We start from the raw sequence: 288,358 nt of genomic DNA, 5'->3' as shown, positions 1-288,358 counted from the left end.
ACACAGTTTTTAAAAATATAATCAGAAATAATAATACCTGCAAGTTAGCACATTTATACAAGTAGTGTAACTTTTATAAAACTTGGTCAATAAGGAAAGAAAAAGAAAGAAAGAAAGAAAAAAAAAAAACAATAAATCTGGAGTGCCAAACTTGAAACTGTTGATTTCTTTGTAGATACCAATACAGTTAATATATTTTAGCTTTTTGAAGTGATAGAGAACATAAGAAGAAAGAAGGTGAAAGGACTTAGTACATAGTGAAAGTACATGGTGCTAGGTTGCTTTTGATTTTCAAAAAATATGCAATGAATATGATGGAGGCTGCTCTACATTAATATAAAAACAGCCTTCTTCAAAGAAACACATTATTAGTATATCCTACATGCCATATAATAACACGTCTGTGAGTCAAAGGCAGAATAATAATGTAACTGGTGAACCAGGCATTTAACTGAGACACTGCAGCGGTGTTCAAACTTTCAAGATAGATGAATAATTTGGACATAAAAGCAGACATGAGGTTCTCTCAAAAGGAGACCAAAAACAAAGACAAAAATTGGAGCCTAAAATCAAAGTACATCCAGATCTAACAAGCTCAATATATTTACATGATTGTCTGCTAGCAGCGGGAGCAGGAAGAACCAAGATGCAACATATAACACTCAAGTTTACATTAAAGAGAACAGATTTTATAATGCATTAATAAAACAATTCCAGAAGATTTCTGGAATCACAAGTGTGTAAAGTTAGCTGGAATTTCTGCAGTAAAGTTCAAAACAAGACAAACATTAAAATGTATTTCAGTCTCGTATTGTGCACAGAACAGCATGCCGAATATACTGCATTGACACTGCATTCATCATTATCTTCTAGTTAATATTAACAGGACAAAGGAATTGTGAAATATGAATAAATTGTTTATGGGGGAAATATAAAAGAATAAAACTTTGAAGTAAATAGGAATGCAATAAAATCAAATATATCAGACCCTCGACTAATCCTACAAAAGTAGGTGATCAAAAAGTAAACTTTGGGTACCTTAACTAGCTGGAAAATTAGGATAAAGATTAAAACAAAACTTCAAATTGCAGATGCAAAGCTACGGAAAAAGCTAAGGAAAGTCACTTACTTTTTTTTTCCTCTACTCCACAAGTTCAGTTATGTGTCACATGCTTTGAGATTTTGGACCTATTTACAAGTGGTATTAACATCCCTCCTTGGTCATCCAAATACTAGTGAACGATTGCTCACACTGGAGAATCTAACACTGTTTGGCACTATCTCCTCACAGCTAGATGAATCCTGGTTTGAACCGTGGCTGGAGCTTTTCAGTGTGGAGTTTGCATGTTTTCTCTGCACAGACATTCATGAGTACTTTTTTGCAAGTCCAAGTCAAGTCGCAAGTCACCTTTAGTTGTTATGAGTGATCTGCTCTTTGGTCTGCTTAGACAATACATTGTAATAGCAAAGGAGTTTAAAATATATACTTACCCTTAACCTGTGATGGACCAGTGTGTACACCTGCTAAAATGCTGGGTTAGGCTCCAGCTTCCCCGCAACCCTTTATTAGACAAAGTGGTATAGATAATGGTGTCAGGTTTGCTCCTGAAGACCCGGAAATTCAGCCACACGTAGGACAAATGGATTTGAAAAGAATAAGGTTTATTGAGGACCAGGGGATGGAGGGAGTGAAACCAGTTCTGGTTAGCTGGCGGAGTCAGGCAATCCCAGGTCTGTAAGAGAGAATTCCTGAAATGAACTTCAGACAGGACGTTTAGTCCACAAATCCAAAAGACGTAGTCAGGGCAGGCAACGTTCATTCACAGTGAGGCTCAGTGCAGTACTTATCCAGAGGGACAGGCTATTCCGTGGTCATGCGGGCAAGGGTCAATCCAGGCAGGCACTTGAAGGGATTCGGCAGGGGTCAGGCAAAAGAATATCCACGGACGTGACAGGGTCGATGACAAGGAAGTCTGGAACTAGAAATAACTGGATATCACAAGGTAAGTACTGGTGACCATCTGGCAGGGAAGCAGGGAGTGAAGAGAGTTTAAGTAGGGGAGGGAGCAGGTGAGGGAAATGACAATCAGGACAGGTGTAGGAGATCATCCTGATTGCAGCTCTGCAGAGCAGCTCTGCAACCATGACAAATGGATGGACTTACCCTTAATCTAATACTATTTTGTAATAGCAATAACCACCTTGATCAACTTAAACTGACAAATGAAATACAATGAAAAAGAAAGATATACAAAAAAGTTTTCCAGAAAACTTTAATATCCATTTCATTTCCATAGCATTCCATGTCATGTTTTATGGTCCCAATCTGCTGTGTTGTTTTAGCACTGAACATCAGCTAACTTTAAATGCACAAGTAGGGTGCTTTGGAATTATGAAAAAAAAAAAAAAAAATCTGTCTTTTTCTAACACTATCTAAAAGGTGCAGATGACATCTGATTCAAGTGTGCTGGAGAAGGGTTGCATCTAAAAGTTGCAGGGTTGCTGAGGACCGAACTTGGGCACCCCTGATCTTAGTGAATTTCACTCAACAATTAAAATAACAAAGCCAACGTAACAAGAGAAAACTTTTTGTTTCTGTATGCACCGGACTGAGCATAACATATTTAAACCTCTAGGTGTCCTTCAGTGCCCTAAGCAACAGGAAATGTTCATACAACTGACTCGTCACATTTTAAAAAAAGATCAAGGTTGACAGTGTACTGGCACTAAGCCTGGCTTGGTGTCACAATGCGGTGGAGGTGATGACACAAGTGCAGGCATAAGGAGGCGGGAGGCAGACCGGTGCAGGAACAAGGTTTGTAATAACCAAAAACTAAACTAGAAAACAAAAGACTATGGTGGCAAAAACTGTGACATGCCATGAGACTAAACTAGCACTAATGTGAGTTACAAACTTTAGCATGGACTGCAACACTGACAAACAGTAAACAATGGACTGGTAGGTGTGTCCCAATTCAGGGTCTGCACACATCGAAGTGCAGATTCGTTGGCCACATACGTCATCGCGGTTTGCGAAGTACAGTCCCAAATCCACCCTTCAAATCTACACTTTGTTTGGCCCCAAACGAAGGCTGCTGGTCATATATATATATATATATATATATATATATATATATATATATGTATGTATATATATATATATCCAAATTTCCCTGAGGGCTCTCTGAAGGGATTAATAAAGTATTTCTATTCTATATATACACACACACACACACAATATATATATATATATATATATATATATTAAGATAAAGGTGTTCATAATAATGATTTCTTACACTGTGCTCTGGTAGCCATTGTGTCATTATTTGGTCAGTCTAGTTGGAAAAACATCCCGTCAACGTTGACCTCAGCTATCAATTGATTAAAGCTGGAGAGGAAGAAAAACTTGTATAGATCATTTGATTAATTGCCATTGTTTTACCCATTGCCATTTCTTCTGGACAGGAGAAGATGAGGCCACAGAGGCTACAACCATGCATTCATTAAACCGAGCTGTGACAAATAGCTGTGACAGTCCTGTTGCTGGTGCCGACTCGGGGTTTATGAATCTGAACAGAGAGCCGCCAGCCTATGCGTTACGAGTTGTCTCAGAATGACAGTCTGTCTGCCATCCCACAAACTTTCAGCTGTCAGAAAATATGGAGTTGGAGCTCAGAGATTAAGAAATAAACATATTTGTTTTGTTTTTTTGCCCCTTTGCAAAGCAAGTGAAGTGACTCAAATATTCCTTCTGACAACATTGCAGAGACAGCATTGTGCAAAGAGCTCAATGCTTATAAAATAGGCCTCTTATCCTGTTAAAGCTCAAAGTGTTCAAAAATTACAATAAGAATTCTACAATAAGGGGTGTGAAAACAACATACAGTTTTATCTGCAATATTATTGTCTATTATTTTGTATACCTCTTTATAAAAACAAAGCTCTAAATAATGACTTACTAAAAAAAATGCTCAAACTAATGCACACAGCTTAATAAGTTTCAAGCCATGCTCTGGTTTTTAGTAAAACATAGACCATTTTTACAGTATATGTGGCCTGTACAACTATTCATTACTGGCTTCATTTGTAATGATTATGGTAAATGTATCAGGAGTTATTGCAAAGTCTGATTTACTCATCTATCAGATGTACAGATGTACTCCAGAAAGGGGGAGAACAGGTCAACAGGCAGATGTGAAGGGCTGGAAATGTACAGGAGAATACTCTGATGATCTAGCAGTGTGCAGCAGAAAGACTACAGCTTATCTAGGGAGCAACACAGGTGGAGAGCATTAGCAATAAGGGTAAAGCTAGAGAAAAGATGCCTTCAGATGCCTTCAGAAGTGTCTGGGAAATCCCAACTCCAGCCCAAAACGGTGACACTCCCATTCCACCACATGCAGCACAGAGGTCTTCAACAGGAGGTCTATTACCCCTAGGGAGTCTGTGGAGGTACTGCGGGGGTCCTGAAATTTTTGATTGATTATACAATCACATGTACATGTGTATGTTATACCACAAAACTTGCAGTCTACATAACAGAACATATAGTTGATAGTTTTGATAGGTGATCTCTGTTTGTTATGTGGTAAATTATGAACTTGTGGTTGTGCTGCCTTCTTGGCCAGGTCACTCTTGGAACAGAGATTTCTAATCTCAGTGAGGTTTTTAATTTGGTTAAATTGCCTGTCTCTCAGTGGGTCAATAAAATAAAACTCAGTATTTTCACTTTGGAATCAACTCGTTTTTTTAATATGATTCTAGATATGATTCATATTGAGTTATGTTGCTACACAGTTTCTTATGTTGATCCCACAGGGCAGAAAAGCTGTCTCTCCCAGTATGAATTCCAGGTTACTGAGCCAGGAGCCCTAAAGGAACCACAAGGTTTATAAGGGCCCTAAAAGTCAGGTTACTTAGGCAGTAATGGATGGAATTAATATTATTATAACTTAACGAATTGGATTTGTTTAAGAACATGACAGTGATGGGAATTTATTGGCCTGAATTTTGTACAAATTTTGGTTTGCACAGATTTGCCATAATCACAGTTTGTCCTTAAGCCAAGAAGTTCAAGAAGTATGTTTCTTCAGTGCACTTTACTGAATATAAATACACCCAAAAAGTTTTATGTTTTACAGCACGGTTTTAGTTAAAATGCATTTTACTGAAATACTATATTTCTAAATACTGATAAACAACAATCCAACTTTAGATTTTTGATTCCTCTGAAGAGCCTTGTTTGGTTTTGATCTGATCCTGGCTCACTGCACTCTCTCCACATGCAGTTTGAAGACATTCCCAGAGGAGCAGGGCATTTATTGGCTATGGTTGGAAACCCTTAGTCAAAATGACCCAAAACAACTTTTGTTAGGTTTAGGCCGGGCGACTTAGTAACAACGGGATGGCTGATAACGTGCTATCCTTCTTTTTCTTCTCTGAAAACTATCTACGCAGCCTACAAATGTGCTTGAAATCACTGTCTTGCAGCAGGACAAAGTCAGGACCAATCTAGCACATGTCTAAAGGTGTAGCATGACACTGAAAAATGGGCCGAAATGCATTTTGCTTGAGGATGCCTTGGATTTTGAAAAGATCACCAACTGTATACCTGTAGGAAAATGCCCCCAAACCATCTGTGATCCTTTCCCGTGCTTCACAGTGGGGATTACACTCTGAGGATACATCCTTTCATCTATTTAAAGACAGCAAGTCTCTCCTGCTCTCTTACAAGCAACAAGAGACAGCTGAGTCTCCAGGAAAATGTTTCAATTTTATATTTCTGAAAAGCGGTAATACATTCTGTACAATGTGCACATTTCATGAGTAGGTGTCTTACTGAGAACCCAAAGCTCATCAGCATCTAGCTGTGACCTTCAACCTTGTCCAATGCATACAGAGATTCCTCCTGATTCTATGGAGCACTTTAAATGGTGGGATCTTCTTCTTCTTTACAATCGTACAATGAGGAATTAATTTTTTTAAATAGTCACAGTTTATAACAGATTACTGAACCTCTGGCCATCTTTTCATCGCTGAAATGCTCCTTTTATACTACAAACAAACTGTTATCTGAAAGTGATGCTGTATCAAGTCCAGGAGATTATATTGTCATTCAAAGGCTTGCAGTTTATGGAAAACAATTAAAATTAATACAGAGCCAAGCTGCAGTAAAATGGGATACTAAAAACATCAGATAATAAATAATATACACAGATTTAGAAATAATCTGATTTACCCCTGTTCTATTCTATTTCTATTCTTCTTCTTCTATTCAAATTTCTCAGTCTTCAGAATAAATGGCATTTTGTTATATCTTATCTTATCTATAAAATAGTATTTTTGTGGTGTGCGGTTTTTGATTTAAGGCCCATTTATTCATGACGGGGACAAAGTGTGTGTGTGTGTGTGTGTGTGTGTGTGATTTACTTATTTATTTATTTATTGCATGATTTGTTTGGATTTTAACTGCATGTTATTTTACATTGTATGTGAAACCTTGGGGTTTCTGGTGAATGTTATGAAGTGGAAGCCCAATTAAACCATTATTATATTAGCCCAACTAGAAACAGATTTGAGCTTTTCTGATAGGAAAAGTGGTTGCTGGGGCTGGAGCACTAGGCACACCACAGGGACCTCAGGGGAGTAGAGGCCAAATCGCGAGACAAAAGCGTAACAGCCGATCTAGGATCCGTGGGTTCAGCTACTCAACCCTGGGTGCAGGAATTCTGTGTTGGCCCAGGATAAGCGTGAGTACACTTCCAAGTAAAACATCCAAATAAAGACGCTGACTGCAAAGGGTCGGGGAATCCTCCAGTGGAGCAGTGGACTGCCGCATGTATGCTTATCTCTGCAGGCTGTTGGACAGCGTGGCACTGGGGAAGAAGAGGTGTGCAGACTGAGGAGGGAGTGTGCCATTTAAATGACCCGCCAAGACCACCAGCAGTGGACTCATTCAAGGACAAATGTCCTGCACATACAGGTCTTAAAAGACAGACAGTGGGCTCTCTATCTTTAGCGTACAGTAGATGATGGTCATGGAGAAGTGCTCCTAACAATGGCTAATTTGGCACTAATTTGCTATCGATCTTGCATCCTGAATGTACTCCGAGATCCAGACGTTAAATCAGTGTGAAGTTTATTCTTGTCTTATCTATTGCTCCTTTTTTCTCTTTCATTTCCTTTCTTCCTCTAATAATGCCATCTTTCTTTGCTATATCAGCCACACTCCATGTTCAAAATGGCCGACATGTTTACATCCTTAACTCAGCTGCAACATCATGCAGCATCCCAGAAGCAAAAGTTGTGAAGTGTAATTTTTCCACCTCTGGTTGCTGCTGGACAGCATTAACTCCACAAATGTACACAATAAATGTCACTGAACCCAAACAAGTGACAAATGCAAACTTTTAAGGTTGGAAAGTTACACAGTGCGTCTTTAATTGGGCTTGGATCACTGACATCTTAAAGACAGCACCCATGACACACTCCAGATGAACTAATCAGAGAACTTTCTAATCTGTCCATAAGTTTATCCATACCTGTCATTACACCAGTAAACCCACACAGTCGATGTGTGCTCCTTGCGGGTGAAGTGTGTGATGGTTTAGGAAACTAGAGGCTCTGTCTGCAAAGACAATCAAGGACAGGGCCATTATGTCTGACGTGATAAGAGGAGCAGTGTATAACTATGGAAACCAGGATGTCCAGCTCCAGTCCTCATGGGCTGCAATTCTGCAGGTTTTAGATGTTTGTCTGATTCAGCACACCAGATTCAAATTAAATGGTTATCTCAACAGCTTGTTGTTAAGTTCTGCCCATGCATGTTAACCCATTAATCTGATTCAGGTGCCGCAGAAGGAAATATTTAAATGACAGCAGCCCTCGGGGACTGACTTTGGACACCCTTGATGTAAACAATTTTGAGCAGATAGCACTGTTGTTGAAGAAATGCAAAGTCTGATGGTCTATGTTTGTTAATTTCCTAGGCCATGCTTCATAAATAGCAATAAAATTTCATTTATTTTATTTATTTATTTATTTTTTTGTATTTATTGTTTGGTGCTAAAATGTCTGTTTCATTACTAAGCAGACTGTACTAGTGTTTATAGTCTATACCACTGAGGCTAGAAAAATCCAGGCTTTAGTTTACAAGGAAGGTAAGACCCTGACACACTCAATTTCCTGCACTGCATGACTAAGCTTCAGCCCCCAGAAGGAGGCACACTAAGAGTTTGAGGTCATGGCTGTCTGGCTTATAGCCTTACCTTGCTTGCAAAAAGTCAAGGTGCTCAGATGCAGCTGCAGACAACACTCGCAAACTCCTACTGAAGCTGTGCAAGTCAAAGAAGACAGACAAAATGTTCAAGCTGCTTCCCACATGAGACCAGTCTTTGGTTTCCCTGGTGATTACGCAGTTGAAATTGTCTTTACACTGAGAGGAAACACAGCAGTTATATCTAAATGCACTCAGACTACTTGATAGTGCCACACAAAGGACACGGAGGAGTGGGAGCAATAAGGGAAAGGCAGCAGAAAGTATTTTGGCCATGAATAAGAGATGCCTTTATGTGGGCTTTCAGAGTTTCACATCCATGATGAGAATCTCCGTTCCACCACATCCCAAAGCTGCTCTATTGGATTGAGATCTGGTGACTCTGGAGGCCGTTGGAGTCCATTGAACTCATTGTCATGTTCAAGAAAGCAGTTGGAAATAATTTGAGCTTTATGACACGGTGCACTATCCTGCTGAGAGTTGCCATCAGAAGATGCTACACTGTGGTCATAAAGGGATGGACAGGACAACAGGTTTATGCTACTCAGGTAGGCTGTGGTGGTTAAACCATGCAATGATGGTACGATGGAGCCTAAACTGTCCTCAAAAAATTCCCTACCCCAGCAGCACTGAACTATTTGTACAAGGTAGGATGGATCCATGCTTTCATGTTATTTCCACCTAATTCTGACCCAACCATCTGAATGTGGAACTGAAATGGAGACTCATCAGACCAAGCAACGCATTCCATCTTTTATTGTGTAGTTTTGGTGAGTCTATGTGAATTTTAGCCTTACTTTTCTGTTCTTAGCTGACAGGAGTGACACCTGGTGTGGTCTCCTGCTGCTGTAGCCCATCTGCTTTAAGTTTGGACGTGTTGTTTGTTTAGAGATGCTAGTCTGAATACCGTGGTTGGAACCAGTGCTTATTTGAGCTATTGTTGTCTTTATTGTCTCCGACCAGTCTGCCCATTCTCCTCTGATCTCTGACACAACAAGACATTTGGGTCCAGACAACTGCTGTTCACTGGAGATTTTTTTTTCCCTTTTGTTACTATTCTATGTAAACCCTAGATCTACTGGTATTTGACAATCCCAGTAGATCCAGTAGTTTCTGAAATACTCAGACCAACAACCATGCCACATTCAAAGTCCCGTAAATCCTCTTTCTTCCTCATTCTGATGCTGTTTGAATTTCAGAAAGTCATCTTGATCACTTTGAGCTGCTGCCGTGAGATTAGCTTTTTGTGTTAACAGGAGACTGAATAAATGTACGTAATAAAGTGACCTTGAGTGTAAAAAAAAGCATGGAATGCTGGTTGTGAATGGTTTAATTTTTGTTCCTGAATCTCAATTTGAAACTACATTTTTAAGACACTGATAGTGGTTTAATTTCAGCAGGACATTTGCTCTTGACATATTAAAAATGATTGTTTCTACTTGTATTTCAGATTTTTTTCCTTTACTTTTAACAGTTCTCTTTTTTTGATCCTACCCCAGTCCACCAAGTCAAGCAATTATTGAGTGACTTCGATAAAAACTGAACAAACTGTCCTAACCTGCAGTGATGAGGGCAACTTAACTGAAGGTCATATTAGCATACAATTTCCTTCAATTGACTTGTAAAGCGAACAACCGAGGCCCAGAGAGGTGAGTATTCCCACTGACAGCAGCAACATGCTTGAGCGCTGGCGAGGAAGCCCCAGGCTGTGTGAAGGCTTCTGTTAAGTTGTTTGTCACACATCCTGAAGACAATATCTTTCAGACAACAAGCTTTTCCTCATCTTCAGGATGCCACGGGGAAGCACAATAACAATGACAGACAGCCCCACTGGTGGAGAATCTGGAAGTTTCCACAGTTCCTTGAATAAATTTTAAAGGAGAAGAAAGGTAAATACATTTTCAGCATGTCTGATTTGATGTTAAAAAAATAATAATAAAAAAAGACAGTGCTATCTGTCTCTTCTTGACACATTTAGAGCTTAAGGCACAACTGCTTAAACACCTTGACTATTCAATAGGAACAAATAAAGATTTTAAATTTTCTGAAGTAGTCCCTAATTGCCAGGGTAGTTTCTTTTTTTTTTTTTTTTTCTTTAAATCAAATGTATTTTTGGGTCTCTTGCCCCCTGCAAGACACATGCAATCAGCTCCTATTCAATTAATCATACACTCCATCCATGTTACTTATTACTGGATCATGCCCCATTATAAATACATTTCTCTCTATTCATGTACTCAGCAATTCCCTGTAGGGTTAAAGAGTAAGTGATTAATTTGATTGGCTTTCCCCTCTGGCGGAACAGTGCCAGACTTGGTGAATATTTTTTATTTTTTCATTGTACTGAACAGATGGGAGTCACTGTTGAATTTCTGGTGAAATTTCATGCAAGTACAAACTCACCTCTGTGCTGCACCATGAGAAACCCTTTTTGTTTAGTGATTAAAAAAAGCTACATTTTTCACAATAACAAAAAAATTTAATGACAACACAGTTTCTGTGAACATGAATAAAATAAAATGAATATAAATGTAAACTGAACTGATTACTACACGCAAAAAAAATCAACAGAAAATTACTTGACTAACAGTTTTGGATTGAAATACTCAATTTCCTTATCCACAGTTCAGTCATGCAAAGCTGGTAAAGATCACATCTTTCAGCACAATTTGGTCACAAGCCGTATGCTGAACTGGCCCAGGATGGTAAAACACAGCAGCAGAGATAGGCTAGAGGCTAAAGTCAAGCGCTGACCAGCCAAGAGGTTAATACACCAGTCAAAAAAACATGTAATCTATTCATCATGTGGTCCAGATCGACCCTGGACTCAGGTGCTCGCTTTGTGTGGCTGCTAAAGTTTAGACATATTGTCTATAGGGACTTTTAACCAAAATTTATTTTTGTAAATGCATACGACAGTAAATTAAATTAGAAAAATCAGAAAAATTAAATCAGAAATTAAGACTTACACCTTCTGACTGGGAGAACATTAATGAAAACTTAAAATTTGAAAGAATTTTGGATTTGATAGCTAATATCAAATCCAAGTCCTTGGACACATTCACACCAGCCGTTTTGATTCACATCCTCGTCTGTTTGCTCAGAAAGTCTGCTTCATTTGGGGAATTGTGAATGGACAAACAAACTCTGATTCAGATCAAAGTGCACCCGGTCTGTGTATGCAGGCGAAACTTGGTCTGCTTCAGGTGAATCAAATACAGGAAGCGGATAACAAAGCAAAGTGTATCGTGGGTTCAGCACACAACATTGTGAGTAAACATAACCAAAACATATGTTGGAAGATAGATACTCTGGCTGGGAGAAATCTCACAGTTGCAGGGGAAAGAAATCTGTAAAAGTTCTGATATGAATATGTTCAACCCAACACTGGTAGGATATGATGCAGCTCCATATTTGCTGCTGTTATGTGGTGGAAACAAAAGTTGTCCTGCATCAACCAATAGATGGGGAGTGGAATATATACTATTTAATAGGTCGGATTTGTTGGAGTAGCACAGCATTAACCCAAACTCAGTCTGAAAGAGGGTTGGTCCCCAAACTAAACCAAGTCCCCAATCCTACTGAGTCTAGTGGACTATCCTGCTGTGAATACGCCTTTATTCATCCATCGTAACTTCCCAAGTCAGTATGAAAACGTTTAAGTGCAGAGCAGTGTAGTTAAAAAAGGTTACTGCCAGCTAATACAACCAGAAACATCACATATGGGATGGAAAGTTCTTTTAAAAAGCACAACAAGCAGTAAATGAAATGTTTGCTGCTTTGGTGGCTCATTGCGCACAACAAGCCAATGCTGCTGTCCACAGTGCTGAGAGAATGTATTTAATCAATAAAAACCCAACACAGTCAAATTTATTCTATTCTTTACTTTATTAAATCAGGAACTTTCTGAAAAATCTAATTAAATATAACCTGGAAGCAGACTTTGTTTAGAGCTTCTCTGTGTTGTCTTACGTGAGTGTTTTTAGGCATGTTTATCTGCTTTTCAGGGAAGCCGAGCACCCCTTAGCTCCACCATAATTTGAATCATTGTCAAGATAACTTCTAAGGTACAATAAATGTAGCATGATTTAAATTTTAAGGGGGGTGGAAATAAAGATAGGGAGGCTAGATAATTCTGCTCTGAGTTGGGAGTGTGGTTTTAACGTCACCTGTAAACAGCTCAGTAAATGACATATTTATGCCATAAATGCTTAGCATAAATATATAATCATGTATGCTCTCGAGCACAAAAAAGGAGAAACTAGGGAGACACACCCCACTGACTGTATGGCTCTGTCCCATTTGTTTAATTTTTCCCTCCTAATCTTTTTTCTCCACCCTTCTGCCTGTGACCTGTAAATTATTTACAATATTCTGAAGGACGTTTCACTTTGTGCAGCTAGAAGAGAGGATCAAAAAGACAGGAGGTTTGCAGGAGATGAACATACATTCCAGTCTTTCAGTGTGTGTGTAGCTATTAAGGATTTTTAATGCACATCTAAAATTGCATATTCATGATCCATTTAGATTGGGTATAATCAACAAAAGAGAGCCTACCACTATCACTTCAATGTTATGAATTAGGCCTATTACAGTGCATTAAGCCTCAGAGTAGCAGCTAGCTAGCTAACTGTGCTGCTTTGATCATGGGAAGCTTTTAATGTAGATGGCAGATTTTGTACAACTTGGGCTGTGTACTTAAAGTAGTTTTTACCACTTACCACTAAAGCACAAACGTTATAATTTAGGCCTACTACAATGGATTGGGGTCAGACTAGCAGTTAGCTCGCTAACTGTGCTGCTTTTGTCATGGGAAGCTTTCTTATGTATGTGTCAGCATTTGCACAATTTGGGCAGTCTAATTAAAATAGCTGTTAAGGACTTTTAGGGCACATTTTAAATAACAATCCCATGATGCAGATGGATTGTTAACATAGGCCAGCTCCATAGCTTGGTGTTGCAGTAAAAGAACAATAGTGTGTTTACATGGACAAATATTTTATCTATCTGCTTGAAATCAATCATGTCACTAGATAAAGTGATCTGATCAGCTGTGTGTTTGCATGATGGAGATATTTAATATGATTGTTACATGCACAATGCCTACCAATTTGGGTTTCTTTTTCTTTCTTTTTTTTTTACCTTTTGACTGTTTAAATGCTCAATTATCCTTAACTCAGTTTCTGACAAAAACTTTATATCCGCCACAGTCCTGTTCTGTTTTGCTGCTACCATTTTTGAAGTCTTCCCTCAAACTCATGTCACCTAAGCCCCGGTGTGGTTCAAACAGGATCAAAATGAGCATACGCATGATTATTTTTTCCTGATGATCCGATCGTGAAAAGGTTTAGACCACCACCACATTTTTGAAACAAAGCTGAAAACATACTTTTTAAATCAGTCTCTTAGTAAAGCTTTTATTTGAATAACATTTTCATAACATTTTATTTCTACATGACAATATTTACTGTTATTGTGGGTTAGGACAGCACTTTTGGTGATCATTATACATTTTATATATTTGTATCCATGAATCTATTTGTTTATTTTAACAAGACTAAATTAACTGTTAACTTTGTCTAGTCATGACATCAACTTTTCTAGCCTCGGAGGCATCTAAGATGGACCACACACAATGGAAATGTGCATTATGGTTTCACAAATCAGTAGTTGAGATCTTATTGGTAGAAATTAATCTTGGGTGCTCTAAACCATGGACCTGACTGTTACAAAGACATGTCCATAAACCAGACTAAACAATGGTGGAGAGTACCAGTGCTCTGGACAAAGATAATTTAAAGTTCAACAATGTCAGCATTAAATTCCATTGAGATTTTATTGCAGCATCTTCGTTCATTTTAAAATAAAGTATCATAATGTTGTGGAAACAATTAAATCAATGCTGAAGTATAATTTCTAAATGCTATGTAGTATTATACAGAATATAAATACTTGATTCACTCACAGTTATTTTAAGTTTGATCTTCTTGTCAGCTTGATGACTAGCTTCAATCTTTAAAAATCAGTGAATCAAAAATTCAACTGGCTTGTTCACATAACTTGAACAATTATAATGATTAGCTAAAGAGAGACAGGGAGAGAGACCTGTGTCCGAGTATATCCCATTAATCTTGGTATGGTCCTGTCCTCTTTCTTTCTGTTAAATATACATTAAAATGAATGGAGTCATTCAGTATATTTGGCATGTGAAAGATATGGGTTCATCATTAAAAATCCATGTAAGCCCTTTAAAGCTTGAAGAGAGGTGATTTCATGCTTGGCTTCATTATTTCATTGGTGCTATACTCCAACGTCACAATACAAAACACTAGCACACACAAATCGAAGAACACACTCAGCATCACACGGTGACGTCCTTGGTTCTTCCTCCCCCATGTGAGGTTCAACGGGATGGATGTGGTGTCTGAACTAATGGAGCAGGGAGAACACAAGCTGCCTCTGAATAGAAAGAGGTGGAGGAGAGATCAGGGTGCTCTTGAAGCACATCGCTGCGGTAACGGTGTATTCGCTGCCGTCATGTTTATTTTGGACAGCAGAGTAATATTCTGTTGTGAGATCTTCCCTGGGAGTTTGAAACCAGAGAGACTCCCTCTGGACTGTTTTGCACGACAATTTAAAGGTCCCCTCCTTTTGTTTACATCCAACCCCACACTCATTCATCAACTCGTTTGCTGGAAAATGTGCTGCTGAAATCAGACTTGTACGCTAATGATACAAATGTGCCAAAAAGTCCCCAAAAGAACATCTGCGGTTCCATAACCATAAAAACATTTTCCCACTGATTAATGTGGTATTCTTAGGCTCATGGCTCTCTTTAGCAGACCACCCGACGAGATGTTCAATCAACTATGCATGACTTGACCTTAATGGATTTTTCACTGGGAGGCTTGGGTTGGTTATTAGGGAACCAGCTCATGTGGAACAACCTTGTCCCCCTGGGAGGGGAATTACACCAGTTCAGAGGAAACCCACATTATGGCATAAGGAGAACAGAGGAAAGGGCAATTTCCTCTCTTCTCATACATCTTTCAGTTTAAAATGAGCCAGCCGTGTGAGAATTTTCCACCTGCTTTTTGATCCAAAATCCCCCTTTTTTTTTTTTTTTTTTTCTTGACTTTAAAATTTGTCCAGGATGCAGTTTGTCTTTAGTGTTTAATGTAATCTGTTGAAGCTCATTGAATTACTGTCACAAATTTAAATAAAATCTACTTCCTATTCAATATATCTTTACAAATGTCCTTGTGATTGCTTTAATTGACTTGCAAGCACTAAAACACGCACACAAAACTTGAAGCATTTTTGAAGTTGTTATGCAAATTAAATGGTTTTATTGTGCTCCTGTTATAAAAAGTGATGCCCGTCATTGCACGCCAAGTGAAAGCCTTGATCATCAGGCTGTGTTTATCCCATTCCAATTCACGCTCATCTGTAAATAAACAAACAAAATGGCCCACTGTTGAATTAATTTTCTCCTCCAGCTGTGTACTCTAATTGGGATAATAAGCTGAAAGGTTATCAACACTCCATGAGCCATTATTCAAGCAACTAGCTAAAGCTCCGCTCTCCCTCCCCTCGCTTCGCTCAGCAGCATTAAAGCATGTCGGAGTTACAATCTCAGTCTGTAGATATAAAACAGCGATGAAAGATGCTGAAACACTTCAGTGAGAAAAAAGCTTGAAGCTTTAAATCAAGGTGATTGTGGATAACATCTGACAGAGAACTCCATCACTCTGATTCTTGTTTTTACAGAGCCTAAAGGTGTTTATTTGGCTCTTTGTGTTATTAAAAATAAACAGAAGCTCCAGAAATTCAGCAGGGTTGGTATGTTGCTTTAGAATGGAAACAAAATCAAAGGAAAATTCATGGGTCGACCCAATTGTGTCATTTTACATTTCTAAATATCAAAACTGAGAATTTTTCATTAAATTTATTTAAAGGTTATTTATTCATGTTGGGTACTAGGTCTTTATTTCTAATTATCATTGTTTTTCATCATTTTCATGGGCTCTCTCACTGGCCTCCTGCCTCCTCTTTTCTCTCCTCTCCTCACCCACATGTGGTGGTTGGGTGCCTTCTGAGTTGATGGCAGCTCATTGGCTGCAGTTGCTGTGAGTCCTGGTCATGGAAACAGCTGCTCCTAACCTGTCCTGCTCTGGGGGACCTCCTGGGGAACAGGAGAGGGGTCTGGGGATGTAACTTCAGAAGGAAGCTGACTTGTGGAAGGAAAAAAGTCTGCATCTGGGCTCTTGGGACCCTTGGCACTGCGCCTTGGCTGCCCTGGATGGCCAATCTTGGCTCGCCAGGGCCTTGGCCTTTGCTGGGGCCTTCCTCTGCCGCCCTCTGGGTTTGTCCAGGGAAGTCTTGGTGGTGGGGTGGCTGGGGTTTGGGCTCCAGGATTGCTGCTGTTCGCCCAGGTCTTTGGGCTACCCTAGTCCTTCGTAGAGACGTGGTCTCATTTGCACAATCACACTCATCTCTGATCACTCCTCTTACCTCATACTCTGCATGCTGACACAGTCACTGAGTTGTCCAGTCGGTCTATACACTAAGAGATAGGGGAGACTGGGGACAGTTGCAACAATTTTTCAATTTCTCTCAGTTAATCAGAGACCATTTGGATTAGATGTGCCAACTTTTTATATATTGAACTTACATCTGTCTACTATTATCCCATACCATTTAAAGATTAGTACATTTGATATATCGGTCACAGTATTTATTTGAATGGAATAAGTCAGATGTTGCAACTGACCCCAACCATGGGGACGGTTGCAACACTTTAAAAATACAGTAAATTAACTTTAGTTTAGTATTTTGAAATTATGTATGGTTTTACAATATTGTTTTATGATGATACTTTATAACATTAATCAAATATTAGTGGAGTTATGTTTGTTTATGTGTGGAACAAAGGCCTACCTTGGGTCAATGTGCAGATGTTACAGATGCTATTCAATCTCTCAATATTTAATTGTTAGACAGGAAGAATAGAACAATTTGCAATGCAACTTTTACTGAACATGTATCTATTGTACAAAACTGCATCTGTATAAAAACAGATTTTTGAACCTTGGGTTTCCTAAAAGGTGAACAGATAACCCAAAATGACACAGCTTATAAAGAATAATAAACCCTCCTTCCCCCAACATTTCTGCTGGCTCAATGATTTTTTAACTGGTTCATTCTGAGTCACAGTTGTGGCATGTGTAAAAATCACCTCCACCTGTGCAATCTTTATGTGCCCAGGACTTGCACATCCAGCATTGCAGCCACACTTCCCTGGATTTCGAGTAGCTTTCCAGGCACACAATGCAGACATCTTCTTCCTCTTCAGAGTCGGACTCTTCTCTCTTTCTTTTTGGCTGATCTTTTGTTTTCTTTACACTTGTCTTTGTGGTTTTCTTTTCTCCGATTCTTTTTTTTGACTTCTGCTGATGATGTTTGATGTTTCTTCCAAAATACTGAGGGGAACCCCTCTTTCAGTAACCCTCTTCCTCACTCGTTGCATACTGAATACCAACATAATACATTTAAAATGATTATTTATTATTATAATTAATATATTATACTATTATAAATTATTAAATATATTATTTTATTTTAAAAAATACTGTTGTGTGGTCTGTTTTGATATGGCTGCTTAGGTTGGGGACAGTTGCAACAACTTGTTGCAACTGTCCCCAACCTGACAACTGTGACAGAACATCATTTGCTAGCTAGACACACTGTCCTTGACGCATGCTAACAATGTGACTTAGAAGTCAACAAAACAATGATTCAACCTAATTAAGTTTTGATTAATTCATACAAAAGGCCAGGGCAGTATGACAAAAACATAGCAGATGAAAAACATTACTTTCATACCTCCAAAACAAGTTTTTTCCATAAAATGGAGCAGCAGATGTTAAATGTGACTTCTGTGTTTCTGGTGGGGGGAGGGTCTAACTGAGCATGTGCAGTATGAGTGTTATCACTCTGGCATGTTTCTGATTGGAGAAATAAGACTTGTTGCAACCGTCCCCTGTTGCAACTGACCCCAGTCTCCCCTACTTTTGTTTAGGTTTTTATACCCATAAAGCTCCCCTTGGCAAAACAAATTTGTTCAGTACAACAAAGCAGCCAGACCGTCATTCTGCCACTACGATGCTGGACAGGACAAGTTAAGAAAAAAAACAAAAGAAGCAATTTTGACTTTCACAGCCATAGGTCATCAGGAGACATCTGATGACCTAGAGCCAGTTAATGTCCTCTTAAACTGCATTTTAGATATAAAGCCATGGATGGCAGAGAATTTCTTACAGCTCAATAAGGACAAAACTGAAATTTTAATTATTGGTCCTGAAGACAAACGAGTGATCATTTCATCCAAACTGCAGAATTTCAAACCCTCAGTGTTTGCGAAATCTGGGTGACCTTTCTGACTGTAAGATGGATTTTATTCCACACATTAAAATTGTAACAGACAGGATTTTATCGTCTTAAAAACATCGCCAGAGCACGCCCATTTGTCTCTCCTGCCAGCACCAAGGCTCTGATGCATGCTTTTATCTCCAGTAGAATAGATTATTGCAATGCCCTTCTCTCTGGTCTTAGAGTATTTCTAATTTACAGTTACTCTAGAACTTGCAACTCGTGTTCTGACGAGGACCAGAGGGCAGGAACACCTTACATCAGTTTTAAAATCGCTGCGTTGGCTCTCTGTGCGTTTCAGGATTGATTTTAAGGTTCTTGTGGTTGTTCATAAATGTCTTAATGGTCTTGGGTTTTCTTATTTATCAGACCTACTTTTAAATTATGAACCCTCGCGGTACTGGCCTATTGGTTGTTCCAAAAGTAAGAACTAAAACTTACGGCGAGGCCTTGTTCCATCACTACAGTCCTTGTCTATGGGACAGCCCGCCTGAGGGGACTCAGGCCTGCAGAGACTATTGATGTTTTTTTTTTTTTTTTAAAAAGGCTAAAGACCTACCTTTTCAGCTCAGCTTATAACTCATTTTTATTTCAATTATTCACTTTTACATTAATCTATCTTTAACCTTTTACCTAGTTATTAAACTTTGTATTTTATTTATTTACTTATTTTAATTCTTTTATTGGTCTTATTTGTTGTTACAGTTTTAGATTGATTGGTTCTTTGATTGGTAGGGATTGTACTTGTTGGGGTAATGAGGGCCCTGCACTGAAGCCTTATGGTTGTGGTGTGGGCCCGGTCTGCCCTGATCTGGGTCATTCCCATGGTGAATGTGGGTTGGAGTGGATGGACCCCTACAGTTATCATTTCTTCACCTGGTACCAAGACATGTTTGCTTATACTGTTATTTTTTAAATATAGACAGTTTATTTTGGAGTAGAGTCAAGGGGTGGGGGGTGGGACTCAATGTACGTTTAGGTTGTGTATAACAGAATATGATGTGCAGATCTAATGTGTGATTAGATTTGTTTTATGATAAACTTTGGGTGTGCTTGTGTTTTTATTATTTAAACTATTATTTTTATTATGTGAAGCACGTTGTGTAGCTCTTATGCATGAAAAGTGCTTTATAAATAAAGTAATTTTGCTGCGAGTTAGTAAAAAAGGAATTTCCTGCTCTTTTACTAAAGTTAACTAACCAATACCGTGTTTTTAGAGGTGGCTTGTGAAAATGGATTAAAAAACTTCATAAAGGAAAGATACTGTAGATGCTGTTAATATGAGTGACAGAAGCTGAAGCCCCTCAACTCTGTGTTTTGTCAGAAAAAGAGAAAACATCCAGTGAGCAGCAGTTATCTGGAACAAAATGCCTTGTTGATATCAGCGGTCAGATAAGAATGGGCAAACTGATTGGAGATGAAAGAAAGGCAACAGAAAGTAAAACAAACACTGGTCCCAACCACGGTATGCAGACTAGCATCTTTGAACAGACAACACGTCCAACCTTGAAGCAGATGGGCTACACCAGCAGATGACCACACCGGGTGTCTCCTGTCAGCTAAGAACAGGAAACTGAGGCTACAATTCTCACAGACTCACCAAAACTGTGTCTTATAAAGGATTTGACAAAACTTTGTCAAACTTTGTAAGGATGCTGTTACTCTTTGCTTTTTTGGAGTAATTGATTCCACAGTTATCACTATCTGTGCAATGCATAACCCTAAGTAGATCAGGACGAATTTGCTGTTGGTTGGGAAACATTCTAAGTCTAAAAGCATCCCATTTAATTTTGTAATTATTGATGAAAATAACCAAACAACAAACTCACAATGTGTTCCTATATGTTGAACTTACAGATCTGCTATTTTCTTGTGTGACATTTTTGTATGATGAAGTAGGGCATCAATTCATGAAAAAATGTTGAAATATAGAAATAAAAGGTTTCTGCCAAACAGCAATTAAGTACAGCACGGCAACGTTGCATCCCTGTTTATGGGAAAATCTAGGCTAAAGCTATCAATCTGGTAAAGGATCTGGTTATTATGCAAAAGCATTAAAGTTAACTTGTTTTATGAATTACAATACTTGTTATAACCTGTCAACCTTGATTCCACTTTTTCATACATATTGACCTAAATTAATTTGTTAAAAGACTAATACTTTTTTATTGGACTGAAACTAGACCAAAACCTTTGAGTTTCATCCACTAAAACTGGACTAAAACTATCAAATTTAGAAATGACTAAAACGTGACAAACTGATTTTTCTCCTGAAGACTAAAACTGAGATGCCTGCCAAAAACAACACTGTATCCAATGTCAAGGGAAGGTAAGGGAAACTTGGCTCCATTATTGTTTTTCCTCATGCGGATTTGTTGAGCTGCACATTGTCTGGTCGCTTATCTTGACACCTGTTTGTCATGGGTGACCCTACAAAGGACATGAAGCCCCTGACAACATAGCTCTAGGATCACTGGGACACACAAACCCCTCCACCACAATAAGGTGGCAGCCAAGGGAAGGGCACTGCAATGGTATTTTAAAAAATGTTTTTTGCAGCAAGACGAGAGGTGGAGGTCCCTTAGGAGACTATGCTCTGGTTGACCACTGTCATTGCAAACTATCCACATTGTCACTGTTCTTTAGAGCCTAAGTCTTTGCCTGGCATGCCTGTTGGCAAGTGGTGCTTTTGATCAGGGTCCAAATGGAATCAATTTTCAGCCCAGGAGTTTCATATTTAAGACCACCCCACCTCTTTTTGATGTGGAGTAAACTCCATTAATTAAACATCTTTGGCCTCATTTAACAAACTGTGCGTTTCAAACTACAAATGGCATCTGCTTCACAAAAAAAAAATGCTGCGTATTTCTACTTTCAGGTTTATCAAAGAGTGCCCACACACGTCCTACACCTGTTTCTGTTCATAAATTAGAATCAACTCTAAAGCTAGTGCACGTGAGGCAACGCCTTCCCACACCCACATGGTGGCTATAAATGGTCAGGTGGACACCTATGATACACATTCATCACATCATTTGCATGATTACTGGGGAGGGAAAAAAAGTTAAGAAGTGTAATTTTTCGGAATGTGAGACTGAGATCCTGATCAAAGTTATTCTAGTTAACGAAAACTAACGAAAAAAAGAAAACTAGAATTAAAAAACGTTCTCGTTAACTGAAATAGAAATAAAAACGAGAGTTTAAAAAAAACAAAAACTAACTGAAACTGTACTGTGTGTTTACAAAACGAACTAAAATGAACTAAAATGAAAGCAAAAATGTCCTTTGTAAATTTATTTCATACATAAGCCCTCGGGGTTGATATGAAATCTATTTATTTTGCTCTGCCGGATTTACGCCAGGTGTCTGCGTTGCACCCGAAGGTTCGTGACGTCATGTGTCAACAGCGTGTCCGCCCCCGCTGGCTGGCGTGACGGCTACAGAGAAAGTTGGGAGAAAGGGAGGAGAGTCCTATTTGGGATTTCTTTCATTATGACCATGTCAAAGATAAAAGTGCCATGTAGAAGAAGCAGGTGGTACAATATGTGAAAGAGAAAAAAAAACAAAAAAAAAACAAAAAAAAAACGTGAATCTGACAGTCCCTTTGAAAAGCTACACAAGGCAAACCAGGAGTACCTGGACCAGGTAGCCTCTCTGCCCCCTCCCCGGAAAGAGAAGCTTCAGCCAGACCGAGCAGCATGGGGAAGGAACATGAGTCACAGACACACTGTCAGTTACACACACACACACACACACGCAAACAGACCTACACACAGTCACACACAAAATCTTGAAAAGCTGAATCTGAGAGGCTTAAATTCATTTTTGTTTACAATGTTGGACAGCAGGTTATAAACGCTTAGCATGGAAGACAAGGCAGTTTATTTGTACAGCACATTTCATGTACAGGACATTATAAAGTGCTTTACATACTGAGAAATAGTAAAAGGCAGCAAAATATAGCAAGAATCACAATAAAATCATCAATTACATTAACCCTCTGGTGCATGAATTACTACAAAACAGTACCACATGATCCACACCCATGCATACATTTAAAAACAGTCTTTAAATATGTGTCCACTGTAGTGGACACTATGCACCAAAGGGTTAAAATGATTAAATGCAAGATGAGTTAAAAAGTTAAGATACAGATTTCATGCATAGGCGCATAAGAAAAGAAATGTTTTTAACCTGGATTTAAAAATGTCTACATTTGGGGAAAGTTTGATCTCCACTGGCAGTTTGTTCCTCTTGTTTGCAGCATAACAGCGAAATGCTGTTTCTCCATGTTTAGTCTGGACTCTGGTTTGGACTAGTTTACCAGAGTCTTTGGATCTAAGAGCTCTGCTAGGTTTATATTCTCTGAACATATAACAGATGGTTTCTGGGCCTAAACCATACTGGGGTTTGTAAATGATCAGAAGGGTTTTAAAATCTATTCTGTGACAGTGTAGAGATTTTAAAACTGGTGTGATGTGTTCAGATCTCTTAGTCCTGGTTAAAACTCTAGCAGCAGTGTTTTGGATGAGCTGCAAATGTTTAATGCTCTTTTAGGAAGTCCTGTTAAAAGACCATTACAGTAATCCAGCCTGCTAGAGATGAATGCATGGAGGAGTTTCTCCTGGTCTTTCTGGGAGACTAAACTTTTAATTCTGATAAGTAAAGAAAAGCACATTATCATCCAGCTGTGATACATCAGTATCTTAACCAGCTGCTGGCTCTGTGTTCTACCAGACACGTGCACTTTCAGTGTGTAAAATACTCACTGCTTTATCATGTCCAGTATAACATGTGAGGTTCTGTACTGTTAATCAGCTGCAGTGATTTGTACTAAAGTTGCTGCACCTCTAGTGCAGATCTATACGTAGTTAATTATTAATTGTTTCAATGAATGAATTAAACCTCTGGTCTAGAGTTTGTTGGGTTTTTGAGGTTGTTCATGATGAGTTAGATTGAGCTCCTTTAGACTCCTGGCTGCCAAGGACTGTAAAACTGTCTCTTGAATGGATTCATGTTATGTTGATGCGTGTCTTTAGTATGTTGGTTATGTTGATTATTACCTAGCACACCATTTCAGAAGCAGCACTGCACACATTTTTTTTTTACTTAAGGCTGCTATATTATGGTCTGTTGTGTTTGATTTGTCATTGGAGGTTCATGTTTCCTCCTGATAGTTTTTAAAAATTGTATCTTAAGTTTTTATTATTCTGATTATTTTGAATTTTACACCAGACAAATACCCTGTAGGAGCCATTATTTCTGTTTATTGTTTGCTTCAGGTTTATTGCGGTGGTGTTTGTTTATGTTTGGGATGGCACAGGTGTTGAGGAAAGTGCATATAGGCGTGGAAGTGCATGGGGTGCTTGGGTGACGAGAGGTTGCACGGTTTTTACCACTTCCATCATTTCATCGCTCCTTAACGTTTTTCCACTTCTCAATGCTTTTCAATGCGGCCTCTACTATACCTCCTGTCGTAACCTCAGGGCCATCCATCCATCCTGTTGCTGTAGACCGCCATCCTGGACTTCAGATCGTCATTCAATAAATGGGAACACACCCCAAACTTACCTTTCTTTCTGGACATTGTTTTAATGAAGCGCGTTATGACCAGTATCCCCCGCACTCAGAGCGACTAAAATGATAGCACCAGATAGTTGCTACATCCCCTAGTTTATAAAAATCAAACATAAAACTAACACTAAAACTAATTAAAAATTAACTAAAACTAAGCATTTTTAAAAAACAAAAACTAATAAAAACTAGAAAATTTGCTCTAAAAACTAATTAAAACTAACTGAATTTGAAAAAAAAGTCAAAACGAAATAAAAACTAAAACTAATCCAAAACTATTATAACCTGGACCACATTGACAAACGTAAAAATGTTCAATTGGTGAGAACGGCATGGGCATTATTGGTGTCAGAAAGGCAGAATAGTGGTAGCAGGTGACACATGCTGTGTCAGAAGAGAAGACATGCCACAGCAGTTGAAACACACACCTGGATATCTCAGTCGGTAGGTCATCCGTCTCCCATGCAGGACACCGAAGTTCGGTTCCCCAAGTGGTGAAATGCTTTGAAGAAAAGCATCTGCTAAATGACAATACTGATGCCAGTAATTTAGTCATATGTTTTAATTTATGAAATTAATATGTACAGACACATCTGAGATTGGTAGCAGTTTATTTAGTGTTAAATATTATTTCTTTAGTTGCTGGGTGCTCCAGCTGGGTGGGCGGTGCAGAGGGACACAATCACCGCTATTAACCAGGTGGACAAGGAGTTGCAGGAAATAAAGACCGTCTTGACAGGAATTGGGACAATTCAAAAAAATTTAAAAGAAAGAAAAAACATTGCATAAGAATAAATAAATAAAAGGAAATCCACCTCTTGTGTGTTCCTGTGGGTTCTTATTAATATCATCTCCCTTTTTTCTGAAAATCCTGGTTTTCTTCCCCGAGCGTGCGCTCTTAGGAGAATTAATATCGTATGTGCGTCTTTTTTAATTTCTGCAAACAGCTTTAATATCTAACATGCGGTGTGAAAGGTAATCGTGGATCGTGCAGAATCGTCTCACATTTCACATCATTTCCTTGATTTTATTCTGTACCATTGGTGTCACAGTTTCCCGTTTTCCCAGATTTTGTGCGTACACCTGGGTCAGAGTTGCCGTGGAGGTAGGAACATTTTCCCGTCATGTTTGGTTTTTATAAATCCCAAAAGTTGACAATATTTGGCGTACGCCAGTTTTGGTTCCTACGCATGCTTGATAAATGAGGAACCTGTCCACTACTTGAAATCCTTTAATTTATATTGTTAAAATAAAGACATTAGAAGTCTAATTTCCTGTATTAATGCACCAGATTACAAAAACATTGACTACAGAAATTAGTTTCCATGCTTTATTACCTAACTTTATGAAAGGGGCGTGACTTGCATTAGGTGCAAAAGCTAAACACACTGAGCAATACAGTAGAGATAAAGTGTATTCACTCACACATCTCAAGAGACCAAAACTGAAGACCAAACTTTATCTTAAAATGGAAGCAACTTGTGTTTCACACAAACAACTCCCACTCTCTCATATCCTCTTCTCCCTGTGTCCTCCATCTACTCTGTCCTCTTGTTTTTTATATCTTCTTCTACCTGTACTTGCTGTCTCTTGTCTATTCTGCCATAGAGCATCAGATATATTTATTGTAAAGTTTTCTACACCTTCCTTATTTTTACTGTATGTCTGAGTTCATTTTAGATTTGACCCACTGAAACGTTTTCCATCAACTACACAAATAAAAATAAAGCATAAATTATTCAGTAATACATCTACTACAGTGAGACTGTAATTCTGCTGTTCTGTTTGATGTTAAATAGATGCCTTTGGGATAATTAAACAACTCAGTAGCAACACTAAGACTAATCAATTTAGTTTGTTTTTAACAGCACAGGTACATACACTTCAACATCTATTTATCCCTACATTTATCCCTACGTCAAAATAAATTAGAATTATTGACATTATTCTCCATTGTATTAAATATTTTTCAGTCAGTGACTGTTTTATTCCCAGTACTTGTTATTTTAGGGACACCTGGTCTAAATAATGATCTAATGTCCAGATAGTCTTACCTGTCTGAATATAGGCTTGTTGAATTGAGGCGAGGTAATCTTAGGGACATATAAAGGAATGCATGGAGCTATTTATTGTAACATTTACAACTTATTTCATTACTTATTTCATAAACACATTTATTACTGCACATTTGAACAAAATAGAAAGTGTTTGTTTTAAGATTGAAGGGGAACTCCTGTTGTTTATCAGCACAATAACTTAAACCAGCAGCAGACAGCTGTAAATTACTTCACAAAAAAAACTGGCAGTGCTACACATAGCCACATTTTCTCCCTCTACTACCTACTCCCTCTACTGCAGGTACTACCTGATAGTACCTGCCTACACTGGCAAAGGGCTCAGAGTAACACATGTCTCGGTCCTAGCACCTGTCCTCTTCCTCTCCTTTAGGTTGCCTCATCATAACCTCATCACTTCTGCTTCTGTGTTAAGATTGATTCTCAGACATTTAAGGAGGTTTGTGGTATCACACATGTGCTGTTTGTGGAGCTGAACTAGCTCCACTCAACACAGAGTGTCGGACTAATCACTAGTGAATCGCACAACGCTGCGCCGCAACGCTTGGCAGGTGGAAGAACAAGGAGTTCCTACCTATCCTGAAAGTTTAGTTATATAAATGTTGGTATAAGACAGAGGTTCACAAGCTTTTTTCTGCAAGGCTTCCTTTTATGGACAAAAATAACCATTGAATGTTACCATCACTTGACCATTACTGGCCAGGCCTAGGGCAAGATATGCTTATTTATATTTTCTTGTCTTTGTTTTGGCAGTTGAAATTTTTGCTGTTGTTTTTAATCATTGCTTACCCATTGGTACTTACACAAATGTGTCCATGTTTTGCTTTCAGTGCAAAAATTTAAAGTTTTATTTAGAAAAGAAGTAGCCATGGCCAACCACAGCCACCCAACCAAGATCCCTGGTTTTCAGGCAGGTTGCTTTTTTGGTCCACACCAGAGTGCAAATGCGCATTTACAATAAGCATCCAAGTACAGTGTGACTTGACAATTATACTGTCAACTTTTTCAGTCACAGTTCTCAATTCTATGACATTGCAACTAAGTGAATGCCTTAAAGCAACACCACGTAACCCTCTGACCTTACAACTTTCCGTTTCCCAATCATCTGTATTGGACACTGATAAAAATTGTGTACATTCCTGGAGGCGTTGTTGCTCAGCGTCACCTTCACCAGGCCGGACCACTGCTTATCGGCACTGCATCACACACCAACGACTGGATTTTCACACACTTGCTGTTTTGAACGTATACCATGGCAAATTCAACAAAAAAACAAAAAAAAAAGAAAAGAAAATAGCGCAAAAAGACATTATTGATCCTGTCTTGTAGAGAAAGGATGCAGGACAGATGCTGAATTAGCCATTTTTCTACCTTCAGTAGTGCATCTTCAAACGTTATTTTGATGTTTTACATGCTCAGTGATGGGATCAGTAGTCTCATCCCTGTTAGAGCAGCATCCTCATTTCAGCCAGCATTATATTTACTGTCCTGAGAATAGCTGTCGACAACAATCTGTTTTTACTAATGAGATAACAGACCACCCAAACTTAGGTACATCATTTATAAAAAAAAATCTAAGCGCAGCTGAATTACATGATACAGATCAGAGACCTGGCATCCCCCTGTTGCTGTAATTATGCACTGCAATGGTGCCAATGCATTTAAAGCAGCCCCATTATTACAACTGACAGTAGGCTCATCTCCTCATCACTTATTCAGTGAGAGGTAATTTTCCAAGGCTCCCCCAGATGGTTGTCAATTTTATGCAAAATGGAAAAGATATTCAGACCAGCCAGGCTCAAATTGATATGTTCAAGTCATAGGCTGGACCGTGATGTGAAAACCTTGAAATAAAGTATGGGGTCTCGGTCTTATATCTGTCTGACAAAGGTGGAAAGAAAAATACATGTTTCGGACAGATGTTTTTTTCTAGAATGATGACAAAACATCCCGACTGGCTTTTATGGAGCCATTTATTCCGTTTGAATACTTTTAAGGGTCACTAAGGTTGCGTTAAAAGTGGCCATTAGCACAGCTTTCAGAAATAGGGGCTTCTGATGCAGAAAGCTTTCTTCATAGATCCTCAACACTAAAACCAAACATATCGTGCAGGGTTCAATTAGAAAGTGTCCAGATAGCTGACCTTAACCTGTTGGAAATGCATTAATGCCACAAGCATCAAGTATATTCACAGTTTTTACATTCAGTGGCCTCTAATTATTATTTTATTAATATTATCTTGACATGGCACATAACACAATATGTTATGATTGTAAGGCAAAGAAATGACAGCCTTTCTGAGCCTTAAATACTCATCTGGTGATTACAGATGCACCACAACTGTGATTTTATTTTTCTTCTGTTTTTTCTTTCCATCCAAGGATTATGTTTGTCCCTTTAACTTCAACTTATTTAATTTATAGCCAGTAATGGGTCAGACTTGATTTAACCAACCTACCGCTTCATAACACCAACTGGTGTCCAGAGAACTTAAATGTACTTAAAAATCATCTTTTCTGTCGTGTTTATCAATGTTATTTTCATTGTCAACTATTTAAGTTTCAAAGTGTGAAAGATTAATCCCACTGAGACCCATCTTTCCTGATCATGCTCCGCATTATAGACTACAGAATTGGATGGTCATAGAGTAGAACTACATCGACAAATCCTTCCACAGGGTTCTGTAATGAAACCATTATTTTAACAACCATTTCGTTCAAAGAAGAGCAAAAGCTGCATACTGTGTTTTGTTTTTTTCCCATGTAACACTGCAATGCTTACATCATATCATGTGTGTCACCATCCTCCACCCTGTCTAACACAACAAGGAAAGACAGTGGACTGAAAGCTCCCTGCATGGTCAGCAATACAACATGACTATAGTAGAAAAAAGCTGAACATTGTGCTTCTCTTTCTAACTCCCGAATGGCAGCAGATATAAACTAGCTTACCCTCTTGTTAAAAAATAAATTATTAAAAAAAAAGTGCTTGATAGTGATAGTGACACTTGCAAACATGTGCAGGTTGTATCTAAAGGTTAACAAGCTAAGAAGGCATGCAAAGGCAACATGATAGTCATAAAATCAGGAATACACGGGGTCTGGGGCTTCTATGGTGCTTGTTGCTTTTGTTTATTAACCCTACAAAAACCCAGTTGTATGACTACTGTTTTATTTTACATGAACAAACAGACAATAAACAATCTGCAATGTTGCAAGTGAGTTGGGAAAATGCATCGGCAGAGCGAGCTTTAAAAGCTTTTATCCGTTGTCCATAAATGCACATCTCAATCTTCTTTGTATTGTGTGATGACATCATTAAATATGGACAACTAAGGTTGCCTTAAAGGGTCAATCCATAATTGCAGCTCCTAAACCTGGATCTTCTTGACAGCTAGTTTAGAACTGATGAAGCCTTTTGGATGAGAGGTAAAACAATTTTAAGAGATTAAAAAGAAGTCCAGCTGCCTACAATTCAAGCTGGTAGGACTACCATGACCTGGATGATTGAGAATCTATACCAACATATTGTATCTGAATTTACTGATTCATTTCAGCTAATCTTTTTGGAATAACTTGCAAAGCCGATACACCTAATAAATTATAATAATTAAATGCCAACTTAAGGGGTGTTTAAATAATCTTATAGAAGCACAGAAAATAAGCCAAAGTTTAATTTATATATAAAAATGTTCTTCAACCACCCCCAGTGATGATGAGGGCATATTTTCCTTTGCCTCAGGGCATGTTTTGTTGATGAAGAGCTGAGAATTAGCAGCAGAATTTTCACTGCCCGCCTGGACCAAACAATTGACTGGTATTGGTGATTACATCAGAGGATGTTATGTTATATGAAGTCGTCAAATGTTTATGGAATCTATGTAGCTATGAGTCAGTATTTTTGTAATATACTGTAATATAATATACTTCATGTATTGTAAAAATGGATACTGCATGTTTTTTAGAAGCTAGTCTGACTGTATGGGCATAACAATATGATCTGAATGTTAGAATGCAGGATCCCAATCCATCACTGCTAGGAGGATCCTTAGTTCTATACTGCAATATGCCAACTTCAGATCCTCTGTTGGTTAGCAATGATTGAGGCCTTTTTTCTCTGTTTTGTTTCAGCTATGGTGCCTGATGGAATACTCTGCTGGAAGCCACAAAGTTATATATTGATGCAATGACTGTAAAAGATATGGGACCCTTTGCTTTGATTTATTAGCTACTGTTCAGTATACCGTTATGGACATTTGAAAGGTACATATTGTTCACAGCCTGCTATTGATTTCTCTACAGTTAAATGGATGGCTTTGTTTAGCAGTGAAAAAGTGAACAATTTTACCCGCAATAGCAAGCTGTTTAACAATCCCAAATCTATATTTCATTAAAATGATGACACATAGCACCCCCCGCTGCTCTCGTAACTCCTGTTCCATTGATCTCCAACACTTTGGGCCTTCTGTGAAGTAATAAATTGTCCCAGCAGCAGTGGTTCTCTTTTTAAAAAGTCACCTTTCATTATACATGTAATGAACCACAGGGATTACAGTGACAAGAGGGAGCTCACTTTGCTATGAATCTTATCACTTGAACTGTGCTACAGGCTATTTTAGCCTCATAATTGCAATGCACTGCAGATGGACAGTAAATACAGTTTAGAAATGTCCTCGCATGACATAATGTATGTGCTCCAGCACAAGAGCAGAAACAGCAGAATCCATCTTACTTAGCTGCTCATTGTATCCCAATTGTTTTGTTGATAGCAGCATGGAGTGCGACAATCAATTGCAGTCAATTTTTCTATTTTGCTGTACTCACACACTCTTTGGGTCACATCTGCCATGGACAAATAGAGGTTAAATCCCTGCCTAATAAGCTTGTAAAATGTCATCATTCAAGAAAAGGTATCCTTAACCTTTCCTGAGCACCTACGTACCATTAAGCTGGAGAAATAGTGCTGGGCACTTCCTGCAACTCTTTATTTGCATTTTATTTTCGCACAATTAAACCACACCAATGTTCCGGAGCAGCTAACATGGGATGAAGGAATGTTTCAATAATGGGAACATGTTGTGCTCTCATCTGTCTGCCTCTGGAGGGTAAACACAGTTGACATTTGGAGATGACCTTATCCCTTCTATTAGGCTGCTTGTTTTCCTGACAGAGATGGATAAGTGTGAATTTTCTCATTTCATCATATACGGTGATGCAGGTTAACATGCTGTTTTAGTAACTGTAGGTTAGAGAATAGTGGTCTACATCTACTAAGTCCATCACATCTGAGGATAGCTAATGATAATATAAAATGATGATTGTTAAAATAAAGCAAGCATAAGATCCATCTATTTAAAATGTAGAAGTGTACTACCATTTCCATTTAGAGATAAAACTGCCCATTAGCATCACAATGAATCAATGTGTAATTTCACATAGCGGTTAGCCTGAATCGCCGAAGCTTTAGTAGCTCAACAGTATGAGAAAACAGTGTGCTGCTCCCCCCACAAAGTCAACAGTAAATCAAAGAGTCGTCACAGTATACAACACACCACTTGATTGACAGCTGACCTCTGGAAGTGCTGTGCAGAAATGCTACAGCAAGATGCTAATTAGGATTAGCAACCGGGATCAGTTGCGTTCAGTGTCAGTCTGAGATAAACAATAGGCTGGACCTGATGTGACTCCAATGTGCTCTATCTACCAGCACACAGGCTTTAAACTGCACAATGTGGAAATTGTACGATATAAAGTATGATGAAAGCCAGGCTGTTGAAATTACTGCAAATTTGTAATACTGGGTATTGACAGCACAACCATAGAGAATTCCATGTAACTGCCTCAGCTGCAATGCTTTGTTTTCTGTCCGTCATGATTCCATGCACATAGAACAAGACAGGACTTACAATATCCAGTGATATTATGGAACATGTGGAACATCTATATAGCAGATATGTCTTTTTTTTATTTATTTATTTATTTATTTTTACTGTAACTGGACTAAGTTAATAAGAAGGTTTTGTTTTAACAGTTTAAGACAGGATATTTGACACAGGTGTGCTGTAGTAAGGTGTGATACAGATCTACAGATACCGAATCCAGTTTTCATAAAATGAGATGTTGTGCAGCTGCATTAACACTGACCTTTGTCTCATAGGGGGCAGAATGATTCACAAAATAAGAGATTCAAATAGACTACAGGTTAGCAAACTAATCCACATTAGCTAAACTTGATTTTTCTCTGCATCTCAACCTTTTCTCTTTCTCAACATCCTGTATTAAACTGTTTAAACTAAAAATAGTGACATGAATTCGGTTTTACAGTAAAAAAAAGGCATACCTGTGAATGGCATAGATGTCCACCTGAGCTGGCAGCTGCCACAAGTCCTGTTTCAATAGGTAAAAAGGAGGCGAATGCCAAAATATCAATTCTACTTTTGTGGGACCCTTTTGTTGGGGTCTTAATTTGACCAATGTGACCCAAAAGGGTGGAGCATTTTTTTTTTTTTTTCATTTATTTTCAAATTAAAAATTAAAAACAAAGTAAATATTTGTAACAAAAGTTTGAAAAGTATTTTGGAAGAAGTTGAACACTTATCTAGTGCAAAACCCTTTTGTCAAAAACAACTTAAATATTGACACTTCCACAGCATCTCTGAATAATATTACAAATTAAATCATATTACAACATCGCATTAAACAACACACAATGGCACTACTCATAATAAATCATAATATTCAAAATACATTGTGAATTTAGAATAGGTTAGAATATCTGACTCTAATAAAACTTTACCTATTCAGTGCTGTTCGTTGAATCAGAAATGAGGAGGATGACATCGAAGATCAAGTTAACAATTTATTATCAGATCAAAAGCAATTTAATTACAGAGTCTTTGTGTTCAGAGTACATAACCAAACAGAACGTGTATCAGGTCATGAAGTCTGAACACCTGTCCATGTATTTCTTAAGGCTTTTATAGAATGTATGTTGATCTTCGGGGTGGTCCTCCTTCTAATCACGCACACACACACGGCTGTGGCCAGCTGAGTCAGTTGAGGCATCTTCTGTTTTGGAAGTCCAGTGCATCTGTGAGTGTTGATACAGCGTATAGAAGGAAGTCGAACAGGAAATACACAACAATGGACACAAACAAACTGCCAGACCGACCCGTGCGATTTTAGCAAAGCTAAGCATTTCTTTCTTTTGCATGTCACATCCTGTGTTTACCCCACTTGTACTGGGAATCTGCTGTCCTAAGCATTTCATGTTGACAATGAGCACATTTTTATTAAAAAGATATGTTATAAAGTAAGGTGATATTATAAAGTAAGATGAATACAAAAATAATTCTTCATAAGAAACGAAAAATAGGAAAGATGACGATAAGGACAGTGGTACAGTAACGTAACGAGATAAATACTTTCTGGATCTCAGTTACTGTTGTCGGAGCAGTATTTACTTGCTAGCTTACTTCAGACTAGTCGATTTAAATTATTCTTACTCTGACTTTAAATTCATCAGAAATCAGGGAAATTTAACCTCAATTTATGCAATATATTAATAAAGTGATATTTTATGTTGATATGATATTTTATTTGACGTGTTATTTTCTACTTAAAAGAAATCTTGAAAACATGCACCTTCTGTGTAAGGGTATAGAGATTGATTGTGAAACTGATTGTGATACAAGGGGGCGCCAGCTAAAATCTTGCCTAGGGCATCAGGCATTGGACGAAATTAGTCAAATACATCCGACATGAAACAGACTTTCTTCTTTTATGAGGTTTATTCTTCAGCTGAAGGATCTGTAAATCATCACATGCCTAAAATGTAATAGACCCAGAACATAGAACTATAGCTTATACAGGGGAGAGAGTAAGTGACTACAAACACATCGTACTCCAACATCAGTATCTCCAACAACAATACATTGTGTGTTTTTTCTCCACTATTTTTCACTCAGCAAGGTCAGAAGTTAGAATAAGAAGATAAGTAAGTTATGGACTGTCACATTTTGTTTATCCTAAAATGTGCCATCACAGTGGATGTTGCTGTAATTTTTGTGAATGTCAGACCTGGAGAGGAGAGGGACTCCCCCTCAAACCCACCCCCTCTCTGCCAGAACACTAAGTTGAAACTTAAAGTCACATCACTGAAAGAAAACTGTCAACATATAAAACCATTGGCAGCATAAAGATATAAAATTGTACATTGAGTTATTTTCTTAGTAATTCTATTTTAAAGTTTTAGTGCAACTTCTTTCCAGCTCAACACATTTTCTCAGTATCAAGAAAAATATTTAATTATCACGATTCATTAACAATTTGTCTGTTTTAAATCCAAGCTATTTTTTTCAAAGCCAAATCTTATTTTCAATCAATATGTGTTTCTAGCCCCATTGTTTCACATTGTTTGCTTTATTTTATCCAGTGCACTCAAGACTGGTTTTAAAAGCTTCCTCCTGCTTTGATAACACCAGGGGTCTGATAGTTTTCTGTCTGATTGAAAATGGGCTGGACATTACAAGAATTTAATCTAAGCTCTCTTTTGTAGAGATCCAGTTTATTAGTCAGATGCTGTCTTTGCCTTACATTTGTTTTGATTTTAGTTCAATTTTCTTCTGTTTAATTCATTTCATTTATACAGCAGAAATACAAAATACAGTTCTTTTTTTGTTTGTTTTTTCATTTGTTTAACAGCATCTGTTTGACATCAGCAACAATGGAACAAAATTGTAAAAAATTGGACAAAATTTAATTTCTATGCAGCTTTAAGATTCAACACTCAACACAGGGCATCGTTGTCATTCTAACTGAAATTTTGCAAACTCTATTGTTTAAAAATAAAAAAATGAATAAATATAATAAAAAAAAAAACATGTCATGTGAGTCGAGATGAAATGGTTGCAAATTGCAGATTTGTTATTCTGGTCTGTCTCACAGAGGATGAATTGATGATACCAGAATCGTTCCTGCTTTATGTGCATATTAAACTGGCCAAGGTTAACAGTAAATGATTTTCCTGTAGATTTTTCAAGCTTGTGAGGCTTGCTGAATCATAAACATCTTTCTGATGTCAGCTCATAGACTCTGGGCCCAAACAAACATTGCATGACTTGTGCTTCCATCTGAGCCCTGGCTTTGATTACAGAAAAGAGCAGGTGTGAATTAAGCGGGCGCAACAGGATAGCTTCCTGTGAATAAATGCATTTTGATTATGGGCAAACATTGCCCTCCTTTGGCCCTCGTTATGTAAATTAGGAATTGTATTTTAGGAGAAGGGAAGATTTGGAGGGCGACGGTCATTTGTTTGCAAAAGGATTTTGTGCAGCCTGGCAGTCATATGCCGTTGATTAACGGCCTAATGGACAGGCAGCAGAGTGGGGTGAAGTAATTTCATACCAATCACTATTCATTACTTAATGAGAGATGATGACTCGGGGCGCTCTCCAGCTTAAACAGCAGCAAAAGGCAAAGTTGATGAATCATAATATATATTTAAAAAAAATCATATCATTACTTACCCCTTGAAATTCACTGGGGCTACGGAACATAATTAAGAGACACAGAGGAAAGAGATGGAACAGTTTTTCTCAAGAAGACATTATTTATCACAAACTAATGGGATTTTTGTTTACAGCTCAGCCCATCGCTGCAGATGTTGTCTTTTACCTGTTGAACCAAACCCTAATCAAATCAAACAAAATAATAGATCCACCTCATAATGATACAGTTTCCCATTGGCTTTGTAAATAAATGAACCAAAATGTCATCTTATTTAATGATTTTACATCATTAAAATTTAAAGTTTTGTTTAAATAACATATCAGTTCATAGATTTGAACAGTGAATAACCCTGAAATAATAAAACACGGAAACATTAATTTGAGCCTCTGAAAAACGGCTAGTTTAGTAAATGGGGTGATAAATGAAGCACAAAAAACATGAAATGAAACAATTTAATGTTAATATACATAATATTCTTTGTCATTATCAATGTTAACTAATAATCATATGATGTTGTACGGAGCACCCCAGTGGAAACAGAATTTTTTCTTTTGCATTAGCACGCAAAAAAGGGAAGATCCGAGCGCACACACAGCCTGTTAACGCTGTCTTGCTCAGTTTCTTTAGGTGTTTCTAGTCTGCATCTGCCCTTCAGCATCAAGTCAACAGAACACGCAAACCTGACAATGACTTTATGTCCACGTTACCAGAGGAAGTGTGTTGTTGTAACGTGGACAATGAGGTTTGCTGTAATCAGAAATCTTGCTTCTTTACTGTTTTGGCTGCTTGTGTTTAGACCGTAAAGTGAGAGTGATATTATTGATTGGTAATTTATTAAATAAACTCTAATTTCCATTCATTTTCATGACTGACTTATTAACTACTATAGCGAAGACGTTAGGATAATTGTGTCAAAACTACGTGATGCTGGCTTCTCTTGAGGGTCTTCTGGCTGAAAAAGGATTTAAAGTTCTTTCTTTAATACAGATTATTTCGTCTGCACTCTGCCTCAGATGCATCTTCTGACCACTGTAATGTGTCATTCATCAGCTGTTATTCAAAGACACGGCCAACCTGATAAAACTCATGATGCATTTTTAATGTTGTGTTCAGGTGAGGACTGTAAATTAATTTCTTTTTACCACCAGCCCAAAGTTACCACTTAATCAAACTTTTCACAAGCCAAACTTTTTGGGGGTTAAAATATGCCAAGTTATAAGTGCAAGAGAGTAATTTTATTCACCATCACACTTATCTGATCTGTTGTTCTGTGCACGTTCAAAATGGCCGGTGTGTTTACATCCACTTACGTGACACAGTGCATAAAGCAAAACTCGCCTGCAATGTTACACACCGTCTTGGAAGAAATAATTGTATAGTACGGTTTCTCAGCCTCAGGTTGCTGCCGTGCAGCTACCGCTCCAGAAAAGCACATAATAGATGTCACTGTTTCGCAGGTCAGATGAGTTAAACTCTTTTTCCCTTTTTTAGATAGTTTGTATATTTTTAATAGGTCTGCAGGATTTTAATTTGCCTGTGGAGGGAAGTGTGTGTGGTAGGGTTTGAGTTAAAGTGAAAGGGCACTTTTATGAATTCCCTTAAAGTGCATGCATGAGCACTTTCCTTTTTGTTGTGCAATCGCTACAAATTGCATGTGTGTTTCGCAGTACATTCTGAAAAAGGTGATCTGATTTTTGGTGGACTAGTTTGCTAGTTTCATAGTGGGGTTGCAGTGATCACACTAGAAGCATTAACTGCCCTGAGTTGTGGAAGGCTTCCCTGGGTTGGATCCCTCCTCAGTTTCAGTATTGTTAACCATCCATCCATCCATCCATTATCATGACCGCTTATTCCATTTCGGGTCGCGGGTGAACTGGAGCCTATCCCAGTATTGTTTTATCATAGTATTGTTTGATTGTTTAAGGGCTCCAACATTTGAGGCAAGAATTTCTGCCTTTGGTGAACCTGCCCAAGATTTATTACAATACTTTTTAAATGATCAACACACTTTTCTTTGTGTTCAGGATGAAAATTCCCCAAGTAATAAGTTGTTTATAAGTTATAAGTTGTTTGGGAAAGATATGCCTCATCATATTTTGTTGTCTTTTTTTTTTTTTTTTTTTTTGGTAGTTAAAATCTATTGTTGATTCATGATTGTTTGCCCATGGATAGAATCACAAATTTGTCCATGTTTTGCTAGTAGTACAAAAACTGTAAGTTTTTATTTTGTCTGGTGGCACCCCCTGTGTTAAAACTCCAGGCCCCTCCTGGGGTCCTGCCCCCCAGTTTGGGAACCATGGGTTCAAAGCAACACTACATAGTTTCCAACTTTAAAACTTCATGTTTGTGACTGGTTTTGATGGTACATTGACACTTATTGTGAACATTTCTCAAGCTGTTGCTGCCCTGCAGCATCTTAAAGCTGAGAACCCACACATCACACCTCTTTTGTTCCAGCCCAGGGCATCACATGACAGCTGTATTTAGCTTTACAGCACTATGTTGCATGCCAGCAATTGGTTATCAACACACTCACTGCTTTGAACACACACCAGGGCTGATTCAACAACAAAAGGAATGCAAGAGGACATTATTGGATGACTTGTGGATAAGAAACAGAGCAAGCAAAAAGACAAGAGTCAACATCAGACTGATTTTTATTGACTGGGGAAAGCTAAGAGAAGAGGCAGGATGCAAGATGGATACTGAGTTATCCATCGTTGGAAAAAGTTCAGGAGTGCTACTTTAGCTTAGTAGATTATTTTATTTGTTTTTTGCTCTTTTTTTTGTTTGTTTTTTTTTTTTGTTTGTTTTGTTTTTTTACAACATTAATAACAAGAGGCATTTTGTGAATAATGGAACAGATGTCAAAAATGTATCAAAGTAAGTAAATAAATTAATTAATACAATCATGTTAACTAAATAGTCCGTCCTAACTCATCATTTGACTGACACATAATCAAATATCTGCAGAACTATGATCTTCAAAGCCCCGTCTGAATATGTGTCACTCTGAATATTCTTTAGTTTGGTGCTTTCATTTATCCACAAACTCTGAACAACTGAACAAACTATCTGCACGCTAAATATCTATGCGTTTCATCTACTCTTTTATCATCAATATTCTTCCCTACCTCCTTTCTTTTCTTGTAACCAGCCTTGTTTTCTACACCGTTCAACCACCTTCACATTTTTATTTTTCCTTTGACACGCTATTCAGCTGCTCTTTGTTCAGGCAGTAGCAAATGTTTTGATGCCTTGTCTTGTGAACTTTTTTCAACAATTTTTCTCATTTTACACATTTTTTTTATTTCCTACTCTGTGGCAGGATGCTGACATTAGAAGCAGATTTGGTATATGGTACATTAACGTTCTTGCTCTTTTTTGATCATCACATTAATAAAAATGAAAAATTTCTAAAACTTCTAAATTTGACATTGATTAAATACCACAGTGTGCTGAGAATCTCAATCCATTTTTTACAATGTTAGCATTGCAGCTAAAATAGCATATTTTGTCGCTATGCAACAGGCATTTCAGGAAGAGTAAACACTACACATACCAGGGCAAAATGTTCAATTCAGACCCTTTTTTTCCTACCATAAAAACTAATTCATGCCCTGGAGTTCTTAAATATTCTAGTGGTATCTGAGGAAATGCCCATTTCAGACTTTCAGAGATTTTCCACCCATACTTTAAAAAAATCTCTGGAACAACAGCAGGTGAGACAGTCTATATGAACATGTGGTAAGAAATCCAAGAGCATTTATTTATGTGTGTGTGTTTGCCAATTAGACTTTGTCCTTTCTGCTAACCTGTATGTTGCTTTCTGCTCATTCTTTACTAATATGGATAAATACAGAGGCAAGCACAATAAGGAACCTCATCTGCTGTTGGCAGTGTGTTATAATGAAAACAATTTTCACAGACTAAATTCTGCTGGTTCCTGTGCTCTTTAGACACCCGCTCCCTCTCTTCTCATTTGTTGCATTTACAGTTGGGAGAACTGAAAATCTCTATTAAAAATGTCTTATGTAAAATCAAATTTAAAAAAATAAACAGTAAAAACAGAACTAATTTCACTAGTTAGGATTGCAGAATGTGTAGCTGGCTTTTCCCTTTAAAAACATTTAAATGAACAGTTTTTGAACTGGAAAGTAGATAAACACTCATTGCCACTGCTGGTCCACCTGTTCAATTGCCTTTGTTTTTTTTTAAAAAAAGTTTTTTAAACCCAAATTGTTAATGAAGACAAGTTTCTGAAGTTTAAACTGAGTATTAGAATGATCAGGACATTGGATTTAAGTGACTTTGAACGTGGTATAGTTGTTGGTCTGAGTATTTCAGAAACTGCTGATCTGCAGGGATTTTCACATTAACATCTCTGTGGTTTCCAGAGAAACACCCTGAGGAGAAAACTCATTTTGACCGCTTGTATTCATGATCTTGTTCTTTCGGTCACTACCCACAGCTCGTGACCATAGGTGAGGGTAGGAATGTAGATCGACCGGTAAATGGAGAGCTTTGTCTTTTGGCTCAGGTCCTTCTTCACCATGACAGACCAATGCAGAGTCCGCATCACTGCAGACGCCGCACCGATCTGCCTGTCGATCTCCCGCTCCATCTTTCCCTCACTCGTGAACAAGACCCCGAGATACGTGAACTCCTCCACTTGGGGCAGGACCCTATTGCAGACCCGGAGTGAGCACTCCACCCTTTTCCGGCTGAGGACCATGGTCTCGGACTTGGAGCTGCTGATTCTCATCCCAGCTGCTTCACACTTGGCTGCGAATCGCTCTAGTGAGAGCTGAAGATCATGGACCGATGAAACCAACAGAACCACATCATCCGCAAAGAACAGAGACCCAATCCTGACCCAAACCGGACCGGATCCCCTCAACACCTCAGCTGCGCCTAGAAATTCTGTCCATAAAAGTTATGAACAGAATCAGTGACAAAGGGCAGCCTTGGCGGAGTCCAACCCGCACTGGAAACGATTCTGATTTACTCCCGGCAATGCGGACCAAGCTCTGACACCAGTCATACAGGAACCGGACAGCTCATACAAGCGGGTCCGGCACTCCATACTCCTGGAGTACCCCCCCCTCACACACACACACACACACACAGGAGTACCCGGGTGACACGGTCAAATGCCTTCTCCAAGTCCACAAAGCACATGTAGATTGGTGGGCAAACTCCCATGCCCCCTCAAAGATCCTGAAGAGGGTGTAGAGCTCGTCCACTGTTCCACGACCAGGACAAAAACCACACTGCTCCTCCTCAATCCGAAGTTCGACTATCTGACGGACCCTCCTCTCCAGCACCCCTGAATAGACCTTACAGGGGAGGCTGAGGAGTGTGATCCCCCTGTAGTTGGAGCACACCCTCCGGTCCCCTTTTTTGAAGAGGGGGACCACCACCCCAGTCTGCCAGTCCAGGGGAACTGTCCCCGATGTTCACGCGATGCTGCAGAGGCGTGTCAGCAAAGACAGCCCTACAACATCTACAGCCTTAAGGAACTCTGGGCAGACCTCATCCACCCCCAGGGCCTTGCCACCGAGGAGCTTTTTAACCACCTCAGCGACCTCAGACCCAGAGATGGGAGAGCCAGCACCAGCTACCCCAGACTCTACTTCCCTCCACCGTCTCACAACATCCCGAGTCAAGGTCAGCAGCCCCCCATCCCCACTGTACACAGTGTTGACGGAGCACTGCTTTCCCCTCCTGAGCCGCCAGATGTTGGACCAGAATCTCCACAAAGAAGTCATTCTCCATGGCCTCTCCACACTCCTCCCATGCCCAAGTTTTTGCCTTAGCGACCGCCGAAGCTGCGCTCTGCTAAGGTGGCCAATACCCATCAGCTGCCTCTGGAGTCCCACAGGCCTGATAGGACTCCTTCTTCAGCTTCACGGCATCCCTTACTGCCGGTGTCCACCAGCAAGTTCAGGGGTTACCGCCACGACAGGCACCGACGACCTTACGGCCACAACTGCGGCTGGCCGCCTCGACAATAGCACGGAACACCCGGGACATGGTTGAAGCTCTGCCGGAGATGTGAGTTGAAACTCTTTCTGACAGGGCACTCTGCCAGACGTTCCCAGCAGACCCTCACAACACGCTTGGGTCTGCATCCTCCCCCACCATCTGAGCCAACCCACCACCAGGTGGTGATCAGTTGACAGCTCCACCCCACCCTTTACCCGAGTGTCCAGAACATGCAGCCACAAGTCCGATGATATGACTACAAAGTTGATCACCGAACTGCGGTCTAGAGTGTCCTGGTGCCAAGTGCACATGTGGGCACTCTTATGTCTGAACACAGGTGTTCTTATGGACAGTCCATGACGAGCACAGAAGTCCAGCAACAAAACACCACTTGGACTCATATCGGGGGGGGGGGGGGAGGGGGGGGGGGGGGGGGGGGGGGGGGGGGGGGCGTTCCTCCCAATCACGCCCCTCCAGGTTTTGCCATTGCCCACGTGAGCATTGAAGTCCCCCAGCAGAATGAGGGAGTCGCCAGGAAAGAACGCTCTCCAACACCCCCTCCAAGGACCCCAAAAAGGGTGGGTACTCTGAAATGCTGTTTGGTGCATAAGCACAGTCAGGACCCGTCCCCCCACCTGAAGGCGGAGAGAGGCTACCCTCTTGTCCACCGGAGTAAACCCCAATGTACAGGTGCCAAGTTGGGGGGCAATGAGCATGCCCACACCTGCTCGGCGCTGTTACGGGCCCACATCTGCTCTGCACTGTTACGGCCCCTGGCTTATCTGCCTGCAGCCGTATGTCACCCTTTCAGGCTGAGCCTGACCGGGCCCCATGGGCAAAGGCCCGGCCACCAAGCGCTCGCCTCCATGCCCCACCTCCAGGCATGGCGTCAGAAGGGGGCCCCGGTGACCCAAGTCCGGGCAAGGAAAACCCTGGTCCTTGCTTTGTCATCATCATAGGGGTATGATGGTTCCTCCCCTAAACACCTGTTTGCCATGGGTGGCCCCACTAGGGCCATGAGCCCCCGACAACATAGCCGCTAGTGTCGTCAGGATGCACAAACTCCTCCACCACGATAAGGTGGTGGCTCAGGCAGCTGTCAAAACAACTGAACCAACAACCAAACTGAAAATGTGAAACAAAGCTGTGATAAATGTAAAATCAAACATTTGGAATGAAATACTCATTTTTAAGAAGGGCATTTAAAAGGAAACATAAACAAGGTTGTTGTAAATGAATGAGGCATTATTATCATAATTACTGTGCATTGATTTTCTATTAAAAGTCACATAAATGTTATATAAATGTGTGGTTTTAATAGGTGGCTAGATGAAGTGTTTTTTCACCTGAGCCTCATGTTTATGAGTGAGTCCAGCCATGGCTGAAAGGGCTTGAATTCCTTAGTGATCCACAGAATAATGCCGTACCTGTATGTAACCCCTTATTAAAAGAAAAGGTGCTCGTTTTCCTCTCAATTAATTTGCTGCTTTGCTTGATAAAAGTATAAAGACAAGTGCTTGGCAGACTTTAGAACAGTAGGTGTTTCACCCTCATTTATCATTATTGTTTCTGAAGCTGATTTGAGGTAATTGTCGTGTTTTTTTTTTTACAGCTTTGAGTTTTTCTCAGCAGGTCTTTTTAGTTAACTTTTATTAAAATAAGAGCATTTCTTCAGCAACTGAGGTGCCCAGATGAGATACCTAAGTGCATATGGTCCAATGATCTAATCCATATGGTTGACCTTGCTCCTCATGTAAACATCTAATTAAATATTCTCTCTCATTCTCCTCACAGTGTTGATCTATCATTACCGAACAGGTGCTGTTTGAATAGGAAAATGTGTTAATTTTGGAGCTTGCCCAAATCTCTCTTCTCCCCTGATGGTTGGTGTACAGAAAATGAAAAAGAGTAGGGGGATAAGTTTTATTTCAGATTACTTTAACAATATTCCATTGTGGGCAGAAGATGGTGAGACCACACTGTTATTTCAACTCATGAACAGATGATCATATGGCAGGTCAAATAAATGGAAATGTTATCTGCTACTACTAATGACCACTAACGATGTGACTGCCAACTTTTTCTGCACCTCTATGAAAACAAATACTGTATGTTAGTGTAGAGCATATGGTATAGTCTGAGAAGTTTTTACTATGAATAATAAGTTTAAAAAAGCAGAGACTGGTGTGTGGTAGTTTAGGATGAATACTATCTCAAAGCACTGACAATGCAAAACATGTTTAGTACACTTAAAATTCAAGATTAATTGAAATAAAATAGTATTTTACAAACTAGAATGTCAAAATATAATGATTCAGTTGAATCAACCATGTTTGCCAGCTCTGGGTGTTTTTGTTAATAAATTTTGTTTATTTCAGTTCATTCATTCATAGAAGCGACGCGGCAGCGTCGATAAAGGGGTTTTGGCGGTCGGAAGCAACAACACGATATATGGACATATTTTATCTATGATCCTTCATAATTTCACTGGCATACTAGGTCAAGTTGAGCATGTGTTCCTCATCCTTGGCTCATATTTTGGGCATTTGTAAGTTCGGGGTGGAGTATTGCACTTCAGAAAATTCTCAGAAATAAAGCCACAGTTACCAAAGTAAAGGTGTTGTTGCTCTTTTCTTTTTTGGAGTAACTGATTCCACAGTTAGCAATTTATATGTGCAACACACAACCCTGAGTAGATCAGAAAGTATTTACTGTTGGTTGGGAAACCTTCCAAGTCTAAAACCATTCCTTTTAATTTTAATTTTTTAATTGTAATTAGTTGGGGGTTAAATGACTTTTATCTGGCTGAAAGATAATCGCACATGCAGTAATTATCTAAGAGGAGTCTCGTACCTTAGCTGATTTGTTAAAGGTGACGACTTTTATGTTTTAGTCAAGCAGCGTGTGTAGACGTAGCATCGACTGCCACGGCCCTTTGCTGCAAACACATCCATCATGTCGAGCAGGGCAGGAGAGCTCGTTAGTGACAAGTGAATGCTTTTTGTGTTAAAACTAGATTAAATTTTAAACTTTTGTACATTTTTAACTGATTAAGTTTGAATATTTTAATATTTTAATAATTTAATATTTTAATATTTAACCTGTCAGTTAATAATAACTGACAGGTGGCCGATAGAGTGTTTATTTGGATTTAAGTAGGTTAAAATACATAATGTGTCCAAAAAAAAAAAAAAAAAAAAAGTCAAAGGGAAAGGTAAAAGTAGGTGTTAGGAGTAGATGTGGGTGAATTATTTTTTTCTCTGCTCAACCCAATACAGACACCCCAAAACAACGATAAACAATTCCAACACTGTTGACTCTATGCCACCAAGATTTCTTTCACTGAAGATGCACTTTGCATAGCTTTTACAAAAAACAGTATTTATATCACTGACTGCAATTTCAAAGGTGTCTGTTTTGTACAATAGGTTATACTCCAAAAGAGGAGTTTAAATATAAAGAGACAACAGAAAAAGACCATGTGAGATTCCTCCTTAGCAAACCTTCAAGTCTCTTTTATGCAGCACCATCCATTATTAACTGAATATCTTAGTGTTGTGTTTAAATTACCCCCTCACTTTTCTGTAACATGGAGATGGAAATCTGGCAAGGTCAGACATTTTTATCTGAGTGCAGGTGTAAACTTACACAATTACATTAACGAACAGGCAGGCACAGCAGCAGTGGGTTCATTTGACACATGATCAGCTGTTAAGAGGAATCCAGCAGGTTGCAATGTTAGATAAATAAATAATAGAGCCATTCAAACTTTCCTCCACCATGTTAGTTGTGATGATTAGCTGAGTCATCTTTTTACTTAGTATCAGAGCCAAATGAATGACAGATAAGAGTGAACTTTAGCTAAACTTGAAAACTCGAAATGACCATAAAGTCAATATTTATTTATTATATACCAATTTAAAAGGCAATGATGACAAAGCAAAGTGCATCAATCAGTCAGTAACAAGAAGAAACAATAAAAGTAAGACAATAAAAAACAAAAAAAACACCACAGAGAGGGGCAATGCGTTCCACGGCGTGGGAGCCAACACTGCAAAGGCTCCACTTCCTCTGGTTTTCATGAGGGATCGAGGAACGTCCAGGACCATCTGGTCCGCTGACCTAAGGCCACTAGAGGGTTGATTCACCTTAACAAGTACTTTATTAATCCCATGAGGGAAATTTCTCTGTAACAGCAGCCATCAAAATAAAATAAAGATATCCACAAGAGATATATAAGAAAAAATGTGAACATATAGAAAATATACTCGAAACACACAATATACACAAGAGAAGCACAAACACAAATAAATAACATAGCTATTCACACAGACTACATACAATTATGACTGATAATGGATTGTGCAGTATGTTTGGGTAAAATGCAGAAATGATGATCACCTCTCACACATGGAGGAGTTTTTAAACAGAGTTATTTAGTTATTGTGATGAGAAGGAAAGATTTCATGAACCTCTGTGTGACAACAGAGCTGCAGCAGTCTGAGGAAGAGCACCGCTGTCCCTCCAGCACACTGTGCAGTGTATGTGGAGACTTGTCCAAAATGGAGACCTCCTGTCTCTGACTGTCTCCAGTGTCTCCAGGTTGTGTCCAATGATCTTACCAGCCTTATGGATCAGTGTATTGATCCTGGAGCTGATGCTGCTCCCCCAGCACACTACAGCGTATATGACACTGGCCACCACAGACTGGAAGAACATCTCCAGCAGTTTGCTGCAGACATTAATGGATCTGAGCTTCCTCAAGAAGAGTCTGCTCAACCCTTATCTGTGTCGATCCTCCAGTCCAGTCTGTTGTCCAAGTACCTACCCAAGTATTTATAGTTGTCCACAACCTCCATCTCCTCACCAGGATCCTAATGGGCTGGTGTGCAGGTTTCCTCCTCCTAAAGTCAATAACAATCTCCTTTGTCTTGTTCACATATAGAAGGAGATGGTTCCTGCTGCTCCGGGTCTACAAAATTGTTCACCAGCTTCCTGTATTCCTCCTCCTGTCTATCTCTGACACAGCCAAGCACTGCAGAGTTGTCGGAGTATTTGTGCAGATGGCATGAGTCAGAGATGCATTTAAAGTCAGAGATGTACAGGGTGAAGCGGAACAGTGACAGGACCGTCCCCTGAGGTGCCCCCGTGACACCGACCACCATGTCAAACAAGATGTTAGATAGTCAGTGGTCCAGGCCACTATTGCTTAATTATTCCGTGGCAGTCTTCCTCATTTCCTGTGTTTAGAAGTTAAACTTGACTTACTTGGGGTTAATGTCAATTCTTTACTCTAAAACTTCACTCTAAATCTCAACTGTGAGCAGTTAAATGATGAGTTAGCACTAATGTGTTAAACATAAACAAATAAATAAATGAACCCTGCAATGCTGGAAAAATTTTGTTTCTTTTAATGTTCAGCTCCACATTAGTTTTGGTCAAACGCCAGCAGTGGGAAAGTTAAAAAGGTATCACCACTGATCTGCACTCATCTTTCCTAACAAATTTTTCACTTTCATTTCTGTTGTTTATTCTTTGTTCTACCTGGTCGCCATTAAAATGGTACTCCCATCAGTTCGAGATTCCTGACATCACAGTCACCGGCACAGTGTCTACAGAAATTTGATGAGGCTTTCTTTCAATTAAAACCAACTCCTGACTGCTCTTTGTTGGACTTCCTGTGTTCATGGATTCTCACTGACCCCTCTCTTCACCTGCTTCCTATTAATGAATCTCAAAAAGTTTTCACCATGATTCTCCATCACTTTTCTCTTGTTTTTTGATTCTGCATCATTGCACATTGACACCAAAAGATAATGAAACTGGGGTGGTCACACTAGATTGTTTTATGCAATGCATGGCAGTGTATAGGATAAAGGGAAACCCAATACACTATACACAAAATGACCCACCTAATTAAGCAATTTCGGCTAGTTGCTTGTTTTTTTTTTTTTGTTTTTTTTTTTACACAACTCTGGACTTTTCTTTCATCCCACTTTTTTTTGCCTTTATGGAAAATGTCCATCCATTTCTCACTTCTCCATTCCCTACTGGTTGTGTGTGCTAAGGCAAACTGGGGCTTCATGTTTTAAAAATCAAAATTTGACCCAGTATATGTGTTCAAAATCTTTTATTTCTCACCATTATGACAAATAGCTCTGGTGCAGACTAACGTCATCCAGCATGAAGAGATGACATTTTGCAGCAATACTTCGTAAGATCTTTTGTCTTCTCTGTTTTTACCCAGAATTCACATCTGCTAGTGATTAAACAGCTCAGCAGCTTTAAAAATGAGCTCAGAATCACATTACTTTTTTTTTTAATACACTTCCCTCTCATAGTCTGGAGAGAGAGAACTATATCATTGTAATAAAAAGGGGAGAAAAGGGTGAATAGCCAACTTCTTTGCTCAATTCTGAAATTTAATCAAAATGCCAATTAACTGTACTATCTGGGGAGGCTATGTGTTTAGAATTGATGGATCCCAGTTGCTCTTCTGCCATGCTTTTAATAAAACTGTAAAGCAAGTGAACTCTTCTGAGGATGACCTTCAACTATTACTCTGTTAATTAATTCTGAATTAGACTTTGATAAGATATTTACCTGCACGTGCACAGCTAAATATTTGCAGATTACCGTGAAAAGCTCAAATGAAGCAGAGTAATTCTGTTTGCTGTGTCTGGTCATGAGGCCCTGCAGATATAAGAAGTCTAGGAAAGCAGCTGAGAACTATGTACATTTAATTCCAACATCCACACTGATTCAGATGATGCAGATATTTCAGGTGTCAAATGTACTTCCTCTTCTGATCCATGGCAGTGTCAAATGAAACATCTGCAATAAATCTTATTATATGACAGTGAACTAAAGTTCTGCACAGGAAAAGCTGAACTAATCAACATTAGATCTGCTGTTTACAACACTTTCTCATCCTGTTTGATGAAATATAAAATACAGTGAAAAGAAGACAAGCCAGAACTGAGTTTAAAGGTAACTTAAAGATTTAACCTTTTGGTTTCCTCTCTGTTTTGACATGAGTACAATTTGTACAGTTTCTGAGCACAACATCCAAATCTCCTGACCATGGTTATAGATCCTGTTTGCATGTCAAAACAGCTTTGACCTATTTATACATGGACATGTCATCTTTCCAAGTGGGGGATAGAGGGTTTTACCAAACTGGTTGCAGTTCTAGTTCAGAGTTTTCCTTTCAATGTGATAGTTTATGACACTTTGTCATATCAATACTGACAATGATTATTTTTGTGTCTTAACCCTAACATACTGTTTGACCCGTTTTGACAGTTGAAGCACTGAAAGTACTCTAAACATCATTCTTTTTTTCTGAAATGTGATGACTTTTCCTAACCCTATATGGCATGGCGTCGCCCTCCTACTACAAACCACATATCTGGTCCTCACACCGCCCCTTTAAGTTTTTTGAGGAGGTAAAAAAACTGAAATATTGCTAGACATGTCTGTGTCCAATAAAAAGTGGGACTGAAGCTGAGCAGTCCTTTCAGGGGGCAGGGTCACGTAGTGCACACTGCTACCATTTAGCAAGATGCACATCACTTTTCAGCATGTTTGTATCTGTGGTAGATTTAAATTATAAATCTAATTATTTAATCAGATTTATAAAAATATATAATATGCTCATGTGCATGAACATGTAAATAAGTGTTTTGGACCATTTTAAAATTTATTTTGTTATTACTTGTCTATTAAAATTCTGTTTTTTTTTTTTTGTTTGTTGTCTCAGGGCAACACTGTGTGGTTAGAGCACTTTGTTTAGACGTCATTCTACAGTGAACATGTGCTTAGTTGCAAAATAATGACCATAGTGATTGTTTGTTTTTACTTTACTACTGACAAACACTTACAGGAGTTGGACTTAAAAACATTTTAGAAGCGGAATGATTGAAGAGTTAGGCAGAAAGGTAGTACGTATTGTAACTGTGTGGGCCATCTTGTATCCTAATTTAGCTATACTGGTCTTTATAAGATACAAATATCAATGGTATAAATTAATGTACATTATCATTAATCATCATTGAGAGTACAGCAGCGGTACCTCTGAAGTTACCAACTCAGCAACAATCCTTTGCTCCCCTAAAGATACAATTAAGTACTTTATTTTCTGAGTGTGTGGAGAGCAGTAGTGGGGACAGTGAGAAAGAGTGGATACTAACAGGTCTGAGACATAGTTTAGAGACGAAGGGTCAAGCAAATGTCAGTCAGAGCAATAAAGTGTGTGCGGCTTGTGTGTGTTTATGTGCATGTAAGTGGATAAAGAGGGCTACAGCACACTTTCTATTTGCTTTTTTAAAGGTAAACCTCCACATGATCATGAGCCTGTGTTTATTTTATGTTTGATGGGTTGGAACCATTTCTCGGTTATTCATTCATTCATTCATTATCTGTACCGCTTTGTCCATTACGGGTTGCAGGTAAGCTGGAGCCTATCCAAGCATTTTAGCAGGTGAGAGGCAGGTAAACCCTGGACAGGTCACCAGTCTATCACAGGGCCACACTTCTGGGTTATTTTTGTCTAAATAAACTTGTTTTCTAATGAATAAATGAGGTCAAACAGTGCCATGACAAGATCTGCACCTACAAAAACCTGCAATGATGATGAAATAAACTACAAATGAATAAATGTGGGTTGGGAGGGTGGTGGTAGTGGATTCATAACATAAAGGTACATGAGCTGTCATTTCAGCAACAGACATCATGGTAGTAATACATAATGTGCAACATGCCCATTCTAATCCTCCAAGAGGAGAAGGTTATTAAAGATGAGGACATGGATGTGTCAGAGTAGGGAAACAACAGGGAATAAAAACAAAAAACACAGTGCTGTTTGTTGGTCTTTATTTCCATCAAGATTCTTTCACAAGGGGACAGATGTTTTGTGCTTAAGTGATGAATGTTAAATTAATATTGCTAATCATGCTGTGGTGTTTCTGGTTGAACTGCCTCCTCATGTACGGAGGCTGCAGCTCTCTGATGATGTGCTTGGCCCCACCTGAGGCCCTTTTCCGTCCACTAACTGTAAAATAAAGACCACTAGAGCAAGAAAATTCTTAAAACTCTAATTTTGATTTCATATGTTACAGCAGTGTTTAATAATTGCAATGGCTATACGTGGTTATATTTTAAGTAGTGCTGGGCAACGATTAAAATTTTTAATCGCGATTAATCGCATGACATGCTGCGATTAATCACGATTAATCGCATTGTTATGGCCAAAATGTCTCTTTCCTTTAAAAAAAGGCCTACAGCTATAAAAAGAAAATGCAGTAAGTTTTGGTTTACAAACGCTACATCAGGCGTCTCCAACCTGCAACTCTGGAGCTGCAAGTGTCTCTCTGGACCTTCCACAATGCCTCTAAATACGTGACTAAAATATATTTTTTTTTAAATCTATCTTTCTTAGGTTGGAAAACCATGGACTTTTTTTTCCTTTCTTTTACATCATTTTCCACAAATATCTACATTCCTTAGCAGAAAGTCTGTCTGTCTATCTGTCTATGGTTCTAAATAACAAACATCCTATGGTGGATCTTCATTAAAAATATATATTAAATTGCCTTTTTGAAAAGTCTCGTAACATTTGCGTCTCTAAAGTAGTTTTATTTAGCTGGCTGAGGGAAAAATGGCTCTTTGGATTGGAAAGGTTGCAGACCCCTGCACTAAACACATAAACAGGTTTAGCAGCAGTTTCTTTTAAACAGCAACAGTTAAAATATTTCTTCGTATATATTTATAAAATCAAATATTTATGAGAAAGAAGGATGAACTGTTCAGGGTTTACTAAGTAAAAGGTAAAAAGTCAGCAGGATGAATTTAAAGCTGTGAAGCTGCTTCCTTCTAAACACAGAAGGAACAATATGTGATGAATATCAGCATCAGGTCTGCTCGGTGCCTCAGGTCAGCTGACCTGCTGCCCTGGACGTACCGAGGTCCAAACGGAAGCTCTGGGGGGATCGAGCTTTTTCAGTCGCTGGTCCAAAATTGTGGAATGAGCTCCCTCTCCACATTAGACAAGCTTCTTCATTGTCTATTTTTTAAACTCATCTTAAAACCCATTTTTATTCTTTGGCTTTCAGCCCAGTATGAGACTGTTCCTGTTTTAGTGTGCAGTGGTTTGTTTTACTTATTGGTTTTATTTGTTTATATTTGTTCTTTTAAAATTGCTTATTGTTTTAAATCCGTTTTTTAAAACAATGAACAATTATTTTATTTTTTTTTATTTTTTTTTTTTATTTTATATTATTTATTTCCTGGTTGATTTTTGTACTTTATGTGTTGCTTTGTCCATTTATGTACAGCACTTTGTTTCAGCTGTGGTTGTTTTAAAGGGCTATATAAATAAAGTTGAGTTGAGTTGAGTTGAGGTGAACAGACAGAAAGCAGGATTAGATTCTCACAGCTTCTAGATGGTGAGGAGAGAGAAATATTCACAATATGCACAATAACTTCCATCCATGCACCTTCACTGCTTCATTATCCAGATTTCTGGCCTATAAATTCTCTAAACTTTAATTTTCAGCCTCCACTACCGGGAGTTAAGGGGTTAACATCTAGTTCCGGGTGTAGTGTCAGGTCTGTAGATGTAACTCTAAACATGTGTGGTATCCACAGAAAGTCCAGAATCTCAGCTACCAGCTCAGTAAAATCATTTCTATCACCAACAAACACAGTTAAGACAACAAATTAAAGAGCAGCTACACAAAGTCAGAAAAATATGTAAACACAAATTATGTCTCCCCGTCTTCACCCCATGAACACGAACAAACGACTCCTCTACTGAAAGCTCACATCTCACAGATTCCACAGCTGGAAGTTTCATCTCGCTATGACCAAGATTCACCGAACCAGAGGCAGAAGAAGACCCGATTTATGTTTCATGTTTGTAAAAGTCAGAAAGTATGTCTTACCTTTGCTGTCTTGCATAAATTAAAATCGTATTTATTAAAAAAAATAATAATAAAAAAGTTTCCCGTCCAAAAATTACAATGTTCTGTCCATCTGCATGCATTTTGACAGAAAACATCTCTTTATTTTAATAAACCCGCGCTCTCCTGTTCACGTCAGACGCACCGCTGCAGCAGGGAAGGGAGACATGGACGCCATGTTTCTGTCATCAAAGCCAGCGGCCAGGAAAAAAAAAAATTAACGCACGATTAAAGAAATTAACGGCGTTAATTAAGCGTGCCCAGCACTAATTTTAAGTAAAAGTTTTTATAGCTTTTATGTTTTTGTAAAACAGGACATGATATTGTGAAAAAATTAGACTAAATTTATGTAAAATTCCATCCATCCATCGTCTGCCGCTTATCCAGAGTCGGGTCGCAGGGGCAGGTGCCATAGCATGGAAACCCAGACTTCCCTCTCCCTGGCCACATTCACCAGCTCATCCGGGGGGATACAGAGGCGTTCCCAGGGCAGCCGCAAAATGTAGTTTGTCCAGCGTGTCCTGGATCTTCCCTGGGGCCTCTTTCCAGGAGGCATCCTGACCAGATGCCCGAGCAACCTCATCTGGCTCCTCTCGATGCAAAGGAGCAGCGGCTCTACTCTGGCTCGGATCACCGAGCTTCTCGCCCTATCCCTAATGGAGAGCCCGGCAACTGTGCGGAGAAAACTCTTGTAGTCGCGATCTTCTGCTTTCAGTCACTACCAAGCAGCAACCTCTGCCTGTAAAATGTGAAGCCATTGCGTAAATGCAAAAAAAATTGCAAAAATTCCCAAGTTAAAAAGGCCAACTTCACAGCCGAAATAAACATGATTAAATCCTGGTACAAAAATCCATTTTAGCACTGAAGTCTCCAGCAGAACGAGGGAGTCCCTAGAAGGAGTGCTCTCCAACACCCCATCCAAGGATTCCAAAAATAGTGGGTACTCTGAACTGTTGTTTGGAGCATAAGCACAAACAACAGTCAGGACCCGTGCCCCCAACCAAAGGCTGAGGAAGACTACCCTCTCGTCCACTGGGATAAACCCCAACTCACAGGCCCCAAGTCGAGGGGCAATGAGTTTGCCCACAACCGCTTGACACCCCTCACCAAGAGCAAATCCAGAATGGAAGAGGGTCCACCCCTTCTTGAGGACAGTGGTTCCAGAGCCCAAACTGTACATCAAGGTGAGTCCAACTATATCTAGCTGGAACCACTCAACCTCACTCGCCAGCTCATGCTCCTTCCCTGCCAAAAGGTGATGTTAAATGTCCCTAGAGCTAGCTTCTGCAGCTGAAGATCTGACTTCCAGGGTCCCCGCCATTAGCTGCCACCCAGCTCACACTACACCACATGTTCGGGCAAGGGAAGCCGAAATTTAATGTTTTTATTTATCGTAGGGGGTCTGTTGTGCCGTGCATTGTCTGGTCCCTTCCCTAGGCAAGGCAAGGCAAAATTATTTGCAAGGCAAATTTATTTGTATAGCACATTTCATGTACAAGACAATTCACAAGTGCTTTTGTAACCCCTGATTAATGATGAGTAGGCTATAATTCTTTACAACCGTGTGGACCAGTTGCTAGGTTCGTCAGGAGTACAATGGAACTAAAGCGAGTGCGGAATGAAATGGCTGGAGGCACCAATACTCAAAAATAATGATTATTATTTGTACAAAAGAAAGAAAATGGGAACAAGAATAACATTTAAAATAGTAGCAATAATAACAGTTACAATAATAGTAAAGCAAAAGAAATAAAACCCCAATTCTTGAGCTCAGTGTTTGTCCTCTTCAGTCAACACTTAAGTCAAGTCACTTTCCTGTTAATTAAGTTCCTTTCCTCCCTGTGGGTGTGAGTGGTTACCACTTTGTTGATTAACCTTTAAGTCGCTGGTCTTCAGAAGAGCTTTCAACTGGATTCTGGGTACAGGATCGCCATCTCCATCCAGAGAACATCGGGTGTCCAAGAATCCAATCCGAAGGTTCTTCAACCGTCAAAAAAACTTAGCCTACACAACAACAATCGTATTGTTGTATACAACTAAATATTTCCGCTGTCACACAGCTATAGCTTAATTTCCAATCTCTTTTTTTTCCATATTACTATTTAACAATAAACAATTATATTTCACAAGCATGTTTCTTTTTTAACTCAAAATATCCTTTGTTTTACATAAAGTTTTTAACTCATGTACTCAAATAAACGAGTTTCTCCCTTTTTTTCCTTTTTTAAAATTAACCATGAAATTATGATTAATTATCCTTAACCAATAAAATGATTGATTTTTAATCCATCTTTTAGCTTTTGAAAAGCACAACATGAAATAACAAAAATATTTTCCTTCGAGATCAAAGGATAACAATAGACCCTATTTAATTACTATTCTCAGCTTTACATAAGAAGTTTCTGTAAGCTCTTACATAGTAAGTAATAAAAATGTGCATTAACATTAAGTAAACATTACATTACAAATAGTAAAAAAAAAATAATCAGAATTGCTTAGTTAAACTATTGCAAACTTAAATTCCACTTGACCAAATTGCACCTCAACCAAAAATAACATTTCCAGTACTTTTTACACATTAACATTTACTCGCGATTAGCATAAGCATTAAGCTAATAGCAACATAGCGCTAGCATGTTTCCTCTAGCACGCACGTGGATTCAACTCACCAAAATGAGGTTTCAGCATGAGCCCAACAAAAGACACGGCCAACACAACCTCTCTAGCTCGCGTTCCTGTTAACTTAGCACAGTAAACATCTTAAATTAGCACTTAAACAATGCAAAATAATATTTTTTACAGAAACTCATCAAGGTAACTCATACAGCTTGGCGCAGATCGTCTACTGCCTGCCTCGCTCACTTTCCAAGTGCAAAAAACATAAGCTGCTTGATTAAGTCCACTGCCTGGAAGGCGGGACTAACGTTACTCTTTGTCATGGCCCCTGGCTTTCCACCCAGTGACTGTATGATTGGAGTCAGCTGTGTCTCATTGACGGGGAGAGGAAGTGGCTTCGGGACTCCGCCCACCTTCCCCAGGATTGGTCGCCTGCTGAGCCGAACGTGCCCGAGGGACCGATCGTTGGAGAGGACCTGCCTTTAAAGGACATGCGGCGCTGTCATTCGGGGCAGCTGTGTTGGGAGAACGCAGTGTGCCGGCTTTGGGAAACTCTTTGGATTGCTAGTATTTGACTGTGAGCTTGTTTCTGTGACAGTACCTCTGGTTTTGGATTGAAGAAAGACTTGTGTTGAACTTTTGGTTTTGGTAGCCTTTGCATCTTTTGTTAAGTTGTTTTAGATTTTCCCTCGTTAGGAGGAGGACTTTGTGTTACCCTTTTGTAGGTTTTTGAGTTCTTGTTTACCCACGTCCCAGAACGTTAACTGCCTGGTTGACTTATTGCTTATATAGTCGTTTGTAGAACTTTTTGTTATATTTTTGTCTTTATTTTCTGCCAGAGCAGGTATTAATGTTTATGTTTATTTATTGTGGAAAATAAATCGCCGTACATTGATTTTGACTCCGGCCCGTCTTTGTTGCCAACCTCATTCACCCTTAGACTCCCAAGAGGTTGTAACATAATGGGGGCTCATCCGGGAGTTTGTTAGTCTGTCTGGTGGTTGACAGACTGATTAATTTACCCGCTTGGCACCGGTTACCATCCGCGAAGTGATAAGTGTATAGTTGTGTTGTGTAGTTCTTCCTTCACTCCGTACTGCATTGTGAGGGGCTGTGGCGGCTAAAGTGGTAATGGCTAAGTTCGATTGGGAATGGTTCCGTGAGAACCCGTCAGAGGATCAGCTGGCGCTCTGTCGTAAGGACGACTTAGCTGTAATCGCTGACTTTTATGAGATCCCGGTACCGAAACAGGTACTCAAGAGGGATCTGAGGGCGTTGGTTATTGCTGGTCTGGTGGAACAACGGGTGTTGACCCTTGCAGGGGGTGGTGCTGAGCGTGATCCGACTGTGCCTGAGTTTACAGGTTCATCTGGTGAGACAGAACCGTGCAAACCTGAGAAAGAGGATCTAAGTGATCCTGAGCGCTCAGGGGAGGGTACTACGGACGAGGACGACAGGCCCATGAAGCCTGTTGCCAGCTTGCCCCGTTTGGAACCCCCCCGCTTCTCTGTGAGTGGCTCGAGTATTCGGCTGCAGGTCAGGCTGGCCCGGCTACAGCTGGAAGCCCAGGAAAAAGCCCACCAACGAGAATTCCAGCTTGCCATTAGAAAAATGGAGATCGAGGCTGATAAAGACGTTCAATTACGCCGCCTCGAGCTGGAAGCCCAGCCTAGGGCGTCAGTCAGCTCGAGCACTGGGACTCCGCTGGGGTCCCACAGTGCTACCGTGCCCTCAGGCCCTTTTGACATATCTAAGGCAATTCCATTCGTACCGGTTTTTCATGAATCTGACGTAGACTGTTATTTTCCAGCGTTTGAGAGAATTGCGCTGGCTTTGCAGTGGCCACAGGATTTCTGGTCCCTCCTTGTACAATGCAGGCTGTCGGGAAAAGCTCAAGAGGTGGTGGCAGCACTCCCTCTTCTGGACAGTCAGTGCTATGACAATGTAAAGGCGACGGTATTGAAGGCATATGAGCTCGTACCCGAAGCCTACAGACAAAAGTTCCGAACTTTTAAGAAAGAGGTTTCCCAAACCTGTGTAGAGTTTGCTCGTGAGAAATGTAACTTGTTTGATCGATGGTGTGCATCATGTGGAGTTACATCTCTCGAAGCATTAAGGGAGTTAATACTGATGGAAGAATTTAAGAAACAGCTCCCTGAAAGTCTGGTTGTTCACTTAAACGAACAACGGGTTAACGTGTTGGCATCAGCAGCAGTGATAGCTGACGAATATGTGTTGACGCACAAGAAGTCATACCAGCCATCCACTCGTTTGGTAGCTGAAAACAAATTGGTGAAACCCAAACCGAGGGAGGAACGGACGTGCTTTTACTGCCGCAAGCCGGGCCATTTAATCGCCCAGTGCCGGAGGTATCAGCAGGGCAGTCCTTCCTCCCAGGCCAAAAACCAAGCTGTGGGATTTGCTCGTGATGTAGGCATAGCAGGTGGGGATATAGATGCCCTAAATGACACGGAAATTGATCCTTGTTTCGCTCCATTCTTAATGAAAGGAGTTGTATCAGCCCCAGGGATGAAGGACGAAAGTGTAACTGTGGATATACTTCAGGATACGGGAGCATCCCAGACCCTTATTTTGGCGAGTGCTTTACCCTTTTCGCCGGAAACTTACAGTGGGTACAGCGTAATGCTAAGAGGGGCAGAGATGGGATACGCGCCCCAGTCCGTGCACTTGGTACAGATTAAAACAGACCTTGTGACAGGTATATTCCCAATGGCAGTGTGCAATGAGTTGCCCATTAAGCATGTCTCTGTCCTCTTAGGCAACGACATTGCTGGGGGCCGAGTGCTACCAGTTTTGGAGGTGTTGGATCACCCGGTGAGGGATGTCGTGGGGGAAGCCTGTGTGGTAACCCGAGCTCAGGTTCAAAAACAACAATCAGGGGATGAAGGAAATGAGATCACATTATTTGACAGCTGTCTGTATTCCCCCTTTCTAGGTAACCGGGGAGGATCGGCGCCAGAGGGAGAGACCGGGAGGGATGACTCGGCCGACATAAAAGCTCGACCCGCCTCCCCCTCCCCCGCTCCTCCTCGACTGTCGATCACCCGGAACCAGTTCCACGAGGCGCAGAGGGAGGATCCCACTCTGCGGAAATGCTTCGGAGAGGTGGTGAGTGCTGACAGATTGAAGGTGGGGGACCGAATATTGATGCAACATTGGTGTCCAGTGGTAATCCCGGAAGCAGATTGGAATGTCGAGCGGCAGGTGGTCATGCCCCAGCGATACCGGAGAAACGTCCTACAGTTGGCTCATGATGACAATTGGTCGGGACATCTAGGAATAAACAAAACATATCAGAAAATATTGAAGCACTTTTACTGGCCGGGATTGAAAAGAGACGTTGTCAAGCATGTCAACAGTTGCCATCCCTGTCAGACTGTGGAAAAGCCCAACCAGAAAGTGCCCCTGGCTCCATTACATCCTATCCCTGCCTTTTCCGAACCATTCGAGCAACTAGTTATAGATTGTGTAGAACCCCTTCCAAGGTCTAGAAAAGGAAACATGTTCCTACTGACCTTAATGTGTTCCACGACGAGGTACCCGGAAGCAGTTCCGTTACGCCGGATTACAGCCCGTGCAGTGACAACTGCTTTATTGAACTTCTTTTCAACTTACGGCTTGCTCAGAATAATACAAACTGACCAAGGAAGCAATTTCATGTCAAAAGTATTTAAGCAGGCACTATCCGAGTTTGGTATACAGCATGTCACTTCAACCGCGTATCATCCAGAGAGCCAAGGTGCCCTCGAAAGGTGGCATCAAACTGTAAAAGGGATGCTGCGCAAGTATTGTGAAGGAGAAGGAAACCAATGGGATGAAGGAATACCCTTCATCCTGTTTGCGACTAGAGAAGCCCACCAGGAATCATTAGGGTTCAGCCCCGCTGAATTAATCTTTGGATATGAGCGGAGAGGCCCACTCAAAGTGTTAAAAGAAAAATTATTAGAAACACCGAGTGAATGCCAACCTCATTCACCCTTAGACTCCCAAGAGGTTGTAATACTCTTAACTAGTTGGAAAGCCACTATCACACGTGACCACCTGAACAGGAAAACAAGTGAGAGAAGAAAATAACATTTCCGTTTTCCAAAATAAAAGTACACAGTTGTATTGTGACAAATAAAAGGGAAAAGAAGTTGTTTTCTCTGCTGGGTTACATCCTACATAAAACATTTCAGCAGGGTGCAGAAAGCATTTAAAAAAAACAAAGCTTAAAAGAAATGCAATTAATGAAATAAAAACAGAAGGAAGATGCTAAAATAAAATAGATAAAATGCAAGAAATAAAGTTCCAGTGTGGGGAAAGATAATAATAAAACGTGATTCCAGCTTAAAAGAACCAGATGCAGATTTTGACTTCTAAATAAAAAACTATTGAAATGCAGCAGAGAACAGGTGGGTCTTTAACCTTGATTGAAATAAATTGAGTGTTTCAGCTGATCTGAGGCTTTCTGGGAGTTTGTTCCACACATGTGGAGCTTAGAAGCTGAATGCAGCTTCTCCATGTCTGGTTCTGACTTTGGTAACTGATAAGAAACTGGAACCAGATGACCTGAGGGTTCTGGCAGGTTCATACTGGGTCAAGAGGTCACTGATGTATTTTGGTCCTAAACCATTTAGAGCTTTATAGACCAGCAGCAGAACCTCAGAGCTGGACTGATGTAGTCCATTCTCTTGGTCTTAGTGAGGGGTCGAGCAGCAGAGTTCTGAATAAGCTGCAGGTGTCTATTTGATTTTAAAACACTGTTACAATAATCAAGCCAACTAAAGATGAAAGCATGGACCAGTTTTTCCAGGTCCCGCTGAGACATCACATCTTTTATCCTTGACATATTCTTAAGGTGATAGTAGGCAGATTTTGTAATTCCCTTAATGTGTTTCTCAAAGTTAAGGTCTGAGTCCATCAATACACCCGTGTTTTCTTTGAAGATAAACTGTTTTCCTGGACAGTGGGAGTGTCCAACATAGTGGTAGTTCTTCGGCTGAGAAAAACCAAACCAGTGTTTAGCTAAAATAAACTAGCTCTAGCACCAGGGGTCAAAAAGAGGTCAGGCTCCTGTGGTGTCTCAGTGTTGGTGCTGATGCTTTGGATCCTGGTGGTTGTGAGCTGGGGTCTCCTTAGGGACAGATAGATTGGCTTGGGATCATGGGAGTTTAAAGATGGGGCCAATGCCTCAGGCTCTTTTTCATGCTTCTCAAGCCATTCCTCAGAAGTTGTTCTGTTTAAAGGTGGACTGCAGTGGGAGGATGCTGCAGCCATGAAGTGTTGTGTCTCATTACTATCCACAAGTATGGCAAGAGCCAAGGCAGCTAATCAGAATGACCCAAACTAAAACGCCTTTAAGTAGTATTCATTTTTAATGTGATCAGTATGCAACTTGCTCATGCTGTAGCTATCTGTTCCTTAAATTACAACATCTCTTTCAGTCACTAGCCTGTGGCAGGCCTGCAGGGTGAGAGCTCTCCAGGATAGCCACACATTTGCAGCTTCCGCACTAGTGGACAAGAAGCAGGTTTAGAGTGCAGCTAAAAACACAACTAAAGAAGAATAAGCCTGGAGGACAAATATTGTGTGAAAAGCGTCTGATTCTTCCCTGAAGAAGTTGTGTGATGTTCAGAGGACAATCACATTTTAGGAAACCTGATACATAAAAATTGCATTTCCTAATAGTCCTGCCCCTGCTTCTGATCAAAAAGCAGTGGCAACGGAATGGGGGGACCGAATGCACATGCCATTGCAGCTGCGACTGTGGATTTGGATGCATTTCAGACAAGCACACCATATGCACTTGTCACTGAGTGGATAATCCCGAGATATGCAGGATCAAGGTTAATCTGTTGTTAAAAATGAAATGGATTGAGAACATATCAAGAAGCAGAATCTCCCGCTCAGCAAGTTTATGCTGTTGCCAATGCAGCATATTTAGTTGAAGGGCAAATGTCATGATGACTTACTCAAGAATCCAGACACAGAGCCTATATGTATCTCTTTTCACCATAGTGTATCCTCTTTCACCTTTCTTTCACAGCTTTTCTTTTGCATGATAGAGTGGACCTTTGAAAGGATCATATATCATTACATGGGATTACCATTTCTTGGATGCAGGGATCTCATGGGATTACACAGAGATTACTTCATATTTTTATATCCCCTCATCTAGATCTGTCTTTATCTTTTCCATCCGGCAGTGTTTGGTAAGATGCTGAATCTCCATTATTCTGAGTGCTTCTCAGAGAAATAATTTCCATCTTCTTAACATCGAGAACATTTGAATGTGTTTGCACCCCTTTTCACTCCAGCTACTTTTGTATAACTAAATGAATGTTTTATGCCTTGGTCATGTCTTTTTTCTTTTTCTTTAACACAGATTAGCTAAACCAGCTGTAAATTATCTCCAAGACATGCATGTTCTGTGTTTAAAAGGCTTTAAAGGAGGTACAGTAGCAGTGTTATACAGAAAAAAAAACAAAAACATTTCTTTAACATGTTATAGGTAAATGTGATGGTTGAGTTCTGCAGATATTTTCATTACAGAGACAGTAAATAAAATATAAAAGAATAATAAAAAATATGCATTCAAATCTTGCCACGACATATATATGAAAGCTATATGAAACAGAGTGTTACAAACCACATTTCATATATAGCCTATATCAAAAGCAATATAAGTCTACCATGCAATGACTAAGGATTTCTGCTTTCAACTTGTTGAGAAAAATCTATACAGTCTTTGAAACTTGTAACTTATCTCTCTTGGTCTGGGATTACACATTTTTTCAATGCACTGAGAAGACCCAGTGAAACCATAAGCAACATGAAGTTGACTGAGGAATATTGGAAGCTAGTGGCAGCTAAAGTGTGTGCTAACAGATAACTGGGATTTATGTTGATTCCGATTTGGACTCGGAAGTTGGATTTTCTGAGTTCCCAGTCAGAAATACAACACAAACACCCCATGAAGTCGGAAATCCGACTCAGAAAGTCAGAGCAAACTCACCAACCCCAAAACTAAATAAAGAAAAAAACACTCTCTATTTCATATAGTGAGACACATTCACATTTTTCATTTTCTTCTGTGACAATTTCCACATACTGGTTCAATAAACATATGTAAAGAGATGAAGTGAGCAACAGAAAGAGCGTACATATTGTTTTTGCAAATTTTCCGACTTTGTAACAAGAAAGCTCTTAGCTGTGACGTCATTCCCAGATCTGACTTCTGAGCTTGAGTCAAATCAAACGCACTATAAGCTAGAGCTGAGCTGTTAGCAGGGACTGCTAGTAGCTGCAGCAACTACCACTCAGGTCAGAGCCTGGCACCAACCCAATGCTTTCCTGAGGAACAGACTGGGATATTGAGAGTCTGGAGACTTACTTAATACCCGACAGTATATATTGGCTGTTTTTTTGCTGTTTCTTTTTTTTTTTTTTTTTTCTTACCGTGGGTGAGGGGGTGTATGAAAGGTTAAGTAGGTGGTAGTTTGTTTTATGTGTCATGGTCCAAGCTTTCTAGCTAAACATTGTAAAGACAAGATCAGTATTCAATTTACCAGTTTCATTATATTGAACTGTGTTGTAACTTTAATGATCATGGTTTATGGGGAAAATTATTGTTGTCTAATTGTAGTGGATTCATTTCTATAGTTCTATAGTTCTATAGTTTTCTAGTCTTTTCTGACCATTCAAAGCACTTTAACACTATGTGCCAAATTCACAAGCAGCACTTCTAATTTTAAATGATGTGTTCTACACATTCATACTCCAATGGACACATCAGGAGGCAAAGTGGGGTTCAGTGTGTTGCCAAGGACACTTAGGGGAACTCCTAGGGAAGGCAGGAATCACTGTACTACCCACAGTTGGTAGATAACTGTCCTCCCTCCTGAGCTGCAGATACCCCTGCATGCCAAGCAACCTGTGTCTGATATCTGAGTTTGAACTGTCCTTTGGTAAAACAATGAACCCACATTGCATGATATATTCATCAATTTGTGACTGTAGGAAAAAGAAGTTGCATATAAGGGAGAGCATATTAGTGCTGTTTTAAAGCTAAATAATTTTTTCATCTAGTGGGTAAATTAAGTTCCTTGACATGCAGACCAAATAATTGTATCCATAAATGATCCGAGTCCACTGAAAACTCATGTATCTTGGGATGTTTCCATACCTCTATAATGTCTTGTAGACTGTGCATGACCTGCATTGCAAGCTTTTGAAAAGCTAATCTAAAAAGTATTCATACAGCAGACACTGACACTAGCCTGAATCTTTATGTGAATGGGTCAATGAGAAACCTGTTGTCAAGCTTTTGGCTAAATTGGCTAAATATATAGAGCTTATATTCAACTTTGTAATGATAAGGAAAAAAAAAACAGACACTTAGTTTAGCTCTATAAGAAATCAAGAGAAAGCACTTAGAAGTAGAGGAAGTTATGCAATAGGATTTTTCAGAATGTGTCATCTGATAGTTGAGCCAGTTTTCACAGTAATCTTTTAAAGCTTTTCACAGTTTCAAGTTAATCTGACTGAGTCCATCATTTTTAAAACTGTTTCAAATTATCAATAAGGGTCCCATTGTCGTGATCACTGCAGTAATGTGTTTTCACTATAAATCAACATGTCAAACTGCAAAAAATGATTTTATGTGGTGCCATTATGCTGCATGTTGGAGCTATTTAGCAATTCAAGACAAAATCATGCCCCATCTTTTCACTGTTTTTCCCTACTTGCAGGCTGACAAGGGTTTTCCTGTGGCAGTCTTTGGCATCACTTAGCTAAGCCAGGGAATATATTATCCTACTACAGGGTTACAACTTGGACTACAGCTGGTGATAGTAGTCTCTGTTCTGCTCTGCAGTGCACAAACCAGGTATCAGGCTGCAGTAGGTTCTGTAACAGAATGGACCAGAGTGGATCAACCAGAGATCAGAATACTGGGTGAGGCACTATGAATGCTCTGGATGCTGCCACTGAGGTTATCTGGCAGCTGGCAGGTAGAGAAAAACAAGAAGAGTTAGCTAGATAGCAGCAGATGAACTTTGACAATAAAACCCCTGTATAAAGCACTACTGATGATATATTTTTACTAGTATCCTCCAACTTTCCATCTTCCCTGCTTGTTCATCCTCTATAAAGACCTTTACAGTTCTGCCCCTTTCCGGCTTAATGATTTGACTGATGAAATGTGTTTACTGGCTGTACCACAAAAATTGCCAACAAAGATTGGCTGAAAAAGTAATAGACGTAGTCAAACATTCTGATTAGTTTTCTATTTTGGGTATTTTTCTTCTCTTTTTCATTTCTCTAAAGTTATGCCTGTCCTCTGATCTGTTGATGGGGAGATGATGAGGCATCTTCATTCCTTCATTTCCTGCACTAATGCTCCAGTAAATGTCTCTAGTAAATGTCCATAGTTTAGCACCCTGCTCTGTTTCTTAGTGGTGCATCTGACCAACTGCTTCATCCCTAATAGCGAGATCTTTTCAAACATAATGCTGCAAGACAGCTGTTTATGATTTAAATGTTAGTGTGGAAGATTGTTTTGTGTGTGTGTGTGTGTGTGTGTGTGTGTGTGTGTGTGTGTGTGTGTGTGTGTGTGTGTGTGTGTGTATGTATCATATTGACAAACAGCCTGTCTCATAATGGGAAATAAAAGAGAGTAGGAGCACCATCTGCTGGAAAGTCTAATCATGACTAGAGCTTTAGAAAATATTTAAACATAACGGACATAAAAATATGTACTTCCATATAAAAGAAATGCCATGACTCGTTACGCAGGTAACTCACTATGAATGTTTGGTAGGGGACAGAGCTTCTTGTGAACATACAGCGATTTGTCATGGTAGGAGACACCCTTTGGAAATTTCCATTCTAAGGCAAATACCCAGTCAAATAGCAAGAATCTTCCATCTCTGACCTCTGATTCTCATAAGTGAAGTCACATGTCATTTACCTTAAAATAGACTAAATGTAATTATTTATGAGTTTTTACAGAAAATCATACAATAGCATATAAATGCAAGTATGATATGTGATAAAGTGTGACCAGTAGTGTGGTTTAGTGCAAAAAGACTTGCTTTAAAAACTCAAGCTGTTCATGTTTAATTTGTGGTTTGTGATCAAATCCCCTCAAAGCCAATGACTATTTTATTTTTCACTTAATCAACTAAATCATTTATCAAATGAACCAATGTTTGCATGTTAGAATGAGAATGTTAAATGTTACAGCATCACACACTAAAGGAAGACTGAAAAGGTTCATCTTTTAATTAAACATAACTGTGTTGATCATGGCTGCCTCACGTATTTTGTGTTTGTTTGACTGCATTTTTAAAAATGATCACTTCACGTTCACGAGCTGCAATATGTAAGTAACCACTAGGGGCAGTTTCAGGATCCGTTTGACCAAATGTAAGGTTATCAGTCAATCAATGAATCAATCTTTGTTTATATTTCACCATTTCAACCTTATATATATATATATATATATATATATATATATATATATATATATATATAACTGATATAATAAAACTGATCACAAAAACTTTGGGGATAATCATCAAACGAGGATTGAGAACTATAAAATGACGAACTTTTGAAGATAAAACACTTCCCTGCCATTTTACCTAAACAAACCAAATACTAACCTCCTCTATTGTTGCCATGTTTACACTTTTTTGTAATAGTCAATTTACATTCTACAAATCCAGGAACTTTAGCTGGTCTGACTTCTGTAATGTGCCCCCCTAGTGGAACCCTCCAGTAACAAGTACACAAGCAACTATATGAAAAATTACTCTTATAATGGAGCCAGTTGCACATGCAAATTGTTTTGATGATACAAAAGGTTTCATTATGTACATTCCTGGAGCCATAGTTGCCCCGCAGTGTCCTGAGGCTGAGGAACCACACTTCAAAGCATTTCAAGGCACACACTAGCGACTGGATATTAACACACTGGCCGTTTTGAGCTTGCACCATGACTGTTTCAGCAAGGAAATACAAGAGGGCATTATCAGTGGAAGCAAGGAAAAGAAAGAGAGACAGTGACAGAGTAAAAGATGAGACGAGTCATCATTAGACTGACTAACTGGAGAGAGGTCAAAGGACTAAATTTATTACAGTTTAAAGATACAAATCAGAAATGGGTTTTAACCCTTTAACCAAAAACATTACAGATATAATAAGATATAACTGCCAGCTATTAAAAAAACCCAATGAATCAGGATTTTGTGTTTATTTTCAACATCTGCTGTAAGTTCACAAAACACGACAAAGTGTACTTCAGTGTAACCATTAATGTTTAGAAACTAGTGGTGAGTCCTGTTTTCCCTTGGGTCTGACTTTGTTGCAGACTGAGGATTCACTGAGCTGTGACTACTAGGATGGCTTTCTCCTTGTAAGCCTTGGTCTGCTCTCCAGTAAGCACCAGTTTGTCTGCTTTCATGTGGTATTGTAAGGCCAAAACCTCTGAGTCTTGTCCTCAGGAAGAAGAATTTGAGAAGTAATCTGTTTCCAGGTGATTCTAACATCCCCGTGCCCCTTCACTTCTGAGGAAATAATCTCGAGTCAACAGTCAGTTCTGAGTTGCTCACCTGTCATCTTGTGACTCTGCCATCTCCCTTAGAAGATCAGAGTTTCATGTTCATCAGGAAAACCCTGGTCAGTAAAGCTCTGCTCTTAATCCCTGGCTCCCTTTTTCAAAGAATACTTACCTGTGGCCTTCACTGTTGTCATCTTCTCCTGCAGCGTTCACTGTTTTTCCCTAACCTGAGGAAACTACCCACACCCCCAGCAACTTCCACGCTTCAGGGCACATTTATATGTTACTGATATGTCTTCCGGTCTTGAGTCTCTGTTTTTGGACTAACACAAAACCTTAACACAAATGATATTGTTGTTGAACACTGCTGACGCTGTGAATATATTGTCTGAGGTCATTAGACAACAAGAACATGCAAATGAACCGTATTATTGTGAAGCAGTTCTTATAAGAAGTGTTCTTCTTATATGACCAGAGCTGAAGTGGTAGTGTTATAAATGTAATGACACCAGGATAAAGAAATTTTGGATCTAAATTGTGACATTATGGCCCAATACTAGATTCAGCTGTTGGATGATGCATTAATTTAGTTTTTGTCTGCTATCCCAAAATTATAGTGAGCTGTGCCCTCAGAATTATACCTGGAATCATACGGGAAACATACTGATGGGTTATTTTTGTGTACCACTAAACATCTACTATGTAATAAAGATTTCAGAAAATCAAGAGTCTTTTCTTGCTCTGATTTACAGCCACTCAACTGCCATTATAGTCACTTTGAGTAGTAGTGCCTTAAGTGGAAAGAAAACCACTACTTGTGTGCTCTTCATAATAATACTGCACATTTGATGTTGAAAGCATGTACTTTGTAAAAGGCAATTGTTCTCAGTTGGAATGCTTTTTCCAAGAAATAATCTTCCAAATAAACACAACTATGCACCAAAGGTCTGCAGTGATTCCCCTTCTGCAGCAGGAGACAGAAATCCATCACTCAAAGCAGTCCTGAGTGTCCAGCTCTGCAGTGTTTATTTCTGCTTCATCTTCCTGGTATTTAGGTGTGAAATCCTGCTCATCAATGTCATGGGAGATAATGAGACCATGTGAGATCTTATTACCTTCCAGCTCAGACAGTTTCATGCAGCAATAATTACTCCCACTGGCGACTTGCTTATTGATGACGCCTGCTCAAAGTATCACTCTGGGACTAATGGTTTCCATCCCTCACAAGGCAAACAATAGAATGAACACAGCTTCAATCAGCTCTGAGAGATGGATTTAATGACAAAATCATTTTCCCCCCACTTTATAGCTGAAGAGGAGCGACACATGCAGAATGAGATGGGTCTCTGGGGGGATGTGTTTGTGCAAGAGCCAAACTGTAAACAAGAGTGCACCTTTTATTAGTAATGATTTCAAAGCATTTGATGATAAGCAAATGCGACCGACCAGTTGCTGTTAAGTTCCAGCAAATGAAATGCATTACTCGTGTGAAGGCAGTCCCCTTCATTAGGTTTGTGGTGACGGAGCGATGTCTTGAGGGTTGGGGTGGAAAAATGAGTGGTATTGATTTCAGGGAAGGGAGGGACGAGGGGGAAAAAATACAAGTAGAGGGACTCCAACTGGTCTCTGTTCGATCATGAGGTCAACATGCCGTGACAAATGGGCAGCGGAATGAGAAAGAACACCCTGAAATCAAATTGAGTATGAATTGTTGTGGGCTGGGATTTGTAGCTCTGGAGTATCCCGAACCTGAAAGTCATAAATTGATGCAGCTGAAATGGGGTGTCAGTAGAGAACTGGATTCGTTTACTGAGAGTAAGACTGACGGACAATACAAATGGCTCGTCGTCATCGTCCCACACCAGGGCTTGTTAATAGAATATACACAGACAAAAGTTAAAGGCCGTGACAAATCTGCCTCTGTGGGCTGAGTGTCTCGGTAATGCGGGAGCTGGTGAGCTAGTATCCTCCCCTGCAAGGCAAAAACCCTCAGTATTACTCAATAATTAATCCTGGCATGACATAATACACCAATCTGCTATAATATCGTGATGACTTGTCTAATGCTGAGGAGGTTCATACATGGCACCAAATGAGCTCTGATTTATTAGTACGGACAAACACCATCTGAGACTGTTATGGAGTATCTGTCAATAGATGCTATGGACCTTGTAAATTGTAGGGTTGGGTCTTTGTGGATTGGACACAACCTGACCATATCTCACCTGGTTGCTGTTCGGGAAGTTTGGAGGTAAGGTGAACACGTTAGAGTCTTTGTTGCAGTTTTTGCAAGGCTGATCTGTAGAAATGTTTAGGAAGGTAGTAAGTATCAAAGTAACATAATAATATATTTTCTTTTTTATTAATTGCCATTATGAAATCAGGCTCTGCATATTGCTCATATCTAGATTTCCTAGAGATCAAAGGGTTGCTGTTTCAGCACCCAGGGAGCAGTTTGGGCCTTTCTCACCCTTCCAGGACCTTTCTGCTGGCACACTGGGGATTTGAACCCGAGTCTATTAGGCAGCAACCACCTCTGTAACTAGAACAAGCAGTGCCTGTAACAATATTCTCTGGTGCAAATTCAAACACAAAAAAGTGTCTGAACTATTAATTAACTACTAAATGCTCTGGTTTAATGACAACTTGGTTTATATGTCTTAAAGTCAGGGGCACTCACCAACCGTTCTTACAAACAAATTTGTTCTCAAATTCTACTTATGAACATTTTAAGAAAATTTTTTGCATTCAACAAAATCCTCATTTCTTGGAACACTCAAGAGTACAGCTTTACAGATTTGTAAATAACTTTTGGTGAAGTATAAAGCATTTTGCTATTTATGATTAATACCAATATTGCAGATCCAAATGTTATAATTTCCTTCAAGGGGAAATTAAACTATTTTTCATCCATTTTATTTATTCTAGAACAAGTCGCAGTCAAGACAGATCTAATTCCAGACTGTAGGCTGCTGTCTAAGTTCAGAAGTAACTAATCATCAATTTGCATATAAAGCCGTTTTTTTATATTATCTATAGCTGATTATTTATGAGCAAGCAAACACTTTCAAAATCTTTATTATTATTTTTTTGTTTTCCTTTATCGTTTTGTCTTTTCTCATCTGTTTCTCTTCTGTTTGTTTGCAGTTATTCTTTTATCATTCTTCCTTTTACCAGAAAAAGTAAGTCATGGCCTTTCAAGGGCATTTTTGGGGCGTTTACCTATCCTATGTCCAAAACTGTGATGTTTCAAGAAATGAATAAAACTGTATGGTTTTTGTATAATTGGACATAATGTTTGGTTAAGTATTTGTAAAACTATCGACAGACATAAAGGGTGACCAATAGTACTGATTTATGAAGGGACAAAAAAAATCCCGAATTGTGCCCGACAGCAACGTTATGCAAAGGGCCGGATGGTCCTTTTAACTAAGGAGAGATTGGTATTCACCAGTCTAAGAGGAAAGATACAAACATGTTCATAACTCTGATGGAGGGTTTTTGTAAATGACTTATTAAGTATAACTTAAGAACAAATTTAAGAAGATTCCTAAGAAGATATTGGCGAATGAGGCCCATTACTCTTACCTAACCAACCCTATTTAAAACATTACTGTAAAACATAATATCCTGTAGCTACAGACGGTCAGCTGCTCACATCACACAATCCTGTTCATTGTGGGTTCATCATGTTGCATCAACAGCAAGAACCAAACCCAACTTGCCTTCAGGAACCTCCAAGCTGCACATTTTCTGTTTCTGTCAGTCTTGGAAAGATATTATGATTTGCAAAAGGCTAAAACAGACTTTCTTTCCTTTTGTTTATTACTTTGTCTCCACAGTAATGAAAACAGATAAGGGCTCTAAGCAAAAGATACATGGTGTAGAGTGATATTTAAAGGGCTATGGACTGATCAGATCAAAGAAAGCAAGCAGAGAGCGTCCATGTTCACCACAGAGGAATAAAGAGAGAATGAAAGAGAACTGATCTACCTTATCAAACTTGCACTTAAGCCTCATTACTTACCAACCCCCAATGTGGCAGTATCACTGCTCCTGAATGATTTTTGCTGCCAACTTGAAGTTTTTAAATTCCCCTTTGGGGAATTTTGCCCATTCTTTCTGTTCAAATCATTCGTGGTGCGAAATATTTTTGGTCCCTCGTGCACGGACTTCAGCTTTTTGGACTGTGAAGACCACAGAAAGCCTTCATCCTGGTTCTTCAGTTGTCCATTGAGGTTTACAAGGTCTGTACTGGAGGTTATCCTGTTGTAGTAATCCTCTTTCATTTCTTTTCTTTTTCACACACAGTGCCGTGCTTTCCATTAGAAATTGCTAGTATTGAATTTAATCGAGTTTAATGCAAAACCAGCCCAGAAAAATACATGTGGTGTAATCCTATGATTAAAATATTGGCGTCTTGCCCTTTTTAAGTGTTCTTGGACTGAACTTTCATGGTCTGTGGGGTTTGTTTTGTTCTTTTTCTCTTTCTTTTAATAATTGCATTTAAAATTTTGGTTATATTTCCTTTCTATTTTCATACTTCCTGCCCTCATTTCACATCTGTTTTAGGATACTAAATGCAACACATGCTCAGTATTAGTCATCACTGTCCTGTATTTACTACCAGGTTTATTTGTTCAGTATAGTTATTTTCTGCTCCATAACAAGCTTTTTCCTGTTCCTACTTTACTCATCTCATTTTGATTTCTATGGTGAGCTATATAATTCCTAACCATACCCAAACAAGACACCACCTGCTCAGGCCTTCTCATACTAATTCAAATTGCCATATCCAGTCAACATGGTGACCAGTTCAGCTGCCTGATCCACAGTGTGTGCTGTCAAATTGTTGATGTACAATTTTTAATGATCTATTAAAAATATTTCTGTCATTGAATTTGTTACATGCTGCTCCTTTAATCTAATTGCTAATTGGTGTTTTATTAAATGCTTCATACTCCTGTTTTAGTCTATTTGTTTCCATTGATTATGTCATGTTGAAGGATACCTGAAAAACTTTTAAACTTAATAAAGAGCTCATCTGCACAGCTGGAGATCACATGAAGAAGATGTTTAAGTGTATTGAAAATGGAGCATGATGATATCAACTATAGTAATACTGGTCAATATAATATGTATGCTGCATGTAATGTATTGAGGACCAGGAGGGTCTTTGAAATAGCAATACAGCATTTTGATGATGAATAATTAATTGTGAAATAAAAATATTGATTGCTAAATATAATTTTAAATTCATACAAAAAGAAATGTAAAGTGTTATGTAATTGCATATTTTAAGTAGAAATATTAAAGAGGAATTCCATTTTGAAATAATAGTTCCTTATTAAATACTGTGATTTTTGTTTATTTAGATTCAAGAGAGAGATGGAAATGCTGTCTGACCAATGAGAGAGCTGGTTACATTTGAGGAGCAGCTGTGTTTGGTTTAGCTTGGTTTTCACTCCTCAAGGCCCAAAAGTGTCATGCAAAAACTAAATGGAAAAGTAAACCTTTAAGGAAATCCAACGGCAAAATAAATAAAAAAATAGAAATAGAAACAGGAATTACCTTTTTAAATGTATGAAATGGAAAGGTATTTATAACCAAATGTATGAATTGTGTTATTTCTCCTTTTATAAATAGCATTTTAAAAATACATTTACAAATGACAGTATTTAATAAGGAATTAGTATTTCCATGTGCAATTCCTCTTTAATATTTCAATTTAAAATGTGTAATTACAAAACACTTTGCAATTTGATATTTTTTGTATGACTTAATTGTTGAATTTGAAATTATATTTAGCAATCTTTTTTTACTCCTTATCAAAATGCTGTATTGCTATTGAAAGGCCGTCCTGGTCCTCCATAGTAACGATGCATTGATGTGAAGGAGAAACTGTAATCAGATTCTGCAAACAAAAAAATTATGCAAAAGGAACTTTTTTATTCTCTAATATCATAACAGTTATATTAATACTATGCAGTATTTACTCATATTTATATTTTTACAGAGAACACAAGCTACTACAGAATACATACAGTATGGTCAGCAACATATAAAAATATTACAGTAGTATTGGCACAGATGAAGGATTATTTACGGTATTCTACATGTTATAGAAAAAAACGAATTAAACACATGTTCCTCACAGTGACATCAAACATTTTTTTACATTCAGTTCAAACACATGGAGGGTGACTCAGCAATGGGAGGACGATGATAACACTTCACATGCACACACACACACACACACACACATGCGCACTTCACACACCCTCCTGTAAAGGGTAAAGGCATACAAAAAAAGGTTCAAGTCAGCTACTTCTGAAGTACGACAGCACTTGAAAGGGTCTCCTGGGCTTATGAAACACCTCTCTGTGATGACAGTGGTGTAAATGTACAGTTAACACTCGGACATATTTAGTTCAGGGTGATGTATACACGTCTATTAAATCTTCACTAAAACAAGCATCCAAACCAGAAGGCTATCCCACCCGTGTTTGCCCTTGAAGGGCCTTGATACTTCAAACACTTTTTCTCTATGTTGACTCCTATCAGGTAACACACATGGGACACAAACAAAGGAAAAGCCAACAAGTTAAAGCCCCGTCCATGTACAATAAGTATGTATCTGGGAGGGGGGTACAAGTTACAAAATGATGCATGGCAGCTCCAACGGACTGCTTATGCAGCTTTGCTTTGTATTTTACTGAAAACGATCTCTGTGTCCTAAAGGAGCTCATTTGATTGGAGTCAATCACTGTGCCACTCTGCTTAGCGTGCAGCGCCACGGCAACAGCTTTCACCCAGAAAAAGAGCACTTTGCGATGTCATCAGTTGTTCTCAGAGACAGCACACTTTGAAGACAAGACAATGCTTGAATAGGTGAGACGGACAGTTGAGTTAAGCTCTTACAACAGGAGCGAGACACGACCTTCAGAGCAAAAGAAGCTGTGCATATTTTAACAACAACAATAAGCCGTTTGGAGTTTGTAAAGCTAGTGGAGGTTAATTCAAGGTTGTCAATAAAGTGCACTTGCCACAAACCAGTGCAAAGGTTAAAATATAGCTCTCTGTATGTACATAACTACATGTGCAGCCGATGTGCCGCCACTGTCTGTGGTAACAGCTCTCTGATGTTAGAATGTATGAGCATCATGAGATGGACAGTACGACGAGGAGGGAAACGCTCACCGGGACGTTAGAAAATTACACCTCGCTTGTGACAGCACAGGGTGCAACAAACAAAGATGAAAAATATTTCTGATTCTGCTCATGAGACGTTTAAATTACAACATTGCTCCCCAGCTATTGCCATGCCTCATATTAAACAGAAATGTGTACTTTTCTATAAAATATGACTAAAGATGCCATGAATATTAAAATTAGCCATGGAAAACAACTTATTTAAAAGGAGGGTTTTCATTTTCAAAGGGTTTACATGGTTAATTAAGAAAATAATACTGTTCAGACCAGAATACACACATCAACCTAATACTCGATACTTGGTTATTCTATCTCTGCCCACAATACAGGGTTATCATTATTATTTATTATTATGGGTGCATTCACTCCAGCGCTTTTAAACTGAATCCCAGTTCATATGCTCAAAAGGTCTGGTTCGTTTGGGAAGGTGTGAATGCACAAACTCTGATGCAGTGTATTCTCGTCCACATGAAAATGAAGGACTTCGCTTGAAGGGAACCAATTGCAGGAAGAAGACTACAGTGTATGTGGTGGAGGCAGATGTTTCCCTGCACTAATCTAGAGACGAGCGAGTTTTGTTGTTCATTGTTTGTTTTATCTTCTCCTTCACTAATTCTTAATGCAGCTTCACACGTTATTCAAAAGGTTTGGTTCTTTTTACTAAGGGTGGATTTACACCAGAATAATCCAGGGGACTCAGTTTGAAAAAAACTTAATTGACAAAAAATTTTGCACGTTTTTTTCTTTTTGGCAGGAATGAATAAATTAATTTTATAAAAAAAAACAAAAAAAAACATGCTTCCTGTTTTCTCCTCCCAGCTGATCCAATCAAAGCTTTTCATAAGTTTACATTGATGTGGACAGCGTCAGAAGTCTATAATTAGAAGTTGGTTCCGATATAGCATCAGGAATCATCAAATTTGGTCAAGTTTGGGCTCTAAGTTAAAAACATCCAATCGATGAAACATCCAATGATGAAGATGTCAGCAAGTTTGTTGGCTATTTGATTTGTGGAAATTTTCATGCTAGCAATTCAGCCAACATATCCCAAGCTAGCATAAAATTATCCAGAAAATGAGCCTTTTTTTTATTGTGGAGTAAAGTTTAAGCAGTGAAAGAGAGTTATATTAAAAAAAAAAAAATAGCTGGCTTTAGCTTCTTTTTTCATTTCTATTTTGTGAATAAAGCATCTCATCTTCGATGAGCAAGAAGTTGCCAGTACTCCCTCTTGAAAACTGGGTCTTGGTTGACAGGTTTGGCAACTGGAAAACTAATTAGTCAGAGCAACAGCTCATGCTAACATACTGTAGCTGATTGTTAATCAAAGATAATATAATACATATTTCTAATGAAGTTAGATTTTTTAGCCTGTCAGGGACGATAAGTTTGGTTGATCTGACAGTTGAACATAGGTTAATGTATTAAATAAGTACATTTTACTAAACTGTAGACTTCAGTTGGGGTCACACCTCTGTTTGCTTTGGAGAACTTTGATTTTCATTAAACGAATTTGACAATAGACACAGAAGTTCACATTTAGATTTAGATAAAATACTTACACTGTAGATACATAAAAATAATTCATTTTAAACAATATATTTGTTTTTTGTATAAAGGACCAGGTATGTTTTGTACAACAAATAACTTAATATACAATCAAGGCGATAAATGCTGAACAATCTATTGCCTTGGTTCTAAAGTGTAAGACTATCATCAGTGTAACCCTTAAAAGAGAATTTGATCAACCAGTGACACTGAAGGCTCTAAAGGGAAAGTAAGTAAATGCTTTGGACCATATTAAGCATTCATTAGTGTTCTGGCTGAGAATTGATTAATAAGGCTGACAAAACATCTACCATTTATCCTGTCAGCGACATCGGCTGTTTTGTCTTGCATGGCTACACGTCAAACTCAGACTTCAGAGTTTAGTTTAAACAGTCATATCACACTAAATCCTTCAATACAAGCTGCTAACACGTGGGACAGGCAGGTCTGACCTCTGACCGGGGGGGTTATATACATTTCATGGACTGTACAGTGTATCAATGAGGTCTTTAACTTCCAAGTTCAGACACCGTCCAGTCAACCTGCAGTGCTAGCACCTTTATTTGAAGTAGTTGAGCCCTGTTACTAAGAAGAACTTCTCCAGGAAGAGCTCAGAATCCAAGACTGCGATGTGGGCAGCACGGCCGATCAGGGTGTTGGCCGTGTTGGGCAAAGCGTGGAACACGTTCTGCCGGATCAGCTGGCACTCTTTAGCCTCAACAAGTGGCTGCAGGAGGTTGTTGATCATCTCGGTGTACACAGATCCTTTATGACAAAAGGAGAAAAGACATTATGAGTCCTACTACAAACACGATCCGCTTTATGGAGTTAGTAAAACCAGTTAATAATTGTCCATGATGAACTGATTTGTTTTTAAATTATAGTCCGAAATCAAAAATAAGAGGGCATTAGTTACACCTTAGATGTGATGTATTTGACAGTGTATCTGCAGCTTTAAGGAATCAAAATCTGAGACTTGTTAAGACTTTTTTTTTTAATGCCGCTTTGATCAAATTTACGATCTGACATTCACAAAATTGCAAAAAGGAACCACCTAACACTTAGTTCTGTCTTGCTAGAAGTTAGAAAGCTGGGAAAATAACACAAACATCAAGATAATTGATGCCTTTATTGATAGTGGCCATAAGGAGTTTAATCTGAGAAAATATCTCTGACTCCCTCATTAGAGCTGTGTTATTGGTGTTTTGTCACGCTTTGCCCTGACGGGTATCGGTGGACCTAAAGTCTGTCACAGTAACGGATGCTGCTGTCGCTGCTGGGTTCAGAGATGGAGCTGAAGTCTGTGGAACTGATAAACGGAATCGAACAGGTGTCTTTTCGCTGGTTTGGCAGCCGCTTTGTGCTTCTCGCTGTGCATATGCAACTTTAACTCCCATTGAACCAAGTTTAAAAAGCTTCTAGCACAACGTATAGCAGGCCCTTATAGCTGCTGCCTGGTGTTAATTATGTCATAAATGTGGGATTATCTGTCCAGCTAAGATTAAACTTGCACTTCCCCATGAGTGACGTGCCCACTAGCTAATAAAGTATGAACTTCACACCTTAAAATAGTCCCACAAATAAACCGAATATATGTTGCCGGCTTTGCTCATTCTGACCACTTATAAGAAAGTGCAAAACACCAATTAGAAATTTGTCTAATTCTTTACAGAGATGTCCAAATAAAATATAGAAAACTTGTTTATTGAGTCTGTTGTATTTTTAAAACTTTTAAACTAATGTTTAGGTAGTTTTTGAAGATATTTAAGTTCTTAATTTTGGAAAATCAAATTTTAGATTTTGAAAAATCCACGGATACCCTCTTTGAGGTTGTATTTATTTAATTTCAAGACCAGGAGCTGGAAATAGGAAGCAAGATTAGTGGCTTAATGGTGTAATTTCAGGTTCAGATCTGTCTTTATGCTGAATCAACCCCCAAATTCTGCTGTTTATGGGTGAAGTATCCTTGGTGAATATGCTGATGAATGATCATCCATCAAAATGGTTAAATGATTGAACCTTTGTAGGGTAAAGACCTCGTGCACTATATGTGGTGTTTGGCATTTCCTTTATTGGTGGGTGGGGAGTTCAAATTGGAAACCACTGCTGTTGACAATTGAATCTGGTGAACAATTGATCTGATTGCTAAATAAATGTGATTTGGACCAGAATGCCACATTTGCTACATCTGAACCAGAATGCTACTTGTAGCATTCTGTACATGTTACATAATGCTACAAGATACCAGAATTACTGTAAATGTGCATGCTTGTATTTTTGGTTTCAAACTTCTTCATCAAGTTGCTGTGAAAGAGACAAACTTCAGGCTAATAGGAAGCCAGTACAGGGTATTTACGAGACCAATAATGAGGTGGCGAATCTTCTGCTGAACACTGAAGGCTGATTTCTGCTCAACATTAAACACATGCTGTACATATATGGATGTGGATAGAGCATTCTATCCATCTTCTGCGTAAAGTTGCTATGGATTTCAGTCTTTTTTACAAAACGAAGCAGCACACCTAGAAATCGTGGGCATATGTAACCACATGTGACCAATGACCAAAATACATAGATGCACTTCTGACCTGTGGTTCTGTCTTTTAGAGCAGTTTTGCACATCTCTATTCTGGCAGAGTGGAAGGGAACGTATCGGTCCTGCGGAGACGCAACCAACACCACATTCTTGAAGAACTGCAGTCCTGAAGAGGACACAAAGTAAAAGCCTGGATGAGAAAGGTGAATGTGTGTGTGTGTGTGTGTGTGTGTGTGTGTGTGTGGATGGGGCAAAGAGGGCAATGCAAAGGAAATGAGTGAATTAGTTGTTAAATGCAAAGTACAATCACAAAGTGACAGGCTTTGTCAGATAAAGCTGTTTTTCTTGTTTTCTTCATCACATTGTCAGCCTGCCTCAGTTTCACAGGAAGGAAAAAAAAACAAACTAAAAAATCATTTTCAGGCTTATCTTCTTCATGCCTGTGTGACAAACGGCTGCTTTGTTCCACTCACAGTGGGGAGGCCTCTCACAGCCTGCTGGCACGAGTTTGTGTGTTAGCAAGCCGACATGCGCAGAAATTTGACAAAAAAAGACAAGATGACAACATTTTCATGAATATTTGAATAGGCTGTCTTTCAACTGATAGTCTGTAAAGAGAGGCAGCCAGTTTAGGATGCTTTCACATCTTACCGGGTTTCTGACTCAGGAGATAGAGGAATGTTTTCCGTGGATCGACGTGATCTCTGAAGGTGAGTTGCAGCAGGGATCCTGACTTTTTCAGCTTCTGCATTAACCACAGACCTAAGGAAAACAGAGAGCGCGTCAGAGCACCACATCTGGCACAAAACCCCCCAAAGTGAAATTGCTGCAGGGATTTCTTCTCGGGTCCGAGTGCCCTGACCTCACCTGTGCTGACCAATGCACTGTTGTTGTACAGCGTTCCCAAGTGTGGGCCTGACAGCGAGAGGAAAGTGTGCAGTTTGGGCAGATAGCAGCGGAAGCGAGGTCTCGTCAGCACAGATCGGATTATGATGTTCCCCAGAGAGTGGCCGATGAAGCTGTAAACCAGACAAACAACTTTCAGAGAAAGAAACTTGAAGCTCGAGTGGGCGGCTGAAAGGAAATAAGGTACGGTGCCTCAAACGCTGCTGATCTGTGACACTCAGCTTAGCATCCACTTCTCTTGAAGTAGGAAGTTGTTTAAATATTCTTGGTAATTACAGAAAATTCATTAACTTGTTAAATGTTTAAACATTTTCAATGGCACTGACAGCTTAATGATGCTAAGTTAGAGGACAAACATTATAAATGAATATCAGCGAGGAATATTAAATTCATCAAGCCACAGTGTGTCTTTCACTTAGTTTAATTACCAAACTATTGCAGCTCTGCTCACAGTCCCTCATCACTGTGCCCCCTCCTTCTCATCAGTCTCCCCCCAAAGCTAAATTTAGAGGTAATGTTGAAAGAAGCAGATGCTGTTGTGGCAGTCCATTGCTTTTTGTCTTTGATACTTGCTCTCTGGAGGAAGCGTCCCAGTAAAGAGAGCTAAGAAACTTGGGTGAAAACTAACAGAAATAAACAGGCACATTGAGGGCAATTAAGCAAGAAGATGAATAGCTTAATTTGATTGGAGCTAGGCGGTGCCGTACTGCATAAAGAAGGGCAGTCAATCATGTGAAAGTCAGAGGCTTATTGGCACTGTATGATAAGAGCTTTGCATCCATTTTCTGACATTTATCCATTCAGGGTCTATACATTACCAGAATGAGAGGCTCATGCTGAGGACAAGAATCAGTCTCTGCTGCCATCTGCTGATCAGACTCAGTACTGCTTCATCTGCTCTTCAAATACAAGAGGTGGACTGCGAGGTGCTGCAGACTGGTAAATTGTTGCCACTGACCTTATTCTGCCTATGGTGAGATTGTAAAGCTGAATATGCTGGATGATCTCATCCAGGAGCCTGTCCGTCATGGTGTCAAAGTCTGCAAACGTGTCAGCCTGCAAGGAAAGGGCAGAACCATCAGCACAGCGTATTTTTGCCTTGAGCTGGAGCCTCTGAAATTAGACAAGACTCGTGTTGCCTTTAGGCCCGGTTAATCTGGATGGGATTAGATTGAGTTCTTAGTTATTTTTATTGTCAGGCTTCTTTCATTTTGACTCACACATAAAACAATATTCTCAGACTTTTTTCTTTTAGTATTCTGTCAAATTGTATGCATTTGTTATTTCACATCTGTATCAGGCATTCTCAAAACTTCTCCTTTGGTTGATCTAAAATGCATTGAGAGTTCTGGTGGGAATCACTTAAAGAGATCATATTTCTCCTTCTTTTTAACCTTCGCTTTTTTGTCTATCTGTTAAATCAAAACTAAAATTTAAACTTCCCCCCTTTATATAAAGTTTTTAATGACAAACCTCAAAGTGTTTTAAAGATCTCATAGGTCACTATTTTCCCAACAGAGCACTTTGCTTTCAGACGCTAGGCTTACTTGAGATTTCTAGTTTCTAAAATAAGAATGGGATGTAGAGCATTTACTTATGACTTCATCCTGCCCTCTTACCCCCCAAGCCTGATAAACATCCTTCCTAAATCTGATTTAGCTGAAGGTCTCTTTTTCTTGGCCCATACAGGTCGTTGGATTGAACTGATGTGACCATGTGATGCAATCTGTTGGTTTCCTTAGCGAAGAAGCTGAATCAGAATCAGCTGGATTGTGACCAACTTTATTTTGTCTTTAAGATAACTTTTGTTGTCAGTTTGCACAATATAAATGAGCAGAATTGAACAGAATTTTTATCAAATTTGTGCTTTCCTCATTGCTGAACTTACCTGGTTCCTCTCAGACATTAGGAAGTCAAGCCTGGATCCTGGCAATCCCAGCTCGATAAACGTCTTCACCAGCCGAAGGTCTGCGCTGTTTCCTGAAAACAGGAGAGGAAATGGCAGTTTTTAACTGTCATTTGCCATGTCATTTAAGCAACCTAAAATCTGTTTTAAAAGGCAAGGTTTCAGAGATTATGACGGGAAATGTGATTCTTTAGTCGTGTAGTATGTACTTTCACAGAGAACATGACATTAACAATGTTATAGGAAGATGGATGAAGCTACAGATGTGACAGTGTACTAGCTGTAAAATCAGACTGCAGGGTAGCCTCACCATCAAGCCCGTGGACACACACTACAAGGTGTATGCCATCATCAAACTCCTCATCATCCTCCTCAGGGGGGAAGTAGGGCAGATCTGATGCCAGCAGAGGAAGGTCACTGTACAAGCTGGCCTGGAAACTCAACTCTTTGAACAGCTCCTCTTTGGCTTTGTAGAAACTACAGAACAGGGACATGACACAAGAAAAACACAAGAGATGTTATTCCTGCAGTTTTCTCAATTATGATGAAAAACCTGCCTTAAATTTCTCTTTGTATTTGTTTAGTAGTGAACTCACAGTCCCTACATGTGAGCAAATCAAGGCCTCTAAACAGAAGTCTCACAGTCACAAGTAAGCTCCTCAAAGTCGTACCCTGTCATCCCGCCAGGTTACAGACTTCAGCCACGCAGGAGTCAAAACAAATCCGATTGCAGTTTACGTACTCGCAGCTAATCATGATGGATTTGTCGGCGTGCTCTTTGATGTTTAATACACCCAGGAGGCATTTTGACTCCCTCACTTCAAATTCACAGCGTTTCGTTATGCTAGACTTTCCAAGCATGAGTAACTGCCAGATACCACGGCAGATGTCAGGTGCCGTCCCCAAATACCCATAAAGCCCTGTGTTTTGACCTTGTTTCTTGCAGTTGGTATGCATTACAACCTCACACCTTCAAACCTCCCTTCAGAAAACTGAATAATCTTTGGAAACATCATTTATATCCACCTGCCTGAACATAGTGAGTCATATCTGAACAGGTGAGTTTGATATCCACAATTATCACAAAACAAAAACCAGTCTTTATTTATGTTTGAAAACTTGTCAAAGGTATTTTCAGGTTTTGTTTTAGCAGGAAAAGGGTATTGGAGAAATAAAACAGATGACAGGATGGGACTTTATATAACTGACAGAAATCAGTTTAAAGCCAAATCGTCATTTTCTACACCTAGACTGCATTCCTCTTAGAATAAGAAAGTGGTAGTGCTGTCTCTATACATGATGGCAGTCTCCATCCAGACTGTTTTTGTTTGTGCTTCCACAATGCCAGATTAAAATACAAAATGTCATCAGAGCAGACTACTTTCAAAAATCTTTTGAGGTCCATTGTGAGGCAGACCTTTTCACTTCCTTGTTTCTTTTATTTGCTGTTTACGTTTGGCTTTACTCTTTAGGTACAGAGACTTAAACTAATTGGTTAGATTAAAGAAAAATCACAGTCAGGTTTAAAATATAACACTGTACAGCAGTTTTCTTGTGTGCTGGCACCTTTTTACTTAGTTCACCAGATGTGTTAAACATTGACATTTTATTTTTCTTTTCCATTTGTTATGCTGAAGAAACCAGAAAAAAACACTGCAGTGCAAGGGCAAATCAGCACAAGGAAGATCTGATAAAACTCAGACTTCTGTATTTTTAATCTGAGACTTTCTAACCCTGACTTGAATGCATAAGACAAAATAATACAACGTGCAAGCTTTAAGCTAGTGATTGTAAAGACAGACTGCTTGTTTAGCACTGGAAATAAATGAGAAGGAAAAAAAAACAGCACAATATTATAATCTCCACCTTATAATTGTTTTAAATAAGTACAGATAATGAATTAATTTACTGCTAAATTCAGCACTTTTCCCCTGGCAACTTAGCAGCTTTGTACTATCAGTAGGGTGGACCGTATAAAATCTGACATATATTTGACTTCTTTCAATTACAAACTAGTGTTGCCTAAAAATGTTTGATATGATAGCCTTTTCCCTGCTAGAAAGCAAACACTGGCTAAAAAATGTGCAAAGGCTATATTATCATTCTTCCTACTAAAAGATTTCACTGGCTAAAATTTGATCTTCATCAAAGAAAGATAGTGTTAGCTAAAAGTTTGCTATCATGGCCATCTTCCTGTTGGAAAGCTAGCTCTGGCTTTACAAGCGTTCTTCTTGCAAGAAAACTAACTTGTAAAAAATTCTACATATATATTGGAATAATTAGAATTTTACTAATATAATGGTCTTCCTGAAACAAAACTACCTCTTGTTTTAACTTTGATATAATGGTAGTCTCCTTATATAAAGGATAGAGTTGTTCAACAGCTTGATAAAACAGACATTTTCTTGCTAGAAAGCTAGCACTGGCTAAAAAATTGACTCGTATAATGGACCTCTTCCTGCTGGCCAAAAATGTTCACCGATTAAGATATTCTACCTGTAGAAAAAACTGCTTTAATTTGAGTAAATATCATTTTTTTTATACACTGAGAAACTGTTTGGCTAAAATGAAAACTCACTTTAGCATCCTTTCATTGGTTTCATCATCCATGTTGAGGGGACTGAGCGAAGAGGCGGAGATGATACCAAAGGAACCCAGGGGCTGATTAGTGATGGGTGAGGTAGCTTGGCGAACGGATATTCCACTGATGGAGGGAGAGTCTCTCAGGACAGATGAAAATGGCAGACAAGTTGGGGCACATGATACTGACATATTAACCACCTCCACCATCTTCTTATTCATGAAGGCTAGTCCTGAGTTAGGAATCTTAGAGGATTTATTCTGGCAATCTAAAGGCTCTTTCTCGCTGGCTGATGTTCCACTATGGTTACCAGATGATGATAAATCCATGGCTGGCAGCCCTTTGAGGTCATTTGGCCTCTGTGTGGTGGTGCTGTTTATGAGATCATTGGACTGTGAATGTTTTAGGGGTGTCTGCGAGGCATCAAGACATGACTGGTCCTTGACACTTAGCTGCTTGATCTGATGGACACTTTGGCACTCATCTCCAGTGCTAATGCCCTCCTGCTCCGCTGCACTTTTATGCACACATGGTTTGTTTCCACAGCTGCAGGGCAGCACTTCTGATTCGATGAACTGCACTTCCTCCACTGTGGCGTTCACTCCACTCATGTCTGTTTGATGGTTCTTTTCCTCCCTTTGGCTGCCAATAACTGCACATTCATTCATATGACTGCTTTCTGTAGTGTCCTGTAAAAGCAACACTTCAGACACACCACTTTGCACTGTCTTGATTCTGGATGGCTCTGATGGGTACATCAAAGAGTTTGACTTTTCAAAACTTATGTTATCTTTGAGAACATGGTCAAGATTTATATCAAACTGAGATCCTTCTAACTGCTTGGAATCCAGGTTGCTGTTCAAAGAACAGTTAATCCTGCAAGAATCCTGCTGTCGCACCAAGTGCCTTCTGTCTGTCTCCTGGTTGAGTAGCACATGATCCTCCTCTGTGTCCTCTGGACTGCTTATCTGTGGTGCAGAGACTGACTTGGTGAGTTTGCTGAGCTGCCTCTGCTGCTGGTCCTCCTCGTAGGGCAGGGAGCTAATAGAGGTAAGCGATGCCTGTATACCTCCACTTGGAAGGCTGCCATTGCTCTCCATTTGCAAGCCTTCCAGACAGCTACGATGGACTGGGTGGTGACACACAATTTGATTTGGGATCTCCCGTTCACTACAAAAATCCAGAGAAGGTCGGCCATGCAACACAGCCTCCACAGGCCATGCCACTGAGCTGGGCTCACTCTCAATACCTGAATCAGAGATAACAGAAGACGAGCGCTTCATGATCTTAGAGCTGACCAAGCCTCCACGATGAGCCTCTTTTCTGAGGTCACCCAGAAACGGTGGTATTACTGGATGCATATGGACAGTAAGTAGGCTGTTGAGAGAAATATCTTCACCTTCATCATCCATGGAATGATTTAAAGGCATGGCAATGTCAGACTCCTCTTTATTGTTTTCAGTTTCTCCTTCTATGCTGTTGTTAGTAGAATCACAAGGTTGGATATTTTCTCTTCCATTTTGTGTAGAGGACTCATCACCAATATAAGCAGAATCAATGAAGAGATTGTTGTTTGAAGAGAGAACCAAGCCTACCTCTCCTCCATGTGGTTCCACATCACAAGGCTTTACAGAAACACATTTATGGCCAGGACTACAACTCCCTTCGTTTACAGCCGGTTCCTTCATGTTCTCTGTCTCTTTCAGAGAGAGCTCAGCATAGTGCCCAGCCTGGTTTAGGATCTGGGCTTCAATGTTGTTGAGATTACTCTCATCTGCCATGAAAGAAACATATGTGGACAGGTCCATGCATTTACTATCCAAGGAAACCTGGGGTATTGCTGGTGATTTGGCTTCCTGGCTGCTGTCGTGAAACTTTTTGGCAGGAGTGATGGTGACATCTGAGCTGGTTTGCTCGTCATTGGTTTCAAGTATTGGCACATGTGATGCTCTCTCTGGAGAAACAGGGACATGCCACTTGTTAAATAAAAGCTTAGTCATGATAAATTCAGTAAAGATGTATGAATATCAAACATTCTTTTTAAGATCCGTAAAATTTGTGTTACCTGTTTGTGGAGACTCAACATATCTGTCCTCAAAGATGATAGGCAGGCTGTTCCAGTCTCCATCGATGTCCAGGCACTCAACAGGTAAAGGAGGCAACTTGGTCAAGTAGTCTGAGCTCCGTACTTCTGAAGCTATCTGGCCATGTCTGTTGATACTTTACCAGGAGAATAATATAATGAATAATTTCCCCTCCACTCAGAGAAGTAACCTTCTGTGTGGACTGGTACTTACAGTTCCTCTTGAAATGTCAGCGATGCCTCTTTGGAGTGCTCGGTGAAGAAGTATGCCTCTGAGAACCTTCTGACCTGTTGTTTCCAGAAACAGAAGTCTCATCTCTAATGTCATTTGCAAAATCATTGACAAAAACAAAGTCAAAAATTGAAGGCTTTCAAGTCTGCAATAGGTTAGAAGCAACACTTATTCCTCCACATTTTTAATACGAGATGCATCAGTCTTTGGAGTCGGCTACCGTGACAAGCAAATCACCAGGAACACATTTTCTTGTGTGTTTCCTCCCCCAATGATTACAGAAAAGGTGTTAATTGAAATCCTAACTCTACTGGGGGGATGAAGGCATGATAGTAACCCCTTGGGGTAATCTAGTACCAAAGCAAACATATTCATTTTCAGACAACGGAGATAAAACAGTGCAGTGTAATAGACTCTTGAGAGCTACTCAACTGTGTAGAATGCATAGTATTAATATCAAACAGTCTGGTGATTAGACAGAAATTGTACTAGAAAAAATATTAGCTTATTCATAAGGGTTTAACCAACCTCTCAGAAGAGAGGTTATATATGTATATGTATATATATATATATATATATATATACAATTTTTGCATTTTAGTAGTGTTGGTTTAGTGCATTTTAGTCCATTTATTTAGAAAAGTGATCTGCTGATATAACAGTGATCTAACACAATCCCAGTAAGTGCATCTGCAAATTTACTCATAAACGACTGATGCTTTTAATTATGTAAAATGTAAAATGGACCCTTATTCAAATTGAATGCTTTGCAAAAGAGGACGTAAAGAGATCCAGGTTTGAAAAATAGATAAATACAACCTTAGATGAAGAAGAACATGACATATAACACCATGTTATTATTTATTCAACAAAAGCTAATCCAAAACCCAAAAGCAAAGGAGGGGGGGAGATAATCCAAGGCTCTTTAATTCTGGTCCCTATGGGGCCATTGTCCCACAGGATTTAGATGTGTTTGTGCTCCAACACACCTGATTCAAATAAAATTAATTAAACAGCTTTTTCTCAAGTTCTGTAGAATAACCCATTAATGTGAACCAGGTATGTTGAAGCAGTACAGCATCTAAAATCTGCAGGACAGTGGCCCTTGAGGGCCATAGTTGAAGAGCACTGATTTAACATGTTGTAGAACCACCTTTAAGCGAAAGTAACAAAATGATTGTTTATGTTATCAGTCTCTCACTTTGTTTTTGAGGAACTTTGGCCCAGATGTCCCTACAATATTGATCCATTTCATTTGCTGGTGTTTCAGCATTCATTTATAAACACAGCTTTCTTCAGGCCCCATCACAACATTTTGATCATCCTGTCACATGAACCAGTTTCGGCCAAGTTACAGCTGTCATACAGACAGTCTCACATCTGACTCTAGAATACTTAGGTATACAGAGGAGCTCATGATCTACTCAGTGACTACACCACCATGCGTGGCAGCTGGTATGAGGTTTTGGTGCTGGTCTGGTCTGCTCAAAGGATATTGTTCCAGAAGTCTTGTTGTTTGTTCAGTATTGTATGGAGCAGTGTTGCACAGTACAGCTGATGTGCAACTAGTGAAAGGAGCAAAGAAGAAGAAGCCACAATGTATTTAATGATTACACATACCACCACTCCCAACTGTGCAACTCTTTTTACTAATGTTTCTAAGAACGTACATTACCACAATCTCCTCCAGTGTCACCATGTTTGTTGTCTGAAGCTAACGTCAGAACTTGAAGGTGAACTCTGCACTGCCTTCTGGTGGAATATTTGCCAAACAACCATACCAATGTATGTGGGCAGTGACATCTGACAATGTTTGAAACAGACATACCAATTTACATACGTAAACTGAAATTGAAATAAATGAGCCTTAACATGCTAGCTGAGGCCGGTGGAGTCTGAGATGTAGCTCTTGGATTTTTTGTGGTTTCTCTAACCATTGAACAGTTCGACCTGGGAAGACTGGCAGCTGTCTTAAATATTTTGCACTTGCAACTTTTTTTTTCTTCCTATAGAATGATGGACTACAAATTGTTTAAAAATTACTTTCAAAACTTATGGGCAGCAAACAGTTTCTTCTATAAGATCATTGGTGATGTCTTTCCTCCTTGGCATTATGTTGACACACACCCGGCTGCTACTTAACCTCTGAATCCTGAATTTTGATTTTATGACATAGTAAAATCAGTCCATTGGCATATCAGATTTAATTATTTGTTAAACTGTAAAATAACAGTAAAAAAATAATAGATGGACAAATTATGCGAATAGAACAAAGAATAAAAGTTCCAACACATTTTTAAATCTGATTTCCAGTTTAGTTGGAACTTCTGTTTTTGCTTTAAAAAACATATTTTTCCCACCTTTGACATACTTCTCACATTATAAAATGGAGACTAATTTTACCATCATGTCAAAAAATGTGCCGTTGGCAAATTGAACTCAGTAACCTACAAAACTTTTTAAAATACTGGCCGTAACATGCCTGACGAAGCTGCTTTCAAAGCTCAAAGATTAATGGTCATGAAACCTTTTCTGCTGTCAGGAAGTATTTTTGTACTTCTGTGTAGGTACTGAGAATCACTGTATTTAAACATATCTGCATTGGTCAATAAGAAGCCACAGCAACCGAGAGAGCACAGAGGAAGTGATAGCGATGTTAGAAAACCTTAAAGGTCCCATATAATGCAAAATTCACTTTCTAAAGGTTTTCTAACATTCATATGTGTCCTCATAGCCTGTGTATGAGGCCCAAAAATGAGAAAATTCTGTCACCTCCTTCACTTGCTTCCTCCACTTGTATGCTCAAACTGGTGACTCTGAGCTGTTTCTTGTGTGACCTCACGAAGGGAAATAACCACTGCCCCCGGTAGTGGATACTGCCATTGACCCACCCCCACAGCTAGCTGAGCCTTCCCTCTAAAATCACAGAGTGGGTGCCAGCGAAATTCAGATCCTCTCCCAGAGAAGAACATGGACAGGCACCACTCATGAACGTTTAAAGGTTCAGACACAGAAACAGCCTGTTCTCATTAGAGTTCACTTGAGCTACTTTTTTTAAGGATCAAGGCTGAATTTTGGGTAATACAATTTAAAAACAATGTTGTTGGACCTCTGAAATCAATATGAAATTGTTGAAAAAATGAATCATATGGCACCTTTAAAGTAGGACTCACCCTGAGCGTGTGGTGCTCCTGGGCCAGATAGGATAGGATGCAAGGGTTGAGCACAGCAGCCTCCAGGAAGTGACTCCACAGGACAGCCAGCTGAGAGCAGAGCTGGGTCATGTGCCTGCTGATCTGCTCTGCTACCTTCTCATGACCTTCCTGCAGCTAAAAAACATACAATCTTACATCAAAGCGACTGAGCTGGATTTCAAAATCCATGACAAATACATTTCCGGTGACTGTTTTAGAATACTTGGTTTTCCTGCCGACATGTTTACAGCAGTCAATAATGTGATGAACTATGAACCTTGAAGCTGTTGGTCTAAACAAAGTCCAGGAAAGTAGTAAATATTATAATTATATTGCTTTTCTAAATTTTCTAAATTTTTGTTAAGTTAGTACAAAATAACCCATCAATTTTTAATTTGTAGGGATGTTCAGACTTTTGACTGTACTGGTATATACACTATGCTGTAAACAAGTATACACTGAATGACCACTTTATGTACATCTGTTCAGTTCCTTGTTAACACAAATATCTGATCAGCCAATCCCAGCTCTGCACAAGTCTGCTACTGAGGCATTAATTTGAGTCAGGTTTGTTGAAGCAGGGAAACATTGAAACTCTGCCGGACAGTGGGCCTTCAGGACCAGAGTTGGGGATCCCTGGTTTAACCAACACAGCCAACCGGAGAATTGTTCCTGATCATGTCCATCCCTTTATGACCACAGTGTAGCATCTTCTGATGGCTACTTCCAGCAGGATAATGCACCATGTCACAAAGTTAAAATCATCTCCACCTGCTTTCTAGAACATGACAATGAGTTCACTGGACTCCAACGGCCTCCACAGCCACCAGATCTCAGTCCAGTAGAGCAGCTTTGGGATGTGGTGGAACGTGAGATTCTCATCATGGATGCAGCCGACAAATCTGAAGCAACTGTGTGATGCTGTCATGTCATTATGGAGAAAAATCTCAGAAATGTTTCCAACACCTTGTTGGCAGTGAAATCATCCCACTTTGGGTGTACCTGATAAAGAGGCTGTAAAGTGTTCATTAACATGTTAGTTTAACTTAAATGCACAGAACCTGTTTTTTGCCTCCTGTCTTTGGAATTTAGACAATCAGCAACAGAATCCAAAAAGAAAAGAAAATTAAATACAGTTCTTCCCAACTCAAGGCAGCACATTTGTCGTTGCAGGATTTGGAGCCATGCACAATCAGAAAATAAGAACTGCTCTTTACTGTGTCTTCTGAATATCTGGATGTATTTATTTTGCTCTTACCTGTAACTCTATTGACAGCTGATTCAGAGTTTCCTCTACAGGTAGCAACTCTGTGAAGGACAACAAAAGTGCAAAGTTTATTATTTAAAATTCCTTTAATTTAAGGAAAAACCATATCCTGAGTTGTTTTTAATCTTATAGAGCCATGTAAACATATTTAAAAACACCCCATCCCTACAGATGTGATTAGTTGTTTCGCTGCTTTACTCAAAAGTCCTGCTTAGGTTTTATAACACTTACCCTACTGCATGCCCTCTAAGCTGCTAGTTTTTAGGCTTTTACCATATATCATTTTGTTGACATGCTACTTTTACAACATAATGGTTCACCTCTATGCTTCTATCCGCTCAGCTGCCCTCAGGCAGGTGTGAGATGGGATGTGATTGAGGTTTCTTTCTGTCAAAAGTCAAAGAGCACTTCACTCTCAGACTTCCCTGAACCTCTGAAGCTGACTGAAAGTTGGGCCTTCATTAATCAGGCCCTTCTTTTTTAGAAACAGCTTCCAGTTTGGGCTCAAGGCAGACAACTTTACTACCTCCAAGATTTAACTTTACTTAAAAAAAAAGAAGCTCATAGGTACGTCTGGCTTTACACACACAAAGATTGTCGAGCTGTTTTTGTCTCGATTTTGGCCCTCCCCAACCAAGGATGGCAAATGCCCGATTATCTTAAGTCTTATAAAATGTCATGTCATTTGATCTGAGGTGTGTTAAGAGTGAATTTGTCTTGACAATCGGCTCTGAATCGGGTCGTGGCCGACAGTCAGAAGTATTAAACATGTTCCATATTTACGACCAAAAGTCTTCATTTGTGCGAAGAAAGCCGACGACTCCTGAGTTGTGACTTTGGATTGTGATGTGGAACAGAATGTAGCCAATCAGAGAGCGAGCTGACTGGAGAGCAAGGTAGGATATAAAGTCTGTGTTCACGCTGTCTCCAGTCTGTTATTTTTTTTCAGTTATGGATTTTTCTGTTAACAATAGTCTCAAAATCACCATCATTCCCTCGTCTTGTATATCCTCTTCCATGCTGAGTGTTGTGTTTTCCGGTTGTTGTCTTGGTTCTTCTTCTTCTTTTTTACAGTTGTTGCTATAGATATCTAAGACTAGATTCTTTATGGCGGAGTTTCAAACATCCTCAGCGGCGGCCATCTTGCCACAAGCTTTCTCACAGTAGCTGTGGTATCTGAGGGAAGGTAATTGATCTGCACAAACATAAATACTCTTATTTTGCTAAAATCTTGACAGATTTCCAAATGATTTGGTTTCTTACAAAAGTTATTAACGTGGCTATAATTTTGGATACTTGAAATTGCAGCTTTTGTCTTTGAAAAATGACTTAAACGAGCAGCATAGTTGTGTTCTCCATCAGAAGGCACAGTAAGGGTCATCAGAGCAGCAGAGCGGCTCATTCGCCAGGCATCAGCAAGTTCCAGACATCACAGCCCATCAGACTTTTGGAGCTCCTGTACATTGTACGGAAGAGGATCGGGTCGGAGGATGTGTTTTTGCTCAAGGAGCACATCGGCTACACTCAGCATAGACAGTCACCTCCATATGCTGCTGACATTAGTTATGTCCCTGTTTCTTACGGCTGCTTCACGGTTTTGTTTCAACCTCCACGGCGTAGCAATCTACAATGGGAGCATGACAGGTGCGGAGCGCCCCCAGGTACAATCCGCCTAGTTGGATCTGCGATTTCACGAAGCTGGAGAGTTTTGTCGTACATGTTAAAAAAATAAAAAAATAAAAAACACTGAGATCCTCTGACTGGTTAAACATGTAATATTTTTAAGGATTCAGCAGAACATGTGGTTTTTATTTTTAAAAATACCAGTTTTTACACTGCTCCCATGTCTGATTTCCTGTCTGTCTCTATCTGATTACGCGTCTTGGGTGTGTTCGCCGTCAAAAATAGACTCTGCTCTTAAATTTAGCGGAGAGCCACGATGAGGCACTTCTGGGATGCTTCTGATATGCGCTGTGGGGCACCTGGTGGAAAACAAACCATTGAATAAAACGGGCGCAACTAGCAGTGGAGGCCGCGGAGCAGCCATAACATGGCGCACACGCACCTGGTGGAAAACACGGGTGGCTTACAGAGAAACAAAATACACCAGAAGATCAACACAACAATCTTTTTCAAAGAGTTTTAGCCAAGCCGTGTTTTTTGGGTTGTTTTTTTTTTGGTTTTTTGTTTTAGTTTTTTTTTGTGTTCGTTTGAACTTCTCACTCTTCTATAACAGGTGTATTTGTATAGTGAAATCTTAAATTGGGTCATTTAATTGTATATGAGTGTAACTCAGAGGCCTTTTCAGTGTTAAATTCAATTCCACTATTTTATCTGTTTTATCTCTGTCCTCCATGTGTATAGCTCCACAAGAGTCTGGTTCTCTGTACAGGGTGGCGATTTCAACAAGCTGCATTCCTTTATATCACTTTTATGTCCAAGATGTTACAGACATTGAACTGAATAATGAGATGTATAATGTATTATAAATGTATTATAATGTGTTATTTGTTATGATAAATATAATGAAATACTTTTAATTATTACATGTTATAAATAAACATGTAATGAATCAAATTATTTATATATTGTTAATGTTAATATATGATATATATATATAAATATATATATATATCATATATATATATATATATATATATATATATATATATATATATATATATATATATATCATATATATATATAAATATATATATATATATATATATATATCATCTTGTCATTCTGTACGCTGAGTTTTAGTAGCCTAAATATTGATTTAACATAAATACTTCTGCATGTGTATAGTCATTGCCCCTATCTGTTTATTTTGATAGAGCTTTGCTCTAGAATCGTTGGCAATAATTATTCATTATCATTATTCATAATTATTATTCATAAGTTTACATTGTCATAGCTGCATCTCTGGCATTTATAACAAACCAAAACTAGACTCTAGATCGGTTGCAGGACAGCATCGTTGTGTGTGTGTTGTTCTGTGCTGAGCTTATCAGATCACACTACACACAGTATGATCAAAACTGCTAAATGCCTGTTTTTATCTTCATGTGTGGGGTTTCTAACAGATTGAAAATCTCATCAGATTTCAAAAATCCTTCTGTGTTTACCAGGCTTAAGGTCCTACAGGTCCTACAGGCCCAGGCTTTGGGAGGAACTCCCATGATGCGCAGAGCTTCTCTCTTCAGTTTTCATGTGAAATTTATCATTTCTGTTTCCTGTTTACAATTATAAATTTTATTTGTATTACATGGGCAATGTGGATTAATATGATTATTACTGTCACAATCATCTGTTAATGAACTCTGTTCAGAATATTTTCTGTGTTCTGATGTTTTTGTTTGCAGTTTTTACCACAGCTACACAAGTATTGTGACAAAAGCAGAATTTTCTGTGTTTATCCACATGCAAATACAGTTTTGGAGCACTGAAAATGACCTTTTAGAAAAACTATTATCTAGGATGAAGATTTTCAGATGATTCGGTAGTGCCTTTTAGATGTAGACAGGATAAGTGTTTTTTGAGTATTTTTTGGTTCGTGGTGTGAAGATTGTGCAGTGCTATCTGTGTCTCTGTGGCTTGTGTCACAATATGCAACGTTAGCTCCTTAGTTTGCAACCCTGGATGTAGCCAAGTTGCTTCTGGCGCTTATCTCACTAACAGAGGTTTTTATATATTTGGCTATAAATCTTACTTATAAATCTGCTGATAGTACTGAAAAAAACTGCTACATGAAACAAACTAGCTTTTCTTTGGATCTGCTGGAAGAATGGTATTTTGGGGGGCAGAGGTGGGGTCAGACCGGAGGCGTGGTATCTGTAGTTTCATAAAGACATGCTGTTCTTATGAAATGTGACTTTTTTTTGTTTGTTTGTTTTTTTTATGAAAACCCTCTCAGATTAACCAATGTGTTTTCAGACCATGAAGTTGTTCTTATTGTTCCTCTCTGATGGATAAATCGCAACCACTCCCTAAACTGAAATGACCTACCAGTTGGCTCTACTTTTTATAGATTAACATTTGTAAATTCCCATAAAAGGCTGTCTGCAGACAAGAGGCGAGACAGAAATGAGGAAAAGTAACAAACATAATGTAAAAAAAAATAAATGAGGACAAATGTAAACTAAAAACTTTTTTCCTCATTTTTAAAGTGATGCACATGGTTTTTAATAATCACTAAGCAAGTTTCAAATAATATAATAGCAGCTTTGTGTACAAATAGGCAATTAATCAGAACTGAACTTGGACAGCAGCCTGAAGGCTGGTCCCATGAGTGTGTAAGGACACACATCCAAGTAGTGTAGTGGCTAAAGGGGGAAGAGGCACACCAGGGACTAAATGTTCATCTCTTTACATACTGAATCTTCTACAGTTTGTAAAGCAAATGACCTCCTGCTGTGTCCAAACACATCCAGCATCTGGCGCACTGATGGGTTTAATGGTGCATCTGAACCTCCAGGGAAAACTGAAGGTGGAGTTATTAAGCAGGGAAAGGAGCATAACCTTTTTTTCCTCATAAAACTAATGATTATTTTTAAAAATACTACAGTCGTATTAAATTTTATTTATTCATGACTTCACTGAACAGGTTGATCTGGGAGTCTCAGGTGACTTAGAAATTTACAGGGATTTAAAGGCTTTAAAGGCTTTAAAGGCTTTAAAGGCGCGGTGCCTCAGTCTATTGCACTGATGGTTGTAGGAAGATCAGCAACAGAATTAAATCCTGTCTTAAATTGAATTTGCTCTGAGGGAAATTATAACATTAGGACACAATCTGCAATATCTTGCCTTTTTTTAAAATAATTAAATGTAAATTATCAAAAGTTATTTTAGAACTCTGACAAAGCACATTACTGTAGTTTTATTATAATGATCAGCAGAATATAACATAAACTCTAACTTTGTTTAAACAAGTCGGTACTCAAACGTTCGTAAGAGTACTCCTGAGTAGGAAATACAAGATATAAAGTTTTTTATGAATGCCACAGTCTTCATAAAAGTAAAATTTGCTCATAAGAATGATTGGTTAATAAGGCCTGTCCGTGTGGACATGACCTGAGTCTGTGCATCTGTTCCATCTGGATGTTTCAGTCTGTGTCTGCTGTAGTTTCACGTAGACTGTGCTAACATTTAAGTGTGTGCAAAGTTCATAACCAGTTAATTTTACAACTTTAAAACGGAAGAATTCAAATCCTCAAGTAGCAGAACTGTAAAATGATCCTGAAGACTGGGGCTGTAAAAGGAAGAATGCGGACACTGCATTACGTGCAGCAGAAGACAAACTGTGTACCATTAACCTGACAAGTCATTCAGTCAGGCACTGCAGAAAATGTGGAAGTGCTGAGACTTAACTGCTGTTTTTTTTTTATTATTCCATTTATTTATTTATTTATTTTGTTTGTTTCTTTTATTTTCTGCTCCACTGCACATGTACAGTTTGTTCAAGTTAATGTCTCAGCATATGCTCAGGTTATAAAATATGCATTTCATGGTTTAAAAACTGTCAACTGTCAGAAGAAATAATTCTGTTTTAAACATTGTAATGATAATAACACCCAGAAAGGGTCTATAATCACTCATTCTTTGAGCATAGTCTGCTAATATTACTCCTGTACGTACACAATGTGAATTTACATTAATTTGACTGAAGTGAAACAGTTCTCATTCCACCACTACCGAGCAGGTCATTTTCTGTATAATTGGACATGAATGACAATAAAATGTCTCATAACATGATCTCATTTGACTCATCTGACTTAAAACAAGCCATCACCTGATTCTAGTGGAATCTGCTGGAGCTGTGGGATTTCCTTCATCAGTGCGGTGCAGTAGTTGTGCAGGCCTTTGTGTGCCACCAGCAGGAGGCGACAGAGCCGGCGGTGCCACGTATGAGCTCTCTGCAGGCAGTTTTCACTGGGCACATAAAAACTTCCCTGCAGAAAGACGAGTAAACAGGAAATGTCAGTCCTGTAGTCTAATCTCAAGAAAAAAGAAAACTTGTTTTAATGATGGATGTGTTCACATTGGTGAAACTTTACAGCCTCCACTGAAGCGCTTGTGGAAGTCTGTTACATTATTGGGAAAAGGAGCCTATTTCTGCACATACAAAGTGGTCATAATTACTTGGAGGATCAAATACGTTGTTAGAAACAAATGGGCCCTAAACACAGTGTGATGTGTGCTGTAAAAGCAAATCAATGCATTTACGTGGCACATCCCTGCAGAGAATCCCCTTTATGACCTTTACACGGCTGCAAGAGCATGGAGTTCACGAGGATCTGAGAAGTCACTGCTATGTGGATTGATAAAAGGCATGTAAAACATGTAAAGATAAAATAATATTTTTTACTATTAAAATTCCAGTAGATCCTGAGCACTATCACTTAAATTGCCAATGATTTCCCAGGAACGGTACAGTGTAACTCTTTGGGGTAAATTGTAATCGACAACTTACCCAGATAGCAGACACTTCTGGGCAACTTTTGACATCTCTGGCTCAGTTATGGCTTGGCAAGGGACTTGTGCGCCACATGCCATCCAAATGTAAAGGGCTGAGCTGGACATGGGTTACAGCAAGTGTGTTGTGGGCCACATTTGGGTACCCTTTAGGTCAGGGGTGCCCAAGTCCGGTCCTCGAGATCTACCATCCTGCAACTTTTAGATGCAACCCTTCTCCAACACACCTGAATCAAATGACTGGCTCGTTAGCAGGCCTCTGCAGAGCTGAATGACATGCAGATGACATCTGATTCAAGTGTGTGGAGAAGGGTTGCATCTAAAAGTTGCAGGATGGTAGATCTTGAGGACCGAACTTGGGCACCCCTGCTTTAGGTGATCTACGGAAGTTTTCCAGGTGTCTATATCCCATCCAGGAGGTTCACAATCCAGACACAAAATGTAGTGTTTATTCAGAGACTCTACGTGGTAAATTCACAATGATGACGTGATTATTTATCACATTGTCATAATGAAAAAGATCGCTATCACGACTATGTTACTAACAGACCTTTATTTTGACATGAAAGTTATGATGATGACACTTACTGTCAAACTTTTGACCAACTAGATTTATGCTAATGTCTGATCAGGAGAGCCAAAGAACAATGAGTAATAACATAGTTATATAAAAGAAAGTTATACGTCTGCCTGAAACGAACAGTTTTAATTGTCCTTTATGACTGAAAAAATGCCAAGAAGATGTTTTTGACAAACGTTGGCACTTAAAGTGAGCTAAGATGGAGTTGGTTTTGTGAGGATAGCAAGTAAGTTGTAACATAAAAAGGAGGAAAAAGTTTAAATGTTGTGTGTTTGTTTCAATGCCAATATGTTTTCTCCTGAAAGCCAAGACTTGGGAGAATGATGTGCACATGAGAAAAGGCTTGGTCACTGTTGATCTGTGTGTTTTTCAACAAAGTACTGTTAGTAATAAATTCTTTATGGGATTTTTCATTGGTCATTTCTGCATAATCTCTATTAATTTAACATCATTTTAGTCTCAGAATCTGACAACTCATGACCTGGCTTTAAGTTTTAAGGGTTGAAGCCAAAAGCTGCAGCTAAAAGTTGTGTGTGGTTTGATGACAGAGCAACAAAAGCAAAGAGACAAATTCTACAAATTGCATCACTGATGCAAGTTATCTCAATGCGAGCTGGAATTTAGAGCTTGTATCCAGCAGGTGGCTCTCTAACAGTGGAGTTAAAGCATTAGCTTTTCTTCACCATTACCATTCCCAGTATGTATAGAGTTACAAGCTACAGATCACCAAAATCTTAGTGCCATAATCATTTCCTTCATTTAGTTTAATGAGCCAATGCATCTTAACCCACGCAACTATCACTGTACAATCATAATCATGATATGGAGTGATGGGGAACTGATGTCTGCCTCCGTCCACTGATGCCCCCGACCTGAAGCAGCCATCTGTCGAGTTTTTCACATGACTGGGATGTTTTGGCAGCACCACCGGGACTCGGAGCTCTGAAATGCATGTAATGCCTGAGTAACAGAGGATGTACTGTAATTTGCCCCAAGCAAGTGAAGTTTCTGGCCCTATCATCATTGCTATGTGCGCTCTATAATTCAAGCAGCACACTAGACCCAAACCAGGAAGGAACATCTGTATGTTTACTTTCATATTTCTCTTTGGCTTTATAGAGACCTGCTGGGATCAGTCGGCACAGTAGAAAAATAACTATTTTTTCTGTATGAACTAGTCATTATCTGAAAACTGTAGCTTCTCTCTGAGTTGAAGATGTTGTCCAGTTCAAATAACATAATTTTCTACTGTATGTATGTACTGCTATACATCACTGCCACTACACGAATTATTATGTAAGCGTCTAATCACTGTTGCTGCTTGTTTCTGAGTGGATATGTGCTTCATTTCCACCAAAAACAACAAATGCTCTTTATATTTTTAATACCACATTATATCCCATAATACCCTTTAATAGTAAGGATTTTTTTATTTGTTAGAAAAAAAACACAATATTTTTTATTTTTGTCTCCCTAAGAAATAACAGCAAACACTGTGAGGAATTGAAGATTAATGGGGAAAGTGTTGAAAGCGAAATGTAGCTGCAGGTAAAAAGCTCTAAATAAATAAAGGTGAAGGAGGAGTCGGCGTCATGTGCACATTTCACCTGCAGCTATGTGGTACGTGGCGCTTGTGAGCAGAACTCATTACTATGATCAAACGAAAACCCCCTGCCTGGCTAAACGCAAAGCTTATTAAAGCTCTCAGCCGGGGGTGGGAGTAAAAACCATGAGGTGGAGCGGAGAGGGCGGTGGGGGGGTTCGAGAACTCATTAAGATTTACAGTGCAGACTGTGACGTCTGCAGGGACCTGGCAAACGTGTGTGATTGAAGAGATGGGAAAAATCAAACCTGTTGCTTCTAGAATGGTACATACAGTATTTTGTATGAATGGAAAATACATAAGCAAGTATCCTCTTTTAACATCCCAGTAACATGTTTAGTTAAAAATTATCCGATGTCATGGTTTTCTGATGTTGACTCAAGTTCATGTCATCTGAAACTGAAAACTTGGCTGTGTTTAGAAATTTTTTCAGCTATCTAAGGCCAAAATAATACAGACTTCATGTTAGTCTGTTAATGAAATTGAACTTGCGGCTAATTTTGTTCTTCCCTAAGTAAAAGACAACTTTGTCCCCAGCCTATGTCCAGTCCATTTTTTGTGTTTGTCTGCACTCTTGAGAAAAGAAGGCAAAAGGACAATCTGGAAGTTTAAAAGATGACAGCAAGCAAAAAAAGAGAAGAGTACAAATTACATTAAAGTTTTTAAAAATGGTTTTGTTTATTCATTTAATTCTTGAACAGACATTCTTGTTCATGCAACAAGAAATAGCAAAAATATTGTTTATGTGTAACCGGGAGGACCGTCAAATAAGTTCTATGTTTTATGTGAAATGCGGCCATGGTGGAACTGGTTGGATATTAGACAAATTCAACCTTCACCACGGTGACGGCAGTTTCCAGTGTTAAAAGTTCAACATGTATTTTGCTTGTATGCTTTTAATTCTGCTCCTGTGAAGTGCGACTGTCGATTGCCTCGGTAGTATGTCAAGGTAAGGTAAGGTAAATCGGGTAGCGTAATCGTCAGGTGGATGTTTTGGATTTTTTTTAAACAGGAATTTGGAAAATCATACGGATTTTGAGCACCAACAAGTGCATGTTTTCTTCAAAAAAATCCCTGTCTGACCTGACCACCTAAGTGCTGAACTGGTTAGGAAAGTGTTAAGTCCACTAGCACCATCCCTCATAAGACACGGTTAAACGTAACTAAAGCGGGGGAGGGGTCCCAGCTAGCTTTTTGCTGCCTAACGTGGTGGCATAAACGAACAGTCCGATGTCACTGAGAATGGTCCATACAAAAAACACCTCATACATATTTTACAATTTCCATTTGGAAATAAAGTATTTTTTAAAATTTTATTATTGATGACATCCTGATAATGTCACGACAAATCGACTAATCATTTTTGATAGGCCTGACTAGTTGACATCAAAAATCACCAATGCCCATCCCTGACACACACACACACACACACACAAACACACACACACACGTACACACACACACATATATATATACATATATCTTAAATGAAACCATATACAATCCATGTGAGTAATTTTCAGAGCTATTGGATAATCACTTCTGTAACTTGTACTTCTCAAGAGCTTTGTAAATAAATGCAGAAACATGACCTACCACTCCACCATTTCCAGATGCCATGCCCAGAACCTACATGCCAGGGCATGTGAGTTACTTAGATATTATTATGAAAAGCCACAGTGCTACAGAGGGATAATCACTAAGGACCTGCTTTTTAAGCCTTCAAGACCTGAGAGAACTCATCCAAATGACAAATTCTGAAGGGCAAACAGGACCAGAATCTGTAATCCAGATCAAGTCTGTTTTTTAATGACAGAATCCTAATGCCTCTGGATAACATGCCATCAAATCATCACATTTACGTCATCGCTTGGCATTTAGCTGCTTGCTTAAAATAAGGAAAGAATACCCAGCAGACCTGAAACAACTGTTTTGTTTAGTGAGACAAAATGTGCTTTGACTTCACTGCTAAAGGTTAACATACCTCAGAAATGACAGGCTTGCAGTAACCAGCTCCAAACATGAGATTCTCTACGGACACAGCAGATGGGTCACTTGTGCTCTCTGGTGAGCCTTTCCCCAGCCAGGAGCCCTTCCCTGTACGTGCAAAGCTGGAGAGAGAACAGAATACATGCAGTGATAAACCATCAGTGTCTGTGTGTGTGTGCAAAGAAAGACAGATAAGCTCAGAGATCTGAGCTGCTAATCTTCGAATCAATCAAGTGCTGAATTAGTCTATGTAATGCAAGCATGATTGCTGAGTTCATGATTTTGACTGTTGACATTTTCAAATAAGTGTTTGGAAAACAGATAGATAGCATCTAGTAGACAAACTATGACAACAAAAAGAAGGAAAAAGCAATCAGTTGCTCATTATTGAGTTCTTGTCTGTTTGATTATATGGGCTTAAATGCAATTAATTTCCTTTTGTAATGATAAAACTCACCTATCAGCATCTACAAATGTAGCCTGGAAACTATAACCATGGGCAGAAGACTGTTAACCTTTAAATTTTCTCCCATGATAAAACAATTAAACTACTCGATCAAATTGTTCTTAATTTCTGCAGTGCCAATTCTCGACAGTCGTCTAAAGGCACTTTTACAGATACAGTGCAATTTTATCCAAGTCATTGTAGTCCAATAATAATCTAATTAAAACAAATCCATCACATGATCTACAACAGTCCAATTTATATTAATTGTCATATAAGCCAGTTAATAATAAGTAAGCACAAGGCAGTGGATGAGAGTGGAGAGGAAAAATCCTCTAACAGAAAGGAAAACCTCCAGTTAAACCAAAATCTGGAAGGGTGACAGAGTGCATTCCATTAGACTTTAAGGATCTATCTTGCTTTAGGCTTAGTCAAAAAAACAAAACAAAAACAAACAAACAAACAAAAAAAATTTGAAATACAAACTTTTTTTTAAAATAAATCACCAAGCCAGAGGCATCGACAACTTGCAGGTTCTAAGATTTCCTATTGTCAAGTCAAAAACAATGACAGCGCATATTGTACTGTCAAAACCATGTGACGTGGCACACAATCTGACACGACAATGAAAAGTGCCAGTTACTCTGTTCACATGGCAGAATTGAGTTTTCAAAAATCTTCACCATGTCCGGAGGTTTAGATAAATATTCTCCTGCACCTATCAACCACATGCAAATGCAGTTTAAATCAGCACAAGCTAATAGGATAATCTGTATTTGTAAAAGCACACTGTTTGTGTGGAAAAGGCCAAGGTTTTAAAAAACACCCAAAACACCACGGTAAAAGTAATATATTTATCAAGGTTTTTAAAATGTAACCTAGAATCCTCACAATCCTTCAGGCCAAGGAGGACATTATTTTTAAAGTGGCTGTTTGTACAAGATCTTCAACAAACAAACAAACAAACTAACAAATAAATAAATTCAAGTACTACGTAAACTATGCTCATTTTTCCTCAATGAATTGATAGTAGTCTTAATTGCAAGAGCTGAGCTATATGCTGTTGTTGACTCCCATCTTCAGTGTAGGGAAGTGTTTTGGCTAACGTTTTAGCTAAAACTTATGTTTGTTACGTAATAACAAACATGAATGTACACACAAATAGTGGCTGCACTATTTTTTCATTTGGGTGTGATAACTGTAGAAGTAGTTTGGACCCAAATTTTGTTGTATTTTCTTTTTATTTATTACTTAATTTCATAGACAAAATTATAAATGTTTTGAAAAGAGGTAAATAAATTCTTAAAGAGCCATAGAACTTTGTCCATAGGCAGGTAGTTGACCTTAGATCATATCAGATCATATCATATCAAATAGTGATCTCTGTTTTGTAGAGTATCAAGGTCTGTTAGATGTAAAATGCTTGCAAAACATTAAAATCTACCTGATCAGTGGCTGATGTAAGGCAACCAGTGAGGCATGAATGGACACAGAAATGACGGAAAGGTGAAAGTAGTCAAACATGACAGGGACGTGGTGGTGGAGGCCTCTTCGCGGATGGAAGTGGAGGTTGAGGGTCCGACTGCTGATCAAGGGAACTGTCATTATTTCTGCCAGCCTGGTGGAATGAAAGAAGACATGTAAGGGCATTAACACAAGGATATAAAATAGGATATATTTTATAATATATAGGATATATAATTTTTTCTTCTCTTTAACCAGCAAAACTTCTTATTTTTCCAACTTTCATTTAGTTTGATACATTTTTCTTTAACTAAACTGATGCTAAACTGACAACAAACTAATGTCAAAGGTCAACAAAGTCAAGGAACATTAAGTAATTGTGCCACAAATACACTCCCACAGTCCTGTGCTTAGATTAAACTCAAAGAATATACTTTGAGTTTAATCCAATATACCCAGACACTCGGGGGCTGCCCCTCCAATGGGAAGGCATTGGCTTTGGCTTATGCTTGCAGAGTCTGGGTGGCCTCAGTCATGCCACTGCCAGGCGGGTTGGTGCGCACCCTTGTGTCTGGTTGGTTTTCTGGGGCCTAGGGCTGGGGGTAGTCATTGGGTCTGGAACTGTTGCTCTCCTGCTGGCCCGGGCTGCCCTCCAGGGTTGGGATCTGCTTGTGTGTACAGGGCTGAGGGGTAGGGGGGCACAATGAGAGTGGTATTGGGTGGTGGGGGGATGGGATAGGAGGGAGGAAAGGATGGGGTATTCGGGTGGTGGGGGGATGTAATGGGAGGGCGGAGGGACAGGATAGGAAGAAGGAGGGGGTATTTGGTGGGTTGGGGTGGGTGGGAAGGGGGGTATTTGGGTATGAGGGGTTAATGCCCTGGTCCCCGGGGGACTTCGGCATCAAGGTGAGTGCTGGCCCGCAATGGATGACTGTCCTTGGGAACCTGGTCCTCCTGGGCATTGGAAGGGCCTCTGCCTTGGGTGGGTGAGTTGCTCTTGGGCTCCTGGAGCCCTGCACTCTGTCCATCTCTGTGGGGATGACACCTGGTGGGGTCCCTGGCTTCCTGGGGCCAGTGCTCCATGGCCACAGGGTGCTCTGGCTGGGGCTCTTCTCTGCCACCCTCTGGGTGGATGCGTGGTGGGCTGGCTGGGATATGTGATCTTGGGGGACAGCTGGTCTCCTGGGTTTCAGGGCCACCTGAGATGGCTCTAGTCTTCGTGGTGGCCCTGTCACATTTGCACAATAATTGATCTCTATTCATTCCTGTTATTTACTAACCTGCATGCTGAGACAGTCACTGTATTGTGTTGTGGGTTTAATCACCAACTAATGTTATGTTCATCTATTTGTTTTTGTTGTTGTGGCTGATTTTTCCTCTTCTACAGCTTGTCTGTCTTTTTTTATAGGCGCTTTTGATGATTGTCAATTTTGTTTTCTTAAAGAAGTTGCAGATGTTTTTGTTGTTGTTGGTTTTTGTTTCCTTACAAGATTGAACAGCTGATGTTGTTACCTTATATCTGGTTTATTCTTGTCTTTTTTTTTCTCTCACCTCTTCACTCTCTTTTTCTCTTTCATTTTATTCCTTTTGTTTACATTCTCCTTTCTACCCTACCCCCAAAACCCAAAACATAAATATGCAAAATCAGCAATAGACTAATTGAAAAATAAAGAATAATACATAAATTATCAAGAGGGGCCCTACAGTATATCCATAAAGCTCCTCTTTGCAGAGCAAATTTGTTCAGCACAACACAGCAGCCAGACCATCATTCTGCTGCTATGATGCTGGACAGGACAAGCTAAAACAATAAAAATAAACAAAAAAAAAAAAGTTTCAATATAACTTTTTGAGTTATGTTGCTAACAAACAGACAGAAAGACAAAGCAAATGATGCCAAATACCTCCACCTCGGTGGAGTTTATAACCTATTTATTTTATGTTAAAAGTCCCTGGACATAAAAAAAAAAATAGTATTCATAGATTGTAAGTGCAACACCTGTGATAAGGTGCTTAAAGAGAGGCAGAATACAGGCTTTTTGTCTTTCTTTTGTTCTTTCTGATTCTTGGATATGGCATAAATTGCAGTCTTACATTTACTTCATCTGTATCCAGAACACACACATTTAAAATCAGCTTAATAACCTACTGCTGCTCATTGTCAGTGAAATGAAGATCCAGCTTCAACTGAAAGTCCACCTCGCTCAAAGCTTCCTCCACCTGCAAAAGGTCAGAAGAGCATTTTTTGTTAACACTATGGCAACAATAAATGACACAAAACTGTAACAAATGTTGGTCCTGGATTGTATAAGACTTCCATTTTAGAGGAAAAAAAAGAGGTGCAAGGACTGTTAATAATTTTTTTGAGAGGAATCTAATAAATGTTTAATAGTGTGGTTAAAGGTCATGAAAATATGACCATATGCTGAGTAAGTGAAGAGTTAAAGCTATTATAACATCCCACATATGTGAAATTAAAAGTGTTTTTTTTTTTTTTTGGTATTTTAGGTTTTGCTATTGTTTTATTGTTAATAAAATTACCATTCATTGTTATGTGATGTTAAGCCTTTGACTGTGCATAGACAGCCAGAATTACATCACCCTCAAATATATATTTTTGTTACAAATTAGTTATATGGAAATATTATTCATTGGCAAATTTACAGTACAAATACAAAAACCACAACACTACACAATTAACCACAACACAACTCAAAAGCTGTAATGGTAATTACGACCCCTTTTGCTTTTTTTTACACTGCACGTAATGGATGAGAAGCAAGATCTTTTGGGGAAAAAGCTTGAGAAGTAAGTAAAACACTAATGGTAAATAATGTTTATTAATTTTGTTATGTGATGTTATAAATGTTAACTGTGATGTGTTAATAAAGAGTTATTGCCTGTTAGAGGTAGTGGGTCCACACCATTTATTGCCTGGAAGACCCAGTGGGACATTTAAACTGGGCAATCAGCCAGAACATCAGCCAAATGACCCGCTTGGATCCGACGGCTTGTTCGGTGAGAATGCTCCTTTTAATCACATGGGTGGAACACACTAATCTAAGTCGGTTTGCCAATAAACGATGGCATAGAAAATGTAATAGAAAATGTTCCAACTTCTGCTGTTTGTATGATTCCTTTCAGCAGCTCTAGGCAGCAAATTTTTATTCCAACCCAACTAATTGATCATATATGTTCAGCAGACCCGCGCTTTGAGCCGGCCCACCCGTTCACAAATCCGCCCCTCCCATGCAGCCTTTTCATTTTAACTTTATACTTTTCAATATCATTTTCATTTGTAATTATTTAACAGTTATTTTTATAGTGGTACTAAATTATCAAAAGTAGAATCACTTCCCATGTGTTTTTTTTTTTTTTGCATTGAGAAAATTTATCTCTCAAGATATTTGCAAGTTGTGACTGTGTTTTTATAACTTGTTTAATCTATGTGTGCATGTAATCACCAAATCCCACGATAACTTAAAGAACATAGAGTATTGCGTTCTTTAAGTTATTGCGATATTTGGCGCAAAGTCATTAATTAGCTTCAGTGAAGTAGCAGCAGACTAATACCTTTGGACAAGACGTAAGAAAGCGGTCCAATGATAACGTGAAGAAAGGAACATGTGTTAAATGTCACAAAGCAAGAATCGGCCACTTCCTGCAACTTGGATGATTCCAAACTCCGCCACCACTCATCAGCACTTCTCCATGGCTCATCACCCAGCTGATGGTTAAGAAGTGGACCCTGTAACTTCTCACTTCATCCTGTTGCCGCTCACTGTATGTGGTGTAATGGGAGGCGTCATCGCTCCCTCTCCATTCATTTACTAGAGGCGAAAATCGCTGCCCTCCTCCAGCCAAGCGACAGGCGACATTTGTGCATGTTAAATGTAGACATGCACACGGGGGCTTGCGACGTGACACAAGAACATAGAAAAATGTTCTATTTTTGTAGCTGTCACATGGCAGTACAACCAATCAGCTGACCAATGAGAGCAGGCTATACAGCGAAGTTTGCAAACACTTTCAACATCAAAGAACAATTTAGCTGTGTCTGACTTTACTATATTTTACAATACTTCACGCAAAGATTATAGAGATGTAAATGAAAAGGCAGCTGTGAGGCGCCAGGATGAATTTGTCCGAATGCAGGTCCTGGATTTCTCTGGATCAGCCTTGAGGTCCACCATCAAATGATGACATTCACGATGAACCTAGGGTTGTCTTTCTCTTTTGTACAATAGTAAAGTGGCTGGGAAGTGTAAAACAATATTACATGCAGTGAAACACTTTTACAAGTTTACCGAAACACAATTACAAAGATAGGTGTTTCACCAAAATCTGTGATCCATCAGAATCGTTGACCGCTGTGTTGTGATAGTGTACATTTCTCTGCATGTACATCTTAGACCATGTGCAAAGTCTTGAACACTTTTATTGAAAACACATTTCTAATAGCTCTAGAATGTGTTACTTTACTGTACCTGAATTTTAACGAACTCAGACTTCAAAAAAAGTGTTTTCAAGACTTTGCTCGTCTTCTAAGATGTATGCAGAGGGCTCCCTGCAGTCACAGATTTTGATGGGTCACAGATTTTGATGAAACACCTATCTTTGAAATTGTGTTTTGGTAAAATTGTAAAAGTGTTTCACTGCATGTAATATTGTTTTGCACTTCCCAATATAGTCAACAGCAAGATTTCTGTCAATTCAAGCAAAATATTATGACTCTTCATCCTTCATGCCTTGTTTGTGATGGACTGCTTTGAAAAGGTCAAAATTCCCTCAAATATCATAACCAAGCAAATTTCTTGGAAAAAAGCAATCCGAGAGCGCAATGCGCGACATTGTCGCTGCCATTTGTTGCGTCTCGTGTGTTCGATTTCACCTGGGTGGCGATGAGTTTAGCCTGTCGTTTGTGGCCTCCCATTGCTCTTCTCTATTGTTCCAAGAAAAAAATAAATGAATAAAATAGTGGCGAGACTTCTGATTACAGCTTTTGTGTTGCGTTCTGGCTATGTGTGGAGGGTTTTGTATTGCTGTGACACTTCATGGCCACCGTACTAATTTGTCCAAAAATTTTAAAGACAATAGCTTGCCATAGTCATTTACTAGCTTCTCGTAGGTTGTAGGGAAAAATCTGTCTCTCTTCTGGTGATGGATTTGCTACTGTGTATTTGTCATGAAGCCAATGAAACCAGCCCTGTTTGAAATGCTTATTTAATCACTTCAGTGGCCATTTCAGTCAAACATGTGTCCTTTCTGTGTTCTGACACATTGTTTCCTCTGATAGCCTGATAAAAACTGAAATGCTCTCATGTTCAAAGTGCTAGAGAAACATAACGGCATAAATTTGAGTAACAAAGTGGAAAAATAAAAAGCTATGAGCAAACTAAAAAGGTAGCACCGCTAGTGGATGCAGCAGTCTTTTGAAGATGAAGGTGCAGGGGGGCTCATTTAAAAAAAAAAAAAAGGTCAGACACCGTTTTTTTTAAATTCCCTGTTATGAGACTAAATGTACACTCAAAGTACATGTACAGATCTTTTAATTTATGTAGGATATTTATGTTGGAATTGATTGAGCATACATTTGGGTGTGCACAGGGGAAATCAGGGTTATTTCTGTTATTGTGGCTGTGAGCAGCAGATAACCTCTGGAAGGTTAATGAGCAGGAAGCCTTCGGGAACGCTTCCAGATGAAATCTGATGCCGGCTTTAAGCTCAACGATCTCCACTCCACATAAATGTCTACATTTAATGAAATTTCTAAAATTAGATGTCAAATGAGACACTGACTTCTAACTGCAAACTACAACAAGTGCCTTTTGTATGTATAGACATATGTTTAAAAGCAGCTGAATGATGTGTATGGTGATATAAATGTTATGGGTATTAAATGAGTGATTAACTCCCACATATCCCAGCCTCAGGCCACTGTCATAGATGGCACTTCTAATGGCTCCTCTCCAACCAAACAGGGTGAGTGTTTTTTCCAGGTTGCACCCAGAGTGAAAGGCCAGTACATCAATAGTTGTCTGGGAGGTTTACACACATGATCATTTGGGCTAAATATAGGCAGTCTGAGGCACAAGTAATTTACATGTGTCTGTCAGTGAAAGCAGATCAATTCCAAGAGCTCTGTTGTTCCTCCTTGTGCTGATTTTATGTCTAAAATGGTGTAAAACTCAAGATATGTATTACATTAGCTTGCATAACTGCTAATTTAAAATTAATGTGATTGATTTAAATTTATGTTTGTATTTTGAACTTAAAATAATATATTGTTGCTTTATTATTATTATTTTATAACTCTGGATGTAGTTCATCTATGTAAATGTGGTTTACTTTGATTTACTGCTTTCCTTCAGGGCTGTGAATGTACCCATAGAGATGGAGCTCATTATTTTTGACTGGATTGTCTCTACACAGCGGGGATCAGTGTGAGCTGCCACAATCTGTACAGTCAAAAGTGATATAAAATGATCTGTCATGTCAAGTGCTGCTGTCAGTTTCACAGCCTTCATGTGAGACACCTTAATTGGTTTCTGTGTGTTAATATAGAAAATCTGAGCTGTGCACAACCATAAGTTACATTAATATAAAAATTCTGTTCAATCGGTTTGTTTTTTTCGGTTCTTGTAACGGTTCAGCAAGCTGGACCACAAAAAGATCAGGACAGAGGGTTGGGTAAGAAAACAGGTTTATTACTGAATACTGCTCAGGAAATCCGGGTCTGGAGACGTCACCCACTGGCCTGTGAGAATGGGAGATCCAGGTGAGCAAAAGCGTGGCAAAAATGGGGATGTAAGAATAATGACGTCTTACGTACCGGCCAAGGAGAGGAAGGACGCAGGGGGAATCGCTGTACCGGGAGGGCGGTGAGAGATCCACTGGAGCTGTGGTGATGTGAAGAGTGAGACTAGGCTGGTGGCAAAAACTGAAGGGGAAAAACAGTTAGTTTGGCCTAAGAGCCCTGAGGTCCACTGAATCCTCTGGGGAGGAGATAGACAGGTAATGTTAGGGGGAATCTCCAAGATCACATCCACATCCAGATCCAAGTCCGAAGTCCTGTATCCAGTATCCAAACAAACAATCCAGTTATCCAAATCCAATAATCAAATCCAAAGACAGTCCAAGGGTCAACGCACAGGCAGGATCCAAACAATAGACAGCAGAGTTACCAGACAGGGGGCAGGCAGAATCAGGTTAACCAGGTCCAAAAACGGGTCGAAGATCAGGAAACAGGTTAGCAAACAGGAACTCAGGGCTGGAAGCGTGCAGGGTTAAACCGAGACGATCTGGCAAAGGAGTGGTGCTGTGCACTGGTATATAAAGCAAGCAGCGCAGGTGGAGCGCATCAGCAATCAGGAGCGCACCGGAGGAAAGATGCCTTCAGGGACAGCTGGGAGACTCTAACCACAGGCAACCTCCGTGACAGCACCCCCCCCCCAAGGGGCGGCTCACGACGCCCCACCAGGTCGATCAGGGTGACCCCGATGGAAACGGGACAGAAGGGTCCGATCCACCACAAAGCGGGCCGGAACCCAGGAGCGTTCCTCAGGACCGTAGCCCTCCCAATCCACCAGGTACTGCAGGGAGCGACCAGAGCGACGAGAGCGCAGGATGCGGCGCACAGTGTAGACAGGACCGCCACCCACGACCCGGGCGGGCGGCGGGGGCCTGGAGGCGGGCACCAAGGGACAGGTGAGTTCAGGCTTCACTCTGGACACGTGGAACGTGGGATGAACCCGGAGAGCCCTGGGAAGGCGCAGGCGAACAGCAACCGGATTTATCACTTTGGCAATAGGGAACGGGCCCACGAACCGAGGCGCCAGCTTACGACACTCCAGGTGCAAAGGGAGATCCCTCGTGGCCAACCAGACGCGTTGACCCACACGGTAGGAGGGAGCCGCGGAGCGGCGGCGATTGGCGGCTGCCTGATACCTCCGGGAGGAACGCAGCAGCGCAGCACGGGCCCGCCTCCAAACCCGATGGCAGCGGCGCACCGCCGCGTGAGCGGAGGGAACCCGCACCTCCTCCTCCTGGGGCGAGAACAACGGAGGCTGAAAACCCTGGACGACCTGGAACGGGGAAAGCCCAGTAGAGGAAGACGGCAGGGAATTATGGGCGTACTCCACCCAGGACAGGTTCCGGGCCCAGCTGGACGGGGTGTCGGAACACAGACAGCGCAGGCAGGTTTCCAAACTTTGATTCATCCGCTCTGACTGCCCGTCCGACTGGGGATGGAAGCCAGACGAGAGGCTAATCTTAACCCCCAGCAGCCTGCAGAACTCGGCCCAGTACCGGGAAGTGAACTGGGGGCCCCGGTCCGACACAATATCCTGGGGAAGCCCGTGCAGTCGAAACACATGATCAGTTAAATGAGTCGCCATCTCCTTAGCTGAGGGCAGCTTGGGGAGCGCCACAAAGTGGGCCATCTTGGAAAAGCGATCCACTATTGTCAAGATAACTGTTTTGCCGTCCGAGGGAGGAAGACCAGTGATAAAGTCCATGGAAACGTGAGACCAGGGCCGGTGAGGAATGGACAAGGGATGAAGCAGTCCAGCCGGGCGTTGGCGGGACGTCTTGGAGCGGGCACAAACAGGACAGGCCGCCACAAAGCTCCGGATGTCCTGGCGGCAAGCGGGCCACCAAAACCGCTGGGACAGCAGATGGAACGTTCTCGCCACACCAGGGTGGCAGGCCAACCGCGAGGAATGGCAAAAAACGAGGACCTTGGACTGAAGCGGGGGCGGAACGTAGAGGCGGCCATCTGGACAGCCAGCGGGCACCATGGTGGAGCGGTGCGCTCGGCTGACCTCAGCTTCCAGGTGGACACGGCTCACCCCCAGCCTGACGTGAGAAGGAAGGATGTATTTATCTTCGTCGTCAGCATCAGCCCCCTGGGGGGTAGCCTGTCGAGAAAGAGCATCAGGTTTAGCGTTCTTGTGGCCAGGACGGTAAGCCAGTGAAAAATTAAACCTATGAAAAAACAAAGCCCAACGGGCTTGACGAGGATTAAGTCTCTTGGCCGATTTCAGGTACTCGAGATTACGGTGGTCTGTCCAGACGATGAAAGGATGCGAGGCCCCCTCCAGCCAGTGTCTCCACTCCTCCAGAGCCAACTTAACTGCTAGGAGCTCACGGTCTCCGACATTGTAATTCCGTTCTGCTGATGACAGGCCTCTGGAAAAAAAAGCACATGGGTGAATGCGCATATCCTCCGAACTCCGTTGCGATAAAACTGCACCCACGCCATAATCCGACGCATCCACCTCCACGATGAACTGTCTGGTTGGATCTGGCATGCTGAGAACAGGAGCTGATGTGAAGCGTTGTTTCAGCAGCGTAAAGGCGGCTTCGGCCTCAGCAGTCCAGGCGAATGGTGTTTTCACAGAAGTTAACCGGTGGAGAGGAGCAGAGACGGAGCTGTAGTTCTTTATGAATTTTCTGTAGAAGTTGGCGAACCCCAGGAATTGTTGGAGCTGCTTGCGGCTCGTTGGGGAGGCCCAGTCCCGCACAGCAGACACCTTGGAGGGGTCCATCTGGACTCTTCCAGCGGTAATAACATGTCCCAAGAAGGAGACAGTGGAGCTGTGGAACTCGCATTTTTCAGCCTTTATGAATAACTGGTTCTGAAGGAGACGCTGAAGAACGGTTCGCACGTGAAGATAGTGTTCATCAGAGTCCTGAGAGAAAATAAGGATATCATCCAAGTAGACAAAAACAAATTTATTAAGCATATCCCTCAGAACATCATTTACAAGGGCTTGAAAAACTGCAGGAGCGTTAGTTAATCCAAAAGGCATAACTAGATATTCATAATGGCCCGTTGGTGTATTAAAGGCCGTCTTCCATTCATCCCCCTCCCGTATGCGTACAAGATGATAAGCGTTCCGTAGGTCTAATTTGGTGAAAACAGTAGCATTTTGTAACAGATCCAGGGCAGTGGACATGAGCGGGAGAGGATAACGATTCTTGATTGTGATGTCATTTAAACCTCGGTAATCAATACATGGGCGGAGAGAGCCGTCTTTCTTGTCAACAAAGAAGAATCCTGCTCCGGCAGGTGATGAGGAGGCCCGGATAAGGCCAGAAGAGAGGGATTCAGAGATATATTTGTCCATAGCCTCTTTCTCTGGAGCAGACAGGGAATATATCCCACCACGGGGTGGCATGGAGCCTGGCAGGAGGTCGATTGCGCAATCATAGGGACGATGCGGGGGCAGCGCAGTGGCACGAACCTTATTAAACACTTCCTTCAGGTCATGATATTCAGGAGGAACCTGAGAAAGACTGGGATAGTCGGATTCTGTGCTGTCCAGCCGTGGAGTCACTGTAACTGGGAGAGAACGCAGACAGGTTGTTAAGCAGTTAACGCTCCAATTAATTATTTTACCCTCACGCCAATCGATGTGTGGATTGTGGGCCTGGAGCCAGGTCATGCCCAAAATGACGGGCAACTGTGGAGTGTCAATGACGTAGAAACTGATTGTTTCATGATGATGAGAAAAGGTAACTGGAACAGGTTGAGTTTTCTCGGTGACTCTGTGCAGCAGATGGTCATCCAGGGCACGGACAGAGACAGGTTCTGGTAGACGGGAAAAGCTGAGTCCCAGCTGCTTGGCCACCTGTCGATCAATAAAGTCTGCATCAGCACCAGAATCAATAAAAACTGCCAGGGTGTGTGTCATCAGCGGCTGTCAGTTGCATATGAAAAACTGGTCGGGAGAGGGAGGAATCCAACAGGGTTCGACTCAACAGGGTCCTCCCGTTCCCTGCTGAGCCCTGCCTTTTACTGTACAATTTCTGACCATGTGTCCATTTTGACCACAATACAAGCACAGTCCATGTGTGATTCTCCGAGTTCTCTCGGCTGATGACAGCTTAGACCGACCGATCTGCATGGGTTCTGGGGCGGAGTGAGAGGAAGATGGAGCTTCCTGACCGGTCTGCACAGGAAAGTTGTCGCTGACTCTGTACCTGCCCCCTTCGCCGCTTCTCCTCTCTCTCCGTCTCTCTCGAAGACGCTGATCAATCCGGGAGGCCACATCCATCAGGGCGTTGAGATCTTTAGGAGGATCTCTGGCAGCTAGTTCATCCTTTACCTGTTCTGATAAACCCTGATAAAAAGCGTCAAACAAAGCGGCCTGGTTCCACGTGCAGTCAGCAGCCAAAGTCCGAAATTCAATAATGTAGTCAGTAACTGACCTTCCTGACTGAGTGAGGGAGAACAATCCCCTTGAAGCTTCCCGTTCGGGTCGGAAGGGATCAAACACCCGGCGAAGTTCCTCGGAGAACTCCCGGAACGTAGATAGCGCTGCCGATCCTCTCTCCCATTCAGCGGTGCCCCACAGTCTGGCCTTTCCAGAGAGCAGCGAGATCACGTAGGCCACCTTAGCCTTCTCTGATGGAAACGAGGATGGCTGCAGCTCAAACTGTAACGAGCACTGAGTGAGGAAGGCCCGACACTGACCTGGTTCACCCGCATATCGCTCTGGGGGTGCCACACGGGGCTCGTGGCTCGGAAGAACAGAAGAGGGGGGAACCAGGGGCGCCTGAGCGGGACCGGCGCGGGCAAAGGCGGTCATCGCAGATATCTGCTTGGAAAGTTCTTTTACGTTAGATACTAGCTCACCCAGGCCCGTCTCCTGCTGCGCAATTGCGGCCTCTACGCGGGTGCGCCAATCCTCTGATCCTGATGGGTCCATAATGCTGGCCAGATCGTACTGTAACGGTTCAGCAAGCTGGACCACAAAAAGATCAGGACAGAGGGTTGGGTAAGAAAACAGGTTTATTACTGAATACTGCTCAGGAAATCCGGGTCTGGAGACGTCACCCACTGGCCTGTGAGAATGGGAGATCCAGGTGAGCAAAAGCGTGGCAAAAATGGGGATGTAAGAATAATGACGTCTTACGTACCGGCCAAGGAGAGGAAGGACGCAGGGGGAATCGCTGTACCGGGAGGGCGGTGAGAGATCCACTGGAGCTGTGGTGATGTGAAGAGTGAGACTAGGCTGGTGGCAAAAACTGAAGGGGAAAAACAGTTAGTTTGGCCTAAGAGCCCTGAGGTCCACTGAATCCTCTGGGGAGGAGATAGACAGGTAATGTTAGGGGGAATCTCCAAGATCACATCCACATCCAGATCCAAGTCCGAAGTCCTGTATCCAGTATCCAAACAAACAATCCAGTTATCCAAATCCAATAATCAAATCCAAAGACAGTCCAAGGGTCAACGCACAGGCAGGATCCAAACAATAGACAGCAGAGTTACCAGACAGGGGGCAGGCAGAATCAGGTTAACCAGGTCCAAAAACGGGTCGAAGATCAGGAAACAGGTTAGCAAACAGGAACTCAGGGCTGGAAGCGTGCAGGGTTAAACCGAGACGATCTGGCAAAGGAGTGGTGCTGTGCACTGGTATATAAAGCAAGCAGCGCAGGTGGAGCGCATCAGCAATCAGGAGCGCACCGGAGGAAAGATGCCTTCAGGGACAGCTGGGAGACTCTAACCACAGGCAACCTCCGTGACAGTTCTTCTATGGCTGATGCCTTAGTCATGACTAGATATTCTAGCATCTAATGCAAACTGACAATATTTTGCTTCTTTGGCATTGTTGGTTTCATAAAATCCACTTGGAGCTGCCAGTGATGCTTAGTGAATTACATGAAATATGTTTCACTCAACATCCACATTCATGTTAATATGTTAAAAAAAAAAAACGTGTTCAGCACAGGGATGGGCGATACCAAAGTTTTTCCTGTTGCTGCAATAACATTAGTTTATGGTACTTGATAAATGTTATTGATACGAATACGTTTTGCCACGTAATTGTAGTGTGCATGAATGTTTTTATTGATCAAACTCATCAACATAATTACTTAAAAGAAATGCTTATAATTCTAATAAAATATACCAATGAGTAAATCAAATAAAATTTAGATGAAAAATTATTTATTATTATTATATATATATATATATATATATATATAGTTATATTAAATATAATATCCTTATATATATAAAATGAAAACATAATGCTCAAAAACCTCCATAAATCCAATAAAATAATAATTCATATAATCAAAACTAACACTAACAGCATTATTCAAGACATCTGATTGGCCAGTGGTCCTCAAATGTTTTGAGCCAAGAAACCCAGAATAACATATGTTTGTGTTTGCATGATGGTTTTTGGTGGATGTTAACTGCTTTGAATCAGCTTCTCTTGGTGAGATGGGGCCAAATTTGGATTTTTTAAACAGCACCAACAGCGAATAAAGTAAGGCTTGCGGAACCCACAATATCCTGTGGCGGTACACTAACAACAAGCTAATCCCGGCAATTGCAAGTCATTAAAGATTACAGGTGTAGAGCATGTAGAAAATTCCATTTCAGGCGGAAACAGGCTGAAAAGACTCCTACAGAGTCATTCTGGATGTACACAGTACCCAGGTTTGAATGGGGGAACTGGATTTCTCTCCTTTTTTATAGTGGTTTATTTTTGGATAATGGTCTTGTGATCTAACTTACTACTTTGTGGTTCCTGTAAGAAATAAAGAACAAAATCTGACGAAAGCCTTGTTGGCTGAAACGCGTAGGCATGTATAATTTTTAATCTACAAATATTTTTTTAACTAGATTAGCTATGATTTAATAAAGGCTTTTTATTTTTCATCCCCTCGAGTGTCTCAGTCATCTCTTTATTGTATATCTGGAATCCCCGAACTAAGGAGCACCAGAGGAAAGATATTCTACACACTCATGTAGCATTCCAAGCTTCCTTTTCGTTTTTGAGCACCTATAATAACTTTGTTTCTGGACACCCAATGACAATAATTCTAAATGTAAGGCTTAAAAAAATTTAGAAACTTCATAAATAAGGAGGATAAAGTAGTTTTTGTTAGATGTGGTTACCACTGTAAAAAAAAAAAGCACATTCATCATTCACTTGCTACTTGGGTGTGTAGAATATCTTTCCTCTGTGCTTAGTCCATTATGGGTCGCGAGTAAACTGGAGCCTATCCCGGCATTAACAGGTGAGAGGCAGGGTACACCCTGGACAGGTCACCAGTCCATCACAGGGCCAACACAAAGGGACAAACAACCATTCACACACACACTCACTCCTAGGAAGAATTTAGTCATCAACTAACCTAACAAGCAAGTCTTTTTACGGTGGGAGGAAGCCGGAGTACCAGGAGAGAACCCACGCATACACGGGGAGAACATGCAAACTCCACACAGAAAGGCCACTGCCCTCAAGGTTCGAACCTCCCCCCAGCCGAGATTCAAACCAGCGACCTTCTTGCCGTGAGGCTGCGGTGCTAACCAAAACAGCACCGTGCAGCCCAAAATAAATCCCAATGCACAGTCAGGTTCTCTGACAGAGATAAAGGTAAGTTTGTGTTTTAATATGGTATAAATAATAACTTTGTTGTTTATGCAAAAAAAAAAGTAATAATGTGTTCATTCCACAGATTAACTCTGTGCATTAATGCATTCGTTTGGACAACCTTAATAAAAATTCCAAATTTATTTAATAAATGTAGGTAATTTTTGTTTTTACAATGATCTGGCTATGCCCTGAAATTGTCTTACAACCGTTTGTGGGTCACGACCCCCAGTTTGGGAAAGGCTGTGGTAGGAAGGAATACACTGTGGCTGGTTTTCGCATGTAATTTTATGGCCTAAAACTCCCAGAGGTGAAAACAAATTGCATGTTTTGTATTAGCACAGTCACAACTTGATATCAAAAGAAGTCTTTAATCTGATATTTTGAATACTAGTTATGGTGGTATCGATTCCAGAGTGCCACTACGCCCATTCCAGTAAAATTGTTGCCAAAATCCTCGACTTTCCAATGGTGTGCTAGTCACAACTGTTTTGGTAGCTATAATTCTGAAACCTGCAAACTTATTGGAACATATTTAGATGAAGAGACTAAGAAACAACTCTCCACCATGTCAGCAAATATTACTTCTTCACTACATGTCTGCTCTTATTAATGGGATTAAATCTGTCTGCAATGAAAACTCATGTATTACTTGTGTAACTTGGTAAAGCAACAGTTATAGGAAAAGAAGGATAAAATGCATTTATTAACACGCATGTAACATGCAATGAAGCCACAGGCTACAAAACTAGTGCATAGTTAATAGCGAGGTAGTTGTCCATCACAGATCTGACATTTTAATAGTTTTAATGTACAGTATGTGCAATCTGAAAGCATGGCTTACCTTTTCTCCATCCAGTAGCAGGTGGACTTTGAAGATCATACAGTCATTTACAACGATCTCCTCATTTCTGTAAAGGATCTGAAATATCCGGCTGAAAACGGTGCCGTCGTAAATCCCAGCCGAGTTGAAGTTGCACTCTCCTACTGTGGGAGACAACAACATAGCATAAGTTTTCCTAAATGATACAATGAATGAATGTTGCATTGATAAGCAGTATCAGTCCAACAAAACTCTCATGACAGGAAATAAAATAAATGCAAACATTTAACAAACACATCTCCTAGTATTTGCTTGATATGGACAATGTATCACAAATTTGTACTCATGCCATAATAATGTTTGCTGTCTATAGCCTGTTGTTAAATCTGGATAAAATGCTTTGGGATGTTCAGATTGAAATATGCATATGAGAATTAGACATTAGAATATGATTGTTTATATTCTTATACAATCTTAATTATTTGTTCCAATTTTTCATAAAAGTAACTGTACAGTGCTACATTACATCCTTTGAGAGTAATTGTGATTAATTAGTGAGTCACCTAGCAGGATAGGATAAATAGAAGAGGCTGTGTTTAAAACATTTAGACAAAAATCGCAGAAAAATCTCATCTATTCTAAATCTAGCAAGATGAGAATCATTTATAGCATGTTTCTCAATCCTGGTCCTCATGGACCACTGCCCGGCACACTTTAGAGGTGTCCATACTTTAACACATCTGATTCAGATAAATGGCTTATTAGCTTGCAAGCAACTTCACAAGCAGTTCAATTCATCTGAATCAGGTGTGCTGGACTTAGAAAGAACTAAAACATGAAGGCTGGGGTTCCTGGGGACCGGGACTAAGAAACACTTATTTACAGAAATATTTACAGAAAGAATGTTGGAAATAATTAACAAAGTCCACGGATCCCTATGCTTGAAGAGAAATGCAGTCTCTTGCCAATTATAAAGAGGTAAATTCTATTATTAAATGGCTCTGTCAAATGTGAAGCGTTTTAAAAACAACTTGCTTGGCCTTTCAAATAACATAAAAATAGATGAATAAAATGAATGTAAGAACCCATTTGCACAGATAAACCTTAAACAATTCCATCGCCTTTCATTTAACCCAGACTGTGATGACTTAATTAGAGAAAGAAGACATTTAGACAAATCTGTCATGATTTTTTTTTCCAGTTACACTTAAGAAGAAATCATCTTTACAAACACAGAGGAGTTTGCAAGAAGACAGCAAATTTACGGTTCTCAAATTTGCTGCTAAGCTGTACGAAGCTAAGCTACATTACTGTATGTTAGCTAGTTTGCTAATTTAGAGAATTACTATCATTTTAAGTATCTTATTGTAGGGTACAAAAAGCAGTGAAAAGTGAACCAAGTTTCAGGAACAAAAAAAGGACAAAAAGAATCTGGTGTTGTGAATGATTATTTCATCACATCTCAAAAAATGAAATTCAAATAGATTAGTTAAGTTGTACCATCTTCAAATGTGTGACTGTTCCTTAAATCTGCATTATGGAAAACAAGTGCATTTGTCAACATGTCTAAATGTTCCTCCAATAAAGGAAATGAGAAAATAAATAAATAAATAAAAAATACAGAGTAGTTTAACATACATCACTTGCGGTTACATGTTATTGATTTATGCCGATGATAACATCCTTATTGCAGTACAGCTATGTTTCCAAGGTCAGCAAAACCATTAAAAGGATATATGAAAAAAACCTGCAATATCCGCAAATCAATATCACAGAGGCAGCTGCAATATTGCAAAGACTTTGGGGCCAGAATTAGGACAACCACAGGTGTATTATTGAGGGCTGCATTTAAGTTGGAGGAAGTTCTTCTTTCGTGCACGTTCTATCGGTAGCTAGCATGCATGCCTAAAATTTGGACCGTATATTAAAGCATTACTTTATGTATCACTGGTCAAGTTATCGTTGTAAATATTTATCACTGATGCTGCAAATTGCATGTTTTCCTAATATTGTGCAGGACAAGTGTGAAGTCACCCCTTTTTAAAAACTGAGAAAAAACACAACCGTTCATTTTGTTTTAAACCCAAGTTGACATCAACTGAGACTTCTCAGATTTGAATTTCTCAGTAGAAGCTCAGAGTAGAAATAAATAGCTTCCTTATTACGTATTTCCACACATCTTCCTCTTCAAATCATGCTGCATTCACTGAACCTCTGAAGTAAGTAATTGAAACCTGTTCACTTGTGCTTTACTATTATCAACAAATTCTCATCAGCAGGCTAAGAAAAAAACTGAGCTTATTAAGTCTCCCTTGTGGAGTTTTTAAGGATTTTCCTAATTAAAAGTACAAGATTCTGATTTCCATTTAGTAATTTATTGCAAAACATCCTCTCATTACAAAAACAAGCTTTGGCTAACACACTGCCATATACCCCAGGGTTTCTATGCAATCTGCATGTGATGGAAGACATACAACGTTTGACTGGACCTTAACCTGCAAGCCAAACTTTATATGACTTTTATGGCTGTGTTTTACCAACACTGGCTTGTGATAAGATTGTTCCTAAATGAGGAATCAGCATCAACTGTCTGATCTGTGTTTGGTTTTCTCTTTATGTGAATGTGGGCAACTGAAAATTCTTTTATATGGTTATAGCATGATTCCAAAGGGGTGTAATTAATTCCTTAATTTATATTTTTGTGGTAGGCTTAAACTTAAGACAGTACTCTAAAAACACACAGAATGGAAGCATCTTAAGGGAGCATTCCTTACCCCAGTATAAAGAGAAAAACAAGCTCAGACTACCACACACCAGACTGATAGAAAAATACTTGATAGAACTCAAATAAAAGACACTTGATGCAGGAGAGGGATGGAGGTGAGTTGCTCCCATCAGTCCGTTAAACCAGCTGAACAGAGCTGTAAATCCATCATTTAAAAGTGAAGTGTACTGAATTACATTGAGACTTTAGGAAATTGTGTCAAAAACCCTTTAAACAAATTAAAGAATATTATAAAACAGATAAATAACAATGTTCTGTTAATAGATAGCTTCCCATTGTTCTCATCATTTTGGGTGTTGCAGTGCTTTTGTGGGTGATGTTATGACTGTTTACTGTTTGCTGCTGGCACATTCCCTCCCTGCAGGACTGCAGTCGCCGTGGCAGAGCTGCTGCGAGCCATGAGAGGCCATTGCAATCTCCTGCTGAGGTTATGCTCTTTTGTACTCTCATTTTTATTCTCTCTCTCTCGCTGCAGGCCTCCTCTTGATGGTCCTGCCACTACTTGAAGCTTCAAGCAGCCCAGTCAGGATGATTGATGTGTGGGACCATGACTCGTCTTTGTAAATGTGTTACATAGACAAAGCAAGACCCCCATGGATAGACTTTATGTTGTACTTTATCACTTTGTTAGCACTGCTGCTGTTAAGTCAGTGAATGTGACAGATTTTTATTAATATTTTTTTAAATATATGAAAAAAATATTCATGTTAAATTTACATAAACAAGCATCACCATGTATTTAACCTGTGAAAGACTCGTCATCTCCTTGAGGTGTTTTTTCGTGCACTAGGGAGCCTTCTGCCATAAAATGTCTCACTAAATCAATGCATTGGAGTGACTGCATTTGCTACTTCTACACACTCCTTGTTTAATAATATTGATTAAAAATTACTCAACATTATGCAACAAGTCTTCGATCAGAGAGCTGCTTCACTGAAATCCACCAGGTCCGACACAGAGAGCAACCCTGTCTGTGGTAAAACAGCTACAATACAATAAAATGCTAAATTAAATGTTTTGTGAACCTTATAACACCAGATTTTAAATTAAATAAACAGGTTATTTAAGATTCAGCTTTGCTATTTCAGTTTTTATTGCAACCTACTAAATTGCAATTTTATATTGAATATATTGACTCAATATAATTATTGAAGGACACATCAATACAGGGCCAAAGACTTATAGTATTTGGTTCTGTATTAACTGCTTCTGTCTCAAAACCAAGCATGTTGCAAGCACAAGTGTTTGGCAAATTGCTGTCATTTTATTGTCATAAAATCATAATGTTTTGTATTTTTCATTTAGGTCAATAAAGTTGAGACATGGTATCTAAAAAGTCCCTCCAAGAGACAGTTAGCCTATATAACATCTAGGTTTTTAACCTGAGTACGAACATATGAGCTCCTAGGGTTTATGATGACAACAGAATTATTTATTACTGACATGAATAGATCCATTATGCACACTTAAGCAGGTTACTTCCCCAAACAAAAGACAGCTGATAAATAATTCCTGTGTTTCTAATGGCAGAGAAACTAAATAGAAAAGACTGATTACAAGGAGAATAAATTAAAGCAATGAAGAAGGCTTGAAGGCTGTACTGCACTGTATTCTGTGTTCGGTTTCCAGCCTGTTTTTTGTGCTCTTCAGTGATATTTGCAGCATAAATAGATGAGATTGTTAGTAAATGAGGGATCATTTAGGACATATTTGTGCAAATATTCACAGGACTAGGGGAAATGAAGTAGGATAATAGTGTGGACCCCCAAAGCCCTCATATTTTCTTATATATATACATATATATATATATATATATATATATATATATATATATAAAGCTAATTTGTACAGTAAAACAAACAAAAGAGCTGACTAAAGTCAACCCATAATCTATATATACCAAAGAATGTGACCAGGTTAGTCAATTTATTCTCACACCTAAATATGTATGTTGGAAATATATTATTATGTATGTGTTATGTATGTATGTGGATGTTGATCCACTGTGTAAAATGGTCACTTTACCATGAAGACCTAAAAACTCTCTGGGCTTCAAATGTGTGACTTGTCTAAGATTCTCCAGATAAAATCTGGCACAGCTGTGTTTTGTTTTGAGGGAAACCATCACAAAATGCAAATTCACGATATGATCAAACAAAAAGCTCACGAGGTACAAAGGATCGATGTAGCAGTATATTGTGAGCTGTAATGCCGTTGACACTTCTAATGCTCCAACATATTTTCCAACAATGTTTTAAATCTTTACTTCACATTCACTTGTGGTTAGTTAAGTTTAGGCCTTTTTATTCATGGCTATTTTTTTTTTTTAAAAAGGTGAAGATTACACAATGGACCTGAACATTAATTAAATACACTACCAATAAAAGGTTTGGATATACTTTCCTATTAAATCCAATGGATAAGTGTGTCCAAACGTTTGACTGGTAGTGTACATCATTACACGTTTCCAACAGGTTGTCTGAATGCCAACCTTTACTCAACAGACAATACAAAACATTTCCATCACAGAAATAAGTTTTAGAGATCTGGTTGTTAAACCGAGTACACAACAGAATAGACGAAGCTTACAACAAATGAGCTATACAAATAAAATTGCTGCAGCAAAACTGGTAGTGGCTAGTAAAACTGGTTTATAAAACTGTTTGTTGGTTAAAAAAAAAAAAAAAAAAAAGCCTTTTGTTGCTAGCTAGAGTTAGCTTCCCAGTAAAAACTTTTGTAGACAGGAAATAGCCACGGTTAGCTAACACAGTTAACCTTGTGAAGACATTGTCCACAAACAAAGAAGTAATACCTTTTATATAACATTTAATGTGTGATACATAGCAGGAACCCAGGTTAAGCAATATTAATCTAAAGTAGGACTGTAGCAAATAATTGTTTAGCTAATGTAAGTATTCTATTAATTATACCAAGCTGGAAATTATTTTGCCTTAAAACCAATTCAACAGCAATAATTACAATTCAAAAAAAGAAAGTATATTTTTTCATATAACATTTTCAGAAAAAATGTATTAATTTCAACAATATAAAAGATAAATAGTAGAGAGATATAAAAGGCAATATTTTGTGTGCAGAATACAATCAACTTGAAAATGTGGAGAGAGTTTGGGTGGAAACATCTCACCAGATTCTTTATTACATCAAAAATAAAGAGTAAACAAACTAAAGCTAATGCCCAGTGGCAGAGGATGTGTGTGAATAAGGAAGCACTTCATACAGAAACGTTCTGGGAGTGTCTGACACTGCAACAAGCATCAAATCTGTTATCAGCAAAACTTTTGGCCATTAAATGCCAAATACTTTAAAACTATGTACATTGTTTATATATATATATATATATATATATATATATATATATATATATATACATATATAAATACAAGGTAGGCTACATAGTACATCAAAGGTATGAAGTCATCTGATAAAGTCATATTTGGTAACTTCTGTTTTATTTTTTGTTGAACTTTCATGTAAAATGAGAATATTATGTTGGTGCTGTTCTAATGGGCAGACAGAGTTGAGGGAATTATGATGATTGTGCTAGAAAGGCAGTTCTGGAGACATTTCAACAGAATTTAGGACCTAGTACAACACAAAAAAAAAAAAAAAAAAAAAAAAAAAAGTACCAAATTTAAAGTCCAGCCAGCAGCCAACATAGCTACATTCTTTCCTAGCGTCCATCTTCACTGACAAACTTACTGGTTTAGATTAAAAGTGAAATGTTAGCTTGCCTTAACTTGTCTTTGAGGACTGAATGTGTAAGCTGGTGTATATTATGGTCCAGTATACTATTGTTTAATAAAAAAGCATTCAAGTAAAAGAGGACACTTTTTATCATCATAAACACTGAGTCACCCAAAATATTAGCACTGAAATGTATTTATTTTTGTTTTTATTAAGATAAAAGCAACATAAAACGTTCACAGTGAGCATTAGCAAGTCAAACCCACCCAAATCTGAGCGTTCTCAAGGGTGTTGAGGCGCTATCACATCCTGCACATTAGAACCTCCTGAAATGCCCTTAAGCTCTAGCCACAGTAATTCAGTGCTGGAAATAATCTGCTTACAACCCACGGTGCTCTACATCTGCTGTGTGTGTTTGCTGGTCACAAACGTTAAATAAAATACACAAAACTCTTCACGCAACATTACACTAAGATGCATTAGTATCTTCCCCATACAGGTGTCACCATAAACAGGAGTCCATTACTCCCAGTTGACATTCATGCTTGAAAATCTTTTAAATTATTGTGCATTAATCACAGGCAATAAATATTTTAGATGAGTGTGGCACAAGCCTTCACACAAATGTGTTTTTTTTTTTTTTCCTGAAGGGCACAGATAAGTGAAATGTCAAGCATGCACTTTAAAGGACAGTACAGTCAAGGATTATTTCCTGTGTGTGAGTATGACGAATGCACTTCCTCACGTTGGCCGAAGAGCCGGCTGCTGCATTTATGTTTGCGATTCAGTCAGTGAGGTGTGCACGCTCAATGCATGACCTTGTAAAAAGAGCTGCAGTGGAGCGGGAAGAGGAGGGCTGCAGCCCTGCAATTACAATACAGATATGCTCCACGATGTAACGTTCACTACTGTTGCTTATTGGAAAGTAAATAAATTTTAGTCAAATCAATCAGTCAGTTAATCAATCAATCAATCTGTCAATCTGTCAATCTATCTATCTATCTATCTATCTATCTATCTATCTATCTATCTATCCTTATTTTAAAGTTCAACATACAGAATGTGGTTCAGTGTGTTTTCATTAAAAGTTCATTTAAATGTCTGAATGAGGTAGAGAAGGCCATTCCTGTCAGCCGCCATCACCATTCAGAACAAGACATTAACTGGTATTATCATGTTCTTTAAACAGAACCAAAGCAACTACTATAATATAGCAATTTCTTTTTTAATTTAAATTTTTTAACTACTAAATCCTAAACTGATCAGTTGAAATTGTGAAATCAGTTAATATTGAACCCACTGAATCAATATAATATATCATGATCAAACTTTATTTCCCTCGTATGTGAGGACTATGGAGTTTGAGGGCCTGAAGGTTTATAAAACAATTAGTTTATACCAATAATAAGGAGTTTATAAAATAATTCTTCTCGACTGTCAAGGAAAGCCTCACAGTTTTAGCCCATTTTAGACAATCTTAGAATACAGAATCCTTGTTTTGTATACTTAGAATCGTTGAGGCAAAATGTAACACGAACATATGAGCTCCTAGGGTTTATGATGACAATAGAATTATTTATTACTGACATGAATAGATGCATTATGCACATTTAAGCAGTTTACTTCCCCAAACAAAAGACAACTGATAAATAATTCCTGTGTTTCTAATGACAGAGAAACTAAATAGAAAAGACTGATTACAAGGAGAATAATTTAAAGCAATGAAGAAGGCTTGAAGGCTGTACTGCACTGTATTCTGTGTTCGGCTTCCAGCCTGTTTTTTGTGCTCTTCAGTGATATTTGCAGCATAAATAGATGAGATTGTTAGTAAATGATGGATCATTTAGGACATATTTGTGCAAATATTCACAGGACTAGGGGAAATGAAGTAGTATAATAGTTTGAACCCCACAAGCCCTCGTATTTTCTTATATATATATATATATATATATATATATATATATAAATATATAAAGCTAATCTGTAAAGTAAAACAAACAAAAGAACTGACTAAAGTCAACCCAAAGCCTCACAGTTTTAGCCCATTGTAGACAATCTTAAAATACAGAATCCTTGTTTTGTATACTTAAAATCATTGAGGCAAAATTTAACAAATAAACTAAATCAATGGAATTTCATCGTCACCATTTCACACACAGACACACACACACGCTGTGCATGCTATGATTCTGTAGGCATGACATCCTTTACACTAAGAACAGAAATTCCTACGATTAAAGTCATCACCTTAACCTGAACTTCAACTCTCACAGAGGCCCGCAAGAACAACGGGCTGCACCATGAGGAATCTGGTGCTCATAAGTCCACACACACACACACACACACACACGCACACACACACACACCCACACACACACACACGGGGCTATAGCCTTGACAAGCTAAAAATAGCCATTATTACTGCAAATCAGTGTTGCCAGAGTAACAGCTTTCTGCATTGCCAGCGGTCCAGATTTTGATTCCTGGGTGAACTCAGAAGTGCTTTTACACAATCTATGAATACAAAGAAATGCAAGACGTGAGAGGAATCATTCAAATTATAATCAGCATGTCATTTCATCAGAATTAAAGCAAACAAAACAGAGTATGAATTTAAGTGCTGATTTTTCTGTGTGTTGCATCATTAACTAAGAATTTTTTTTCATTTTCACAGTCAAATGCTTAAAAAATTCACTTTTCTCCATGAACACGAGAATCCCAGTACTGTTTATGTGTAAAATTACTATGAAACTAGCAAAATGTGTGAACATTCTTCTGTTTTTAATGTGAAAACTGATGTTAAAGAAGCTACATTTTCTCCAGCAAAATGTCCTTAATCATCAGGACAAGACAAAGCCAAAATCATTATCTGATGCAGAACCCGGAAAGCTGGCACAAGAGCAGAGGGACTTACTGCGCATACTAACTTTTTCATTTGCTGGCTTTTATCCTCAGTTACAATAAGAGCTGCATTCTCTGCTAAATCCACTGGACCTGGAAATGCAGATATTGCATTCATGGTTGTTTTTATGCTTCTTTTTCATCTGGGGACTGCGCAATATTTTTGTTTTTGCTCTCTGGTTTAGAGTCAGAGTCAAAAATACAACCATAGAGAAACGACAACAACCCAGAGAGCAGTGTAGAAAATGTTCACTTCCTCACATTCACATGATACCGTTAAATCACAAGAAAGGCGAACGAGAAGAGCTGTCCTCACTTCACCGTGCTCAAAAAGATTACTGTTTTTACACAGACTTCAAAGACAGTCCAAAACAATGTGTGCTATTCAGACACAAAATGCGAGACCATGAAATTGTTCCCTCTTGTCATGTGTGAAATTTTCTCACACTCAGTCGCCTTTTAGCAGGACGACTCAACCTGTTCAAACAGGCCGAGTTGTCACACTGCTGAAAACTATGAAAACGTCACTGTGTTTAATGTCTGGTCTAAAAAGGGCAGAAACTGAAAAAGAGGAAGTGTTTATGTAATATAATGACAGGATATTTCTTTAATCAATCATTCATAAAATCTGATCTAATTATGAGATTTTATATTGTCATGTTTAACTATGTCAAATGAGAAGCCACGATTTGTGCATATCTTTGTTTAAAGGTTTTTTTCTTGTTGGACAACTGAACCAAGAGACCAGAAAAGAAAAAAAATATCATAAAGTAGTGAAAAAAATCTGAGGCAATCTTTTGAAAAGAAATCAGACATGTTTTTTTACTGACTTCTAAGTGTTGGCAGATCGTTTACCAGTATGGGCTATGTTGCAAGGGGTTGCATGTGGTGGTGTTTTTCCTAAAATGTGGTGGACATTTACAAGTGGGACATAGAGAACCCTTCTTTAAAAATTACTTTTATTTCTGAGACTATCTGGAAAATTATATCTGAGAAAAGGGAAATGAATCCTAACTGCTGACTGGAAACTAAGTCATTTTTTTATCTTCAGCAGGTCAGACATGATATTGCAAAGTTGTTTGAATTCCCCCTAATCTTTATCAAGACTTCTTTGAAAGAGGCTAAAAGAGTTGAAGCGTTTTCGCACAATAATTTTAAATTTATTTTGTGTTTAATTCTTTCTTTTTAGTGAGAAAACATTTAAAAAGCCCCTTTGCCTCTCTTCATTCTGCAGCAGTGCGTTTTTTTGTACGCAAACAGGAGAAAGCAGGTTTATCAAAATGAAAAGAAATTTTCTGTCACTGATAAAAGAAAGAAGAAAATGAGGAGCAAAAAAGTGACCAAGGCAGTAGTAAGTAGTGCAGATAACACAGAAGCTAATTTAGCTCAAAGCAGCTCAGTCTGCCTTCCTGTTGACTACCTGGATGCCATGAAGTGGAAAATGAAAACGGATAACTTGGACATATTCCTTCTTTAATAACCAAATTAAAGTTGTGTCCAGTTAACCTAAACACTCAAGCTAAGAATGAAATCAGGATAATGAACCACTAAAGCTTCCGCTTATGGTCCGTTACGGTGTCACCGCCGTATGCTCTGTGTGGGTCTGCAGAGGCTCGATGAGAACCTCTTCCAAACCCCACATGCACCAGTGCTTGCAGTGGAAGTACTGCTTTGTGATTGGTTGGTTTGTTAATACGTGTTTTCGAATTTCTGGATCTTCTTGCTGAATTTGTGCAGTAACCGCAGAAGAGAAACTGCAACATGATGCTGTCACTGCACTCAAGTGCGAGAGCACATTTCACCAGCGTCAGCTTAGCCAGCCCTAGCATACACAGACACCGTGTGAGTATAAATCCAGTTTAAAGATGACTGGATTGAAGTTATTCTACATTGTGTGCAATTTTATCTAAAAATCTAGAAGTGCTGAGAAACCTGATTTTGTCTGTTCACCTGATGGCTGAGATTCATCTATTTCTATCAGACATTGTTCCCTCTGTGCTGAGAAAGAGGGCAGCTTCATACGGCTTTTAAATTCAGCATGTTGATTTGTTACTTTTGAACTAATAAATCTGAAATATTCATCCTTCTTTGTCATGAATATTTGATCCTATTATATAATTAGTTAAAAAAGTGAAATAGACCACTTTTGAATTTATTATTGTTATTTTTCTTTTTTTCTTTTATAAACAGTTGCTTTTCAAACATTAAGACATGACTGCCCACTATATATATATATATATATATATATATATATATATATATATATATATATATATATATATATATGTATGTATGTATATATATTAATTGTCTTGGTGGCACGACTTAAAAAATTTTAAAAATTTTTTGCAGTTTCCAAAAAAAAACCTTCATTTCATTAGATGCAGATTTTTTTAAACTTTGAAAAAGAGGCCACAATTTGAGGACATTGACAAATTTAAACCAGTACAAATTTGTCATAGGAGACAAAAAGCAACCATAGTGGTGTAATACTAAATAAATGAAAGAGGGAAAAAAGGGCAATATGGTCATCACAGATACATTTATAGTATTGAAGATGAGCCTATATGACTGCTACGATGTAGGAAATTACAACAAAGCAATACTAAATTATGGCGTGTAGACACCATCTAGGAGTCACCATTATATAATGAGTTTACCAAACAAATCTAAAAGCCTTTTATTCAGCAAAAGTGCAATTAAATAGATTACAGAAAAAAAAATCCAGTTAGCTCATCCACAGATGTAACAGAGGAAAGACTTTTCACATCATTAAAGCCCTTGTGACATCTAAAAATACTCTGACCATCATTTGGTACATTTGAGAGTGTGACAAAGCAGACACCATTTTCTCCTCACCTGTGTTGTCGTGTGTTGTCACCATCAATCTATGGGGAACACGAGGCGAGACCTTCAACCCTGCTCGTATCTGATAGAAACTGAAATAAAAGATAAAAAAACAAAAATGCAATTAAAATTGCTTTAAAGGGGTAGTGCACCCAAAAATGTGCTTTTTGAGCTGTGAACAACACAGAATTACTTAATTGTGATGAAAACTATGTATACTATTGATAAAATTTATATTTTTTTTACATTTATTTTAAAAATTGCATTTTGTAGGTAAAAGATGGCTCATAATGCCCTCTACAGGGTAAAACCAGGTTGTGTTTTTAATGTTTTTTCTTTATGTCACAGAAAAATTTTAAAAACCTCACACCCCCTCCCTCCACACGCAAACAGACTGGTTCTCGCCTTGCAGGCATAGAAGACCACGCCCACCAACGCATATGAAGGGATGTGAGCTGATCTGGTGTAGATTTGCTAGTTTCAGACTTCTATTCTTTGACACAATTTCTGATGAAATGTTCCTGCAATGGGACAAATTTGTGCTTTTGAGGGGTGTAAAAGTAAAACCGGAATCGTAGCAGCAGCAACTTCCAGCAGCACTTCCTGCAGCTGCCACAACCTACTGTGAGTCTCCACAGCTTTCAAAAGCTGCTGGAGCTGCTGACAGGCCAGCGTAACAGCGCTAACAACTCAGACTGATACGGTTCAGGACCACCTGGTTCATGTGTAGCTGTGGAGATTCGGGAGGGGAAATGTCTTCCAACTCAAAGACCACTCTGTGGTGTAGGTGCTTTGTGAATCTCGCCTTGCATCTTGCCAGTGACCTGAGCTGCTGTCTGTCAATCATTTCTGCCTGTGTATCTATACTCGCTGATCACCCCACACACCCCACACCTCCCACCTCAACCCTTGCAGTTTCAGATATTTTTCAAATTTGGTAGTGAGTGGAGTTACGCATAACGAAGGGGAAATAGTAACACTTTGAGGACAAAAAAAAAAGATAACTAACTGGTATTCTATAATATCAAGATGAATGAAAGAGAATCATGTAAAGCTGAGACCAAAGATTGAAAGATCATTTCTGCAGCAGTGCAGCTGCTTGAATTCAGGTGTTAGCAGGAGGGTTAGCCTGTTAGCCACATGCTTGATCTGATAGCATGACATACCAAACTCTGCTGACTATTGAGGTAAATTCCTATGCCCATAATTTTAGGTTCTTTCAAAATATTCTCCAGTATCACTTATGTTAGCTCCACATTTTTTGTAATTAAATTTTTGAAAACTTTTAAGAAATGCTGGAGTTTCTGACAACAAATTTAACCTCTAAGAAAAGTATTTGAGTCTCTGCTACTATAGAAAGTTAACACTAATATTTCTTACATTCTATATCTCTATAAATGCAAACCTGCAGTTACTTTACACTGCATGGCTTGAAATCAGGTGTTATTCTATATTTTGTGTTAGTCATGAGAATAAAAGTTCAGATATCTAAAGCAAAAAATTGTCCACGTAAAGAAATATGAAGATGTCGTCAGTTTCAATCCTGCACTGCAACTTTTTGACACCTTTTGTTGTCTCAAACTGACTGAATAATAAATGTCTAATAAAAGAGTAAATGTAAATGTATGTATGATCACAACAGTTATGTTAAATTATTAAATTTAGCGAGCAAATGGATTTTAAAAATGTAAAACTCAAAAAATGCACATCTGCTCAAAGGCTGTAAAACACACTGTGCATGTTATGAGACAAGTGCTAATGTTAGCTTTTTAGCAAAGATTTAACACAGGATAGTTTCTTCGATCCAAAAACAGAAATATGTGTAATACATATTATGAATAACAATATGTTTAGGATCATATCATGGGCTACTTCGAAAGTTTGAATTAAGGCAGGTTGAAGCCAAAGCATTTAAAGCTGGGCTGTGGACACAATTGTGACATTAGTTAGCAACAGTATTTAGGCTAATGCTAAGAGAGAAAGTCACAATTAGCAGAAAAGAGCATACAATAAATGTTTGACTTAGTGGCCAATAACTTTTTTTTTTTAAGTGGATGCAACATTTTCACATTTCCACAAAGGGCTTATTATTCACTGCATTAACATTTTAAGATATCACACTTCACAAATATTTCTTAGTAAATGGATGCTTAAAGCAAAAAGACAGAACAGCATACTGTTTACACAAAACAGGAGACTGAATGACATGCAGCTGGATTCCTAATTTCATTCATAAGATAATCTTGAATAGTTTAATCTAAAATGTGACACTTATCATGGTAATTTAGATCCAGATTTAATCAGTATTCTCAATGCGATCAGTGTGCCCTTAAATGTACAGCTGTATGGTCCACCAGTCCTGTACATGGATAAGAACTGACATAGGCAATTATATTTAAGAGTGGTAATAGCCAAGATTTAAAAAACTAAACTACTCTTATTACACAGTGCTTAATCTTTACACTGGGATTCAGTTATGTGCCGACTTCACACAGGATCTTTTCTGTGTACAGGAACTGGTAAAAAAAATAAATAAAAAAAAAAATGTTGCAGTCAGATGAAGAGCTGGCCATGATAAAGTTTGATAAAGTTCCATTCGGAAAGATTCTTTCTTTTTTTTTTTTTTTGATAAAGCCAGTGTTCCACTCGAGCCAAATGAGAGGTTTTAATCCTGCAGACGCATCAGAGCTGGATTAATGTGACCTTTTTTTATGTGCTAAAATGTCACAGAAAACCTAACTGAACTAGAGGTAAACGAAAGAGGAAAAAAAGGAGGACAGCTATTTTTAACATCCCCTGTTAATCTGTTTTTAAAAGAAGAAGTCTTTATTTTACAAGTAGTTCCAGGTATTTCTGTCTGTGTCTCAAGGCTGATAAAACCACACCTTACAGCTTGTTTCCCCCCCAGTCCATGGCATCATATTACAGCTGCGTTTTGATTTACAGCACCATGTTGCATGCCAGCAACTGGATATCAACACACCATCCATTTTGAGCATGCACCATGGCTGATTCAGCAAAGAAATGGAAAAGGCTATTATTGGAGGAAGTGAGGACAATGATAGAAAGTGATTGAGCAAAAGATAAGACAAGTCAACAACTTCTTTGTTTATAAATTTAATGTTTATATTGTTAGCTAATTGTTTACATCTAAATGAATTCCTATTCAATAGCAATATGAGAAAACCACCAACCTTATGAATACACACAATAGATAGATCTACTGAGATGCGCAGTGAACTTAGACTGTTAAAAGGTGGTCTATGTATTTTTATGATAATCCAGTAAAGATGGCAGACGTTGTGTGCTATAAATTGCTATTGCTAACACATTTGTGGCTCAGTCATACTGGGGAAGTAACATGGTGTAGGTGTGAACCTATCTTCTGACTGTTTCTAAAAGATACACACTTTAACAAAATTCCAAATTCCCCTCTGGAACAAAAAAAGAGATTTAGCAGCATTCAGGTGCTAGCTTTCAGTTAGCTGCTTTTTACTTGGGAAAACATCCAGCTCGAGCATGAGCACTATTTGTTTTGGTCACATGGAATTAGTTAGATTTACAACACAATCTTCGACTGTCAGCATTAAAATAGGTGGAGGAGTGGCTAACGATTAAATTACCTAATAAATTACATTACAGATCCCAGGATGAGTCATAGCTTCATTAGTAACAACCATATTCTCCCTATGTTTTCATATCACAAGCTACAGGTACCATCTTCAGCAGTGTTGGAGGGAAAATGTATTCCTCAGATTCAGCTTGTCATAGTGTGTGTCTTTAAATCACTTCACTTTGTTCTCTATTTGGGTAAAATACATTATAAATAACAGGTGTGAACTACTTACCCCCTTTGAAAGAGATCCACATTGTGAAACTTGTGCAACTCAAGAGAAAACTCCAGTGTTCCCTGTACTTCAGACATGATATAATTCCACTCATCACCTGTGAAAAAAGAAAAAGACAAAATGCCAAGTGAATATGACAAATAAGGCAAATGATCTCCACAGTGAAAGTTAAGACAAATGATGACACTTCTAAAACTAGCTCCCTTTGTTATGTCTGCTGTCCATGGAGGTGATGACTCATACAGTCAGGAGAATGGGCAATGTGAGCCCAAAATAGACGATTTCCTTTGAATATGCTAATCATCTCTGCTCAGGTTGTTACTAGAAAAATGACCACTTTAAAATGAAACAATTTTTGAGGAAAATAACATGTTTTTGTCAGAGTGGGGTATGTTCACCAGGCTTAATGAAGAAGTCAGGCCTTTGCAAATGTGTCAATATTTTAGACTATTTTAGAATTATTGTTGCTTTCTTGCAACTTTAGGTCAGCAATTTTGTGTAATGATAAAAACGTGGTGCATAAAACACACAAACTACAGGTGAGTTACATGCACTTTGTTCCCATTGAGGAATGTGTTCAATGTTTGCTTTTTTTTTTTTTTTTTTTTTTTTGTCAACTGAATTCAGCTTGAATCTTGAGCAATCAGGTTTGGTTTCTCAGAATCAGAGAAAACCCACCTTAGAGCTACACATTAAGTTTTCACTAGTTTTTTATTTATGGACTTAGCCAAACTTCAGAGAATTTGGGGCTACAGAGTTATCTCTTTCAGACAAATGAAGGATGAAATGATAATTGACATTGTGGCTGGATGCATCACACTATTTAAAACTGTTGTCTAAATGAACCTGGGAACAACAGAAGCAACACACCATTTAAGTAACAGCAGTTACAGCTTAGGTCACTAACAATCTATATTTACAAACTCCACACTGTTTGTAACTATTAGACATGGACTTTACTTGCTCCAGTGTTAAGAGAAGGTGCACTTAAAGCTTAGCTTCCTGTAGCTGAAAGGAGATAAAAGACCATGTTTACAGTAACATGTATCAAATAACCCTCCATTGAATGCTTTGAAATATAATCCTCATATGCTCAGTGTGGGAGTTAGTGTTCCTGTGAGTGCTGTAAAACTGATAGAGCTGTAACTTGGAAGAAAGATCCACACAAAAGAGGCTGAATCTGGCTTTGCTGGCCTAAAAATCAGATATTGCTTCAGCAAACTTTCCTAAACCAGTAAGGATTTATCCAGACATGCTGGTTGTATTGGCCCCAGACCAGTCTTCTTCTCTGAATCCTTTTACACCAAACCAGGCAGCAGTAGGTCCGAAAAATTTTTATTATTGAAATTAAATATCAAGTTTTGCTTGATATTTGCTAAATGCATGTATGGTGGACTAATACATGTATACATGAAAAAACGCAAACTGCAGCTAACTAAATTCCCCTAATTTTGTGTATTGATTTTTTTTTTTAATTTTTATTATATGAATTTGTATTGTATCACAACACCATTTTAAATAGCCTAAGCAATGTTTGGAACATGGTGCAGCTGGAAGCTGTTTAAAGGGGGACCCCTTTTACTGCTGCGCCACTAAACATGCAGTTGTGTTTCTGAAGATGCTGAGCGGTGAAAATGGATGAAGAATGTTCAGAAAGTGAAGTTGTAGCAGACGATGAAGTTGAACATGATGACACATAAGAACATTTAAGATAAGGAGCCATATCTGTTGTCTGGAGATACATACAACAGCTTGTTACTAGCTTTGTACTAAAATAATGTTAACTCAGATTGGTGTTTACTGAATGTGTTTAAAAGAAGAAAGAGACATTTACTGAACACAGTGAGTTGTTTACATATAGTAAACATGCCACCGTTTTTTTTTTTTTTTTTTTGTTTTAACCTGTCCTGTCCAGCATCATAGCAAGCGAAATGATAGTCTGGTTACTGTGTTGAGCTAAACAAATTTGCTCTGCCAAGGGAAGGTTTATGGAAATAAGGCTCCTCTTGATAATCTGATTCACTTATTTATTTACTGTTGTTTATTTACTTTGAATTATGGAACCTATGTAAGCTTGCTGGACCAGACCGGATGGGACAGAAAAAGAAGGAAGACAGCAAAAGGCAAAGCAGAAAGAAGAACAAGGAAACAAAAATACAACAAATAGAAGGCAATGATCCTTCAATCCAAGCTATCACCAGACAACAACATGCTACACTTGAACAGAAACACACCAGAAAATTCCCCCCTGCTTTTACAGAAAAAACAGAGCTGACAACAATCCAGTTCTTAAAAAAAAAAAAAAAAACATATCACAAATGTATCACAACAACAATTGAAGTACCAGATACACACTCAAAGAGAAAAAACAAAAATATCTCTTAATGTATAGACCCACTGGACAACTCAGTGACTGTCATCATGCAGAGGATAGGGAGTGATCAGTGATGAGGAGTGGTGAGTGAGAACAAGCAAATACGACCACACCTTCACAGAAGCTAGAGGCAGGCTAGGGCAGCCCAGAGACCAGGGTCCTTAGCAGCAATCCCAGAGCACAAACCCAAGCTACCCCACACTGAAGACAACCCCAGTCCCACCCAGAGGGTGGCAGAGGAGAGTTCCAGCCAGGGCCACGGTCACGGGGCACAGGCCCTGGAGGGCCAGGATTGGCAGCTATCAACCCCACCAGGCACCGGCCATCCAGGGCAGCCTGAGTGAAGGTCCCAGGGCCTCAAGAGCCCCCCCCCCCCCCCCCCCCCCCCAGTGATGGTCAGTTTGGTCAGTGATGCAATAGATCTCAAAAGCCCAATACTTACAAGGTAATGGGGTTAGGTTGCCACCTAAGACATGGAGGTTGACATACATACATAATAGATTCCTGGCCTGTGTTTGAATACTGAGACAAACATAGTAGGCTAATATGTTGCCATGCTAAACCCACAGTTTGAGTTAAATATTCACAGAAACTTCCTGATTGTTGTTGTTTTAATTGACATTGTTGAGGACCAGGTTGAAATGATCCTCTCGGTACATACATAGCCATTAATTATGCAGCAGTAACTAGCTTGTAGATCTGTTTGTTAATCTCTACAGTCTCCTATTTAGCTGTTAGCATGCTAATCTATTGTATTAGATGGTTCAACCTAAATAATCCGGCTGATGTGTCAAAATGATTTCACTTCTCTGCTTTTGAGCATTGTTAATTTTTCCATGCAGACCCCATCTGACATGCATGAGTCAAGCCCAACAAATATCTGCATAACCTGTAGCCCTACTGCTTCTTGCACACTTTTTAAATCTCTTGCTTTCCGATTTTCTCCTGCAGCAAATCATTAAAGACTAATCATTACAAAACAGCCATCTGCTGTCTGATTACTATTTAATGCAGGCTGCAACCCCCCCCCCCCCCACACACACACACACACACCCCACACACACCCCCTCTACACGCACACACACACACACACACACACAAACTAACACACACACAGACTAGGATTCTTGGAGGTCTAGGGGTTGCAGCTTCACTAATTCTGCAACCTTAGGGGAAAACTCCAGGCTGCCCTCCTCCCCTTCTAGCCACTCCTGTCGGTGTCAGCTCAGCTGGGAGCACTGAGTGATATCTCCTGTCTCGATTTGGTGGTGGAGGAAAAGTCAACATGTTTACAGAGGCGAGTGTGGAAGGGAGAGCTATTTTACAGGCTTCATGAGCTGAGGTGTCGTCGTAACACAAAGAGACAGCGACTGTCACGGCTCAAAGCTGTTGTACGTGTGCTTAGCTCAAACGGGCCGGAAATTAATCTCAGGCATTATTCCATTCATTAACTCCCTCTGCAGCGCATATTGACAGACAAAGGGCCACCACTGAAAATAGCATGTGTGACGAGGAACTATGAGGACACACTGCACCTCATTTAAGCAAGAGTTCTGAGAGTCAAATAAAAATGGCCGTAACAATATTCATTTTGAGAATGGGTCGAGAGTCCTTTTCAGAAACCCACTGAGTCAGCCCAGTAATCATGTGATGGACTAATCTGGTACTTTCCAAACTCCCTTGTGATGCTGTATTAGGTTCTTTGTTGTTAAGTTGTGATGCCAAATCCCTGCAAGTAGGAAAAAATAGAGAAATATGGAGTGGCCTGAGTTGTGGAGTTGGAGTCAGAGAATGAATGGGAGAGTGTGTATAGCCTAATGAGGCCGGTATCCTTACAGTTTCTAAATGAGATTATCATCTTCAAAGGGTCTAAAAAAAAGGCAGAAACATTTTTTAAAAAATCATCACCTAAGAGGACTTGTTGTCTTTGGAGAGATGCATGTGATCACAAACACACACTGTTTGTTTTCACAAGTCTGAGTCATGGCAGAACTATCTGTATGAAAATCACATGCCTGCTGTTTGTGCATATATGTGTATGAGCTGTGCAGCTTCCTTCCAACAGCTGGATATGAATATGGAATAATTTGTGAATAACTTACAGTGCTGTGCAAAAGTCTTGAGCAACCCTTCATTTCTTTATATTTTGCTTTCAAGCATTCAGACTTTCATGTGATCTAAAGGGGTCTTGAGCAACAGTTCAGGCTCTCCAAATCTCTTCTTTAGACATGATGGCTTTTTTTTACTTATAGTCAGTCCTGTCCTAGCTAAACATTTTCAGTGAAACATGCTTTTATTTGTTTTTGTTTTTTTAAGGAACCTAAGAACCTATTTCAAATTGTTAATACCAGCCTGTCACAAGGACATTCTTTAGTTGCCAAAAATAACACAGTTTTACAGATATTGAATAGTACTTTGTATCAACAAGGTGATTCCCAAAGAGTTATTAGCTAAAACCTTAGAACACCCCACATGGTGTGAAATGTGTCCTTAAAAGTTTGAGGAACCTGGACAAATGAAGGACAAAAGAAGTGGCAGATCTAAAACTATCAGCAGATGAACAATATGGTAAATGGTCTGTATTTATATAGCGCTTTTACTGTACCTGGGATGACACCCAAAGCGATTTACATTTACATCACATTCACCCATTCACATACTGATGGCGGAAGCTGCCATGCAAGGCGTTAACCACGACCCATCAGGAGCAATTTGGGGTTTGATGTCTTACTCAGGGACACCTCGACATGAGCTCGACAGGATAAAACTGGCAACCATCAGGCTACAAGACGACGGCTCTATCTTGCCGAGCCACGCCGCCCCTATGAGAAAGTGATGTCCTTGAAGCTTTTTTAAACACCAAACCAATTTGAAGAATCAGTGTTAGCATGAAGCCACTCTTGGGTGCCCTGTTGTTGCTAGTGCTGGACAAACTAAATAGCATTCAAACACACCAGAAAGACCCATTTGAACTATCAACAAAGATGTAAAATCCAAGAAAACACACATTAAGGGGGCAGTAGTACATTTTACAGTATTGGACAGTAAAGGAATTAAAAGAAAATGTAAACACAGCACCACATGCTATGTATTTACTAGCAATGTCATTTAGAGCTGGTCACACTTGAGTCGTGATTACCAGTCGATCTCAATTTCTACACTAAACGCAACCTTGTTATTCTGAAGAGGTGCTTTTTTGGGCTGAGAAGAAGACGACAAATGAGAAAAACTTTTGTGTGTCATACTAAGTTAGCCATTTGCTCTTAGTCGTCACTGCTGCCTAGCTTCCAACACTTAACAACCAATCAGAGTGAGCGCTCTCACTGACAGCTCTGATGATGCTACAGGTTGAATCGAACAAAAAAGGTGCAACTGGAGTCAGACAATGTGACAGGAAATGGAAGGGTAGTTGTATATAACAGTGTCAAAGGGGGGCCAGTGCTCAAAGCCATTTTTAAGGAAGGGACACAGGCAGAAAAGGTTGAAGTATGCCAAATGACACAAGAACCGGACTGACAATTTATGATAACAAGTCTGATGGGAGTGATGAATCCTCCCCAGAGCCCAGATCTCAGCATCATTGAAGCTGTGTGGGATCATCTTGACAGAGAACAGCACAAAATGAGAAAACGAGCTTTGGAAAGTCTTTCAAGAAGCCTCGAGAACTATTTCTCAAGACTACTTAGAAATAACCAGAAGCTTGTCTAAAAGGCTTCACACTTGCAGAACAAAGGTGCTAAATTGGAAGACTTGCTAAAATTGTACAGTCAGTCTTTTATATTGTTTTTGTACAATTCAATCAATTGCTGCAACTATTTCCTGTCGATATAAACAAATGAAGGGAAGCTGAAGACTTAGTTCTGAAATCTATGTTAGAAGCTTTAAGACGAATATATTCAATTGTGGTTCTGTAATGAAGTGTTCCCACTGGACGGTCACATGAGTGTCTGAACTCGTGCAGCAGGAAAGGCTTTAATAAGAATCTGTTTGAGCTTCATCATGATCACGACTCGGGAACTTTGCTTTTTATTTGTCAGCATGTAGGACTGTTTCAGACTGCAGCATTCAGTGAGAAAGTGAGGTGGAACAACACACACTATGGTGAGAAGCAGCTTTGACAAACTGCTTCTAAAAAGCTGCAGCAAACTACAGTCGTTTTCCCTAATCTAAATCAGTTCTGGTTTATTTTTTTATGCTTAACACAATTCATTACTGTGTTGTGCTAAAGGGTTGACATAATTTAAATTTCCCTCACTGGGTTATTAACTTGGGATCTTGTGCACACACATCCACAGACAATAGGTCAGACAAAGACCCTTCACAGCTGTAGAGGAAGAACATGAGAAGTCTAAATGAAATGATACTTCATGTTTCATGTGAGATCCATCCCCAGCCCAAATGTAAGACAAGCAGCTTCCCAATCCCTTCATGTTCCGCACACATGCAGACAACATCCCGGCGCAGCGGGAGAAGGGTGCCGCACGCACAATAAAACAGCCTCACCTTAGCAGTGATGTGGTGTAATATCCGCACAGGGTTCGGGATCCAGCCTTTACTCAATGAGTCGCTGTTTGTGGATGGATGCGCGTCTCTCAATGTTTATATCGCCGCTTCTCCTGCTGCTGCTGCTGTTGCCATGGTTATTCATCCAGACCCTGTATGTTCTGCAGTCCCCCCTCCTCTCTCTTCCCTCTCTCTACTCCCTCTCTTGCGCGCGCTCTCTTTCTCTATGTGTGGATTTCAATTTGCCAAAGTGTCTCGCGTCTCGTCAGCATGTCTCTTTATTGTCCGCATGCAACCCGCGTTTGTACCACAACACACAATAGTTTTTAAAGAGGGAATATCAGCAGTCAGAGCACAGTCTCTGTGTCTATGTGCACGCGCGTGTGTGCCCTGCTGCACTGTTGTGTGCGCTCGAAAGGTTGACGTGACGTCAGAGCCTGCCCCCTAAAAGCTGAAGTGAACCGTGCACGCGAAAATGACAATGCTAAAAACAATGGATGAGTGTTATGCAAACAACGTAATAACGAACTCATGAGGGTCACGTGACTGGGGAGGGGGTTACAGCCCTATATAAAAAAAAATAAAGCATCCTCTTATCAGTTTTTTGTATGAGGACATAATAATAATAATTCAAAAATAAATATTCTCTGGTCCTTTCCAGGTCATAAAATTAAGAAAACAATATCTCTGATTAACAATATAACATATTACACCAAAATCCACAAGGAAGGTCCACCCTCACAGCCCCTATTAAAATTTGGAGGTATCAGCCTGGTTCCGCTAATATACTATACAATTAATTGTTTCCTTGATACTTGATAAAAGCAGACGTTTTCTCACTTTGCTGCTTTAGAGCATTTAGGTACAACAATGCAAAGGAGGAAAGACATCAGCAATTATCTTAGAGAAGCAACTGTTTCTGTCAATAAACCTGGAAAGGGCAATGAGACTACGTCTAAACTATTTGGAATCCATCATTCTACAGAGAGAAAGATCATTCACAAGTTCAAAACATTCAAGACAGCTGCTAATCTTCTGAGGAGTGGACAGCTCAACAAGATCATCCCAAGGTGAGGTAGTGAAAAGTAGTGAGAAAATTCAGGAAAAAAACAACAAGATCTACATCTCAGACTCTCCAGGCTTCAGTTAGCATGTTAAATGTAAAAATTCTTGACAGTAAATTAGAAAAAGATTGAGGTGCTGGTGGTGCTGATTGATGGCTCATGCTGCTCACCTGACTGCTGACTGCTTCCTCTTTGGGGTCAGCTCTTCAGCCAGTACCAGTTTATTTACTTTCCTCTGGTACTGCATGGCCAAATCTATAGAGTTAAAGCATCTGAAAGACAGTTTTTGTAGTTGATCTTGTTTGTCCACCTTTGACTGTTTCAGATTTTAAGTTTGGTGTTTTGGATCCTTCTCATTTGGATATTTGTACTTCTTTAAGTTATTGAAAATCAACTACCATCATCATCCATCTTCTTATCGCTCTCCACTGCCACCTGCCTGGAAGGTTTTAATTCATGCACCTCAGGAAACCCCTCTCAATCTCTGGCAGAATCTCCTTCTTCCTGTGAGAGTGTACACAGCCCCGGTAACTTTATCTCTATTTACTCAATAAATCCCTCTTAATTTGACATCTGACTTTTTTTTTTTTCCTGTTTTTTGGTCCTGCCTCCTAAACCAAATGACAACAGAAGGATTGCAGGAGGCAGATTTACAAAGTTTAATCTAAACAAACCAGAAGACTTATGGAACTTTCTGGTTTTGGTCCTTTGGACAGATAAGATCAAAGCAGAGATGTTTAAGTCAGAATGGAGTGTTGATTATTTGGGCTTGTTCTGCAGCCACAGGACCTGGACACATTTCAGTCAGTGAACCATGAACTTCTTTGTACACCAAAGAGACAAATGTGAGGCTATCTGTCTGACAACTAAGATTAGTTAATACTGGGTCGTTCAGTGGGACAATGATCCCAAACACAGCAGAAAATGTATAATAGAATAACTGAAATAACAAAAAGTAAAAGAGACAAAGTGTTGCAATGGTCCAGCCAAAGTCCAGACCTCAACCTGACAGCAATGTTGTGGAAGGACCTGAAATTATTATGCAAACCTCAATTAACTGAAGCAATGCTATAAAGAAGACCTGACCAACATTTCTTCACAACGAGAGAGACTGATAACCTCATAAAGAAATGGATTAGTTTATGTCATTGCTACTGAGAGTTTTGATCTGTGCTTTTGGGTTATTAGGAGTATTTAGATTTTCACACACTGTCTCTGCATTTTGGCTGAATATGTGTGAAATAAACAATAACATGGTGTTATATGACTAATTTCAAGACCCTTTATCATTATAATGTACTTATGTTTGAAAAAAACAGATTTGAGAGAGCATACTTTCCTCGTTATATGACCGTAAATATCAAAGCTTCTCATTGTGAACCTGACTGGATGTCTTGGTTCTTATCAGCCACATCGGTACTGATAAAAATTTAATGTCAATTAAACTTTTATTATAAATAGTTTTTACACAAGTTCTGTTAAATATTGTATGTAAATAAAAGTCCCACAGCCCCTTCCATGCCCAAAGGGCAGCCAAGTGGCTTGGTAAGTTTGAAGCTAATATCCTAACTTAGGTATGAACAGACACTAATGTTCTGTAAATGAGGCAGTTACTCACACAAAACTGAAAGGGAACTAACGTTGTTTTGCCTTTACCTTTGCCATTGTTAAATTCAACCTACAGCCTTTTGGCTGTCCTCTGGGCATGATGGTAGTAAGAAACCCTTTGTTTTCTAGTGTTAACTTAAACTTAAAATTTTAATAATTTCCTCTATATTTATATAGAAAACAATAATAAATATTTTTCTTGTGTCCTGGCACATTTTCAGTCTCTCTTTTATGTATTTATTTATTTTTTTTTTTTTTTGCAACCTTTTTTTTTTCCTTTTTTTTTTTTTTACCAGTTCAGTCCCATTGACATTACAAAATCTCATTTGGCCAAGACAGCAGCAGTCCAAATTCCATTACTGGCAGTAATGATTAAAACAAACAATATCAAACATACAGTATAAAACATATGAAATATAAATCTGAAGGGCAAATTTTTCGCTGCTTTGTGCTTGCTTGTAACTATTCTGTGTCTTTTGTGACCACATTGTACTTGATTTTAGTGATTTAACTCAGTTTGTTGACTTTGTGTCTAAAACAGTTTATTTTACATCTCTTGTCAGTTTTCACTGTCTCACTGTACTTATGTTTGTTTCTTTTTATTATTGTTTGTCCTATTTTTTTTTATTTAAATCTGATTATTTTGTAACAGCTTGCTTTTTTGCACAAATTTTATTTAAGTTAGTCACATTGTTTATGTTTGCATGTTCACTTTAATCAGTTTGTGCCTTGTATAATGTTGCTGTTAATTTTTCTGGTATTGTAATGTATTTTGGTAGAAATTTATGTGTCTCTCATTTTCTTACGTGTCTCAATTTGATTGTTTTGTGTCTCCCTCTGGAATATGTCTTATTTCTGGGATGCAACCTGAATCCTTGGTTTCTAGGCCAGTCTGATAACAGCCATATTCATACAGATTGCAAATACTTGCCAAGTTTATTTTTGCTCTGTCATTGAGCTGCCAGCTTTAAATGTCAAAGCCAATGCTAAAACAATTCGTCCTGCTAAAAAAAAAAAAAAAAGAAAAGGCACATTTAAAGATCAAATTCACAAAAAGCAGGTGGACAGAATCAAAATAAAATAAAAATAGGTGCATCTTCTTTATTTTCAGTGACAGAAAGAAACAGCCTTTAAAACTGCTTGTACATGACTTATTTCAGCCAGTTAATGATTCTTGCACAGTTTCACGCACCAATCTACACATGGATAAGATCACACAAAGCTATCAAAGAACATTTAATGTAATGTCAATGACTGAGTATAAAATACTCCAGAAATCACATGATGTTAGACCCAATTTAGTGAGATCCAAAAGCGGCCAGAACACACTCAAGGTCCTAAGGTTTAAAGTAAAGTGATGTACAGTGTACTGTGGCTTGAAATGGCCCTGATTTCCCTTTTTAGGACGCAATAAATTCACAAAGTAACCATGAGCATGTTTGTTCCTGGCAGGTAGTGCAATCAATCTGCCATCTGTCCTGGTGAAACAACTCCTCTCAGACTAATCACTTGTCAGACGAGGGGGGATGGGGAGGATTATGTAACAAATAAAAAAAATGTCCATGACACATAAGCTGCTGGCTTTGGCCACTTGTGTCTGACTGTTGTAGTTTCCTTTAATGAACGGTATGAACGGTGCTTCTGTGTGCCTGACTCACTAACTTGTGGCTGGATGACTCTTGTGTTCTAAGACTCACCTTCTGCTTACAAATCCAAAGTCAATTGCTGCTTTTCTCTCATGGCGTTCTGCCATAAGCTCCAAGCACTCTTGATTAAGAGCGGAGCTCCATTGATTTTTTTTCCCTCTTTTTTTCCTCGTCTCTCTTAGGCACTTGACAGAGTCCAGATGATTACATAGTCTGGGAAAAAGCTGGCAGAAATTTCCAAGGTTACCTAGCAAGGACAACAGTTTTCACACAGTATTAGACTGACAGGACTACAGGACTGCTTTGATTTGGCATAATTAATCTAATTTTGCTGATGTCTGTATAAATTTGATGATCACAGACATGGTGATCACTAATGAACAAGTAAATGAAGTAAAATAAATTATTTAGTCTTCACACCTCAAGAGATGCCAACTTCAAGTAACACCTGCTGAAGACTTTTGGAAATAACAACTTCAAACTAACAATAACACTTAATTTTTCAAAGCCTCTAATGATGGGATGAATTATGATTCCTTTAACGTGTTTAATGCTTTCAATTTCTGTAAAAAGAAAAGTAGTTAAAGTAGGACCATGCTACTCTTCGACCTTATAAAATACGTGTTTCTACCTCCTTTTGATGGCCCAGAGACGTTTATGTACATTTCTGGAGCTGTTGTTGAACACAATATTGTCCCAAACCTGAGAAACTTGACAACTTTTACTTCTGGGATGCTCCATCACATTCAAGCTGAGTTTTACTTTCCGTACCATGTCACATGTCAGCAACTGTTTTGAGTGTGTACCATCCAAGTAATGCAAGATAGCATTACTGAAGGTAGAAACGACTCACTGGAAAAAGCTCGGAGTATAAGATGCAAGATGGATGCTGAATTAGCCAACATTAGAAGGCGGTTCAATTAAAAAATCTGCCAAAGTTCAGTAGCACTTCCTTAAAATACCAGAAACTAAAAAAACAGAATGGTGCGCCATGTCATGTCATACCATTAGCAGACTTCTGAAATCACATGACAGAAATAGCAGGTGTTGCTGTTCTTTTTGTATTGTATATTGTCTTCATTTTCTGTGGAAAACCATCAGAAATATGTTCCTAAATTCAAGTTACAGCTTGGCAAATAAGCTCAGATTTTAACTAAAATCATGCAGCAAGATTGGGGGTCTTAACAAGCAATTGAACAGCTGCTCGCATTTTGTTGTGGCTTATGGAGTTTTGCAACAGTTTTACTTCTGTTCCTTTGTTTCCATTGTCTCTTAGTCTTGTTTTTTTTTTTTTTTTTTTTTTTTGTCTTATTTTGTAGTCATGCTGTTGTATGTTCTGTTTTCTTTACTTCCTGTTCAGTGCACAACTGGTTTTACTTTGGTGATTGCTCCACCTACTCCTCCTCAGTGTATAAATACACATTTGTTTCTTTTGTTCTCTGCCAGTTCAATGTCATTGCTTTGTCTCTTTTTCCTTGTTGCCATAGTTTTTCCCTCTGTCCAGACTTTATTTATATTTTCCTTTTAGTTTGTGTTCTGGAAATATGCTGTACTTGAGTTATTTGTTTTTGGACAATTAAATATCTAACACCTTCATCTGCTCTCCTTCTGCCTGATTCTGCATTTTGGGTCCTGTCTCGACACCCTGACACATTTCTTAGTACCCAGAACAGAAAACAGTTTTAAAAGAAATGTTGCTGCAGTAATTTGCCAAATGATCTAAGGTTTGAACTAAAACCTCTAGCTATGCACAGCAAAATTGGAGATCTACTACTATTAACTACTTTTATGTCCACTGTTTATGCTAACTGTGGCTGAACATAGCTAACCTTCACTCTTATATTTAAAGTATTCCAAAACATAAAACTGATTAATAACGTGTCTTATATAACAGGAGAGTATAAAGCAGAAGTTGGATATTTAGCAAAAAGCCTCTTTACAAAGAATAGTAGGCCCAGCATACTTAGAGTAGTCTGTTTTATTATTCATTAATGGGATAAAAACAGTTGATAGGATTAAAATGACTACTAATGTTTAAATGAACTAGAAGCACCCAGAGAGCACAGAACGCCTCCAAGCAGTAGGGTCACTGAGAAAAACTAGTAGTACCCCCTATATTTCTAACCTTTTGGATCACCATATCTAGAATATCAACATGATCCAGGTCAAACATTGTCGATTATTACCCCAGGATGTCATCTTGGGTTTTTTTTCCTAATGATTCTGGGCATTTTCTGTTGAGTTTGAAGCTGTAATAGCTAAATTATCTCTATCTCCCAACAGTAAAGAATCCTTTAAAACATTCCTGACGGTGAATCAGATCATCCCCAAAATGTAATCACTTGTTCCTTATTCCTTAATTCCTGCAAATTTAATCAATCAGACTCAAATGGGGTAGAAATGATCAGCTCCTCTTACTACAACCAAGTTAGGAGTAGACATCGTTCTCACGCTACCAAGACAATATTCATCTGGAGCTGCAAGATGGCTGGGTTTTATAACATTTGGGACATGTCTGCACTAAGCTTATGGGTCCTCTACCGGAGTTGCGTTGATGGCAGAATGACCCGTGCGTCATTATTGAGCTGTCGGCGTGCAATACAATAAATCAGTATCAGCTGACATCCAGCGCTCTGTTTCCTTACTTTAGCATTATGCTGTTAGACCCTTTTCCCCCTAATTGTTTCCCTTCAGATAATTGATAAAAAAGTAGAAATGCATTTAAAAAATATTTAATTGTGTTATATTTTAGCTGATTAGTGAATGTTCTATGCTAGTAAACATTTGACATTTTCAGAATCAAAATGTCTTTATTGTTATTGTGTGAGAACAACAGAAAAGAAAGTAAAGCCCTTAAATAATAAAATAAAATAAAATAAAAATAAACAAAAACTCTTTTTAAAACATTATATTCATAAAACCATTCAATAAAACATGCATAGATGGCATTTACATAGAAACTATTCTCAAGTCTGTTTTTGTTTTCTGTGCTCTGTAGCGTCTACCTGCACAAGTTCAAACAGGTGATGTCCAGGGAGGGAGGGAGGGGTTTCTGATTATATTTTGTGTCCTTCTGAGGCAGCGAGAACGGAGCAGTTTAACAAAGGAAGTTAAAGGACAACTGTTGATTTTCTGGGCCGTATTGACGACCCCCTGGAGAGCCGTCCTGTCTCCTTTCGTGCAAACACACATACAGTGAGAATGCCCTCTGTGGAGCACCAATAAAAGGCTGTATTTGAAATACAAGCCAGAAGTAATCCCTCATGCAAATTAAATATGTATTTATTGAAACTGTGTCTACTACTAAACTATGGAAAAGATTCAAAGGAAAAAAGTTCTAAATGCCACCTTTTTATATTTTTTTTATACTGCTTTGTAAGGGCATCGAAATGACCCCCTTTGAGAACTGGAGGTGAAAAGGTGGTTGATACCTGCAAGTCTCTCAGTTTCAAGAATGTGATTACATTTTTTTAATCATACACTGTAGATTTTTCCCTTGTAAGCCTGCAGGTATTATATAGGAATTCAGAAAGTTAAAGTTACAAGTAAACATAAAATGGAGGCAACATTTGTCCATCTTTTCAGAAGACAACTAACAGATGAGTTTTAATACGAGCCACTATGTTTATCGGACCTTATAAACTATTAGATTTACCTGACCATTAGGTGGTTGGATGACTTCATGTGAAACAGTGGGCAACAGTGCAAAGAATAAATGACTGAATGCAAAACAGACATTTCGCTGGCAATAAACAGGGCCACGAGGCTATTACCAGTTTGGACCCCTTTTGCTATCAGAACTGCCTTAATTCTTGGTGGCATAGATTCAGCAATGAGTTGGAAAACATTCTTTAGAGATTTTGCTCCATATTGACATGATAGCATCGCACAGTTGATGAAAATCTCCTGTTCCATTCCAAAGATGTTCTATTGGATTGAGATCTGATGACTGTGGAGGGCTCTGGAAATAGCCTTAAGAAGATGGTACACTGTGGGCATAAAGGGATGGACATGGTGAGCAGCAATACTCAGGTAGGTTTAGACCATGCTGAGGTGGTACTAAAGGGCTTAAAGTATTCCACACCATTACACCACCACTGTAGCAGCCTGAAGTGTTGATATAAGACTGGGTAGATCCATGTTTTCATGTTGTTTCTACCAGATTCTGACCCTACCATCTGAATATTGCAGCTGAAATGGAGATTCATCAGAACAGGCAACATGTTTCCATCTTCTGTTGTCGAGTTTTGGTGAGTCTGTGTGAATTGTAGCCTCGGTTTCTTGTTCTTAGCTGACAGGCGGCACCCGGTGTGGTCTTCTGCTGCTGTAGCCCATCTGTTTCATGGTTGGACGTGTTGTGTGTTAAGGGATGCTATTCTACATACCTTGGTGATAACCTGCTTTTTCCTTTCTATCATCTCCAACCAATCTGACCAGTCTCTTCTGACGTCTGACATCAACAACACATTTTGGTCCAGCACAGCTGCTGCTCACTGGATATTTTCTCTTTTTGGGACCAATTTTCTATAAACCTTAGAGATAGTTTGCATAAAAACCCCATCGGATTAGCAGTTTCTGAATTTCTGAAATATTCCGCCCAGCCAGTTTGGCATCAACAACCATGCAACATTCAAAGTCACTTGAATCTCAATTCTTGTGCATTGTGATGCTCACTATGAACCATAGGAATTCCCCTTGACCATACATGACTAAATGCATTAAGTTTCAGCCATGTGATTGACTCATTCTCCCATCAGCCTGTATCATTTCAACATTTCTTCTGCTTCAGTATCTTATTTTTAATGAAAAAAAGTCTTATTGACTGTTTATTTTATTATAAAGAAAATTTCAACCACAACATAGGAGGCTGCAAACCCATATAACAGCCAAACAAGATTTCAGTAGGGTAAAGGTTGCTCTTTGTTCCACCTTTATGAGCTTAACACTAATTTTTCCCCCAACCATGTTGGGCTGCACTCTAACTGGAGGGCTTGGTGCGTGTGACTTTAGGTCACAAGTGTTCCAGTCACATGGCCAATCACGTGGATGAATGATCACAACGTTTTCTCTCCACCCGCACCGTACCTCCCCTCTCTTTGAGAGCAGTCCTGAATTATCCATACTGGACACATGATCTCTGCTGGCTCTCAGAGGAGGCCCCATCCCTGAATCATGCTTTCTTTATAGCTCTATCAGACGAGTGTTGAGGTTTAGCTATTCAAACAATCCATTCATGTAACATGATACAGTTATAAATATTTTATGCTTGTATTCTAAGCATCAATGGTTATAGTAAACTGCAGTGTATTAGGTGACTTTCGGGTCGTTTGATTCCTGATATCATATAGGGACAGCAAACTGCCAGGATCAACGAACAAATTAACTGGAAATACACACATAAACTGCATTTTAAATCAAAGCAGTCCTTGATTTTAATCCACTTAAAATATATTGAAGTCACATTTTTTTATTGCTCCAAGCAAGAAAATGATTAACACTTATTTTGGATTCAAACTGCCTTCCCTTTGAAGCAGATGTGGAACATTCATGCCTTTAAAACACAAAAGTGACATTTCCTTATGACTTCTAAATTAGAAACAGAGCATCACGGAACATCGCTGAGCATTTTCTGGTTAGAACTGGTTAGTGTAATATTCCAACCCAATCCAAGAAATCAATCCAATCCAAGAAATCAGCCTATTATTGAAGATCTTCTAAAGTGCATATGAAGCACTTTAGGATTAATTATATAACCTGCAGGATACATAAACAGCATGTTTGCTCTGCCCAAGGCCCCTTCAGGTAATAACAAGGCTTTCCTTGTGTCAACACCACAACCTACCAAACATTCTTCTGCTACACATGATTATAAAATCCACATTTCAGCGCTCACTGGATGCTTTTTTCTTATTGAGACAATAATTATTAAGAGAATTACATACAGCCAGCACATATCATTAGGAGGGACCGTAAAGAAAAGAAGCAGTTGGTGGTGTTCACATAAAGGCTCTTAGGCTTCTGTATCCTCTTAAGTGTTGGTAATAAAACACAGTCACCACCTCCTGAAGAACTCCTGGCCAATGGGAATCCATTGAGCAAACTTTTATGTGTCCTCCAAAATGCTTGAGCATCCCCTGCACAGCTTTACTCAGCCAGTCCTCAACATGCGCAGGTAGGACTGACTTCTGGGAGGGGAAATTTTACGTCCTTCTGCTCCTACATCCCACTGCTAATTGCATCTTTGCCAAGACCTGTCTGTGTCCCATCACGAAGTGGAAAGGAACATGGCCTTCCACGGCTCTGGTTTGAAGAGGTAAATATTTCATTTTGAACTACTGGGATCTTCATCTGAAGTTCCCTTTTTTTGTTTAAAGCTCATAAAGCTCTTTAACATAACTCAGTGACTTTGTGGATGCAATATGATCTTGCTAAACAGAGATTAAAGAAGCTAGCCATTTGCCATTTAATCTGACCCATACGAGCACATGCGGCCTATAAATCTCATCTGAATATCAACAAGGCGAAAAAAAAAAAAAAAAAGACTACTGCATCTCACTGTTTCTATTAAGCAGGGAAAGAAGACTCCATCACATTTTGTATAGACATTTTCTGCAAAGGTTACTTTAAACATGACTGAAACGTAGGCCTGTTTACTGACTGCTTATACCCTGGGGTAAATTAAGGGATGGCAGAATGAATGCCAGGGGGGGTTAGCTTGTTCTCTGCTTTCGGAAAGCACTAGAAGAACATGACAACATGGGTGGCACTGAGAGGAAATCCCCATCAAATGATGACTAATGTCAGGAATTAAAGCACATCACATAACATGCAGCACATCTAATAGATTTGTCTGGCATAACAGAAAAGTTTCCGTTTCTTTTTTCTTTTTGTTATGGGATTAATGAGAAGTCAAATCTCTGAAAGACTTTTGGCTAATTAAACACTTGATAATTACAATAAATTCAGGAAAGGACTCTGTTTCATGTTAGCAAATTCTAGGAAACCGTGCCTGCAGCTCTAAGGTGAAATTAAAGACAATCGTTTGCCATATCCATCAATTTAGAAACAGTATTCATGTCATTACTTAGATTTCTTTTTACATAAAAAATAATGTGCTCTGAACATATGTTTTCCTTTACATGTCAGTACATCTGTCTAAATAAGACAATTAAATCAATACTTATTGTGAGTAGTATAGCATGTTTACCTTCACTGGGGACAAGCTACGACCACATAAATGGATGCCATTGGTTTGCAACCTGAAGGCTGGACTGGACGTCGACTGCACAGGAGACTTTCGCACCACACAGCCGGACTTAATGAGCTAAAGTTTAATAGCTTTTAAGTGAGACGTTACCATTGTTAAACCTGTGTTTGAAGATAAGCACCTGCACCCTGGTATTACGTCTCTATTTGAGATGGTGAGTCCAGTGCAGAGTTGTTTGATATAGGACTAAATACTAATAAAACATTTTTTTCTCTACAAAAGTTAGATGTTAGCATGTTGTTTGATTGCTGTATAAAGGCCCATTTATGTTTGGTGCAGAAGATGGATTTGCAGACGTCTTCCATGTCGGTTATGCACAGAATTTGACGAATGATGAATGAAGACTAACACAACAACTGTATGAATTGCACAAGCTTTTGAAGAAAGACTATATGCAAGTGTTTAGAGCGTGTTGGGCAGTTGGAAAAAATGTTTATAGTGATGCATTACCACTGTGAAACAGTGTCTGAAACTGATACTGGGTTGCAGGAGTGAACTCTGAACTTAGCACTACCCACTAGTGGAAGCATTGACTAACAACCATGGCAACAAAAAAAAGAAGACTGTTTTAAAACTGTGTTGGTCTAAAAATAGAGACAGAAGCAAGTTTTAATTAACTAAATCAAGAGGAAATTATGGATCTAATAAGACTAAATATAGTTGAAAACCAAAGGCAAGTAAATTGACAGTTACATAAGAAGATCAAGTAAAAACTAAATTAAAAATTAAATCATACTGTAAAGGAAACAGCTGTCTGATTTAAAGGGATATGCTGATGACCTGTAATTACTATAATCTATTGCTTAGTTTTGAGTAGGATTAGAAAACCAACTTTGCTCTCATCTGCCAGGATTGTCTATCGAAGAGTGTCCAGATTACATTTTCACATTAAAAGATATCTAATTTCTGCAATTGTGGAAAGATATGTGCACCCACAATCCCTTAAATCTGACCAGACTAAGACAGATTGTATTCTAAAGTCAGCTGTGGCAGGATGCCATCTATTCCACAGTACATTCTTAATGTTTTCATAGGGATTTATTAGCTCAATCTCTTGGGCAATTTCAAGACTGAAACAGAAAACATGACTGATTGTGCAACTGCATTAAATCTGTAATACAATATTGTTTACAGTGATGTACTTCAAGTACTCTGGTGGTCTACAGCAGCACTAAAGTTGCTTCACCGCCAAGCTGATCAGAGTGTTTTGTTTTATTCTAGGAGCACTTAGTAGATGATAAATTTGCCAGTCAGGTTAAAAAATTTACTCTGGCATACAAAATTAATTAAAAACAGCTACCATAATTAATTTGGCTAAATGTGTCTATCCACTCAAGCTTTCCAGTGAATCAATTTACAGTTTTATGGATTCAGTTTGTAATTTTGTCTATTTAAAATTGTTCTGTGTAAAATATGTTTATATAGAAGTTACCATACACACTTATCCATTGGATGTAAGGGGAAAGGATGTACAAACTTTTGACTGGTAGTGAATAAAGACATTTAAAACAGATAACCATTTCTTTACCACCTGAGCCTTCCACTTTAAGAAGAAGGAACTGTGAATAACGTAATGATGATGATGATCCTTGGAAAATTGCAATTAATGCATCATGACCATGTAGCTTTAATGTCTTAACATCAAACCCATGAAATAGTGAGTAGAAATTTTACATTTTTAAAATTCAAAGTCTTTATATTGTCCCTTAATAAAATGTAAATATATATGTATATATATATATATATATATATATATACATATTAAAAATAATAATGATAATTTGCATATATGTATCACTCTTTACATGATATCGTTAGCCTCATAGCATAATTGCCTAAGTCATATTTTAAGGTTTTATAGGCAATGAAGCACAGTCAATCAGCAATATTAAGATAATATTAATAATAATAATAACAGTTAGACAGATATAACAATTTGGCCAAAATAAGACTTAGGCAATGTAGCTGAGGATAACAATATGAATTATTGTAGTGCAGAAGTTATCCACAAAGGGGCAGAAGACAAGTTTCAAAATGTATACAACATGAGCTTTTGCAAAGTTTTTGCCATAAAGGGATGCAATAGGTCTCAAAATCTGTATCAGATATGATGTATCAAATAAGGCATTAAAGGGTTAAGCTGACTAAAAAAATGCTCTTTCTTTTTCTTTTTCCAGCTGATTTAGCTTTTGCCTATGAAACTGTTTCTGTCCTTGCATCTACTTCTTTAAGTAGGAGATCAGAAATTTTCCAGATTTAAATTGGGTGGTTTTGAGTCACCCTCAGAGAGATGCGTAAGAATGCCAACAACTGCCTACACATATCTCTGAGCATAACTGATTAGCATATTTTATGCTTTTTTATGGTAAATTTGTCCAAAAGTTGCAATAAATTCATTACTAACTCATTTATGACAATCTGACTATCTCCCAGTTTGTATGACAGCAGTCCTCTTGTGTGATTTACATTAGTGAAGCCAATTTCCCCTTAAAGTCCAAAACTGAAAGTCACAACTTTCCTTGGGTCACATTTTGTCCCAGACATAGAGCTGGTGTTGAAGGCAGACAAACATCCCAGGAGTCGAAGGGCATAAAGTTAGGGAAAAACTCCTCCTCTGAAGAGACCTCGCTGATTTAGCCACTAATCATTTCTCTGACAATTCACTCATATATGCACACATGCATGAACCTGTTCTTCTCAAGAAAACATGTGCCATAACAAGAAAATTCACACTATGGTTAGGGTTACACCCATAAGTAATACCACCCCTACCCCATCTATTTCTCAGACTGACAAGCTACAATTTTTGTCTTTAGAAAAGAGTCCTCACTATCAGTGCCTGTCCTTTTAATGATGGATTTGGGATGGCCGTAGAGAGCTGTCACAAATCAAGACATGCACAAAGAGAGCTAAAGAAAAAAAGTGAGGACAGGATGTGCCGCTGATCATATGTACTTTAAATGTAGAGAAAGGTTATAAATGTCCTCAGTAAGAAAGCTAACTTGAAGACAAATGATAGTTAACTTTGAAGAAAAGCTCTCACAAGGGCAGCAGTTTAAGCTAGTTAAACCAAGGAACAGCAGTTTGATAACTTTGTGACATAAAATGTCCTTAATACCATGAAGATAAAATTTTATACCATATGAGACAAAATTATTCAGTCCTTCAGTCTCAGAAATGGAAGCATGAACAATGTGCAAAAAAAGGAAATTTTGATGCCCCTCGCATGATTTCACCAGTAGAAGTAGTAGCACTAAGAATGAATGTTTAAATCCACATGCTATATTCCTGTGAGGTATTTGTGTTCCCAGATCTCAAAAGAACATGAAGCTAAGACACAAAAAGGCTTTAAACAAAGTTTATATTCGCCTGATTTGTTGGTCTGGAAATAACCAATTAGATTCCAGAATGATCAGAAGACAACAGCGTGTAAATAAAGGGAGGTCAAAACCTTGACACACTCACATTGAATTCTTTCATCGGAACAACTTTAATTCAGTTTTGAGAGACTGTTCAGCAGAGATGGTCTCAGTTCAGTTCAATTTGTTTCAGTTCAATTCAATTCAATTCAATTCAATTCAATTCAATTCAGTTCAGTTTAATTCAATTCAATCCAATTTAATTCAATTCAATTCAATTCAATTCAATTTTATAGCACTCATTCACAACCAGTCATCTTTAGGCACATTTAAAGATCAATTCAATCCAATTCATTGTAGTCCAGTTATAATTGAATTAAAACAAATTTCTGACATGATCCACATTAGTCCAATTTATAATAACTGTGTTCAAACAAACTAATTAATTAAAAAAAATTGCTAAGACAAACCAACAACTGCATTAAATCTTCTCTGTGATGCAATCTCCCATCCTGAGTGTGTATAGAGTGGTGGGCAAGAGCGGAGAAGAAAACTCTCTTTAAACAGAAAGGAAAACCTCCAGCAGAACCAGATTCAGGGAAGGGCGGCCATCTGTCTCAACCACTTGGGGGTGGAGAGGACAGGACAGAAGGGTCAAGGCTCTGAGCAAGGGTTGCCTACTTAAAGGGGGGGGGGGGGGGGGGGGGGCACGGGGGGGGGGGCACATGAGTTAATGTTTATGTCACATAGTTTCACATTAATAAAAAGGAGTAAAGAGAGATATGGAAGGATGCACTCAGTGCATGGGACATCCCCCCAGCAATCTAAGCATATGGCAACATAACTAAATGGATCACTTGTGGTGACTAGTCAGGGTGGTCAGCCCTGACTAGTTAATGTTACTAGGAAGACTTTCACTAAGTCCTGACTAGACTCATTCCAATGTATTTTATTAATTTGTGCCTTTTCAGTATTACAAGTCACGGGCAAAGTTGCTGTATTCTGTTTCAGACTTGATCGTGTCAAAGAAGCATAGTTGTACAAAATCTGGCAACTCAAAAATCTTTTAAAAAGACCAAACTCACAAAGAAACAGAAAAGTCTGAATGTATAATCCTTGATTTGGCATATTAATTTTCCCCCTGACCCATTTTAATCCATAAGACATGAACATTTCAGCCATGCTAACAAAGAAAATGCCAAAAGTCTTCAACTTGAATGTGTCATCTTTTAAGTGGAAAGAATCTTTTGTACTAGTTAGGTAATTAGCTTTTCATCAAACGTGTCATAAGTATTGTTTTACCAGGTTGGAGTAGTAGAATAATGCTGTAAACACAGGTGTGTCACCTATCAAACAAATGCAAAGAGTTGGTCAAATATAGCGATACAGTATTAATATTAATCTAAAGTCATGTTAGGGTTTAAAATTTCAGTCCAAACTCATTCTTCCTTTGTTCTAGCTTCCACAGGCTAAGCTAAACATCACTAGCAGCTAATGTTAGCTTAATTTCTCACTGCATGCATTAGTTGCTAACATTGTTATTTTTTGGTGTAGGCAGGTAGGAGTGGGTTTATATAATTTGTATTCACTTATTATCTTAGACTAGTAGAGAAAAGGTTTGAGGTACAACAGAAAGTGCAAATGTGTTGCTGGGAAAAAGGCTTTTGAGGCTATTGCTATCAAAACATTAAATGCCATAAAAAAGAAGCTACCTAGCTCTGCACAGCATAGGAGTTGCAATGACAAATGATTTACTATTTGTACTAGATCACTATATGAGTGATTTGTAGTCAACATTTAGAGAAAGTCCTTTGATAAAGTTTTTTTTCTTTGTCCTTCTGAAATGCAAAGTAAAAACAATGTGAAGAAATATGGAATGTCTTATAATCCCAGGATGAACACCAAGGTTACCAGCTAAGTGGAGGTCATTCCTGTGGTATTTTATTGATTCAGATAAAAAGAAAATGTCAAAGAGAGTAAGATGCATGACTGAATACTGAATATTTTTTCTATCATTCCTCAACAGAAAGCTACCGTGCCATCAATCAGTGTTGGCATACTCCCCCATATGTGTGGCTCTTCTGTCCGTCCTCCTTGCTCCAGCTCTTGGACGTAAGTCACCTACAGCTCATTACGCCATCATTCACATCTTACAAAATCAGGGTGCTGTATGTCACATGTTTGCCACTATCACTGTGGATCTGTTTGTCATATAAACACCAGGACGAAGAGTTAATGTTGACACCCACATACTCTGTTGCTAGGTCATTCTCTCTATTAGAGCTCACAAAGCAAAGTCCAGAAATAGCAGACACGCTGTGCTGGTCTGTGTCATAGGATTAAATCAGATTAAACCTCCCCTCTAATGATAAACAAACCCATCCTCTGCTTTTGTTTGACAGCACAATAAATCTGGTGCATTGGGCTCTGGAGTAGGTGTGCCGCTTGGTGGAATATGTCTCATTATCACAAAGCACACATGCAGCCATATACGTTTCACCTTAACTGTGGTTCATCTCCAACTCATTGAGCTAATGACTGGCTTTCTGAATGTAATGCTGTGGCAGGCAGTAACTTTAACAACTTGAGGCTAGCAAGCATAGTCAGATAAGTGTTTAGTGGTGGAAAACATGGGATTATAAATACTGTCTCACCACTTTTATCTCATTCTCAGCAGTTTATGTGAGATGTGGGAACAGCTTCCAGATGTGTTGCATTTATGATGATGAGCTGACTCAGGTTACTGATTTAGGGAGCCCCTCTGGCTGTTAACATCCTCCTTTCATGGAGTGTCTTGTTTTCTTTATTTATTTTAGAGGCTTCTCCCTCTTTATTGTGAGAACTTATAGGCAGTGCCCTCTTCTGTCACATTCATGACTTTGATTATTAACATGAATACATTTTTTAAAGTTAAGCTACATGTTAAGGTAATTTTGTTAAGAGCAATTAAATGTAGCACTGTTTTCTACAGGGGTGCTCAAGTTCGGGCCTCGAGATCTACCATCCTGCCACTTTTAGATGCAACCCTTCTCCAACACACTGGAATCAGATGTCGTCTGCATGTCATTCAGCTCTGCAGAGGCCTGGTAATGAGCCAGTCATTTGATTCTGGTGTGTTGGAGAAGGGTTGCATCTAAAAGTTGCAGGATGGTAGAGCTCGAGGACTGGACTTGGGCACCCCTGGTTTTCTATAATGAATTTAAACTGATAGATGAGTCTGAGTAAACTTCGTAATGAAAGCTAGAAAAAAGGCTGTAATTTCTATCAAAACAAAATTCAAAGAATTACATACTCAAACAAAAAGATTAAACTCCTGAAACATGACATGCAGCTTGTAATTTTTAAGTTTTTATGAACATTATGTTTCTGATTGTGACAAAGAATATCTGAGATCTCTTCATTACAAATCTCAAAGACTGAGTTCAGTTCCTCTCCTTGTTTTTGGATGTATGAATATTTGAAAGATCAGTGAGAAAACCCTGTTTTAAAAATGCACCACAATGCATTGTGAAACTAATCCACACTGACATGAAAAATACCTTTGCTTTTCTCTTGTTGTCTCCAGTAATGCACTAAGTGAATTACATTGACCAGTAGTACAATGTGTTTGTCAAATACAGCAAAGCACAAGTGCAACTCATAAGTACATTGTGTTATGTGTTGCCAGAACTAGACTTCAATCGACTGGATGGTGATACCGTCTGCCCGCCAATGAGAAACGGACAAGATGACCTTCCAGGTAACAGAGTCTTTTCTACGCAAAGTGAGAGCTGCTGGCAGTAAGAACAGCTGCTGCAACAAAACCACAAAAAACAGTGTTTGAATGAAAGTAGTGATTTGTAATTAGTTAAAAAGGGTGGCAGTGTAGTGCCTCGAGACACCTCTAGATTTCAAATAAGGCAAATAAAATGTTCCACTTGAGTTTTACACAATTTGCTTGGAATGACTCAGCAAGTTTGTAATTGCTCACCACTGCACTATCGACTCCTCAAACACATCTGTGCTCATTCTGCTATGTGGCAAAATTGTTTTTTTTCTTTCTTTCTTAATGTTGTCTCAGCATATTATAAAATTCCTCTTATTTCACAGGAGATTGATGATAATGTCTTCTTTTTTAATATCTTAAAAGATTCTGAAAATTCTATTACTTAAGGACCAAATCCTTTTACCCATGTGATGATATTGATCATTTGGCATTTATGTTTGTTTTTTCCCTATTCAACCACAATCATATTTTAAATAGAACATCTTAAAGCCCATTTATTCTCTACTAAAGACGGATATAGAGGCTCCTTTCAATGTCCTTTTCGTGCATAATTTGATTTGATGCCAGGCCCATTGTGGATGCATCCCCTAACACAGCAAATGAAACAGTACCACCAAAAACTCTAGTGGTGTTGTTGAGTAGTATAGCTGATAGTCAACTAGCAAAAGGAACAAAGACAAAGAAGCTGCTGTAACCACCACTGTTAACTGTGTTGCCTCTTCTTGCCTCTGCCATGTTTGTCGAAGTTTGAAACTTACAAACTCAGAAGTAAATGCTGAACTTTGCACTGGTGCATGTATTGCCTAACATACCCTGCCAATGCCAAGGACGGAAGTATGCAGGTATGTCACCCTTTCGGGCTGAGTTCAACCGAGCCCCATGGGCAAAGGCCCAGCCACCAAGCGCTTGCCTCCGTGCCTCACCTTCAGGCCTGGCTCCACAGGGGGGCCCTGGTGACCCACGTCCGGGCAAGGGAAACTTGGGTCCATGATTTGTTGTCATCACAGGTGTGTTTTGAGCCGCACCTCATCTGGTCCCTCCCCTAGACACCTGTTTGCCATGGAAAGCCCCCAACAACATAGCCACTAGGATCATCAGGACACGCAAACTCCGCCTACTGACAGCTCAGGGAGGAGCTCATAAAACATCTCAGACCAAATGATAATTTTATAGGAAAATCTTACCAGATGTAAGATAAACGGCCATTTGCCGTCTTTCATTGGGAAGGGGCAAAACTGGGACAAAATAATAATCTTTGTGGTACGCACATAATCTTTATGTGCATACCAAGCCTAAATGTAGTCCGAACCAATCAGGAAGTAAAGAAAATGTATTCCTGTTAATAATGGGATGTGTTGGTGAAAATTCTAAGTCATGCAGGTCATTAATGAGTCACATCTGAGTCACTGCCTATTCTTTGGGTCATTAAAGCCCCATTTCTACCAGCAGGTCTAGGTCGAAACAGGATGGTTTGGTGCTGTTTAGTTCAGGAAATCCAATCTTTTGTGTTTGTACAGCTAACAGTACCCTTATTCAGTATGATATTGGCCAGATATACTGTGACATCATAGCAGTTTGATGCCTTCCTGGAACTATAACAAAGAAGAATCCAACACAGAACCAAAGGAGTAGAATGGTGGACATCCATAACTGCTGAATGTCCACATGTTTATGTTATCTTTCTTTTTGGCATGTGGTTTGAAACATCAATCCACTGTATATTTATACACAACACTGTCATTCTACAGTCATTTTATTCTACAGTCATTAAGTAGACTCTTTTCTCCAAAGCGACTTACATCTGAAGATGGTTAGACAGTAGCATTAAGGGTGTTTTCTAAAGACCCAACTGGAAGTTAGGATTCAAACTCGGGTGTGAAACAGATGCCCTGTCAACTGAGCCATCCAGCCTTACTGGATGGCTCAGTTGTTGTTGTAGCTTTGATTATTAGTACCAAGTTGTGAGGAAGGAAGTGATTACTCTTCCAACCAATCAACAGATGCAGCGTGTCAGGAAAGGTTGGACATTCTGACACCCTTTCCAGTTTTTGCCAGTGGAAGCGCAAAGAAATGCATACCAACCTGTAACGTACTAAACTGAATCCATTGGTGGAAACAGGGCAAAGGGTAATCTTTGAGTTGTTTACCAACAATTACCATAATTTCTAAACCATTCAGACCTTGGATCTTTCAACTAATGTGTTTGTAAACAACTCACAGGTGCCAATGACCTGAACTATCCAAAAAATAGGCAGGTGAGCTGGTGACTCATATGTGACCTCAGCAGCTCTTGTATGACCTTACTAACACTCCTCATGTCTTAACTACAGTTTTTAAACCTGAAACTTCTGACTAGGTGGCTAGTAAGACTGAAGAAGCCTTTTGGGTGAGAGGTAAAACAACTTCAAGAACCACCAACAAAAGTCCAGCTGGATTTTCTCAAGCTAAATAGAGCTTAGAAAAGACACCCTTGTGAGGAAGGGATGTCTCCTCCTTAAAATGACTTTGTGGCTTGTTAAAAGATAGTTGACAGTGACATGTAAGGGAACACATGCGTGTGTCATCTTTCCCTCAGTGCCACTTAGAAGGTATTTTATAGTATGCCATTTTGAGCCATATCAAAAGGTATAAACTTGATCAACAGATACGACCATTTTGCTTGGAATTTCCAACTTTCTAGCAAGAATATTGAAAATAATGTATCTTCTTTAATGAGGAAATTCATTATCAGTGACAATAAAATTGAAAGCATGAATTATAAAATACTAAAATGATTATTGTTTTATACTAAGAAAGATCTAATGCACCCCTGAAACTAGATGTACTGTAGAAAGAATGCAGTGAATCTCACCTGAAAACATACTTGTTTGTCTATTGATCACGATTTGAATTAACAGAGTACATAGTTTAAAAAAAGTAATGTACTCTGATGGCATACATCCTTATATTATAGCCATGAAGGATACAGTATCTCACAGAAGTGAGTACACCCTTCACATTTTTGCTAATATTTCATCATATCTTTTTATGGGACAACACTATAGAAATTAAACTTTGACATACAGAATATCAATATCAGTTTAGTTCTTATAGTTTGGTGTCCTGTATATCAAAGCTTCATTCCCATAGTGTTGTCCCATGAAGATGTAATGAAATATTTGCAAAAATGCGAGGGGTGTATTCACTTCTGTGAGAGACTGTATTAATGTTTTGAATTGGAGAAATACCACTACTTTCCTGACATCTCAAACTATCGACCACTGCAGAAGAGCTTCAAACAGATGGAAGCATGGAAAAGCTTGGAAGTCTCTAACTTTTTTGTGTGCGGATGCAGGACCTTTAAGTAGGATTTTTAAGTTACGGAGAACACAGCCGAAGCTAACAGAGAAGGACCCTAGCTAACTGAAGTTCTGTTATTTACAAACATGTGACGAGGTGATCTCTGCAAAATCTGGCATGTTTTGATTTAACTTCTTTAGATCCGAAAAAGAGATTCACAAGTCACTTTTCTTGGCATCTTTTAATGAAATCATTGGTTCATTGTCCCTTTTTTATGACTGCACAAGAAATCCTGAAGTAATCTTCATCAATTTCATGGTCTGAGTGACTGGAATAGCCAAAAACAACAAAATTTTACAGCAGTCAAGAACCCATTGATACACACACTCTACAATGAGCCAGGTTGACCATGATTTCATATTATGCCCAAGCGGATGCAATGTCACATTAATATAAGCATGATTATTTATGTGTTTGTTATTGTGCATCTGTGTTAACACCAACATTACTGCTGCTACAACCCAATTACAGCAGTATCACTTATTATTTCCCCTTTACCATGTTCTTCTCAGGTTTTGATCTGATCACCCAGTTTCAACTGGACGTGATTCCCCTGAAAGGTGTGAGGAAAGTGGACGGCTCCACCACCCTCCAGGTGGCCTATCGTCTCGACAGGGAGGCCAACTTTCAAATTCCAACTATGTAAGTACAGTAGAGGCAGTTTTAGAGGAAACAGATAAAAACACATACACATGTCAAGCTGCAGCTGATGCAGGTGTTGCATTATTACAGGCACAGATGTTACTGCATGGCTAGAAGCATATAATTGGTCTTGGAAAAACATGTCTAGACATTTTTTGGCATCTCTCTCACACACAACCACAAAGAAGAATTTTTTTACACAAGTCTGTGTGTTAGAGTGACTTCTGAGAGCATGTTTGAGTTTACCGAAACCTCTTTGTCTTTCCACAAAATGTGAAGAATCATATTTCATCCTGTCTTTTCAGTGATGAATTATCTTATGGACCCTTCAAACACATAAGAGTGAAAATTAGATAGTACAAGTTTCCTGTGAAGATTATAATTAAAGGTTTTCTGTGCCAACATGGCTGAATAAGTCCTATTTGGGTGTCCTAGGGCTAAAACATAGTGGGACCTCCACAGAGAAATTTGATCATCTTTTGTACTTTGAAATGATTCATAGGTATTACTTTCTTTTATTCCAGCCATAAAAATTAAATAGATCCTGCTCATTTATTTAATGTGAAATTTTATTTAAGCAGAAGTAGTTTGCAGAGTTTCCTGGTTTAAAATGTTTAATTCCTTCTGCCACTGACATGGTTTTAAGTAGCAGCCAAAAAACTAAAAACTATTTTGCGACACATTTCTATGTATGTTTCTTTGTAAGCTTCGGGGTGCATGTGGTAGTGAGGGGGCCCTGCAGAAAAAGGTTTGGGAACCACTGGGCTAGGAAATCTAATGGAGCTTATCACATCTTCACTTTAATTTTGCCCTCATATTGGGACAAAAGGAACACTGGATGGAAAGAACTGCCTTTAACAGATGGAGAACCAGGGTGGAGAAGGGTGGCCATCTGCTTCAAAACAGTCGGGGGTAAGAGGGAAGAACAGAGTCATGACAAACACCCTAACTCTAGGCCAGAGTTGCCAGTTAAAGAAAGAAAAGAGAAGGAGAGATAGAGAAATACAAAGTTAAGTACAACAGTAATGTTGTTTGCACTCATTGGTCACGTTTTGAGGTCCACCACCCGGCTGGACCCTCCTTTAACCTACAGAACTGTTTAATTTCATGGTGGCATGGATTCAACAAGGTTGGAAACATTCCTCAGAGATTTTGCTCCTTATTGACATGATAGCATCACACAGTTGCTGGAGATTTGTAAGCTGCACATTTATGATTAGAATCTCCCTTTCCACCACAACCCAAAGGAGCTCTATTGGATTGAGATCTGGGGACTGTGTTGGAGTCCAGTGAACTCATTGTGAAAGACTATTCTCTGTAAACCCTCGAGATGGTTGTGTGTGAAAATCACATGTTGAATCTCATGTTAAAAGTCATGTAAACCACCTTTCTTCCTCATTCTGATCCTTTGAACTTCATCAAGTTTTTTTTAACCATGAAATACATTGAGTTGTTACCGTGTGATTGGCTGATGAGGTACCTGTGTAAACAAAAAACTAAACTAATAAATTAATAAAGTGGGAGTACATATACAGTAATGGAACTTGATCATTAAGAGATTGGTTAATAAATAAAAGAGATAGAGAGCAGAATCATGATTTCCTCTAGTAATTCTTATGAAGCTGTATAATTTTCATAGATTTTTTTGTGGAATCCAGAAAATGAGAATTTACAGTTATTCAATCTTGAAGCAACAGATCTTCAGCTTGATACCGGTTGGATCTGATGTTTCCCAGCATACAAGCTGTTGCTTCTTTTTGCTTTGACAAGTGAATGTTTTTATCTCTTGAACTTTTTTCCAGTCAGCAGCATTAGGTACCTTACTTTAAAAAAATCATTATTATAGTTACGTCATAGATAAAGTAACAAAGTTGTAAACAGAGTTATAGCATTAAAAGAGTAATTAATTTCCCTGAAATGTAATTATTACATTACTTTAAAAAAAAAAAAAGTTCAAATATGTTCCTTATACCGGAATTTCACATTTATCTGCATGTTCGTTCCCAACAAATGTGAAACTTGCGTTCACCCAAACCAAAAATGACTCTCATTTAACAATAGTAGAATAGAATAGTACAATAGAGTTGTAACGATAGAGTAATTAGTTAGATCACCTGTTACTGAAAAAAGTATCACAAAACACATAAAAACACACACACACACACACCCACACACACACACACACACACACACACACACACACACACACACACACACACACACATCTCATACTCTCTCTCTCACACACACAAACTAAATGGACATAGAGCCGGACCCCCCATCCATCAACCCCACTTTAAAATGTACTGTTTCTAACAAAAATATATATATATATATGGACATATATGTTGGCACTGATGAAACAGGTGAACCATGAGGAAACGATAAGGGGTCCATCTACATCCAGAGCCACCCCACCCATGACCAAAGAGGACGTAACCATGGGAACAATCCTGATCAGAGCCGACCTTGTCCACATCATAACCAGGGCCCTGACTACCCAGACAAGAACAATCACCATGTCAACGACCATGCAGTCACAACAGGCATAGCTTTCGATGTCGAAAACCCCCATGAGGAAAGCATATGACACTGTTAAAAAAAAAAAAGCAGCACTCTGACTACCACCTAATTATGACGTCCCCTTCTGTTTGAATTCTTGTGCTGTTGCTCTCAGATGTACGTCGCTTGGGAGAAAACCGTCTGCCAAATGACTGTAGAATAGAATAGAAAAATACACATTGGCTACATATATTCAAATGACATTTTTCTTTTCTTTTTATTTTTTTACATTTTATTACAGGACCAAATTAAAACTTCTTATGATGTAAATTAAAATTTTCAAGTCATTATTTCTTTTGATCCATAAAGTGTACTGGCATGATTTGAACATGTTAATCTGATGAGTTTCCTAAAATTTCATGTTAGGTTTAATTAACATTATCTTTAAAAAGGGTATTTAAGTCATTCATTCATTCATTCATTCATTCATTCATTCATTCGTTCATTCATTCATTCATTTATTCAGCTTTCATCCCCTAATGCCTACATTTATTTGCATCAATAGCTAAAAGGCAAATAAAAACAGTTGAAACATTTGAGAAAAATAAGAAGAAAAATACTGGAATAAAACACTAAATAAATTAACAATAATAAATCAATAGAAATGAATAATATATAAATAAATAAAATAAATACAGAAATTAGAGTAAATAAAATAAATGAAATAAAATAAATTTATTTGAAAAGAAATAAATAAAAAGGTGATTAGAGGTAGTGTCAAGGGGTTAAAATAACTCTGCATGTCCAGTTTGAAGCAGACTCAAACAGCTAACACTGGATTACTTTGTCACTGAAGAAAGGCTAGAAACCTTGAGATTTAACATTCCTGTCATTTTATCATATTAAAAATTCAGGCAGAGCACACATTTTTTTAATTTGTATCCCTTTCCCCCTGCATGGTCAAGCCCACCCAGTGGAGGTGAGGAGAATCTTTGCATGTCAGGGCCACTTTCATGTCTCAGTGTTTTGCAGTCAATTCAAAAAATCTGAAAAGTGTGATGTGAATGTGTGATGTGTCAGGACAGTGTGCAGGTTAAAGACCTAAATAACGTTACATAACCAAAGATGTTTCCTGGTGCTTCCCAGTGTGTCCGTTGAGGTCTGTTTTGGCTAATGTTTTTCACGTATGCCAGTTTCCTTTAGAGGCTGTTATGTAACTCACTGGCACACAGAACTATGCCATTCAGGCCTATTAAAGCAAATCCCCCCCCCCCCCCCCCCCCCCCCCCCCCCCCCCCCCCCACACACACACACACAGACCATACAAGTCCAGTTTGCTTTGAAGTTTGCTTTAGCTTCAGCTGCATTCCCTGATAGTCTGAAGGCCAAAAGTGGCCACATATTTGAGACTTTCTGACCTCAGGCATCGCTACAGAGAGTTCTTCATTTGCTTTATTGGGTAACAGGAAACCTCCTTCTTTTATTGCCTCACCTTGATCGTTTACAAGATGGTAAAAGTCAGGCTGGAGTGCCCATCTATGAATGTACCACCTACTGAGACCTGGCTCGTTAAAAACACAAAAAGCTAATCAGGACGGCATGTTGGAGCTGAACCACTGATTTATGCACTAGAAGGACTTCTCTAAAATCTGTCTTTGTTTCTGTTAAACAGTTAACCTTATTTTGAATCTGAGTGACAGGACTTTGAGTTATTTCCATCCATGTCTTGATTTGATGAGTGTTTTGCCTATTTTGTGATCATGAATTAACTTGGACATTTTGGAGATCTTTATGTGGCGCTCAACTAAAGAGCAGCTGATCTGAACTCTTGCTCCCCCCTCCTCAGGCTTAACTTTCCTCGGGGCTTTCCAGATGAGTATTCCTTCATGACCACCTTTCGCATGATCAAGAACACAGTGAACAAGGTGTGGAACGTCTGGCAGGTAGTGGACGAAGACGGCAACAAACAAGCTGGGCTGAGGCTGAATGGGGACCAGCAGGCCCTGGAATACTTCCTGATGGGTGCAGATGGAAACCTGCAGACCGTCACCTTCCCCGGCCTCTCTGTGCTTTTCAACACTAAATGGCACAAGGTGATGATCGGTGTGGAGCGCAACCAGGTCACGCTGTACGTGGACTGCCAGCCTGTTGATCAGAAACCAATTAAAGGCAAAGGCCCCGTCAACACAGAAGGAGACACCCTTATTGGCAGGCTGGATGCTGATCCTGATGCCTCTGTGGTGGTGAGTAAAGATGGAGAACTTGCCTGTTGCATTTAATCATCGGCTTGTAACGTTTTCAGGGAAGTGGTGTTCTCTGTGAAAAAACACATTCAGGTTTATGTGCGTGCTGAGCTCTGCCATAATTCTAAAGTGCTGCTGTCACAGCAAAGCTGCTCAGCTGGGTTCCAGAGGGTAAAAAAAAGGAAAAATGTAATCCCTGCAGAAAATCCCACCGCTGGAAAACCGAAGTCAACATAAAGAGCTCTGACTCAAAACTACAAAGAAATGAGAGTGCCATTAAAAAGCATTTCCACACACATTTTTCAGTGTCACATATGTATTTGACTCCATGTCCTCTTGTGCTTTTGCAGTTTGAGCTCCAGTGGATGTTAATCCACTGCGACCCAAAGAGAGCCCAGAGGGAGAGCTGCAACGAGCTGCCTGCCACTGAGGTACAGCAACAAAGACTCAGATCTGCTCAGCCTTCGCTTTGGTTTGTGATTTTATTCAGGAAAGATGGAGCATGTTAAAGGAGACCAGCAAAAAAGTAGCTTTAGAAAGGAGCAGAAGAATGAGAAAAGCCTCAGTTTTACTAGATGTTGGGGTTAGTTTATGATCTTATGCAGTCAAAATGCAAACTCTAACTAGCTAAATAGTAATCTTTGCTAACAGAAAAGATGAGTTAACACAATGTCAGACAACAACATGCCAAATAACATCAAAATGCACAAGCAATGTATGAAAAATTAAGGATGACCTTCCTGCTTCCATAAGTATTAAGATGATAAGTAGCAGCCAGGTGCAGTTAGTTCAGTGAACTTGATTAAGTGGTTATCAGCAGGTGTAATAACCTGGTGAGTTAATGCTGTGACGCATGCAGGTGTGTTAACACAATGCTAAGGAGGAAAGACATCAGCATTGATCCCAGAGACAGAAATGTTGCAGCCTTAAGTCTGGAAAGGCTTATAAGATCTTTTCTAAGCTATTAAAAATCAGTCTGGACAATCAAACAACAAAAAACCTGAGATACATCTATTGTGGCAGATGCCTCACATATCTCTCACACACGTCGCATGTTCATAATCAGAAACATGAGGAAGATCATGATGCATGTGTATTAGATTAAGCCGAGGAGTACTGGTGACAACAAAATTGCAAGGATGTGCAGAATTTAAAATAATCAGCTGAATTTGCATTGATCGTTGTGATCACAACATTGCAAATTCCTGGCGGGACTGATTTAGAAAAAGATGAATGAATGAATGAGTACAGCTTGTTTGGAAAAGTTGCAGGAGAAATTCTGTTCTATCTAACAGGAACACAGCAGCACAACCACAAAACTTCTGGAGCAATGTCTTCTGAACAGATTGGAAAACTAAACACAGCATAGGAAGCAATAGGAGCTGGGCACCTTGCAGTCTCTGGAAGGTCAAACAGGAGCTGGGCACCTTGCAGTCTCTGGAAGGTCAAACAGGAGCTGGGCACCTTGCAGTCTCTGGAAGGTCAAACAGGAGCTGGGCACCTTGCAGTCTCTGGAAGGTCAAACAGGAGCTGGGCACCTTGCAGTCTCTGGAAGGTCAAACATGGCTTCACAGACTATTGAGCCGAGGGGTATTTTTGGTTTTTCACACATCGTTTCTGCATTTTGAGTTTTTGTTTAATAAATGATAAGTCAGTGTTATATATCCTGAGTTATTGTTCATCTAAGGTTGAATGAGCTGATTTCATTATTTTGTAACGTTCTAATTTATAAAACTATAGGACTGTTTTTTTCTTTTGGTCATTCAACCATCTTTTGATATATCAATGGTCAGAGAGAACCTAAAAATGTAGAACAGAGTGTGAGATTTAAGTTTGTCCTTTCAGGATAAGCCTTTTTAGTGAAGTAAAACTCACACACGCACAGAGTGTATAGAGTGTGTGACATTTACGATTAGGTATGAGCTTTAAGTTCTTTACGACTGTATTATAATAAACGAGAAGTCTGCCTCTGAGACATACTTTCGCCTGCAATGAAAAGTTTCACCCCGCTGTCTCACATCTCATTTTCTGTAACATCTGCAGTGCACCAAATATGAAGTCAACATTTATTTTCAGTCACATGTATGAAAATGTAACATGACTGTGCCCCTGTAGACACAAACATTGCCTGACCTGGTTCACTCTATTAGCTCTCAGGCTAACATGGGGGGTGTAGGCACTGTGTTTGAGGCTTTGTATTTAAATGACAGCATGATATTGCTCACTACTATGATTGTGAACAGGTACGCTTCTGCTCACACTTTTGGTGAGGGTGGTGTGATTACTTTTACTAACTCTCCTTTTATCTGATTTCCCTTGCTTCTGCAGATGTATGCCAATGCTGAGGTATTTATTTTTCTACTCTACCTTCTTTATGCTTCATTTTTTTAAGCCAGTAATCTATTCCAGAGCGGCAGTTGCCTAATTACCTTAGAGCTTTGTCCTTAATCTGTTTCATGGTGGTTGTTATATTTGTTCACTGTTGTAGGATATATATATATATATATATATATATATATATATATATATATATATATATATATATATATATATTGTCATTTCTTAAAGTAGTCTTCAGGAATAGTTCTCCAGGGTTCTTGAAGGACTTTCCAAAGCTCTTTTTTAGATGTTGATTGTTGTTTGTTCTGTTTTCTATCTAAATAAATCCATGTTGCTTCAAATATGTTCAATATCAGAACTGAAAATGAGTGATAAATCAGCAGCTGTCCAAAGAAAAAGGCTGAAAGACCTTGGAAAACTTAAAGAACTATCATTTGAATTACAAGTTCTACCTTCTTGGAACCAAGATATCAAGATAACAGGAGTGGCTCAAGGCTTTGGCACAGTACAGTTTAACCTGGCAGAAAGACACCATACACAAACTATGAATGAAAACAATTCAAGGGTTAAATAACCCTTTGAACAGCATCAGCTCATTGATATCGCCTTTAGTATTATTTACACAAAGCTTTAGTCAATCACTCTAGTTTGAGCATTTTTTTTCAAACATCTGCGATCATTGAGCCTCATCTCATCTTGATGGTTTCATTTATTGCTACTTTGACGAGACCATTGGTGTCGTGAACCAATGTAGATGTGCTGGGAAAAAATTAAACAAAGAATAGCAAAATAATTCAACACACAAGATTAGTGTTATGAAGAATTATAATCTCAACTAAACTGCATTTTTTCCTAAAGCTAACCAAAGTAGCTATGCTGCAAAAAGAAAACAAAACACAAGACCTAATCTCACACATCCCTTGCAAAAGAAAGCCATATCCCTGACCTCCTTACCAGTATATGTGATTGTAGTCAATTAAATTAGATTCAGTTTAATTCAGTACATAGTTCCATTTTACAACTAAAGTCGTCGAAATGCATTTTACAGAGAATTTACAAATAATTATCCAGTTTAATCCTTTCATAACCTAATTAATTCAAATCTGGTTCAATCCACTTTAATCCCACTGAGTTCAACACAGGCCAGTTCAGATCATATTTATATAACAAGAATTTGTAAAAAAAAATAAATAAATAAAAATAATAAAAATAATATATATATATATATATATATACACTATCGTTCAAAAGTTTGGGGTCACTTCCCTATTGAATCCCCATTTTAGCAGAAAGAAACCTGCAACGTAAACAGACTCAGGATAGAAGTTCACTGGCCAAGACTGTTAGGAAGATAAAAAAGAAAAGGATAGAGCTACAAACAAACTCAAAAACATGAGGCCGAGTTTACCTGCTGTGGGACGTAAGACAAGACAAGAGAAGGACAAAAAACATCTCTGGAAAGTGAAGTGAGCAGAGTGAGGAAAGGTTTATCCTTGGAGGGACAGTTCAGATTCATCAGGGTGAGCCCTCATTATAAATCTTTATCAAAACAAAGTTCTGCTTCCCTTCCATTCTTGGAAATGTGAGAAACCCTTTATAGGTTTATAGGGGGAAAAATTACATTTTGCAGTTTTTACCATGCGTAAACTTTCCAGGGTTTACAACAGTTAAGGCAGCCATTGCATTAGGGCACCGTTGCTAAAGGACACCTCGTGTGTGTTCCGGAGACACCGCTGGCTTTGTCAAAGTGGCAGCATGTTTGCTTGGGAATGACAACAGGTTAGCTGAAAGTATAAAAAAAGATAGACAATCTTTATTTAGCAATGAACTATTCTTAAATGTGTGATTACCCCAATACTTCAGAGTTTGTCCCATCTGCTGACGGTTTGTCTCCTCTCTCAGCCTGAAAGATCAATTCAAGGTCCCCCTGGTCCCCCTGGATCAGAGGGGCCCCGAGGGGCCCCAGGAGAAAATGGCAGGGATGGAAGAGATGTAAGCATGTACTTCATGGCATCAGACATTTTTATTTTATTTTTTATTTTTTTATAGTGAGGATGAATTCTTCCTTTATTGTCTTCCTTTTAACTACTTTTTTCTCTCTTTCTTTCCATTTAGGGTCTTCCAGGGTCTCCTGGCAGTCCAGGTGTTCCTGTAAGTGATCATTTGAATAAATACATGCCTTCTTTAAAAAGTTATAAAGTCTGGTGTTAAAAAACAGATTTTTGCTGAAGGATGTTGATGCAACAATTTATTGCTTGTTTTACTTTCCAGATAGTTGAAATGAAGCCAAATCCAATACTTCAAAAACCTGAAATAAGGGCTGAATACAACACTCCAGAACAAATAACTTTCCCAGAAAAGAACTAGTTCATCTTAATGACAAAACAATGACAAAATAAAAAGACAAGCTAAGTATTGTTATATACATAATTCTGCATACAGGATGTATCTCATACAGGGAATGTAAACATGCACACAGTTTAACATTCATTAGTAAAAGTAAGTAACATCAGTAATCTCATTATCATCAGAAGGATACGGTGATAATCTTTTAAGGGGAGTGATTCTCACATCACTATATTAAGACCGTAAAGTGGAAGCATAAATCAAATTTAAGATCCGACAAATATACATATATATATATATATATATATATATATACATATAAGGGCTGTTAAAAGTAATGCATCCGCGACATGACCAGCCCCCATACATCCGTCAATTCTCTGTGATGATGGTGGGAAGTGGAAAGGCAAGATGAAAAAGATGACCCAGACCTGCACTTTTCCAGCTTCAACATTTGCACCAAAGTGTCTGCTCTTGTGGCCCTCTGGTAGTCTCTGTTTGTGCAGCAGCTGCTTCCTCCCTCTCTGTAATATTCTGTGAATCATGATGGCTGTTGGTGATCAGCTGATCGGCTTTTCTCTCTTGTTGCATTTGTTTACAGTTCAGCTGAGAAGGAGGAAACTAGCAATTCATGGTTCACACTGTCACATTTTTACCACAAAGTGTTTTTTTTAGTAAGACCCTTCTTTAACACAGTAGGTAATTAGTGTTAGACCGGGTGTATACTTCAGGTATGCATTGGTCTATAAAAGTGTAAAAGGAGGCAAAAATAAGACATTTCCTAAGTCTAGATTTTATGAAATACTGAACTGATTATTACAACTAAAGTGATCATCTAATGTAAAAAAGTGAAAAAAAACTTGTAAAAATAAACAGCCAATGATCTATTTTATCAATAGGTGTTTACTTTGGGTGATGCTGCTGTAGGATTTTTATCACTGCTGCACAAACACTCACACTTCAATGATAAAAGGAAAAACGTGTTTTTATCCAGATCATCAGTTTTATCAGAGTTTCTTCATCAATGTTGGCTGTTTAACTTCAGTAGTCACATCTGCTGGTTTTAGGACAGAAATGATCACCATGGAGTCGGTTGGTGAGATGATGATACTGTATATGAATTCTGAAAATGATTTAGAACATGGTAGATATGACGTAGAACAACATATAGAAGCACATTACATGCTGCATTGACTGACTATTCTGTTGGTACAATACAGTAAAAACGGGCAGATTTCTGGCATGTACAATAGAACTTTATCGTCATTGCAACGAAAAGTGCAATGAAAATGTAAATATATAAAAACTTACAAATGGGAATTAATAATTTTGACATGATTTGACATTTGTGATTAATTTGAAAGCATTAATCATGATTAATTAATTATTTAAGGTTAGGCAAGTAGAACCTAAGTTTATAACTTATAACTAATTTTAAATTAATGATGCATGAAAACCCCTGCAAGAAGCTTCAGTATGGCTTTTTGCATCATGTGGACAGTAGTTGGCCTCCCACTGTGGTGCCAACATAAATTTATTTCTGAGACCAACTTTACACAGAAAATTTATCAAATTTTTGTCAGAACTACAAGTATAAATTTCTGATGCAATCAAATATTTTAAGTTCAGCTTGATCAAAAATCATATTAAATTGAACAAATTCAAGTTTTCTGTTTACAGTGTTCCTAACTTTCTTTGTTGTTGTACCGTAACATCCCGTAACTGAATTTGTACCTGAATCTGATGTCAAATATCTCTACAGATTGATTTTATTGCCTCTGTCATTTACTGCAGCCACTCCATTTCTCTGTATAGCCCTCGAAGAGCTTGTCTCCTTGTAGAGCTGCAAGAGCAAAAAGTGGCCAACCTTTCATTGATTAAATGTTGACTGGCCATGCCTCTGTGTATCTTAGCAACTGAGTAGAGAGATGCAGGAAGGAGATAATGCTGTTTTATTGGTGTTGTGTTTGTTTCCTAGGGCAGCAAAGGGGAGAAGGGAGAGATCGGTCTTCCTGGTCAGAGAGGCCTTCCTGGTCTTCCGGGATCTGCTGTAGGAAACATCACCTTGCACACACCCTTCATTATATCTGCTTTTGCTGTCTGTGTGTGATAATGTGTGTGTTATCTGAGGTCCTAGTTCTACCCAGAAAATATCACATTTTTAAATTCATCTCATTTTTTAGATGTAGCAGCTAAGAAAAGCATTAAGTGTAATGATGAATATAATGATCAATGTGCCTTAAACTGTGTGTGTGTGTGTGTGTCTGTGTGGTGGATTAGACTGAGAGGGACCGTGTGATTATATTGAGAGAAAATGCCATATTGATCTGACTGTGTTTGCAATCTGCAGGGTTCCTCTGGTCCAATGGGTCCCAGAGGGCCCGTGGGCGAGAGAGTGAGTACACCAAATTCACCTCCAAATTATCCTGAAATAACAATGGAACATTGTACTTTTTTCTTGTTGCAAACATTTAAAATGCTACTTATTTCATTTTTGCTTCTAAATGCAGGGACTTCCTGGCTTTCCTGGACCCCCAGGTCCTCCTGTAAGTGACACATATCTGCAGAAAATCTAGTCTTTTTTTTTTTTCAGATTTACACAAAAAGTTTATCTTCTTCCTTTGTCTTTTCTTTTTTAGGGGCCTACAAGCGAAGGACCATCTGTATGTGTTTGCAACAGTTTCTCTGTTTTCTCTGATCCAGAAAATCCTTCACATATGCTTTAACAGTATAATAATATTTGAATTAATGTGATTTTGTGTGATGTATTTGACAGGGTCCTCCAGGGAAACCAGGAATTCCTGGAGATGAAGGAAACATTGGACCGGAGGTCAGAATAATTTCATTTAAACACATTTATTTAGTTAATTAAAACAGGGTCCTCCTGTTATGACCAAGATCCAGAGAAGGAAATGTGGTTACATGGTTACAGAGCCAAAAAGAGGATAGATGAGTTTATAAAATGTTTGAATCAGTTAAAATATGGCCACTGTTTTCTTAAACCTCACCAAGAAATTTGCTGCCTGACCCTGATTGGAAAAATTGTTATTATAGTCCTTTCTGTTATTTAATTAAAGCATGTCTCTCTCATGCTTTTTGTTATATTTTTACTATTTTAAGTAAGGTAAGGTGATGTATTTTAGACCAAGTCCTGGCGTTTTTGTAAAGATGTCTGGTACTGAAACCCAACCAAGATGTTTGATGCCTAAACCCAACCAAAATGTTTGATGCCTAATCCTAACCAAAATTACTTGGAAATTAACTGTTATGTTATTTAACCAACCCAGTCTTATAAATAAATAAAACAGGCATTTTTATTAACATTCTGGAAATTTAGTTGTGTCACAATCTATGGTTAGGAATAATGAGATGGTAATGTAGCCAAAGGAATATTTGTATAGGCCAGCATCAACATGAACAGTGAACCACAATGTGTAAACCATGCTAACCATGACCTTGTATAATATTTTTTAAACTAGAACAACCTTTTTTTTTTTTTTTTTTTTTTTTTTGAAGATGTGAACTCTGTCAAGTTATAGGAAAACAGTAGTAGTCAAGAGTAATACTGTAGTATGAGATGGCTCTATTGCATGGTCTTGAATATGTTGTCATCCTAAGCATTTATGGCTAAACAGTAAAGCTGTTTTACTACTTTATGTTAATTTTATGTTTAATTGTTTTGATGTATCTCCATTTTAATGCATATTGCTGGTAATGCTTTGTTTAATATCTGCTGCTACAACTCACTTTAAATGGATGTTTAGTTTTTAATATAATGAAAAATTACAAATGACTATTTAAGCTATATGAAATCACTTGTCAAAGAAGTTGTAAATCTGATTTTTTTTTCATATTTTAAAATGTGAAATAGATTGGCTATATTATTTATTGATATGTGTTTCATGTCAAATACAACTGCAGGGTCCACCTGGACCCAGAGGAGGACCCGGTGTTCCAGGGCTTCCTGGTCCTCCTGGCCCACCAGGGCCTGTGGTAAGAACCAGACCTAACTCCATGCTTTGCTACTAACTTATCCAATCAGACATATTTTACACCAGTCAAATGTATTTTTGCAAATACTGTATGTGTACTGTATTGTAGTTCATGGATTTTTAAATCCTCCCTGTTTCAATCTTATTGCAGGCCCTAATTGAGATTACAGCTCCTGAATTGTCAATATTGGCTGAAATGACTGAGCAATGTAGAATATTTTTGCACCATTTAATATTGACATCAAAAACTTCCCAAAAACTCACTACTTGGCAGGTGATTTATTGGATCTGTCTTCAGAAAACTTCAAACATTATAAGAAAAACAAAAACCAGCCAGTTTAAAACACTAATTTGTCTGAGCTTTTGGAAAAATCCATACCTTAAAACCTGACAGATGCTTCCAACTGGAAGCATCATGTCCAACATGATATAGGTCTGTTAAAATCTAGAAAAAGTACAGAAAACACTGAACTGTATCATGCCAAAGCTGATAATGTGTGCTTACTATTTGCTGTACTGGTGTTACTCCATCAACCCAAATAATTTCATCTTTGCTCTTTGGAATCATCTGTGTCTCTTGCTGTGCTTTCCATACAACATTATTACTGTTTTACTAAGTGATGATGTTGTATGCAGCATTTTCACATGCTGGGAACTTGTGCTGTGGTGTACTTATGAGGACATCTAAAACCCTCCACCAGCCATTTTAGATGTCGCTTTGATGTCTTATAGGGACCGCCCGGTGCCAACAGTGAGGGGAGTGGGGAAGCTGTGAGTGTTTTACTGTCTCACATGCTGCCAAATGTTTCCTGGATGCATGGCAATTGGAGTGGTGACAGCATATTTTTGAACAGAATGAGTCATTGCAGTTAAAGAGGCTGTGCAGCAGCCACACATGTTGAGTATGTGATTGTTTGTGTATGTTTGTAGTGTCCTGCTGCCTGCCCTGCTGGACCACAAGGACTACACGGGCTGCCTGGCATGAAGGTGAGGAATGCCAAAAATTGCTGAATCGGAGACTGAAATTAGTTTTCCTAATTTCTATTTGTACAATTATATCCGCCCAGTTTTAGTCAGAGGATTAGTCTAACTCAATGAATGAATGAATGAATGAATGAATGAATGAATGAATGAATCAATCAATCAATCAATCAATCAATCAATCAATCAATGTATTCCAGTCAGGTTTGATTTTATTAGGGCATTCTGATCAACCACTTTATTCAAGTAAATTCAGATTTAAAATCATCACAAGGTGTTTAAAAAAGAAAAAGAAGTAAATCAATTTAAATTGAAGTGATTATCGTCTATTTCAATCCCAGTATATGCAAGCTAGGCCAAGCAGTTCACTGTGATTTAATTGTAGTCCACTTCAGCCCAGTTCATATCAAACTAATTAAATACAATTCATTGTTATCCACTTTAATCCAGTTATAATTGTATTTATATAATACCAAGTCATGAAATGTTATTTAGCCAAGACATCCAATGGATTGCATCAAATCTTCATATTGAGTCTGGTCTTTAACACATCAGAATTAAGGGTAAATTAAATTAAACTGTATTGAATTGAATTGAATTGAATTGAATCATATCGTAACTGGTCTGTGTATCATTCGCTCATTTAATGTTCAAATAAAAATGTATAAAATAAAAAGAAATATTCAGCCTTTTTTTATTTTTATTCGTTTATTTTTTTAGTAATCCGAAACTAAATACTAAAATCAGGGTTTTTTTGTTAAGGTTTGAAAAAATTAAATAGATAAACATCCCACAGAAATCGACTGTAATATTTAATTTGTTGGATTTCCATGACCTGGAAGCTGCTGTAGATTTTTTCCTGCGAACCGGCATTGCTGCCTTTGATGTTGAGGTTGCCTTTCCCTGGCTGGCCTCCATGGGCTGCAGTCACTCTATCAATGGCACCTTTTTGGGGGTGCCACTGTCCCAGGAAGCTCACCACAGTGCATCCCACCACCTGTCAACCCGAAGGACCAACGTCCACCAAAAAGTGACCCATGTTTTGGCAGGAGCCGCGAAGAGACTTATAGACCTACTAAAGACTTTCTCAAACTAGGGGTCCCTAGATAATTTCAAAAGGTCATTGTAAAAAACTATGCACATAAAATAAATAGGGATGTCAAAATTAATCCGTGGAATTAATGCTCTTTTTTTTTTGTTTTGTTTACGCAATAATGCATTTACAACAAAGTTATTAGCCTACTCATGCCATGTCAAAAACCCAATCTGTCATTATCTAGGTGAGAGAAGCTGATTTTGGGCATGTAGGTGTATCAAATCCACCTAAAAACCCTTGATTCTCCTTTTTTATGAAGATTCTTGCGGTTTTCCAGTCTTACATTTAGAGAAGTGGCGAGGAACTTTGGCCCTTGTCCTGCAAGTTTTAGATCTTTCTCTGCTTCAACACACCTGATTCAAATTAATGAGTCACTGTGCTTAACATGATAGACTGTTGGATCCATTGTAATTGAATCAGATGTGTTTGAACAGGGAAACATCTAAAACTTCAGGACTTGAGAAGCAGGGTTCCCCACTGATTTAGAGGATGAATGCAGGATGATCCGTTTGATATTAACCACTAAGTTGTTGCATCTGAATTGTGGTCCAGATTCCTTACCAGCTGGTGGCAGTAATGCACCAAATAAGTGCTTGGCCACCATCAAGAAAACAACGAGAAGAAGTCGTTTCATTTACATAATGGCTGATAATTACCAGAGTGGGATGGAAATAAACGAAAAACGTTTCGAACACCAGCGTATGTTATCTTTGGGGTCAAAAGGTTTGGGAACCAGTGGCTACTACACTATACCCATACATGGAAACAGCACCTTCCAGCTCACAGAAATTTGACATGTTTATATATTTTTTCTAAAATCTTAACGTTAAATAAAAAATGCAAACAAAAAAAAAAAAAAAAAAAAAAAAGTCATTTTAGTTTTTTGCACACTTTTGGCTAATCCAGATTGGGCCTTTTATTTGGTTGACCAAACATGAAATTTGATTTATACATTTATTTTACAGTCACAATTACTGGGGAATTTCAGTTATTCTCTGATATTTTATATGTTTTCTTTTATATATATATATATATATATATATATATATATATATATATATATATATATGCGACTCTTATGAACAAATGTTCAATTAGGATAATAACTATATCTCCGAAATCTTTCATTTTCCATCTTCTGTGCTATGAAAAATTATTTCATTTTAATTTTTAATAAATACATTTTTGCCTTCAGGGACACAAAGGTTTGCCTGGGGAACCTGGAAAAGATGGAGAGCCTGGAGAGAAGGTATGCAGAGGGTAATCTCTAACACATGAGAGAGTAAGATCCTGCCTTCTATGTAACACATAAAAAAAAGTTACCAATGCAAAATGCAAACTATATTTAACTGATGTGATTCAAGCCTTTGTTGTAATTATCTTTGTTTATTGGGGTTTCATTTTTCTCACAGGGAGAGCCCGGGGAAGCAGGTCCTCAGGGGCCACCAGGTCGTATGGGAGATGATGTAGGGAAGCTTCCATTTTCACAGCATCAGTACTGATACATGTGTATATCTTAATGGTGTTAAAATAGGTCAGACTATTTTAAAAATTTATTTTATAAAATGTAATTTAAGGGACAAAGAGGACCCATTGGGTTCCCTGGAACTCCTGGAGAGAAAGGAGACAGAGTGAGTTCTACAGTGATGACGCAAACATGTATATTGACCTGTTTAAAGATACAATCTGACCCTCCACTTTTCGTAGGGTCCTCCTGGTTATAACGGCATCACTGGACCCACTGGTCCACCTGGAGCTCCTGTAAGCTGAATTAATTTGAACCGTTCTTTGGCATTTGGTCTATGAGTAGCAAAGGAGGGATGTAACAGAACGCTTTCTCTCACTCTCAGGGTGCGGAGGGAATTCGTGGACGCCTGGGTTTGCCGGGGCCCAAAGGAGATGAAGTGAGGCAGCGTTAAGTTTGGATTATTTTGCAACATATGATAGAAAACCCCATCAGAAATTAAAAACTATGCCCTCATCTTGATCAGGGAGCTGTGGGACCTAAAGGAGAGTCGGGCATTCAAGGGGAGAAAGGAGAAGTTGTAAGTATGCTCATATTTCAGAAAATGTTTTCATTACCCTCTCCTTTTTTTTTTTTTTTTTTGTTTTGTTAAGCTTTTGTCTGCTTTTGTGGTGTGATGTTGCAGGGAGAGCCTGGCAAAGATGGCTTGGATGGACTTCCTGGAGCTGATGGTGCCAAGGTAATCTCTAAAATCCGTTTATTATTATTTTTTTTTTTTTTAACTGCAATCAAGCTTAGGTCTTTGGTAAAATCCACTCAAATTGATTGCAACCTATGAATATGACATTTCAAAAATTAAATTTATTTAGAAAATATTAGGGATTTCCAGAAACCTTTCCAATTTTATTTTCTCAGGCTTTAAAGAAACTAGAAACATTAAATAAAAAGATTGAGTGGTTGGATAGTCTGCCTTGTTGTAAATGATTGATTTAGCCCTTGTTTATGTTCATGATTATTTAGAAAGATAAAATATAAAAGAACAAATATGTTGCATCTAATCACAATATGTTGATGATCTAATGGGTGTAGGAGTGATGTTATTGTTGATTCTAAGAGCGCCTGAACAGTGCTGCTCTTCTATGGCTTCAATCAGTGCGACACTCTCCTGGTTAAAACACTTACATTGCTGTCTTTGGGTGCTCTGTTGACTGTCTGATCCATTTAGCTATCTCAAATGGGTTTGTAAACCTCCAGTTTACAAACTTTCCAGAGAAGTCAGCATAATTTTCAAGTGAAACTTACTTTGCAACAAACAGCCTAACTGTCCCTCTTCTTCATGTCTCTTCAGCTCTATTTCATGTGCTTTATTTAAGGTTCCAGATTACTTTAATAATACCTGTGGGTAGATTTGTTTTACAGAAACAATGATAGCATTTATACATAACATAACACACATTAAACCTGACAGACAGGTACCTGATCGAGTGAAAATTGAAAAAAAAAAAAAAAAAAGACAAAAGTGCTCAGATGATACCAACTATATCTGTCATTCCTACCTCATGTCCACACAGCCTCAGCATTTATCTCAGGAGGAAGGAATGTCAGCCTAAACTAAATGTCTTTTTTTTTAATTTCACACAAATCAAAATGAAGCAACTCAGCCTCTCATTACTGTGTGCTTACATACTGTTGTCCAGGAATCACTGTGTCCCAACATGCTGTCTCATCTCTCCAATATTTTGTCTCTGTCTCTTGGCTTTATTGCTTTAAACATCAAAACTTAAGAAAAGTAAGACAACAAACTACATCAATGCTCTTCAGAAAAAAACCCCAAAATGTTCCAATATGGCAGCATAGCTGGTGTGCGATTACTCAAAAAGAACATGTGACCTCTTTATTCATCCACTGACGTCCCACAGCTGCACAAATCATGAGTGATTTATGGGACTTTACTAATGTATCTGAACTTGGCATTAAAGTAGACGGGTTCGTGCTCGTTTTAGACCACTGTGCTCCTTTCAGGATCATTGCCCGATACTATAATCAGTCAGCATTGGTCCAAAATGCTCTCATTTGTGGTTCCACCACAGAAGAACACAGTTTTTCACTATTACATGAATTTATCTTATTCCACAAACCACTTTAAACATGAAGATTCAGAACATGGTGTAGCAGGAACCCATTTTAAGGGGAACCTTTTTTACTGCTGCACCACTAAACATGTATACAGAGCGGCCGTGTTATTGCAGATGCTTCACTTTGAATTTCTGCTGTGTTACTTACTTTACCAAATCAGCCTGCTGACATTTTGTCTTCACTGCATTTTTCTGCTCTAACAATGATTACAACACTTGGAGCTACAGTTGCCACTGCTCTGCAAAAGTTGTTTAGAAGATATAGTGCTTATTTTATTTTTTTTTAAGATTGTTGATTGTTGACACTTATTTGCATAAACTCTGGATCCTCTTGACAGGGAGAGTCTGGTACACCAGGAGTTGTTGGTATCAGAGGGATTGTTGGTATTCCTGTAAGTCCAACTTAATTTTCTTTCACTGTTCTTCTACAATTCTGTTCCATCTGATTTTAGATACTTTCAAAAGTGAATTGTTGCTGTTAAGTTATTGCAAATCAAGTAAAAGCAAGGGAAACTAGGGAATCTACCTTATAGATGTGGCCGGTGAGTGTAAGTAAAACTTTTGTGAGCGTATATATATATATATATATATATATATATATCACTCAAACATGACCCACAAGATTTTTCTTTGTTTCATACAACATGTTGTTTTCAGGGGCTGCCAGGGAAACAGGGAATAGCTGGACCCCTTGGTGAAAAGGTATTCAATTAATATTTCCTAAAAAGATACTCGAAACATTACAACTCCTCTGAGGTTGAAGCTAAGAAAAGTAGCATATTTTTTTATTATCTCTGTGTCATTCCTGTGGTGGATTTAGGGTGAAACTGGTGCTGAGGGACCCATTGGGCCAGTTGGACTTCCTGGAAAAACTGTGAGATGCATCCCATTTAACTCCCATTTTTTTATGTGTCTGTTGCATCTACAAGACCCATCCAGTTTCATTTGTTTTCATAAAGGGTGAGCCTGGAATAGATGGAGTAGATGGAGAACCTGGAGCAAAAGGAGCAACTGTGGGTTTGCTTTTACACCTCTCATTTATTTATGTATTTGTTTTTCTGTACTGAGTCAGGTCAGGAACTGTAGTAAATATGTTAACTTCTTTGCAATTTCCAGGGTGAAACAGGAAAACAAGGACCAGTGGGGCCTGCAGGTCCCCCAGGAATCCAGGTGAGACATGTGTAGATTTTATCCTTTCAGTGGACAAATGTCTTGATTTTACAGAGTTTCAGAATAGACACTGATTTGGGTTTTTCTGTTTGGTGTAGTGTTCTCAGATATAACAAAGCTGCTGCTGAGTCTTGGTTTATTGCAGGTTTATTGCAGAACAGGTTTTCTTTGCTGCATTGTTTTTGTGTTATAAGGAATACATGTTTACTATAAACTCACTTTACATCAGCCCTCCTTTAAAAGACACCCAGTTGTTGCAGTTTTTCGGAAGAATCTAAGTCTGTTTCTGCTGAATACAAGATTTCAGCTTCTCAGCTGTCCATGTCTGAATCTCCTCTTCATGATGCACCATCCATTTTCAACTGAAGACAGATCTAGGCTGCAGGCAGGCCTGTCAATCACACATACTGTGTTTTATGAAGACGTGCAGAATGAGGTCTGACCTGCTGAAATAACCACAGACCTCTGGGAAAAATATGCCACCTTGATGGTAAAATATGTGTCTTTCCTAAAGTTGAATATACATCGTATCCTCAGTTATACTATCAGAAATAAAAAGTTCATCCACACAATGAACAATAATGCTGCCCCACACCATCACAGACGCTGAATTCTGAACAGTTCTTTGGCAAATTTTTGGATTGTATTTCTCAATTTTGGCCCTGTGCTTAGATAATGTTTTTACTTATTTTTTTTTCTAGGTGTTGTGGTGAATTGTAAATAAGTAAGGGATAATGCCCGACAAGGTGTCCATTTTCAGAAATTAATGGATGACATGGAGGCATGAACCATCCAACGCGTAGCAATAAGGCTCTTTTTTATAGGTGTCCTTTACACGTTTTAATGGACACCCTACAGCCAATCAGAATCAAGTATTCACTCAGACCATAGTATAAAAAGGTTATTTTACAAGATACTCCTGGTCGGATGGGGTTATATTGATCATTGTGGTGTGACAGCTTCTCATGCACACGCACTGAGATTTCCCACAGTCTTTGAATGATTTTATGAACTGTAATTGCTGAAACACTAAAGGTCTTTGCAAACTTGCATTTAGACTTTTTGAGCCTCATTGATGATTTTCTGACTGAGCTTGACACAAAGTGATGAGCCGTGAGCAGCCTTTCTTTGAAAGACTTCGCCTTTTGATGGAGCTTCTTTTATACCCAATCTTGACACCCTCACCCATCACTTAGTCATTTGCTGATTGAAAGTTGTTGCTGTGTATACTATAAAAAAAAAATAAAAAAAAAAACGTTTCTAACTTTTTTAATGTTGCTTTATTTTTATTCCACCAATTAACAATGAAGTCAGCTGAAGGCACATTCACAGATACAATCCAATACACTCTAGTCCAATTGTAATCCAAAACAATCCATTATACAGTATCAGCCATAGTCCACTTTATAATAACTATTTTCATACTTGGTCTTAAATTGCTAAGAGCTCTTCTGGCGTGTTTATCGACAGCCTTCTTTTAGTGGGTTGGAGGCCTTTAGTTTGGCATCTTTTCATTTAATCTATAATGATTTCATTGGACTTTTGTTTGTTCAATTTAGCTTCAAACTATTCCAGATCTAAATTAGAAGATTTTCAGACAATTGCCTAAATTTTCAGATTAGTAAATTAGATTAGTAAAAGCAGAACTATAGCATGTATATAAAAAAGTCATTTTGGAAGTTAGTTATCTAGAACTGCTGAGAGAATCAATGACCATTGGTCCTACCTTGTTGCTATAAATGGAGAATATCAACTTAATATCAAATATGATACTCCATATGACAGGTTTATGATAATCTGGTATTTTCAGGGTGAAAAAGGAGATAAGGGTTATACTGGTGCCAAAGGAATGAAAGGTCATACTGGGCACAAAGGTGATCAGGTGGGACAAATCTCATATTTTATATTTTATATTGTTTTTCTAAATAAGCGCCAGTGGGGCATGTAATAGTTCTCTGTGTATTATTTAGGGACCCATCGGACCAGAGGGACCAAAAGGAAGTCTGGTAACCTATATAACCTATATTTTTTTCATTCATATGTTTCTGTGGATAAATTATGTTCATAGTTCACCATATCACTGTTGTGAAATAGGGGGACACAGGTATGCCAGGAGATCCAGGTGTCAAAGGAGATCAGGTATTTCACTGACACAGACTATCTCATATTGTTGGTAATTTAAGAAAATACATATCCATATAGTGGACCTGAAAGCAAACAGCTCATGTTTCTGTGTGTTTCAGGGCCCCCCGGGTGTACCTGGAATCAAAGGAGAGGTATTTAGAAATTGTTGTCTGGTCTTAACTGTTACATAAGGGACTTCTTACATTGAAAAATATTCAATTTGTAACAGTTTGCATTGTAAATACACTTAACAATATGAAGCTGTTTAACATAAATGTCCCTTCACAGATAGCGTTTATTAGTCGGGGACTGATGTTTAAATGTATAGCGTACACTTGAACTTAAAAGAATCACACACTTGTTTCACCTGAAAGTCACCAGGAAGAAATTCTCTTTGGGATTTATGTTTTTACCCGTAGCGTGGAGAAAAAGGCCAAACAGGGTCTACAGGAGCTGATGGCAGACCAGGTATGCCAGGGCACGAAGGTGTGGCGGGTCCCATGGGAGCTCGAGGACTGGAGGGAGAACCAGGACTTCCTGGAGCACCAGGCCCCAGAGGTTTACCTGTAAGTGTAATACTAAAAGAGAAAGCATCCACGTAATCAGCTTACTAGAAACCTTCGGGTACTGTGAAGGTTTGTTTTGGGTTAGGAAAACGGCTTTTTCTGAATTCAAACCACAAAGACAGTAGCTACCAATCTCTAGCAACATTACACAGGATGGTGGCAGTTTTACCAGTCCGTAAAGCACATTGCAGAGCAACTTGCTAGATAGCATGTTGCTCTTCACACTGAACAGATTCTGGTAAAAAAAAAAAACTGCATTAGATTTGAACACCAAAGTAAAAACAGACCTATTCTTTATTTGTGGTCATTGGTCATTTCTGGATTTTTGCCCCTAGCAAGTTGTTGTTGTAACTGTGTGATGTTGTCCAGGCAGTTAGCTCCACTTGAATGCTGTGTGAAAGAAAACTAAACCAAAGGAAGATGCAAATTTTTTTGGAACTCCCAGCCCAATCGTGCCAAGTCCCCTGGATTATACTAATATGAATGCACTCTTAAGGCCTATTTACACTTTATGCTAAAGACAGATACAGAGCCTTTCATCCATCTTCTGCCTTGTTTACATGTGTAATTTGGTTCATTTTTGGGGCCCCCACGGGATGTGTACCCTAACAGAGCAAATAATGTATTACCACTGGAAGCATGTGGGCAGTGTTGAGCAATAAACCTGACATGTGGCCTGTGAAAGGAGCAAACCAGAGAAGAAGAAGAGGAACAGAAAGAAATAGATACAGAAGAAGATGAAGACAGCCAGGGAAAAAAACTGTAAAGATGGCAGGTCACCATATGATGGGAGTTTGTGAAGAAAGGCTGTGTGAGTGTATTGGGCGGTTGCAAATGGTGCATTACCACCACTGACCGGTGTCTGAAAATGACGTCAGAATACGGAAGTAAACTCAAAACTTAACACTGCCCACTAGTGGATGAATTGACTCAACCATGGCAACATAAAAGACACATAGAAGTATGATAACAGTTGAAATGGAGATACCTTTTTACGTAGTTAAGGGAGCATAAATTAAAAGGACATCAGAACTCAGAGGTAAACTCTGAACTTTGCCCTAACCTCTAGGGGATGTATGACCTAATGACCACAGGACACATGAAAGTATGAGGGCAGTGACAATTGAAATGAACATATTTATTTAAATATGTAAAGAAAGCATAAATGAGCCTTTAGTATTGTTGGCCAGAGTCAATAACTAGTGTTCCCAGCTCAAGTTGACTTTAAGTCAATTCAGTCAACAAGTTACATCTGTTCCACGAACTTTGTATTTGGAGGATTTCACATCTGTCAATTTGCAAACTTGAGAAATTGTCCATAATCCTTCAGTCTGTGGGCACTGTGAGCTACACAAATGGATATGTAGAGATAAAGAAAAAAAAATGCTTTAGACCAGTGGTTCCCAACAACGGGGTTCCCCAAAGAGCATAGGGGGTCCCTGAGGTTTTGAACATTAAAAGCAATTGTGATTAATGTCCATAAATTGTCCCTATTTTAAGGGAACAAAGTAAGGCTCTATGTTGTTCCTTTAACTTTGGCTTCATCAAAGGACAGGACTCAGCCAGAATACATTATTATGAAGGGGGTCCCTGAGGAAGATAGGTTGGAAACCACTGCTTTGGACAATGAACAGGGTCAAGCATTGTAACTATTATCCTAAACTATTGATCCGTCTTATGTTAATGCTCATTTTACAGGGCCCTAAAGTGAGTGATGAAAACCTTCGGGAAATGTGCTCTGTAGTTGTTGAAGGTATAGTTTTTCACTTAAATCTGACTTTTACACCTACTTGTTCACATTTGAAAATAAGATGTCTTACCACAGGTGAATAGATTATACACATATACAGTAAAAAATGCATGGCATATAATATTATAAATGTTTTTTTCTATCTAGAGCAATTAGAAGAGTTTATGAAAGAGCTCTTGAAGAGACCAGCAGCCATTGGGGCACCTGGTACCCCTGGACCAGCAGGACCTCCTGGACAACCTGGAGCAGATGGAGCAGCAGGATCAATGGGAGCTCCAGGCCCAATGGGTCCTAAAGGTCCTCCAGGTTTCTTCGGACTTCCAGGTGCACCAGGCAAGAAAGGTATAACGAAAGCATACTCCATTTAAGTATTCTGAAGCTTCTCCATTTTAAACAAAACTGTTGCCTTCAGGTGCCTTTAAAAAATTGAGTGGTTTTTAAATACTTTAATTGTAAGGCTGCAATAGCTTCTTTTTTTTTTCCCCCTCATATCTAAAACTGAAAAGCTTCAGAGGGGGCAATAGAAATCAATTAAATTAAGCCTATTCAGAAAACAAGGCATCCAATCCAGCCAGTACAGCCTTGTCTTCACAATGCCAACACAATTGCTGAAACAAGTTATGCCACTGTGGATGGAATGGATTCACTCATGCAGAAGATTAAACAATCAATAATTCACTTTAACAAGGCTGAATAAGGCCAAAGTCATTAGGTTTATTCAATATGCTCTCATAACTGTTATAACACTATGCCTCTCCATTTCAGCTCAGTTCTTAATATGTTTTACTCTGCAGGTGATGGTGGGGAAAAGGGAGATAAGGGAGATAAAGGAGAAGATGGTGTGGGAATCAAAGGAAGCCCAGGTGAACCAGGTGCACCAGGTAAGATAACTTGGTTCTTCTTATGATTAGACCACAAAATTGCTAAGAAGATTAGGGGGTTAGATTATCAGTTTTACAGGGAAGGGTTAGGGGTTAAGATGAAGGTGAGGAAGCAGACAGCTTCTTTGTATACCACTGATGGCAGCTTTTCATAGACCTGTGAAGCACACAAATGTAGATAAATAATCTCACATTGCATTGAAAATTCTTCCTCCATTCAAGAAAGCAGCTGTTTATGAAAGTTACAGGTATCTGGAGTCTGAATACTAATTAGCCTAGCTTGCTAATGTTAGTGCAGATTAGCTTAGCTGCTGCTTTATATTGGCAAAGTCCCTTATACATGCAAGCTGTGACTTCGCTAAAGATCTACTGGGCAAAGATTTATTATTTACAACAGGGTTTTGATTACCTCTGAATGAGATGTTAGGATCTATTAATGTAGCAGGTTTCTTTCCTTGATATCCACTATCCTAAACGTCCTTAAATTTCCACCGCAGACCAGGGCAGACAAACCAAGCCCTGGCTGCATAGACAGTGTTTTGAAACCTAAAACTAGGATGACCAGACGTCCTCTTTTTAAGACAAAATGTGTCCAATTGGAATTTCTAAATCATTTTGCTCCATCTCAATCTCAAATCCCATCTATGTGCCCTGATGCTCATATACATATGTATGCCGATGACACAGTACTATGTGTAAATGGCACCATGAAAACAGAAGTTGCAGCCAAGCTTACAAAGTGCATGGTTAATGTTACAACATGGCTGAGGCAATGCTGTCTTCAGTTAAACATCTCAAAAACAGTTGGCATGTATTTAAAAAAACAAGTGATTGTGTAGACCCAGATGTCTTTGTTTCTGGAGAGGGACTACAGATTGTAAACAAATTCAAATATCTAGGCATTCTATTGGACTCAAATCTGAACTTCAGATTTCAGGTTAAAACGGTTTGTAAACGGGTTAAAACTAGTCTTGCAAATTTCAGATTCATTCGTAATATCAACTGAAGCAACTAAAATACACATGCATTCAATGATTTTATCACAAATGAATTATTGTTTAAAAATCTGGTCTCAAGCCAATTCCACTACCCTCAAACCACTGCAGGCTTTGTATAAACAGACACCTAAAATCTTAGACCAAAAGACAAAAAAGTTTTACCATTGTATAATCCTAGGGACATACGGTCTCATGGACTGGGAAAATGTAATTAAATATGCAAATATTTGTCTTCTTTTTAAAATGACACATGGTTTAGCTCCCTCTCCTCTTGGATCCTTAGTGACCATTAGAACCAGGGCAAATTGAATCACAAGGAGGATCACAAGAGGAGACTGTGTTATTCCACTAAGGAAAAATGGCTTAGGACAGTTACCTTTTTCTTTTAAAGCTTCACGAAAGTTGAATAACATAACAACATATATTAGGGAGATCAACACATATGTGATTTTTAAGTATCATTTAAAACAGTGGCTGGTTAGCAATCAAACCTGTCAACATTGAAAACTCAGCTGCTTCCATCTTGTTAATGTTAGTGTTTGATTTCATGGGAACATCAAATATCGTCTCTATAGGAGAATTTCCAGTACCCCTTGAATTGTGCAAAACCTAAATATCGCAATAAAAAAAACAGCAATGGAAACACATTTTGAAAAACCTCTTAAATATTGCCAAAATTTTTAAAGCTGTCATGAGGTGGTTTTTCAGATGTGTCGATATACAAAGTATATTGCAGAAGTGTAATGGAACACTTTTTTCGCATTTACATGTCCCTAACATGACGGAAGGGGTCATGTAACCAGTTCAGTTCAAATAAAGATGGCACAGTATGAGTAGATGCAGGAGGAGAAGGAAATCTTTTTACAAACAATTAAAAAAAATATATAACTGCCATCCGTGATAGCAAACAACAGCCAACATGAGTTTTACACAGAATTAGAAATCTTCCTCCTTAGAGTGGGGTCTTGCGGGACAAGATTTTACAAGAATAACGGCAAATGTGCTAAACAAAGTCACCTTTTGTGAGGTTGTCTTGCTTTATGGTTTGGTAGTTTTGTTTTAATGGTGTAGATTTTAATAATGTTATTATCAACAACTGTGTCAGACTTATCATTTTCTGATCCATTTTAGCTTATTGACTAACATTTTTAGACTTTTTTTTCTCAGTGCATTTTTTTTTCTATTGTGATTTGTCTCTTTGGTGCCTAGCATTTAACAATATTATTATCTCTGTTCCATCTTTTCTTTATTTTATTCTTTTCTTTATGCTTTCCTTAGTCCAGGGAGCCTTTGTAAGATCTGCCCAGGGACAATGAATGGAAGAAAATTAGCCCTTTGGCTAAGTCCAACATATATAGAAGTGTCCTTTTGTTTATGTTTTTTTAAATATGCTCTTTCCCTGTCATAAATAAATAAAAAAAACAAACATCTGCGCAACAGGGTAAGGAGGGTAGATGAGGCAGCTGCAGCGCAGACAGCGCAGAGAGTAACTTGGTCTTTTTGCAAAACTGTGGAAAAAGTGGACATGACCTCCCTAACACAGTCTCGGATGAGCTTCACAGCCCCTATGGTAGCGAAGCCCATCACACTTTTCCCAGTGAGCAGTTTCACCTCCATCACAGGCTGGTGTTTTGAAGTGATGGCTTTGGTGTTCAGGAGTTTTAGATCTAAGTATTCAGCATGTAGTAAAGCAAAATAAATAAATAAATAAAATATATATATATATATATATATATATATATATATATATATATATATGCAATTCAAGGACAAACTGCAGAGAAAATTCCCATTTTCATCACAATGCATGTTGGAAGTTGGGGACAGACTGGCCGTTTGGTATACATGTTTTTGGGCCAGTACGGTTTATTGGTCTAACGGGTTCATAAAACACAGCAGATCAATGGCCCAACTAACCCGCTCAGATATTTAAACATCACATATTTTATTTGAGGTCCCTGTGCCTGAGTAATTCATTCATTCAAATAGCAAGCACAAAACTTTCATTCTTGGCCACGGCTCATAAAACACATTAACCTGCAGCCAATTGGTTTTTTACTTAATTGACACCAGACTGAACCAATCAGATGCTTTAAACCCATTTGGCTCCGCGCCAATAGATGTAGCTACCTGTCAAAACCAAAAACAGAAAATGGAGCGGAAGCACAGAGAAAAGAGAAAATTGTGTGATTAAAAAAGAAGAAAAAAAAAACGATACTGTCAAATTTCCAAAAATGATTGATAGTTTGACAGCAGCAGGACCTGCATTAGCTGCCACGGATGATGATGGTGGTAAAAACTGTGGTGAGCTGTACTTCCTTTACATCACAGAGGTTCTATTTTGAGTAAAGAGACCCATTAGACCCAGTAAGTCTGATCCAAATGAACCAGTTAGCGGTAAACACGCTAGCTGCTTATAAAGTTACGATGAATTGATGAAAACATGTTAATTAAACAGCTGTTTGATGAACATGTCTCCTTACATCTATGAAATTATTTGATGATGTCCATGTTTCGAGCAGGAAAACAGCTGGTAAACTGTTTGTGTTCACTGGTTAACCTGTCTGGTTAACTGGTTAAAGCAGCAGATCTTAAATTTTCTTATTTAAAGTCTTTTTAGCGGCAGCTTCTGTGTAGGTGATTATGGACAGTATGCAGAAATAAAACACTTTTTAAGATTTATTATTAATATTATTTACTGTACACATCAGTCCATATGTCAACACTGATACAGCTTTTTGCCTCTTTACCAAAGAATCCAATAATTCTGGACCTGATAGAATCATTGTGTTTGAAAGAAAAAATCTCCATTCGATCTTTATCTATAGGCCTACCAGATAACATCTCGAGAAGAGGAGAGCAGGCAGCTGACAGAGACAGTTTCCAGGAACAGTTTTCATCTGATTCATCATTTCTCATGTCTGTTCTTTCTCCCTCAGACTAGAATGAATGCTGATCTAATATTCATCACTGTGCTGGAGTATTTATTTTTATTTTATTAAGTATTTAACGTGTCCAATCTCTGATTCCTGCAAACTAACTGCATAGTTTTAGTGGTTTTAAGGACTTTCATGGTCGATATTATATCTAAGTGAGTGAAAAGATTTGTGGTGTGCATGATCTACTGTATTTGAGCTAGTCTGGGACAAAATGCCATGGCCAGTCTTTTGTCCCAGTCCACCCCTCCTGGAAGCTCACATCAGTTCTGCATAAAGACATAGTTTTTGTTTGTTTGTTTGTTTGTTTGTTTGTTTGTTTTGTTTTTGTTTTTTGTTTTTTGTTGTTTTTTTTCTGTGTTTGTGTGCCTTTATATTATGGCTTTATATTATTTATTAAAGGTCCCATATTATTACCTTCACTTTCTGAAGGTTTTCTAACAAATCAAACTTTATTTATAAAGCACTTGTCTCGAACTGAATGTTATTATAAAATACAAAAAAGTTATAAGCATCCGGCCTGATACTGCTGTGAGGAAACAATAACAGTGTCATGGGGATCCATCCACAACAGGGGCCAGTCCACCCATGTCTGACAGCTTCAACCACCCCCATCAGGACAGACCGGGGCCCACACCACAGCCAAAAGGCTGCAGTACAGGGCCCCAGCCACCCCGAATAGGTGCAATCACCGCGGTAGCAGCCCCCAGACCGAGTAGGCAAAATCCCCGGCGTGGAGGATCCCCATGGGGAAAACACTGGAGTTACAATTAAAATTAAGCAGCCTTAAGAAACAATAAGAACAGCTAAGAAATACAAATAAGTAAATGAATAAATAAATAAGAAGTAGTACAGTTGCATAAAATGAAAAGAAAATAATATGAAATAAAATTATGTAAAGTAATTAAGATCAAATAAAATTTGGTTAAAAGCTAAGCTGAAAAGAGTCCCTCTGGCAGTCTGTTCCACAGACGAGGGCCGTAACAATGGAAAGAGGCCTCGCCGTATGTCTTGGTCCTCACTCTTGTAACAACTAAAAGGCCAGTACCAGAGGACCTCAGGGTCCATGTAGGTTCATGACTTAAAAGAAGGTCTGATAAATAAGATGGCCCAAGACCATTAAGACATATATAAACTACTAAAAGAACCTTAAAATCAATCCTGAAACGCACGGGGGGCCAATGCAGCGATAAAAAAAATTGGTCATATCTGTCCCCATAGCCTGTGTATGAAGCCAGAAAATGAGAAAATTCTGTCTCCTCTCTCACTTTTGCTTGCTCCACATCTTAGCAAATGCATGCTCTAAGGTAAGTCTGAGATATTGTGGCGCCAGGGTGAATTTGTCCGAATGTAGGTCCTGGATTTATCAGGATCAGCCTTGAGGTCTGCCATCAAATGATGATATTCACCATGCTCTTTCCTTGTTTGTGAAATAGGATGAACCCAGGGATGTCTTTTTTTTTTTTTTTTTTTTGTACAAAAGAATTAACAGCAGGATTTCTGTCAATTCGAGGAAAATCTTTAGACTCTTCATCCTTCATGTCTTGTCTGTCACAGACTGCTTTGAAAATGTCAAAATTCCCTCCAATATACTAACCAATTAAATTTCCTGGAGAAAAGCGATCTAAAAGCGTTGCTACTGTTTGTTCTGTGTGTTCGGCTTTACCTGGGTGGCAATGAGTTTCACTTGTAGTTGTTTTTAATTACTTTTGCATTCTTCATATTTTTTTATGAAATTCTGATTAAAAAATGACCAATATAAAATATAATTTAAAAAGAAATATTTAAAGAGATCAGAAATTCCTTTTTTTAAATAACATTTCATGTGTCTTTTTTCTGCTTCAGGTGCTCCTGGTACCCCTGGCATTGGCAAGGATGGCAAAAATGGAGAGCGTGGTGAAACAGGAAGCCCCGGTATCCCTGGACCATCTGGTGCAAGGGGTCCTTCAGGGCCACCTGGCCTTTGTGATCCATCAACCTGTATAAGCAGACTTCCACCTCTTTATATGGTCAGTGGAAAGAAATCTGCCGCTTACAAACAGCCATGAGACATCCCAGCTCAGTGACACTCTCCAGATCTCATCCTGCCAGCAACTACGTTTCAGGGCTTCTCATAAGCCTGGGCGTGGTGATCTTTGGGATTTTCATCAGAACAACACATCAAAAAGACTCAAAGGGAAGCACAGACTGGACACAACTGTACAGTTTTGTAAAAACATTTTGACTTGTGATTTTTAGAGAGAGATGAAACGTCGCACAACGGTCGCTGCTACTGATGGCGAGCAGCTTCTGTGACTGACGATGGGCCTGCAGGACTATGAGCTGTCAATAACACCTGCTGATCCCCCACATTCAGCCATTCTCTCTGATTTCCTCTCATACATGTTCACTAAAAACATTCATTCAGGTCTTTTAGCTTTGACTGACTGAACAAATGGCAAATTATATGCTTAAACCACCTTGAGCCAATCAGGAGCCAAATCTAGTGATGTGAAATGAAAACAGTGCTTATATCTAACATAGACCTAAGCTAACATCTCCAACAATGTGCTCTTTAATTTAGGTAATTTACCTATTTTTTTTTCCTTTTCCCCAGTTTTGCAACAATAATGTTCTTATTTTCAAACTTTGTAATTAAATTTTAGGTTTTGGAAGTGTTGCACACTCCCATATTAAAGATTACAACCTGTCTGCCAGAGCCGTGCTCTCTAAGAAAAAACAAAACAAAACAAATCCTGTTCGATGTTGGAAAAGTGTTCTGATTTGGTTAGAATTATGTGAAAATGATGAATGAAATTCCACAGCTTCTACAGTAAAATGATTTTGTGCTGAAAGCAAGCTCCCTGGGTTGTTATGGATATCATGTTGATTTAAAAGGGTATTACACAGTTGCCTGGTTACAAAGGAGAGTCGTCATCATCACCCCCACCGCTCCCTGCACAGAAAAAATACATTTACTGATCAAACATGGCCTTTAAACAAGCTGCTGGAAAGGAGTTGGCATAGCAGCTATCCCAAGGACATCTCTTTAATTTAATGGTATCATGGCCACAATTAATATAAAACATGAGCTAAGGCTAAGAGGAATGAAAGAATCAATGCTCATAAAATTAGATATTAAAAGTGGTGCTTGATTTTTACATTTCACACACAGACGTTAACATAATGGGTATCAGGAGAACAAAGAAGAGTTAATGGATCATCTCAGGGGACAGAATAATGATAAAAAATTAACTCTAAGCCTAAAGAGAGGAACGTTGTAAAGAAAAAGAGGGTTTACCAATAAGCACTGTGTGAAAACTGGGGGGAAAGTACAGTCTTAACAAACAAAGCAAAAGCCTGTATTACAAAATGAATCTGTTCCAGTCTTTATTATACAGTACAGTACAGGTGTCTTTCCAATACTTACATTATGCTACTTTAAAATATGTTAATTAGCACCAATTTATCAGGAAGTAAAAGGGGTAAAAGGAAAAATAAATTTGAGGTAAATGGAATAAAACACATTTGTATTTATTCAAATTATGAATAATTTAGCTGTATAACTTAAACAAGGTTAAAGTATGGCCTTTATGCATTACAAATCTTAAGTTGTATGCAGCACATTCAACAACCCACCCTGTAATGCAACTGTAACTGTAACAAGCATTTACAAAACCCCAAGATAAGTAACACTGATAGTAAACTGCTGATAGAGAAGCAGCTAACAGATACATGGTAGAAAAAGCAGAGCATTTAGGGTCACTCTTCATTTTGTACATACAGTATGTCTGTATTTTTCTCTTTTTAAAGCTATTTTTCCACTCAGAGGGAAAGAACCATCCTGTAGGCTACTGCAGCTAGCTGCTCTGAAGGCAACAAGCTCTGTGGATGAGTTAAACATCAAAAGTAATAACTAGTGTTGCTAGATAACCAATGTAACATTAAAAAAAAAAATAACGTAAAAGAAAACTAATATTAACACCATGTTTTGTTTGACATTGCTAATACAGTTAGCTAGCATAGTAGACTCAATTCTAAACTGGCCAGCCTAGCCAACCAAGCTAATCAACACAATCTAGCTGTCTAACCTTCAGGGATAGCTAATTAAAGAAGAGAGAGGAAAAGGATATTGATGTCTCCCATTGGTTTAAGAACTGATTTTTTTTTTAAAAATAGGTTTAGCATTTGTCTGTAGTCATATTAAACATCCTGGGAGGAAACATATTTAACAGGAAAGTGGAGGTGGATTTTTGAAAACTGTTTGGACAGAAGTATGTTATTTTGAGACTTTTATCCACTAAATTTACAAAAGAAAGAAAAAAAATTGAAGGACTGACACACTTATTTCTGGACTAAATTGAGCCACTGATATCATTAAGGCTTGTAGAGGTTTGTGCTTTTTAATCAGGATTCTCATCAGCAGCTGGTTGTTTTTCACTCTCCAGCCTTTCCTAATTTCTGCCTAGAATATCTTTGGTTTTAATTATGTGTATACAGGCTCATCACGACTGCCTTACATAGCCTATTTTGCTTTTGTTTGAAGAATTATTTGTGCTAGTCCTCAGAAATGAACACGACATATTTGCAAGATGCAATATGTAAGTAACTACTGAGGGCAGTGTAGGAACCAATTTGACCAGATGTAAAGTTGCAGGATCAACAGCAGTAAAAATGTCAGAAAGTTATAAAGACAAGATATAGTGTGCTTGATTTAAGCAAGTATGTGAATAAATATGTTCTAAGCTTTTACATGCTCTACCAGAACAAAGAAATTAGTTTGTTTTCTCAAGGTGGGAAATACTTTACAAAGAATATTACTTCACAAGAAACCTTGTCTGGGTTTGCATGTCCTTTTCTTTATATGCCTTACCTAATGTGTTGTATTCCAACACATGGACCAGAAAACTATATTCTGGTCAACTTTTTACATCAGTGGAAATTACAACTTTTTGCTTCCCGCTTTTCCACATTAACCACCCCGGCTTCAGGTTTCTGTTCAGGCACCGAATGAAAAATAAGTTCTGCCTCAGATGATGAGTTCAGAACAAGCTGCGAGAGAAAGAAAATGACAATTTTGTCACAGCCCTGAAAGAAAGAACAAATCATCTGTTCTTGGGAAGTATGTACAGACGATGGAACTTGTTGCTTATGCAAAGTCAAGATAAAAAAGAAAACATATTCTTGGCCTTAAGACTTTAGAACCACTCTGTCCTCGGTTGAATTTAGTAAGAGTGCCTTATACTGATCATGAATACAGTTTATTAGTTGTAAGAAGAAATATTTCACAGTTCTAGTAACAATTATTAGAATTTCTGCATCCAGATTCCATCAAACATGTTGGTATCACTTAATGGCTGTTCAAGTGGCTTAATGTCAAAAGCACTGCATTTGTCTGTCTGAATAAAACCACAGATTACTTTATGATCAAAGTTCAGTCACTTGCCCTCTACTCCCAGATCATTTAACTTCTGTCTTCTGCTGAACCTTTCATTGTCCACAATTAAAATCCTCTGATTGGTTACTTATTACCTTATACAATTGAAAGGTTGTTGAAGGTTGTATTCTTAAAAACTGACGAGGTTCTCGTTGCTGTTAGTTTATCTGGAATATTTTTGGCATTAGGTGCCAAGACACTTAGATAACTTCTGAAATAAGCCACACTGCGGATTAAGTATCACCACATCTGGTGGAATCCAGGGTTTACAAATGAACAGAAAAAGTAATTCAACCATCACCAACCAGCACTACCACAACTAAATGGTACAACATTCTTCTTTCTATTGTAGTAGGTCATATTGTAAGTCTTGGCTAACTCAGGTTGAAATTTTCCTAATAATACTTACTTCTGCATTTTGAATGAGATGAATCTGATATATTTTGCAAAAGTAGTTAAGAAGTTATATATCACACCAGTTAAATTAGAAAAGCATGTTTGATGGTGGAACAACAATGATTACCATAACTTGGTCATAGAGATACAAGAAAGTATCTTCAAATTTAGGTTCCAGGGATCAAATAAGAAAATCAATGAGCTGTCCAGGCCCTGTCACAGCGTGGACATTTAATAAGCTTCACCGAACACACAGAAGTGACACATTTAGAGAAAGAGATGTGAAAATAAAAGTTCTTTGTTGAAAGTAAACAAGGTTTGCAATAATACCATCCCTATAATCTTTTCTGGACAACAAATTAACAGTCTCAAGTAAAACTAACAACGGCATCGCTTCCTGTCAGAACATCTGTTTTTAAAGAGGATTGCTGTGTATGAACCTCGAACAACTAAAAGATTGGAAAGGAAGTTGAAAAATATTCTCTTAAAATCTGATATAAATCTCTAATAAACCGATATGAGTTCTTAAATTGTCCCTCAAACAAAATTTAGGCTAAATTGCTGCTTATTTATGGGTCGTAGATGTCCCAGAATAAATCTTGTTTATTGTTGTCCAAAGTCAGTCATTTTAATAAATTAACCAAAACTGCAATTTGTTTAAAGGTACATTTCTAGGGAATTTATTTCATTTTTAGTCTGTTTGAATTTGCTGAGACGATCCACAACAAGGCGACATACAGTAATAACACTGTGTAGTGTACAAATGTGGGTATTCATCACTCCACACTGACTAATTAGCACTCCTACACAGATCACTTCTAGTGATCGCCCCACACCATCTGCCCCCCTTTAGTAAAACAGAAAACTTCCTTGACTGAGTAGTAACCATCAGACCGGCAGAAGATCCCTATGAGGAGATTAGTTTAATGAGCAGACAATGACATGAAAAGCTGGGATACTTTGAAGGGGGCTTGGTTGCAACATCCTTGTTATCTCCCCATTTATGTTACAGGAAGCATGAAGGTGAGGAAAATAAAACTGTTAGCTGCCCTCTGTGCCCCATGATCTGAGAAATGTCCCATGTTGCTTAAACCCCAACCATCCCAAGCTTGGTACCACAAAATAAAAACAAAGAATCTGACCGGCAGCACCTGTTGCTTCAGCCCTCCATACTGAGGTTACTTTGAAAAAGAGGAGTTCTTGATTCAGACTGACATGACCAAGTTCATAAATACAGCCGGACATCCAGTTCTGTGCATCTCCGGCTTTTTAGGTCCCCTTCACGTTTTTAGTGTGGGGTCTCTGTGCCAGGCTGGCGTAGTAGGCACATTGGGTGGGATCGCACTGGCCAGTAGGACCTGGAGGCCCAGGCAAACCATGAGGGCCGGGGTTTCCTGGCTCTCCCTGGGCTCCGGCTTGTCCTGGGCTTCCATCTTTGCCGTATCCAGGCATACCGGCTGGGCCTGCATCAGTGAAAGGAGAATTTAAACTAAACTGGATCATTCATCCAGAATCAGACCGATGATGAAGATTCTTGTTGTTACCTATAGGACCAGGAGGGCCTGTCTCTCCTCTTTCAGCGATACCAGGTTCTCCCTTTTCTCCCCGTGTTCCTTTCTCACCTGAAGGGAAAAGAAGCCACATGGATTACAGCACACTGATTTGTAATAAATATTTCTAAGCTGCTATCACACAAAGAGATAACAGAAATAAATAAGAGGAGGAAAGGCATAATGTGATTCTGATCCTTGTTTATCCCTTGAGTTACAGTTCAGTAGGTTGACAAATAAACAAAAACACACACACAAACACACAAAACTAATTAACAGTCCAGTGCAAACTTGGAAATCAGTAAAATGTGCTGCTCATCCAAAAGTATTAGTCACAATAATACTTTGTTGGACCACTGTTAGCTTTGTTGCTGTGGCATCCTTTTGTTAAGCTTCTGAAATGTCACAGCACTTATTTACGTCCAGAGTTTTTCCCTAAGATCTTGCAGTGATGCTGGGCGAGCTGCACAGTCTTCTCCAGCACATCCCGAAGATTCTCAGAGGGGTTCAGGCTTGTACAGTAGGCACTAGGCATAATGGCTGCATCACTTCATCCCCCTCTCTTCTTGCCCTGATGCGCCCATCACTCTGGAACAGGGTAAATCTGGACTCATCAGACCACATGACCTTCTTCCATTGCCCCAGAGTCCAATCTTTATGCTCCCTACAAAAGAGAAGCCTTTTTCCCCGGTGAGCCTCACTGATTATTGGTTTTCTTATGTCTACACAGCTTTTCAGTCCCAATCCCTTGAGTTCCCTTTGTATTGTATGTATGGGAATGCTCTTAGATTCACTAGTCCTGGGTTCTAATGTTTTCTTTGATTTGATTTCAGTAAATGTTCAAGTGATCACTGATACCCATCATTCAGGAATTTTTTTCCAAAAAAATTCCCTCTTTAAAGACAATGGCTTTCCACTATCCTTCCAGTTTTTAATAATGTGTTGGACAGTTTTTAACTAAATTATAATACTTTCTGTAATCTCTTTAAATGTTTTCTTTGCTTGATGTCAATAATTTGACCGCTCTATGACAGATTAACATATTTTCCACAACCACAAGATGTGTCTTCCATCATGGCTGTTAAAGAAATGAGAAGCTGCTCACAGCGTCAATTGGAGTTTAATAACTTGTTACCAGCTGAAACGTCATCATCTATGCAGTAATTATCCAATGGGCTCTTTTTTGCTTAATTAAACCCATGTGAGGACTTCCTTTTGTTGGACGGGCAGTGTGGTATCTTGCTAAACTCAAACTAAAGGAGCACTGTCAAGCATTTTAACAAAAAGTGCTCAATCATGCTGATCTAAGCACTTTTGGAATGATTCTTGGCTTGCTTTTTTAAGCTAACTGTTAAGCCAGCTGTTTACCCTTGTATCTAGCTATTTTGCTAAGCTAAGCTAATCACCAAGTTTATCTATAAAGAAGTCCTCATGAGTGCATTTATTTCTATAGACTTTTGTCAATCATCCCTCATGTTTTCCATCCACAGCTTTAGAGGAGCCTATCCCAGCAGATGTTGGGTGTTCAATGGACAGGCTGCCATTCAGCCACAAAGCTTAAAAGGGACTTAAATGCTTCAGTGAATATATGAGCAGTTCAAATGACAGAATTCTCTTTCAAGTTAGAGTCAAATCAGATTTGGATAAGCAGTTTGAAACAGTTAACTCATGCAGTGTAGATAATCTGGAGCAGTTATACAGGAAACATAAGAAATTATGAAAGGACTAGACTCTAGAGTGAGAATGTACAGAAAAAAAGTTCTTACCCTTAGGGCCCATGGGTCCCCTAGGTCCTTCTCCTCCATTCTGTCCAGGCATACCTGGTTCTCCAGGGGGTCCTGGTCGTCCAGTGCTGCCATCCTTACCTGGAAGGCCTGGAGGTCCTGGTCGGCCTGCTGTGCTCTTTACATGGGCTGGCTGGATCTGAGCCATGAGGTAGGCCATTTTTGCTGGAGACAAAACAAAAGTTAATTAAGTCACAAACATTATCCTAAATTAGGTCAAATGAAACAAATAACTCAAATGGCTCCCTCCATCCCCAAGCCATAAAAAGATTGCTTCCTCACCATCTAATTGTTTTGCCAGCTCCTCCTGGATGAGCCGTCTCATCTGCTCCAGTGACACTGACTCTCCCTGAAGTCGCAGAGATGTTAATGGATAACTCAATTATTGATGCCTCCATCCAAATCATCTGTTGCTGACGTGCTTACGGCTGCAGCATCAATGTTGTTTCACCACCTAATTTAATTAAGTTTTTGCACAGACATAACTCACCCTTTGGCCTGGGAGACCTGGATTTCCTGAAGGTCCCTGTGGCCCTGGGGCTCCTATTTCTCCTGGTGGTCCCGACATACCCATCATCCCTGTGTGACCTTTCCTGCCTGGGGGGCCAGGGTTTCCCGGCATACCTGGATCGCCAGCATGTCCTTTATCTCCTTTCGTACCTGGATCTCCCTGATTGATGATAACACTTACTCGTCAGGTACAGAATTAGATGGAAGTAGACTAAAAGGAAACTACAAAAAACTCAAAGGAGGAAGAAAAACTTTATTAATTCCTTCACTCGGCTCAACCACCAGCTTTCAATAGTCGATTAGCAGCGCCAGCCTATGGTTGAACTATTAAATAATTACCTGCAAAAAATGTAATCCCAGCAGGCTTGTCAGTCTTAATTTGAATATTTTTTTTTTTTTTTACTGCATCAAGAAAGTACCAGTCTTTAGCTGTATTAGCACACAGCTACGTTTTTTTATATAAATTTTATGGTTGGATTTTTCTAAAAACTGCACAATGATTTAACGGAGTGAGGGGAATGGAAGAAGTTTAATAATAAACGGTATGAGTATGAGCAAAAGTGGGGCCTTGTGTCTTATATTTCTACTTCCTGTTTAAGCAGTAGGGTAACAGGACTGTTTTGTTGGGTTTGGTAGTGAATGCTGTAACTTTTGCAATGTCACACAAATTCCAATTTCTACATGGAACTTCAGACTGCCTGCACAGGTTTTTATATCTATCAAGTTCAGCTGTTTTTCTCTGGTTTATGAACTTTTTTTATTGAGTTTGTTCATCTTTACAGACACATTTTCACAGAAATATTCCTTTCTACCACATGCCCACTGTGGGGGCTTCATGCGCTCTTACATATTCTTGCAGTATGGATTTTTCTATATTTGTGCCGTGCTTGAGTCAGGATTTTCAAAGCTGACTCAGAGTCAGCATCTTGGACCGATTCATCACCTCCTGGCGTGGGCAGGTTGGGGGTTTCAAAGTCCATTCTTAACTGTTGTTTTCATGCAGGATGACTTTGTCTCACTGCTGATGCTTCTTCTCTTCAGAGCACTTTGCCAATACAAACCATTACAAGTTAGCTCTGATCAATTAATGAAGCTCTTGTATGAAGTTTGTATAAAACCCATTGACTGGAGGCAATATGTGTAAAATGCTTCATTTGTATGTGATGTGGTGAACAGGTTGCTTTTAGACACATAAAATAGCTCTTCTTCTGACCAACCCATCGACTCCAGACGTTATAGTATATGAGCAAAAAAGTAGATGTGCATCCTCTTTGCTTGTGTGAACACTGGTAGTTCTCACCTTTTCTCCTTTGAAGCCACGATCACCAACTCTGCCAGTCATTCCCTTAAAAAAAGGAAATAAGCACATGGAAGCAAAGAAATGAATATTATTACAGGATACTAGCTGTCAGTGCTCCTTCTGTGTTCTTACCTGTTTTCCCTCTGGGCCAATGGGACCAGGTGGACCCTGGAAATCATGGGAAAAGTGAAAACTTCTGTATTATCCAGTTGAAATAATTCTTTAAATAAAAGAGAACAGAAATAATCATGTACTCACTGCGGGGCCTTTAGGCCCACTGAAGCCTGGTAATCCTGGGTTGCCAGCTTCTCCCTTGTCTCCCCTAAGACCCTGTATGAAAGCAGAAACATGGCCTTCCATCACATGGCACACATGTGACATACTGCACTCGTATCCTAAAAGCCTCCCTCATTACTGAGGATTCAGCCAGATTAACATTCAGCTGCATTACCAGTTCAGCGTGCAGCGTTCCCCTGGATATAAATCTCATAAAACAATCTTGTGGCAGGACATGGCAGCCTGAGGAGATTAAATTAATATTTACATGCGGCATGTGGGCATAAAGATGCCATCTTTAGGGCAACCACAGAGTGCATCCCTCTATTAATTTATGCAGGACTGTGATGTTTCTCTTCCTGTTTTCAACAAGATATTATTGGAACAGATGTTTCTCGTTTTGTTGTGCTTTTCTCAACTCAAGACACCATTCTTGATGTTTTTTTGTCAAGATGGCATCTTACTTCTAACACTCACAATCCAATGAAATCCCTTTCTGTTTCCTCACTTCCTCCCTGACAGCTGGCTGCACATCATCTGCGCTCCTCATCTCAATAAACCTTCCCTCAGCACACAGACCAGAGCAGCTTCTTCTGATTAGCTTTCTATTAAACTAAATGGGGTTAAGTTATGTTTAATTAATCCCTGTGTGGAAATGATATTCCCGCTGTATCATTGCTGAAAAATAGAATGAAAAAAAACGTTGACAAACTGTTGGAGAATTAGATGGAACTATCTGGAAAAGTCTGCCAAATCCCATTTATGGCTTTTTCCAATCAGCTTCCTAAAGCTCTGAAATAAAATACATGATTTTCACACACAACCATCTTTAGGGTTTACAGAGAATGGTCTGAAGAAGAGAAAATATCCAGGGAGCAGCAGTTGTCTGAACCAAAATGTCTTGTTGATGTCAGAGGTCAGAGGAGAATGGGCAGACTGGCTGGAAATGATGGCTACTGGTTCCAACCAAGATATGCAGAACAGCATCTCTGAACATACAACACATCCAGCCTTGAAGCAGATGGGCTACAGCAGCAGAAGACCACACCGGGTGTCACTGCTGTCAACTAAGAACAGGATACTGAAGCTACAATTCACACATACTCACCAAAATGATCCCTGGTCTGCTGAGTCTCTATGTCAGCTCCACATTCAGACACTAGGCTCCGAATTTGGTGGAAACATAATGAAAGCATGGATCCATCCTCCCTTGTATTGCTTTAGGCTACTGCTGCTGGTGTAATGATGTGGAGGATATTTTCTAGGCACATTTTAGGCCCCTTAGTACCAACGTGGCAGCCTACCTGAGTATTGTTGTTGACCATGTTCATCCCTTTATGACCACAGTGTAGCATCTTCTGATGCTACTTCAAGCAGGATAAACCACCATGTCACAAAGCTCAAATCATCTCCACCTGCTTTCTAAAACATGACAATGAGTTCACTGGACTCCAATGGCCTCCACAGTCACCAGATCATCCCAATAGAGCAGCTTTGGGATGTGGTGGAACGGGATGGATGTACAGTCGACAAATCTGCAGCAACTGTATGATGCTGTCGTGTCAATATGGAGCAAAACCTCTGAGGAATGTTTCCAACACCTTGTTTAATCTATGACACCAAGAATTAAGGCAGTTCTTAAGGTAAAAGAGGGTCCAACCCAGTACTAGTAAGGTGGGCCTGATAAAGTGGCCAGTGTCTGTACATCAAGTAAGACTTGTTTCATTGTAGAATGGATGTACAATGATTGTTTCAAGACATAAAAAAATGACACCATCCTCTAAAATATTTAGTCCCTCATGCCCATCCTTCTTTCCTCACACACTCAGTTTGAGAGGTTCCTGTTTATATGAGTGGCAAACGCCCCTACAACCTTGACAAGTCAAAACTTTTTTTTTCCTAAATGTGCTGCTGTGTATAAAACCTTCAATACACACTCAAATTTTGTTTCGTCAGATGACTCAGATTCACAGGTATGCACATTTGTTGAGGGATGCACTTATGGAAGTGAAAACCCAGAAAACAGTCCAATGATATGTTTCCCTGTCCTGAGAGAAGGAACCAACTCAAATTCTGTCAAGTCTAACTGACCTGTGGAAATCAAAGTGCCCTTCCTGTTAAAAACAACATTTACTTCAATCTTCAATTAAAATCAGACAGCCTTTTGAGTCCCTCACAAATCATCTTCAGGAACATTCAAAGGATTACCTTGCTTTATTATCGCTGTTATCCTAGTTTTCAACTAAATATAAATCTTTCTGTGAAACAGAATATTTCTGCTAGTTTTTTAAGGTTATGTCTGTTTTCATGCAAACACTTCATATAATAAAGTTATAAAAATGTAAATATAACTCACTGGTGTTCCAGGGACACCTGATTTTCCAGATGGTCCTGGTTCACCTGACTTGCCCTGGAATGCAGAGTAAAGGAAAGCAAAAGATGATAAGAAAAAATTGATGGAAGACAGCAAGACAAATTACTTGAGTGTCACTTTGTGTCCTTATCAGTCTGGTTGACACTGTTCTGCTGTTTACATCTGTCAGCTCTCCTTGTGATGGGCAATTACTCACCGGTTCTCCTCTTGGCCCAACAAGTCCTTCTGGGCCTGGTGGTCCTTTGAGACCCTGCAAAAACAAAATACCACAGACTTGTATGTCTCCTACATGCCAACATCACAGCAACTTCATCATTTATCATTTAAAGGAAAATGTCTAAATCAGGGTCCAGTCTCTGGTGTGATGGGGACATTGTTATTTAATTGGTGGAAATAAAAGAAAATGTTATTTTATTCAGGAGACTCATGCTGAGAGACTCATGCTGTCTCCATGACTGACAGTCAGAAGATGAATTTGAGGTTTTTGTGTAGTGTTCTTGTGCTGCCTGGAAGTAGACAAATGAGGTGGATAAAAGTGTTACAGCCTTTAAATGGATGAGAGCTTTCAGTGTGTCATTTGATTACTTGCAAAAACAACTTTAAAGACTTCACTTTTACAAGTTGTTTAACTAGTGCACAAAGGATGGAAAATTGGACATCCTGATAAAAACTGGACATAGGCAACTTAAAATAATAATACAGAGTAAACTAGGACTCTGTGATGTAGAGAGGTCAGTTTAATCTGCCATTTTGCTTTACTCTGTTTTACTTGTAGACAAGGTTGTACATCTGATTTCCTGTTTTTATCCTTAAAATGGAAAATAATAAAGATTTTAAATGGATGTTAAATATTTGCAGTCTGGGATATTTTCATTAGATTTACACAGACATGGCATTAAGATAAGAGAAATTTCAGACATAATTAATTAATTAACTATATCTCTTGCACACTTATTGTTTTTAAGTCATCTTTATGGCAGATTTATCTACTTATTCATTGCAAATGTGTTCTTGAAAAACGCCTGCACTTTAAATGTGCATTTGATTCCTCTATTTATTTTGGTACTCCATTTCTTTATTCTTTAATACTTACCAGCTTTCTATATATGTATCTGCTGTTGTTCCAAAGATATTACAAACTTAATTACTAACAAAGTAAAAAGTTTGGACACACCAGCTTATGAAAATAAATGGTTATGTGTTTAAATTATTTTCTAAAGTTGTATATCGGCAACGACAAAGCTATAAAATTTTCTGTATGTGACTTGACTACAGGAAAATCTGGGTTATCTTACAGTTTAATGGAAAGGTTGTATGAAATGAAGAAATCGTGTTTAATTCATGTAACTCAACAGAGTATTATGTGTAATATGTGAGGGAGGACTCACCTCCTTCCCGGGTTTGCCATCATGCCCAGGTGATCCAGGTTTTCCATCTTCTCCCTGTGTGCAGAGTATGAGGAAACGTATAATAAACCTATAAACATGTATAATTAAGTAAAAATGGAAACATAAATGTTCAGGTTGAATTTAAGCAGAACTTGGACATAAAATACATTTCTAGAATTGCATAATTCTAATGTTTTGTCATTTAGACCCCATCCCAACCATACTGTTAAAGGATATTTTTCCCTTAATTGACACTTCCATACTGGATTTTATCAATATATCTCATCTAATATGTTATGGAAATTACAGGATGCATATTTATCTGATATATTCCTGTTTGTTCATGTAAATGATGAACCTTCCCCACACACCAGAGTGAGTGATGGAGTTCCTCAGGGTTTTGTACTTGGACAGATACTTTTCCCAAAGTACATGCTTACTTTAGGTAATAATATTAAATAGTATGACATACATTTTTTTTATTGCTATGCAGATGATACTCAGTTATACCTTCACAAAGCCTGATGAAACCAATTATTTGGTTAGATTACACGGAAATAAGGATCCACCAATACAACAGCTGGTCAATATATCAGGCCGATATTTCCGTTTTTTTACTAGTATCCGCATTGGCCAATATGCGGGTACATGATTTACAGACAGGTATCCAGAGGCAGCTCTGTGTTGTTGGAGACACTGCACTAACTTAGTTAAGTGCACTAAGTTAAAAAGTAAACTATATTTGTTATGAAATAATCTTGTAGGCCATCTGCATCCAATCTCTGAGAGCAAAATGATTTCACACAGCAGCTGATTGATCAATGATTAACTGACATGACAGACAGACAACAGTTATCTTCCACTAATCTATAAAGTCAATTAAAAATGTTTCGATAGAGCAAAACCTCCACTGAGTTCTAAACCATCTTGTTTTATGCTATGAAGTCTAGAAATGGCTGCAGCACTAAGCTGGGGAAAAAATAAAGGCACCAGCACCATGAAAGTACAAAAATTATTCAAAAATGATGTTCTTTCCACGTGCACAGGCTGCTTCGTGTTTGGTATGACTGCGATGCAGAAAGAAGGGAGGAATATTTCTGGCTTGGACGTTCCTCTGCCAGCAAACTGCAGAAACCCCTTCGAGCTGTTTGGGTTTCGGTGCACTTTTTAATGATATAGACTTTTATTCCTGCAAGGTCCCGTATGCTTTAAAACCCAGCATGGATCCATCTCTGCATATCACCCTTTACAGAACCCTTCCACATCCTCTGATCCAGAATGTCATGAATCTAAAAATAGAACAGCATGCAATGAAAATAACCACCTGTGGGCGGAATATGATTATATTTCTTCTGTTATTTACATACTAAATATTAACACTTGTTTTAATGAAAATTGACATAGTTTTAGGAAAAATCAGGGACCAGCAAAGATTTATGATCTTATTTGAGAGGTATTGAATGTGCACATTACAAAACAGTCAAAATAATCCTTTTGGCCGTTCTTTTGTTGAATGCATCTAATGTGAAAAAAACAGAAAGAAGAAAAAAAAAAGAAAAGATTTAGCACAGATATGTTCATCACTTCAGATTTAACCTGAAGGTAAAGTCAACAGTGAGCATTTATGTGAGGTGCAGATGAGAAAACAGCAGCTGTTCACTCATCGGTGGTTCTCTAAACATCCAGACTGCAGCGTTTTCACCTCATATGAGTTATTCATGTTATTTAATAGGAATTTCTCAGCACAAGGACCAACTTCTAAGAACATTAATGAGGAGGAGGAGCAGCTCATGCAGCTGGATCACACGGGAGCCGGTACAGGCTGACTGGAGAAAATGTGGAGTGTCTGTGTTTCCTCCATTATAACTAACAGCTCCTAAACTGGGAGGATTAAGAACTTTCAGATGTTTTATCTTTAATAAATGTTTCTTATTTTAACAAACGAGACTCGTAACATTGTTATTATTGTCAATTTTATGATGTAAATTGAGGGAACCATAGCAGTATTGGCTCCAAATATCTGCTCAAAAAAAGAGAGGCACCCAACAGTAGTTAAGATGGGGGACAACAGCGCCGCCAAACCTCGACTCTATTCTGGAATGCAAGGAGACCTCGACACCGGAAAGTTTTCTTCTTTGTGGGGCAGCAATATACACTTGCATCCAGAACCCGACGAAGTTCTTCTTCTACTGGCAGTAAGACGTGACGCAGAAAGAACGTACAGACGAACGTATGTTTTAATTATTATCTATCCAACAAGTGGTATCGTCTCTAATAAGCATTTTTTGCTATCTACAAATACAATGTATAAAAGTTTTTAGAGGTCATTAGCTGCTATTTCTCTACGGAAGAGTATTAGGGCCACTGAAGAAAAAAAAAATAGAATTCTGAGAAAAAAGTCAGAACTCTGACTTTAATCTCAAACTTCTGACTTTAATCCTCCAACAAGGATATCTGGTCTTCTGAGACGCCTCTGTCTCGAAGAAAATCATTAATATCCAACTTTGTCATTTCTCTCCTGCTCTCTCACGATTACACAGACACCACTGGGGGTTCCTTGTTAGCAGCAGTCTTGGGAAAAAGTCAATTCTGACATTAAAGTCAGAATTCTGACTTTTGTCTCAGAATTCTATTTTTTTTTTTTCTTCAGTGGCCCTAATACTCTTCCGTATTTCACCGCCAAGTCCGCCTTTGAGATTTATGCAACGATGCGGGCTAACATTAGCTTTGCTAAAGCGAGTGTGCACTTTACGATTCGGTGGACCTGGCTAACGTTGGCTTTGCTAAGAAGCTGTCCTTATAATCAGAAGCTTGGCTATCTTGTATGGGAATTTAATTTGCCTTTTAGTGGGTTGTGGTGTAAAATATATTTGTGCCCAGTTACTTCCAGTACCTTACCTTAGTCGGTGTAAACAAATAATTTCATAATTTCAGTTGTCTAAAACCATGTCTTTTCAAGACAGTCATTAAACATAAAATAATTTGGAGGTATTGTAAATCTTATATGAGCATTAGTCAATTTTAAAAAACACGAAAACCAGTATTATCTATTAGCACTGTAAAATTACATTTAAAAAAAATGATTGGCTATGTAGTTTATAAAGTCACTACAGTCATGTAATTTTTCATTTTTGCATGTGCTGCTTGAAATTCTTCTTTTTTTTCTTTTTTTAATATAAACATATCATCATTGTCTGCAGGATTGTGGATACAGTTGAGAGAGGACAGGTTCTGGCAGTGTTTTCCAAGGATCAGATAAAGGTAATTATTAAACATATTTTGCTGTTAATAATTACATCATCTTTCACTGATTACATGTTCCCCTTTTACTTTTTTCTTTCAGACATTGCATGATGATCTGATGAATGGAAAGACGCATTCAAACAGACTGTGTCTGTGGCAGAATCCATCTCCCTCTCTCCAGCTGAAACAGCACCTAAAGCTAAGGGCGCTGAATGGGTATATGAAAATGTTATCAGTCACGTGTATGTATGGGTGTTGACATTTATAACGTATTTAAAGATGGAGTTTTTGTTTTGCACTTTTTTCCCACAGATCTTTGAGCTTCTGAGGGTGATAGAGGAGGTCACGGCTCTAGGAGCCAGGATAAGGAAAGGGGAAATCAAGCTTCTGGACTTTGTGTTTGATGTCATGCTCCCAGAGGTAATATGGTCAGTTTTGCTGGCTTGGGAAATGAGAGTAAATTATTGGTTGAGTTTGGTCAGTATTTTATTCATTTGAAACTTGTAAGAAAAAAACAAAGAAGTGAATTCTTTAGAGCACCACGAGGTATGATTGGATCATTGAACTGTTTTTCAGGTCCTGATCAGCATCCTGGATGATAAAGGACTGAACCATCTACAAACTGGATTCATAATGGCAAGTGGCAGACTTCTTTAGGTAAACCTCCATTTTTTTTTTTATTCATTGTTCATTTTTGACTCCTAATTTTGGAATATTCAGTTTTATTTGCTCATCATTTTTGTTCAAGCTTTTACCTTTTTTTTTCTTTGTTCTTAAAAGATTTGGTGATGGAAAATAAAATTAATTGCAAATATGAGAACTTCTAAGTCAATTTCTTAATGTTACCAGTGTGGTGGTGTCGACAAAATACTTGATTAATTTAAAAAAAGTCATTTCAATGTTGTGACAGGGTGTTTGTTTTGTTAAGGAAAAAATTACGATTATGATTATTTACAGAGGACGATGGCTACTGGCTGTAATGACCTCTTATGCTTTTCTGCATTCAAGCAAACCCGAAGAAGATTGAACATACTGTTTCCTCAGTGTTGTGTAGAGGGTGTGCAGTTGTCCTTTATGTCCAGCAACTTATGCAGTATTTTCCTCTGGACAGTCACGTCTCCCTTATCTCCAGAACTAATTGGGTTGATCACTTTCTTTAGGGCTCAGGTTCTGGTTCTGCTGCCCCAGCAGATGCTGGAAAGCAGATTGTACTTTCTACGACAGACTTACAGAAGACATAAAACAATCAGACATCGAATGATTTTAGCTTCCTTAAGACGTACGCTCAGTCCTTTCCTCTAGACAACTCTACTCTAGGATACTCAATTTGGGCCCACAAGGGACACAGCCTTGCAGGTTTTCAGTGTCTCCATAATCGACTTAGCTGTTTTGGAGCAGGGAATCCAGGGCGGTGTCTTCCTGGAATATATGGACCTTCTCACAACAGAGCAGCTGAATTCTACCTAAAGCACTTGAGAAATTGAAGAACATGATCCTCAAAGTGCTGCCTGATTGGTCCAGGTGAGAGGGGGCTCTGAAGCAGGTAGATGATGGCGTCTTCAACACCAAGAACATTAAGATAGGCGAACTGTAATCAGTCCTGAAAGCTCTTGACTTGCTTGGAGGTGAGTTTATAAAAGCCCTAAGGAGTGATATGCTGTCAAATTGAGTTTAACTGGATTACAGGAATAACATGCTAACAATATGAAAATGCAATGGTTACCTGGTTACCATGTCTCATATGCATATATACATACTATTCACTGCTAAGTTAGGAATATTCAACTTTCCGGTGAAATTGACACAAAATGTCTATAGTTCACAAAATAATGATATGTCATGAATGTAAGACATTTAAGTACAACCCGAAATGGTAATTCCTTCAAAACAATTTATAGATAGAACAGTCAACAGTGGTGGGTATATGCTACATAAACAGTGTCATGGGCTGGGTGTTGCCTGGTCTGATGGTGTTTAAATATACTGTTTACATACAAGCTGTCCTTGACCCAGAATGTTTTCTGGTCCATTCATGGTTCAGACACTTCTTTTGGTTTATTTGTGGTTAATAATCTTAATGAAGAGCTGTTGTGCTATAAATACATAAGTTTATTAATAAAGGTTATAGTGCAATATGCACATTGGAGATCAGTAAAGATACACATGCTCATTAAATGTCAGTTTTGAAGCATTTCAAGAGTATTCAAGAAATGACAATCAACTCTAACCGTTTCATGTCTGATTCCAGATGAATTACATTCTCTTATGGGTGCGATGGTGTATGAAAAGTGTTTTGCTGCAGGCCTTTAAGCAGGCCTATTAAATCTGAGAAATATAATGATTATGTTAATAATAAGCCTAATAATAATTATCTTTAGTATTAAACGGACAACAACATCTACTTTTGACTGAAACATTGATTTTTTTTTCCATTCATTATGTAATCAACTTACTGTAAAACACTGTTGAACATCTGTCTGTGATTATTATTGAACAATTACATAGCAGTTATTTAATTTTTCCACCAAAAATTTGAAAATGACAAAGAAAACAACAAACAAACCCAGTCAGCTGCAAAATTCATAAACATATAATCCCGTTTTAATGCAACAACCGTCCACTGCTCGCTTGCCATGACCAATATGGCGGACACATTGATCGTATCCTAGCAATGGGCCGAAGCTGCATCTGTTTTTGCCAAAGAAGAACAATTTCCGGTGGCAAGGTCACGTGACTTCCGGAATAGATGGCGGACGCATGGATCGTATCCTAGCAACGGGCCAAAGCTGCGTCTGTTTTTGCCGAAGAAGAACAATTTCCGGTTGCGAGGTCACGTGACTTCCGGAATAGAGTTGAGATATGGTGGCGCTGTTGTCAGACATCTTAACTGTAGTTGGGTACTCTTGCAAAAAAATGGCAGCCCGTATCTGCCATCAACCAAAGCTGATGAGAAAAAAATTGGTATCGGCATCGGTTCTAAGAAATCCATATTGGTCGATCCCTAGAGAGAAGTCTTAAAACATTTAAAAATTAGGTGGTAATTTTTCTCCAAAGCGACTCACAGTGGTCAGGCAGTAACGTTAAGGACCCAACTGGAAGGTGTTAATATTCGTCCCCTGGTGAATCGCATAGGAGACAAATGTTCTGCCAGCTGAGCCATCCAGCCACCAACATGCTGAGGCTGGGGGACTGATTTAAAGAGAAGATGCAGTGTGATTGTTTTGGGCTGAAGCACAGCAGAGAGGGAGGAGGATCTGAAAGTTGTATTTGTTTGTATAAAAATTGTTCCTTTATTTATTGAGTAGATGTTTTCATTTATACAGAGCGATCTCATCAGTGTTGATTTGGTATTATTATATGGCAAAGAGTTTGCTATAAGAATTCAAATGAAATGTCTTTTGTATTGAGGACCTAACATAAAATATACCTTCTACTTTCTGAATAATAGTGGGCCTAATTTTCATATGACTGACATTTAGTGACAGTAATTACAGGAAGCACAGGGTAAATCTCTGTGTCTGTGGCAACATGCTTCACTTCTTCTAATAAGATGTCTGCATAGTGGCAGGGTGGCTGCAGGGCTCGCAGGCTGCCCGCCTTGCTGTGGCTCACTGAGAACTGTCTGTAATGAGCCGTGCTGTTGTTCACAGGGCCGTTGTTCACAAACCTTTCCTGCAGGTGTGTGCTGAGCAGTGTAAGAGGCAAAGCAGCAGGTGCAGTGATTCTCTCCAAGGAGATATGTGAAAAAGGTGCAGGTGTCACACATAGTGTATTTTGACATCACAGCGGTGCATGTGGAACACTGAATGTGGCTGTGTGCTATTCCTGGCTTCCTTGTGGTGGGTAGAAGGGTAGTGTGGAATATGGCTGATGAGCAGAAAATCTCCTCTTTCTGTATATCATATACTTTTGTGCAGGAAAGTGACATAAAGCAAGGTTATATTCTCATCAGCTAAATTTATATATATTACGCCTTAAATTTTATGACAGTAATTTTCTGGAATTGCACTGAAAAAAGAGACAATCAACTAGAAGCACTCAGAGAACCCAAACCTCCGCCAGGCCATAGGGTCTCTTACCTAAGAAAAATCCCAAAAGGCAGCCCACTCAGTTGCCAACCCCATGCCACCATTCTTATGTATACTTCAAGCTAATATCACTGTCTGTTTTCCAACATCAGGATAGACTGTAATATCAAAAGCCCAGTTTCCACCAATTGGTGCATGGGCTGTATTTTATTGTGTTTCCACACGCGAAAACTGGGAGGGGTACCCTAATATCCTACCCGCCCTACCTTGTTGGGACCCTTCCGTTGGGGTATCAATCTAAACAACCCGACCTATTGATTGTCTGAGAAAAAAAAGTCACTTTACATGCAACCTGGCATAAAACCAAAGCAGGAACGGCTCCTTGTTTAGAGGAACATATTTTCGTTTTCTTGATTAAATCTTTATTTAAGATGCCGTTACGAAGCACTGCCAAGAAGAAAGAACACAAACTGCTGGATGACCTACATTTTCCTCCTTTATTTCTGAGTCGTGTTTTGGTTCTACTTTAAAGAAGGCACTGCGCTGTGGTGGAGTCATGCTATTACGTAGCTGAGGCATCTGGTGCTGTCCAGCTAATATTCTGTGTCTCGGTTAAGGTTGACTGTGGAAATGCAATGAGGTTACAGTTATCCGCATATCCACAAGGCTTAACAGTCACTGCTCCCAATGTATCCTTCTATGACACGTGATTATGGTAGGATGATGATGTCATGGTAGGATGATGATGCTAGTATTAGTGATGATGATGTGTTTTTGTTTTGTCTTTTGCTTTTTTTTTCCTTTAGTGGCCTTTATTTGACAGTACTGGTCAGGGAGAGTACGAAGTAACAATGAGCCCCAGGCTGGGACTCTAACCTAGGCAGGCTGTGCTGAGGAACTGTGGTCTCTGTACATGGGGCGGCTGCTCAACCAGTTGAGCTACACACCTCCCCCATGATTTCATGTTTTAATATTTCACAGATTTATGCACATTTTTTTTTTTTCATATTTTCACATGTAAACACTATATTTAAATATTAATTTTGTTTTATTGTCTGATTACTCTATCATTTTACAAATATTTGTTTATCCATCTTACTTTTATTTAATTTACTAATGAATATATTTTATCATAGTTTTATTAGCCCTAATTTCAAGTATTTATGTTAATCAATATTATTAATATTTCATATTGCCCTTACAATTAAGAAATAAATGCACACTGTACAATCGTCTGATCCTTTAAGGAGAAAAAACTGGCGGTACTGATAAAAAGTCTAATTTGTTAAACGTATTTTAATTTTCTTCTTATCCAACACATAAAAAACAAGCTGACCTTAGATCCTGGAGTTCCTGGTTCTCCTCTGTGGCCTTTGAAACCCTGAACAAAAAGAGAGGAAGCACCGCATAGGTCATCTAGCCGTGCAAACTTTTTCTATCAGATTCGTTCATGGATGATTACTTACAGGAAGCCCCCTGAGTCCAGGATTTCCAGGCAGTCCAGGTTCACCTTGCTTGCCCTGGAAATGTAACACAAAAACTTAAAACATAATATCTGAGCTCATTCATTTATGAAAACTTATCAGATTTACTTACAGATTCTCCGGGTTCACCTGGTCTGCCATCTTTGCCCATTTTTCCAGGCTGGCCCTGAACATTAAGGAAAATATTATTCGGCACCTGCCATTGTAAAAACCCACAATTTTTTTGTCAACACAGACAGTATGTTTTTCCTTACTATCAAGCCAGGAAGACCCGGCGGTCCCTGGATTCCTTTGAGACCCTCTTTGCCCTGGAGAAGACAAACACACAAACTGATCACAGTCCCCACTGAGAAAGAAATGATTAATAGCTGCTATTACAGCACAGGCCGGGTGACCTACATGCTAGATGGAGGAGGCATGTACAATAATGACAAGAGGGTGATAAGTTTTCGAAGGGGAAAGTACACCAAATACACCTGACCTTTTCTCCAGGGGACCCTGGGGGACCCACAGGTCCAGGCTGTCCATCGTTACCCTGCAGAGGAATGAGGCATTGTCAGTGGGGGTGCACAGAAATAGAAAGCCTGACTGTGGAGCCAAACAAATGAGCCCATTTTAAAAAAAAGCTTAAATATTTGGAGCATCTGAAGTTTAAATCCTGTAAATATACTAATAAGGCTGGAAAAGCTACTTACAGGTGCACCCATTAATCCAGCAGCACCTGGGTGGCCAGGGGGTCCTGGGTGACCCTGTAATACAGTGATTAAAATACAATAATCTAATTCATAAGCAGCTTTTGTGCAAAAGAGAGAAGAAAGGGGAAGTGGGGAGTTGTGAGCTGTATAAATTTACCTTGTCTCCTTTGTCTCCAGGGCTTCCTGGAGGTCCTTGATCACCCTTTGTGCCCTGAGGTGAGAGAACAGGAAAAATATACATCATATATCCAGAGAAAAGCATTCAGTTAAACCTCAAATGTTCAAAATATCATCACGAGGATATTGCAGAAGCTATGTTGTTTATTTTATTTTCCAAATACCTTTTTAAGTCTATTATCTGAACTTTAGGATGTAAAACAAAACAAAGAACAAACATGTAGGTAGAAGAAACTTAGTATTCATGGGAACAATGAAAGTGCTCATGGTATGCACACTTACCTTTCCTCCATCGGCTCCTGGGGGCCCTTGAGGTCCGGCTGGTCCGGACGGGCCCTGTAACAGCACAGCAGACCATCAGTCCCTGTCCAGGCTGATAGTGCTGAGCCCCATCACTGGGTCCTATTTGTTCAACGCGGCCCCCAGAGGAGGCCCAGCTAATGATGCAGACAGCTTTACCATCCGTCACAGCTGCTGTGACGGATGGTGCTGAAGCTTGGACCTCATGCCTCATACTGGGTGAAAATAGTGGAGACACACACTTTATAATACTCCCTTAAAGATGAGCAGGGTTACTATAATAGACTTTACATCACAGGAGCAGTGAGGAGTTTACAGTAATGAGAGGTTAATGACTTTGTCTTACTTGGTATCCATCTTGGCCATTTTTTCCTGGAGGTCCCTGATGTCCTTTATCTCCTGGGACTCCTGGTAAACCAGGTGGTCCAGGTGGGCCAGCAGGGCAGTCTGAACAAACATCCTAGAGACAACACAGATTTTATGATAAAGCAGGTGGTCACAGGATCCAAGCGTGAGATTATCTCACAGAAGAGCAGAGGAGCATTTCCTTACCTTCAGGTTCAGGTCAGAAAGATCTGCTGCTTTCCCCTGTGACAGAGGGGGAAAAAAGGTTTATCTATCAGGACAAGAAGATTAGAGGCTGGGCTCTGTGGAAAACCTAATGCTCTGTGCAGAAAATATAAAGGAGTAAAAACTGTATAGAAGCTAAGATTACAGCTGAACTGAACTTTGTTTGTTTCATTACATCTTTTTTCTACTTTATGAGAGTTCTTCAATAATATATCTTTTAACCCCCCCCAACCCACACACACACACACACATGCAAAAAAGTAAGTTAAGTGTTATTTATAATTGTGCTCCAACCACTCCATAAACATGCTACAGTTGTGCAAACATCTGGCTGAGAAAATTAGGATTTTCAGATAAATTGCATCATTAATAAAACTAAAAGCTCAAACAGTAATGGTTGCTCTGTGGCTGTTGGTGCTGTCAGATTAGTTATAGTGGCTCTCTGAGTTTATGCAAGATGTGAAGCACCCTAAAGCGAATCATCTATTGTCATTGCAGACAGGAACACTTAAATGATGTTACAGCCGGCTGGCATTTTGTTACAGCTTAACTTGATCATTGGCTCTGCAGACGCTGGGCCTTACTGTGAGTCCATTCCTGTTTTGTTTAATTTTTGACTAAAACCAAAATGTGCAAAGTTTTATGAAAAGGTTCTAAACGATTGGGTTAAGATTTAGTTCAAGTGTTCACTCACTGTTTGGTTACAGCAGGTTTCCCTAAAGGCCCATTTATGCCCCAAGCTAAAGACAATTACAGCGCCTTTCAGACATCTCCTGCATCCTTTATGTGCATGATTTGCTCCATTTCCAGGGCTCTCGCAGATGTGTCCCCTGATGTTGCAAACAGAGCAGAAGCCCCAGAAACTATGTGGGCTGTGTTGAGCAGTAAAACTGATGCGCAACCAGTGAAAGGAAGAAAGAAGAAGTAGAAGCTGCAATGTTTTTAATGGCCACTATACCCGTCTTCTACACTGCCTTGTTTTTAATGTGTTTTAGGATGTACATTATGATGATCTGCTGTCATGGTTCACGCTTCTTCACATCTCCGACTTCCGCATGACCTTATTTGGAACACCATCACCAGCAGCTGTTAGGACGGTGCAGCTGGAACGCATCAGCCTCATCACACCTCCCGCATATAAGCTCCAGACTAACATCCAGTCATCGCTGGATTATACTACTCACTGTGGTAACCAGTCGAGCTCGCAGTATTATTGTTTGTACTCAAAGTTATTGCTGACCATTGTGTCTCCTTTCTCCTTTAAGCACCCGACCTGAACCCTGCCAGTTTTCCAGAATCCTGTCTGCCCGCTCCATCCCGTCCTCAAAGCGAACTCATCGATTCATCCCTAACAATAAAGTGTTCTTTGTTTTTCCCTGCGCTTCAGTCTCCTTGGATCCGCACACCAAACCTTGACATCTGCTCCACCTTCACTATTTTGTTATTGTCTGAAACTGACGTCAGAGATTGGAGGAAAACTCTGAATTCTGTGCTGCTCTCTAGTAGATGATTTGCATAACAACCATGCCAACGCAAAGGCTGCATGGAGGTATGAGGGCTGTGACATTGGAAATAGACATACCTGTTTACATTCACAAAGAAAGCATAAATGAGCCTTAATGCTGGCAGCAACAGTAACAACACACAGCTGTTGTGCTGCAGACACAAAAAACGAAGGAAAACTATGGAAATGCTGATGATGTCTGGAAACGTGTAACTTACAGGCTCTCCTGGTGATCCCTTTTCTCCTGGTCTTCCTGGTAGACCCTGAGTTTGGAGAAAAAGCAACCAATTAAATTTTATGTCTCCCCAAAAAACAATTATTTTTAATCATCCACCAAATTGCAGAGAGTTAGATAGTCTTATGCAGGCAATTAGAGACTTTTTGGGTATTTTGAACTTACATTGTGCCCTGCTGGGCCCTGAGGACCAGCAATTCCTGGTGGACCCCTCAAACCCTGAAACCCAGACACATAAGCTGAAGTAAATCGTTTGATAAGCTGAGACATACTCTAAATTATTTTCTCGAGCAGATAAATACCGCAGGTCCTGGTTCCCCATTCTTCCCTGGAAGTCCCTGCAAAGACAAGGATGCTCATATTTAGATAACGAATGTAGTGCGGCAGGATCAGTTTGGTCAGCCATGATGTTCATACCGGCGGTCCTGTTGTCCCTTCCCCTGAAGGACCCCTGTCCCCAGGTAACCCGGGCTGACCACGTGACCCTGGTAGGCCCTGGAAGGAAAGAAAAGCAAAGCCTGCTTCATCATCCTCTTCAGATAAAATCAACCATCAGTGATGTTTGGTTCATTTGGCAATGACTGACGATCCCTCTGAAGAGCTGGCATTTCACTACTCGGAGGAGAAAATGCATCAGTAATGACTTTTGAGCAGTTTGACACCATAAATTCAGCAAATGCCCTCATTCAGCCTCAGCATCTCGGAGGCGGCCTTAATCAGAGCGGCGGTCACAGAGCAGTGGACACTGAAATTGCTTTTGGTGCTTTAAACAAAAATGAATTTTTTCTGTCATCCGAGCCAGAAAGAAAAAGGTTTTTACAACAACAAATGAGCAATTGCACAGGATAAAAGAAAGAAACAAAACAAGAAATTGAAACCTCTTGAAAACCTCCTAATGAGCTTACCTTTGGTCCTGGTGGTCCTTGAATCCCCTGTGGTCCTGGTTCTCCCTGTAATACCACAAATGAAAGCAATCAAATTCCTTGCTTACACCTCTTTTAAATAAATAACTCAGAGTGGAAAATGAGTTGCAACAGTGCTTGCTGGTGCACATGACCACAGGGAGGCCTCGGGTCTGCACCTGGCAGCTGTTAAAAACCAAACCGCTGCGAGCCAGGTCTGTTTGTGCCCCTGTGCAGCTTTAATATGATAAGTCGTAACAATGTCCTTCCTGTTGGCTGCTGCCTCGTCAGCAGGACGGCCACATGCCTGGTGGCAGTGAAAATGATTGAGAAACATGTTGAGCTGCACAACAACAAAATGTGCCGACTTCAGCTTGTTTTCTTCCCACACAGCTGCTCGTGTTACCTTGTGCCTCAAAGGGATGTTTACAAGCATAAGCACATGTGGAATACAGGGAAGTGTTCAGAGGCACAGATGCAGATCATATTACAATCATTCCAAGAAGAAAAAACTCTTTTCTTTCATTAAAATCAAGCATTTCATTATTTTTATTCATTAATAATGTAGACTAATATTCATTATTTGTGTAGACTAAAAGTTATTTTCCAATATAAACGTATTTAGAGGGAAATAAATGAAAAAAATGTTGTACACTAAAGTCTTTTCTCAACATCATTTAAGATTAACGACCCAAAGCAGCACAAAAAGTAACATACAAACAGAACAGGCACCTGGGAGTGTCCTTGTGCTGCAATTCTTGGCTTTTTGGAGTCGTTTACTCATTTGTTTAATAAACACTTGAATGTGCAAGCTTGATAAAAAGATCAATTAAATTTTGAATTTGCTAAATCAAATTAAAACAGCATCTGGAGGGACATGTAACAACTACGGAGGTTAACTGGCAACGTGTCAGTGGTGTAAAAGGATGCGGTTTTGTCATCACTCCACAGGCTTCATGTGTATTTTATAATATATTTTAAGATTTTATATCTAGTTTTTAAAGTTTGAAATGGGCTGGCACCATGATATAAGTATGAGCTTTTGCATCTTTATCCCACAATCAGAGCAGTTAGATCATCCAATCAGATGATGGAGGCATTGTGAGCTTTTTCAGTAGCTGGCCCCATTTTCAGGAACAACTTACCTCTACAAGTAATAAAAAGTGTGTGAACATTATTATTTTCAAGAGCGACTTCACTCCATTGGTTTTTTATGTGCATTATGTGCACACCTTTATTTTTACCTGTAAATCACTTTGGTCAACCTTGGTTGTTTTTAAATGAGCTATATTTACACATTTGAGCTGGAGCTTATTTATGTATCGCAGTTAGGTTCAACACATTTCTTGTTTGATGTTTATTGCTTTTGGTTTGCTTTTCCTCCATGATTAATTAGTGTTTTTCTTGTTTCTTTGTTCTGCATTTTAGTTAATTTCAGCTTTAGCTTGTTCATTTTACCTCCTGCCCTTGCCACACCAGGTATATATAATTAATTCTGCTATATTGTGTCAGCAGGGGGAGCCAGTATACTGTAGGTCACTGGTTGTTATAATTCAGTAGAAGAACTAACTGTTCTCCCTGTAAAAACAATGCAAAAAAACTGTGGTGGATGTCCACAAAAAGAAACCGTCATCCTAAAGAAATGACCTGAATCTCTAATAATATATCTTGGAAGCTGATGTTGGTCATGAAAGTTTTCTGACTCAGATGAGAAACAGCTGATAAATCATTTTAATCTTCACCAATCTTCACCAGGTCAGATGTGTTTCAATTCAGTCAAGTTTTCTTTGAAACAGGCTAAAACCAGCAGCTCTAACTCGTGTATAAATTTTTTTTAAAGTATTTTGGAAATATTTTTCAATTTGACCAGTTCATATAATCATGTTCAATTCTTATAAACATTAATTAAAAAGTAACAATGAAAAACAAACTTTTGATCTTTGTCTTTCCTCCTGAATCTTCTTCCCTGAGTGTGGTCTGCTAATTAGTTTCTTACTACAATGTTAATGTTAACTAAATTAAAGTCGTTGTTCAAGCTTACACAGCAAATGAAATGGGAAAAGTCCCATGAAGAACTGTGACATGTGAGACTGCAGCAGCAATTCTACAATCTTTTAACAAGCCTTGAAACTACCAATCAGAACAACAGTGTTCACATAAAATCTCACACATTTGTCAGGATTCAGTGAAGTGGTGTTCCTTTGGCAGCTCAGACAGCACTGTGTGAGGCTGCACAATCTCAACAGGAAATCCAAAGAAATAATTCATCTTGTCCCTTTTTCATGTTTAATCTCATTAAAACAAATTGCCAGAGAAGGCAGTCAGATAAATATTCGAAGCGCATCAATCAGATGGAAGTCGTTTGTTCAGCTCAGTTGGAGTTGAACATATCTGATATGAGCTTAGCTTGGACCACGTGTGAATGTGGATCCCTATAGTGATGCAGAGCAGCTAGGAGAGGCGACATTTAGCTATGTCACTACCCGCACATTTTTTAGTCTCCAGACTTTGACAAACAGGAATATCCTAGCATGATAAAAATAAAAATCACACCACTAGAATCACACAAGAATTAGTATAGTTAGACCAACAGTTAGTTAGTTGCCCCTTGTGCAGTCGCTACTCTTCAGATATAAATATTTCATCACTTAGCCAGCTCTTAGCCAAGACCAAGCTTTTAACTTCTAACAAATACAGTTAAGCAGGCTTGTATGTGCATAGACCAGAAGTCCAAGTCCAATAAAAATTCAACCACCACAATCTTGAAAACACTAATCTAGACTTTATTTAAATAATGAACAAAAAGCTACAGCTTTATTCACTAAAGGCACATCTTCCTGTCCAGTCAGATGGAGGAATTTTAACTTTGACATCCATATGTTTGATGGAAACAGTGAGCAAATAAACTGATTCTATCCCTGAGAACAGAATCAAATTTCTAAAGCTTCACATTTCACTGCAAAAGTATCAGTAAAACTAATTAGTCACTTCCTAAATAAGCAGAAACAACTTCAGTGCATATGAAGCCAAAACATAAGTCCTGAACCTCCGGGCACCCATAACTGATGGTTTGAGGGTGTTAACTGATGTCATTTTGAGTTACTTTATATTAGCTGGTTTTAAACAGGATGTATTTGCTGTAAAGAGAAAGATAACATATTTTGTATTTACATTTAGCCCATCTTTTCCCTTTCCTGTTGGTCCAGGGGGTCCAGTCATACCAGGCTCTCCTGGTGGGCCTTGGGGACCAGATTGTCCTGGTTTACCTGGTTCACCCTGAAACAAACCAATAATAATAATAATTTGTACATCAGAGACTTGAAAAGAAGCTTTCTATCATTAACACTGATTTCTATTTTCAAAGACAATATCTATGATATGTAACATTTAATTCTGTGTGAAAGATGGCCACTGAAAATAGGACGTCATGGCCAGTGTATTGGTACTGGGGACCCTTGAGGGGGAAAAAAATTTTATATAAAACAAAGAGAGATAACAGAGAAAAATGAAAAAGCCATAGGAGACTTCTTAGGTGCTCTGAATTACTCGTGTGAAACGTGTAGCTGCTGCACAACTGAAATGAACAAAGACTGGCCAAACAATGGAGGACATGCAAGGACTTCTTCTCTTCTCAGCAGTGCTATTTTCTCTCTGCCCTTCTAAAATCATGATACTAAAAAAAATACATAAATGAAAAATGCAAAATACACATCCAAGCAAATATACATATTGCTGTTAAACCAGGATGACTGACCTTGTCTCCTCTTTGTCCAGCTGGACCAGGAGGCCCAATGATCCCTGGTATGCCCTAGAACACAAATGACTTCTGCTTTCATACTGAAACTCACCAACAGAAACATTTAACTGACTGAAAAAGGTCTAGAAATTTTTTTTACCACATTTCCTGGTAATCCACGAGGACCCTGTGTACCAGCCAGACCAGGTGGACCCTGGAAGAAACATAGAAGTCGTTACGGCTTGGAAAGCACACAACATCTGCCCTCATATTATATCCAACAACTTACGGGGTCTCCAACACGTCCCGTCTCTCCCGTTGGTCCAGCTTCACCCTTCGGACCCTAAAATAACAGCAACCAGTCAGGCTTAATCCATGTTGGAACAAGCGGGTAGTAAAAGAGTTAAGTTGTCATGAGCTTCTTACAGGTGCTCCAGGTGGTCCACTAAAGCCTTGCTCACCAGGTAACCCTCTTGGACCCTGCCAAGAAGACACATAAAGTCCGAAATGAATGTAAAAAAGAAATATGAAGAATAATGATGAGTAACATAATGGACCCATGCACTGAAGTAGTTCATAGTTAATCGTTTTTGAGAACCAGGTCAGTGCATCGTATCCAGCACAATGAATAAACTCAGGCAACTTGTTATTAAATCTTTCCTGACATCTAGTGGATCTCTAAGTACATTGCTGTATGTAGTTCTATTATATTTAAAGGAAAACCAAAGAAAATCTGACCATCTCTCCTGGTTTTCCTTGATCCCCCTTCTCTCCTTTTTCTCCAGGTTTCCCCTAAAGACAAACAATACAGAAATGAAGTGTGTGAAGCAAGAAGCAAAAGCAAGCAAATAAGTGTGTCTTTAAATAATCCACCAAACATAAACATTTGCCAAAAGAGAGATTACTACAAATCCTCTAATACAGTTTTATATGTGTGGTGGATAAAGTTTGCTTACAGGTTCACCGGGCTCAGGGATGACATTTGCAACCTGTTGAGACAAAATATTTTCATTTATCACACCTGAACAGAGTGCTATTTAAATGAAAGTAAAATAGATGTTTAGAAATACTTTTTTAAAAAATATTTATTTAAGAATCAGCATAAATTCGACTTACATTTCCTGGAACACCAGGTGGTCCCCGAGCTCCCACTTCACCCTGAGAGAAACCGAGGAATCAAGGAATCTTTATTTATTTTATTTATCCCGTCAGGGTCATTTGTTGTACAGCACAGTGCACAATCACACAAACAGCAATAAACATCTAACAGGACTGTCATATATAGATAAAAAATATAAAATAAAATAAAAACAGAAAAATAGAGCTACTTATTCAGCTTATTTAACAGGGCGATAGCTGCAGGGACAAATGAGTATTTATGTCTATGTCTTGCTTCTTGGCAGGATGTACCTGCGCCCTGAGAAACATAATATGTTCACGAGTCATTAATTCCACATTATAAACTCCCAATATAGCTTTACCTTGTCGCCCTTTTCACCCTTTGGCCCAAGTGGTCCTTCTATTCCTCTTTCTCCCTGTGAAAAAAGAAGCCAAACGACCCATAAAACTTTTTACAGATGACATATGATTTAAGTGGATTTGGATACAGGTAAAAGTAGATTGTTTTAAGAGGGAAGCCAAAAGTAGAAGGTCTAAAAGTGGCACTTTGGAACATTCAGTAGCACCTCAGGAGGCCACAGAATATTACCCAAAACATATCAATGCTGTTTTGTCCTTTTGCACAGATAAATTACCACATAATATATTATAAAGGAGTATATTTGCTTATCATATTGCTTGTGCTTGATGCCAGAAGTGATGCCAAACCTACCGGGACACCTCTTTCTCCTCTTGCACCATCACCACCTGGTTGTCCAGGGGCACCAGCTTCTCCCTGTTAAAATAATAAATATTATATATATATATATATATATATATATATATATATATATATATATATATATATATATATATATATATATATATATATATATATTTTTTTTTTTTTTTTTTTTTTTTTTTTTTTTTTTTAATGTCTTCATAAACTTTCCAAACAAACAAGCCTGGTTTGAACTCACTCTCTCTCCTGGAGGACCTCTTGGTCCTGGAGGCCCATCATCACCCTGAGAAAAAGACAGGTGGCCATAAAAATGTCTGTTTTGCATATGAAAAATGTCTCATAAGATGCAAATTGTAGGTCTTCAGTGGTCCTGTGTGTTTCTGGGTAAGATTTAAGTGGAGGTACCTTAGGCCCAGGCTTGCCAGGAAAACCATCTGTTCCCCGCTCTCCCCTGGGGCCCTTCAAAGACAAGATTACCGTCAGGAAACCGACCTTTTAATTCCTGTACCAAGTAAAAACATTTCCTGGAAGTGTATGAAGTGAAATTTACGTTTTGCCCCCAAAATGAGGTTTGTTTGTCAGTTGAAAGCTTAAATAAAATCAGATTTTCTGGCTTTTTGGTGTCCATATCCACAGTCCATATTGTATTTCTTGCCTGCAAACTTGAGAATCGTATCTAGCCCCTGGCAACTAGATCTGCGTCTGAAGCTGCTAAATCTGCAACCAACTAATCAGTCAACCAAACGACAATAAAAACCACAGCTATAAGCTATAAGGTAAAAGTCTGTGAAAATCCAAATAGCCTTCAGTGGAACTGTAGTTGCATATCAGACATCTGACTAGTTGCTGATAGAAAATTTCAGGGTCACACTGACCGGCGTGCCATCGCTGCCAGAAAGACCATCCAGGCCATCTTTCCCAGGAAGTCCCTACAAACATCAGCAGAGAAGCACAGACTCAATATCTGAGACTGAAATTATCATTAACAACAGAAGATGCTCCTATTTGGGAATCAGAGGGTCGACTCACGGGTTTTCCTGGTTCTCCTGGTTTGCCCGTAAATCCCAATTCACCAGGCAGACCCTTCAAAGAGATAAATATATCAGCGTGCTCCACAATCTGTAGCAGATATACTAGTCTTCATTAAAAATCATCACTTACAGGTGGTCCAGTGTGTCCTTGCATGCCGGTGGGCCCCGGTGGCCCCTGTGGCCCCTGGAAAATAGAAAATATATTTTTTAATTTACTTCATCCTGTACTCACAAAATGTTAATCTATGAATTTATCTATGAATTGTTTATATATATATGAAAAAAATAAAACATATGGTGGGGATTTTTTTTCCCTTAGTAATCTAAACAGACATCTAAAGCTTAGATGGCCATCTCAAGTCCCCGAGTCAAGACCCCGAGGGCCACTGTCCTCTAGGTTTTACATGTTTCCTGCTTAGATTCAGGCTTGGGCAGAGCTTGACAATGAGCTGTTGACAAGATCCATTTAATTTGAACGAAGTGTGTTAGAGCAGGGAAACATCTAAAATCTGCAGGATAGTGGCGCTCGAGGACGAACATTGGACATCCCTGATCCAAAGCCCGAGAGAGTCTCTTGTCTACTATGATGCCAGAGTGAGGGGGCTTTCTGTGTCTTATAAGAATTTTGCAGTATTGGTATGAATCCTATTACAATATGTTTGACAAATATGAGCAGGCTCCCTTTGTAGTAACAAGAAGGGTGCATCATGATGGGAGACAGTCACCTGCCATCGAATGATCTTTCTGAGAAACTGAATGAATGTAGCCGTGGATGTAAGATGGAGGAATTAATTATCTGATACACAACAATGACTCAGTCATTCTGTCTCCTTATAGATCTGGTTTACAACAGCTGCCCAGAGTCTGTACAAGTTATGGTGAGCAGCATGACTCTAAAACAGTCTTATCATGATCAGTACAGCCAAGATAAACCAGATGTTAAAATTCCCAGTTTATCTGCCTAGACAAAGAGTTAGAAGTGGTGAACAAAGATGTTGGTAATGATTTAAGTGACCAGGGATCTAAATTACGACCCACCATCCCTCCAAATGTGGGTTAAATTAATTGTAGTGGGTATCAATGAAAACTTACTGGCCATTCTGGCAGCTGATGAATGAAACAAATCATTTGGGACGTTTGTCCATGACATGTCAGTTACCCATTGGCTGTGTGCTTACTTTACCATGTGGTGTTTACATGCTCCTGCCTGAACAAAGTGCAGCTCAATGAGAAGAGAAATTTAAAGGAAGTGACGTGTAGAAGGAAAAATGGCAGTTGTTGACTGTGTAAAGATCGAGGCTGTTGGTAATGAGAGAGGATTTAAAACATTTCAGTAATGTTGTAAAGATTTACCATTCTAAAATTTAGAGTTGTTTATTTCAAATGCGTTCAGAGCTAAATTTACTTAATTCCTTGTTGGAAAAGAGAATGTTGTAAGAATGTTAGGGGTTTTTTTGTTGTCATTTTCATGAAAAAAACATCAATAACAATTTAAAGAAACATATGATTTAAATGCATTCAGTTGTACTTATATCTTCAAAGAAAATTTGGCTACTAGAAATTCTGTCTGGCTGGTAATGTTAGGAATCTACCAGCCGCACTGACTGCTAATCAGAAAGTTCCTTTTGTAATCATCAGTGTTGTCATGGTATGCACAGCCAAATATGCCGCTTCGCAGACATTTTCGGATGACCCCGCCATCGTGGGCTGTATCAGCAGCGGCCAGGAGGAGTACAGGGGTGTGGACAGGTTTGTGGAGCGGTGTGGACTGAACCACCTGCAGCTCAATGTCACAAAGACAAAGGAGTTGGTTGTGGATTTCAGAAAACCGAGGACCCATCTGAACTCTGTAACCATCAGAGGTACAGAAGTGGACATTGTGGACAGCTATAAGTACCTGGGTGTCCATTTGGACAATAAAAATGGACTGGACAATAAACACTGATGCCATCTACAAGGTCAGAGTTGCTTGTTCTTCCTCAGGAGGCTCAGCTCTTTCAGCATCTGCAGGATGCTGCTGCAGATGTTGTATCACTTGGTGGTATCCTCTGTCATCTTCTATGCGGTAGTGTGCGGGGCAGCAGGCTGAAGACAGCCAACACTAACACACTCAACAAGCTCATCAGCAGAGCTGGATCTGTTCTAGAAGTTGAACTGGAGTCCGTGGCGAGGTGTCAGAGAGAGGGATGATGAAGAAGCTCCTTAGTATCATGGACAATGTCTCTCATCCCCTACTTGCTACGCTGACGTCCTGTCAGAGCTCTTTCAGCCATACACTACAACCACCGAGGAGCTCCGCTGAGCACCACAGGAGGTCTTTCCTACCTGAGGCTATCAGACTAATGCAGCGCCTTCAGCAGCAGGGGATCTTAAAAACTTACTGTAAATAAGAACTGCAATCTTTATATACCTGTTCGTAACCATAGTTTATCTGTAAATATCTGTTCATAACCTTAATCTGTCCACTAGTCTTATTTGTTGTATTTTTTTCCTGTACTCTGACACAACAACAATAAAGTTGTTTCTATTTATAAATTTCATGTTTACAGGGCCAAAATACATCAGTGATCTTTTGTCCCAGTATGAACCTACCAGAACCCTCAGGTCATCTAGATCCAGTTTCTCATCAGTTCCCAGAGTCAGAACCAGACATGGAGAAGCTGCATTCAGCTTCTATGCTCCACATGTCTGGAACAAACTCCCAGAAAGCCTCAGATCAGCTGGAACACTCAGTTCATTTAAATCCAGGTTGAAATCCCACCTGTTCTCTGCTGCATGGAACTAGTTTTTATTTAGACGTCAAAATCTGCATCTGGTTTTTTTAAGCTGGAATCTTTAAACTTGATCATGTTTTAATACTGTTTTTCCTCCATACTGGAACTTTTTTTCTTGCATTTTATCCATTTTATTTTAGCCTTTCTTTCTGTTTTTGTTAATTATTAACTTTATTTCTTTTAATGTTTGTTTTTTTATTTAATGCACTGATTTCTGCACCCTGCTGTAATGTTTTATGTAAAGCACTTTGAATTGTCTTGTACATGAAATGTGCTACACATATAAATTCGCCTTGCCTACAGATGATGTTAAATTTGCTTACGTTGCACTTGTTATTATACAGCACCTTTGTGATGATGAGTGCAAGCTAATGCTTGTTACAAATAATTTTCCTACTTTTCATGCTGTTTTTAAGAACATTTTTTTAAAAATTAAAGGGTTGATTATTTTATTCTCCAAATACAATAATAATAATCTTATGGTATTCATCTTTTAAATGCACTGGAGTAAACACATGTATTAACAATATAGCTTTATATTTTATCAATATAGTGTTATTTAGTGTTTTTTTTTTAATAATTATGGTATCATTTTAATTAATCTCTATTTATGTTTATGTCTGAAACAAAAGCTGATAAATATTCATATGTGTCTGTACAAAGAGTTGGATCTGATCGCTCAGAAGGCTCAATGTGTATTAGTTTAATTGAGCATCCACCAGAGGGGGGTATAACACAGTTTCAGTCCCAAACGTGGCCACAAATTAAGCAGAGTATTTCTATTTTGCTCTCAAAAGAAATTTGGAAGATTAATTTGCACGAGCACATTTGAATAATGGTTATTTCTTTAATGAAATCACACAAAAAGAAAACTTTGAGAGGGTGGGTCTCAAATATTGAGCACAATGTTAAATGATAAATATCAGTCAGTCATTACAATATATAATAGAAAGGAAATGTAGTAATTAGACGGGAAATCTGTACATCTTTTGATTGAGGTGAAGCTCTAAAGAAAAAATTACTTTTGAGAAATGACGTGTTGTATTACATTAGTGGTAAAATTAATTTAACATGGTGATTTGTCATTATTTCTTAAGTTTTTTTACACTTATTTACACTCATTAAATTATGTCTTAAAGGACATAATTTATAAAATGACATTACCTTTTTGTAAAGCAAAAGTTATCACAATTAACTTAGTGCTTTCTTATTACAGATGCTAGTGTTCATTCTGGCTTGTAGTTTCGAATCAGTGCACGACTGCTGGATCTTATGGAAATAAACCTGCACCTGAACCGTTGCAGTAGTCTGGATGAAAACTAGTTTTTAGTGCAGCTGAATGTAACTTGGTGGAAAAGGTGATTTGGACAAAGGAAAACCCATGAAGACTTGAAACCACTAAAATATTTTTTTTATTGATAAACCTAAGGAAAATGTCACTAATAAAAAAAAAAATAATAAAATTCAACACATTAAATGGTTTTCATTCCTTTGTTTTCATTAAAAAAAAAAAAAAAACCTTTAGTTTTTAGAAGGCTTCATTTTCACGGTAGGTTAAAATTGTGAATACTCTGAATGCCTGGATTATGGTGTTAAAAACTGAAAGAAATCATTTTATTAAACTGGTCTTACAGGAGGTCCAGGAAGTCCATCCACTCCAGGAAGTCCACTTTCACCTTTCTTCCCCTGAAAGACAACCGGTGGAAGAATTAGAAACTAAATATAAAAACTTTCTGCATGCGAGGATGAACATTTATCTAGAGTCATAACCGCCACTGAAAACACAAAGACTTTGTTTCTATATTCTCTTTCTAGATCTGGTTTTAAAGAATATAACTTCCAGTTGACTATATATATTTTTTTTAATGAATCAGCATTAGTACATTTATAATGCATCAGACTAATTTAGGTTACAATGAATTTGATTGAATTGGACGATATTTCTAAAGGGACTGAAATATTAAAACATTTCTGTCATAAAAAATACAACAGTAAAAGGAAATTGGACAATAAAGAAAAACATTCTTTCCCGCATCTGTTCAACATCATGTCATTAAATTGTTTTCCTCATTTCAAAATTACTGAAGGGTACTGAAAGTAATTAAACATCAATGTTAAGGCAACATAGTTAAGGTCAACAGGCAAAGGCTAGTTGGTGAGATAGCCGCGACTAGTCATCACTAATCCCAACAAAAGCCATGTTTACTGAGGCAGGAACTCTGCTTTTATTTGCTACAATTTTTTTTCCACTTTTTGGAAATTAACGTGTTCTCAAGCAATTAGCTGTGTGAGTTTTTAGTTTTTAAGGCATGCTGTGAATGAGGAAAAAATGTTTAACATGAACCAGAGTTTATAATATATATTGTTCCAGATGGCGGCTGATTGTTGGTTTACATGTCTGCCATCTAACGGTGGAAAGTGATAACAGGTTTAAGCTCTCTTTCTGGAGACATGGCTTAGTGCTTGCAATTTTGAGACCTAACTGTATAGGGGGTAATTTATTTTTTTCTTTCAGCTGCTACAAATATCAAAACTTATGGTAAAGCTAGAACTATTCTCTTCAGCTGGCTTGCCAGCACATGTATTAACTGACACAGCTTTGGAGTCCAATGAAAATAATGCAATAAGTGACACTGGTAAGTCAAGTTATATTTAAATAACATTTCTTACTTCAAAGTTTTTATAACTTATACACCTAAAACTGGACTTAGTCAGACTCTATAAAGAGATCTATTCAGCAAGCCCTAATTTTTTATGCTAATACTAGCTGTGCTTATCACCTTCTCATCATATCTCACAGTACTTTCAGTCCTGATACCCCCTACACACACGTGCACTCACACACACACACACACACACACAATCATTTTACCCTAAAAAGATCAAGCAAGCCATCTCTTTTCATTCTATGTATCTACAAAATACCTCAGCAAGCCTTCTACTGATATTACATAATTAATACTGTTCAAGGATGCACAAAGTCGTAGTTTCTATGAAACATGAACCCAGAGTTAATGCTCTATTTATATTGATAAACTGTAAATCCTCCATGTCTGAGATGTTCTGGACAAAATCCATTCTGGTGGCATCAAAGCATTTCACTGGTTGCCAGAGAAGGTTTGGCTTAACTTTTCTGCCCAACTGATCAGCAGCAGATGCTGGTTCCAACACAGTGCTAATAAGAAGTTAAGTGCTCCCAGAGGAGGATGGGAATGCCGTCACTATTTTAGTAAATGTTTGGAAGAACAAATTATGAAGAACCATTTTGTCTGTTTTAATTATACACTGCTGGCACATTGGCCAGTGAGGGAAGAAGCAGAGGGAAAAGAGCAACGATGAGCAGTTCCGGTACATAATTTTACAAAGCAATGATAACAACTGTTAGCATTAAGCATTAACAATTAATATTAGTTTTCTTAATTATAAATAATCCCGTAAAAGGTGTAGTCTTGTACTTTGCCTTGTCATGTTGTTGAGCATTAAGGTAAAAAGTGAACAAAATGTGTTTTTTTTTTTTCTTTCATTTGTTTCTTACAGCAATGTTATCCAGAAAACTTGCTATTATGTTTTTTAAGCTGGTAAATAAATGAATGATTGTTTTTATTTTTAGCAACATGTTAATTTCATTTGCAAATTTTGAATAATTGTATGAGCCTGACTAAAACTGGACTTGAAACATACACGGATGCTAACATGTTACTCTTAGAAATCATAACGCTTTCAATAATGGACTGACAGCTAACTAATGTCTCAAGACAAAGTTGCAAGAGGACCCAAATACAGAAGTCACAGGGAAGAGTCAGGCAGATGTTTTAACTAAACAAGTAAAGGTGCAGCCACAGAAGGGTAAAGAAACATATTAAACCCAAAACAAATATATTGTTACGGCCGTCAGTTTCCCAGCCTGACTGATTGCCTACACAGCCGGACCTGATGGTGATTGGCAGCAGTTCCAAAGTGGATCCGCCCTCCCTGTGCCAGGATTGGTTTTCTTGTGCTCCAGTTCCGGAATGGCTGACCAATCCCAGGGGAGATGTCTCTACAAACCTGCACCGGCAACCACAATCGTGGCGACTGTGGACAGTGGGACACGGTTTGCCAGCCTGGGAGTGATTTCAGTCTTGTGTAGTGGTCTAAGGATTTCCCTGTGTAGGCATTTAAGTAAATTCAGATTTAAGAGTAAGAGTATTTGAGTTTTGAGTTTGAATTACCGTTCCTGTTTGAGTTGAGGTGACATTTTTGTTAAGAGTAACAGTTTTGGTTTTGGTTTGTTTTGTATGCCACCTGTGTGCGTGTAGCCCATTTTTGGGACGTTTGTTTGTAATTGTAATCATCAACCCTTTACGGGACACCCTTTATTTTGTTTATTTTCATTAACAGTCATTATTGCATTCACTAAACCCCTTGTGGGACATTTTCAGTTTGGTTTAATTTTATTGTTCTGCTTTATGGAACAGGTTATAGTCGGTATCGGATTAATTTATTTGTTTTGCGAACCTGTGTGTTTTCTTTAGAACAGTGTATTATTTCCTTTGATCCTGTGTCCGACTCGCTTTATGTTCCATCCTTGTACCCCTTGTGCTTGAAAGCAGTGAGACGATTTCACTGCATTTGTGTCAAAGTGATTTAATACAGACTAGTTTCTTTTCACCCAGGTCCCACATAGTTATTGTTTGTCTGAGACCAGCAGCTATGTTCTGCCAGGTGTGATCTGGAAAAAATGAGTCTGGAGACATTTCGTTTTCACATTGAAATCCATGTCATATACGGCTCTACGTTGCGAATGTGGCGAAACATTGGACTGTAGCCATGTCCCTCACAACACCCTCAAGACACTCAACATGTAGGGTAAGGAGAGACACTCTACTAAAATGGGGACAACATGGCAAGTGATACCATTTGTCCAAAGTGTTGATGAGTTTTTTTCTAAATCCCGGGTTGTTCATTGTGTTAATTGAGCACTGGTCTTTGGCGAGAGTTAAAGTTATATTTTACGTTTGTTGTGTCTCTGGGAGCTTGTGGATTATTTAGTCGTAACTCACAAAAATTGAACATTTTTCTCTTTTCTTGTGTCATGTTGCAAGCCCCCGTGTGGACATCTACGTGAATGAGCCCAACATTTTACATGTACAAATGTCGCCTGTCGCTTGGCTGGAGGACGGCTGCGATTTTCGCCTCATCGTGAAAGTTCCATAGAAAATGAGTGGAGAAGGAGCGGCGTCGCATCCTGTGTGTCCAGCCCATAACTTGAGAGGTGTGGGCAACTCGAGTTGAATAAAACCAAAGTGGCTGGGGCTGTGGGAGGGTTAGGTTTGGTCAGTCGGTCGGTCGGTTGGTCGGTTGGTTGGTGGAGGGTTAATCCCTCTGAAATAAATTAAAAAAATGAAACAGGATAACACATGGAGGACCCTGAACTCAAAGGCAGTCTAAATTGAAAATCAATAACCAGACCAATCTAATGAGAACTAAACTCAGTAAAATCAAAAGCCCACAGATCTTGACAGATAATGCAGTTTGAATCTGATTCACTCCTGCATGTATTCTTTCAATGGGACTGAAAATGGTCTAAGTGATTTGCCGAACTCCAAAACCTCATAATTCCTTTGCCTAATTTTGCTCTCAGACTGCAGGTTTACTTGATTTTCTTGAGTTTCTAAAAGTGGAATGGGAGGCAGAATCTTCGGCTATCAGGCCCCTCTCTATGGGACCAGCTCCCAGTTTGGTTTCGGGAGGCAGACAGCCTCCCTACCTTTAAGGTCAGGCTTGAAACCATCCATTTTTGATAAATCTTACAGTTCACAGTGGTTTAGCCATCCCTTTGTTATGCTGCCATAGGCTTGGGGGACATCCTATGATGCACTGAACACTTCCCTCCATTTTCATTCATCTGCTCTTTATTTTCCATAATTTATGACATTATTGGCATCATTAACTTGTATTTCTTTCAGCAGGTATTCCTGGCCAAAGTTTTTATTGCTTGTCCCTCTTTCCTGACTTGTCCACCCCCAACTGCTCAAGACAAATGGCTGCCCTTCCTGAGCTGGGTTCTTCCAGTGGTTCCCTTTGCACTGTTGCTTGCCTCTCAGTTTGCTCAGAATGGGGCATTAAAATGAGAAAATTTGATGCAATACATTGGTTTTCATGAATTGGCTTAAAATAACACAATTATATTATAAACTGGACTAATATGGATTTGTTTTTAACTGGATCACATAGAAGTGCCTTGCTGTGAATTAGCACTATACATATGAAGCCCGTTTTAAGTGACTTGCCCGTGTTCCACACTTTTTGTTATGGGAAGGAAGTTCCATGACAGAAAGTGTGCAATTTCCCAGAAGCATCTTCTGTTTTACATAAAATTCTTAGGTACAACAATCAACAGGAAAATTACACTTCTTTTAGCTTCTCCTCGTACAATCAGGGCAGCAGTTTGAAGTCTCTTGACAAAATGAGATACATACCCTTTGGCCAAACTCGCCAGGTTCACCAGGTAGACCTTGTGGACCAGGAACACCCTGAGGAATGAAACATTGCTGTTAGAATCCATACAGCATGACTAAGACATCAAAACAGATGGTTTTCGTTTAACATTTACATATCAAAAGCTAAACAGCAGTAAGGAAGTAATAAATCAAGATTCTTACAGGAGGCCCTGGGGGGCCATCTGCTCCTGGAGGCCCAGGAGGTCCAGCATCTCCCTGAAACAAGAGAGACATGTATGCTTTTGACATATTAGATGGACCAACATCACACATGTTTAATATCATGCAGGAATTTAGTGAAATGCACCAGTCTTTAAAAATCAACTTAATGCAACTAGAAAGGTACGTTATGGTGCGACTGTGGGTGGACTGGGACACCAGCTTGTCAGTTAACCATATCAATGGCGATCTGATTCCAACTTCTCTACATGCCAAAATCTCTTCAGACAAGAACATGAACTCTTAAGATGTTGCTGATGAAGGGTCTGAGCTAACCTGGCATGCAGGGTAATATGATTCACAGACACATCTGGGAAATATTCTTTAAACTTTTTCAAAAGTAGCAATGAAAAAAAAAACATCTTAGATGAATTTTATGAATCATTTTTCCATCAAAATCACAAGTAAACTTCAACTAATCAAATACATCCAGAAGTAAACACAGAACCAGCCAGTGAATGGAGGATGCTAATGTGGGACCATATGTCGCCATGAGAACAGGACACGGACTGTTAAAACTGATTATTTGGAGCTTCTTAAAATAGTCTTTCATAACTGTGATCTGACAAATCTCAAGATAATTCAGCTACTGAGGCCAGAGCCATGCATCTGTCAATCCACTGGCTGTACCTACTTTCTCCAATGTGGGGCTGGAGCCGATCCCAGCTGCTATCAGGTGAGAGGGGTACACCCTGGACAAATCACCAGCCCACATCTCACGTCTTAATGCAATTCATAATGTCTATTTTTTCTTGACTTGACATAACTAGATGATGTGAATGGATAAACTAGTGAGAGTCCCCAAATGATTGAATCCAGTTTAGGAGAAAACTAAACTGGCATATTAGCAGATTTTAAAGAAGCAAAACTACTGTACCTCCGAAATGTTTTACCAGGTCTGCTTACTTGTAATTAGAAGACAAAAAACCCTTGGAAGATTGTTTATTTAAAATTAAAAATGTTATTCCATGAAAAACTGGTCTATGTCCATATTTTGAATGAATTAAACCAGATTAGGTGGTTTTTTGCTAAATTTGTGTGTTTGTGTGTTACTCTGATGAAGCCAATTCAAGCTAAACTATTGACGTATTTTGTCAGGTTCGTTTTCATTTAAAAAAATTTCATGTCGGGATCAATACAAAGCAAAAACATTTAAACAGTACAGTATGTTTAATCATAAATATGCCACATGGAGATGAAATCTACTACAGAATAGAAAAAAAAAAGTTTAACTGTTCAACAGTTACTCACCTTTTCACCCCGTAGGCCTTCTTGTTGCACCTGAAATTAAAACAATGAATACATTATAATGTTTAAATGGGAGAATGTGGTTGATGAATTCATTTAGCAAATAACGGATGTAAAACAGGGCCACGGAGAAGAAAAAAAATCCTATAGTTCATGGTGGTTTAGCCATCCCTGAGTTATGCTGAAAGGTTTTTCCACAATTTATGAATACCAATAGAGTCATCTGGAAAAATAATGTTTTTTCCTCTTTATCATTCAACCTCTTAAGTTACTGCAGACAACTTTCTACAGCCTTACAAAGCGAATTAGAATTGCTTGTTTTGCAACCAAAAGTTCAAAACCCCATAAGTTGAGTCACTGTTAAAGTTCATACAGTCATAGAAATAACTAAATACACTTGTAGAACTTGTGAACTTGTAGGATTAACTTTGGCAGCGGTAGCCAAAAGTTTGACGTTATTAGTCTCCCACTAAACCTGGTTGAGGTCTGGACTTTGACTGGACCATTGAGTCTTTTCCTGCTGCTGAGTTTTGAATTATTATCCAACTGCATGACCCAGTCAAGTTTTATCAGTCAAAGGATTTACATTTGACTCGAGAATACTTCGGAATCCAGAGGAGTTTTTGATTTAATCAATGGGTCACATTCACCAATAGCTTCGTATCTTTTTAAGTTGTACTTAATACGTTTTTTACAAAAATCATCTGCCAAATTCACAAATGTGGCAAAGTTGTTTGTTTAGATTGGTGAATGCCAACCATTTGTATGTTGAAAGCCCTTTCTAGCATAGGTAAACGCCCACAATGTGACCATAAAAGGTCATGACTTACAGGCAGTGTGCAAACACACAGAAAGAGATAAAGAAAAATAAACAATGCCAAAAGATTTAATGAAAACAGAAAAATGAACATTAAATTGTCCACTGAAACCTGTTTCTCTCCATTTTTAAAACAATAGCTTGGTTACAAATAATTGTACAGTCAGATTAAAATCATGTAAAAGCAGATTTATGTTCAAACGGGTAAAAAACTGCTCCTGAATATGGACCCCAGCTTGCAGTCTGGTTTCATGAACGCATCACAAAGCACAACTTCACGGTGTAGTGGCTGGAATAAATTTTTGTTGCATTGCCTACTGTACCTTCTGCAGTTTGTAAAGTACATTGTGACAAACTGTGGCATCCTCTTAAGATGCGGTGCACGGATGCAGCGAGTGGTGCATCTGATTAAATAAAACCTCCAGGCGAGTCTGATATTTGGTCAGTGGTGTTATTAACCAGGGCATAAAACTAATGATAGTAAAAAAGGACACCATTGTAGTAAATTTTAATTATTAAGGGTCACATTTAGCAGATTGATGTGGGAGTAACAGGTGACTTGAACATTGCAGAGGAATATTCGTGAGTGGATCTGTCGTGTGTTCTGTCTACTGCAGCAATACTGTTTGCAACATTATGTTTATTTTCCCAAGAAGGAATTATACCATTAAGACAATGTTTTACTAATTTTCTTAAAATAAGAAAATTTGTTTATCAAAAGTTGTTTTAAAATCTGACAAAACATTACTGTAGTTTTATTATCGTATTTTAATGAACTGAACAGCAGAAAATAACACAAACGCTGATTTTGATCAAGCATGTCGGCACTAAAATGTTTATAAGACAACTTCTTTGTACAATTTGTACTTAACTACGAACAAATCCAAGATATGAAGATTTTGATGAATGCTTTACAATCATTTTAAAAAGTTAGAAATTTCAACTTAAGAACAAATTTGTGTAGAAGTGGTTGGTAAATGAAGCCCAGTGACGGCAAAGTGTGCAGGTCCTGTAGCTGTAAATTGAGCCCAAATCATCATCCTTCCACTTCTACATAGATGTATTTGTGCTAATATACAGTGTCTGGTTTTCATTATGTTGTTGTCCATTCAGTCCAGACATCTCCACTTTGCTCTGGTCTGTCTAAAGGACATTGTTCCGGAGGACTTGTGGTTTGTTCAGATGCATCTTTATAAATCTAAGCTGTGCTGCCAGAAGAAGAAGAGAAGAGGCTTTCTCCTTCAACCCTCCAAACAATCCAGACTTGTTCCATCTTTTTCTAATTGTATTGTCATGAACTATATCATTTATGCTAACATAGGCCTGTGGAATCTAAGTTTCTCTAAACATTGTAGAGTCAGATTCTGGGTTGAACTTAGTGGGACTTTCTTTCCTTTCTGGAATACTTCCCACTTCTGAATAATCTTTCTCAATATTAAATGATGACCTCCCAGACTGATGTGCAGCAACTATTCCTTGTCTGAGATCATTGCTGATGTGTTAACACACCTGAATGTTGCAGATCAGTAAACAGCCAAAACTTGAGTTTTCACACACTGATTCTGCATGTTGGCTTCCTTTCCAACAAGTAATGACACAATCTAACATATAATGTTTTCTTTCTTATCTGAGGTCGCATTCACCTAATTCCTGTTCTTGAACTGGTACTTAAAACTTTGTGTATTATACAATACATGGTCCATTGTGTATTTTTGGTACTCACCGAATCCCCAGGTAACCCAGGAAGTCCTCTCTCCCCCTGTGACACAGTTCACACAACAAGGATAAACACCCCTTCATTAGAACCAAGAGACCATGAGGGAAAGGCCCCTGAGGCGATATGGTAATAACATAGCAGCTGCTATAATTAATGAGTCATGCTAAAGGGTATAGTTACAGTACACTGAAGGAAAGTGAAACTTGTGGGTGAAGTACCACAGCAGCTGTTTGTATGCGTGCACACATGCATGTTTTTGTGTATATATGGGTGCGGTGTTGTAAGCATTTTTCCGCCACTGGAAGAATTCAAAGTTAGTAATTACAGACAGACAAATAAACTGAGTTTTCATTTCTTAGACAAATGAGGTCACAGAAGAGAGAGAGGAATGTCTGGAGAAGACAGACAGTAACTTAAGGACCGCCTCTGATGATACCACTTTAAAATGGTTAATATCAACACAACTTCATAACATTATGCTGGAGGTAATATCTATCTATCTATCTATCTATCTATCTATCTATCTATCTATCTATCTATCTATCTATCTATCTATGGATTGGTTCTGGTCATCTAAAACAGGATGTTTTGCAGTGAAAGTGTCAAGGGGAGCAGGCAAACCTTGGTGCCTTTAATTCCACTGGGCCCAGGTGCTCCCACCAGTCCTGTTAAACCCTAATCAAAGTAAAAAAATAATAAAGAAAAAACACATCAAAGCTGCAGAGTTTCTACAGCCCCAATTTTTAAAACAATGGCTGTTCTATGTTAATACAAAGAGAACATAATGGCTTATTAGCCAAATATATTGGCTGAATTTTTAGAAATGTTATTATTTAATGTAAAATATGATGGCATTAATACATTTCAACATTATTAGGACAGGGAGCAAATCCAGAATAATGGATCTTAAAACTGTGATCACAACTTACATCCTTCCCAGGAAGCCCCGGTTTTCCAGGTAATCCATCCTGTCCCACTTGACCCTAAAATGTAAACATGGTTTTGTGTAAAGTGTTCCTAAACAAAGATAAAGAACAGCATCCATCTTTGCACAATGTAGCACAAAAATTTATTCATTTTCTAAAAATTGTTCAGATGAGCTACAAAAGACAGGCTATCACCTTCCCGATGTCTGCTTAGAAGGGAAGATGCATCATGATATCGCTTAGCTGAGGCATAGACTACAGGTTAGACTACATCAACTTACCATCAGACATGAATGTTGATATGAACATCGGGATCTAACAGGATAGCATGTATAGATTTAACACACTGATCTCACATCAAATCCAGATTTGGCCTGATAATTAGCCTAATTTGTCAAATAAGTCTCTTTGTGAATTTCTGACTCCAAACTAAAATAATTTGTCTTACGAGATAAATACGAGACTACTTACTAGACTAAAGTATATTTTATTTATTAATGATTGTTCGTTAAAGTTATAACAGATCAGCTTGGGTCAAACGTGAATCTGTCTCAAATTTAAATTTTGCTAAAGCATTTCCCACTCCTGTTCTACCCCCTCTGGTTCAAACTACTACTACAGGAAAAGCCTGTGGTTCAACAGATTTTAAACGATACTTTTAGTTTAATAAATTTGCGTACTGCACAATATTTCATATGGTTTAGATACATAAAGCCAAACGATCCAGGGTACTAGCATTCCTAATGAATAACATTTGTTTTTGCAGGGGATAGTGCTGTAAAACCCAGAACACAATCCTGACTTTCCAGTCAAACAGATTTCAAACCTCAGCCCCATGTGGCTTCTCTAAACCACCTATTTCCTTTATCTCTACACAGCAGAAAGTACTTTTCCAGTAGTTTTCACAAACAGGAAATTACTTACTGACTGACTCAATGGCTGACTGACAGCTCTAAACCTGGCAACAGCATGACTGAATGAATCAGTAGTGTTCTCAGAACCTGCTACACATCCACACGCCATATGGAAAAGTAATAAAGCACCAATTCTGAGTTTAGAGCTTCATCAAACCACCTGCTGAAGTCTAAAGTTGTAAATCAGGCTGACCTCTTTGCATTATAAAAACTTATTTGTACAATTTGTGTTTATATCTTTTCATTAATACTTGGCATGTAGCTTAAAGCATCTGAAATCCAGAAAAAAATCTTAAAAACATAAAAAATCTGATAACCTTGTGAAAGCCAACTTTAATGCCATCAGATAAGCCATCTACAGAATTATTAGCCGTCTTTAATATGTTCTCACATCATTGGGGTAGCAACAAAGAGAAGGTTTTAACATCTCAAAAGGAAACTTCAGACATCAATAAAGCCATGAACGACTCCGCAAATTTCCAGACAGGAAGTGTGGGAAGTGAATCAAGTAAGCAACATCTGTTTGTACTATTACTGCCCTCAGTTCTCAGTTCCTCTGAGAAGAATGATCTCACTTTCTCAGAAGTTACCTCTGTTATCAGGACATTCAGCTCTAACAACGTTAAACATTGATTCATGGTTTGTATCGTCAGCATGCTGGTAACAATGTGGATAGTGAGAGTAAGTGAGGAGCTCTGCTTAAATATTAACTGTGTGGCTAAAAGACTAATATTTACATCTGAGAGGGGAATGTGCAAGAAGATGTGGAAAGTTGGGGATTATTATACCTTTTTATTAGTTTTTCATAGAATGCAGTAGCTTACCTTGGCTCCTGGAGTCCCTGTTTCCCCTTTTATACCAGAATCACCCTAAAACAAAACATATCAACATTATTACATATTTTTTAAGTAGCATTATTAATCGTCATCAGATAACTGAAAACTTAACTGATGGTGGTGAAGTGCATTACTCACAGCAACACCTTTAGGTCCGGGTGCACCAGGAGTTCCTGCATCACCTTGGATTCCCTGTCCAGGATGAAAAGATCAAAATCTTCTATGTCAACAGAAGTTATTTTCTTTGGACACTCTGCTATAGTGGAACTGGCTGGAGCTGATAGCAAACAAGCACCAGAATGCCACTAATAGTAAGACCCCGAGTCACATTAACAATGGCCTCCTTTCTCGTACCAGTTTAAATCAAGGAAAAACAAACGTCACAGTGTAGTGCTTCTACAACTTTTAGAAACACTGACAACCTTAACAATCCAATAGCCTTAAATTACCATCCACAGGCACTACACAAATACAAAGCTTTCCAATGTTTCCCCCTTTTTTGCATTTTCTTGTGATCAGTACGATAAAATGTTTAGAGGTGCCCAGTCAAGTTATCGTACTGGACTTTGTCAGAGCATCTAGGTTTGCAATGACTAGAACTGTGTTTTTCCTGCTGGTAAATCCAGTTAAAATTATGCCTGATGTCAGGTTTCAGGACAAAAATCTGCTGCTCGTAATATTTAACACTAATTAATATGGAAATACAATCCATACCCTACAAACTGTTTGGTAAAATCTTTATCTACAAGTTTAGCATGTTGTCATCTAATCTGCTAGCAAACATGTTGGGTTACTTTAACCCTTTGGTGCATAGTGTCCACTACAGAGGACACATGTTTAAAGGCTGTTTTTAAATGTATGCATGGGTGTGGATCGAACATTAGCAACTTCATTGGACATCAGCGAGTCACCAGTACTCTGCCACATACGTAGAATAAATACATTTGATATAGTATCTATACATACATTGTTATTACCAAGTTTACCTCAGTGATAAACAGGACAAGAAAATGATCCAGGTGTTTTTATAGAAAATTTATATTATATTAATATGACAATACATTATTTTATAAATATCAATATACTGAGTAAAAGTTAAAATAAGATTTAAAAACAGAAAAATATCAATGTGCATGTCTGTAGAGGTAAAATACTTTATTTTAAAACATGTGGTACTGTTTTGTAATAATAAATGCACCAGAGGGTTATATTAGTAGTCTTATCATTTGGCACCATGTTTCTGGGAAGCTTATAAATTCAAAAAGTCAGTTATTAAATTGGCTTTTTTTGTTTCAATATGCAGCTGAGAAGAATTTCTGTGTCTTTCGCAGAAAACTAAAAGGAGTTGGTTAGCTATATTTGTCCGGGGAGTCTCCCTAAAAACAAGAATACAGTGTTTCTCAGAGATAATAATAATAATAACAATAACAACAACAACAACAACAACAATAATAATAATAATAATAATATTAATAATAATAATGGATTGATTTCTATAGTGCTTTTTTAAGGCACTCAAAGTGCTTTACGTTGTATGATTCTTTCTTGATGATAGAATAGAACAGAATATAACTTTATTGTCATTGCAATAAGTGCAACGAAATTACATTAAATTAGCAGATTTCAATGAAAACATACTTCTGTACAATATAAACAGCTAAAAAAAGAGCCATAAAAACAAAAGAGTCTATTTAAGGAAGCTAATGTCGTTAATAATTCAATCTATTTTGTAACATGAGAAAATATATAGTAGATTTTTAACAAACTGCACACACAAAAAGTGCTACTTGCTAATAATGTTTCAGTCTAAATTCATACATTAATAGTAATAAAGATCTAACCATTTAAATTTGCAGTAACATTATCTTGATATTCTCATAGTATTTTACATGTATTTACAAACCTGTCCCAAATATGATTTGACATGTATAGAACAACTTTGACTAGGTTTACATATACAGTGATATTCCCATATTCTTACCCATAAAAATGCTACATATCTGATTACCACAGCCCAATAAAGCAATAAGCAAATCAAGATTTGTTGTTGTGTGGTTGCATTATGTAATGTATTACAGTCTCACTGTTGCCGTCTATGGGAGCTTTTATGACATTTTTTGGAAGAAACAGCGGCTTTATGAAGCCCTAGACTCATACAGTGAGCGCAGAGCAGGATGATTGTGTGTAATTTGAAGACACACTTCTGGATTAAGGAAAACGGCCAAATAAGGCTCAGTAAAAACAAGATATGGATATAATGAAGCTTTGGATAGGCACTACCAAGGCAATATTGTAGGTGGCTTGGGACGTCATTAATCAGACTATGCTTTTTGCAAACATGACCATGAATGTGTACGACTTCAATGATACCAGACCATATTAGAAATAGATATTGTCAGAATATTGCTGTGCAGTTGTAACCCGTGTTTGTTTCGAATCACATCAACAGCCATTAAAGTCCTCTACGTCTATACCACACACATAACCCTTCTGTCATACAAGAGCAAGTCAGTCATAGTATGTTTTCCTAGTTCAAAGAACACGTTACAAAATCAGAATGAGTATATGCATTTTTCCCCTTTTTTATCTTTTTATTACTGCTTGCTTATCACATCAATTCACCCACCTTCTGTCCAGCTGGGCCTTGTTGCCCTGGAGTACCAGCTGCACCTGGCTCACCCTAATAAGAAAAAACGCATGCACATTTAGGAGATTTAATATGTCATGAGTGCATTAGATTGTGTAGATCAGTGTTTGGCAATTCAGGTCCTATGGTACCACTGCATGCTTTAGGTGTTTCCACACATTGAGAAACACTAGCCTTGATTTTATACTGATGTGTTAAAACAGTTTTCCTTACTTTGTCACCTTTGTCACCAGATAATCCATCAATTCCTGGCACACCACCTAGACCCTGTCAAACAATTGGAGATGCATAATTAATACCATTATTTGACTTTAGATGACTGAAAACAATGTTTTAAAAAGCACTCTGCATCTCCAGGTTCACACCTTCTCTCCTTTTTGTCCAGGAGCACCTGTCAAACCTATAGTGCCTCTATCACCCTGTAAATAGAAAATAGCTCTTTAATTTGATAGTTTGGATAAATGCAAGCATGCACGATGGATGGTGCAGGCAACGATGGCGTGCTGTCAGAAAAATCAACCTGTGGCGTCACAGAATTAGTTTAGTAAACGGATTAATCAGAGTACAAATGTTAGCAATATATTAAAGCCCTTGAATAATTGAACAGAGGAGCATAACACAACACATAGATGTGATGTTAAAGCTACACAGAAGACAAAAAGAGCCAACAAGACGACCATCAGCTGGTTGAAAGACCAGATCATTCAGCCAGGCTATTGGTTGAATGGTCTGGTCCCACATTCAGCCAAAGAATCCAGGAACAATGGCTCCCCATTGTTCCTCTGACTGTTGCATATTTTTAAATTGTAGACTGATGTCATCTTCTTTGCCAAAGAATCCAGTGGACTCTCAGAGTTGGACTAAGTAAGAGGTGATGGCTGTTAAATTACACAGTACAGAGAGGTCTTGCCCACCGCAAAACTTCCCTCTACTTCATAAACCACTCTACAAGTCTCAGAGGGTTGCCCTTTAATTATTTTAGGTTAGAGTCATATTAACACACAACATTTCTTTCATCTCACAGATCCAGAGAAAAGCGCCATGACCACAAGGCAGCACTGCCACACGTGGAAGTGACTTCTTTAGTTGGTTAAAAATGCAATTAAAAGCAGTCACAGAGGGAGGAATCCACTTTCACCCTCTGTGACAAGATATCCATTGCAGACTCTTTTTCTTTTTAACCAGCTTACATTATGTGTTTGCTCCAGGTTTAGTAAAGTTTCCAACGACAAATTGCAGCCTTCTTTCAGAGAAAGTGAAGACAGATGAAGCAGAAAGTAACAACTAGAGAAGCAACAGGGATGCTGTGCATTAAAGTTTAATTTAATGCACTTTCATCAAAGCAGCAGTAAGGATCATAAAATGAATAAATATATGATAAATAAAAGGATAAAAGGGACTGCTTTTCTTATATCAAAGCAAGCCCCTGCTGCTTCCTTCAGTGCCACTGTTTTATCCAAAGGAGTGTTCAGGTAGCTTCTCAAAACTGCTGCAAACACAAAAAACTACAAGATCAATTGTATTGTTTGCCAAATTGTTTATGTCAAGAGCCTCATTATGCTAATGGTCACTGGTAGGTAACATGGAAGCTGTGACATGAGCAGTTTACTTTCATGTAATTCTGAGAAGAAGCGCTCTATGAGGAAATTTGTACGTAATCTCAGGAGAAAGAGATCAAATACACAAGCTGAATTCCCCCAAAACGATGAGATGTTCTGTCAAATGTAAATAAAAACAGAATGCAATGATTTTTTAATCTCTTAAACAAATACTTTACTGCCAATAGATGATAAATAATATATAACTTCATGGAAAATATTAGCTCATTTGGATGGCAGCCTCACACCTCAAAAAAGTTGGCACAGGGGCAACAAGGGGTTGGAACAGTAATGTCATTTAAATTAAAAATAATTGGAGGAAGTATTTGACAACTAGTTAGGTTAATTAGCAACAGGTAAGTAGCATGGCAGGTGAAGCTGATAATACATTTTAAAACAAATTGGTCCTCTCCTTACTCTGTCATCGTACGTATTCTTAAAAGAAAGTGTTCCTCAATGTAAAATTGTGAAGATTTTGAAGATCTTCCAATGAACAAATTCATCAAAAGAATCAGAGAATCAGGAGGAATCTCTGTGCGCATCGGACAAGGTCAAAGGTTAAAACTGTACGCTGGTGATCTTTGTGCCCTCAGGAAACACTAAAAAGCATTAAAAACAGATTATTCTCTACTGGAAATCGTTACATGGGCTCAGGAAGACATCTGTGAACCTGTCCATGAACACATTTACCCTGAAATCCACCAAAGCAGGTTAAAGGTTTCGTGCAAAGAAGAAGCCATATGTGAACACAATCTGGAAACATCGTCAACTTCTCTGGACCAAAGCTCATTTTAAATGGTCTGAGGCAAAGTGGAAAACTATTCTGTGGTCAGGTGGACCAAAATGTGAAATTCTCTCTGGAAATCATGGACGGCGTGTCCTGCAGACTAAAGAGGAGAGGGAGCATCCAGCTTGTTATCAGTGGACAGGTGAAAAGCTGCATCTCTGATGGGATGGGGCTGCATTAGTGCCTATGACGTGGGCAGCTTCCACATCTGTGAAGCTCCATCAATGCTGAAAAGTACATGAAGGTTTTAGAGCAACATCTGCTCCCATCCAGACAACGTCTCTTTCAGGGAAGGCCTTGCAGGTTTCAGCAAGACGATGCTGAACCACATCCTGCATCCATCACAGCAGCATGGCTTCACAGGAGGAGAGTCTCTGAACTGGCCTGCCTGCAGTCGAGACCTTTCACCAATACACAACATCAGGAGCATCATGGAAGCAGAAATCCAGCAACCAAGGTCCGTAGAACAGCTAGAATCCTGCATCAGACCAAAATGGGCCAACATTGTCCTCCTAAAACCCTCCTACATATTGTCCTGTTCAAACGTGTTTTGAGATGAGTTGCTGCCGTCAAATTCAAGCAAATATTTAATGATGATGAGCAAAGTGTCTGAGTATTAACATCAGATCCATTGTTTATGTTCTGTTAAAAACGACAAATAAAACATGGGCTGATGTGGACATCGCATTCTGTTTTATTTACATCTTACAGAGCATCTCAACTTTTTTCGAGTTGGAAATAGTACATATTAGGGGTGTAAATCACAAGTTTGATCACAATACAATATCTGATTAAATTTAAATTTGATTCACTAATTTTATTCCTGTTATTTAAAAAAAAAAAAAACCATAGACTGTGCCACATTCTCTATGTTGAGCTTTAAAGTGCTTACATCATGTAAAACAGATCTTAAAATATATATATATATTTTTTTTTACATTAAAGAAGCTCACAGCACAGGTAGGATGTAAGATGGATGCCGAATTAGCCGTCAACAGGGGGCTTGTCACTGAGAAAAGTTCTGTAATGCATCTAAGAACATAGCTTACTCCTATTTAGATTCTTAAACCAAACATTTATAGAACTTAGTTATAATAACTAAGATAATACAGTCCGATTTTATAATGATTACACACCACACCTGTGAACATCAGCATTATTATCTATTATTTTTCAGTTCTGTCCACCAATTCTATTGAATCATTGGTAACTGAATCAATAAAGCTCAATGTGTAGTTTTACCTCTAATACAAACATTAAATATGAAAACATAGAAGGAGGATAGAAACAAAGACTTGAGAAGGAATATTTCCAGAAAGAGATGAGAATGTTTGGTCCACATGCATATAAATAAAATATGCATCATATGCAGACAAACATGTGTTTGAGTTGAGACGGTCATGCAGCATCACGAAGAGAAGTGTTTACTTACCTTCTCACCTCTGTCACCTTTAACAGAGGTTACTTTGCCCTGCAAATAATTAATCGATAAGGATCAATTATTATCGAGGCTGAAAGAGATACAGAAAAGTTGGAAGGCATGCAGTGTGAAATCACTTGATTGCTTGATATACTGATAAGAAATCTTTAAAACTCTGATTACATGATATATGGAAATTCAGTTACATAATTTTAATGTTTTTAGCTTTTTTTTCCCTTCTAGATAAATATGAAAAAATGGGAATTTAACGCTTTAAGTTTTCATACAGTTTCTCCTTTTTCTCCTTTGATGCCCGGTGGTCCGGTAGCACCTTTAGGGCCATATTCCCCCTGAAAAATTAGGCATGTTTACACAATAAAAGACCAGAACAGACATAATGAAACTGCAGTTTTGTGTGTTACACACAAACTGGTATGTAATTATATGATAGATGACCTTTTCACCCTTTGGGCCTGTAACACCGGGTGCACCGATGTCTCCCTGCGAGAAATGAGAACACAGCCACTCTTTGAAAGCCATTAATGAAAGGACTCCCAGTCAACCATGGAAATAATAGACTGGGCTCAAGCCTGATAAAATGAAATGGCTTTACCTTCTCTCCTGCAGGGCAGGAGCAGTTCACTTGAGGACCTCTCTTTTGTTCCACAACAGTAGGTGTTGGAGTGAGAATCTGCACAGGTGGCGCCTCTGTCACAACTTTCTTAGGGCACTGAAATGACACATAAATACGTTATAAATAAAGAAAATACAATCATGATTGTGGGAAAGTGACACATGTATGATCATAACTACTTAGCAAAACACAATTTGTCCTCAGGGGCTGTTGCAGCTATAATTTACATTTTAAGATAGATATTATCTTTATCAGCTAAAATGAAAGCTACAGCAGCAGAGAGAAAAAAAAACGAAAGCCTCTCCATGTGTGCATAACAGCACACGTCCACGGGTGTGTCCAACAAGAATAATGATAGGCATGAACCACTCAAAGGCTGTCTCTGAAGTCAGTCTGAATTCAGTCAATAGCTCCTCATTCTGAAGGGCTGTCAGACTATAAAGAAAATGTTCATCTACATGTGTGGTGTACTGGACTACAATGTACTGACACATGCTTTATTATCACTGCCTTTGAACTAGCATGTAGCATGTAGCAGTATCTCTTAAACTAAAACCTGAATGTCCATGGTGCAAACTGACAACGTGTCATTCAAATTATCGATAAAATTGATCATTTTTACAGTTTGAAAAAACTTATTGGCATTTAACCTTTCCTATAAATGCTTAAAAGTTCAGGTGCATCCCTCTTTTATACAGTATGATGTCTAGGCCGACCAGTAACATTTGCAAACCTCCATCAATGTGTATGACTTGGCCAGATGTTGCAGGATGTTTGTGACATTGCAGCTCCTGTGTTGTCAGTATAAAGGTTCAAAGTGCAGGTCTGGAGCCAGTAATACTTACAGGCCCACTGGGGAGATCACAGCAAGTTTCCAGCTCTGCGTGCTTGGAATCACAGTAAATCATCATCCTCTGGAGGTCAAACTGCATGAAAGCAGACAGACATTTCATGAACAAATCAACTTCCAAGACAAGAAGCTTACATGAATAAAATGTCTCAAGCATATGGGTAGAGACTCACATCAATTGGCACACTGTCATACAACCTCTTCCCAATTACTGTCTTTCCCTGGATATCTATGTCCTCCCTGTCTTCAATTGGCAAGGTCTGGATGAGTTTGCAGTCCAGGTACAAAGACACAGACTTGGCTTCAACACTCAGGGCAATCTTGTGCCAGTTGCGGTCAAACAGGTTGTCAACTTCGGGGTTCTTGAACACAGCTCTGACAGCGTCTTTTGTCAGCCCGACAGCGTTGTACTCCACTGCCTTGTTTTCACCGTCCAGACGGATGGACACCTGAGAAATCAGAGGGAGGATAAATGAAAGGTGCTGGAATATGTTTCTGCTCTATTTCAACAACCTAAAGTCTATCATTTAGCAAGAAGCTGAACAGTAGATGACCTTAGCCTGTTGTAAGTTGTAATTCTCCAAATTAAGACACAGGCATTTATAGTTATATTTATAAGTATTTACATTTGGCTGACCCACCTGTGGGATTCCATATTTGTCATAAATCTGCCAGAGGTACCAATCTTCACGTCTTGAGGCTTTTCTGAATTTGAATGTTGTCACAAAGGCATATTCATCTGGCAAACCTTGAGGAAACACATGTCTGCCGAATAAATGGACATTGTTATTGCTTTACTTTAGTCTGTGTACAGGATATGAGAAACACACACAAAATATTAATGTTTAGTAATGTATTATTGACAACAACCAAACCATTTATAAATACTGGTCCATGTTTCTTCAACGAAATGTCATAACACACCTTAAGAAGACCTGACCGTACAGTCGGCTTTACACAATATCCTTAATAGTTGAACCTACTGTATAGTCTCATTAAAGACATTTTCTGCAAGCTTAATAACCACCCATGGCCGAGGTTCCAAACCTAATTTCCTTGAGGACCCCCTTCATGCAACTACCAAAAAGCCATGTCCTTTCCCCACACACCCGCCTACGCTGATACTGTGCATGGGTTTATGCTTTCATTAGTTAGCTTCTTGCCACTAACAATGCATTCTGTCTCAGTCATTTTCTTTTCTTACATAAAACCAATGTAAGACTAATGATCAATGGACAAAACTGATTGGATACTCACGGTGTGGCCTGCAAAATAGCTTTTTTTTTTTTTTTTTTTACTAAAGCTATATGTTTTAAAGTATTGTTATATAGCTAATTTTGATAATCCCCATTTATTCACTTCGAGACCTGGTTTTATTGATTTGTGTTTTCAGGTGCTGGCTCCATGTGAACAAAAATTCTGAATAATAATAATAATAATAAGAAGAAGAAGAAGAATAAACTTAAGTTCAAATTGAAGAACCTTCATTATCCCCTGGAGGCAATAGGTTTTACAGCCAGTAGAACAGCATGTATAATAAAAACAACAGGCACATGTATCACAGTAGATCATTTAAAATCTCTACTTTATGCGTGAATGAATTAATATTTTAACATTTTAATCTTTTATTAGTCCTACACCTCGACAACAGGTATCTGCATCCGTAAGAAGCAATCTGAACTGGTCCTGGAGTGGATGGCCTGGATCTGGCAGGATCCGTCCAGCCTTACTCACTGACCTCACCTTCTAACCACAGGTGAGGTAACTGTACTTCCTTTCCTAAAATCAGTAATCATTACTTTTGTTTTTGAAACTTTTATCTGTAATAAGGACGAGTCAGTGAAATCCCTGACCACCAATCCTTCACGAGTGTCAACACCACTGAGGAGAGTATGATGATCAAGTCATCAGCAAACTTAAAAATGTGTCGCGATGGATAATCCTAAACTCGTCTCTGTGTGGACATGGCCTAAATTTTAACATAGGTTCTGTGAAGGTAAAATCTCATGGATCCCTTGTGTGTTTTGGAGACCCCCCTGGGGGTTCAGGGACCCACAGGTTGAGAACCACCAGCCTATGGCAAATATAGTAGTATTTCCATCTCCCTATCGCATCTATGCACATACAAGACTTTGTCTTTCACTAGAAGATTTCCAGGAAGGATTTGCTTTGTTTTGAACAAAGTTTAACACGATTAAAGCCAAAAACTAAAGAGTCTGTTTAAACCAAACCACAACTCCTCTCCTTAACTGTTCCCTCAACCTAACCAACTGAAAATGCAATGTATAAAGTTAACCCAATCCTGTATGGAACTCTAACCCAGAAAGTCCAACAAATAACGAACCAGCTAATGGTTGTTGATTTATATGCCACTGATATGAAGAGGACATGAATGTTTTTGTATATATAAACTTATATTCTTCATATTTTTCTCTTTTTAATATACAATATTGCAAAAGAGAGGCATCACAGAGATACAACCCAAGTGCAGGATTACAAAAAAACGGTTTAACAAGAACTACTGATTCAGAACTACTGACCGAGAAAAACAAGAAAAAACAATAACAAACCAATACAGGACTAACAGGGATCTGACATGAACAACAGAAATAAAGGAGTATTTATACAGAGCAAGTTAATTACTAAGGAGGATCAATCTTGAAATAGAAACTAGGAGTAAGAGAAGAGCAGGTATTAAACTTAACTAAATACAGAAGAGGATAGATCTGCAAAGTGAAAGATGAAGTAAACTAGCATACAAATCAAAAATGACTCCTCAAACATAAGGACCACAGAGGAAGAAATGGAAATTTAACAAGAACTAAACCAAAAACTGAACATGTGGGAAAATTCCCACATGTGGACTAATAAAGAGTTTGCTTTTAACACTAGAAGTCCCAGGAATTTTGATATCTCCCTAAAGTCCCAGAGAAGGGTCGAAAGACCTTTAGTCCAAACTGACGACTCTGCTGGCAAAAATTAGCATCTCTTCATTTGTAAATGCAGCCATTACCTGAGGAATGCACCCATTGCATCCAGCCCCTCCTTGTTACCTTGAAACGTCTGGTAAATTCTGTGGCAGTGGGGGATGGTGGGCTGAGGGGGATAAATAGTAGCTAGCTTCACCTCCAACAAATAGAAGGAAGCAAAATGCAGAGGCGGCTTACAACTCAGCAGGCATTGGACCTGATCCTCAGCGATACAAACCCTTGTGACTCAGATGGAGAAGAGATACAAATTCAGCTGGATTCGGACTCTGACTCTGAGCAGTCTTCAGGTAAGATTTGAAACTATTATTGAACTTTTTGGTATGACAAATTTCTTTCTTTCTGCTTTGTCCTGTACTGTGAGTTGCAACACTGGAATTTCTCCATTTTGGTACAAATAAAGGATTTTTTTAATCTTATTTCCAAAACATCCTATTTTCGTCCTCTGAAATTGTGAAATTGTTTACCTTGCAGATGATGAGACTGCTCCACTGCCAGAAAAGAGGGCTCGGTTGGGAAGTGAGAGGACAGAGATGGCTAAAGATGGCACAGTGTGGCATGAAGAACAGCTGGGGACATGTCTCAATTTCACCCCAATAGAACCATACGGCACAGATGGAGAGCCAACTGCTAAGGCCAGAAGAAGTATCCGGACTCGTCTTCAAAGCTTCTTCTGTTTTATAACACTTGAAATGCTTCGTAGCATTCAAGAATGGACCATTCAGCATGCACGGCAAAAGGAGCAGGCAGATTGGTTCATGAACCTCCCAGAACTAATGGCATTTATTGCAATTATTATCTTGCGGGGGGTGAAGAAAGTTCCATCACTACGTGACAATTGGTCAGCAGAGCTGGGAAACCCACGAATCATTGCTACTATGGCCCGAAACCGCTTCCAAAACATCATGCAACACCTACGCTTTGATAACATGTTCACACGCAGTGAGCGAGTGGAGACAAATAAGTTTGCTGCAATTTCTAATCTGTGGGAATCTTTTGTCAATAACTGCATCAGATCTTATAACCCTGGTCGACACATCACTATTGATCAACAGCTTTTCCCGACAAAGACTCGCTGCAGTTTTCTGCAGTACATTGCAACAAAACCGGACAAATTTGGCATTAAGTTTTGGCTGGCTTGTGACTTGAAATCAAAGTACATTTGCAATATCCTGCCATATCTTGGCAAGGACCCCAGTCGTCCCAGTGGAGAGAGACTCTCTGAGAGTGTAGTGATGAGGCTGATGGAGCCGTTCATGGATAAGGGCAGAACTGTAACAACAGACAATTTTTTTACATCGCTGTCCCTTGCGCAACGACTGCTTAGCCGGAAAACCACCATCCTTGGCACAGTCAACAAGATTCACCGGGAAATTCCTCAGTCAACTAGACAGAAGGACCACACTAAATTCACCACTCGAGTGTTTTCCACCACTGGTGCAACACTCACAGTATATGCGCCGAAACGGAAAAAGACTGTCTATCTTCTCAGCAGCATGCACAATGTGGTTGAGACTGAGAATACCACCAAAAGGAAGCCAAACACTGTCACACAATACAACACCACAAAGTGTGGTGTGGATGTGATGGACCAGATGGTGCGGGAGTACAGCGTGCGTGCAGGAACACGGAGATGGCCAGTCGCCGTGTTCTACAACATGATCGACATGGCGGCACTGAACGCTCATGTTCTTCATAAGGAATGCACCGGAGTGCAGGAGAGAAGAGTGGACTTCCTGGTTGAGCTCGCGAAAGAGTTGGCCAACTCTCATGTGAGTCAGAAGAAGGCACATAAGGAGCAACTGCTTCAGCAGCAACCTCCCACACCTAGCCCTGGGAAAAGGGCAAAATGTCAGGTCAACCATCGATGCAAGAACAATTGCGCAACTGTAAGATGTGTTGACTGCTACAAATACACATGTGGCAAATGCAGGATGGAGATACCATGGAAGTGCCAAGCATGTTTGGACTTAGCACAGACGGACTGCTGAAAGAGCAGAAAAGCCATTCACACAAGGGCATGCCACTGTAGCCTTGTGTAAATATTTGTGAAATTGTTTCATTACTTGCATTATTTTAACTGTTTTGTTGTTTTTTTTATGACAAAAATAAAAAGCATTGGAAAAAATTCACAGTTGTTCTTTTATATCTTTGTCATGTTGACATTTATGCCCTCTTGACTTAGACACTAATGCTTCTGGACATTTTACTCACAGACCCTGCCTGTACCACCACAATCAAAAAATGTTCATTTTAAATATTCAAAATTGTTCATTGCTTGGGCTTTTTGGACATAAGGTACATGAACATTGGGTTAGAAAGTTTGAAAAATTGGTCAAAAATTTTGAAAAATTTGTATTTTTTCATTTGTATGAAAAGAGGAGAGCTGGACCTTTTAAAGTGATTTTTAAAAAAAATATGAATTCATCATTTTGTCATATCATTCTAAATTGTTTGCTTTTTTATTGAAGGCCCACAATGATTATCTTTTTTTTTTCTTCTAAAAGCACACAAATGTGTCGAGGAGGTATATATCATATATCATATCAAATATATTTTTAATTATTTGAAATATACCAGAATGCAGGAAAACCTTTCTGAATCTGTTTGAGGTCTACTCCAATCTCATACTCAGGGGACCAAGCAGTGTCTCAAGCCAAGCTTTGGGCAAAAGTTGACAGTCAGGTTTCAAGAGTCTACAGTGTCTCCCCTAAGTATGCGCCCTCCTGGGGTGTGCCAGTAATTGACTCGTCTACAAACAAAAGAAGCTGTTCACAGCTTAAGACAGGATTTTAGCTAAAATCCTACTGGTCAATCGACCCATCTCTGGGTTGTAAAGGTAGAAAGGTCAATTGACCCCTCTCTGGGACTTCTAGTGTTAATTTAATTTTTTTTCTTCATTGTATTTAATTTCATTATATAAGTCCGTGCAAGAAAGCAAAAAAAAAAAGGAAAAAAGGCAGTTTATGAGCCTATCACAATACACAGAGATGGCATGGTCTGGTGGTCAGAACAGGCTCAACTGTAATGTCCTCCTCCCGGTCGGTCTGATCAGGCCTTTAAGTCCTGTATTTTCTTGAATATTTTATAAAAATTTGAAGTAAACTGAATCTGCAGGATGAGGAGGTGCACACTTACTCTGTTTGCTGGACTATCGGCATGGTTCCAAGGCGAACATATGAACTCAGGCCATCATCATCTCTGGTTCCCAGAATATCTTTCACATTGAAGTACTCCATCAGGTCAAACCCTGCGGCAACACAGTAAAATCAGAAGTCTCTTATTCTCATTCTGTCTCACACACACACACACACACACACACACAGCCTCTCAAGTCTTGAGGTTGACTTATGGTTTTGTCAGACTTCTGCTGGTGTACTGGGGTTTAACTGGGTCAGTCCCACCACACCCTGCAGCCACTGTGTTTGTGGCTTTTTGGTGAAAAGTTGAAATCATTATTTTACTGAAGAAATGGAAAATCGAGTTGTTTGTTGGGGAATTGAAATGTTTGTTAGATTTATTGCCAGAGGAAAAAACTAGCAGCCATCGCTGGTGAGGTCCACTTGTGAGCATGACTATGTGTGTGTTCATTGCCCTGCAGTGTGTGATTTGAAGTGGTCTAACCACAGACAGTACTTAGGTGGTTTCGATAGGACACTCCCATGTACAGCAAACAAGCGCTGTAGCTATGGTGATGCCAGCATAATGTAGGCTCGTGCTGACTTAAAGCTGCAAGTTTACTCAGCTCTGGCTGGACGCAGGTGGTTGTATTGTATGACTCTTTTAACAGAGTTGTTTTATGTGTCTAGAAGATAGAGCTTCAATTTATCCCTGCATAGCTTCAGTAATGCAGGAAAATCTGTGGGATGCAAAGATCCTGTGGGAATATTAACACAAGCATGCTAATCTTTCAAAGAAGAAACCAGAGCATTGAGGTGGTAATGTGAGCGTCTGGCTGAAGCTTTGTGGATGTCATTAGAAATAGCCTGGAAACAGGTGGCAAGACTCACAGGCTGCCTCTCTTCCATTAGCAACAGAGTAAAAAAATAACATTAATAACAACAACTACCACAAGACTGAACAACTGAGAGAGAGAGAGAGAGCTTCTATTTCTCTTAGTAAACAGGTTTTTTAACTCTTGGGGATAAAAAGTTACACCTTCTTACAATCTAGATGCTAAAAAGTCTCATGCTGCTTCTTACTTTCAGGGAAGGTTGCTCATTCATTTTTGTAAACCAGTTAAGATGCGACAGATGTGGCCAGCAGATGGCGCTGCTTCTTCTTCACCTCAAAATACAGGAGGAGTTGTTTCTCATCATGTTTGTTTGTTTTCTCTTTTTTTAAATAACGTGATGTGTGTCATAATTATAGTCGACAATAAAAGTGTGAAATACCAAAGTCTTTATGACACACTTGATCTTGTTTTACTGAACTTTGCCTCTCATTTAGTAAATCTTATACATCATTTCATGTTCATTTTCATTGTATTTCCATTAATGTGTTTTAATTTATAGCTAATAAGCCATGTAAAACACACAAAGAAATGAAGGTGCAGGAATGGTTCATAAGGTATGCTTTGTCATTTCAACTGCATCCTTGTAGAGAAAACCCTCTTATTTGTACTTTTAAAACAAGGATGTTAAACTCCAGTCCTCTGTCCTACAGGTTTTAGATGTTTCATCCTTTAACACACTTGAATCAAATTAATGGGTGATTGTGCAGAACTTGACACGAAGCTGTTGGATTCATTCTGTTTGAATCAGATGTGATGGAGCAGGAAAACATCTAAAACCTCCAGGACAACCACCCTCAGTGACCAGAGTTGGTCATTCCTGATGTACATTTATGTTTTGGTCCTATGTTTATGGACCAAAAACATGGTTTAACAGGGGGTGTTAAACCAAAAATATTGGTGAACTATGGGGGTATTTTTCTATCTTTAATCAAGAGCGTAATTGTTTGCTTTGAGAGCAAGATTTCTGGTTTTCATGCTCAAATATCATCTTGCTCACTGTCAAAACTGCTCTCACACTCAGAAAGTCCCTCTTGCTTTCAAATATATTGTTCTTCCTTTCAAGAGATGTGACTTTCATGAACGAATCGATTCTTTTGAACGACTCTTTTAAATGAACGATGGGATTCGATTCACAGCTGTGAACCGTTCATTTGTGAGCCATTCTTTTTATATACACATTTTTAACACTGCCTTCATCAAATCAAATCAAATTATTTACTTTATTCTTATTCTTATTTTACTTTGATGTATTTAAAGGCTTGTTTTATTGAACAATGAGATATGAACTAAGATATGCATAAATTGTTTTAATCATGTAAAGAACTTTGTGTTGCCTATGGCATGAAAAGCACTTTATAAATAAAGTTTGATTTGATTTGATTTGATGAAGGCAGCGTCAAAAGTTTGTATATAAAAAGAATGGCTCACAAATGAATGAAATAGTGGTTTGAGCCCTGTTGATGATTTACATGATATTGTAAACTGTTAGGGTTTGGTGTTAAAAGGTCCTGATTGAGATTTGAATTAATGTACATGTGTTACAAAATACATGGTTCCACAGTTTTGACATTTTTCCATGTGATTCCCATCATTTGGGTGTACAGGTTTTCCTTATTTTCCATCTCACAATTTGAAACCATAGATGGAGAAACTACCAAGTTTTAGGCAGGTGAATAAATGTATGTATTAAGAAAAGCTCTGAATAAGCAAATAATTTTTAAGACAAACGATTTGCCTAAAGGTTAAGGTTGTTGTGAAATAGTCGCTTGGTTGTACAGAGCTAAACTCCAGGGATGGAGGATGAGGGTTCTTATCTCAGCCAGACCAGATTGAGTCTAAGCGTGTTGCCTTTTGGTGTGTGTTACCCTTATCTTCCAAAACCTACCACCTCCCTCTCTCTCTCTCTCTCTCTCTCTCTCTCTTTCTCTCTCTCTCTATTTCTCTCTCTGTGCCCACCTTACAAGCTGATTGATATCCAGTAAAGCTGCAACAAATCTTCCAAAAGCACATTTTTAGTATGCACTCTTAGTTTTCAGTGATTGTCATGATGTTTAAAATTATAAATAACAGCACAATATTTACCTTAGTGAACACATCTGTACCATAAAGGGTATTTTTCTGAGATCTGGACATTTGGACAAAGAAATAAAGCCTCTTTTTCTGTGTGTGTGAGTCTTAGTAACTCAAAGAGTGAGTGCAGTGAAACACTTTGAGCGTTTGTTGCTGTAGTCTTTGATGGTGATGGTGTTAAAAACTATAGAGCATGTTATAAATAAGCTGCACAGGATGTTGAAGGGGCTTGTTTTGTAGCTGAAGCAAAATGATATTCAAGAGTCAGCAAATTTATAAGTATAATATAAACTACTTTTGGTCAGTAAAAAGATTAAACGTCTCAGGTCTTCTTTTTATCTACTAGTTATCAGTGGCTCTGTGATGCCATGCAGCTGTGAATTTGATCTTTTCCGTCTCCATGCTTGCGTGGTGACTCGCTCACCGGGCCGCTCCTCCGGGACCCAGCTGAGCACAAAGCTGTAATTTGGACTGGCAGATGAGAGCATATAATCAACCCAAAAAAGTTATTTTGGACAGCCAAGACTGACCGATGAGGCGATCTGTGGCGAAAGCCAGATGAGTTCACTGACTGGGAAAGGCAAACATGTGCACAGAGTGCTCTTTTGATCAGAGCAGATGGCAGCATGTATGCAGTAGATAGCAAGCAGAGAACCACAAAGATGCTTCTCAGGCTCTTGTGTGTGCTCAGTATCCTGAGGGGGCAGACAAGACTGTCTGCTTGAAACCACAGGTCGCTTGGCTGTCAAATCGTAATCAGTGGCAAATGGATGAGACATTTTTCAGACAGAATTACAATCTCTTTGCACCACCATAAAGAACTTTTTTGGCAGGGTAATTATAAGTGAGAGCTGCCAAAGTATAGATGATAAATACTGTTTTTCTGGTACTTCTCAGCAAGTAGATAAAATCTCTGTTCACAGCCACAACCTAAAAAATAGGCACATCCTTTACAGGCTGCAGAGACGAAGCTCCAGCACTGAGGAAGTCCCCAAACATCTTTGTCATGAGAACTTTAGACCATGCACTGATGATTGATAGCTCTCTGCCCAAAGTGGCCCACGTCAGATTTTAAACATAACTAAGACACCGCTATGCTGCACTTTAGTTTATGGAAAAAATATATTTATAATTATCCTCAATGTGCCAAAGTCGACAGTAAAAGGAAACTGCATGCATTCCTTGTTTTCCCTAGACATCAATTTGTGAATTATTGAAGTACAGAAATCTAAATTAGTAACCAAATTTAAGTGCAACAAGGATTTATTATTATTATTGTACCAAGAGAGGTCCGTTTTATTTGTGGTGCCTGAAGCTGAATGTAAAAGAAATCAGGGTAGGGCACATTAAATGCGTGGTCAATTCTACAGGTCTATAATAATCTAAAGTTACAAGAGAAGATTTTCAAAGACGCAAAACTCACAGTTTGGATCTCACTCAGAAAAAGAAAGGAAAGACAATAAACATACCTGACAAGATTTATTACATTTGCTGACAGAACATTTGAGAAAATGACACATCTGCTTCTGAAAACAGCAGCTTTCAGTGATTTATCAGAAGTTTTCTCTAATTCCCTTTGCAGCTCGGCAGAAAAGCAAAACCACATAATTAGCACATGCCAGGTGACAAGAATGTGATAATGTGTCCTGACAGAACAAAGCAACGTTATTGTCTCTGACTATGAACACACTGTCTTCCGCTCTGTACTGTTGAATTACTGCTGAGAACCAAAGGACTGACCAAAAAAATCACTTGAACTTGTGAAAATCAGGAGTTTCTTTTAAAAATTCAAATAGGAGTAGAAGTACATTAACACAAGCGTGAGTATATTGTATTTAGGGCTACACGATAAAATGTATAATTATTGTGATATTAACATGTGCAATAACAGTATTGCAAGGACATTTTGATTATAGATAAGCTTTGTGCATGTTCTGCAATTAATTAGCATGTATAGTGGGCAGAGATTGACCGCAGTCCTCATTATATCTGAGATTAGCACCATATACTGTCACAGCCATGTTGTTATTGCAATATTCAACAAGTTACATCAACAGTTTCCTAATATTAAGCAGCCACATCACGGGCTGACCCAACATCTGTGAAAATTCCTTAAAACAAAATGAGCTTCAGTAGTGTGTGTGGCCTCCACGTTCCTGTATGCACTCTCTACACACGTTTACATGAGATGACAAATGTTCTCTTGAGGGATCTCCTCCCAGACCGGGATTAGGGCATCAGTAAACCCGTGGGCAGTCTGCAGCGGTGATAGATGAAACGACACATGATGTCCCAGAGGTGCAGGATTGGACTCAGGTCTGGTGAATGAGGAGGTGAGTTCATAGCATCAATGTTTTCATCATGCAAGAACTGCTGACACACTCCAGTCACATGAGGCTGAGCATTGTTGGGAACCCAGGTCCCACTGCAGCAGCATATGGTCTGAGGATCTCATCCCAGTGCAGTCAGAATACCTCTGGCTAGCACATGGAAGTCTGTGTGGCCATCCAAGGAAATCCCTCTCCAGACCATCACTGACCCACTGCTAAACTGGTCATGCTGGAGGATCGTTCTCCACGACGTCTTCAGACTCTCTCACATCTGTCATACATGCTCAAGGTGAACAATCTCTCATCTGTGAGGAGCTCAGGGAACCAATGGAGAATCCTGGTGTTCTCTGCCAGTCGGGCTACGAACACAGGCCCCACTTATGGATGTCAAGCCCTCATACCAGCCTCATGGAGTCTGTTTCTGACAGTTTGAGCAGAAACATGCTCATTTGTGGCCTGATGGAGGTCTTTGTAGGGCTCTGGCAGTGCTCCTCCTGTTCCTCAGAAAGGAGCAGATAGGAGTCCTATTGCTGAGTTGTTGTCCTACTACGGCCCCTTCACATCTGCAGCTATACTGGCTTGTCTCCTCCATGCTGTTCCCACTGTGCTGGAGGACAGCAAACCTTCTTGCCACAGCATGCACTGATGTGACATCCTGGATGAGCTGCACTACCTGATGTTACCTCTAGTGGTTATGGCACTGTAAAACTTTAACATGACCAAAAATCAACCAGAAAGGAGAAAAAATGGAAATGATCCATAGCCACAACCTACAGAATCATTCCTTTAGAGGGGTTGTCTTGCTAATTGCCTCTTATTTCCACCTGTTGTTTGTTCCATTTGTACAACAGCTGGTGAAATTGATTCTCAATCAGTGTTACTTCCTAACTGGACAGGTTGATATCCCAGTGGGACTGATTTAGTTACATGGTGAGGATTATGTGTTCCCTTTATTTTTTTTATTTTATTTTATTTTTTTTGGGTAGTGTATATAAAGTGATCCATAATTCTTAGAAAAGAAAGTGAGATAAAACTTTTTTTACATAATGTATTGAAAATTGTGTGCATGAATTACAGCAGCAGTGGCAGCAGGGCTCTAGGAGATTTTTTGATCACCAGCCAATGTGGCTGGTAGATTTGTAAAGTTACCTGTCAATTATCATTTCCACTAGCCAAGTTTCTTTTTGTTTTAAATTGTTTTGCCATCTGACAACAGAAATATGTGAATGAGAACACTTTTATTAGGAGTTTGGCTGGGTTAAGCTAAGTGAGTGTATAGAGTAGCAAAAACAGATGTGCAGAACTGAAACAGAGATGCCAACGTGACATGATATCATGAATATACTAATTATGCCATGATTTCATTTGGCAACATTTGGGACTTTTTGTTTTGCTAATTTTAGTGACATTACATTTAAAACATGTGGCTTTTAGCAGATGAGAGGGTATAGCCAGGAGGGAGGAACTAAGTTGTTGTGGGACCTGGGAGCTACCCAACAGAGCTTACTAAAGCTGGAAACACACATCAAGATTATCAGGCTTTTTTTTATCCCAATTTTGCCCCTTCCCTACCAAAGACTACAAACGCCTGATTATCTTAAGTCTTATAAGACTATCCTGTAAAATTATCATTTAGTCTGAGGTGTGTTAAGATTGAATTCACCCCGACAATTGGCTCCATGAACATGTTCAATATTTATGACCAAAAATCTCCACATGTATGTGAAAAGTCGACGAGTCCTGAGTTGTGACTGTGTAGAACAGAATGTAGCCAATTCTTTCCGGCTGGTGTGATGTTTCTTCTTCTTCGTTTGGTTTAGATCACGTTTGTTCACGCAAGATTACTGGCTCAGAGGACTAGATTCTAGATCGGTTGCAGTACAGAATCATTGTTCTATGCTGAGATTATTGGAGCACACGATTTGGACAGCCAAGACTGACCGATGGGGCGATCTATGGCAAAAGCCAGATGAGCCAGACTTGGAAAGGCAAACACATGAACAGATGCTTCTAAGGCTCTTGTGTGTGCTCATCTTGTCAGTACCCTATCAAAACTGTTAAATGCCTGATATTTTATCTTTATGTGGGGTCTCTAACAGATAAAAAATCTCTTCAGATTTAGAAAATTCTCATACGTGTACCAGCCTTAAGCTAGCTCCAAGCTTCCCAGCTAGCTCACCAAACTGCTCCGTTAGCTTTCAAGTCTTAGTGAGCAGGTTTATGGATAATCCACACCAAGAGTTTAATAGCTACATCTGTGTATGTCATTTTTCATGTTATTCCATGAACATGATAATTAAAACACACAAAAAGCAAGTATTATGCTGTAGTATGCAGTATAAACTATATCAAGGATGTCATAATCTTTCTTTCTGTTTCTTTGCAGTTTATATCTGTGAAGATAGAAGTTTTAACATACATGTTGTTGAAAACAAGTTGTCATTTTTGCTCATTTTTCTTAAATTCCACAGGCCTGTTGGAAAAATGTGCATATACATACATATTTCTGAGAGGTATGAGGTATATCAATTTTTACATTTTTACTAAGTAAAATATGGAAATGCTCCTTTGTTGTACTAATTGCTTTTAACATTCATGAATCTAATAGATCAGGATCTAAATATTCCAAATAAGATGACAAATACATATTTTTATTTATCTGTTAAATATTAGCCATCATCATCAGTTCATTTTATGTTGCTGGATTTCTTAAATCTACAGCAATAACAATAGAGTTTAAAACATATGGAGACATTCACTTATTTTGTCTCATTTTTTTTGTGGTAACCTGGCTACTTCATAACACACATTTATGGACTTGAATTCTCTTGCCAGCTGGGGTCTTTCTGTGCTATGTTTGCCTGCTATGTCTGTGGGTTTCTTCAGCTGTTGTGGTTTCCTCCCACAGTCCAAAGACACGCAGGTTAGCTTAACTGGATACTGTAAATTTCCCAAAGAAGTGATGCATGTTAGCTGTTATAAATCTGAAACCTGTCCAGGGTGCACCCTGTGCAGCAGACGACAGAGCTGTCAAGATACCGAACATACAGCGAATGACTGGCATTTAATGGATAGATTCATTTTGTTCAGATGTCAGTACTGCTGTTTGTTAAGGCTTTCATAATCCAATTCTAATGGAAAAACAGACTGCTCAGAATATTTTCAAAGGACTAAAAAAGAGCAGAATGGTGCATACGTCCATCAACATCTACAAGACAAATCTACATCCACAAGATCAGACACCTCTGTGCCAGCCAAGTGTGTTAGGAGTCAACACTGCTCTCATTGCTCTGATGTTTTGTTCCTTGTAGTTGGACATTGCAGGAGTCAAAACAAATCATGCCAGTGCATCTGTTTTTTCTCTTAGTGAGATGGATGTGGGAGGGAGACAGACAGGAACTCAGATCCCCCAAAAGGCATTCTTGTAACAACATCCGACCTTTCTGGATAAACGCTTTCAAGACCTACAAGAAAAACCTTGAACACAGCAGCTTCCACTGCACAGAATAAAATCATCTGACTTATGCCATGCACTGTGCTCCACTTAGTAAAAAACTATTTAAGTTAAATTTAGATTAAACTGAATACTAGCTGCTTTTTAAAGGGATGTTAGTACGAATCCAGATTGTATTAGTTTGAATGAATTGCTTTATGTCTTTTTTTAAAATGGGTTTCATTCATTTTCTTCTGACATTACATTTTAGAGATGACACTACACACATACACAGTTCTATATCAAATGTTAGAAACAAAGAATCGTGGATCTGAAGAAACAACAACATTATACCTCTGAATTGTTTCTAGAAAAATAAAATAGCAACATTTTCATGTTGAAACTGGACTTTATTTCTTCACAGAATTAGACTAACATGTGTCCTGGCCTTTACAATTCTCTTGGTAAGGGCTTAGCTATAACTTGTAGTAATATTGATTTATAACAATAGTTAAAATGTGTTTTGCTTTTGCCATAGCCAGTTAGTTTCTATGGTAGTACTCCAGTCTGCTCTTCTACATTGGAGCCAAAGGTGGACACATGCATTTTGTTTATGATTAAACTAATTAAATGAGACAGTTAAAAAAACAAAAATTAAAAGTAATACAGTGAAATAGCATAATACTGTTGTAAAATAATTAAGGCACTAAAATCTTGCCATCAAACAACTTTTTCGTAAAGCAAACTGAAGCTGGTACAATTCCTGCTCTTGACAAAGCTACTCCCTTGACAAAACTGAACCTTCTGTTTTAAGTAGTAACACATGACACTTGCTTGGTTAAAACACTACTATGTTTCACTAAAATATTGTATTTAACTAACAGTTCACTTAACGGACTTCCAAATAACATAACAAGCTCAAGTTCAGCTTGTTTGTGTTTTTACAGTCACTGTTTGTAGCTGCCATGGATGCTAGCTAGCAGCTTTGCTTCTGAATTCACGCCTCACTGCAAAACGTCTGGTTTGGTTTCCTCAATATTATGTGTGGAAAATATGTAAATAAGCAGTCCACAGCAATCTGAGTGCCACATTTTAAAAATCAAGCACGCTAAATCTAAAAGTTAAGCCAAACAGGACTAACAGATGAGCGGACAACTTCAGTCTACAATTTTTATTAGCCGTTCAAAGGGGAGTAATATTGTGTACGTTTCATTTACATTTCTTTAGGGTTGTTTTAAATGGCAAGAAATGTGCTTTTCTGGTTGCACCCTTCTGAGTGGTTTTAGCTTTAGCTCACTGGGGGTAGGGTGTAAAGAATTTACAGGGGTACAGATCCTGAAACCTTTGCCACATGTAGATTAGATGTTACAAAAAAGGGACTATATATTACAAGAAAAGAAATTGTTTATTTAAGATGATCCTGTATTATGTGCCTTTAATCACTGCTGTACAAACACTTCAGTCTTTTATGAGTAAAAATTTGCTTTGAGCCAAATCACAAATTTTATCAGTGTTTCTTTAACATGATGCTAATTAACTTTATCACATGATGGTTTTATGACTGTTAGGTCCTCTTTTTAATATGTTAACAGTTTTGACAGATACATACACCCACATAGGCAGTTGGTTAGATAATGCTATAAATGCTGAATCAAGAACATGATGGTGTTGATGTACAACATCATGTATACCTTTGATTATTTCACTGGCACTTGGGCATCTGAGGTTTACCTGATAAAGGTCAGTTTTCACTGAATATTTGCTAGAATTTGATTGTTGTTGAGTTAGTAACCAGGAGGCCAGTAGATATTTTTTGTTATATTGAAGCAGGTAGAAATTATACATCTAATGCATGTTGGAACAGACTTCCAATAAATGTTCATGTTGTGTGAATGAACCAGAACTTATGAGCTGCCTTGAAATGTTGAGAGAAGACATACGTTTCTAAAGACAAACACAATTTGGAAGTGCTTTTTTTTTTTTTTTTTTTTCAAATACAGATATACTGAGATTTTATGATGACAGTATCAAACAGTGCCAGTGAAGTAGAAACTTTCAAGTCATGAATAAATTCAATTTACTTCCCAATCAGATAGGACCAGAAAGAAAATGTGACAATGGTCTAAATCTTTGGGGGGGAAAAAGCCTCTGTAGAAGAAAGAAAAAAAAAAAAGGCAAACGTGGAAGTGAAGGAAATGCTTTGAAAAATTGAAAGTTGCTGTTGTGGTTATCATGTACTGCCAGTGCTGTGTGTTGCTGTTTGGAAAGCAGCAGTTTGCACATACCTGGAACTTCTTCAAGACCATAACTGGTACTGTTGGGCTTAAAGCGATCAGGTTGGACCTTCATATTTGGACAAAGGACATCTAAGAGGAAAAGACAATAGTATAGTCAGGCAAAACATAATGCTGTTGTAGGTACACAGAGTGTTCAAAAAGTAATGGTAGCCTTGTATAATCTCATTTGAGATCTAATCATGTGTTATTGTTTATTACACAAGAAACCTGAGGGGGGGCTGATTAAAATGGTGTGAAGAGCTTGATTTGTGATCCGAAGAGTACTAGCGTAGACGGCCTGCCTTCTCTTCCATTCCACCCTGTCTGATGTTTGAAGGAGCGAAGTGTTGAGATGGTTGAGTGAAAGGCGAGAGACAGATCTGCTAAGCAAGGGCGGGAAGCACAACCACCCCGGGATCAGCAACAGTTTTATGTTTCCACAAATGCATATTTCTGTGATGGTGGTGACAGTAGGAGAGCAAAGACCTTCAGGCTGAGTTTTAATTGGCCGGAGGAGCGTTTTCAATTTATGTCAAGATGCTAAAGTGTGCATAAAGTGATATCTTATTCTAATATGTGTAAATGTCTAAACAATGTGATTAAAATTTCTAAATGCTTTCCTTAAATTAACACATCGTATTGCAAAGTCAGTATCAGGTTCTAGTAATTTCTTCAAGTTTGAAATATTGCAAGGATGACCATATCTGTCATTAGAAAGTCCAGAATAAATGTCTTTTAAAAAAAACACATGAAAAAATAATACACTTTTCACAGCAAACATTATGGTGACATGTATGAGCTTGAACTCATATTTAATGTGGTCTCATAGCGGCATGTATAAAACCATACCAACTGATGGTACGATATTGAATGTCATTTATTTTCATTTAATTTCTTCTGCGTGTAATTTAATACTGGTAAAAGTGGCCAGTATGTAAAAGTGGTAGGGTTACAGTAAAAAAGTCAACCTCATATCGTTTAACTTGGATGTCAAGCCCGACATGCTCTGTAAACTAGCTAATAATTTATTAATTAAGCTCAGAACAGCTCAGTCTGTCCTCCGGATGACTTCCTGGGTGTTAGGAGGCTGAAAATAAAAACTAGAATCATATTCAATTAAAGTTGTTTATTTTCACTTAACTGTAAAGCCAAGAATGTTAAATTACAGAATTTATAGGCCAAAAATCTAATATATACTACTCAAGTGCATGGATGAACATTATTGTGTGCAAGTTAAATTGTATTTTCCATGTCCAGTTCTGTGCTGCTGAAAACTCCTTATATATGTGCTGTATTAGTTGTAAATGTAATCTTAAAGGGTCATAATGCAGGTTTCAGGACATAGTTTAATCTTCTGTTTTGGAACTACGTTAAAACATTTTGTCCCTGTTTAATCAGTCAAAGTATTTCAAATTTGCAAGTGAAGAATTTAATGTTGCAAAAACAATTATTAACAGTTACTGGTATTGCTATAAGTATACAATTTAAATACAATTTAAAGGACAATGAATGCTGGTTGGAGGACACCCCCTGTGTAATTTTGGAGACCTGAGAATTGCTTCTGTCTTGGGGCATCTAGGAACCTCAGAAAATGTATTCCCAGTGTCAAAAAGATTATGTCTGTTACTATGCCTGATTAAATTGCATTGAAACAGAGGAGAGTTTGTTAAAAATTCACTATCAAACCATTTAGTTTTCTTCAATCCCAGTCATAAGAATCATCATTTCATCATAGGTCTTCTGATGGTGAGAACAACTCCATTATGTCCAAGCAGCTCATTTAACATTGGTTGGTAGTTCTTAGTCTTTTCAGTCTTTAACACTCTGAATGTGATAATTAAAGATCTTCTAAAAGATACTTGGTTTGTGTTGTTTATAAAGCTAACCAGTCTACCAAAAATTACCATTCTGAGAATGAATGGAAGTGCGTCACTCTTGTTTAAAGACAGTGTTGCTGCACAGCCTTGAATCTTAGCATGCTAAATAGCTGAGCAACTCCCTGCACTTGTGGCCCTTGGGCTATAATTTAGGGGTCTGACTGGGAGTTAAATTGGAAGCAATGTAAAACCTGCCTTTGCTTGAATACTATACACCTACCACCTACCTACAACCAATATTTCCTTTCTTTTCCTTTTTTTTTCTTTTTTGGAGCAACAGATTTGATCACAGAATTACTTGTGTCCCTGCTGCATTGTCTTAAACACCCTTTAGGAAATGCAGGGTGCATGTGAGGTCACATATGTGATGTTAGGAGAATGTATTCTTAGGTGAGGCCACACACGCTCTAATGAATCAGTGCAGCTCCGAGTTAACAGCATCCATTTTTAAACCAATAGATTAAAAGGTGAAACATTTAAGATGGACACATGAGTAGCTGCACTGGACCCACTTGAAACATTAGAGCTGTAATTTTCTGAGTGAAAATAACCAGCATGGCTCAGTGAGCCGGTTGTGCTGACCACCAATGCACTTGGAGGTTAAAATACGTGGCAATTTCTTGAGATTACAGAAGGAAAACTCTGGAAGCTTTTCTGCCATTGTAAATTTAGCCATTGGATATTTCAAGAATAAAAACTTGCTGAATAGCGTGCTCCATAAAATACAACCTACACGACTGGCTGCCAGACAGAAAATCTATTGACTCGAGCAGCAAGGTCGGAGGTCACTGGCTTTAAAATGAATTTACAAGCTGCCTTTAAAGCCCAAGAGGTGACTGATTTGGCAAGATGATAGTTGCTAAAAAGGACTGGAGACATTTTACATTGTGACTCATCACTTTATTTAGAAGACTCTCTTCTTGTCAACTTTGACAACTAAGAGGCAGCTCAGCTTAAAGACAACCATCTCTCATCTTTATTGCTTGTGGCTGACACTCATGGCATCTTTTCCTTTCTTGTCTGGCTAATTTTAGGCAAGAATTTCAAGTAGTGATGCAAAATAAAATCCATATTTCCTCTGAAAACCCTTTCCAGAGTAATATGACACTAGCTGCTGTCCTATGCAGCTATATGACGATATATAGCTGCTAGACCTTGTTAGCTGTTAGCATTTTTCGGTTAATTTATGCAACTATGTGAACTACTTTCTAAGCCTGTGAGCCTGCTTTGAAAGAATTTCTCAGCACAATAGTGGAAAAACCATTGAGGTTAGCATAAGACAGGCTTCCCAGTGCTAAACGCCTCTGCTCTGAAATAGGCAGCTACACCACAGATATGTCTTGGTTAGGAAACTATCATTTACAAGCCAGTTTTTGCAACAGCCCCCCTTGCAGGCTTTGTATTGGATCAAAAGAAGTCAGTATAGCACCAGTGTGCATGTGCAGCCTTCTGTGGTTGGGGTGGGGTTTTGTGGTTAGGGTCTTTTCTTTGCATGATGGTTAAAGGTTAAAATAAGAGTGTAATTTGATTAAATGCACGTTTAGGGTGTGACAGGCTCTTCAAAGTGGGGCTTCAACAAGAAAGCAGTGTTAGTGATGCAACTGCAAGGAGTTTGATGACTCGACTTACTCTCACACAACCTCCTTCTCAGCCTGCCCCTGATTTTGTCTATAGCGTTGAAGTCGGTCACATGGAAGACGTGAGCGTTCTTTGGCTCAGCTGCAATCTCTTCCAGCTCTTCCTTCAAAGCCTCCCCGATGCCCACAGCAAACATCCTGATGCCGGCTTTGGCAGCTGCCTTAGAGGGTTCCAGAACATAATCCTGACTTCGGCCGTCTGTGAGCAGGATGGCCACCTTCTGGATGCCTCTGGCTTCTGGTCTTGCTCCATTTCGTATTGTGAAGATGTTGGTGGTGGTGTAGCTGATAGCGTCCCCGGTCATTGTATTTCCCCCAATATAGCGTATGTTACGGGCAGCTCGCTTCACATCTTCCAGGGTCCTGTATCGCCCCAGGTTAAACTCGATGGTGGGTCTGTCACTGTAGCGAACTACAGCTACTCTTGTCTTGTCAGGCGCCACATCAAAAGAGTCCACCAGGTTGGCCACCCATTGCCGAATCTTCTCAAAGTTCTCCTTTCCCACGCTGGATGAGGTATCCAGGATAAATGCCAAGTCATAGTGGACGTTTTTACACCCTGCAGTAGACAAATACATAGATTTAATTATAAATGGTTGGTAAAAGTTGAATTTTTGTTTTAATCATTCCTACCTGCCCTCTGTGCTTCCACTGTCTCACTGGAAATAGTCAAGGCCAGGATGACCCAGACCAGAGTGATCCTAAATCCCAGCCGTAATTCCATCTCGGCCTTGGCTGCAGTCTGTTTGGTTTAGCTTCCTACCACCATCAAGCTGTCCAGTCTGTGGAGAGGTTAGTGGAAACATCAACAATTTATCTTTGAAAGTTTGAAGCTTGTTGTACAAATTTACAACTGAGCTGAAAGACTTTCTAGAATCTGAAGCTGTCTCTTTGCACCTTCTCATTGCTTGAACATGAGCAGAATTTACAACCATTTCCCCTCCAACAGGGAAACCAAAGTGGAAGAAGCACCTCCTGTAGAGCAGGATGATTGCTGTAAAAAAATGGGGTTCCAGCTGCTGCTGCCACAGCTTTACTTTAACAAGGGCCTTGAGGAAAACCAATCTAAAACTGTACTGGCACTTTATATGAATAGAGAAACATCTCCTATAGGAAATGAAGGAAATCTTCATCTCATCCCCCCTTATTGTTTAGTATTACTTTGGTATGAAAGCTGGCAGGAAGTGCTCTCCAGTCACAGGACATGATAATTGAAACCTAAAACAGGAAAACACACCTCTCTCCAGGAGAAGGTGAATCCAGAGAAAACTAGATTATTGCAAGACAAATGAAACATGCAGGCAAAGTATTTTTTCATCTTTCCACTCACAGGAATGTAAAAGTGCATTGCTGGGAGTTTTCGGCTTTTTTTAAGGTTTAAATTTGTGCCAGTTGCTGCATTTGATTAATCTTGGTGAGTTTGTTAAGCCACGGTGGCACTGACAGAATCTGTCACATAAACACAAAACTATTCTTGCACTGGCTGTTTACCAGTGGTTGCAATGCCTGCTATTACAGGAGGACTGATGTGTGACTGACTGCAGCCTAAACACTGGCTCATCCTGACAGGAAGAGCGTCTCGTTGTGGGGGGTTCCTCGGGGGGGAGGTTAAGGAAAGTCTGAGTTGTTCGCAACCTGGAGAGCAGTAATACCTTATGAAGTGAAAAAGCTTTTTACCATCTACCACATTTTAGCATTCTCTGACATTTCCACTGACTGTGCAGATGATTTAGTCATTATTCCAGAAGCCTGAGTAAAAAAGCAGGCATTGATAGAATATCATAAGTGATGCTTTTGTCAAGTAGTTTTAATTATTCTTTTGTTAAGAAAAAAGACACAACCATTTTTATGTTACTCTGTGTAAACGGTTTGGCAAGACGAAACAAAAGCAAAAGCTGAAAATATAAGTAAAACTTTGATTGATTCATTTGTTTGTTTAATGTTTGCAAAACCTTGAGTTTAAACCATTTATAAGGGTAAGTCTGAAATAGAGACATTTAACATGGTGAATGTTTTTAACATTTAACATTTTTAAAAATGTATTTTTATTGGTAGAATTGCAACTAAATAAACCCAAATATATACATATAAAAAGGCAGCATTGTCCTTTCATATGTGCTCCATAAAACTCTGTCTGCAGAAGTGTTTAAAAAGTAATCTAGTGATCAAGACCCCAAAATCAGGAAAATGTGAGGAAATTCTGGAGGCTTTTATTAAGCATCTAATGAAATGGTTTCCATACATGAGAACTTTACAGTAACAATACATAACTTTCCATGTTTAAAACTCTGATTCATTGGAGAAATCTCATGTTTCTGACTCATTTTGATGGTACATTAGCACTCTTTATGTTGCCCTGAAGCATCCTGAGGTCAAGAAACCACACTTCACAACTTTGTGTTCCAGCCCAGAGCCTCATGTGACATTAGGATTTTGATTTGACATTCTGAACCATGGCTGATTCAGCAAAGAAACACAAGACAACGTTATCAAAGGAATCGAGGAAAAGAAAGAGAGAAAGTGATGGAGCAAGAAATCAGAAAAGAGTCAACATCAGACTGACCTTTACAGGCTGCAAGGAGCCCACAAAAGAGACAGGATGCAAGACGGATGCTGAATTCAGCTTTAATTAGGGAGTGCTAAAGTTTGAAAATTTGCAAAGTTCAGTGGTGGCCCAGTCACTAACGCAGATATTTAGCTTTTTTTTTTTTTTTTTGCTGGTTTTGCACCTTTCATCCAAATGTAGATTGTTTATAGTTAAATAAAAACAGAGATGTTTAGAATCTATTTTTCACCTTGAAGATTTTTTTAAAATCTGTTTTCACTGTATCTGTATGAACACATCAGATCGGAGTAACAATGTTTTAGCCTACTACTGCTTCCACTTTTGGTTTTTGTAATACACATATACTGAAAGCTGCAACAACAATGGCGTCCAGGTGCCTGTACTAGTTTTTCTACATCAGGTTAGTTTTGCTTTATATCACATTTGTCTTTTAGTGTAAGACAGGTTTTGGGTAAATTATGGGGGTGAAATGGTTAATGATGTCAAAAAGGAAAAACAAAATGCTATAATTGTTGGTGGTTTTCAAATCACTGCCAAAGGAGGAGCCAGCTCTCTGAGCATGCTCCAAAATGTTATAAACATTAGCACCACCTACTGGTTCAACATGATTACCTCAGTCTTTAAGAGGATTCTGTATTTTTCTCTGCATTGAAACAGAAACACATATTTTTTTCCGCCTTACAGGAAAGGGAAAATATCTATTTAAAAATATCCACAAAAGCTTAGTTGAGGCATAATTCTTCATTTCTGCATATGTATGCTTTAGCATGTCAGTCTAGAAGAAGTCTGTTTATTCCCATTAGATGTGCAAAACTCTGGCTTTCTCTCATTTACATATATTTATTTTGTCCTGCTCCAAAAACTTTTCTCAAGTATGCTCAAAACTATTAAATTCTACAGTATATAGATAGACTGCACTTCATGAGAGGAAGTCGGAATAACAAAAAAACTAGGCTAGCTTTAAAGTCAAAGTGATCGCTATCGTTTGAAAACATTCAAGTCAAAACATTGTTGTTATAATAACCTATTTTGGTATTTAAAGGACCAGAAGCTTTGTAACATTTGTAGATGTGTTGTGGTTCATTTATCTTTTAATGATTTCTACTAAAATGACCACCAGGCAACTTCCTCTTTCATTTTCTCTACAGTTCTCTAGAGTATTATTAGTGTTGTTGTGTTGCAGCAATTCCATGGACACATTGGCACAAAAGCAACTTTATATAGGAATGTATTTTCACTAAAGTGACGGTGGACGTTGTGAAACCACAACATCTGAGTTACTTAGTTTTTGTTTTCAAGTTTCATCACAATTTCTGCTTTGAACATTGCTTTGTTCAGACATGGAAAACCATGACAGAGATATTCATAATTTCTACCTCAACAAAATTATATTCTGGACCAGCCCCACCTGCATAAAGACAAAGCATGAAGGACATCGTAAGCAAACACAGCACCCTGAAAGCCATCCTGGGCATCATGAAGAAAATGCAGAGGTATCACTGGGTTAGTAAATGAATTCAGGTGGGCTGAAGTAGATCAGAAAGAATTTTTTTTAACCTGTCCTGTCCAGCAGCAGCAGTTTTATTTATTTATTTTTTTAATAAATAGCAGCATGCTAACTGTGTCAGAGCCTGTTTAGGAGGTAGAAATAGAGAGTGCTTTATTTTCTTTAGAGGGAAGCAAAGTGCTTCAGAATCCAGATAGTAATTTCCTTATCTGATTCTCCGTTGGGCTATTTCTGCTACTTGGTTTCAGTGCTGCTATTAATGAGCAGAATAGGCACGCTAGCTGAATTGCTCTAATTACCCCCAATTAGTGTGCGTTTAAAATCTGAGAAATTAAGCCCAGCCAGACTTCAATGAATAAGAGAAAAAAAATCTTTTAAAAAATATCTGCTCTTCCATGAAAGCAGTTTAAAAAAAACGTGGATTGATTGGAGCTCTTCTGGTAATGAAAAATCTGTATAAAAATGACAAACATGTAGTTTTATTTCTGTTAACTTGCCCATTCATGAAAATGATTGGGTCTTACTAATCTTTTCCAAGTTTTCCATGTTAACACAGTACCCACGTTAATCTAAGACTGAGCTGGCTTCCTTCTGTCAACATCTGAACCTGAGTCCAGATTCCCTTACAAACTGCAGGTCTGTATCATCAGGCCCATTTCCATTTCCTCCTTCAATGGTAGACCTGGGACTCCTGCTTAGATGTCTATACCAGAAGCCTGACGTTTATCATATCCCCAAATAAAAAAACAGAGTTTTTTTTTCAAGTGCAACCCAAGAAGGAAAGAAATATCTGTTCTTTACTAGTGTGTCTTGAACATGTGGGTTTCTTCAGTACTGTTACAGAATAAATAAGTCTTTTAGAGCCAGAATTTAGCAGTAACACATGTATGACTGTATGATTTTTTTTTTCTTACCTGGCCTGTCAGTCAGTCAGTGTTATTGGAGGTTATCGTCTCTCTCTCAGCCTCCAGCACTCACAGTCTGAATCAGCACCAGAGCAGCAGCATCATTATCAGGTGATAATATTCCAAAACGTCGCCCCTGCAGGCACCAGAAATCAGGATGACAGTGTTATTTATATAATCCAGGGTGACGATCCAGTGTACAGTGATGTTAAAAAGTGCTTTGAGGTGAGCTTCAACAACCTTGTGGATGGGTGGACAGAGTGGGAGGGAACAGCCAGAGTGGAAAGTGTAGGGTTTCACTGGAGGCTAGGTGGCTTCTGCTGCTCTGAACTGGGCTGTGCTCACTCAAAAAAAAAAAAAAAAAAAAGGCTGAGAGGCGCAGCCAATTATAGAGCCAAGTTTATGGATATTTTTGTCCTTTTTTTCCCCTGTTCTCCGTGGTTGCACCCATCTGAAGTGTTCCCCTTAAAGAAGAGGCACAGCTTCTTGGCAATGGCCTCAGCTGTCCAGCCTCTGCCACTGTGATAGCCACAGTGGAGCCGCCCACGGGCTGGTGGTGGGCCGGGCCCGTTGGTTTCTACCAGCCACACACTTATGGAGAAAGGTTGTATTTAAGTTAGAGGAATGATTACAGAACACTCATGCTTGTAGCTTTGTGTTAAATGTTTGTCTTTGCTCTAGCGTTCATGCTAAGATGTCCCAAGTTTTACGCTAATAGCCTTGTTGCTTCAAAAGTACAATTATATGTCAGACTGTTTCATCTTTGGTTTTTATTGTCAATACAATGAATGAAATGGAAACAGACAATGTGTCTTTGCAAGCTGTTGCCAACACAGCACCAAAACATTAGATTTCAAATTGGATTCTCTCTACGTTGTCTGTCATGAGTAGAAACAACAGTGGTTCATCCCTTGAGTTAGGTGCCTTTTTTCATGCTTAAATGATTCATAAATCAGTGCCTTAGCAAAGAAATATATAAAGAAACACAAACACATTCCTTTAGAAATAGAAATGAAATGAGTGGAGGAGCAGCAAATGTCCAAAGGAAAATCCAATCCAATTTATTTATAGAGTACTTTAAACAAAACACTGCTGGCCAAAGTGCTGAACAATAAAACAATAAATAAAAAAAAGAAAAACTCAGAAAACCTACTGCACAAGATCACTTTAGCAAAATATCAAGAAAAGTTTTATTTCCTGATCTGAACTTGTTCCTCTGGTTGTGTTTTGATTTTATGTACCCTGTGGGTGGCTGATGGTGATTTCTTATCATTTGTGGTCATGCTCTTAGGCAGGAGAGGAAGTTGTTGTTAAAAAAAAAAAACAAAAAAAACAGCAGCCAAGTCTCTGTATCAGACTCCTCTGAGGTCCCTGGCAACACGTTTTCTTTTTTTTCTTTCTTTCTTTTTTTTGTGGCAGCTTGGTTGAACCTTCCTCTTTTAAGTACTCCAGCAGCTGCCACCACATGTTTTTTGCTACTCTAGAAATACACTTAGATCTTGTGCAGAGCTTTCAAGGCAACAGAATGCTTTAAACAGTGCGTCAATATTTTAGTGTCATGGAAAACAAACAAGTTATCCATTACAAGCAGCCCTATTTGAGGTGTCTTGTAGCCAAGAAAAGTAAAGGCATGCCAAGCTATGAATAGGCTGAGTGTGGAATGGATGGGAAGTGGGCTGACGATTCAGGGCAGATGCAGGTTGTGAGTGATTGTGTCAGTCTGAGGAACTGTCTATCGCAGAGTGTGAAAGGGGGGAAAGAGGTGACCAGCATGCTGGGTGAAAGTGAGGACCATTCAGTGTTGGAGAAATCTATCTGTTATTGACACAGCGGAGAAGCGATTGCCTCACTAAATATGCTCCAAAACAACGGTCTGGTTATATTTGAAAATTTGGAATTTATTATATGTGAATCCAAATTAACCTTAAATGTGCATTCTTTCTAATGGCCAGCAGAGGGCGACACATCTGTCACAAAGAAATCTAATCCATCCATCTATCTTTAATACCGCTTAGTCCAATTCAGGGTTGTGGACAAGTTGGAATCTATCCCAGCAATTAGCAGGCGAGAGGCAGGGTACGGTTTTAGAAACTTTCTGAACAGCTAGATGGCGGTGTTTTCAGAGTTTTGAGCTCAAGTGCAGATGTGCCTTAAGCTTGCATTCTTTCTCATGGCCAGCAGAGGGCGACTACAACAAATCAAATTCTTATAGAAGTCTACGAGAAAATAATGGTGCGATCCAGGTGTCTCAGAATTCCAAGCAGAGATGGTGATCTATCTATCTATCTATCTATCTATCTATCTATCTATCTATCTATCTATCTATCTATCTATCTATCTATCTATCTATCTATCTATCTAAAGACTCAGAAAATCTTTCTTCAGGCTCTGGGGTCTTTATTAGACATGAAAGGAAAAGTCCCGTCACCACTGAGTACGATCTAGGTACTCAAATGGCTTAGTTGTGTTTTCATTATAACAGTCTAATCTGTAAGTGTTTTTGAATACAAGAAAGTCAGATCTCAAAGGCACTAGCTAAACATGTCCAAGACAGCACTACACACTAGATGTACAGCCATTTGAAAACTATGGTAAAGTTACACATTTCTGGTGTTAGTAGTGTAACCGAATACATGACACAGAATACATTTTTTTCACATTTTCACTTCATACAACGTTTGCCATCTTACAGTAATTTGTTCACAGCTTATGCAAAAAAGCATAAACTTCACTTACTTAGATACAACAAACTTAAAGTAAGTATTAAGCCTTGGTAGAGTGGTGCACAACTGTAAACAATATGCTAACAGTACATACATGTACAGTACATTATATGTACATACACTACATTTTACTCTACTGTATGTTACTGAACATACTTAATCACTCCTGTGCATCAAGACGTTCCTGTCAGTTTGGTCATATTATTTCATTGACATCATATCAGATATCATCCCTTGCGATGGGTTAGATCTAAGGAAAGTCTCTGCTCAAGCGGCAAATCTCTGCAAGACCCTGCTATGATCTCATGCATCCTGCATCCATGGCTACTTGGACAGCCATTTGTATGTGGATGCTGGTCATACACTTTTCACCTCCGGGCAGGGAAAAACACCTCTATTGGATTTAATGAAAGCTGAGGGTCAGCTGAGAGCAGTTGTTTGTTTAATAGCTGCAATTGCAGAATCGTGAATTCCTAAAGTCATAAAAAACATTATATTAAATTATTATGACAGCCAGTTTACTAAAATTGTAATTTAAAAAAAGTTGAAAATGTGTAGGTCAAAATGGCACAAAACACCACCTACTGTCAGACTTTAAGTGAGTGTCTACTGTTTTCTTAACATTTTGCTACAATGGGTCAGATTTGTACTTTTCGGGCCTGTAGAAGCAACATTGAACTGATTTAGTTCTTTCCCTGATCTTCCTGTGGCTCGGCAGTAGTTGCAGATGACAGGGTGGTCCTAGGACTGGAAGATAGAAGACAGTAATAACCATAATAATAGATTAAATTTATACAGTGCTTATCAAAGCACCCAAAGCTCTTCAGCACTGAAGAGTTTTTCCAGCATTTTGGAGGTTGAGATGGGTTTTGGTCAGGAAGTTGTCTTCACCTTACTCTTTCTGCTGTTCCAAACCCTCTGACTCATCAGTTAATTTAAACAAATGTGGCCTTATTGACAGTAAGAAAATAAAGCTGGGTAAATCTTTGATATTATATTATTATACTCTTAAAAATGATTAGATTGTAACCTCTACTTTAAGAAAAATAGCATGTTAACCTCGAGGCCTATAAATTGTTTTCCTTGTTTGAGGCAAAGCTGACTGACTATAAAAGGAGAAGATTGATGTATGTTGTCTTTAAAATCATGTTCCTGACCTTTCAGGCAGTAATATTACTTCATGTGTCTTTTAATGTGGCACTTTAACATCTTGAGATATTAGAACAACATTCAATGTGTATTTATCTTCTTAAAGACTTTTAAAGTTGTTTTGTGTGTGTGTGTGTGTGTGTGTGTGTGTGTGTGTGTGTGTGTGTGTGTGTGTGTGTGTGTGTGTGTGTGTGTGTGTGTGTGTGTGTGTTTGACCGTGGGTTGTCAGTGGAGTTCCCATCCTCCTTGACCAAGGAGACTAATATATAAAACCTTTCTTTCCTGATTTATGAAAGAATGATGTTTGATAGGTTAGAATACATTTTCTATTGAAGTAAATCTTTCAGTAACTGGTCTTATTTGGTCACAGGGGTGGTGGTATGACACGTTCTCTATGCTTTAATTTGTTTACAGTAAACATGTCATTGACCAAAGTCAATAATGAATAATCCAGACTGTATGTAACTGCAGTGGCAAGTGAGGTCATTTACTAAATATCTATTTTTAGCTGAGTTATATCTCATGTGTAATGTCTGTGGCAAATACCCAAAAGCCACATAAAGCATTTCAAGAAAAGAAGAGGACCGTTAAACACAGAAAGATCAACTTGTGTGACATATTGTGATTTAAAAAGCATAAAGCAAACCTTTAAAAATCGCATTTTTTAAGCTGATGGTGAATTAATAACAGAACAAATAGAAATTTGAGTCACAGATTTATTATACTGTACATGTTGTTGATACATACAGTGCATCAAAGTGCTTTTAACATGGAGTATGATTTCTGACTGTACCACATGTGATCTTTTACTCTGTATGTGTGTTGTGTTTCCTGTGATGTGCCAGAAAATTTTCCTCGTGCCATCTCTGCCTCAGCTGATCAAGCCAGTCCACGCTCTGATCTGAAGACGTTTCTAGAAATAAAGCAATCCATATCTCAGATGCAACCTGGCATACAGCTCTGTGAAAGCCTGCTCATTTTCATCATTTATTTCTCAGTTTTGGGAGCAAAAGCTTTAACAGAGAGGCATAGAATTCAAACTGTGCTGGTTAAATATGGACCTCTGGGGTTTTTTCTGGAGTCTGTTCTGCATTTGGTTTTATTTGTTTTATTTACTCGTCATCTGGGGGAATAAATGGGCTTTACAGATTTGCATTTGAGCTCATAAAAAGTCTGAGAAGCACTCTATAATGGCACAACTTTAAAAAGCTTTTTCTTCTACATGTCTCAACTGCTTTGTATTATTTAAGTTCATTATTGACTGTTGAGTAAATCAACTTCCAACTGGTTCTGATGGGTTTCCATATAATACGTTCCTGTGCAGAACTTCTTTTGAATTTCCAAACAGCAATTTAATTACAGATGGAGAATTTCCAGGGGGATTGCATTGTTATGCTGAGCGATAAAGGGCATTTTTCTCTCTGCTCTCCAGTTAGTAGGGTTTAGCTTAACACCATCAAGTGCAATCTCATTATTTGCACCTTCAGCTGACTGTCGGTTCAGAGTGCATCTTGCAGATTGCTGACTGCCACCCTCCTGTTGGGTCTTCCTGGCACTTGCACGCTCCCAGGAGGCTGCACGAGCACAAGGATCTTTGATGTCTTTTCTAGCATGTGGTTGGGACCTCTCCACCTGCTGCCCTTTGCCTTGGACACCTTGGGTGAGCTTGCCTCCATCTGCAGATAATCTCCCTGTTGACGTGTTTGAATTGCACTGATCCTCTTCAAGGCATTGTGCTCTCCTCAGCCTTGGCCGCCTCCCCGTGTCCAGCTGGAGGGTGCCAGAGTTCTGGCACGCCGCCTCTCCAGCAAGTGCAGCCCGAGCTTTAATTCGAGGAGAAAGTAAAGGAGGGGCAGGTTTACTGCACAGAGGAGCTGGAATGCCTCGACATAAAACATCTTCCAGATGCTTGCCTCCATTCTGGTTTACAGGACTGGAGCGTCTTGATCTGTTTTGCTGGACTTTCAGCGGCTCCATGGAAACAAGAGATGCTGCTGCCAGTCTCTGCCTCACCTTCAGAGTTCTGTTCTCGTTCTGCAGCACATCCACCTTACAGGAAGCAGATTTGTCTTCTTGCTGGATAAACTTCAGTTTTTGCCTCTGAGCCTCCCTCACCTTCTCCGGCAGCTCCAGCGGGGTGAGCTTCAGGGGGCGTCTCAGTGGCTGAGTTTCAGCTGGCCTCTCTAAGTCAGGCCTGGGTGACTTGAGCACCAACCAGTCCAACTGTGCCATGCCCTCCTGGGTCACTGAGGAGGCTGCTAGCTGACCCACTGCCTCCTTTCCATGTGTAGCTGACAGATGGAGGCCAGGTGTTTTTGTATTGCGGCCATTTTTAGCTGCCTGTAACATGGTATTTTTAACTTGGATGGTCAACATCTCCTCTTGCAGAAGGCCCTAAACAAAAGAGACATCACTGACTCAACAGACATTTAACTACAAACATAATATGGCTTTGATTAATGATTAAACTAATTAATTTAATCAGAGCACTTGGAAGAAAATGGTGAGATGAATGATTTTTACTACACTATAAGATATATTATCCACAGGACAAACTTTGATAAAATAAAATATACTTAATGGATGGATGAGACTAATTTAGTGAAAATATGTGATTTGTTCGTTATAGATTTGCTGCAAGCCTCTTGATAAAAGATCATTCCCTTACAGGTGCAATGTTAATCAGCAAACATCATAATAGAAGCTTTGGGTATTTAAGCTATGACTGTATTTAAGGTTCTCATTGAATGCCTCTCAGGAATAACATTAAATCTTTAAAGGTAAATCCTAATAAGTCAAGAAGTCCTCCAACTGGCATAATCATATAGATAATTTATCCAAGCCTTTAGAGATGACTCATAACAGTGTCCTATAAAGCAATCTCTTTCAAATCGGGATCCCCGTGGGGTTCCAAGATAATTTCAGTTGGTTCACCATGTCATTGTAAAAGAAAAAAAAAAGGAATTCATCAAACAAATCAGATGTTTTTATTAGAACTATGAAAACTAACACATTTATGCAAAATCAATCTGTGGAATTAACACGTAATTTTTTTAACGACTGATGCATAAACAACTAAACTATTACTCATGCCACATTAAACATCTGAATTTGGCATTATCTCAGCATGAGAAGCTGATTATGGGCATGCAGGTGCCTTGTCACAGTGGAGGCCCAAATCTATCAAAAAACACTTATTAATTTAGATTGTAGTTATTCTTATAGTTTTCAAGCTTTACATTTAGAGGAACGACCAATTTAATATATAACACAATTAACCAGTGGTTAACCAGTCGTGGTAATGCACCAGATTGATGCATGACCTCTCGGTCTGGGCAGCTCCACCCAAATAGCGATGGTTTAGCCAACAGCATCACTTGGTTAAGATGAAATGTTGATCTTGGTCGTGGTGAAAAACCATTCTTTTTAAACAAGTTTGACACCATTTTTATCATCCACATGCAGTTACTCTCATGACCACTAGAGGCTTCAAGTAGTTCAAATATAGCTATAACCTTTGTTTAGTTACCATTACAGACATCATTGAAAATGCTAATAGATTGTTTTATAATAATAAAAAAAGGCAATTTCATTTAGTCTTAAGTTTTTGTTTTATTTTATTTTTTTTATGCACTGCCAAATACATTCAGAAATTCCCCAGATAGATGATGCTTACTCTCTTGGGAAACTAAGAAGAGATGTTTGTCAAAAACTTCACTGCGGTTATTAGATGGTACAAGAGTTTTTAGTACATGGTGGATAAAGGTAAGGCACATTTACACCCTCAATTATATCACTTAATGCTGATAAACAGTAGCACACCAGCATGAATGTATCACAGTCTACTCACAGGCTTGGCAAACACCTCTTGCTTGAATTTTTGTTGAATCATGCTTCGCTGCCTTGAAGAACGATCGTGTTGTTGTCACTGTGTTTGTTTAGTCTGTGCCACCTGGCCGAAGGCAATGACACTGTGGCTTGCAATGGGTTTTAGCAGCCTTAATGTAATTATGCAGATTAAGGTCACACTGCAGCACAGTGATATCCAATGATCTCCAACTTAGCACCAGCCAGTTTGCAAAGTCATGGTGAGATATAGTTAAAAAGCGTTTTCATTCTGAAGAGAATCTCTCTGAAGAGAGAGATTTTATATTAATATGAAATGAGTGCCAGGCACCACTCTGCTGAAATAGCAGTGATGTACATAAATTTTAGAAATAATTGGACACTAGATGGTGCCAGACCTCTTTTACGTTTGCTCTGTTTACAGAGAAGTTTTATGACCTCATCATCATTTCACATACAACACAGCCTGCAGTCAGAGATGTGAAGAAAAGCAGCTACACACACTGATGTTTTATAAACCCAGACTGTGTAATTTATCCTCAAATATTATCATAATCTTAGTGACAAAACAATATATGAGATGTGAAGCAATTTGTTTGTCTAATCACGTGAAAAAGCACAGTTCCAAGGTTTTATGTGTCAAGACATGAAAAACAGAAAATTTTTAAAGGGGTTTAAGGTCCTTTTTATATGTGCAGTGTATTCTCATGTATCATTAAAAATCCTCACAGAGGCATCTGAATGTTATCAATTCACTCTGCAGCTAAGCAACAAGCTTAAAACACAAAGCCAGTCCTGAAGGACCATCTCCAGCGACAAAAAGAAGAGGGAGCCCAGCAGCAGATGGTCTGACCCCCACAGAGCCCTGATCTCAACATCATGGAGTCAGTCTGGGATTAAATAAAGAGAAAGGAGAAACAGCGACAGACTGAATCCACAGATTTCTGATCAGCTCATATCAGTTCTTCAAGACGCTTGGAACAGATGATTTGCCTTGAAAAACCGAGTGTCTCTGAGAGCTAATGCTGTTTTAAAGCCAAGCAGTGATCCCAGCAAATGTCCACTTTACTATAAAAAAAATCTTTTTGGATTTAACATTAACAAACAACTTTACATATATATGTTTATATATATATATATATATATATGTTTATGTGTGTGTGTGTGTGTGTGTGTGTGTGTGTGTGTGTGTGTGTGTGTGTGTGTATAATTAATCTTGATTAATCATATTTTAATCAGATATTATTTTCCCCACAAATCTTTTTAAAATGTGTTTTAGTGGACGAATGAATCAAATGTTGTGGCAGCGCTGCAGCTCGAGAAGCATAAATGTTCCACATCAGTCTCCAAAAGTCTCAAATATCACCAGAAAAAGTCGCTAGATTTGTTGCTAGTAACTTTTTTTTTTTTTAAGAGAATTGCTACAGGGGTCTGAAAACTTGGTAGATATAGAGCCCAAGGGACAAAGCAGTGAATGTTCCAGGCAGTGAAAACTGGGGATGAAGCCCTGCATGGGTTATACCATCGACCGTGGCGGATGTGAACAAGTATTCGTACAGAAACATCTGTGCAGAATATGGACTGGAGAGCCTTCGGTCACAATGGGAAACACCTCCCAAGGTAGTAGAGCATGAGAGGGCTAAGATCCTGTGGGACTTCCAGATACCAACCAACAAAATGGTGATGACCAACCAACCAGACATTGTGATCATGGATAAGCAGCGAAGAAAAGCCGTAGTGATCGATGTAGCCATCCCCAACAATGGAAATAGGAGGGAAAAGGAATACGAGAAACTAGAGAAATACCAAAGACTCGAGGATTTTAGGTGTTTTTCTTTTTAACTGATTGGCCTTTCAAAATTAATAATAATCATGTCCAGTTTTGGGGAAAATTTTGACAGAAACAGCTGCTAAACTTTCCTGTCCTGTCTGAGTAAGGTCCAGGTGGACGGTATATCCATTTTGGGTGAGATAGACTTCAAGCCAAAGGAACTAATCTTAGGTCTAGGACTGATCAATAGCCCTGATGGCTGCCCCACCTCCTCATCGGCCTGGTGTTCTAGGAACATGGAAATTTAAAAACTAGGTGGAGTAGGTCTATTAATGATCCTGATGATCCTGCTGCAGTCGGTTTCTGTACAACAAAAGAAATCATTATAATGATCCCTGATATTCAGTGAACCACAGATTATAATTAATTATCCTTTTTTATTCTGTTAAATGTATTTTTTATATTTTTGAGGTTTTCATGATTCACCCCACATGTGCTCAGAGGACGACTACTTCTGTGAAACTTAAAGTCCCCTCTAAACAATTTATTATATAGATTCAGTGGTATTTAACTTTGATCAAATTCTGTTCCTTACCATAGTTTGTCACCCTAAATATCTTCAGACAGGCAAGATAAGGCAGTGATGTGTGTTGCCTGCAGGAATATCTGCAGATCTTAATCACTGTCAGAAAGCAGCTTGCTTTAAATTTTAGCTCCATTGCTCTTCCATCATCCTGTTGGTGTATTTCCAGACAAGTCTTGCAGAGTTTCCAGGATGGATGAGTCTTGTTCTACTGTGAAGTTGTGTCTCCACTGGTTGAAACTCTCTTGTTTTCTGTTGTCTCATTAGCTTGCCTGCGCCTAGTGCAACCAAGAAGCAGCATGTCAACACCTGCTTATTGCTAAGCTTCATCATATCTTTGGTTCAGTGGAGACCATCCTCTGCAGAGCAACTTGGCTCTGCTTACATGATCATTTAAGATGCAAAATTACAGCCAAGGGAAGGTTTCAACGCCCCTCTGCCACTGCTCTTATTGTGTTGCCGTCTAAGTTGCCTGACGTTCGTGGCTGACAGTATAATTACTGCAGTGTGGGAAGGGATAAAAAGGGATGTTGCGTGCTCATGCTCCCACCTAAACATCCAGCTGCACTGCATGGGCCACGCAGAGAGGAGAAGAGGGCAGCTGGATGGCAGAGACCCGTTATCATGCATGTGCAGTAAGACTGAAAAATATACTCTTGTTT

The 288,358-nt window shown here is 38.8% G+C and overlaps 3 protein-coding genes across 5 annotated transcripts; 1 reads left to right on the top strand and 2 right to left on the bottom strand.

The window, feature by feature from the left end:
• Positions 1-75,344: 75,344 nt before the first annotated feature.
• fam135b (family with sequence similarity 135 member B) lies at positions 75,345-141,506 on the bottom strand. Its single transcript, XM_041966906.1, has 20 exons — positions 141,198-141,506; positions 134,321-134,417; positions 130,485-130,564; positions 118,256-118,395; positions 105,165-105,235; positions 102,996-103,169; positions 101,102-101,228; positions 96,252-96,411; positions 90,452-90,501; positions 89,173-89,328; positions 85,982-86,055; positions 85,750-85,904; positions 83,682-85,638; positions 81,414-81,580; positions 81,086-81,177; positions 80,156-80,253; positions 79,159-79,310; positions 78,943-79,053; positions 78,344-78,457; positions 75,345-76,520 (listed from the first exon to the last, which is right to left on the bottom strand). The coding sequence occupies exons 2-20, from the start codon at positions 134,395-134,397 to the stop codon at positions 76,315-76,317; spliced, it is 4,161 nt and encodes a 1,386-aa protein (XP_041822840.1). The 5' UTR covers positions 134,398-134,417; positions 141,198-141,506; the 3' UTR covers positions 75,345-76,314.
• Positions 141,507-151,799: 10,293 nt separating this feature from the next.
• LOC121628034 (collagen alpha-1(IX) chain-like) lies at positions 151,800-196,105 on the top strand. Its single transcript, XM_041966930.1, has 37 exons — positions 151,800-151,828; positions 159,762-159,880; positions 163,759-163,888; positions 168,237-168,633; positions 168,984-169,064; positions 170,962-170,979; positions 172,876-172,965; positions 173,089-173,124; positions 175,298-175,369; positions 175,670-175,714; positions 175,830-175,865; positions 175,959-175,982; positions 176,096-176,149; positions 177,241-177,312; positions 178,044-178,082; positions 178,242-178,298; positions 180,584-180,637; positions 180,801-180,854; positions 180,966-181,019; positions 181,096-181,149; positions 181,239-181,292; positions 181,380-181,433; positions 181,539-181,592; positions 183,327-183,380; positions 183,646-183,690; positions 183,809-183,862; positions 183,948-184,001; positions 184,105-184,158; positions 185,969-186,040; positions 186,129-186,164; positions 186,253-186,297; positions 186,402-186,434; positions 186,702-186,848; positions 188,547-188,601; positions 188,746-188,940; positions 189,393-189,479; positions 195,259-196,105. The coding sequence occupies exons 1-37, from the start codon at positions 151,800-151,802 to the stop codon at positions 195,459-195,461; spliced, it is 2,811 nt and encodes a 936-aa protein (XP_041822864.1). The 3' UTR covers positions 195,462-196,105.
• A 2,529-nt stretch (positions 196,106-198,634) lies between these two features.
• Positions 198,635-277,934, bottom strand: col22a1 (collagen, type XXII, alpha 1). 3 transcript variants are annotated; one of them, XM_041967218.1, is made up of 66 exons: positions 277,865-277,934; positions 277,634-277,760; positions 273,280-273,428; positions 272,639-273,205; positions 269,142-269,222; positions 258,147-258,258; positions 252,663-252,786; positions 252,195-252,470; positions 252,017-252,097; positions 251,151-251,267; positions 250,994-251,038; positions 250,825-250,887; positions 250,550-250,588; positions 247,098-247,151; positions 246,946-246,999; positions 246,712-246,765; positions 244,224-244,277; positions 244,074-244,118; positions 242,339-242,392; positions 242,031-242,084; positions 241,416-241,451; positions 238,879-238,908; positions 237,571-237,624; positions 237,388-237,441; positions 232,559-232,612; positions 228,283-228,336; positions 228,151-228,204; positions 227,997-228,050; positions 227,527-227,580; positions 227,360-227,404; positions 227,113-227,175; positions 226,763-226,816; positions 226,398-226,439; positions 226,238-226,270; positions 226,020-226,073; positions 225,708-225,761; positions 225,571-225,624; positions 225,442-225,495; positions 225,300-225,353; positions 224,717-224,821; positions 221,549-221,593; positions 221,061-221,138; positions 220,946-220,981; positions 220,809-220,862; positions 220,627-220,671; positions 218,887-218,922; positions 218,681-218,794; positions 218,317-218,370; positions 218,015-218,068; positions 217,858-217,911; positions 217,644-217,697; positions 217,417-217,470; positions 217,275-217,328; positions 217,145-217,198; positions 217,015-217,059; positions 208,408-208,461; positions 207,216-207,269; positions 207,002-207,055; positions 204,628-204,699; positions 204,502-204,537; positions 204,370-204,414; positions 203,050-203,229; positions 202,842-202,908; positions 202,542-202,724; positions 200,770-200,847; positions 198,635-200,688 (listed from the first exon to the last, which is right to left on the bottom strand). In XM_041967218.1, exons 3-66 carry the CDS (start codon positions 273,368-273,370, stop codon positions 200,495-200,497), a joined length of 4,869 nt encoding a protein of 1,622 aa, XP_041823152.1. In that variant the 5' UTR covers positions 273,371-273,428; positions 277,634-277,760; positions 277,865-277,934; the 3' UTR covers positions 198,635-200,494. The 3 variants fall into 3 exon arrangements, with proteins under 3 accessions (XP_041823152.1, XP_041823151.1, XP_041823153.1); XM_041967217.1 differs by lacking the exon at positions 277,865-277,934 and having other exon boundaries at positions 277,634-277,814; XM_041967219.1 differs by lacking the exons at positions 247,098-247,151; positions 250,550-250,588; positions 250,825-250,887; positions 250,994-251,038; positions 277,865-277,934 and having other exon boundaries at positions 277,634-277,814.
• Between the last annotated feature and the right edge of the window lie 10,424 nt (positions 277,935-288,358).

This window comes from Melanotaenia boesemani, chromosome 17, assembly GCF_017639745.1.
Source record: "Melanotaenia boesemani isolate fMelBoe1 chromosome 17, fMelBoe1.pri, whole genome shotgun sequence".
NCBI classification, from domain to species: Eukaryota; Metazoa; Chordata; class Actinopteri; order Atheriniformes; family Melanotaeniidae; genus Melanotaenia; species Melanotaenia boesemani.
This window is presented reverse-complemented; position numbering and strand designations above follow the sequence as displayed.

Excerpts from the sequence above, each read along its gene's own strand:
- fam135b (XM_041966906.1), bottom strand. The coding sequence starts at position 134,397 with ATGTCTGAAGTACAGGGAACACTGGAGTTTTCTCTTGAGTTGCACAAG. Across the intron at positions 81,178-81,413 it reads GTGTGTCCACGGGCTTGATG|GAAACAGCGCAGACCTTCGG; the intron begins GTGAGGCTACCC and ends TCCTGTTTTCAG. Across the intron at positions 79,311-80,155 it reads CTCACCATAGGCAGAATAAG|CTTCATCGGCCACTCTCTGG; the intron begins GTCAGTGGCAAC and ends TCTGGTTTACAG.
- LOC121628034 (XM_041966930.1), top strand. The coding sequence starts at position 151,800 with ATGGCCTTCCACGGCTCTGGTTTGAAGAG. Across the intron at positions 186,298-186,401 it reads CAGGTGTCAAAGGAGATCAG|GGCCCCCCGGGTGTACCTGG; the intron begins GTATTTCACTGA and ends TGTGTGTTTCAG. Across the intron at positions 186,435-186,701 it reads TACCTGGAATCAAAGGAGAG|CGTGGAGAAAAAGGCCAAAC; the intron begins GTATTTAGAAAT and ends TTTTACCCGTAG.
- col22a1 (XM_041967218.1), bottom strand. The coding sequence starts at position 273,370 with ATGGAATTACGGCTGGGATTTAGGATCACTCTGGTCTGGGTCATCCTG. Across the intron at positions 221,594-224,716 it reads AGGGAAAAGATGGGCTAAAT|GGAGAACCAGGACCACAGGG; the intron begins GTAAATACAAAA and ends GTGGTATTACAG. Across the intron at positions 218,795-218,886 it reads TTTCTGACCTGAACCTGAAG|GATGTTTGTTCAGACTGCCC; the intron begins GTAAGGAAATGC and ends TGTTGTCTCTAG.